The sequence below is a fragment of the Miniopterus schreibersii genome, assembly GCF_964146895.1.
Source record: "Miniopterus schreibersii genome assembly, chromosome: 13".
Classification (NCBI taxonomy): Eukaryota; Metazoa; Chordata; class Mammalia; order Chiroptera; family Miniopteridae; genus Miniopterus; species Miniopterus schreibersii.
This window is the reverse complement of record NC_138113.1, coordinates 25,136,934-25,425,291: the sequence shown is the minus strand read 5'-3', so window position 1 is coordinate 25,425,291 and position 288,358 is coordinate 25,136,934. Positions and strand designations below refer to the sequence as shown.

Sequence of the window (288,358 nt, the reverse complement as noted above, 5' to 3'; positions counted from 1 at the left end):
ATGCCACCCTCCCTCCCCTCAAGCTTTCCTAGTCTAAATTATTGAGAGCATTCCCTGAGGTGGCAAAATAAAAACTGGAGGAAATGATGCCATTTCACCGGCAGTTTGCAATCCACAACCGTAAAAGGCGAGTGGCTAGGTCATCTCTCCATAAATCCCCAATTCTGCTGGAAAAGCAGACTGAGTAGCTGGGGAGCCAGGCTGCTGCTTTGTTTTTGCAACTTTTTCCATCGCAGTGCCCTTTATATATACAGCCCGGGTGGAATGCATCATAAAATGTGACATTTTATCACAGCAGTTTGTAAATTTTACAGAAGCAGGCTCCCTGTAAATCACCCAGCTTATTCCCTCGCTGACTTTATTACAGCAAATCCAGTCATGGATAAACTGTATGCCAGTTTACTTGAAATTTATCTTTTTTATTCAAGCCGAACTGAGTCCTTTTAATATTCTTCTCTCTTCTAATGATAAGGCATAATGATAACCTTATTTTCTATTCAGACAGCTTTAAGGACTCCCCCTTCTCTGGAAATGAAATTCCTATTTAGGGCCTCTTTTCTCCCAGAGCCATTTAGAATGTGTTTGTTGTGTCAGAAAATGTGGGGACCTGCCTGTACCAAGTCTTGTAAGTCTCTGGAACTTGAACTTGGTTTTATTCCTCAGTTTCCTACAGCATGTCTGCTTCCTCGGGCCCAGGGTCGTTCCGAGACCTCCTTCTACCCACCTAGCCTGCTCCCCGGAGCCCCATCCTCTAGATCATACACACAGGGGTAACACAGTGTTAAAGTAATTCAACAAGGAGGCCATGAGACTGATGCGGCTCTAGTGCCAATGGTGGCCTAGTAAGCAAACCAAAATCTAAGTGCAGAACAACTGATCACAAATAGCCAACTAGACTTTAAACTATAGCAAACCAAATAATGTCCTTTCTTTGCTTCCGCACTTTCTCTGTATAAGTCTTTCCCCTGCCTCTGGTCAGCACAGCGCTCTTAATCACTTCCAATTTGGCTCTGCCCAATTCTAATTAAATTTTGCTCAAATAAACTCTTAAAATGTTTAATAGGGCTCAGTTGGTCTTTTAACAAAGGCTATGTGGAATCATTCATCCATCCACACCTTCTTTGTTTTTTTATTAATTTATTTTTATTTTTGAAAGTATTACAGATGCCCCCTTTTTCCCCACCATTGATCCCTTCCGCCCCACATCCACCCCACCCTCAGGCCTTCCCCGCACTATAGTCTGTGTCCATGGGTTATGCATTTATGCATGTAAGTTCTTTGGTTAATCTCTCCCCACTCACTCCCCCACCCCTCTTATGTTGTCCAATACAGGTGGCTACAGAGCACTTGAAACATGGTCCGTCCAAGAGGGGATGTGTAGGATGTATAACATATACCCTGAACCTCAAACATTAATATCAAAAAATATATATATATCACACTAATAATTTTATATTGACTACATGTTGAAATGACAATGCTTTGGGTGTATTGGGTTAAATAAGACATATTCACATTAATTTCACCTGTTTCTTTTTACTTTTTTTAATGTGGCTACTAGAAAACGTAAAACGACATTGATGTGGCTCGCATCAGATTACTACTGCCCTGTGGTGCTCTGGGCACATTCTAGCCCCTTGCTAGATGAGGTCTCCCCTGCTCCTGGCCTTTCTCGTCACAGTGTTCTCTTCCTGCTTTGGCTTCTGTTTCACTTAGAGATCTCATAATTTAACAGGTGATTATTAATTTTCTTATCCCAAGCCCATGGGTCTCTCCATATAGACTCTGAGGCTCGTGAGAGCAGGGAGAGTATTTTTTAGTGACGGAAGTTCCCCTCAGGACCTTAAATAGGTTTTGTGCACAGTAAGGGACTCAGAGAATAGATAAATGAATAGATTCAAAACAGACCGACAGTTCTTGAACCTGGCTGGCACAGAGCCAGGACCCAGCAGTCAGGAGCACAGCTCTTTACTAGATTACAATTTTCTTGAAATGAAGGTCCCTGTCCTGATTATTTTCATATCCTCTACAGAGCCTAATTGCAAACAATGAAGTGTTTAAGTAAATGTGTACTGAGTTGACTGAATTCATATTGCACCACTGGACCTAACCCAAGGTAAAGGATTTTCATCAGGCCAAAGAACCAAGGGCAGATCCAGAACTGGGCTCCCAGGATAGCGACCACAGCCACAGATTAAATCCTTGACTAATATTACAATTCCCTTCTCTCTTCTCTAGACCATTACATATACCTCTATCCAAAACCATCTTCCCAGAACAATGCTTTTATCACATCCCTGCCTCATTCAAGAATCTACCATGGCTTGCTGCAGCCACAAGACAGTGAACTCTTTAACGAGTCAATCTACCACCCCACCCTCATCTTACACTTCCTAGTACGCTCCTTCCAGTTAGTGTCTTGACTGTCCTACAAATAGTCCAGGATGTGTGTGCAGGGTGATCCCTCTGCCCATATCAGCCTCCCCTGAATGATCTCTGCCCATTTGGTGTCTACCTGTGCCTAGAAACTCAGTTAAAAGTGCACCAGCTTCTCCATGAAGTCTTCTCAACTCTTCCAGCCCATTCCCATCTTCCCATCCCCGAACACCTACAATCCTGTCCGGAATCCCTACTGAGCTCGGTGTGCTGACATTGTGCTTCCTCAGCCAGATGGAAAGCCACTCATCTGCGGGAATCATAGCTCATAAACTCTGTGCAGAGTGCTATACACATTGTAATGCTGAGTGAATTTAGGCCAAATTGAATTAAGCCAGTTAAAATATTACTACCCTGAAAATGGCACTATCTACTGTCTCCACAGGACTGGTAGGGAAGGAGGTAAGCCCTGAAAGTGCCACAAAGAGCAGCAGTGGCTGTCCTACAGTGCTCCCAAGGGGAAGGCCTTTGCCTGTGCCTGAAGAGGGTTGAAAAGCAAGGCTAAACCAGGAGCCACACCTCAGAGACCTCGGGGAAGGCGATTCTGAGACCATTGTGAGCCTTCTCTAGGGCCACAGAAACTCCAAACGAGTCCTAGACACTTAAAACTATAAGGAGCCAGATAAATGACCTGACTCAACCCCTCATTTTTATAGGTGTGAAAACAGAGGCCTAAGACAGAGAAATCCATCTGCCGAGGGCCCAGGAATTAGTGGTAACAGGGCTCAGCCTTGACTGCAAAAGTGCTACAAAGGTTTTTCCCTCCCACACACAAGGTTCCTGAAGGCTGGTCAAAGAACCAGCTGTGTCAGTAGCACCTAGAAAGCTTTTCCAAGACACAGTTTAGGGTCCCTACCTACAGAAATTCAGAAACACTAGATCTGGGTGAGACTGGGAATCAGTATTTTTCTAAAGTTCCCCAAGTGACTCTGACACATGGCTAGGTCCAAGGGTCACTGCGCTCACTTATCCTTGCTGGGCTGTCATGAGATTGATGGCCCAAGGAGTCCTACACTATAAGGAGCCCCTGCTATATGAGGGGTGTACCAGAAGATAAGTGTTGAAACAAACCCTGCCCATAACTCACTGGCTGAACTCTACGCCCAAGACCACACAGCAACCACAGATGTAGACAGGAGAAGGTAGAGTTGGGGGAGAGTGGGATGGGTTTGGAGGTTACAGGAGGTTCAGCACCTCTGCCCAGGCCCAGGCTATTTCCTGATATTCACCGCCCACCTATATATGCCATTTGGTTAAAAGCCAAACACTCCAATCAGGAGAGCAATGAATAAATATTGGGAAGAGGCTTTAGACACTATTAGGTTTGGGAAATTCCAAAGGCTTACATGGTCTGGATAATTCAGAGAAAACTGCAGAGCAAAGAACCCTGTGAGCTTTCCAACATGCCTCCATTTATGAGGAGTCTTGTCTTCCAAGGGGCTCTAATCAACTGGAGTCAAGCTGACCACATGCCTCCAACTGCCTGCTCCACAGTGAACCTCAGTTGGAAAACAGCGCATGGTTGCCTAAGGTAAACCTGAAATGCCTTGACGTCAGTGTGGTGGACAGAACCAGGACTTGTAATGAAGGAAAATGAGTGTGAACTCCAGCTCTTTTGCTTATTATAAGATTTATCCTGTCTAACCTCAGTTTTCTCAGCTATAAAATGGAAAAGAGAAAAATCCTGCCTCTAAAGTAATATGCTCAGAAAACATCAGTTCTTTTCTGGATTCTATTTCTAGGAAAACAGTGTTTGCAGAGATTCACATGTTTGCACACACAAAGCCTGATCACTAAAAATCATCTGGACCCATGCTACTTAAAGTGTGATCCACGGGCCAGCAGCATCAGTATGAGTTTGTTAGAAATACAGATTCTCAGGTTCTTCTCTAGAAGGCTGATCGGAGCTGGAAGCGGGAGATAGTTGAAGAGATTGAGAGCATGTTTTAATGCTGAATTTAGGGGATCAGAATAAAATGCACAACTTTGGCTTTCCCAGCAACCTTTTTTAGTCTATGGGGACTTTGAGGGACTAGGTTAAACAGACCACAGATCAGTGTGATCTACTCTATTCCCAACTGCAACCTGAACTTAAAATAAGTGAGCCTGGGCCTGGGGGTAGGGATTGGGGGGGGGGGGTAGTCCCCTTGCAAGGAAATCAGGTCACCCTCTTCCTTCTGCATAGAATGGATATTGGTTTTAGTATTAGCTCAGGTAGAAAGATGTACTTGTCCTACAACTGGAAAGAACTGGTGCCTGATTGATGATGTGCCCTTGATGAACTAGTTCTTGAAATAGGAGAAGGAATTCACAAAGATAGAAAGGAGATGAGGGAGGGCACTCCAAAAGCAGGGAAAGGCATGAACAATGGCCATAAAGAGAGACTATATAAAAAGGAAAAGCCAGCAATGAGAAGACCGGTTATATCCAAGCAGAGGATTAGAGATGAGAACTGTAGAAAGGGGACAGATAGAAAAGGGCCTTGAATGCTAGTTGAGGAGTTTAGACTTTATCCTATAGTTCATGGGAGTTCTCAAACGTTTATGTGCTTTTGAATTTTGATTTATTTGTTCATGGTAAAGATGTTGCCTACGTATATGTTGAAAGTTAAGTTTCCAGGAAGCTGGTGTTTATGCACATCTCAAACTAATTTTTTCAAGGATGTTTGAATCGTAAACAACCTTGAAAATCTCCAGATCAGAAGGAGGCACTGTTTCTTGACCAACAGAGTAAAGCTTAAAGATACCTCCCGAGACATTTCAGGGTAGTAAAGATGAAGACTTCTCCTTCCCAAACTGGAGAAGATTGGTTTACTTTCCAGAGAAAATTAAGGTATCTCTCTCAGAAGTGAGGGACGGGCAGAGCTTCCTTATTGTGGGGTTTCTCACTTACATGTGGAATCTAAATAACATCACAAACTGATGAACCAAATAGACTTAGTGACATAGGAGCCTGGAACAGACTGACGAATCTCAGAGGGGAGGTGGGGGTAAGATTAACCAAAGAACTTATATGCATATATGCATAACCCATGGACACAGACAATAGTCTCCCCCACTATTTCCTCTCCAGTCCCTGGACCACCATGCCCACACTGCAGAAGGCAGAGCCAATTCACACAGTGCTTTTCATCTTCTTCCCAAATTTTCATAATTCACCCAAGACGGCTTTGTCTTAGTGCACCCAGTGCAACGCTTGCCCCCTCCGGTCTTTCAGCAAAGAGAGCTGCTGAGAAGCACCAACATCCAGGTCTCCTCTAGGGAAAATGCCAGTGTGAGAAAGGGTCTGCCATCCTCCCAGAGACTTATCAACCAGGGAAGATGGTGTCCCGAACTCCATGCAGTCCTCAAGGTCAACGCTAGCGTGCCTGGAAAGGGCACTTCGTTGGAAGTCAAAAGAATTGCATTCTAAAGATAGCTCTGTTACTAGCTAACTTTGAAACTTAGGCGAACCACTTGACCTCTCTGGGCCTCAGTTCCATCTGCAAAATGAGGATGTCTTATCGAGGACCCCTGCCAGCTTTAAAAAGCTATACCTGTATGAGTAAGAGGAGTGAGGAGTGACCTAGATAAAGAAAATACAAACAAAAAGATCTCCCAAACCCCCAATCATAGAAAATAAAACCTAACACAAAGATCTGCTTTCTAATTTTCTTTGCCCTTTTCCATACCCTTTGTCCATTTGATCCCATACTAAATTAACTAAAAAGAACATTTTTAGGTACATATCCCAGATGAGGAATCAGAAAAATCACACTGCTGGCCAATGATAGGACTGGCACCAAAATTAAGTATGCTAACTCCCAGCCCAGGGCATTTTATCTACCCCTTAGGGGCGGCCCTCAAGTTCTAAAAAAGGGGAGCATTTGAAGCCATATAATTTGTTTTTATTATTTTTTAAAATTGAATTTATTGAGGTGACATTGGTTAATAAAATTAGATAAGTTTCAGATATACAAATTCTCTAATGCATCATCTGTATATTGTATTGTGTGTTCACACCCCCAAAAGTCATGTCATTTGGCTTCAGTGTGTCTCAAATGTGAGTCACTACTTAGGGGTTTCAATTCCACCAACCTGGCAGCTATACCCAGGTCTTAGCCCATTCACACAGCAACGAGACATGCTGCTCTTCAGAATGGAAAGGGAGACTTCCTTTGAACCTTTCCGGGTGTTCTCTGGAGAAGTATTCTTTCAAATCCATTTTTAAAAACTAAGAATCTCACAAATCTGAAACATTTTCATCATCTTGGGACTCCTAAAATGAATTTTCCAAAGGATACAAAGTTATTATTACTTAACAGGAAAAAAAAGTGTTGTTAATAATTTACAGGAATAAAAAACACCCATTCAATTGTGGAATAAAGTGAAAGTCTTAAATGACCTGTGTGTAGATTTTGGACAACATTTGGACAAAGTAAAATGAAGGCTCTAAAGTGGCACTGCATTTTCAAGTCTCATTATGAGATGTAGTTACTTAACTACATGTTGTTACTACCTGATTACACAGATCTGCACTAATTTTGTAATTGTGTTTAATTACACTAATTAAGCCAATAATCAACCCACAAAAAACCACAAAGAATTTTATATGAAGAAATCCTTAGTAACCTGGACTATACTTAGCAAAAAAATAACCTTTAAAAGCAAAGCTTGAGGTGGTGAGCACACAGTACAATAGACAGATGATATATTATCAAATTGTACACCTAGAACCTGTATAATTTTATTAACCAGTGTCACCCCAATAAATTTAGTAATTTTTTTAAATAACAGATAAATACATAATAAATAAATAAAAGCTGTGCCTCACACCTGTCCCAGCTACAACCTCCCAACCTGTAACTACTGTCCCAAAGTGTGACTACACAGATCCACTCCCAGTGTAGATTCAATCACGGAGTGAGAGGAACAGTGATTTAAAGCAATAGAGGGAAAGTTTGAGATCTACTCCAACTCTGTCTTCACAATAGGAGAAAAGTAGGCCCAGAGAGGCTATCCAACTTGTCCAGAACCACACAACTAGTGAATGGCAGAAATGGACTTGGAATCCAGTTTTCTAAATTCCCAGTTCAATGCCTTTTCCCTTCACCAGGTCTTCATGCTGGAAGCCAAGGATGCTTCAGGTCTTAGATTCTAGTGTCTCTGAAACCAGGGCATTTGAAGATATTCATCTGAACACATCAGGTTTAAGATCTTGCTTTCTCTGTTTAACTCAGTGTTCTCCATCTGGGACAGGGTTTGACAACCCAAATCCCAAGTAGCAGTGCCTTAACTAGATATTTTGATCTCCTTCACATGACACCAATCCAGAGGAGATAGATGAGAGCTCCACAAAGGTTATCTAGACCCAGGCACTTCTGGTTTCTGCTCTGCCAGTCTCAGGGTATGAACCTGGTCTCATCTCCCAGAATAGCTGCAAGGTTTCCATCCATGATGTCAGCACCCCAGGCAACAGGAGGGAGTAAAGGGGGGAGCGAGATGTGGCTGTGCTTATATTAAGGAAGCAGAGCTTTCCCAGAAATCTTCAGCTTTCTTATCATGGGCCAGAACATTGCTACGTGGATACCATGAGCTGCAAGCTAGGCCGGGAATGAGGTTCCTTAGCTGAGCACATGCCACGGAGCACAAACTGAGGTTCTATTAGTAAGAAATAAAGCGTGGCCCGGCCGGGCGTGGCTCAGCGGTTGAGCGTCGACCTAGGATCCAGGCGATCGGGGTTCGATTCCCGGTCAGGGCACATGCCCAGGTTGCGGGCTTGATCATTGACTCTCTCATCATTGATGTTTCTATCTCTCTCTCTCCCTCTTCTTCCCTCTCTCTGAAATCAATAAAGATATATTTTTAAAAAAAAGAAAGAAAGAAAGAAAGCGTGTATGACTATTGGTAGGAAGCCAGCAATGTCTGCTGCACTCAGTTTAGTGTTTCCGTAGGTATGTTAAACAAAGAGAGGAAACAAAGATAAAGAGAGGCCAGCCTGGTATAATAAAAAGGATGCTATGTTTGGGACCAGGGAAACTGGGCCTCAGTTTCCTTACCTGAAAAAGAAAAGGGCTGGATAAGAGCAGTGATGTCCAAACTTTTGTTAGTGATAGAACTCATCTTTCAAAGGGACTCCTGTATAGACTCCTAACTATGAAACAGATCAAAGAAGAGCTGTTTCTGTCTAGGGACAAAGAGAAACAGTATAGAAAATAATAAAGATGCTGACAGAGTTTCACAAAAAGGTAAGATTTGAGACCTACTTTGAAGACTGGATGAGACTTTACCAAGTAGGCTGATGCAGGCAGAGGGGTGACCCCATATAAAGAACAGATGTGGAGAGGGCATGACTGAAATGGCCACTGCCATGTGGGGAGAAGCAGGAAACAGGCTTGGAGAGGGGGGATATGTAGGTCACAGCAGACACTGAGATAACGGTGGAGGAGTGTGGACTTCATGGCACAGCCGTGGGTGGGCCAGGGTAGGTTCTGGAGCAAGGAGGGACAGGAGGACAGCAGGATCTTAGAAGCATTAATTAGATGACTCTGTGGAGTGGCCTGGGTGGGCCAACCATTCAACGCCTTCAGAAGCGATTATGAACAAATAATTACACGTGTTGGGCAACTGACCCAGTTATAAGATGCTGAATTCGGTCACCAAGACAGTGCAGCTGTTAGACAAAGGTGGTGTGGGCATGGAGGGTCTGTGAAAGAGGGAGCAACTGCTGCACAAAGCAAGAAAAGAGGGGGGAGGCAGACAAGACATTGGTACAGATTACCCAGAATTTTTTATTTTTTATTTTTAATTAAGGACTGTTGCTATTGTTTAGTGCAGTTCTCAGGTTGAAAGATTTCAGGTTCTCTTTGCCCAGTTTCCAATTTTTTCTCAGCCCACAGTTTAAAATCACAGGGCCTCCTCACTTAAGCCAGCCTCCTTGGCACATATTTAATGAAGTCTAAAAACCACCCTTGTGATTGCTAAGGAAAATGCATGCCAACTAGCCCATTCTTCTTTCCCCTTAGCTAAGGTCCAGCCAAAGAGCTAGCCTGAGAAAGGTCTCCCAGGGGCTTTCAGAGACAGACATAGGCATGGCCAGTGGCTCCGAAATGACAGACTGACTCTTGCCATCCACTTCCAGCTGCTTGAGGAGCTATCATTTCTCACGGTTGCCTAATTGCTTGTGAACAGCCGGCCTCACTGTGGACTTTTGACAGACAGACTCAGAGAAAGAACATTCATCTCTTGTAACCGCAGCACCCCCACGTGGCTTTATCTACTTAAAAGCACTTACATACACAGATAGTAAAATGCCTCTGGCAACAGGTAAAATGTTATTAACCACTTCTTTCATCTCTGTCTCCTCACATACTTGATGGTCCTGGAAAGACCCTTCCAGGGCTTTAGGCAATTGGAGGACTTCCTCCTGACACATGCCGCCAGGGGGACAGTCCTGCGATATCCAGGGCTGCTTCTAGCACGGACAGATTTGGAAACCAAGGTGTTAATCTGTATTCCTTCAGAGCAAGAAGGTGGTCAGGCTTAAGGGAAGCTGAGATAGAAGAGCAGGCCCTGAGCCCATGGCTGGAAATAAGAAGCTGGAGGGTTTGTCAGGGGCCACTGGGAATGTTCCCTGCAACACCCTGCCCCCCAAAGCTCCATAACAGGACAGGAGGGGCTCCATCTTCCTGACACAAAAATGGGATTTCAGGGACCAAAGGCTCACGGGGTACCTCTCTGCCTGAGGCTGAACAGTCAAGCTATCTCTCGCTCGCTACAGCCTCTAGTTAACTTCCTCTGGTTTTACGCATATTTGCAATGTCCAATCTGGATTACTCCCTTAGAAAAGTAACCAGGGAGCACCTCCCTCCATGTTAACTCTGAATTCTTCCAGGTATTCAGTTTCTTAGCACGATGCCGGGGGAAATACCCTCTCTGTAGCTTACCCTCTTCTCCTTTCCCCCCTGGGTACATCTCTAATACTGTACAACCTTTAATCCCACAAAGCATATAAAGACAATTAGCAGAAAATAACATTACATGTATTTCCAACACTGGGATTATGCTGCAAAGACATATGGGGATTCCTGGGATCCGTCAGCCTGGAAAAGCCATTCCCCTCACATCTGAGACAGGCAGAGCCTGCTGCCTGTGAGTCAGGGCTTTATTTTAAAAGCGACGTCTGCCAGGGCTAACTCATCTCTCACAAGATGGGCTTTTCTCGGCGGCAGCTAGCACCTTCTGGTAAACCTCTGAGCCATAGCCCCACACAGATCTGTTTAGCTGCTTATCTGATTCATAGCTTTCTTCATTGAACAGGTCCTACTTCTACTGAATGGGTGGGAGAAATGTATTCCCCTTCATGATAGTGTTCTGTTCTTCCCTACTGAGAGAGCCCCAGTACCCACTGGGACCACCAACCTACCCACTTCTCCAGTCTCCAGCTCACTAGATTAAAGGTGTCCAGTCCTAGGTGTTCCAGGCCAACTGCCCAACCCATAGTCTCTGCTCAAGGAAAGACACAGATGAGCACGTTTTGTCTCCCAAGTGCCTTCCCCACCTACTCCCTGGCCATGGTTAAGGTGAGCTCCTGAACCAAAGACAACCAGACAGCAGGCTGGCCAGCAGCCTGTACAACACATTTTCTGTCTCTGAAATTTGAAGGAAGGAACATGGAAATGACTGCTCCATCGTTAGGAGGAGCCCAAACCGAAAAGACGCCTTCATGTAGAGGGGGGCCAGGCAGCTGAAGCCCTGTGCAAGCCACATAGTTACGAGGGAGAAGAAACTGAGTCAAAAACGGAGGACCCGGTGACAAGAACAACAGAGAGCAGTGATACGGAGGGAGGCAGAGATGTCACGAGGAGGGAGAAGCCGCACATGACAGTGAGAAACCTGGTCCCCAGACCCTGGGGTCCTTTCCATCCTGGGTGAGGTCCAGGTATTTGTAACCATCTTCTTCTTCTCTGGGCCTGTGCTCCTGTAGCCAGAAGAGCCTTATTGCACACACACACGCACACGCACGCACACACACTCCTATGCAGGTCCTAGAGTTTTCACCTATGTAAATACACTGAAATCCGCACACACACTCCTGATTTGAGAGATGTGCGTGGAGCCGGGTCCTGTTCCAGGAATATAATTGCATCAGCCTTAGTGCCTGGATGAATCCAATCGTAATATATAACCCATTGCAACACCTTCTTGGTCAAGCACACAAAGCACAGAGACATTTTAAAGAATTTGAAATTTTAAGTAAAATTTTAAAAATTAATGAGCTCATGGGCAACTTAAGATGTGTGCTGTTTGTGGAATGCATGTTATGTCTCACTACACAATTTTTTAAAAAGAGATGCCTACAACTCTTAGAAATATCAAAATAATACCTTACATTTGCCTCACATTTTAAACTTTCCTAGGCAATTTCACATTCAGTATGCTAACAATTTTTTTTATCTTTTTTTTTTTTTTTTACTTTTTAACTGAATTTATTGGGGTGACATTGGATAATAAAACTATATAGGTTTCCGGTGTACAGTTCTAGAATATATCATCTGTATACTGTATTGCGTGTTCACCACCCAAGTCAAGTCTCCTTCCATCTCCATTTATCCCCCCTTCACCCTCTTCTCCCTCCCCCCACCCCCTGCCCCGCTGGTATGTCTGTGTGTTTCCTTAATCCCCTCACCTTTTCCACCAGCCCACAGCCCCCCTCCCCTCTGACAGCTGTCAGTCTGTTCTCCGTCTGTGAGTCTGTTTCTATTCTGGCTAACAATGCTTGACATTGGTTGAGTCACCAGTGTGAGTCTTGATTTCAGAACAGGAAAATGGCAACTTGCTTGGTATGTTGGTGGCAGACTCTGTGTTAGAACATTTGTCTCTACCAATTTCTAATCTGACAGTAGCATTATAATTATTCTACCCTGGATAATCCTAATATTAATGCAATTCAGCAATGCAGAGAGTAACAAATACATTAAACCATCCATTCTTGTGACAGACATTTCCTAGAAATGGGACAGATATCCTGACATCCAGCTCACTGGTTTATACTTAGTACATGCTGAACGGCAGACTTTTTTAAAAATCTCTCTAAGGGGGGTGTGCGGAACCACCTCTCACCTAGCCAATTCATGGCTTCATGGTTCCTGCTGTAAATATCCCTGGGTACTGGACACCTCAGATGACCACTGACAACTTTGGCAGCTCCACAGCAAGTTCCTACTTTCGCTGTCACCATTGGAACCACTGTTCTCACTTGAGCTATGGTTCTGCAGTGTGCTTTCAATATGACTGATGACCTGTGGTTCAGATAGATGGGGTCATGCGTCCATGGAGTTCCCCAGGGAGATTCCTGGTCATCACATAATTTTGAAAAATAAGAAACAAGTCATTGTCAAGAAAAACAGAAGCTATTCTAGATGCTGCTGGTTTTATTTTTAAAACTTTATTTAAAAAATAGTGTTGATTTTGAACTGGGTTTCTGAAAGTTGGGCATCAATATAAAGACCATGATGCATTTTCCACTGTGGCTTTGTATAAAAACAAGGCCTAAAATAACAGTACTGCTTGAATTTAGATCAGGTGTATGTTTCCCACAGAAGGCCCCCACCCAGTTTCATTTGACCCTTTTCAAAGACTTTGAGGGTAAGACAGGTACCATCCCAGTTCAGAGATGAGGAAACCAAGGACTAAGAGACTCAACGTGTTGTTCAGTCACTCAGCTGGCTAGTGACCAGTAGGAACAAGATCCTAGGCGTCAGGACTCCCAGTAAGAACGTGGTATTGGCCTTCTCCAACCACATAACAAATTACCTCCAAAACTGAGAGACAGAGACCTTAATAATAACAATAATGCAGGACTAAAGCCTGAGGATAACCTCTAGGATCAGCACCCTCAGCCAGCAGCAGCGACATACGCTTCCACCAGAAGAGCCCAGACCTTCGGGCACCATCCTCAGCAAGTGGATAGAAATCAGATCCTGCCTACCGTGTACTTGGAGAGTGTCAGCTGAGCCTCCTGAAACATTTCTTTTGCTCCACTCATGAGAGAAAAATGGTGAAGCTCTGAGGCCCTGTGGAGACATTAGCTCAGTATCTTGGAAACTTGCTATTCACAACCTCGTTAGATAAAAACATTGCAAAGGCTTATAGGGTTTGGGGGGAAAACATTGCAGCAATAACGACACAGAGGAACATTAGCATTTCCAGTTGTTCGTTCAACCCACAGTCAGGAACAGCAGAAGCCGGCATCAATTTACAGAAATGGGTTTTAATTCCTGAATGGCAATCCTGCTACTTAGAGTCAAGATAAATGAACTCTGTGAGCGCACAGATACGCATGGAGCTGTGAACTATATGCTTGTACATGCAAGCACCTGGCTAATGCTCATGATGTCGTCAGAAAGTCAACAAGTTGAAGTTTAGCTAACAGTTATCAATGGCACATGGACATTCTTCAGAACAAATTGTTCTAATACCACTTCAGATAAAAGTAAATAAAAAATCCAGTTATAGATTTTATTTAATGCTCAAGTGGGGTCCATAGACCTGTTTCAGAATCAACTGGTGTGGCTATTAAAATTTCAAGTTATTAAGCCCCAGCCCAGAAATACTGAATTAGAATCACTGGGGATGAGTCACAGGAAAGTGCAACTTTAACAGGCACCCAGGGGATTCTTATGCATGTAAGAGAGAGCTAGGAAAAGAAAGAGAAAGCAAGAGCCAGGGTGAGAGACAGGGAGATGCAGAGCTGGGGCAAGACCCAGAGAGAGGTCCCGTCGTTACCCCAGCACAGCTTCCCCAGCTGCCTCTAAGGACCTCTGCCCCTGCAGGTTTAAGGTCAGCACTGCAAGGTCTGTGCCTACAAGAGCCAGACTTGCTGATTCTATAGAAGCCCCTTTGTCACTATCAAGTGGGGCCCAGGCATGGTCTGGCTCCCTCCACACCTGGCCTCTAACTTGGGGATATTAATGTTTAGCCCCTGCACACCTACATGAGCATCAGGCTGCAAACAGCCCAACCTGTACTCCTGGGGGTGGCCTGGCTGTCTATCAAGCCAGCAGTCCAGGCTCCCCTTCAGCCTCAGCTTTGCCACAGGGAAGCTCTGACCATCTGCTCTGACCCCTAGCAGGCTCTCTTCTGCAGGACTCCACTTTTGGATTCCTTGTCATCGGCTTGAGAGGCCATGGAAGAGACATCAGTGGTTGTGTAGGGGTATTGTCATTAGATGGATGCTATGACCATTATCTGGTCAGATCCTACAAAGAAAGATCCCTCCCTGTGTGAAAGGAGTGGGAGCTCACCTCCAGGGTAAGTCCCTCTCGGCTTTAATTATTTGGGGATGTGATGGACTGGCTCTTAAACTAGAAGCCTGAGCCCTCAGGGGAATTGCATACAAAGTGTGAGGTGGTTGTGATGTATCTTGGAGAAAGGTATTAGTTGTCACCTCCAAGTGAAGAGAAACAGGGATCTGATAATGAGGAGCTCACCCTGTGAAGTTGTAAGAATCTACAAGTCACCTTTCTTTCTTTTAAACCTAGAGAGTGATTTCTTGCTTTGGCTAAAAAAGATGCGTTTGACTAAGCCACATTGCTGCACATTTGCAGGAACCTTCTAGATGCCCCGCTAATCCATAGGCTAAGCCATCAAAGCACTCACTGTGTGGGAGAAAAGAGATGCATTTCTACACTGAGGCCATAATGCAGACTCTCCCAGGCTGAGATCCTTTGCTTTCAGCAAATCACCAAGATGCTGTGGACTCCACGGTCACATGAGGCTGCATGACAACTGAGCCCCTCCATGTGCACTTTGCCATGATCTGCGCTGCTTACGATGTAGGGGAGAGTGCTTCACAGTGTAGTCTTGATAGTTAGGTCATCTTAGGTGTGGCATCTTTGGAAATGAATACAGAGGGAAGCAGAGGTATATGCATGGTGCTCGACAAGTGAACTGCCCTAGATACGTCCCTCATGAGGCCGCCTGCCTCCGCTCCCCTCCAGCCGAAGCTGCCTGACCCAGCCCGTTCCAGGGAAGTGGCGCCGAGGCTGACTTTGCACGCAGGCAGCCACCGATTACGTTAGAGAGCAAAGGATGGCACGCTCAGATTCTTTTTGGTGGCCTTGATGTATGACGACACAAGACTGCCCGACCAGGGACAGTAGTTATTAGCTGATTCAAATAGATAAACTTTTTCATGAATTGGAATTGGAAATAGAGTATTAATCATTATAGTAGCCCAGGAGTATACTCCAGCAAGTATGTGGGTCCTATTTCTGAGAAGACACCAGAGTCCATGAGCAGCTCGGAGCCTCACTGGAGCCTTCCAGTTCTTGAACCATCTCAGCCTCCATAAGGCCCTACAGTGTGACTGCCCTAAATTTTGGAGAGATCCATATTTTCCTTGTTCTCCCATGTATCCTTACATCAAACACTCCGTTTACTAGGCGTAAATCAAGGGACTTTGGAAAAAGCTGAACACTATACTATGTCTCCTTATTGGGAGATTCAAAAAATTCAGTAATATACTAAAGGCTCTGATAAGTCCTACAAAACACACACCTTTTTACCTTTCACTCAGCATTTCCCAAAGAAATTTATTCATAAACTGGTCCCCTTTCTTTCTCAGAATAACTATTAATATCTTGGAAAACCAATAAAAATCCCTCCTAAAACAACTGATACGTTCACAAATAACACCAGCCTGTCAGTTGAAAGTAGAGACACAAGCTCTAAAGAAAGCTTCCAGGAGAAGGTGGGAATGAAAAGGACTCTTGGGACTGGCGAGCTCTGGATGAGCCAAGCATGGCAGAAAAATGGAAGAGCGTGAATAGGGAGGGGCACAAATGCAGAAATGAGCACCACGAATGGGCAGGAGCGGTGGGAGAGCGAGGGTCAGCCCAGGCACAAGCCAGGTAAGAGAAGGCGTACCCAAGCCTTGCCATTAGTGCTACCATTATGTCCCCATTTCACCAAATAATAGTCTCTTAATACATCTATGACAGCCCTTGATATGTTTGAATCTATATTCACATCCTTGTTATTGTTTTAAATTCACTGGGGATAATTTTAAACTAATCTTCTAATCTTTTTCCAAGAGCCCTCATCAATAACAACTGAAAGAATGATTAAAATCACCCTCTGTGTAGAACAAGCTAAGTCAAAATTACTGTGGGGAGTAAATTACTCTAACCGAGATGTAATGTCAATGCCATCACTTATAAAAGAATTGTTGCCAAAAGCTATCTCAATTCAAAAGTAGGCTCGGGATGTAGCCCGGTCTTTGCCAAAGTACCTAGGGAGAAAAAAGATACATGAGGGCTGGATTTTGGTCTTGATTAGCCCACTGTGTTGTAGGAAAGATGAAGGAACTGAGGTCCCGGACAGGTGAGGGAAGCCCTAAGTCTCCGCCAAGCCCAGCTCCATTCTGTAAATCAGTCAGTCACTCTTCCAGGTCAGCCCAGCCCCTGTCCCTGAAATGCTCCCCCTTCAAGGGCATTTAGCCCGAGAAGAGGACTAATGCTGAGATGTGAGAATGGCACAGTGAATACAGGTATCCACAGCCTCCATCAGTGGACAAAGATCGTACCTAGGTTAGGAATGGCTTCCCACAGGGGTGCTGCGGGCATTTCCCTAGTTTCTGGGTCCCAGATAGAGCAGCTGGTAGTTAGCAGCCAGCAAGGCAACATCTGTTGGGGAAGGATAGCGGCAGAGCAGTGTAGAGAATAAATATCAGGAGAGACCTTAGAAAACATATATATTTCATTCCCCTAAATTTGAAGAATGAGAAACTGAGGCCCAGAGATGATCAGCATTTGCCCAAGGTCACACAAGCTTATGAAGGCCAGAGTCAGAGATTTGTTTAGAGCTGAGATCTCTCACCCACATGCTCAAAATCCCAGTTTGATTGCTAGGTTTTGTTACACTACCAATTTTGGTCCCAATCCTCTCCCCAGATCCCCATCATAGCCCCACCCCCCACCTCCAGAAAGGCCACATCATTTGCATAGCAATGGAAATTAAAGCTAGATTTTTTTCTTCAACTAGGGCCTGAGGCCTGAGGTCTCATCAGCAAACTATAAAAGGGCTTTTGAGATGTCAGAGTTGATGAATCCATTGTGCCTGAGCAGCCTTCCAATGTGCCTCAGAAATCATACCCAGCAAGTAACCACCTAGAATCCAACCCATTCTCCAGTTCTGGGAGTTTCTGCCCTGGCCAGAGAAGACAAGGGCTTTGAACTGCCAGTTTCGCTCTACACTTGGCATTTCCCAGGATGGGAGAGCCTGCAATGTTTTCAGCTTAGAGCAGAAAGTTAAGGCAGCTGAAACAAGGCTTGACCTTACAGACACTAATAACTGATGCTCAAAAACAACTCTGACCACCTTCACATACTCAGGTTAACACAGGCGTGAAAAGCGCTTTTCTGCATCTTGTTTCTCTCACCACAAGCTTATAGTAAGCACACATTACAGATGAAGAAGTGAGTACTCATAGAGGTTATTTAAATTACCCAAGTGCAAGGAAATCACAAGTACAAATGAAACTTGAACGCAGGTCAGAGTGATGGCAACACCTTTTAAGGCCCTAGCTATACACTTTCCTGACTTTAACTGAACCTGCCCCACGGTGCTCGCCACCGATGGCCCGCAGTCCCCGTCAGCTTTCATGCTCACTGATAGGAGCTGCAGGCCCTGATAGAATCTGAGTGGACAAAGTGACCAGATCACAATAACCATCCCCACTGCTGGGAAAACAACCCAAAGACTAATCTTGCTTATGTTATCTGTCAAGGTCCTAGCAGCAAACAATTCTTCTCAGATATTTCAAATGAAGAGAATTTAATGAAAGGACTGCCCTCAGAGAATGGGCAGGGAACCAACAAAGGCCACTGAATGCCCAGAAACCAACAACAGGGGGAAGCTATTCCCCCCCGGAGGCCTGAAGGGGCAAAGGGAGAAGTAGTGTGATTGTAGCCTGGTGAAGGGCGGGCCACCAGCAGGAGCTGTGGTCAGCCAGGGACGCAGCCTTATGCAGACCCTTGGTGCCTAGCAGGGAGGGAGCTGGTAAGAAAGCCCCAACTTCTCTCTCTCCCACACTCCCAGCTCCTGCTGGTGCTCCCCCTGGTCAGACCCAACAGGAAGCCAGCCAGCAAGAGAGCCTGAGTCAGGCAGCCCATAAAGGTCAGCGTCCTGGGGCTCAGAACAGAGCAGGGGAGGGAGTAAATCGGTCTGGACTGGGGGTAGAAGGAGTAGAGAATAATTCAGATGAAGAGAAAAATTTGGTTTTACTGGGTAGTGTGTATGCATCTCAGTTCAGACCAAAGGTACAAAAAATATTTCACCTTTTTATTTTCTATAAACTAATTTTTATTTTTATTTCTTATCCAACCAGGATGACAGAAAACCTCACCTCTGGCATCCTTCGGGCTTTGCCAACCCAAGAGGTCAATGTACTAGGTGCCAAGGTACTGGGCCCTCTGGCCTTGGTCCCCTGTGCACACAGGCTCCCTCGGAAACGTCACTGTCCCAGCTGGCAAGACCTTTCAGACGCAGTGGCTCACCCCATCTTGGGAGGCATACCAGATGGGGCCTGGACCCCTCTGCCAAGAAAGGGAACCCCAGCTAGAGCCTCACGCACCTACAGCCATATTCTCTGGGGTCATGCAAGGAAGCTGAACCTGGGTTCCTGCTGCCCAGGGACATGTAGGTCCTCTCAAGGAATCTGGGGAAACTCCTTTCAGTCTGAGGAAAGCCACCCTTCCTCTTGCTTTTTCTAACCACTTTGTTTCTTCCACAGTTCCTCTTCTCTCTTCTGCCTCCTCTGGATCCTCTGGATCCTCTGATAGGCTTCTGTTGGTAACAGCAAAAGCTGGAGAGTCTACAGGCTGCTGTGCCTTCCTTTGCCACCGCCTACATCTTCTTGGACATTGCTCTGCGCTCCAATGGGTGGGAGGCAAAAAAGACATAAACTAAAAGCTCAAAATATGATAAGCTGCACACATATTTCTTTAAACTCCAAGACAACATATGCTCCATTTTTACCAATGGGGTTCAGAGCAGTTCAATTAGCTGCCCAAGGCTACACAGCAGGCAAGGATGCTGCAAATCCTGACCCGTCTGCCTCCAAAGCCGACCCTCCCAACTGGTCCAGAGACGGCAAACGGTTTTACCTCATGGGCCCACTCTGACTGCCTGGCATGGCTCGGCTACCCACAAGCCTAGCGTTGAGAAGGATTCTGATGCCATGACTAGCTCATTGGGAAACGCTGCCATTATTGATTGCCAAGGACCTCTGCAAGTATAGCAGGCCTATGTATTTTGTATGCATTTACTAGGAATTAAGACATTTCTTATATGCAGTTCCGTGAAATGAAAAAAGTGGTTTAAATTTGTAAAAATTCACTTTACACAAAATTAAAGGAGCGTATCTATTCTTGTGCACTGTATCAACAGAGAATCCACCGGGAGGATCTCCCCCAAATGAAGATCAATACTCTTTTAATCTTTATTTTAATTTTATGCTTTTTTATTCCAAAGGTAGAAGAAGGCAGCCTTTGTGCCTGTCTGATGGACGTTCCACTAGGAGCAAGCCTAGCAATTGACTTGTACAACCCGCTGTCTTTCTTCCTCCCCACTAATCCTTCCCAACAGATCACTTACCCCCAGGAAAGCAAGTCAGCAAAGCATGGATTACTTTATTACATTTTTCCCCTTATATTCCTCTTTTAGCGACTCTTAATGTCCTCCGTTTGAACACTGTAGGCTTGTTATTTTTTGTTTATTTATGTGGACCTGGGGATCTCTGTCAGTTTAATTAAGGAAAAATTACACTGCTGTATATGCTAGTCAACTTAATTTTCAGGATTTGTCTTGTTTTACATTGGAAACTTTGGGGACAATTTGTTCTGTCTTTAATCCATGCTTGAAGGTTTTGTTGTGTTTTTTTTCTTTTTTTCTTTTTTTAAATTTGTTGCTTGTTTGCTTCCAAGTTGATGTGAACAAAAAATGCTTCACATGTTCCCTCATTTCACAACCTGCACCACCATGTTTATATTCCCTTTGCTTTGAAGAAAAAGACAAACAGCTTGTGTTTTTATTAGAGGAAGCAGATTGAGCGTGATATAGATGAGTTTGTAGAGTACTGAGCAAAGAGACAAATACTCTGGTTCAAGTGCTGGCTCCCCGATTTTACGGGTGGCCTTGGACAGCCACGTGTCTTCCCTTTTCTGTAGAGTGTGTGAAACTGAGCTTTACAGAACAGGTGCAACACTCATGCTCACTTTGTAATTCACGGACCCTGTGTGCCTTGCTTGTAAGCAACAGAAAATTACTCCGGCTAATGTACATTTAAAAACTGAAAGGAGCCTGAGATCATTTACGAAATTTCAGAAAGAGCTGAACTGTCAGGCGTAGGGAAGACACAAACCAAAGAAATGCTAGAAATCCCAACCACAAAACCAGCAGACCTTCGCTCAAGGGCATTACCCTGGGGTGACTCTGCCCTGACAGCCTTCCATCCTTTTGTACCTTGGCTCAAGTTTAGAAATTCCAGGAGAGAGGCTACAATTGGCCCAGCTTATTCCTGCAGCCCGGGCATACTTTGTGGAGGCCCAGCCTGGTACAGCAAGTGTTACCAGAAGGGATGGGAATTGGTCGGGGAGAATAAGGGGCAGGTAAAAATAAACTGCTACCTTGGTCCACTGCTTGGGAGCTGCCCAGGACACAAACACACACACGTACACACACACACTTCTCTAAGTCCTGAACTCCTGGAAAATTCCATGGTGACCATATCTTAACCTGAAAGGGAGGGAGAAAATAAACAAAAAACTTTTTTTGTATTACACAATAGCAAGACGATGCAAGTAGAAGCTCTAATTTCGTCTCCCCAGCTGCCCATAAAACTGCAGCTGGTGTCTATGGCTCACCACCGCCTCTAACATCCACTTCATGTTCCCCTGACCTTTGACCGGAACCTCTGACAGAACCAGCTGAGGTGCTGTCACAACAGGAGGGGTGATTCTTCTAAGGCATCGGAGCCCTGATGGTCTTTCCTATGGAAGGATACAGCAGTTACACATGAACCTTGACCGCTTGGCATGGCACAAGAAGGGCTTCCTGACATTTCACCCAGCTTCTCTAAGTAGTAGCTACCTGGCTTCTCCTTGATTATCAAGGTGAATCAGCCCAGTCCACTCCATCACCATCTTTTCTTATTTCCAAATGGTGTAAGGAGCCTAACATGGCCTGGCAGCAATCTCACCTTCAGTTCAATGGACACATCCCTGCCCCTGATGAAAAAAATATTGCATCTGCTTACCAAGACCTCTAAAGCAGCAGAAACTAGATCCCCAAGAACAAAGACCAAAACTCAGAAAGCAGGTTACTAGATAAAATCACTAGCTACTTTAACAAATTAATCCAAAACTCTCAATGGCTTAACCCAATAAAACTTATCATCGGGGGTAGAAGAGTAAGGTAAGAACATCAGCTCCATAAAGTCATTCCGGGTTCCAGGATGATGAATGGAGGCCCTGCCATCTTCGATACATTGCTTCCAAGGTAGCCCTGGGTACCCACATCTTAGCAAATGAGGGAAGCCGCTGAGGCTTGTGCAGGGAGGGTTTCATAGGCCAGGTTTAGAGGAAGCATTCCTACTTCCACCCATAATCCACCAGCCAGAACTGGGGCACATGGCCACACCTAACCACAAGAGAAACTGGGAAGTGTAGACTAGCTTGAGCAAAGGAAAAGAAGTTTGGGCTGCAGCTAGCCCTTCTCTGCCACAAGGCAGGAGAACACCTTGTCTTCTACCTGGAGCAGGGAATGGTGATTTAGGAAGTCCACTGGACTCAGAATCGGGACACCTGAGTTCAGCCCCCTCTCACTACCTGTCAAGTCTTAGGCAAGCCAGGTCACCTCTCTGAGCCCTGGTTTCCTCATCTGTGAAATGAAGGCCTGGACTAGAGGATCCCTAGGCCTCAGTTCTCTCATACCGTGGGTCTGTGACCCTAGGGGAACACAGCTACAAATAGGGCCGAGCCGTAGCTCCAAGGGCAGCCATGCCCTGGGTAAGGTGGGGGAAGCTATTCTGGTCACGCACAGAGAGAAACTGCCCGCAGTAGTATCTTTTTTTCAAATCTGAAAGCCAGGGATCTTCTGGGAAGGTGACACATCTAGAAGTTAGGATGAGACTGGAAAGCCTAAAAGACGTCTAGAATCCCACCCTTTCTCACCATCTTTATTTCTACCAACTTCATCTCAATCACCTTCCCTCTCACCTGGATTGTTGCGCTGGCTCCCTAACTCGTCTCCCTCTCTGCAGCCTCCTTAAAAGTTTCAAGCTGTCGGATTGCTATTGCATTACTCCAAATGATACTTATTTCAATTCAGTTCAAAAAGCAATTATAGAACACAGCATTCTTATTTCTCACGTCACTCGTGCTTGGCCTACTCGCTTACTCCCCCCACATCTTGATCTCTGCCTGCCCCGCTCCTTCAACTCGCCACCCAAACCATTCTCTCCGCTTCATGAAGTAATTCCTGGCAAAGCTTAACCTCCCTTGCTCTCAAATCCTACCCTTACAGTTGTCATGCATTTGTGTGCTCCTCTGTGTGAGCCAAGTTATTTGTGTACACCTCACCTTCTCTACTAAATGGTAAGTTCCCTGAAGGAAGCGATCGTAGATTATACTATTTGCATTTGCACCATGCTAGGTGCTTAATTAATTATTGAGTGAATGAATGGCTAATGACTGTGGAGAATTGTTAAAAAGCAGGAATGAGGCAGTCCTGTTGGAAACAGCAGTGAGCTGGGCTTCCACTTGGCAAGTGCGTTGTTTTCTGATTGTTTTTCTGAGAGTCTAATGTGGTTGCACTGAACAGTCTGTAGGAAGAGCTGTAGGTGTGAATCTTCAGCCAAGATAATGATTGCACTGGGGTCTGATTCAATTCAGCCCGGCCCAGGGGCAGTATTAGGAAGCGAGTTAAATGAGAGATCATATTCTGTCAAATCCTGAGAAAATGGCTGGGCGTCTGCCAAATGAGAAAGTACAGCTGGTCAGTAATTTTTCTCTCCTTCCCTCTTTTAAATGTGAAGCCCTGTGCTCTGGAACAAAGCAGAGCAGGGAGATGAGAAGTTATTTGAAGAATTCAATCAATGTGGGTAATTGTTCTGCTAAATTCAGACAAAATCAGCCATTTCCCCCTCATAAAATTATGAGCTAGTTATATGAATCCACGTCTCAGCTTCCGTCTCCCTTTAGCCTGAATCAGTGGTTGTAAGTCAGGCTGTAGCCAGTTGGTTTATACGGGCAGAGCCTAGAGGTTACATTGTATCAGCCACGAGCCAGGTGCTCCTGGGGCCCTTAGCTACACTTCCTTCACAGGTCCAGATGGAGCCTCCAACCACAGGTACACAGCATGGCACCGGGCGGCGCAAACGATCTAGGAAGGTGAAAGACCAGCACAAACCATCCTCAGTACGAGGGGAGCAGCTAAGGTCCAGATGCATATCCTGAAGCATCAGTAATGCTGTTTTAACAGCACCAGGCACAGTGACGGCCCACAGCAGGGCTGTCCTAAGTGTTCACCACAATTACTCTCAGGGAAATAGCAACTGTCAGTTACTGAGCTTCTCCGCTGGGCCATGCACAGGGCCACGCACAGGTATTTCATGCACATTGTTTCCTGTCTACACAGCAACCCTGGGGAGTAGAAATTAACCCATTTTCCTGATGGGGAAACAGAGGCTCCCAGTGGTCCAGCGCATGGTCCAAGGTCACTCGGCCAGTGTGGGGTGGAGCCAAGATTCCAACTGATGTCCAAGTCCAGAGCCACGGGTTTCCCACCGGAACAGGCCGCCCGCTCTGTGCCGACTCCACCCACGCTATTCCTGGGTCACAGGGATAAAGGGCGTGTTGCAGACTCTGCAATACTCTTCTGTATACTTTAGCTCATTTATTCCTTAGAGAAGCCTGGTGAGGCAGATAAAGCAGATAACCCCCCACTTTAGAGATCAGGTGAGTTAGGACTGTGTGAAGAGTGAGAACTCAGTTCTAGCTCTTTCTCTAGATTCTGAGCCTGCGCACTGTTAGGTGACATGGAAACTGAGGCATAAGAGTGAAAATTATTTTTATTTCAAGGGGAATATATCCCACTTCCCTTTCTGTGACTGTGGGGTTGCTCTAACCACATTACTGCGCGATGTAAGGCCCTCTGAACCGGACCCCTTGCCTCGCCGGTCTCGTCCGCTCCCTGCCTGCCTCGCCACTTTCTCGCTGCGATCTCAAGCCAAAGCAACTGTTCTTTCTCTGAAGACGTCACACAGCAGCCCTTACTCATGTCAGTCCCTCTGCTTGGAGAACTCACACTTCCAGACTCAGCTCCTCCCCAGCTTCCCCAGAGAGAGCCGGCCACTCCCGGTCAGCCCGGGCAAGGCACCAGTTTCATCGCCACCAAGGGAGATGGCCACAGGTCGTGCACCGAGTGGGTGTCCACCTTCACTCATGAGACTGCCCTTCTGGTCATGACTGTCTCATCGGCTCCCTGGCAGGGAAAGCTGAAGTCCTCATGAAGGACCACAAAGCCCTGCACACCCTGGCCACATGCTGCGTGGCTGAGCCTAAGGCCCCCCTCTCCTCCCTCATTACTCACACTGCCTTCCTGCTCTCGCCTCAGGGCCTTTGTGACTGCTCTTCCCTTTGTTTAGAGCATCTTCCTCCCAAGCAACCGCTGGTGGGTAAGGCCTTTTCTAAGCCCCCCATCAAATCGCTACTACTACTCCTACTTTAGTACCCCCAACATCTGAAAGTACATATTTTACATATTTTTCTGGTTTTTGAATGAATAAATCTTTCTAGCCCTAACTCTTCCCACCCACATCCCAGTCCCTAACACAACGCCTGGCTGTGGAGTTATCTGGTCTCCTCTGCTGCCTAGAAAACCCTAAAGGCTTAGCCAAGCCCATTTTGTTTCCACAGCCACAACAAAGCCAGAGAATCAAAGGCAAATCATAATCCTGGGAGAGCTGTGGGTTAGGGCAGGCCAGCTGTGTCTAAGCAGTCTCTCAAAGCAAGGGAGTCCTGGAACAGCCCCTATCAGGAGCAAGAGTGCAGGAGCAAGGGAGCAGGGAGCCAGGGAAGAGGGAGGAAAGCCAGGGCCAGGGCCAGCAGACCCAGACAAGCCAGGGAGAGGGCAGGGTGAGAAAATCACAGAAACGGTGGGCTTTGACGTGTGCCGGTGATGAATTCTGTGGGCAGCCCAGAGTTGAAAAGGCTAATAAATAAATGTTTGCTGAATAAATGTGTAATCAATGGGAACGGTCTCGAGCTTCAGGTGGCCGGTGCCTTTCTGGCCCCTCCATTGAACAGTCTTCCTGTGTGGGAGTGGGAGTCACACCCTGAGGTGCAGGTGCCCCGCCAGCACGAGCCTCTAATGAGCATGAGCCAGTGCGGGGCACTGCAAGCGCTCAAAGCAAACTCTTCCTCTTTCGTCCTGGGAACGGAGGCCCACATCCCCAACAGATTCCTTTGAGGGAACTGTTCTATTTGATAAGCCAAGTATAGCCTTTGAGTTCATGGTCTGCGGTGCTGGCTCCAGCGTGAGGCCAGGGATCCTTTGTGGTTCCACTGAGCAAGGACAAAGCAGAGCCTAAGACAAACTGCTGTTCCACCTGGAGAGAGCAAGCACGCACGCTGGGTGGCGCTGGGACGTCAGCCAAGCGCAGGGAGACATTTCCAACTGGCACCATCTGCTTTAGAGGGTTATACTCTCAGGTGTATTTTGACTCTGGAAGTCGGGAAGCACAAGCAGCCTGCTCTCTGCCTCTGGATGTGGCGTTGGGAAAACGGGGAGGAGGGGAGGAAGCAGGGCCGAGAAGTCGCCATTTGTTCCTCTCAAGCCTTTCCGTGCCGTCCCTTCCATTCCACCATGAATGACTATTTTCTTAGAGTGGAGCCAGAGCTGGACTAGAGTGCTAGGGCTTTAAAAATGCTGCCTTTTTTTTTTTTTAAGATAATTTGTATTTGATGAGCACTATTTGAACTCAAATATTGAAACAATACAGTTATAGACATTTATATCACATTGACATAGACATGGACAAGCATAGACATAGATACAGATAGTTATAAATGTAGATACATAGTATAAAATGGAGCAGTGTCCCTTACCCTCGCCCCCACCTCCAAACACATTCCTCTTTCCACAGATAGCCACTGGTGACGACTCAGGGTTGCCTTCAAGTTCTTTCTGCATGCAGTTACAATCATATACACATTTGTTTTCTGCTTTAATGGGATCATTATACATCTTTTGCCTCCCTGCACCCACCTTTCCCCCTGGTAAACACCATGTTATTGTCTGTGCCCATGAGCTGTTTTTTGGGTGTGATTTTTTTTTTTTTCTTAATCCCTTCACCTTTTTCACCCAGTCTCCCAACCTCCCCTTCCCTCTGACAGTTGTCAGTCTTTTCTCTGCATCTATGAGTCGGTTTCTATTTTGTTTGTTAGTTCATTCTGTTCATTAGATTCCACTTATAAGTGAAATCATATGGTCCTTGTCTTTCTCTGACTGGCTTATTCCACTTAGCATAATGCTCTCCGGGTCCATCCCTGCTGTCCCAAAAGGTAAGATTCCCGTGTGGGGGTTTTTCATGGCCAAGTAGTATTCCACTGTGTAAATGTGCCACAGCTTTTTTTATCTACTCATCTACTGATGGGCATGGGCTGCTTCCCAATCTTGGCTATTGTAAATATCACCTCAATGAACACAGGGATGCATATATTCTTTTGAAGTAAGTGTTTCAGGTTTCTTTGAATATATTCCCAGAAGTGGAATTGCTGGGTCATGAGGCAGCTCCATTTTTAATTTTTTGAGGAAACTCCATACTGCTTTCCACAGTGGCTGCACCAATCTGCATTCCCACCAGCACTCCCTTTAAAAAATCAATGGAGAAAATATCCTTGGGTGAAGATTAACAACAACAACAAAAAAACCATCTTTGACTGTTCAATTAAGTTTGCGAGTTCTGTATTATTGATTCTTTGGGGAGCGTTTTCTTGGGGGGGGTATTTTGTTTTGTTTTTTGTCTCACATGGAATCTGGTTAAGCTATTTTATTTTATTCTTTTATTTTTTTTAATATATCTTCATTGACTTCAGAGAGAGGAAAGGAGAGGGAGAGAGAGAGAGAAACATCAATGATGAGAGAGTCATTGATCGAGCCCACAACCCGGGCACGTGCCCTGATCGGGAATCGAACCCCGATCGCCTGGATCCTAGGTCAACACTCAGCCACTGAGCCACACCCGGCTGGTGCTAAGCTATTTTAAAAATTCAACTTCCTTGACTATGTCAGTAAGATTCTAAGATCACGCTTTTCGCACAGGTTTTAGCATAATGTGCTGCACATCACGTGCTGCTCTCTAAGTTTCACTTGGTCAGCCTGAACCTTTGTCCTGTCATTACATGATAGTGACCTGGCTTGTTAGCATTATTATAAAAGCTTATATTCCTAATTACTATATTATTATGATTAGCAAGGCCATCCAAGGGTTCTGTTTCCTAGGAGATGAGAGACTGAGTCTATGCAATTACCTCTCCTCCTGAAGACATCTGGACAATTGAAAACCTTGCCCGCACACTGTTAACCTTTTCCTCAACTTACTGTGGGTTATCATTGTGCCAATTAAATCTTGGACCCTCTTTCTATGTCATTTTTATGTGAGACAATGAATACTGATCAGTTATTCCTGGTCTTAGTAGTTTCTACTATTTCCCTCCAGACTGTTTGGGAATACATTTTTAATATCTCTAAGATGCTGCAACAACAGATACACACTTAATAGAAAAAACAAAATATCCATATATGTGAACATTCCCCTGATTTTTTTGATGCTCAAATTGTTACAACTTGATTCTTTAGCCTGATTCCTTCATCCTTTCAGCTCCACCTGACACCCTTGAAATTACATTCTTTCCAGCAACCACAGAATATTCTCAAATTTTCCTGTTCAAACACACGGAATCATTTTCCCTCCAGGAAGCTTTGGCTCCTACTGGGCCAATACGTGGGAAGCTAGGAGTGTGTCTGAGTGTCAGGAGTGGCCAGTCGAACTGTATCTATTGCTGGGCCACTTACAGAGTTGACAGAGCTAAAAAAGATATTCCTTTTTGAGGTCTTGAGTTCAAAACGATTTTTCTAACTTAGCACATTATACCAATATACCCTACTTTTCTTAGAGATGACTTTCTACCACTGGGACTATACATACCCGTCCAAGGAAAACCTAGTAAGGCATTTACTCCACAAATGCTTGTTGAGCCATATTAAATTGAAAGATATTCTGCATAGAGATATGGCGTTCCATTGTCCCATTATCTCTGATGTAAGGTTGATGACCAGTCTAATCTCCGTTCATCACATGCCTCCTTACCCCTAGCCTCACACCATCTATTCTTCACAGTTCACAAACAGAATGGAACCATTCCATCCAATAACCAACCTTCTGACATAGAAATATCATCAGAATCAGTTCTAATCTTTAGAAAATTTGTGGCACAACCCATGTTCATCATCACTGCCTGTAAGTAACCCTCCTTCTTTCTTTCTTTCTTTGCCCTCATATTAGGCAACCTCAATTCAGAGACATGATGGAGTTGCCAGAACCCCATGGTCAGAAATTTCCCTTCCCTTCCTCTTCTCTCATCCAAATGTATCTATTTTTTGTTCCACTCCTTTAGGCAAGTGCATAATTGATGTCATTGATTTACCTTACCGCAGAATATGAATCCTTCTGGCTAATGAAGGATTAAGCTATTATTCTTCCTGGGAACCTTAAGCATCCTGATAGAAAGTGGGGTGAGGGGACTCCTTGCCCTTCAACCTCATTGGAGTGAGCTACCAGCTTGGCTTTTATGTAAAGCTAGCACTGGGAAGTTGACCTTAAAAAGAAAGCCAAGGGAATGATCCAAAATAGTCAAACATTAAGATGGTCAGAGAAGAGTGGCAGGAAATGAGACTGGAGTGGCAGGCCACGCTTTTCCTCACAACCTATGGTGGCATTTTTGTGCACTATACCGAAGTTTTAACTTTATCCCCTCAGAATGGAGACTCTGTGGAAGGTTTTCTAGTGCCTACTATAATCAGATTTGTTCTTCAGAAATATTACTTTGGGAGCTGTGCGGAGTATGGGCTGGGGGTGGTGCTCTGCACGGCAATAGTCTAGCCTAGGAATAATGAGAACTAAACTAATGGTGAGGTGGGGGAGGTGCTGGAATTCACAGCATATCTAGGGGGGAGATCTGTCGGATTCAGGGATGAACTGGCTGTGGAGGAACAGAAAGGAGAGACGAGTCTAGGATGTTTCCCAGTTCTCCGATGAGGGTATCTTCAGGGATAGTGGCCCCATTCACCACGTCAGGGTTACATGAGGAGACACAGATTTGAAGCAAAAATGCAGATTCAGAATCGGGGCTCTTGAGTGATATAACCTACAGGTTTGCGGTACAGAATTGAAATTTAGAGACATGGACTTTGGGGTCACCCACAGGATTGGACACCATGAGACGGCCCAGGGAAGAGACTGGTGGTGGCCGAGGCTGGAGATGAGGTGACGTAAGGAGGAAAGTGAACCAAACAAGTACCAAAGCAGGCGAAGAACAGAGGCCTGAGAGCCACAGGCAGAAATGGACTCAAGAGAGCAAGGCAAGAAATTACTGTGTGGACAAATGATAAGAATGTTCTCTTCTGTGGAGGAAATGTAACTCCAAATTTACTGTTTTAATTAATTCACTGATACTGACTCATCGTTACTAAGGAGAGTTTGAAGTAGCTTATAAAATATAAGAAAATTTGGTGAAGAAAAAAGCAGATAAAGGGATCAGAGCAGAAAATAACACGAGTAGGATAATATTTGAAAGTATAAGCAAATTGAAGATACCCCCCAAAATGGATGTCAGAATGTCATATACGAAGGTTAAATGTCCCAATTTACTCCGAAATGTCATGGCAGCCAAAGCTAAAAAGGAAGCATTACTGACCACAAGAATCACAACCAACATAAAATTTTTCATATGCCATTTGTTTAAGAGAAAGGTAGATTTTTCTGAGTATTTAAGTCTGAAAAAAAAAAAAGTCTCCCATGGGCCCTCATAAAGGGTCTGCTGTTATATAGTTGGCAACACCCTCAAGAGGTACAACAAGCAGCTTTCACATGGCTTCTTTTTATGGCATCTTCATGGCTTCACCCCAAAGTCCAGCTCAGTAAAAACAGTTCATAAGACACCAAAAAAGTGTGGTCTAAGCACACAGTTCTTTGATGATCTGGCTTTACCGAGGAATAAATTTTGAGCTTCTGGAGGAATTGAGAGCCTTCTAACAGTCCTCCAATAGCTCTGTTCCTCACAACTGAGCTTCTGGTAAGCACTAAACAACAGAGTGAAGGTCACGGTCTCCGGCAGGAGCCTGGAGTAGAGATATCTTGGGGAAGCTCCGTATACTTTAACAGTCTACTGAGGGGGAACATTCTCTTCATATGCCTGTTTCATAAGAAACATTCTCTTATGCGAACGAAAGAGCCTGAGCAGGACTGCACCCCTCCCTCCCCCACCAAGGGAGCACCAGCTGGGCAGGACCAAGATCCTTCCTCAGCAAATAAATGGTTCTGCAGGTTGTCCTACTGCACAAAGTGAACGGCTAACACATTCAGGCTGCCCAGGTGCCGCTGAAGTCAGGGTTCTAGTAACATTACATTCAGGGTAGATGCTTGTTTTTGCGCACCTGGGACCCTAAATACAGGGGGCAGCAAGGAAGATGCAGCTAATAGAAGGAGGAAGAGACCATCTAGGAAGTAAATAGGTCAATTTAATGCCAAAAAATGATGGAAAGGGGGGAAAGAATGATTCCTTTTGTCGCTGAAAACTGTGGAATAGCAAACTATACCATAATTCAGCTCAGATTCACAATGACTGCATTCGCCCTAATCTTTACAGGCTACACACACATTCTGCTTCTCTCCAAGAAGAATCTTAGCACAGCAGGAATTGCCCCTGTTGACAGGGGCCTACAGCCAGCCTGGGACCAGAAGCGAAGCTCTGGAAAGCCGACTGGCCAGTGCTCTAAGCTGTATCCTTCCTTTGGTGCAGTTTTATCCATAAAGGAAGCATGTGCACTTTATCTTTCTGACTCAGAATGGGAAGAGGATAGAAGAGTGTTATTTACTGGCGCCTGAAAACCCCACTGTAGGATGGGGATAACAGAGGTGAAGAGTGAGCTGATGGAGTGCAAGTCTATTCCTGGTAGGCTCTGACAGACAACCTGAAATGGCTACAGCAGCAGAAGCCTTAGACCAAGAAGAGAGTGGCTTAAATTAGCTAATGAGCTGCTGACTGCTGTGGCATAAGTTAGAGGAAGGGACAGATGCATGTGCCATTTCCGATTTTTGTTACAATCTTGGTAATGAGGGCAAGGTGTCAGGTGTCTTCATTCTTCAAACTCTAATTCAAGGGATTGAACTGTGAGCTCTGTTACTGCTCAGTAAAGGTCTTACTCTTCAGAATCTTCTCTGCCTGCTTTTAGCTACTGTTCTCAATTTTGGACAGGAAATTCTAGAGCTCCCCAGAAAACTCCATGCCCTGATGGGTAGGGTCAAATGAAGCAAAGTGGAAATCCTTCCTGGCATTTCCAAGTATAAGTCTGGTCCAAGAAGCCTCATTGGGAGCCAGGTTACTTGCTGCTGAAGCACAGTCTCCAGTTGACTCTTGTAGAAAATAATCTGATCTCATTACTACAGTTATCAAGCTGCTAGAAAATAATCTAAATCCCTCATTAGCACCTATAATCTACAGCCAATTCCACGTCCAAAACTTCAAAGGAATTGACCTTCCTTAGAAAAAATATTCTGTGTCTTCTCTTTTTCTTATAGAAAACAGTGGTCAAACTCATTCACAAGCTGCTCAGGTCTTGAATCCTACAATGCTCTAGTCAGAAAGAGCTTAGAGAACTATGTTAGTCTCTGGGTACAAGCAACAGAAATGGACTTTGGGTAACTTAAGTAAAAAAGAATATTCTGGAAAACTATGGGCTGCTGACAATATTGAAGGGAAGACTAAAGAACTAAATATTGAAAAAGACAGATATGAGGAGGCTCCAGAGGTTTTGCTGTCAGTTGAGCCCTGGTCCCATAGCTGGAAGAATGAATTTCAATAGTTCCTCTAACCTAGGTTCACTCTACTCAAGAATGAATTTCAATAGTTCCTCTAACCTAGGTTCACTCTACTCAAGAATGAATTTCAATAGTTCCTCTAACCTAGGTTCACTCTACTCAAGAATGAATTTCAATAGTTCCTCTAACCTAGGTTCACTCTACTCAAGAATGAATTTCAATAGTTCCTCTAACCTAGGTTCACTCTACTCAAGAATGAATTTCAATAGTTCCTCTAACCTAGGTTCACTCTACTCAAGATCTGAAGTCCTACAAGAGAGAGGCACCAGTATGCCAAGTGCAGGTCCTATCCTGCCTCTTACTGAGCCAGGAGGGTCTCCATCAGCCCAGATGAACGAAAGAGACAACAATGTCAGTGGAGATCAGGTGAGAGAGGAAGGGGGGGGAGTTCTCATCATCAGCCACAGTGATTTAGGAAGGCTCTATGAAGGACTGGAAGTTTCAACTTGACCTTCAGCAATGATTCTTAATTTAAGTCAATGTTCTCTTAGGGCGCACATGAATGGAGCTGTAGGAGTCAATGCATTTTTCTGGGATGACGTTTCATGGCCTTCACCAGATTCTCAAAGGGGTGACTAAAAATGTTACAAGCCATTACCTTGCAAAAAATTGCATAAACAATGTGGAAGAAAAGCAGTACCCTAAAGAGGGGGACAAGTAAGCAAAGGAATGGTGAGGGAATGAACAAACCAGTTAAGAGGGAAATGAGCAATACCAGTCCAGCGGCAGTAGTGGTCTCATGCTCATCTAAGACAATGTCAAGAGATGGAGCTGGAAAAGCCGGTTGGAGCTGAGGAGTAAAGGTCCTCGACTGTCAGGATTATGCTGTGGGCAGTACTCAGGTGAATGGCACAGTGACATGGGCTTTAGGATGATTAATCTGACCAGTTGAGGCAGGCAACGGTGGAAAATGGCAAGCCTGAAGTGAGAGAGAGGTCTAGTCCAGTCATGAGGATCAAGAAAATGAGTTGAGCTGACTGCGGTAGCCATGGGATGAATGAGGGGGACTCTGGAGGCGTTGAGAAGAATTGATAAAATTTAGTAACTTTGAGATATGGAAGGAGAGAGAAAGGAACCAAGGATGACTCAAAGCCTCAACCCTGGATGCCTGAAAGAATGATGACTCATTCGCAGAAATAAGGAACAGTGGATAGAAAGCTGGTTTCCAAGAGAATGGTAAAGACTTTGCTTTCTAACATGTAGAGTTTGAGGTGCTGTCCCAGTTAACAGTTGACAACCTCTTTATCAAAGGCACCAAATTTTCACACTCCCAAATATAAGATGGGTGCTGTCTCCAATCATGATAATCTAGCCCAGGGCCCTCTATCCTAGATACCTGACTTAGTCGGACTACTTGAGAGACTGCACTGTTAACTCCAAGCTGTGTCGTTTTTGTTTTTTATTAGCAATCTTTCCTAAAGCATTTTCTCCCAATGACGTTATCACAGTGTGATTAGGAGACATGCAAGGACATAAACATTCCAATAAGATAAAAGCAGCCCTGCTTTCCCAGTGCTCTCAGAGCACTTCAACTTCATTAGGCTCCGTGTTGTTTCATTAGAGTCAATGCCATTTAAATTTTTATGTTCATTTCAAGGCTATTTGTTTTGACAAAGGACTTTAAGAAAACGCAGTATGAACTTTCTGGGTTTTATTTAACTTTATAACCCTCTCATTTACTCCTCAATAAAGGAATAACTAAGCATTCCTGTTATGTTGCTAAAAAACCTCTTTGCATAATTTTGAAATACCATGCAAGACTCTGCAATGAGGAAATTCATGCTAAGAAAATGCTGACACAAGCTATCCAGTGTTTGGTGCTGAGGTTTAAGGATGAGACACTTTCTCTCTACAATGGCACACACACACCCTATAGGACCGAAAGACACCTCCTCTATTTATATACTGTTATTTTTTAAACAAGTGTGTCTCTGCCCTATCTCATATAGGATACAGAGAGCTCAGCAGGGAGCACCCCACGGCCTAGGAATGTCAACAGAGGGAAGAAAACAATGAGTAACAAGGGATGGGGTGATGTAGCTGGAGGGAAGCAGGAATGCATGGGTTTTTCAGGACCATTCCTCATCTCTCTCCAAGATGACACTCTAATTGACTTAGACAGGCCTTCTCACTTACCCATTCACAAATCAAGCCACTGCTCAACTCTTCTTTTGTACGATGACCCCCCTGGTGGGCAGGATTTCTCTCTTATCTATCTAACTACAGTTGATCTTTCAATACCTACCTTAAACCCTGCCTCCTGTCTGAACCTCTTTCTGTTTATTCCAGACCCCTGGATCATTGTCTTCTCTCAACTACGCAACCAACAAATGCTTTTGAGCATCTGCTAACTGAAGGCATGAGGTCCCCTGTACGTAGTCCTTGTTTTCCCCCCACCCCCGACTGCGGGAGTATATTCATATTTTCACTCTAATACACATGATGGTTTCACTTCTTTTGTATTCCTCATAGTGCCAGACCAATTCCTGGACAGGGTATCAATTAATGCCTATGTGAAAAAATGTGCCTGGTGCATTCTAAAGAAAAACATAAGAAACAAAAACACTCAGGCAAATCCAGCACTAGCTGTCATTTCAGGACATTGAGAAAGAAAAGTTAGAGAATGGAAATATATCTGGGGTTTTTTTAAGCAGAAGAAACAAGAGAATGAGTCTGCTGAAAAGTGTTTCTAATACAATAAGCTGAGGAATGTGTTTGGGTGGCTTTGCAAAGTGTGAGAAGAGAGTAGAACAAATTTCCGCTTGCATCTCACAGAGTTACAAGTCGGGGTGCGGGGGGGGGCGGTGCGTGGCTCACGCTGTCCTTGGACGTGGGCAGCAACTTGTCCACCTCTTGTGTGGTAACAGCCAGCATGTGCTTCCAGAAGCGGGCCTGGAACTCACAGACTCTAAAACTCACGTCCAGTAAACTTCCCCGGAGGTCACCCTCTAAATACAAAGTTTGAACTCCCGGGGGGGGGGGGGGAGCATCATAAGCAAAAGAAAAAGATACTTGGAATAAGAAGATATTTTGAAACAGGGGAGCTGTGTCTTGGTATAGCCTCGTACATAGCTTTTTCCTAATTATAAAGTCAGTGCCACCACACTCTTTCCCCAGCACAGACAAGGGTCTCTTTCTTCTACCTCATGGCTCCCAAGCGGCTCATATTATCCTATAGGCAGCAATGAATACTTATCCAACTGAACTGCAATTTTTCACACAAACATCCGGAAAATTCTGGGGCCTCTTAACTATTACATTTCCATAGCAAGCACATTTTTTATTTAAATCTTTTATTTATAGTACTTTTGTGTACATCCAGACCAACAGGTATACTCTGAGGTAGAGATTTTAGCAGAAGAATAAAATTTTTAACATTTAAAACTTTCACAGCATGGCTTTTTATAACTCAGGGGAGAAAGGCAGGGCAATTAAAAATATTGTCTATGGACTCAGGAGAAAGAAAGAAAGGAAAGCCTTTATTAAAGTGGCCACTGAAGAAACATCTCCTCAAACACATTATTTATCATTCTCCCAAAACAGGGAGAAAAAGGCATGCGCGTGCTCTTTAAATTAGAGGAATCTCCGTGAAGTGGTTGCATTAAAGCATATCTTTGGTTTCAGCTCTAAGAAGCCACAGAAATTTCAATGATTAATCTTACACAATGAGGAAAAAATGAACAACACGTACTCCTGTGGGCTCTAAAATTATACAGCCCTGGGGTCAAATATCAACTTTGTCAGGTGTTAAATGAACCCCACTTAGTGATAGCCAGATGGTCTGTGCGACCATTGTAAAGTTTCAAAGCCTCTCTGAGCTTCATCTGCACAATGAAGATAAAAATACCAACCCCCCAGCACTGTTTTGAATATTAGACAAGATCATATGTGACCCCTTATACAGTCACTGGCTATCTGGCATACTCAATAAATGTGGATTTTTCCTCCCTATATCGTCACACCCCTCCTCCCACCCTATGTGCCCACACTGCTCAGAAATTGGGGTCTCCATTCATATCCATCATAAAGCAGCATTTATTAAAAACATTCTTGAACTTAACTCTTCGCATCAGTTTCTCCATGTGCAAAATGGAAACATTACCTATCCTACCTACCTGATAGGAGTGCTGTGACATCTTTGAAATCTACATAGTACTGAAAACAATGTCCGTGAGAAGGGGGGAAGCTCTGGGCTGACTTTCAGAAGACTGGGGCCTAGTTATGTGACCTTGGGCAAGCCTCTCAGCTTCATGGTCCTCGTTTCCCTTACATTAGAGAGATAGCGATGACTTGCATTACTTAAGGCTTAAGGTTGTAGTAAACCCTCCTTTTCCATTACATAGCTTGCTCCTTGGGCCTCTGAAACCAGAAAAGGTTTGGTTCTTGGTCACCCAGCTATTATTTAAACCTAGATTTTATACTATGCCTGAAGTTCCAAAGTCTTGCCTTCTCCTAAACCAGAATGTTGACATTGAGGGGTAGCGTTATTTCAGAGGGAAAGTTCTTTGAAGGCAGAGACTATGCCTTTCTTCTTCAGAGCTGCACTTCCACCTCAGTAAGGATCTAGATAGTACCTTACACAATCAAATGCCAACATGTGTTTATCAAATTTACTTTAATGTGTCTTTGTTGTATATGAAAATTTTCATGCAGAATTGTCAATGAATACTCATGCAATTAAATACACTGAGGCAGTGCAGTGTGTTAGTAAAAGCATGGACTTGAAAACCGGAGCAGCTAAGTTCAAATCATAGTTCTTCTCCTTGCTATCTGTGTGCCTCTGGGAAAGAGACATCTCTCCAAGCATTGGTTTCTTCACCTATCACATGGGAAAAACTAGAACTGCCTCATAAGGTAGTATAGAAATCAAATGAGATACCAAATTCACGTAAAGAAGACATTTTCTCTCTTTAGATTCTGTGCAACAAGGGAAAAGAAGCAGAGGGCACTACATGGAAGCTAAGAACAAAGTGGGACTTTTGGCAATCAGAGAGCAAGAGCTCTAAGTCCAAAATAACTGAGTGAAATAGTAGGAAAAACTAATAAGGTGTTAGGGAGGGAATAAAGTTAAACCCCACACTTTTACCTTTCTCATAGTTCTAGAGGCTGGAAAATCCAAAATCAAGTTTCCAGCATATTCAGTGTCTAGTGAGAGCTCATTTTCTGGTTTGCAGATGGCCATCTTTTGTTATGACCATACTTGGCCTTTCTTTGGTACGTGCCCATGGGGAAAGAGAGAGAGGCATCTCATGTCTCCTTCTCTTTTTATTAGGGCATTAATGCCATCATGTCAGCCCACTCTCTGACCTAATCTAACCCTAATTACCTCCCAAATACCTTACCTCCAAATGCCATCACATTGGGGGCTAGGATTTCAACATATCAATTTGGGAGATACACAAACATTCAGTTCTCAGTATATCTCACAAAAAGCAAATAAAAAAACATAAATCAGCCTGGCCAGTGTAGCTCAGTGGTCAAGCATTGACCCATGAACCTGGAGGTCATGGTTTAATTCCCAGTCAGGGCACATGCCTGGGTTGCAGACTCAATCCTCAGTGGGGGGCATGCAGGAGGCAGCTGATTGATGATTCACTCTCATCATTGATGCTTCTGTCTCTCTTTCCCTCTCCCTTCCTCTCTCTGAAATCAACAAAAACATATTTTAAAAAAACATAAATCAATGAAAACTAAGAAATCTGAGGTTCAACATCCCAAACTAGGAGTTCTAAATAGAGAAGAAAGAAAAAATACAGGGGAAGAAACTGTGAAAGGAAAAAATACAAGGATATAAAATATAAATTATAGAAGAAAATGACTTTCCAGGTTGAAAATACAAAGGCCTAATGTATTGAAGAAAAAGATTTACATCAAGGACATAACTGTGAAACTTCAGAATCCAAAGGATAAAGAAAAGATCCTAAGGAAAGAACAAATGGCATATGAAGAATTGAGAATAAGAATGGCATACGTCTTCTCAACAGCAACATTGTAAATTAGAGATAGTGAGTATATATTCAAAACAATCAGAGAAAATAATGCCCAACTTATAATTCTATACCTAGCGAGACTATGAAATAAGAGTAAAAATAGAGATATTTCCTTATATACAAGGTCTGGAAAAACATACCTCCTACGCACACTTTCTCAAGAAACTTCTAGAGGATAAGTTCCTGAAAAACAAAAAACTTACTGCAAAATTGGAAAGAGGAAAATGTGGTAGCCACATAACTAGGGACTCAGGGAAGGTAAATAGCATCTCCAGTATGATAGGAAAGTAAGTCCCATGACAACAGCTGAGAAGCCATTTTAGAGAGCAACCAGTCTGAATTAAAACAGAAGATAAAAGGCTCTGAGAGGGAGGTTTCCAGAAGAAAATAAAACTGGTAGATCTTATGACAGGTTTATGGTGTGGAAAACTGGATTGAGAGTCATTTTACAGAGATATTGGGGGATATAGGAAAAGATTAGCAAAAGATTTGAACAAAGCTAAGTAAAAATTTTTTTAAAGAGAAAAAGAACTTCAGCAAAACCAAAGTTTGAACAAGAAAGAAAAGGCATTCATAACATAGTTTTGGCTCAAAAACTGAACAATGTTAACACAGTAATTAATCATGAAATTGATGAATATGATGATACCAAGTTGTGATCAATTATATTGGAAAGATACAGGAGACAAAATATGTATGAGTGATGGATGATTATATCAGATATATATTTCTGTGTAGTAAACTGCCCCAAAACTTAGTGAGTTAAAACAACTGTAATTTCATTTGCTTATAAACCTGTAGATTAATGGTTTGAATTGGGCTCAACTGGGCAGTTCTTCACTCATCTGACTGCTGTCATCCGGAGATGACATCTCAATGAATACAAACTATCTAGAACGGCCTCACACTCATGTTTGGGGACTATCTGCCACTGGTAGATCTAGGGGCCTCAGCTAGGACATCTCGCTGTGTTTTTCATAAGGCCAACAGCCACCAGTAGATTAGATAGGGCTTGTTTACATTAGAGCCCCAGGGCAGTGTTCTGAAAGAGTGAGAGCAAAGTACAAGGCTTCTTGAAGCCTAGGTCTCTAAGTCTCCCAACGTCTTTGTCAGCAGGACTATTGGTCTAAGCAAGTCACATGGCCAGCCCAGATTCACAGGGCAGGGAAAGAGACCCTACCTCCTGACAGAAGCAGCTACAAAAGCACATTGCAAGGACTATGATACAGTGATGACAGAATTTGTTGTGGCCATGCTTTCTAACCATCTTCTATAACAGTATATAAGAATCAAGTCTTTATCTTCTATAGTGTGAACTCAGTATAATGTATAATGTGGAAAAATCAGCAAACCAGTATGTAATTCAGAATTATGGTAAATGAACAAAAGTTGAAGAGTTTAAATAGGCTGTCTTTGAAGAAGGGATCAGGGGTGGAGAGAAGTAGGAGAGGCAACTGCTAAAGAAGATATCAGAGCAGGCGATTGAAGCTTACCTATACCTGGGTGTGTTAAAGACAGTTTGTGTAAGTCCTTGTTAAGAGGCCACAGACTGGAATGGATGAGAACCTTACAAAATCCTACATGCCTCAAATATTCCAACTCAGTAAAATATGTCAGCTGACAGGATCATTCACCAGTCACTTACCATTTATGCATTTATCAATCAATCTGCCTAGTGAACAAGTTGGAGAAAAGAGTATTCTTTTTATTTTTTTTGCTTTTAATTGATTTTTAGAGAGAGAGAAAAAAAAACATAGATGTGAGAAACATCAATCAGTTGCCTCCTGAACGTACCCCGACAGGGGGTCGAACCCCGCAACCTGGGTATGTGCCTTGACTGGGAATCAAACTCACCACCTTTTGGTGTACGTGACAAAGCTCCAACCAACTGAGCCACACCAGCCAGGGCAGAAAAGAGTATTTTTATAAAGACTATAATGTCAAATATTGTTGATCTGTATTCATTGCAAACATGACTGCATTTTGTTGTTGTTTTTCTAAAAGGTGGAATATAAATGCTTGCCTCGTCTTCCAGGGTGATCTCAAGAGCAAACTCTCCTGTCATCACAGAAAAAGGAACAGTTTTGAAGGATTTGGACTCTGCATCTGGGATCCTTGGAGTCTCTTGTGAATGAACAGCAGGAGAATAGGTATGGGGTTGGGGAAGGGAAACAGGAAAAGGAGAGAGGAGCGACTCTGAGAATAATGAAAAAAGAGATGATTTCCCCCAAATCAAATAAAGGTCAAAAATTTAGTGACTTTTGCTCACTCCTCACCACTACCTGTGTCCCCAATCCAGGCTGGTACACTGTGACCTTCAATACTGTGTGAGCAACAGAGAAAAAGCCCCCATACCTGGGTTCAGATTCAGTAGAGGAAAACTGGGGGTTCTGGAAACCTGGATCTGCGATAGAGATGAGTCCCCCCTCATCTCTAACTGGTGACCTAATGGAAATACTGGGCCGAAATGATATAATCTCAGTAAAATTTGATGTGCTTTGTAAAATGTGATGCTATTGATTTGGGGAACCAAAGGTGATTCTGGTATCTATAAAACTGAACTTTTTTATTCTACTGAAATAGCAACAACTCTTTGCACCAGGTTTGATATGAAAGAGCTGGCAAAAGTTCCTTCAAATTGTGACCCCTTCCCCAGAGGTATGAACCATATCATTTTATAAATAAAGAATAGCAAGGAAACACCAGAAAAATACTGCAATTATTCTTATTTTTCAACCACTTAAACACAGCAAGTGTAATTATGGATAGTGTGAAACAGAAGAAATAACTATTTGGTTGCCGTTTTCCCAGCCTTTCTCTGTAGACACTGACCTGTACCTCAGGTGACCTTATATCTCCCGGTTGCCCTTATCCAGAAGTCCTAGGGACGGCCTTGCCCTGTGACCCAAGCAGGGTCTGATCCCAGGTCACTCTAGCAGGACTCAGGTTCCCAGAATCTGTGTGTTTCCATAACAACCAGTCACCATTCTAGATCTGCCTCTTGGGCAGGCATTTTACAGCTTCTTTCTGGGGGGAAAGGAAAGAGGGAAGGGAGAAGAAAGATGCAGGTGGGGGAGGTAAGGGGCAGAAGAAGTGAGAGAGGAGGGAGTGTGGCACTGGGAAGGAGCTGAAAACCCATTACACAGGGAACCAACACACCAAACAGCCTAAAACACACAAGCATTATTCACAATTAGAAAGACTTCCAGGAACCTTTCCATTATGATTATTTTTTTGCTTTCTCTATTTCTCTCCTTTTCACCCTGAATTTCCCAGCACCTTGGCTTTTCTCAATATGTTTTTTATCTACATGAAAGTTCCCCTTAGAATTTCAATCAGCCAACACTGGCAAATTTCCTCCCTTCCCTTTTTTGCATTTAATATATGAAAATGAGCCGGGGATCGCCTACAACCAGGTGAAATCACTAATCACTGCAGTACTAAATTGCCATATACACACCCCCACCGTGTATGGAAAATTGCTTCTTACTTCTGGCTGAGTGTGGGAAGGGTGCATCCAGAGCCTTACTCTGAAAGGGAGCACTGATATCCATCACACCACAATCTCACCAACAATTTTAGAAAACTCATGAGACGGCAGTGGATCTTCAAGACAAGGTAGAAACCACACACAACACACACACACACAGCTTGTTCTCTGAGCACTTTCCCCTCTGCCACTTAACAACACCCACTCTCCCTCCTTCTGACTTACTGAAAGCGACACAGCATTGCTCCAAAGTTCTTTAGCTCTTCTTTTCCATTTACAAGCAATTACTTCAAAAACTGTATAATAATTGCAATAAGATATTGTTCAGTTCTTAAGACTCTGTTACATCTCCTCTGAGGCAAGGTAGGAGAATAGGAGAATGGGGAGCCATACTGGCGTGCCCTTCAGAAAAATGTGCTAATCGGCCCGAGGTGAGAAATAGCCACCTCACTCTTCATAGCAGTTAATATTCAATTGTGCCCCTTTAATATCCAAAGATACAGTGAGATATTTTTCAGCCACGTATGTTTGGTTTTTATCTAGAAATCCAAGGACATCTGATTTAATGATAAAAGCAAACGATTTAGGACCAAATGAGCTGCTTATGTTCTGCTCTACCCCTCTGCTCCTCTCAGTCAGTTGCGGGAGCCCCCCACCCCCACCCCCCACCCCCGGCCTGCACGCAGCAGGCTGAACCCCACAGGGCAGCGGGAGCCCAGGAAGAGGGGGTGGAAGTCCTTGGAGAGCCTGAGGAGGGCGGGAAATAAAAGGTAAAGAGGGAAGGTGGGAGCCAGCTAGTAAAGGCAGAGATAGGTAGAGAAAGAAGGAAAAGAACAGGCAGTTTTTTAAAGGGAGGGAAGGGGGAAAGCAGAGAGGAGAAAGGGAAGGAACAAAGGGCAAAAGAGCAAGGAAGCAAATAACAATATAAAGAAACAGAACGAAATGATCCAGGGAGAAACGGTAGTGCGGGACAGATGACACTGAATCTCTGACACACCATGCATTTCAGGAGGACCCTGCTCTCATCTACAATGGCCTGCCTTTGGGTTCCTCTGAATACTTGGGCCAGCACCCTGAGCATGATCTGATTAATAAGCTGTGGCAGGACCTCATTGCATCTTAAGGATTTAGGATCTTCCTTTCACTTCCCACGTGTGGTTATGGGCCTTTTATCTGCTTTATCTGTGGAGCTTAATGAATTCCTGTTAAGTCTTTATAGCAGCTGTCCCTTCCACTTAAATCTTCCCCCGATCCTATTTAGCAGGGTTTACAGTTCAGAGTGTTGTGTGCTAAATTGTTTGTGTTTCCACAAACGTCACTAAATGCTGACTCTGGAAAGTGGTTGAGTTGCCAGAAGGATAACCCTCGGGTAAGGAGCCACAGGAGCCTGATGGATGGGTAATGCTTCCTTTCGTCTTCCACCTGCTCCGTCTGCTGTCCCGGGTGCAGAGACTCAGCACGCACGGAGGGGGCTTCCTAGGACCTCCACTTCCCTAAGTTTTAAAGGAAACAGACTGGCAGTCAGGAGGCCTAAATTTGTCCCAACCTTGCCTGACTAACCAGATGAGCTTGGGGTAAGTCATTCAAGCTTTCTGAGCTGCAGTTTTCCCGTCGGTAAATTGGGATCAGTACACCCCCTCCTCTACACCAAAGTCGGGAGAGGAACCTGGTGTAACTGGGGAATGATAAAAAGGGTGTGTGATTGCTGCAGAAGGTGAGACTAAGGCACTGAAGATACAGACAAACAGGTGAGCTGGAGCCAGAGATGCTTGCATCTCCCCATGCGTCTCAGCTCCTCACCTGTAAAGTGGGTAGAAATTAAGACAGCTCTCTTCATAGGTAGGTTGAGAAGCTGCTTGAGCTCTCTGGATTAAAAAGTGCTAAGAAATCTGGAAGGATTGTGTCCCTGCTCTAGTGATCCACACTCTTCCTGCAACCCCAGTCCTTCAATGTCCTGTGTCCTGAATTCCCCCAGCTCTGCATATGGTCCTATCTCTGTTATGGCTAAAGTAGCCTCAAGAAAATCTCAGGCTCCACACAGTGCCTCTCAATGCAGAATATTCCGAATCATTTTATCATGAGGTCCAGGGTCCTTAGAGAATGATGCCAAATGGACCTCTGTCAGATAGGTTTGCTCCAAAACAGGCCTGTTAAGACATAACAGAGGCACTGGGGAAGACTGTGGTGTTTGGCATGCTGCCTTTTCCAGGCCTCTTTCTTTCTGTCCTTGCCATCAAGATGACAGCGCTCTCCGTGCTGGTGAGCATTTTTCGGCATTCCAGTGATAGTGAAATTTTCAGACAAGAAAGATACCCTTATACTGTGGGCTGTAACACACTACTAAAATAATTCATCTTACCAGATCTGTGTGTTTAGGTTCAAACCCACAAGGTAAAATTTTAGGAATATAGGACCCCTTATATTTTGTTGCTTAAATTCTAATTATTAAAGTTAACAGTTTCTGGAATACATAGAGCACACAAAACATATCTGTTGATATGGAATAAAGGAATGAATGACTGAGCTAATTACCTAGGATAAAATTTTTAAAACCACAAAGAATGGTAACTCATTAAACATTTCTATTAGTATTTAATGCCTTGTTATAAAAAGAAGTTTTTAAAGGGGGAAAAAATTGGAAGGAAATAAACAATTGCTGTGTATACTACATGGTTAGTGCTGTGCTGACATGTTATACATATATTTATGTAAGATTAATATGTTTAATCCTCACAATTGCCCCAGAGATCATTAACATAATGCCTCTTTTACTTTTGAGGTGAGGCTGAGAGAGTTTATGTGACTTGCCTAGGGTCACAAAGTTGGTAGAAATGGGAAAGTAAGAGGGCACTAGAGTAGCAAGGAAACAGTGAAACAGGAAATGGGCTGCCCCATCTTACCCCACTCAAAAAAAAGTAACTCCAAATAAATTAAAGACTTAAATGTAAGACCTGAAACCATTAAACTCCTACAAGAAAGCATAGGGGAAATCTCCTTCATATTGAACTTGGCAATGTTTTTTTTTTAATATGATACCAAAAGCACAAGCAACAAAAGAAAAATCGAATAGGTGGGGCTACATCACACTAAAAAGGTTCTGCACAGCAAAAGAAACAAAATGAAAAGGCAACCTACTGAATGGGAGAAGGTGTTTGCAAATCATATATCTGATAAGGGACAAATATCCAAAACATATAAGAAACTCATAGCAAAAAATATATAATAATCCAATTAAAAAATGGGCACAGGAACTGAATAGACATTTTTCCAAAGAAGATATACAAACGACCAATAGCTACATGAAAAGGTCTCAGCATCAATAATTATCAGGGAAATGCCAATCAAAACCACAAGGAGATGTAATCTCACACCTATTAGGCTGGCTATTAAGAAAAAGATAAGAGATAAGTGCTAACCAGGGTGTAAAGAAAAAAGGGAACCCTTTGCACTGTAGGTAGGAATGTAAATTAGTACAGCTATTATAGAAAAACAGCATGGAGTTTCCTCAAAAATTAAAAAAAGAACTACCATATGATCCAGAAATCCCACTTCTGGATACATGTCCAAAGGAAACCAAATCACTCTCTCGAAGCGATATCTACATCCCTATGTTCACTGCAGCATTTTGTATAACATCCAGGACATGGAAACAACCTAAATGTCTGTTGACAAATGGAACAGGTAAAGAAAATTTATACACACAGAATATTACTCAGCCATTAAAAAAAAAAAAAAGGAAATCCTGCCATTGCGATGTGGATGGACCTTGAGGGCTTTATGCTAAGTGAAGTAAGCCAGGCAGTCAACGACAAATACTGTACGATCTCACTCATATGTGGAACCTAAGAAAAACCGAACTCATGAAAACAGGAAGCTGAGCTGTGGCTGCCAAGGGCTGAAGAGGGGGATTTTAGGGTACTGGAGTCACCTGAACTCCTTCACAGGCAGAAGAGGAGGCAGGAGGAAGGGAAACGAAGGCCTAAGAAATAGATCCACCAGATACATTGAAGGGGAGAGCTACCTTTCAACACTTAAAATAGAATTTAATTTGCAAACATTTCATTTTCTTAAAGCAAGGTATGCCAGCACTAAAAGATCTGACGTCTTAGCAGATGACTGAAGGGCAGCATGGACAAAAACTGGGCAATACTCTTCTGTCAAGCGTCCTAGTGTCCTAGTGCCCAGGACCCGCTATCTAATGTGCAAGTTGGTGCTGAGTGTTTAATCTCATGTAAAAGCGCAAGCCGGTAAATAATGACTGGTGGTGAGCTGACTCAAAGGAGCTTCACTGAGGCATTTCTATCACGTCCTGTCAGAATTCATGAAGTTCCACGTGCCTGTCCGAGGACTACTAATATCTGAGTGAGAAAAATGTGAATTTTTTATGGAAGCATAAGACATGGAAATCTCCACTCCCTGTTCTTAATGAGAGAGGCAAAGACAAAATACACCCATGTTCCTAGTCGAATATCACCAATAACTTAATTGCTTTAATCTTATTGTGGTACCACAGATTACCATCTTAAATATTTGGGGCTCTGACTTTCATTAATTGAAACTCAGTGTTTTCATTTCGACATTTATTTTTAATCAGTCTCAACAAATGAGCCTGATTACCCTGAATATTAATAATAATAATAAACTTGCTGGTGACTTACTTTCCCTCAAGTGGTGGGATTAAGCACAGCCGTTTAATCATACTCATCAGCACTTTTTCCACTGGAGAAACTAAATTATCAGCAAATGTAAGAGCTCATTTTTCCATGCACATCCACACAAACTTGTCAATAAATTTTCTATTCTTTTCTTGTGTTTTTTTTCCCTACTTTATCTCCAGGCTGGAGTACTTGCTGTACTCTCCAAAATGCACCAGATCCTGTCAGATAATCATCAGAGGAGAATGAAGAGCCAGAGAATTTATACCATTATAACCATTATTAATTATAGCAACTGCTGCTGTTGAACACTCAGGGGCCAGATGCTGTTTATAAACTCCCTACGCATTATAGATAAAACTTAAGAGGTAGGTACTTGTAGTATTTCTATTTGGCAGATAAGGAAACTGAGACTTAGAGAGGTTAAATAAGAAGCAAATGGCAGAGCTCTTGTCTCTCTGACTCTAAAGTGGGGGCTCTTAATCTCTGGCCTGCCCCACTCACTCATAGGGCCCTCACATTAGGTCACATGGTCCCTGGCTATAAGCCCTTTAGAAAGGAATTGTCCTAAGCAAAGAGGCACATTGGGCTAAATTAAGTCAAAAATGTGGAGGCTGTTCTAAATCCATTCACAGTCATGTTGGGTGCCAGGTGGAAGGACCAACTCCTGGAATCCGAGAGCTCTATCACTAACCTGAGGCCTTGGAAGAAATCACCTTCACCTATCCAGTCCTTGACTGAACCACAAACCAGCGCAGCTCCTGGAAGACAGCAGCAGGGAGTATACAAGGGTTGGGAAAGCCCCAGTGACTGGGAGGTTATTGAGAGAAGCCCACTATCACTCTACCTGAGTGATTGGGGCCACATATGTGGAAAGCCTAGCAGGGGTGATCAGTCCCATGTGAGTGGTGTGGGAGCCCTAAAACAACATTGCCTCAGGGCCTGCCTTCTCTGACCTCATCATGTATCCTCCACTCCAGCCTGCTTATAATCCTTCCATTCTGGTCCTTGCCCAAGAGACAGCTACGTGCACCTGCCTATGAGTCCTACACAAGTCTAGCCAACACCTTCGACCATGTACCATATCTAGCCCTGCTAACTCTACTCCTGTTCCTTTGGACAGATAATATTCCATCTCATTGGCCCCTGTCTTAGTCCCATCAGGCTTCTATAATAAAAATGCCACAGATTGCATGGCTTAAAAAACATCTATTTCTCACAGTTCTGGAGGCTGGAACATTCAAGTTCAAGGTGATACAGACTCAGTATTTGATGAGGGCCTGCTTCCCGGTTCACAGACAGCCATCTTCTTGTGTCCTCACATGAATGAAAAGAGGTAAGAGAGCTCTCTGCATCTCTTTTATAAAGGCACTAATTCCATCTGTAAGGGATCCACGTTCATGACCTAGTCACCTCCCAAAGGCCCAGTCTCCTAACACCATCACACTCGGTTAGAATTTCAACATACGAATTGTGGGGGGGAACAAACACCCAGTCCATAATGACCCAAAGGATATATAGCTGTCAGACCCCAGTTTCTCTTGCGAATAAATAAATTCTCAGATTAGGCTTAACAAGGTATTTATACACAGTCACAATTAAGCTGAACCTAATTCAGAAGGAAAAACCCCCAAAGCAACACAAGACAGTAGCCAGGTTTTCTTACTTTTTCATGGTCTTAGTTAAAAGTAAAAGGGACTTGCAGAGTTAGCTTAACATTAAAAAAATCAAGCATTGTGATATATCATATTAATAAAATAAAATATAAAAGCCACATGATTATCTCAATAGACAGAAAAGGTATGACAAAAATCCAAGACCTTTTCGTGATAAAATAATCTCAAAACTTATTGCAAAGTAATCAAGACAGTGTGGGACTGGCATAGGATAAATATATAGATCAATGGAATAGAGCCTAGAGTCCAGAAATAAACTGTCCTATTTATGGTCAAATGATTTGAGATAAGCATGCCAAGACAATTCAATGAAGAAAGAATAGCCTTTCAAGAAATAGTGCTGGGACAACTGAATATCCAAGGTGGAACTCCACTTCACACCATCCACAAAAAACATTTCAAAATTGATCATAAACCTAAATGTAGGATCTAAAATTGTAAACTTCCAGAATAGAATGTAGGAGTAAATCTTCATGACCTTGGGTTATGCAGTGGTTTCTTAGCTATGACACCAAAATCAAAAGCAACAAAAGAAAACAGAGATAAACTGAACTGCATCAAATGATACCATCACAAAAGTAAAAAGACAATCTATTCCAGAAGTTAGGAGAAAATATTTGCAAATGACATAGCTAACAACGTATTTGTATCTAGAACACTTACAACTCACCAATAAATAGACAAATAACCCAATTTTTAAATGGGAAAAGTTTTGAATAGACATTTCTCCAAAGGAAATATACAAATGGTCAATGAGCACATAAAAGATGCTCACCATCATCAGTCATCGGTGAAATGCAAATCAAAATCACAGTGAGATGCCGCCTCACATGCCCTAGGATGAGTACCATCAAAAACAGAGACAATAATAAGGGTTTGGTGAGGAGGTGAAGAAATTGGAAACCTCAGTCACTACTGGTGGCGTGTAAAATGGTGCAAACATGATGGAAAACAGTCGGTAATTCCTCCAAAGATTAAGTATAGCATTACCATATAATCGAGAAATTCTACTCCTGAACATATACCCAAGAGAAATAAAAACATGTACACAAATGTTCATAGCATCATTATTCATAATAGTCAACAAATGGGCAACCCAAATGTCCACTGACTGATAAATGGGTAAATAAGATGTGATATACCCATACAACATAATGTAATTTGGCAATAAAAAAGAATAAAGTGCTGAGACATGCTATGACGCGGAGGAAAGAAGCCAGGTGCAATAAAACCATATATTATACAATTTCATTTATATGCAAGGTCCAAAATAAGCAAATCCACAGAAACAGAAGTAGATCAGTGTCTGGGAATGATTCAGGACAGTGGAGGGCGGGAATGAGAATAAGGAGTGACTATTACTGGGTATGGCATTTCTTTGGGAGGGGAGGGGTGAAAAGGTTCTAAAATTAGAAAAATGCAAAAGTGAGGATGGAAACCCAAGAAAAGTGATTGATGGTATGGTCAAGTTTAAAATTCTTCACCAGGTTGAAGCCTAGAAACCAGACAGCATACGCAAAAAAAAAAAAGTCCACTGTTTTACATTTAAGCCCCACATAATTTATATGGATCTACCCTACACGTAGTCATATGCTTTCCAAAATTGGCAGGATAGCAAACAAACTTGAATCCATCAGAAATCTAATCCCTTTCTCCATCAGTAGTTTAGTGTGGGATTTGTTCACATCAAACCTATATATCATTTCCTCATTAATAACTCATCCCTGTCCTCTGTGCCTGCACAAATGTCAGATAAGTTGATATGGGGGAAAAATGAAAACCTTTCATGTTTTCTAAATACTCTAGGAAATGCCCATCTGAATGTGCCTGAAGAGCTGGTAAAAGAGCCACCAGAGTCTACTCACCCTGAGAGCGCTGATCAATGAGCCACATGGAGCAACAGACCAGGACAGCCCTGGGGTTCCTTCACTGGCTTGCAGCTAGCAGGAACTGAGGGAACTTGTGCAACATTCTGTAGAATCAAGTGGACCCCACCCAAGGTGCATTTGTACCAGCCCACATTTGAAATAAATAGAAATAAAAAAAAGATAGCCATTTGCCTATTTGTGAATTGGTTTGCACATGCATGTTATTTATTAGCATGAACAACCTGATTCAAGGGCCTACTGACTCATTTTTATTCTCTGGAACCCACGCAGCCTCTCCTCCAAGGCCCAGGAGACTCTTAAACCATTAGGTTGGGTAATTAATTCTTTTATTTTTTTTAATAATTATGTTTATTGAGACACAGTTCACATGCCATATGATTTGTCCTTTTAAAGTGTATAACTTGATGGGTTTTAGTACATTTACAGAATTATACAACCATCATCACTATTTAATTTTAGAACATTTTCATCACCCCAGAAAGAAACCCTGTACACATTGGGCAATTCCTCCCCATTCCTCCCCCTCTCAAACCCTGGCTACTGCTAATCTACTTCCTGTCTCTACAGATTTGCCTATTTTGAACATTTCATATAAATAGAATAATTCAACATATGACCTTTTGTAGCTTGCTTCTCTCACTTAGCACAATGTTTTCAAGGTCCATCCATGCGGTAGCTTGTTTCATTTTTATTGCCAAATGACATTCCATTGTATCAATGATTTTTGACCGGTGTGCCGCAAGAATTTTTAAAACATGCAATACCTGACCATGTAGTCAGGGGCACGGACCTCTTTCCTCTTAGATTGTCAAATTAAAACAAAACAAAACAAAAAACAGCCAACACAACAATACCCATCTGGTGTAAATGAATCAACATTATACCTTTCTCTTTGCCAGATCAGCAAAAAATCTATTTTTCAGTCTGCCACAGAACTTTAGTAATTAACTTATGTGTGCCATGATGTGGTATATCACTGCATTATATAGATATGCCACATTCTGTTTATCCATTCATTAGATGATGGAGATCTGGGTTGTTACAGTTTAGCTGTTATGAACAATGCTGCTGTGAACATTCATGTTCAAGTTGGTGCCCAACTCTTTAGGCATCTGTCTCTCTCTTGGCAGTGCTCCTGGCCAGATGAACAGACCTGCAGTAACAGGTCTCTTTTAGGCACCCCTAGCACTGCTTACTCCACTCTGTACTTTTACAAGGAGACAGGTTCACATTCTTTGCTGGTCTCCCTGCCTCCAAGCTCTTTCCAACTCTAATTCTCCAAACATTTGGACACCAGCTTTACTTTTCTTGGCACTGACCTTCATGGTATCAATTTCATGCTCAGGAGCCTTGGCAAAGGCCTTGCCACTCAAGGAGTCACATCTTCATTCAAGCTCCATGCAGCAGGAGTCGCCTTGCACATCTCTGTTCACCTCTTCATTCACCCAGCAGACATTGCTGAATTCTCATTAAGTGCCTGGACGCAGGGATAGGCATTGGAAACATCAAGAACTGAATCAAAAACTATCCCTGGCCTTGAGGACTTCATATTCCAGATCTGAGTGGGCAGGGGGAGGTAGGATTGGAGAGGGAAATAGCCATGTTAACAGACAATAAAGAAGCAATGCAGTTATGCAGAAATGGCCCATTTGTCTAGTCCTACCAGTGATTCAATCAGCCTTTGCAGAACCTTTTTCTCACGCCATATGAAGTTTTTGTTAAAATATTTTTGACCCAGGGTTTTCATGACTGAAATTATGAGGACTCTTTTTGCACATAGATTACTAAAAAAGGGTAAGCAAGCCCCATGTGCCCCCAAGAGGTGACAGAGGCTGGAGAGTGGGAGGCACTCAGATTTCCCTGGACAGCCACATCTGCACTCTGTCAGGATTATCAAAATTGCCATGACAATGACCCAAGGGCTCTTCCTTGGATAAACCCTGTAAACACTCAGTTGATTTCAGCCAGACCCAACTGCATGCCCTTGAGGTTTGCATGTTGTTAAAAAAGAAGAAAAAAAAGGTTGGGGGTGGGTAGGAAGTGGGTAAAGGAAGGACAGAGAGCCCGAAAAGCAAGAGAGAAGAGGTAATGAGGCTGCTCAACCTTGGAATAACACTCACCTGAAGTATGAAAAGAGCTCACTTGACATCCTGACTTCACCTTCCTTTAAAAATGTAGAGGTAGAGCTGCTCGCAGTTCCAGGTCAAATTGCAAGTATCCCAAGGTCTCAGAATTTTTCCTCACTGCTGACCACAGGAGGGTGGCCCTGTGAAGAGGGAAGGAATGCATAGAGTTTAATTCCCCACGGGTTCTTATTTAGACCCTATAGCTAGAGCTTAGCCTCTGCCACACTGTGATGTTGCTACATTTAGACTTCAGAGACCTGGCTTCCTCAACGCTCCCACTCCCACCCTGGGCCCCTGATACAAATTGAGGATCAGTTCCCCTCATCATACAGATGGACATGCTGAGGCCTAGAAAATGTATCAGTCAGGGATACTGAAATACCTCTGTCAAAAGAAGGTTGGATTAGATGACCCCTAGTTCTGTTCCAACACAAAGGCTCTATAATTCTAAGACTTGTCCAAAGGAACCCAGCTAACCAGAGGTTGGACCAGAACAAAGATCTGTCCACTACCAGTCCAGTGGCCACTGGAGGATGAGCCCTAGTTCGTCTTTGCTGAGGAGTCCACCACCAATTTTTCAGCTCATATCTTAAACATCTGATAAGCACCATTATCTTGGGTGGAGGGGTAAAAAAGGAATAGAGCAGGAAGACATGCAGAACTCCCTTTATGCAACTGATATTTTCCTTAAAAGCTGAAAATACTATCATGTTCTGCAAACCAAATTCCACTTTTAAATCAAAGGCAACTGCCCTGTAAATGGATTTTACTATGAATTTTTATAAAGAGGGCAATCCTTTTTGTAAAGTGAGAGACCACTCCTTAATGTGTCAGTGTAGGATATTTAGATGTTTGGGCTTGGTTCTCCTTTTACAGACAGTAAAACCAAGCTCCAAAAGGGAGTTATGTGTCATCCAAGGACATCGTAGGACAAACTCAGCACTACCATGACTCTCAAATCTCTTCCCTAGCCACCCAGTCTCACAGCCTGAGTCTCTCAGGAACTCCATCTGGTGTCTTCACCTTCCCTACATCAGAGCCCAGAGCTCCAAGTTGGCCATAACTTGAGATTTTTAAGCAAGGCTCTCAAACAGCCTTGTGCTGGATACTGGGATACTGGCATGGAAGAAGTGGACCATGCCCCTGCCACACAGAGCCACTCAGCTCTCCTAATCCCAAAGCAATCCCCTGCCTGCTGGGTCTTATTGCTGAAAGGGAACATGAGCTCCTCTGACACTGACCTGGACAAGTGCTGTGCATTTGGGAAGACAGAGAAAAAAGACAAGCAGAAAACATCTTTAAGTGCATTATCAACTTGCTTGATTTCTGCAGGCTGCTCCAGTAGGCCTGACCCCCCTCTCTGGAGGAGGGACCCTTGAGACTGGAGGCTGGCAAAGCACAGACTCCCTAGGACGTGAGTGAGCTGAAGGAACAAGCTGTTCCTTTTCTCAGAACACGCAACCCTGCAAACTCACCCTTACTGGAACAAAAAGCATTAAATTATTTTTCTTCTTCCCATTTTTCTTTAAGGTTACAGTCACTGAACTCATACTGCTTATTGACTAGGCCACTCATTTGCCAATTAAGCACAACTGCAGCTCTTAAATTGTTGTCAGATGCTGATGATCAGCTCTCGTAAGGGTACATAACTTCCTCCTAGCTCTTTGAGTCCTCTCTCTCCAACTAGGCTGTATGCTCTTAGGAGACAGGAAGAACACTATATATCTCTGCTTTACCCACAGAGTCTTGCTAATGTTTGGGGTAAAATTGACATTCAGTGCACTCATTAAGCTATGGATGAGAATTTTTTAAGGGCTTATAACCATTATGAATCTAAATCAACAAACTGAGACATGCAAATATATATATTTCTTTATTTTCATTAAATCAAATTAATTTCTGTTTTGAGTTCTCATCTTCCTAGACTTGCAAGAATTTCAATCTTTGGCATTACTGAGGTATCCTTCCTCCTCAGGGTCTCCCCAGAATTCAGTTGGCTTCCACAGTGCTCAGAAAATCAGAGTAATGCTCGCTGCTGACACCTTCATTGTCCCAGCCAATGGTGAACCCTTAAAGTCTGGTATCTCTGCTTCCATGACCAGCCTAAGAAAAGGAATTTTTGCCTTGAGAGCAAAGGGGCCTAATGTCAGGCTCTATAGGTTCATTACTCACCCTCCCCTGATATCTTGCCACCTCCGCTTTGCGTATGGGGCTCTCATGTTGCCGAGCCCAGTCCTTGCCAGCCTTTCTCCCTGCCTCCTCCCCAGCACTGGTGTCTTGTTAAGAGTCTGAGGGAAATCGCTCTCCCACTCCTTGCTGCTGTCCATGGCAATCACCCAGCTCTTAAATGACGCCACCAAGACAAGTCAGGGCAGCCTCTTACTCAGAACACAATTAGGAAGTCAATCTGCTTGCTACGAGAAGTAGGAAGCAGTTCTTTCCACTTTTGGCCAATAGAGAAAAGAACAGAAAAGACCACATGTGGAGCCCTAGCCAGTGTGGCTCGGTTGGTTGGAGCGTCAGCCATACACCAAGGGGTAGCAGGTTCAGTTCCCAGTCAGGGCACATCCCTGGGTTGCAGGTTCAATGCCCAGTTGGGGCACGTAGGGGGGGCAGCCAATCGATATTTCTCTCACACATTGACAAGACCCCATGTGGAAAGAAAAGTACAGAGGCTTTGTATATGATTGAGTCCTTTGGCTGTAAGCAACTGAAACTGACTCTGAAAAATATAGACAAAATAATAATAATAATTCATTTGGACAACAGACATTGGGTAATGTCCTAGAACTGAAGGAAGATATAAACAAGTAGTCCTGAAGACAGACAGGAAAAAAGCAGTTCCGAGAATTTCAGTCCGAATCTCGGAGGTGAAAGAAGAGTGACTCAGCTCTGGCCGCCTCTGCTGACAAGTCGTCCACTAAAGACCGAACTCCCGAGAGAGTCTGAAGGCCTAACCCAGGCCGTGTGCTCGCCACCTCTCAGGTAAGAGAGTCGAAGACCAGGGAGCACTTAGGTCAATAGGTTCACAAAACACCTTGAAGAGGGGACAGAGGGCCCCTGAAAGCAAAGCAGGGCGCTGCTACCAAGGGAGAGAGAGGAGGGAGGCAAGGTGCCTACTGCCATCGCTCCTCCAGGCAACGAGCTGCCGGGGCAGAGCCCTGCGCGGGAGGGAAGCAAAACACCCTCACCGATGGCAATGACAGCTGATCCTTAAAATGAACCTGCAACGCTGGAAGATGCAAAAACCAAGAGCTGGTGAAAGAAGAAGAATACAGCATTAATGTAAGAAAATGATCGCCCCAGAGCAGATTGTGTAGGACCAGGAAAGCGTCCCGTAGGATCAGGATATGGAAACACTCAGAGAAGAAAACTAAGTAACAGACCCAAAAAAAGGCTGCTTTCTTAGGGGTAAAGATTTTGTCAGTTTTCCTGGAAAGATCAACTTGAGATTTACTCAAGAACCTCACTCCAAAAAACATATCTCATTGCTGTATAAAGGTATATCTAGGCTAGCTATATATTAAGATACATATAATTCTCATAATTATATGTGAGTTCATTTGTTGTCAACTAATTATTTTATGGTTTTTCAAGAAGTCCCTAGCTAAAGAATCCATCCTGTTGTTAAATATTGATACCTTAACTGGATATTATTCTGGGGAAGACTCGCAGACCTGTGCAGAAGCTGATACCACGTGGTGCACCCCTCCCCCAGCCCAAAGAAACCTGAGTTAGTCTTCATCGCACGCAGGCTGACATCACAGGCAGATTCACAGGGACTTCAGTGACGCCAACGTCCCAATTGGAACCTCGCTAGTATCAGAATGTGATGAAAGTCTATACACCGAGATTAGCCGCCAGATCTTCTCCCAACCCTGCCCACCCTCCATCAGCTAAGCCGTGCCCCAAATCCTGACCCACAAGAACTGTGTGATAACAAATACGTGTTGTTTTAGGCTGCCTAATGTGTGGTAATTTGTTACACAGCAATAGGTAATTAAAGCAGGTAGCAATAAAAGTATATTATTTAGAAATAAAGCAAATGCCATGGCTGTGAATGGGGGGGGAGGGATATGAGAAAGTATATTTTTCAATATTCTGTGTTTAAAATCATTTGGACAATTTTAGCAGGAACACTTTGATGCAAAGAAAAATTTAAGTAAAAACTTAGACATATTATTGTACTCTTGAGGTGGGTGTTATTACTTGAGATTGTCTGAAACTGGGACAGCCAGTCACAGCAGAGTCTGAAGGGAAGGTGAGAGTCAGGACTGAGAAAGACCAGATGCTGATATAAAGTGCAGAGTCAGAGGTGGTATCCTAAGCTCAAGAAAAAGCGGGGCAGAGTTGAAAACCAAACCCCTGATGAAACTGGTGAGAAGGGGGTTATAATGTTTACATCTGAGAACCACATAACTGCTCAGGAAACCAGCTGGGCTCTGTGCTGGCTTCAGGGGCTACCAGGAGCATGGTACATGACGTGTTGAGCTGACCTGGAGGTGCAGGATTGGGGCAGAAAATGAAGTTTGGTTTTCTTCTCAAAGGAACATGTTTATATTATTGGACTTACAATGTAAATATTACTTTGGACTCTAACTTTTTTATTTAACATATTCAACTCTTCTATGTCTCTTAATTCATCCGATTGTTTTAAATTACTGCAGTATTTCATTAAGTGAACCAATTTCTTTAAATCACTGTAATATTGCTGGATATTCAGGTTATTTCAAATCTGTCATAAACACACTACTATAACAAACATCTTCATCCTCATGGCATTTTTACTCTGTTCGCTTATTTTCTTTGGAAAATTCTCAGTTCTAGAATCACTGAATTGAAGGTTTATACACATATGCCTGGATCTCAGTAGGCATTAGCATATCACTTTCCAAAAGGCTTCAATCACTTTAAACATGTGGATGTGTTTGTTTTACAATTATTTCTCTACCATGTGGTGTTTGCTTTAAACGACTTTTCTTTTGGCTAATGTAGTAGAAGTGAAGTCATACATCAGGTTTTCTTTAATTTCCATATCCTACTTTCAAGGTAGAATAAAGTTTCCTCTGTGCCTGCCTATCAGGGGTCTTGTTTCTTGGATGGACAGTCCATTCCCTTGGTATCACCGCATTCCCGGCTTCTCCGACGGCTCCTCCCGCCCCTCCACATCCCTAACGCAGGGAGCCCACCCACCACGCTGTCCTGAGCCCAGCTTCATCTATTACCTGGAGCAGTGTTTCTCAGAGGGTAGACTGGGCTCCTTTTCCAAAAAATTCACCTGGGACACTTCTAAAATGCACTGTCCTGAGCCCAATGTGCAGAAGCAGATTCCCCCAGTGAGCCCCTAAACCTACCTCTTAAGTAACTTCCCAAAACTGATTCTAAGAGATGACCGCCATTCGGGTAGGATGCCTGATTCATCTCTCCCGTGTCAGTGTCTCCCTGGCTCTGCACCCGTGTAGTTCAGCTGCCTCCTGGGTCTCTCCAGCCAGCTGTCACTTCAAACTCCACACAGCCACGACACTCCTCGTCTTCCAGGCGCCCCGTCTCTCACAGGCCCTCAGCACTACTGCAGGTCGGCTTCCACTGCCTCCCCTTCTGCTGGAAACAGAAGCACCATTTTCTGTCTGTGGCCCTACACTGCACAGTTCAGTGCCGACCTGCTATTCCTCTATTGTCTTGCAGGCCTTAGGGTGATGACTGGCCTTTCTGTTTGTCCACATATGACATGATGTCCAGAGAGCATAATTCAATGTGACAGGCATTATCAGCACCATCTGGCAGACATGTGGCTCTCTGTGCATCTCTAATGGAGCCACATGCGAGCAAGAGGGTCTCTCAGTGGGAATGGGAGCCGGACATCAAGCCTGACCTCAGGGGCAGGAGGGTGAAAGGAGAGGCCACCCCAGCACACAGGGCAGCCAGGAGGAACAGAGGTTTTCTTCACGCTCCAGACCCTAATCTCTGTGTTCTGAATGCATCTGGGGCAAGTCACATGGTTTGCTCCTGGAACAGTTCTGAGGGAGGAAGCTTCCTGCAGACTCCTCCCTCCCCTCTATCAAGGTGCATCCACCTCCTATGGGTGCTGGGTCTTCACACCACCCCAGGGCCCTCAAAACTTATTCTGAAAAAAATAATTCAGATGAAGATATAATCAAACCAGTTGCCCCTACCCTGTGCTGTATTTTCATTTTTAAAAAGAAGACTAGCAAGGGCAATGCTCGCCCTAAAAGGATATATTGATAACATTGGGATTTCTAGACCTTACTGTCCAATCAAAGGCTGGAGGGAGAAAAGGGATCCAGACAATCTTCCGGATCGCTACCAAGTCCACATATTAATAGGCTATATCCAAGGTCAGCTCTGGTTTCCAGTTCAGTGAATGGGTTCTTTGCTATAAAAGTCACTTTTCTCAACCTGTATTCCCCAATCAAGATTCCCAAAGTATGTCCCAAAGAAACACCAGTCCCCTGCACATACTATGGCCCTCTTGGCGCTTCAGAATGCATGTTAAAAGTTCTGAGAAACTGTCTAGTAAAGAACTTTAACCCAGTTTTCCCAAAATTTCTTGAGCTTTGACACCTTTTTCCTAAATACTGCCAATGATCATGACATGCAACCAGTATCCTGTGGTACACACTTTCATTAATTCTACATTCGTTTTTTAAAAATCAAATCCTGTTTCCTTTTTTCTTTATTTCATCATATCCGAAAGTTTTCTCTTTCCTTGCGTTGGCTCCACCTAATATTTTAGTTTGAAATTAGCTTTCTAAACCAAGGTTGCAGTTTACTAGGAGTCCTTTCCTAAAATAGAAATGCTTGGAGAATTATTTAGCAAAATGCAGCTTTTCTACAAAGAAGAATACTGTATTTCTACGACACTGCCTCTTTTTTCACTCATTCACATTCATTCATTTGTTCATTCACTCACCGGGCCAGTTTATCCCCAGAAACACAGTGATAAATGCTACCAATCAGAGGGGAAAGGTGAGTCCCATGACAGAGAGAAGGACAGAAAAGCCCTATTTCTTTGCTAGCTGAGAAGGAAAGGGCTAAGTAGGCAAGTCAAATACAAGTCCCAGCAAGGCTGATAGGAGAGATTCGGTAGCTTGGTTGCAAGTGAGAGAGTCTTAAGGGAAAGAGAGGCTGTGTTGGCTCATTACTTGGCAAGTCCAAGGAAGGTGCCGGCCTCTAACTCTGTTTGCCCACGTCATCTCTCATCATGGGGACAGCAGCCCCCAACTCACTCATATCCTTCCAACAGCAGGACCAAATGGCAGGCCCCTTCCCGAGCTCTCTCCAGCTGTCCTGGAGGATTTTCATGGCCCAGGCTGTCCTTCAGCCTCCATTCCCAGGCCCATCCCTAGGGCTAGGTGCCCATCAGCCTGCAGGTTCGAGTTAGTCCCTCCTCAGGCCCGCAGGAACCCCAGGGCCGAGCTGGAGGTGGCACAGCTGACCACATCCGTGATTTCACACCAAGCGGACAAACGGAGATGAAATTTCCAAGCAAGCCACAGGGAGGTTGCATGACATTTCATAGTGTAACTTGCGGCGGTCAACTTTTTTGTTTTGTTTTTGTGGTTGTTGTTCCAGGTAGCAGAGTGGACAGCTCACAGCCTAACTGTACTTTTCTTTCCTTACACATTTTTTTCTTCCTCCGCCCTCCTTTCCTTCTGAGGGAAAGGTAAAACCACTGCTTTTAAGAGGGAAGAAATATCAGTTATGGTACTAAGGGTATGTGTTCAAGAATCAGAAAATCTTACCAACCTGCTTGAGGTCTTTTCATTACTTTGCCAACTTCCCCCAGTTCCTGTGTCTTACTTAGTGTGATGTCAAGTGCCCCTGAATTCCGACCCAGGGAGGCATAAGGAAAATAAGAGCTATGATCTTGTGAAACTGCTCATTCTCCCCTCGTCCAAAAGTATTAAAATAAGTAAACTGATTGCTATTTAAAAGTAAAAAACCTCAGTAACACATACTAAATTTCTTTGACAATAGGTGAAATTCTTATACTTTATTCAGAGTCCATAGGAAGGCTTTTTGAGCTTTGTCTTCTCCTGGCAAATTTAACCCTAGAATTTCCATTTTAATGTTTCACAAATTGTGCTCTGGGAACCCCATGTGTCAAAATTGCATGGGTGCTTGTGAAAAAAGACTCCGGGGCCCCATTCCATATCAACTGAATTAGAATCTCCTTGGGGAAAGAGTCCCGGGAATCTTCATTTTTAAAGCTTCCCAAATGATACTTCTGCACCTTAAAATATGAGAAGCCCTGTTCTAGAATTTTGAAGAATTTTATTAGGATTTCTGAGTTGTAGTGTCAGATATTTTTGTATCTCTAAGGTAGAATAAATGTCTTGTGAGTTCCATGAACTTTAGTTCGTCGGTAAAATATAATTAGTAATCCTTGTGGGTCATGCTCTTTTGAAGTTGTGTGACAAAAGTAACTATAAGTACATGACACAGAAGTTCTTCAGATTTAAAAATATTCACTCTAAATAGGTCACCTATTAATGAGCAGGATAGGTAAATTCCATTGTAACAATCTTTTGTGATTATAACAAACAGTCCATGTGATTTTGTTATAATAGGTACATTGCAAGAATCAATGTGATAATTAAGATACAACAGAAATTAATCAGAGATATAAAAATTATATGAAAACTCATTTCAGTTATGAGTTTTATTTCCAACCCAACATAAGCAATAAGAAGTCAGTATACACAATCTAACTCCTTCCACCAGCAATACAATAGGAGCTGCCCACAAAAGCCTTGCATTATAGAGCTAGAAGAGCCTTGATCTAGCTGGTTTGGCTCAGTGGTTAGAGCATCTGCCAGTGAATTGAAGGGTCCTGGGTTTGAGTCTTGCCAAGGGCATGTACTTGGTTGCAGGCTTGGTCCCTGGCCTCAGTGGTGGCATGTGAGGGAGGCAACCAGTGGATGTGCCTCTTTCACATCGATGTTTCTCTCCCCCCCTCTTCTTCCTTCTCCCTCCCTCCCTCTCTCTTTCTCTCCCTTCCACTCTTTCTGAAAAGCAACGGAAAAAATATCCTCAGATGAGGATTTTAAAAAGTAATACAATAAAATAACTATATAGAAGAGCCTGAAGGATGTGAACTCCAACACCCCCTCGTACAGATGAGGAAATTAAAGACCAAGTCACATGGTTGACAAGAGAATAGAAAGGAAAATCCAGGTATCCTGACTGCCCTGTTCTCTTATGGGAGTTTAAGTAGCCCCCAAGGATACCCAAGCACAGAATCAAATGCTTCTTCAGGGGTGGGTGGGAGCAACCATTCTTTTTATATAACAGATAAGCTATGGAGTAAAAAGAAAAGGCACATAAAACATAAGACTTGAATAAATGCCACTTGGCCACCTTAAAGTATTCATTCTTTTTCTCCTGCAATTCAGGATACGTGGTGGAAATGTTTGAAAAGCCCAGAGTTCTACCGGAGATCCAAGATGGCAGTGGACTGAGTAGAAGCTACAGACACTCTCCTGGGACAATCTGGATTTACAACTAAAACATAGAGAAACCAGCCTGAAAACCAACTGAAGACGAGCCAGAGAGCACCCTCATAATCAAGGAGGAAAAGTGGAGGCCACACAGAGACTGGTAGGAAGTGTGGAGGCATGGAGGGCTGGCTAGGCTCCCACAGGCAGCCGCTGAAGGTCTGCAGGGAGATCTCAGCTGTGGGGGTTCCCACTGAGGACTCTGGGGCCTGAACCCCAGGCTGAGAAAGGTGCCCACATAACAACTGGCTGTGAAAAGCAGGAGGGTTTCTGTCTGCCAGGGAGAGGTGGCTGGAACTGCAGGCCCCTCTTACAGAACCAACGCACAACATTTCATGTGTATCCACTCACCTTGGGCTCTGGCGGAGGGGGAGTGGACTGGAGCTATGAGGGGAGAGTCTGGGGTTGTGGGCTCTGGAGAGTGAGATCAGGGGACGCCCGTCTGGATTCCTGTGCTGGGTCATTCCTCCAGACTGTGGAGGTCATCTTTCTCAGGCCCCAAATTTTTGGCTTTTGCCTGAGGGGGGAAGCAATTGCCCCACCCGCTGGAAAGCCCCTCGACCTGTCCAGAGGAGTTTCTACAGCCTGAGGCTCATTAAGAGAATCAAATTAATCAGCCTGCAGGCAGAGGCAGACCTCAGGGTGCTTTGAGTCTTTGCCTGATCTGCTTCGGGACGCAGGCCTTAGAAAAGCAGACTTTGGTGTGCATCTTGGTCCTGGCCAAACACACCCAGCCCCAGCAGTGGAGACCTCAAGCCTAGGATTGTTGATAGCTCCAAACAGGGTACTCAGGGCCAGTCACAAACTGCGTCTGACATTGGCCTGTACCAAAGACCCTCCAAGACTGAGAGTCCTCGCAGATCTACCTAACACTTAAAAAAACAAAAAAAGTAGCCAAAATAGGGAGACCAAAAAACAAGCCCCAAATGAAAGAACAAGAGAAGTCTCCAGAAAAAGAGCTAAATGAAATGGAGATAAGCAATCTCTCAGATACAGAGTTCAGAATACTGATTGTAAGGATGCTCAACAGCATGAAAAAATATATGAAAACTATGATAAATGACCAGTCAGAAATGAAGAATGACATTGCAGAAATAAAGAGTACATTGGAAGGAATAAACAGCAGATTAGAGGAAGCTGATGATCAGTTCAGTGAATTAGAAGCCAGGGTAGAAAAAAATCACTCAATCAGACACCCAAAAACAAAAAACAATTAAAAACAGGAGGACAGTCTAAGGGAGCTGTGGGACAGCATGAAACATAACAATATTTGTATTATAGGAGTGTCAGAGGAGGCCGAAAGTAAGCAGGGGTTAGAGAACCTGTTTGATGGAATAATGGCAGAAAACTTCCCTAACCTGGTCAAGGAAAAAGTCACACAAGTTCAGGAGGCACAGAGAGTCCCAAGCAAGAAGAATCCAAAGAGACCCATGCCCAGACACATCATAATTAAAATGCCAAGAATTCAAGACAAAGAGAGAATCTTAAAGGAAGCTAGAGAAAAGCAATCTGTTACCTACAAAGGAGCCCCCATAAGGCTGTCAGTTGACTTCTCATCAGAAATTCTACAGGCCAGAAGGGAATGGCATGAAGTATTCAAGGTAATGCAAAACAAGGATCTGAAACCAAGACTACTCTATTCAACAAGATTATCAATCAAGATAGATAGTGAAATAAAGAGCTTCCCAGACAAAAAAAAAAAAGCTAAAAGACTCAGTGGACTTTAACACCCCACTGACTTCACTGGATAGGTCTTCCAGACAAAAAATCAACAAGGAAACAGTGACCCTAAATGACACACTAGATCAGATGGATTCAATTGACATTTACAAAACATTCTACCCCAAAGCTGCAGAATATACATTCTTCTCAAGTGCACACGGGACATTCTCAAAGACAGACCACATGTTAGGACACAAAACAAGTCTCTACAAGTTCAAGAAGATTGAAATCATATTAAGCATCTTCTCGGACCACAGTGGCATGAAATTAGAAATCAACCACAATAAAAACACTAAAAAACATTTAAACACATGGAGGTTGAAAAGCATGTTTTTAAACAATAATAGGTTACCAAAGAGATCAAGAAAGAAATAAAAAACTTCCTGGAAACAAATGAAAATGAACACACAACAACTCCAAATCTATGGGACACAAGAAAGCAGTCCTGAGAGAGAAGTTCATAGCACTGCAAGCCTACCTCAGAAAACAAGAAAAACTTCTAATAGACTCTCTAACCCTACAACTTAAACACTTAGAAAGAGAACAACAAGAAAAGCCTAGAGTAAGTAGAAGGAAAGAAATAATAAAGATCAGAGCAGAAATAAATTACATGGAGACAGAAAAAACAATACAAAAGATCAATGAAACCAAGAGCTGGTTCTTTGAAAAGATAAACAAGATTGATAAACCTTTAGCCAGACTCATCAAGAAACAAAGAGAGAGGATCCAAATAAACAAAATCAGAAATGAAAGAGGTGAAATAACAACTAACCCAACAGAAATACAAAGGATTGTAAGAAAATACTATGAACAACTACATGCCACCAAGCTGGACAACCTGGATGAAATGGATAAATTCCTAAAAAAATACAACCTTCCAAAACTCAATCAGGAAGAGTCAGAAAGCCTAAATAGGCGGATAACTGCTGATGAAGTTGAAGCAGTAATCAAAGGGCTCCCAGCATACAAAGCACTGGCCCAGATGGCTTCACAGGGGAGTTTTACCAAACATTCAAAGAAGAATTACCACTTATCCTCCTCAAACTATTTCAAGAAATCCAAGAGGCAAAAACACTTCCAAACTCTTTTTACGAGGCCAGCATTAGCCTAATTCCAAAACCAGATAAAGACACTACAAAGAAAGAGAATTATAGGCCAGTATCCATGATGAACATAGATGCTAAAATCCTCAACAAAATATTAGCAAATCAGATCCAGCAATATATTAAAAAGATCATACACCATGACCAAGTGTGATTTATTCCAGGGATGCAAGGCTGGTACAATATTCACAAATCAATAAATGTGATACATCATATAAACAAATTGAAAGACAAAAATCACATGATCATATCAATAGATGCAGAAAAAGCATTCAATAAAATCCAACACCCATTTTTTATAAAAACTCTCAGCAAAGTGGGAATAGAGGGATAATACCTCAACATAATAAAGGCCACATATGGCAAACCTACAGCCAATATCATACTCAATGGGCAAAAACTAAAACCATTTCCCCTAAGAACAGAACCATTCCCACTTTCACCACTCTTATTCAACATAGTACTGGATGTCCTAGCCACAGTGATCAGACAAGAAGAAAACATAAAAGACATCCAAATTAGAAAGGAGGAAAGAAAACTGTCATTATTTGCAGATGAAATGATATTGTAATAGAGAATCCTAAAGACTCCACCAAAAAATGACTGGATTTAATAAATGAATTCATCAAGGTAGCAGAATACAAAATTAACACCCAAAAATCGATGGCATTTTTTATACACTAATAATGAACTCTCAGAAAGAGAAACTGAAAAAAAAACAGTCCCATTTACCACTGCAACTAAAACAATAAGGTAATTAGGAATAAACTTAACCAAAGATGTAAAAGACCTTTACTCGGAAAACTACAGGACACTGAAAAAAGAAATAGAGGAAGATATAAACAAATGGGAAAATATACCATGTTCATGGATTGGAAGAATTAACATCATTAAAATGTCCATACTACCCAAAGCAATCTATAAATTCAATGCAATGTCTATTTAAAATGCCAATAGCATATTTCACAGATCTAGAACAAACACTTCAAAAATTTATATGGAACCAAAAAACACCCAGCATAGCTACAGCAATCTTGAGAAAGAAGAACAAAGTTGGAGGGATCACAATACTAGATATCAAGTTATACTACAAAGCCACTGTAATCAAAACAGCCTGGTACTGACACAAGAACAGACATAGATCAGTGGAACAGAACAGAAAACCCAGAAATTGACCCATGCCATTATGGTCAATTAATATTTGACAAAGGAGGCAAGAACATACAATGGAGTAAAGACAATCTTTTCAATAAATGGTGTTGGGAAAATTGGACAGGTACATGCAAAAAAAAAAAAATGAAACTAGACCACCAACTTACACCATACACAAAAGTAAATTCAAGATGGATAAAAGGCTTAAATGTAAGACATGAAACCATAAAAATCCTAGAGGAAAACATAGGCAGCAAAATCTCAGACACCTCTCGTAGCAATATGTTTGCTGATGCACCTCCTAGGGCAAGAGAAACTAAGGAGAAAATAAACAAATGGGAGCATCAAAATAAAAAGCTTCTGTATAGCAAAAGAAACCATCAACAAAGCGAAAAGGGAGCCCGCTGTATAGGAGAACATATTTGCCAACAACACATCTGATAAAGGATTAATATCCAAAATATATAAGGAATTCATACAACTTAACAAATGGAAGACAAACAATCCAATTAAAAAATGGGCAAGGGACCTGAATAGACATTTCTCCAAAGAGGACATACAGATGGCCACGAGGCATATGAGAAAATGCTCAGCGTCGCTAATCATCAGAGAGATGCAAATTAAAACCACAATGAGGTGTCACTTCACACATGTGCTGGCCAGGGTGTGGAGAAAGGGGAACCTGGTGCACTGCTGGTGGGAACGCAGACTGGGGCAGCCACTGTGGAAAACAGTATGGAGGTTCCTCAAAAAATTAAAAATGGAGCTGCCTTTTGACCCAGTGATCCCACTTCTAGGAATATATCCTAAGGAACCTGAAACACCCATCACAAAGAACTTATGCACCCCTATGTTCATAGCAGCACAGTTTACAATAGCTAAGATCTGGAAACAGCCCAAGTGCCCATGAGGAGATGAGTGGATAAAAAAGCTGTGGGATATTTACACCATGGAGTACTATGCAGCTGTAAAAAAGAAGGATCTCCTACCCTTTGGGACAGTATGGAGGGACCTGGAGAATATTATGCTAAGTGAAATAAGCCAGGCAGAGAAAGACAAACATCACATGATCTCACTTATATGTAGAATATAATAAACAAAATAAACTGATGAACAAAATAGATCCAGAGACATAGAAGCATGGAACAGACTGAGGGATCTCAGAGGGAAGGTGGGGAGGGGGGAGGGGGTGGGAAGAGATTAATCAAAGAACTTATATGTTTATAAGCATAACCCATGGACACAGACATTGGTGTGGGGAAAGCCTGGGGGTGGGATGGCTGCAGGGTGGAGGGATCAATGGGGATAAAAAGGGGGCATCTGTAATATTTTCAACAATAAAGATAAACTTAAAAAAAAGAAAAGAAAAAGCCCAGAGTTACTCCAACTTCCCTACCAAAATCTGACAAAGCTAAAAGAGAAGAAACATGACCCAGATAGATCCAGTGTGGTTGAAAATAAATCAAGCAAGGTAGTTAAGCCCACCTCAGATGATTTATTGAGCACCTGCTATAGGTCTGTGCGTGGGTTTCATTTATTCATTCTGTTATTCAACAATATATACTGAGCACCCACTAGAAGCCAGAAGCAATGACATGCCCTAGCAATACTAAGATGAATGGACAGGAGGAAGCAAAATTAAAGCCATAATTACAGTGTGTTATATTACCAGCTACAGAAGGAGCTGCTATGGCCACGAGTACCCAGGTAAGTTGAATCAGAGAAGCTTCACAGTGGAGCCGACACGGGGCTGAGTTGTGAAGGACAGCTAGGACTTTACCTAGTGAAATGTGGTAAAGGAAGAGAAAATTATTCCAGGTCAGGGGAACAGCAAATGCAGAGGTGTGAGAGGGTGAGGGGTAGTCAGGTAAGCCGCTGGAGACAGGGATCCAGAACATGAAGACAGTCAAGTAGACTAAGCTTTGTTTTTCATGCCGTCTAGCACAATGCTGTCCACTAGCAAAACGAAACGATTTTTTAACTTTTTAAAAAATCTACCTTCCTTGGGCAAGAGACTCCAAGAGACTAGAGACTGGTGGCTGAGACAGCCTGTCCATGAGAGGCGGCTTCGAAACAGAAGAACAGGAACCTGTTTTTACTTCCTGGCTGTACAGCCTTAGACACCCGCCCAGCTCTCAGCGTCTGCCTCTTCCAGAAAGACTTCTAGGATTCCCAGAGTCCAAACAGAGTCCTCGGAAGGAAGGTAGGAAAAGCGTTTTAATGATGAAATTAAATCGGGGAAATTATGGATCCCCAGTCTACCATAAAATTTGTCTCCTTTCCAAGTCCTTGGAGTGCGGGTCGCACGTAGTTTTTTGCATGGGTGACAGATAGGAGTTCAAACAAGTTTCTGCTGGTGGTGAGCTGTGTGACTTGGAGGAAGTCGTGCAGCCTCTCAGGACATCATGTTTCTGGTCGCAGCACCTGCTGGGCTCCTAGGGCGCTTGGAGGAGACCCAGGGAAAGCACCCGCCGCAGATCCAGCCCGCCCTGGGCCTCCCGCGAAGTCACCGCCGTGTATCATCAGAGCCGCTGCGCTTACTCGACAGTCCTCACCTCGGAGCAGCCAGGGGGGACTCGGAAGGGCCCTGCGCGGGGTTTGCGCTCCAGGACCGCCCCGCCTGACGCAGACCCTGTAATGCCCCGAGAGGGCCCGGGAGGGGGCAGAGGGTACGGGGAGCCTGGAGGGAGGTGCTGGGGGCAGAGACGGGGATCGGCCGAGAACGAAGGAGGGAGAAGCTCCTCGGCTGGAGGGGGTGTGGCCAGGACCCGAGCCTGCGGGTGCGAGGGGGGAAGCCGGGGAGCGCCGCCTGGACGGCCGGGACTGCCCCCCACGGCTCGGCGCCCCCCCGCCCAGGACGGGCTCCCTGCAGGAGGGGGCGGCCAGGGGACGCGGCGGCAGGAAGGGGGCGCCGACCGCGTCCCACGTCGAGGCCAAGCAGAAGCTCGGCGGCGGGGCGCCCCGGGGGTGCGGGACGGGGGGCGGGCCGAGGGGCGGGGAGAGGGGCGCGGGCCGCGCTCCCGGCCGGCAGGGCGCCCGCGCCCGAGCCCGCCCTCAGGCTGGCCGGCCATGGGGCAGCCGTGCCAGGCGCCCTGGCCGCTGCTGCTGCTGCTGCTGCTGCCGCCGCGGGCGCTGCCCCGGGCGCTGCGCCGGGCGCCCTGCCCCGAGCCCTGCAGCTGCCCCCCCGACGGCGCCCTGCGCTGCCCCGGCCCGCGGGCCGGCCTCGCCCGACTGTGAGTACGCGGCGCCCGCCCCCTGCCCCGCTCTCCGCCGCCCCCTGGCACCTGGGGAACGCCGCCCCCCCCCCGCCCTCGCGGGGCGCCCAGGGCCAGGGCCGGCGCTCCTCACCTCGGCGGCGCCGGGGGGAGCCCCACTCGCTGGCGGCACGGGCCCCTTCCCCAGGGCTGGCCGGGCTGGGGGCGGGAACCCCCGGGCCACAGGGGCGCCTCGCTCCCTGACTGCCTGCAGCCACTGGAAGGGGACAGGGTGCGACGCTCCCGGCAGCCCTGTCTCTGCCCCGGGAAACCTTGCGTGGTCCCGAACCTTGGGCCTGCCGGGTTGGGAAACTGCGGTGGCTCTGGCGTCCTGGGTCCCCCAGGAAGGAGGCGCTCAGGCCCTGTGGCCGGGCGGCCTGGCCGCCCAACCTGACTGCGGGGAGCCGCCCCTCCCCGGCGCACCTGCCTCTCGGCGCGCCCGCCGGCCCTGCTCCACCCAGGCCAGGGCACGGGCGTTTCCGTCCAGGCCTAGGCAGGCAAGGCCCTGAGGCCTCCCTGGGCACAGCGCCGCCGCCTCCACACTCAGGGTGGCCAGGGGAATCCTGTGCATCAGCGCGCAGGTGAGGAAGCTGTTTGCTAAGATAATGGGGTGGAGAGGAGAAGGGGCCTTTCGTGCTAGTGTACCGGTGTCACCAGGTCTCCTTTCTTCAATTTAGAAAAAGATACCACACATGGTTATGATTCTATTTCTATGAAATGCCCAGATACACAGAAAGTAGATTAGAAGCGCCCAGGTTGTAGTAAAGGCCAGGTGATAGTTAATGGGTGCAGCTTTTGGGGATGACAAAAATTATCTAAAATTAGACTATGGTGATGCTTGCATAATTCCATGAATATACTAAAAACAATTGCTTTGTACACTCTAAATGGAATTTTATGGTATATGAATTACATTTCAATAAAGTTGTTACAAGAGAAGAGGGAACAGAAGTAGTGCTATAAAAGTATCCAAAAGGCACCAGACTGGTGGGGGTCTTGGCTATGTTCTAACAACTAGAGGTGATGGAATTCCATGCTGGGGGAGGAAAGAGACAAAGCCCCCTCCCCAATTCCTTGGGCCCCAGCAGTCGGTCAGAGGCCCACCTCACTGAGGGTCATCCCCTCCCTCCTGAGGGGCTGGGCTTCTCTCCTGGAAGAGTGAGTGGCCTTCAGGGAATATTTGTGGTTGACAGATTCGGTTTAAAGTTGAGGGGTTTATAGTAATTAGTTTCCATTCATTATCTTGTCAGTTCAATTCCCTAAAGGTGAGTACCATGCTGGTAGAATCCGTTTCAATCAATCAACAAATCTATGGGACCTGCCTTTAAGGCCCTAGCCCTTGTCCTTCTCTGACAAGCCCCTGGTCCTGTCTTATGAATGTGCCACCAACAGCCGTTTTCACTCACCTGGTCCTCATCAGACTGATTACAAGGCTCTGAGATCCAAAGAGATGGAATAATCTACCCAAGGCCCTAGAGCTATTGGGTAGCAAAGACACTTAACCTATTAATTACCTTTTTATATTTGCTTTCTTAGAAAGAAAATTACCCCTTCAGAGATATATATAATTTTTTCCCAGCTTCTCCAAAGTTGGCACTGAGTGGAGAACCCCTGGTGGGAGGCAGGAGTGGGTGAACCAAGTCCCAGCTCCTTTCAGATTCAGCTTTTCACTGAGATCTCTCAACAGTTCCTGCGGCCACATCCCTGGTGGCCTCAGGAGTGTACCCCTTCCCTGGAGAAGACTGAAGTGAAAAGAACAATACAAAATAAAAATCCTCTTGTTGCCCCACAGCACCGTTTAGAGGAGCCGAGAACCCCTCGGAAAGATTGTAAGGGCTGACTGGGTTGGGGGTGCAGTGGGAGACAAGATCAGGACTGCTAGCATGCTAAAACTGGCTGCTCTCGCTCCCGGCGAGGAGCTAGCTGTCGGTGCCCAGGCCCTGAAGCCCTTCGCCGTCCCTGAGGGATTCTGGAGAACCTTTGACGTCCTCCCTTCACATGCACTATCATGGCATCCACACCAGGAGCATCTTCTCCTAGACGTTCAGACCCTTTAGGTCAACAAGCATCTTCCCCTCACAGGGTCGGACTTCCTGAGGGTCAGACAGTTGAGAGATGACCTCAGCCTTCAGGCCAGGACCCCATGGAGGCAGAGCCAATAAAGGCCCAAACAAGGTCACTTTTTCATCAGGATATGGGGACGTCAGCATCACTATGACAAAAGACATGCATAGGAAGGAACAGGAGGGTAGATGCTTTAAGGCAATGTTCTTCAAACTGTGGTCCCCAGCCAGCAGCATGAGCATCGCCTGGGAAATGTTAGAAACACACCCTCTCGGGCCCCAGCCCCCATCTACTGAGCGAGAAACTGAGGGTGTGGTCCAGCAAACTGCGTTCAACCGGGGCCCCAGGTGATTCTGATGCTCGCTGAAGTTTGAGGCCCCAGGTGTTGCTCTCCACAGAGGATATAATCTTCTGGAAGGCAAAAAGTACGTTTTAAACTTCGTCGTGCCATTTACTTCCTTTCCCCACCCCCACCCCCCCCACACACACATCCACAATACCTACGTATTGCAAAAGGCAGCTGTGATCACATTAAAACCCCAAGTTCTGAGACATATGGAAAATAGGATTGAGAAAAGTTTTTCTTTAAAGAAGACTAGGGAAAGGAATCCATTGAGAAGGACAGACACTGACCACACAAGGGAAGGGGAGGAATAATACTTGGCGGAGTGGGGTCTCGGTGCAGGTGGGAGGAGAGCATTAGTCGTAGGTCACAGGGGAAGGGCCAGTCTTACGAAAGAATAGAGAGACTTCCGAGTTGTGGGCAAGAAGGCGGTCGGGTACAGGTGTAATTCCACATCGAGGCAAAGGGCAGGGAAAGCGCATGGGTTATGCTGAAATCCGCCTTCCTTCATGACGAAGGAACGAAATGGTAGGTGGTAACTACAAGATAGACAAATGTTATGAATCACAAGTTGCCAGGAGTTTGTAGAAAGAAGAGAGCTGAAACTGTAAGATCAGGCTCCCAGAAGAAGAGGGATGTGGCCTTGCACTGAGTTATCCGCATGACCTGACTCAGCGGGAGAAGGGGAGCACTCGGTGCTGGGGTTGGAGAAGGGGGGCACCACAGAGCACCTCAGGATTCAGAGGAGCCCCTCTGCAGGTGCTAGTTCATGTTTCAATCATTTCAGGCCTTGGTAGTCCCGTCTTTTAAGACCTCCAGCTAAAGTTCACTATTTGGTTTAAAGGTGGGGGAAAACCTGTGGATTGTAATTGCTTATCATCGACAAGACCACTCACTGCCTGCGAATTTTGAAAATGGCATTGTTCAATTGTTTATATCTCCCCATCCGTTCCATATTTTTTTTTAAACTTAGGTATTTAAAATCTAAAATATGATACAAAAAAAATAGCTTCCCACGTTTTCACTTGTTTTAATGGGGAATTTAAAAAATAATAGAAAAAAATGATTTAAAAAATTTTTTTTTCCTTTCCTTATTAGTTCCAGACAACTGGAAGGGAGAGAGAAAAATCTCACCTTGCCTATGGTTATATAAAAATCTTTGTCTCTATGACAACAGAAAGGTTGATCTGCTTGATATAGAAACAGCTTCTGAAAAATCTGTTTGTAAGAAAATGCTAATAATAATTATGGGAATTTATTTTTTGCATGTTGTTCCTACTAAACAGAGATTAAACTTTTAGACTTTATTATAAGACTCAATCCAGAGACTTGGAAATAAAATGTGCTGTATCCATGAGCCCAGTGTCCCAGGAGGATGTTAGCACCCCGACATTTTTCCTGAATGTCCATCTCCTTCCTCCTGCAGTGAAATTAGGGTCCAAAACAGTATTCAGTGTTGTAGAGGGATATACAGGAGGAGGGTGTGGTCCCTGTCCTTGAGGAGCCCACAGTCTATGTGGAAACACACCCAAGAGACTGATGTACATGGGGAAAGAGGCAACAAGGCCCTAAGGAAATCAGAGAATAGACCAATCACTGTGGACTGAAATCCCCAAGGGCTTCATGAGCCAAGGGTCATAGGCTGACCTTGAAGGGGGAAAGGAAAGGAAAGTCCAGGTGTAAGAACCACAGGTTTTAGTAGACTAGAGAAGCACAGATAAGGTTGAATGGATTTTTCTCTTATTATGCTTCTCCCAGGCTCTTTGGGGGAATTTTTTTTTAAGAGAAGATATGAAGTCACCAAAAACATTTGATTAAATTACCCAGAGAGTTGTGCATAAAGAAAAAATTCCAGTATGTAGTTCTTGACTAATAACTTTCAAAGTCATTCTTGGACAGTTAATTAAAAGACATTTAAGTAAACATCATGATTTGGAGTCATTTCCCCATGAAGCATTCCCCCAATGTCACCTCCCATCCCACCCCACCCCCCACGCACACGTACTTGCTTCAAAACCTTGTACTCACATATGTTTTTGCACATATCCCACCACAATGTAGCCATTCATTTAATGTGTGCCTCTTCCGCTAGAGCAGGGTTCTCAGCCTCAGCGCAATTGACACTTGGAGTCAGGTAATCATTTGTTGTGGGGGCTGTTTCGTGCACTGTGGGACGCTTAGCATCATCACTGCCTCTACCCACTAGGTGCCCTCCCAAATGGTGACAACCGAAAATGTCCCTAGACATTTGCCACATGGCCCCTGGGGGTAAAATCGGCCCCCCTTGGTTTTGAATCATTGTGCTAAAGTCAGAACCAACTGAAGAGGTCTCATTCAACTCAAGATTCCCAGAATTTTGCAGGTAGTGTGATTAAACTGTTCACTGAGCTACGTACATGATCAAGCTGCGCAGACAGCTGAATGAGAACAGTGAACCAGCGGCAAAAGGAAGCCCACATGTTAGTTAGCATGTACCATATCTAAATTTAGCATGTTAATTAGCATGTACCGTATCTAAACGTCATTTTAAAAGTCTGCATCCTAGAAAACAGGCAGGCAGGGGGTGCTATGGGTACTGGAGGGAGTTCTGTGTTATATCAACATCTAGGGCCCAGATTTTGCAGACCCCCAGGTCTGTCCTCTGAATGGGCCATAGTAGACATATCAGCTTCAGAGAAACAAGACTGGAAGCCTACCTATATTACTATAGCCCATCCAGATTGTTTTAATTTTTATTGTCTACTTGTTTTAACTCACTCATTAGGAAAAAAATCAATACCCAGCCCAGGATCCATTAAAGCAAAACAAAAACACCAGCAAGGCAGCCTGAATGGAGACCAATGGGTTTCTAGTCCGGAACACCAGGTAGGAGCCCACAGAGCAGAGGGGAAGGCTACTAAACTCTTACAAGTAGGACAGTTTGGCCTGTCCTCAGCTTCCCTAAAGCTGATCAGACCAAAAACAAATCTCAGAATTCAGAAAGCTCATGTCCCACCTCCCTACCCCATAAAAGCAAAGGCCCCAGGTAGCAGTTGATCTTTAACTTTAGTTCTGACTCAGCTCCCCCGGCTCTACCTCCAAGGCAGTTCTTAAACATGGCTGTGCCCATAAACAAGCTCCTTGGGGGAAGCTTTGCAAGAACCAGATTTTATTACTTTAAAAATCATCCTTTGGGGAAAAGTGAATGATGGCCCCTAGTGAGACACTAAAAAGCAAGCGATAGAGTTCCCAAACTCTCAGTGGAAGTGTAGAGCCAAAAGGTTCACATACGGACGTTTCTGGCATTGGACCCGGCTCCCCCCTTGGAGAGCAATCATTCCTCGGGGTTTTTCTTGCCATATTCTTCTTTTTTATTTCAAAAGCAGAGTTACATTCAAGGCTCAAGTTCTGCTTCTTTACCCACCTCTATCTTCTTTCTAAACCCCTCAATTTGGCTTCTTTTCATCTCTTAAAGTGAGGCTTGAAGGCTTTCTTTCCAAAATATAACCTCCCAGAGTAGCTGCACCAGACAGCCATGTGAAACTCTGACCTTACACAAGGAACACTAAGGCCAGCTGGGCCACAGTGGTGGGAGAGGCCCTGCTGCTCACGCCCAGACCCCAGAGGGCTGGCTCCACGGGAGCATGTGTTCTGTTCTGGCAGCTCCCCTTGGCGTGCGAAGAATCACATTCAATGCAGATTTTAGCAAGTCTCCCACTAGCTATGTTTTTTTAAAGAAGGGAATTAAAATAATCCCTCCTACCAGGCAGGTGGGCTCTCTGACTTGGTGGGCAGCTTCTAGCAGCTTCTCTACATGGTCCTCAGTTACTCCAGCTTCTGCCCCACTGGGAGATGAAACCCTCTCCCGGCCAGCAAACCATTCACAGCTGCTCTGTGTGGCCCTGAGCCACAGCTCTGCAATGCCACCAGAGCCAAATTCAGATTCATCCTTGACTCTGCATGAGCAAGAGCAGACAGCATTTCTCAGCCCACAGGGATGGGGATACTCTGGTATGACAGGGTAGGAGGGTTCAACACAGCCCCCAAATGACTGAATTGATCGACAGGGCAAAGACCAGGCAGACCTGAGTTCTAGCACCAGGTCTCTTTTCCCTAATTTGCACTGTGGGTTCAGGCTACTGATAAAACCTCTGAGCTCTCTGTAAAAGGGGTGTGATGATTCCTGCCCCTGAGTGGGTGTGACTGTGTAAAGATAAAGGAGACAGCAGAGCCAAAAGTACTGGGAAGTAAAGGTCTCACATAACTACAAAGTATTATTGTTACAATCTGGTGATGCAGAGAAGACTGCATTTACTGCTCAACCTCATAACCCACATATGAGGTTGAACAGTAAATATCAGTATTCCAAGGGGCAGGCCTGATGGGCCAGTTTTGTTCTTGGTAGCTGTTAATTAGAGAAAACGACCCACTAGGTCTTCTCAACCTTGAAGGTAAATAAGTTAGAATCCCCAAGAGCAGAGCTCTTTATTGCCTGGAGTCGGATATGCTGGTCTTTTCAGCCCAGGCTGAGCTCTCTCTCAAACATGCCACCTAACACCTGATTATAGGCTGTTTTCTGTGTTCAATCGGGTCACTCCTGTCTGCCCAGCGAGAGCGTCTGAGCCCATTCAGCCTCCTTCTTTTCCCCATTCCCCATCCCTAAGCCTCAGGCTGGACACATAGAAACCCTTCAGGTCAGACTTGTTGACCACTCAGGAACTAAACACTGAATTGGACAGGTCAACGCGCAGGACCCAGTGAGTCTTCAGGCTGTAGGAGAGAGAGGACTACAGTCTTCAGATGATGACAGGGAATGATAGAAGGTGATAAAAGCCAAATAAAGCTTATGAACAAAGTCCAATAGGAGTTCAGAGAAGGGAACCTTCCCTTCTAGCCAAAGTAACAAAAAAGGTTTGGTGGAGGTATTATTTGAGCTGCAGTTTTTTAAGCCTCACCCTCCATAGGGGCAGCTGGGTTAATGTCGTTATCCCATAAGGTCAGTCCTAGCCTTTGACACCAGCTGGAAAGGCCACTGGGAAACCACTCTACAAAGTTTTCTGCTCCCTCAGTGACCACCAGCACATGTCCTGCCTGTGTGAGGGAGCGTCAGTGGGACAGTGGGCCACTTCCATTGGAAACCTTGGGTAGGGCTCTGAGAAGGCTTTTCTCATTTGCAAGCACCAGAAATCATCTCTGACGAACTTAATCATAAGAGATGAAATCACAAGAATAAGGGGGGAGAAGGATGTGGGCAAGATCCAGAGAGAATCTGGCACGTTAGCAGGAAGAGGGGAGGGAACTTCTTTCTAGATTCCACCATCACAATGAATCAGCTCCAAAGACTCCTTCTGTCTGTTACGGGTTTAATTTCCCAGGAGAGAGAATCTGGCTGCCTCCCCCCTGCCCCACCCCAAGGCAGAAGCACATGAGCCCGGTCAGTGAGGTGCTTCTGCCCTGATGCAATCAGCAGTGACATGCTCCCAGAGAAGGGGCATTTCTGAGCCAGGCAACCACACAAGTTATCACCGGAGAGCACACATGCCGGTCATTTCGGGCACTTCAAACCCATCCTCAGGTTAATTAAAATATGTGGTATATTGGCCACAACCATGTTTTACAGGATCACTAAAAAGTAAAACATAAAATAGTTTTTAGGTGCCTGGACACAGAAGCTTGTAATGAAAGAGCTTCCTGAAGCATGTCTGCAATGTCCCTGCCCTGACGGCATAATATTCTCTGCTTCTAAAAAATATTTTTGAGAAATCATTACAGATGATGCAGACATTCCCCCCGGAAGAATTCAACATGCAATTTTATTTGCCAGAGTTATTCTTGTCATGTTATATTATTGCTAGGAGAATTCTAGTTTAGGGGATAAAGATTGGATCATTTTGCTTTGTGTCTTTAGAAAACTTGAAATGGGTTTTGAGTGAGGGCTCAGATGTATTTACCATTTTCCTCTGAGGCTTTATATTTTTAATTTAGTTGTAGCACAAATGACTTGGAAAATCCATTATCCAGGAATCTTCTTGAGCATCTTGGTTCACACTATAACTCATGAGAACTAGCAGCTCCCCGGGTGCTCTGGAATGCTGGCTGAGAGGACGGTCCCTCCGTTGGCCTTTCCAGTGGTAGACTTCCAACTCACTGCACCTTTCAAATCAGCGAGCACATGCGAACTCTGCAGAGTGGCTCCCGAGAGTTGAAATATTTAAAGGGAAGTTATTCATTACCATTTCTTTAAAAGCTATCAGGTGAGGCCTAGAAGAGATACCTGGACCTAAAAGAAAGGTGCCACTTGGGTGTGTTCACCCTTCCTCTCAGTTGTCCTATGTATGATCAGCAGATAGTCAAGTGTCAGGGACAAGTCTCAGTTTTCTAAGCTTAAGGATGACCCGAGACAAATAGAAGAGTATATTCCAAAGTCCTGAAGCCACCCTACCCCACCCCGGACAAGGAAGTAGAGTTACCATAAGCATAAGTGGGGTAGCTTGAGTTTTTTAGTCAGCAGCTATGAATTAAAAGGACTCACTGTGCCCTTATCTTGTGCTTGATGCAGTAGCAGTATTATATAAACATTTTCTTATTTAATCTCAAAAGTCTCTGGGTTAATTAGCATCATCATCATTTATAGATATGGACTGAAGCAATGATTTGAACCCAGACAGCCTGGCTGCAGAGGATACACTCTTCATTACCCCACTGCATTGCTTCCAGAGAGAAAGCACATGCGATTGGTGGTGAAAACAACACTCCTTAAAGTATGTAGCACCTGAGATTAACCAAGGGTAGGACTTGACCAGCAGAGAAGTGCAGATGTGCCAGATGGTGGAGACAGTGTGAGTGAAGGCAGGGAAGTGAGGCAAGTTCAGGAAACACGATAGTCTGGTTTCTCTAAGGAGGCTGTCCAGAAGAACTGTCATGTGAGTCACACGTGTAATTTTTATTTTCTTATAGCCACATTTAAAAAGCTTTTAAAAGGTGAAATTAGTTTTAATAAAATATTTTATTTAATCCATTATGTACAAAATACTATCATTTCAACATGTAATCACTATAAAATTATTAATGAGGTACATTACATTCTTTTTCTTGCCAAGTCTTCAACAGCTGGTGTGTATTTGACACTTACAGTGCATTCAGTTTGGACTGGCCATATTTCAAGTGTTCAGTGGCTATGTGGCTAGTGGCTGTGGTGCTGGACAGCACAAGTTTAGTGTACTAGTTATATGAGGGGAATGGTGGGTGACAGGGCTGACAAATGAAGTTTAAGCCTTTATTTGGAGGGCCTTGAATGCAAGACTGAGACACCTGTAGATGCCTGAGTATAAGAGTGATACAGTAGGAGTTGTGAGGAAGATTAAGCTCGACTGGGCAGGGGAAACCCAGGACAGGGTGAGAGGAAACCAATTGGGGGAGTATAGAATGGTCAAGGTGGAGAAAATAAAGGCCAAGAAGAGTGGCAGTGGGAGAGGAATAAAGGGGCTAGAAACAAGAGATGTGTGACGGCAGAAGCCAGCAGAGACTGGGTGTCCAATGGTGGAACAGAAGAAATGTTCACATAAGGCACCTGGCAAATTTCAAATCACAGTGTAGTAAAAAACAAAGAAATAAACAAACAAACAAAAAACTATGTAGTTATTAAGTGCTGAGGAGAACAGAGGAGAGAAAGGAATAACATCTGGTAGGCTCTGAAGCTTCATGGAGGAAGAGGAATTTGAGCTGCATCTTTGGTGTTGAAGACTGTGAGCACATGCCCTCAAGAAGCTGGTGGCTTTGTCAGAAAGCTAGGTTTTCACAGGAGAAGCAGACGATTGTGTAGCAGGGTGTATGAACAACCCCCCAAAGGAAGAGCACTGATGTGATTTGATTAGGGAAGGACACAGCACTGGACCAGGAATGAAGTGACCTGTTCTAGTCCAGACCTGCCACTGAATTGCCACGTGGTTTCAGGGAAGTCTTTTCACTTTTCCTAACTTAAGGTTTTTTATCTGCAAAGTGAGGGGTTGGATCAAACCACCTGCAAGTGGCCCTTTCACTCTGATTCCTTGAGCCTAATACAATGCGTGCTTAAAGAAGTGGTCAAACAATAGTCAAAACTACCTGGATGTATTTTTAACGCATGTCCCAAAATGTTTTGATGTAAAACTTAACATATTGGATGTCCAGCTATGCTGACTTCATATTTCAGTTAACATGGAAGTCTTAGCTCCCTCAAGGTAAATGCTAAAGACAAGAGGCCAACAAATGAAGACATACCCAGCAATGAAGTTACCAAATAGATTGATGCATTTTAAATAGCAGAGATTTAAAAAACATTTGGAAAGAGAAAATCCATTTTATTTCATTCCAAGATGAAAGCAAGTTTATTGTAATTACTGAGCAGCTTTGAAAAGAATACAGGAATTCTTAAGGCTCTGTTAAATATAGAACAAGGTCTTACATAATAAATACAAAAACATTAACATTCTTTTGAATTTAAATAAAGTACTGCTTCTCCCTCCCATTTCAATGAGTTCATTAGGCAAAAAAAGCTTTGACCAGTTCTGATTTCTCTCTTTTTCTCTCCCTTTGATTTTGTAGCGTTTTAAAATTCAAGATGTGTAGCTCCAGCAATAAACTAATCATCTGTAAAAGATGGATGGATGTTTGTAGCTTTCCTAAATCGATCATATAGATGGCTTTTCTAAACAATTAGAGGGAAGTGAATAAAAATATTTCACTTCTGTCATGCTGGGCAGAAGTGAGGCAGGAGAGTAGGAAGCTAGAAAAATTCCTTGACAAGTAGGATGGGGAAACTGAGACAGATAGCTGGTTCAGACTGGCCTCCTCCAGCACCCTGACTCACCCGCCTCCTCCCATGAATGACACTCCCTTAAGCATTAAGCCCTCGAGACGATTAGGTTATGATCAGCTTCACCGGCATCATAACTAATTACAAGATCCCAGAACTAGGGTGAGCGCTTTATTTCAGTCCTAAGGAACAGAGGCTGCTTCTACTTCAACTTTAACTACACCTGGAAGCGTTGGGAACTTGCAGGCAGGATTCTTGAGTAGATGGAGGTTCCAGAAATGATGAAACTAAGGCAGCCTTTGTCATCCAATCTAAGTATTTATTTCAACATCTGTGCCAAAGGCTCTTGGTCAAGGTGGGTTTTGGCCATAATCCAGGTGTCACCTATGTTACATCATTCATTCATTTAGAAATTAAAGTTTAAAACTGTAAAAAGGACTGTGAAGGTGTAGTGAATGTAAGCAGCTGCATGGTTTCACGGCCACATTCTTCTATAGCCATCTCACTTTTCAGGAGGCAGAGAGAACTCCCCACGCCGCAAGTTCAAACTCGCATTTGCCCACGAACCCTGGCTCTTCACCACCCGTCTGAGATGCAGAGTTTGGAAGCGTCACTCTCTTTGTCTGAGACAGAAAAGACTCTGTCCCTCCTATATTTTTCTTTGCTTTATGCATAGCTTTCATGCCTTTTTGGCCCTTGACAGCAGAGTCACTGAACTGCCCTTGCCTTTGGCTGTTTTTTCCAGTTTTCCTTGGCCTCTGCGCCGTATCTAATGATAGCGACTAGACCTTTCCACAGGAGTTCCTTAAGTTCGCAAAATTATTGGAATAGATGCAGGCCTAACTTAAAAAAGGAAGGAAGGAGGGAAGGGAACGATGAAAGAACTCAACGCATCAAAATAAAACTTCTCTTTTCTATTTGTCTCTAGCACGGAGTGAAGGTGATCGTATCTCTTCATTCACGTAACATTATCATTGGTCCACCCCAAGCCCCTCTCTGTTACTAGTTGTTTATTTTATCCCCTCTCCTACTGCCCTTTGATTCACCGTGGGCAACCATCCTAATGTGTGTTTACATGTTTTCTTCTTAAATGTCTATGTTTGCTGTGCCAGTGTTTTGATTCTACAAGTGGTATTCCATATATACCTCTCTGTCTCCCGAATCTCCTTTCCTCTCAGCACCGTGACTCCAAGGCGCCGGGCTCCGCTCCGCGTGCTCTCAGCCTCTTGCCTCCGGCCGCGGCCAGTTGCCGGGCGGGCGCCCCCCGGCCTCCCCTTCCCCGCACTGGGCAGCGGGCACCCAGGCTGCCCCCAGGAAGCCCGTCCCCACGGTCACGGGGCGGGAGCCAACCAGGTTAAATACAGGAGACTGACGCTTGAATGCTTGGGAACTGCTGACAGTTGAAGATGCTTCAGAAATAAAGACGTGACATCTCAAAATACAAACACAAGTCAGCGAAAAAAACAGCTTCGGATTTACAAAAGCACCCCCCACCTGGCTTCCCGAGAACACGGCCTGACCGGCTGGGCGCTCCTGCCTCACCGGCCCTCTCCCCGCCTCTGGCCCCCGGGCCCCTGCCTCGCCCCAGCCGCACCCGCAAGGCGACCTGCTGTCGGCTGGGGGTTCCTTCTATGGCGGGAACTCAGTCCCTCTGCCTTCCTGCTCTGTGGCATCCGCGTCAACTTCAAAATTTCATCTTGCACCGGGGCCTTTCCAGCCCGGGGGCGGCCAGCGCACGACCCAGCGCTTCTCCCTTCCTCTGACCGGTGCCCCTCGTGTCTCACCCCGCATCAATCAACAGCTCAGACCTCCCGGGTCAGCCTGCGCCACACTGTCCCCGAGGGCCACGCGGTGCCCTGCGGAGAGGAGCCTGCGGAGAGGCTCGCCCCGGCCATTTGCATATAAATGGCTCTGAAGGGCTCGTGGAAGCTTTTATGGAAACACTTTCCCAAATATGTTCTGCGCTGCATTATCCCCGCAGTAAAGATTCTGGAATCAGAATTTGGCTGTCAGTTTTATTGATGTTGCATGGGGTACAGCAGAATACAGCTTTCTCTTCTGGAAATTTATTGACTTGGCAGTGCAGAGAGCAATAAAACTGTGTTTTTAATCAGTAAGCCAAGCGGACATGATTCCAGAAGAAATATAGGAAGCAAACATGCCATCGTAAGAAGATTTGTCCCCCACTGTCCCTGTTCTTCTTGGATGCCCTGTTAAATAAGTTTGGGTGTTGAGCGATGCGCTTGGGGGACTGTCTTCAGGAGCAGAGTCAGAGGACCAAGTTTGGATCTTCCTCAAGGTTGTACCACCTCCGAGAGGCTGCTGAGTGAAAGTGCTTTTCTGAAATGAAATGTCTTCGCGTCAGCCCCTAGAGAGGAACTGCTGGTAAGGTGCTTTGCAGAAGGAATATCGAGAGTGTGGCATGCCTCCCCTCAAGAGAAGCAAGGTTACAGGGCCTGCCCCTGCGCCATGCTCACCGAGAGAGGGTTACCTGGGTGTACATCCGAAGGAGATGAAATCACCACCTCCAAGTGGTGTCCGCACTCCCGCGTTCACTGCAGCGTTATTCATAACGGCCAAGATAAGGACACACCCTAAGTGTCCTTTGACAAATGAATAGGTAGAAAATGTGTGGTGTGTGTATATATATATATATGCAATGGAATAATTTCAGCCATAAAAAAAGAAGGAACTCCGCCGTTTCTGACAGTATGAAATGACCCCGGGGGGCATCATGCTAAGTGAAATAAGCCGGACAGAGAAAAACAAATATTGTATGTTATCACCTATATGTGGACTCTTAAAAATATATATTTAAAGCTGATTTCATAGAAACAGAGAACAGAATGGTTGCCAGGGCCTGGGAAGAAAGAAAATGGAGAGATAGGTCAAAGGGTACAAACTATCAGTTATAAGAGGAATAAGTCCTGAGGATCTAATGTGCAGCATGGTGACTATAGTTAATACACAGGACTGTACACTAGAAAGTTGCTGTGAGTGCACCTTAAGTGTTCTCACCACACACAAAAAGAGTTAACTATGGGAGGCTATGTACATGTTAATGATCTTTATCTTGGTAATCACTCCACACTGTATATCAAATCATCATCTCGTACACCTTAAATACATACGAATATGTTTGTCAATGATCCCTTGATAAAGTTGGGGAGGAAAGGAACAAAGAGAAAGTGAATTAGGAGTCATGTGCTTTGGCCCGGTATTGCCAGTGGGAAGAACATTTGGACTCAGTCTATTTGGTCATGTCACCGTGTTCAAATTACTTAATCTCTTTGAGATCCAGTTTCTTCTGCTCTCCAAGGGGAATACTCACCTCGCTCCACTACTGAGTGGATTTAACAAGGTTATGGGTGGGTGGGTGTCACTCCCACAGCACCTTGCACTGGCAGCAAGTCCCTGGAACGCTGAGCCATCTCACGGGTTCAGTCTGCTCGTCATGGAGGTGTTCTTTCCTGCCAGCTAAGGCAGCCTCTGCTGCAGAGAGGCATGAAAAGCAGCGTCTCCCTCCTCTGTTCTCATATTCATGATATCCGTGTCCCACCTGAAATGTGCTGCTCCTCTCCCCTTCTCTCCGCCAGTCCTCGGGCTAAACCCTTGAATCATCGTAGATGCTTGATACATGTTGGTTGAAAATTCATCTCTGCCCGCAGATGCTTTCTTCTGAGTTATCTTAACTCCAGTTTCCTTTATCACTTGTATATCATCCTGTTCCAGTTTTTGCTGTTGCTGAGTAATCGCTCTATTCTCTACTCTTATGTAATGCATAATTTTTATCTCAATTCAAGAACACTCAGATTGTTCCTCTGCTTGTGAGTGCCTGAAGGAAATGCTCCATAGATGTTCCGCCGAAATAGCATGAGATGTCCGTGTGATTTAACCATATTAGCAAGTGCTCTTGGGATAATATTGAAATAGGCTGCCTGGAGAAGATGGAGCATGTTCTTAATGAACCTTCCCTTCTCCTGTCTGCCTGATTTTCAATTGCATTTTCCCCATTCATTTCTCTGTTCTACTCAAAAAAGCTTGTTTTCCTCTCAACCAAGCCTATAGGGCCACTCTAGAACTATGTATTAACTATTTACTTGGTGCCAAGCCCTATCCTTTACATGGGTTACCTTGATTAATCATCACAACATCGCTGTGAATTTGGAATTATTATTTCAGTTTTATATATGAAGACACTAAGAGAGGGGGCTTAAATAACATGCTCAGGGTCACATAGCAAGGTAGCGAGAGAGTGGGGATTTGCACTTGGGTGTGTCTGATCCCAAAGTTCAGGATCTAAACCAAAAAATTACACACTGTTTGATATAGACCAAGAATAAGTCATAACACATCTCTTTATGGATATAAGTTAAAATTCTCAACCTAGATTCAGTTGTTGAGAACTCTGTAGTCACACACACACACACACACACACACACACACACACACACACATTTTATTGATGAACTTAAAAAGGCACCCAATCTTAAATCTTAAACTCTTGGCCTTCCTTTTTTTCTTTTCTAGATCACTCACCTATCTCCCTATCAAAGTAATTCCATCTCAAGCTTTCAGAGGACTTAATGAAGTCGTAAAAATGTAAGTAAGATACTGCATATCAAAAGACATTCATAATTGGAATAATACATTTTTTCTAAGAGAAAGCATAGTTGAAAGGGTAATGTTTCTAGAAGAGAAACTGTATTTGGGAAACCCTAGTACTTTTATCTTTTTAATACAAATAATATCTAGGGACCTTTGAAGAAGGGTATGATTTTCAAGAGTCATTAAAATCTAGATAATTAACTTTGCTTTAATGAAGTGAATGTATTTTGATAAGTGATGATAAACTTCTCAAGTAGAAATGATAGATTCCGAGCATAAAAATTCTCCTGCTATACCAGTTATTCCCTCTATCACATTTTTTTTTAAATATATATTTTATTGATTTCAGAGAGAGGAAGGGAGAGGGAGAGAGAGAGAGAAACATCAATGATGAGAGAGTCATTGATCGGCTGCCTCCTGCACGCAACCTGGGCATGTGCCCTGACCAGGAATCAAACCGCAATCTCTTAGATCCTAGGTTGATGCTCAACTGCTGAGCCACACCCGGCTGGGCCCCCTGTCACATTTTAAGGTAACACCCATATGGAAGAAAACGTATTGGAAGTTTATTGTGCATGAGAATATAATGTTTGTATCTAAAACACAATAAGCAATGACAAAAACACAATATTTATAGCCTTATTGATAAAAGGTACTTATCAAAGTGTAGAGCAGCCTTATAAGGCAGTGTCATCTCACATTCATGTCAGATGTAACTTCAGTCCTTTGCCCTGGGTCTCAGCTTCTATGGTCCAGGACCGCATCCATGGAGAGAGACCTTTCTCAGTACTCCAGGATTCCAGCATCCTCCTTAATGTTAGCCTGAACCAAAGGATCGAATGGGCCTTTAGCTCCAGAGGACATCTCTGATCTTAACAATCCATTGGGCTTTCAAAGCTATTCCAGCTCCTTGAGGAACCTCTGACTGCTCTTTGGGATATTAGCAAGCAATGACCATAGTAAAAGTAACTACTGAAGAATTAGTGCATATTATGAGAAATTCACTGCAGGTTGCAGAAATGTCAGTTTGCTTGAACCTAACTCTTACTCTTCTGCTCTCAAGTTATAAACGTTGAGTTTTGAGAACTTTTAATGCATTGAGACATCCTGGTGAGAAAATCAGCCACAGTTAACTAAATAAACTATTAAGTAGGAATAAGATGAATCAGCCCAGGAATGATCCATTATTGTATTGTTCATAAAATACATTAACTGCCTTAGGCTCAGCCTTTCTGTGGCCTAAAGCTCTCATGAAGTTTGAAGTCTTCAGTGAATGTTAACCTTAAAAAACACACAAATGTACAATTTGTGAATTTGAGACTTTTTTCTTAGCTGGCAGCAAATAGTAACTTAGGTTGAGATTTTAGAATAACAGTGACAGTACCTATATGTTTGGGGGTGGTATATGGCAAAACTGTTTACTTTTGTGTCTTTTTTAAACAAAAATCATTTCATTCATTAATCCATCCATTCATTCATTCCCAATGTGCCAGGCATTATGAGTCACCAGGGTTCACAAAGTGAGAAAAAGAGTCAAAGAAATAGACAGTCACAACCCAAGAAAGACACTATGTGCAGGAGTTGACTGCCTTGCATTTGCCTCAGCACGGGATTTGGGGAAAAGGGAAAGAGTTATGAAAAAATGAATCCAACCCTATTAAAACCTCACTAGAATGATGGAGTTGGGAACCCAGATAGCTTGGTCCTGGTCCTGAAACCTTCCTATTATCACTAGGTACCTCTGGTGTAGCCACTATGGAAAACAATAAAGAGGGTCCTCAAAAAATTTAAAATGGGACTGCCATATGACCCAGTGATTCCACTTTTGGGTATATATCCAAAGAAACCCAAAACACCAATTAGGAAGAATATATGCACCCCTATGTTCATTGCAGCATTATCTACAATGGCCAAGATATGGAAGCAATCCAAGTGCCCACCAATAGATAAGTGGATAAAAAAAAAAAAAGCTGTGGTACATTTACATGATGGAATATTACTCAGCCATGAAAAAGAACAAAATCTTACCATTTGCAACAGCATGGATGGACCTGGGCGGTATTATGCTAAGTAAAATGAGCCAGTCAGAGAAAGATAAATACCACATGATTTTACTTAAATGTGGAATTTAAAGAACAAAATAAATGAACAAACAACGCTGAAACAGACTCATAGATACAGAAAACACACTGATAGTTGCCAGAGAAGAGGGAGTTGGGGGACTGGGTGGAAAAAGTGAAGGGATTAAGAAACTCAAATTGGTAGTTACGAAATAGTCATGGGAATATAAAGTACAGCATAGGGAATATAATCGATAATATTGTAATAACTGTATGGTGCCAGGTCAGGGTGAACACTTCGTAAAGTGTATGATTGCCTAACCATTATGCCGTACGCCTGAAACTAATACAAAATAATATCGAATGTAAACTAATTGAAAAAAATTTTTAAAGAAATGATATGGACATAAATAAAAGGTAGATGGGGGAAAAAACACTAGGTGCCTCTCCTCTTAGAAACTCAGTTTTCGGAACTGTAAAACAGGGAATCTGACTAGATTTTCTCAAAGGGCCCGTCCAGTTCTAATAATCTATGAAACCATCTCATAATAAATAAGAAGGAAAAAAAACAACCCTGTTGTAATAAACAGGGGTTACCGAAAGTTGCATTGCAACAGCTCCTGGGTTGTAGGTGTCCGTCGGTGCTCCTTAAGGGAGATGCTAGCACTTCATGATGTGAGGACAGCTTAATGCGTCCCTGTTCTTTCTTGAAGGGACATCCTACTTGTTAGGCCACATGCACAGCTACTTACGATGCAAACATAGTCATTTATTTCATGTTTCTTCTTTGTTTTCCTCTCTCCTCTAGTGAAATTTCTCAGAGCGATTCCCTGGAAAAGATAGAAGCTAATGCCTTTGACAGCCTCCTCAATTTGTCTGAAATGTAAGCATCAGCTAACAGACCGTTTACGGCTGTACACTATGACTCTCACTGGCTGGAGCCCACTCAGTTTTTGCATCAAGCATTCACTGCTAGAAAGCCAAGAGGAAAAGCCTACGGCAATTACTAGGTCTGGGCAGTCACTAATTTCTCTCCCCGCAGAGGCCTGAAGGTTGCCATGGTGACAACTGCATCTCCCTGAGAGCTGTGTAAACTCTGAAACATCACAACACAAAGTCAGGAATTTAAATTGGCATTGTGGAGTCCTGCCAAGTAGCTCTTACCTTGTGGAAGGAAAGGTGTGGAGTACTTGGGGTGGTAGGAAAATTTGGAAAGGAGCTTAGAGATCATGAATTAGCTCATTGGGAACTGCGAGAGCACATTCATTCATTCAGTAAATGGCTCTTGAGTACCCGCCTGGTAAAAGCCCTGTGTTGCGCATGTGTATGTTGGGTTTGTTGTTATTGTGATGTCTTAAAATTGGTTTTTAAAAATTACCCTTTCCAAATTATCATTTTCCTCCAGTTTACAAAAAGGATGGGAGAAGGCTGGCTAATTTCAGTTTTCAGGTGATGAACTTGCATCCTAAAGAGATTAACTGACTTGCTTGATGTCACACAGCAAGTTAGCTGGGACCATAAATCAGGTCGCGTGACTCTGGGTCACGTGACTCTTACTGCTGCCTTATTTGGGCCAAACCTGAGCTACTACAAACTTCACCTGCATAGGAGTTTCAAAGGTTAAGGGAAGGGGAAAGGTGTTAGCAACAGTTTTTAAGCACTTGTGCTTGGCATTTATATCCTCTAGGTCGTGTCATCTAATCCTCACAGCCACCCCGTAAGGTGGAGTAATTATCCCTTTTGTTCAAGGGGAGAACAGAGGCCCAGAGAGGTCAGTCACTTGACCAACGCAGCGCCTCAGACAATGGCGGGGATGGGATTCAACCCCAGCCTGTCTTTCTTCAAGGCGTGTGCACTTTCCACTGTACCAGAAGGCCTCCCCATGAATGGTCCAACTAGCAATTATCTAAAGAGAATAATTTATTGGTAAGTGTGAGAGTACCTGCCACATGTGCAACCAAGGGCCAAATGCTGCTGGAGTACAGAGGAGGAAAAAATACGAATCTCCCCCAGGAGATGACCGTGTGGCCAGGCGAGGGAGAATATCTCACCAAACAATTATGGGAAATCCGAAACAGTGGGTGTTAAGCACTGAAGGTATAGTCTGGAATTGTCTGCGAGAGAATTTCCTGGGGGAGGGAGGAGCTAATTACAATTATAGATGACAGTTCTTCCTAGAAATCTGCAGTTTTAACAGACTTCCCGAGTGATGCTGAGTCAGCACAGCTTCCATTGAGAACCACAAGAGCAGCTTCCAATAAAGTTTCTCATGATGCAAAGCAACGTTTATCAACAGAAAGAAAAATGAAGTGCTCTAGGGAAAGTTTATGGACCTTTCCCAAGGAAGGTCCTGAGGTTAGGATGTCAGCTCTGCACAGGTTCTGTTTGCTTTGTTCACAGCTGTATCCCCAGCACCTAAAGAGAGCCTGGCACATGTAGGAGCTCAATCAATGTCTGCTGAATGAACGAATGAATGAATGGTCTAAGGTCAAAGCCCAAAAGAGATAAGAGTCCCTTAAAGAAATAAAAGTCCCTTACGTCTCATCCACATAATGCCTTATATGGCACAATTGATTCAGTTGTAAAAATAATTACAACAAAGTGTCACTCACCTTTAAATAATCAAAAGGACTTAAAAGATGGAGCTAGGCACCCAGAGGTGGGTAAATATGGTAAGGTGGAATGAGCACTAGACCTGGAGTCAGAAAAAACTGACTCAGAAAAATCATTCAATTTCCTGATTTCATCAACTATGACAATAATTGTTAACATTGGTTGAAGCCTTACTGTGAACCAAACATACACATTTATTCCTTTAAAACTGCCCTATGAGGAAACTGAGTTGTAAGTGGTATATCCAAGACCTACAATTAGTAAAACCAGGATGTAAAACCAAGCTGACCCCAGAGTCCGTCCACCTAACCAATACACTATATTTTCTCTATACAAGAGTAATTATTGTTTCCTCAGGTGGTTGTTGAATGGGTTAAGAAAGCCAAAGGCATTTACTGGCCTTCTATTAAATCCAAAGTAGACAGGACCCAGCAACTGAGGCCTCTTCTCAAATGGTCAAAATCACTGGTGGAACTAGGGACAAGAGCAATAACACCACTGTGATGTTATGGCTGTACTTTTTACACTCTGCAAAGCCTGCCTTGTACATTGTCCCTACATATTCTATTACTACCCCTCAACCTGTGAAGTAGGACAATTGCATATTTTTATGTCAATATTACAGAAGGGAACACCAGCTCAGGGAAGTTAGGAGACTTGGCATCATCACACAACAAATTATCTACAGAATAAGCATAAATCCCCCAAATCCAAGCCTCTGGACTCTGTGCTGCTGTTCCATAGACTGAGTGACCATCTGGATAATTGGTCAGTGTGGCCGGCAGCCCAGTATGAAGAGAACCAGTTTACCTCAAGGGAGAGCAGCTAATTTGCTCGTCTCTCCTGGGAGCAGAATCTCCCATCTCCCCCAGCGTTTAGGCTCCAGGGTGGGCAGGACCTGCTTGGCCAGGAGTCCTGGCCGTTGATGCTGCCTGGGGGAAAGAGGGTGGAGGGAGGTGGAACAGCCTCCCGGCTAGGAGGCACCTGCTTGGCAGGAGGCTGAGAGCAGAGCTCCCTGGAAGTAGCCACTGGCTCACCATGCTGTTTCCATCCCCAGAGTCTCAGGAGCTCCTCTCAAGCACTTGATTTTGTCGATGCTGTTTTCAGCCAGCATCCTCTGATGATCACGGTCTCCAGCATTCCAAACACATCTAGTAAACTGCTGACTGTTTTCCTGCCTCTCTTTACAGACTGATCCAGAACACCAAAAACCTGGTACATATCGAGCCTGCAGCATTTACGAATCTTCCCCGGTTAAAATACCTGTGAGGAATTTTCCTTTTTAAGCAACTGGGGAGGGGAAGATGGGCATCTGATAAAAAGCAAAACAATTCCAAGGTTGGGAAGAATTTTTTTAACCATATACTTAAAATGATTTGCATGTCTGCCTTCAGCCTTCTGATTTAATCAGCATTTCTTGTCAGCCACTGTGCTGGGCACTTTCAAATACCTATAAGTGCTTCTCAACATTGTCTTCTGTCCCAAACACCAGAGAAGACCATCACCTCTTTGCAGTGATTTTCAAAACTGGTGGTAGGAATGGGAGGGCTCATGATGCTTTAAAAAGGGTAAATCAGAATCTCTAAGGTGAGGTGGTGGTGTGGACAGAGCAACTTCTCCCATCGTGTTAGTGGCTTTTAAATTCTCACAGTCAACAGCTGAAAGAGTGACTAGTAAAGCCAAACTCAATATTTTTAAATTTAATGTGAAAATAGTATTTGCAAAATGCCTTTCTACTGTTTTTATCTTTATGCCTTAATAACAATTCCTTTCACTCACTCCCTGCCCACATCCCCACTTTGCCCCAAATCACAGGAGCATCTGCAACACTGGCATTCAAAAGCTTCCAGATGTTACAAAGATCTTCTCCTCTGAATTTAATTTCATTCTGTAAGTACCAGGCTGATTGCTATGCATAACAGTTTCCTATTTGCAGCTAAAATTTGGAAAGTAAATATTTCTCATTTCACTCCTCAAGGGAAATTTGTGATAACTTACACATAACCACCATACCGGGGAACGCTTTCCAAGGGATGAGTAACGAGTCCGTAACGCTGTGAGTAACTGCCAGGTTCACGTTCTGCCCTACAGCCTCCTGCTCTTCACAGTCTAGCTTTAGGCGACCTCCTCTCGTCTTTTACCACATCCCTCACTCACTGGTGACATTCTTTTTGACCTAAAATGCCAAAGGTGAGAGGAGTTGTGTGGGATCAAAGCTGGGTCATATGTTCGTTCACATGACAACCAACCAAGCTACTCAGTTTAAAATTAATCAGATGGGTCCTGAGGATTTACAGTGACCAAATTTCCAGCTGATAAAATTGCTCACTGCATCAGTGGAACGCTTTGCAGCTGCAAAGAGACAGCCTGGAGTGGAGTGGCTGCCCTGGTTAAAAGAGAGCACAGAAATTTCAAGTTTCATCTGAGAAGAGCTTGGAAGGATATTCTCCAAGTAGGAAGAGTAGTTGATCAATAGACCCTGAACGCTCTCTGTCTCTCTCTCCCTCTCTCTCTGATTTTTCACTCTCCCCTGGGGTAACTTTGTTTCTGAAGCAACGACATCTATGCCCATTCCCTAAATCCCTTAACACTAAATTTGAAAATAATGTCCTCTTATTTGATCATCATGAATAGCCAAGACTCCCTTTGATTTTGACCTAAATCTAAAAATAATCAGGAACCAGTAGGGACTCCTCTCAGGTAAATGTACAGTGATGGGAGTGGAGTGGAATGGGAATGAAAGGGCAGGAGACCTGGAGGCAGATCAGCAGGAGAGTAGCAATCCATGGGGTTCCCCAAGCTCAGAAGGCTGGGCCCCCCCACCAAAGTCACAGAACAGCCAGAGATTCCTTTACACATCATATTTCAGCATGTGTACACAGAGCTACGTGGTATTTTATCTGGGGACTGTTAATTTACATTAGTATTAATATACATTAGCCTGCCAGCAGGGCGAAATCGCCCCACCTCTGAAGTTGATGAGGGTTGTGGGCCCACCGCTCCCAGAGGGCCGCAGGGCGCTGTGCTCCACCCTCACTCTCAACCCGCGTCTACACCGGGAGAGATCAGTCATTTGCTTGGTACCCGTTCTCAGTTCAATGGGCCCTTCCAGAAGCGGGGGATCATGTGGAGCACCCCCCAGGGAAAGGGGTACTACACTTAAAGAGGAAAGCCCAATTTTCTCAGCTACGGGGTTCAGCTCCCTAATTAGAAAATACCGAAAGCCAGCCTTCTCTCCTCGTGAGTAGTAGTTTTTGAGCTTCTGCTTTTCGTGGAACCTTTCTTGCCCTCCCCCACACCCACCCAAATCTGTACCAACTGGGAGTTCATTTAATGAAAACAAAACACTTGATGCTGGAGAAGCTCAGTGGGGCTAAAGCTAAAGCTATGCATTATACTCATGTCCCTTTATAGCCATTTGGCATTTCATTAAATCTCTTCAAAAGAGCACCTTGAAATGTCCCCCCTAGGTAATCAGGATTTGGCTCTACCACTTTTAAAATAGTCTAGATCACTGGTCATACCAGTCTCAAAAGGTGACAACCTTGATTCACGTCTGAACTCCACAAAAAGAAGGAAACTAATTCTCTAAGACCCTTCAGAGAAGAGATGCCTGGCAAAGAATGACAAGACTTCAGGTTGCACCTGTGGCAAGCCTCAGTCGGGAGAGTGCTTGGCATTGAAATAGGAAGCTTGGGTTCTAGTGCTGCTTCTGCACGTAACCAGCCTTAGTCAAGTCACACCACCTCCGCATACCTCGCTCTGTCTCTGTCTTTCCAATGGGATTTTTAAAAATATGTTCTTATTAATTTCAGAGAGGAAGGGAGAGGGAGGGAGAGAGAGAAACATCAATGATGAAAGTCATTGATCAGCTGCCTCCTGCACGCCCCCTACTGGGGATCGAGACCAAAACCCAGGCATGTGCCCTGACCAGGAATTGAACCTGACCTCCTGGTTCATAGGTCGATGCTCAACCCCTGAGCCACGCCAGCTGGGCTCCAGTGGGACTATACATACCTCCTTCTATAAAGTCAGTCACATTGTATCATCTACACTGCACCCTCACAATTAAAAGCTAACATTCAGCAAACCAGTTCTTTTAGACCACCCTAAAAACACTGTCCCATCATCTCATTTTAAATATTTTTACTTTGAAAAATTTAACTGATAATTGGAGTCACTCTCCATGTCTCCCCACTGACAACCGGAAAGGACAGTACTATGAACTCCTTATATATCTTACCTAGATGCACCTACGGAGTTCAGCTCCCTAATTAGAAAATAAGCTTAAGCTTAAGCTTCCTTCTTTGAAATCGTCTGAAACTAGGTGAGTACATGATCCGAAAGGGAACTGTGGCAGAACATTAATGTAACCCCAGAAATGCTTTTAGAGCCCCGGGAATATTTGGAGTTTGTTATAAGACAGCATTCAGAATTGAAGTGTCATCTGTGGTTACGTTTTAAAGTCTGAATCTTATTTTGAATAAAAAGGTAGCATTCTCTCTGTTTGAATCACAATTACTGACATTTGAATAGAGAAGCTAGACAATGCTTTAAAGTAAGGTGCAACTATTATAATAGAGGACAGGAGGAGGAGAATTCATTCCGGAGCCTGGGACAGCATCCGCAAGGCAAAGGAAGCCCTTCTCATTTAATTCGGACACCAGGATGTTTTGGGAAAAAGTTATCTGAAGTGACTCTCCAGATGTTTTAAAGGGCACAGAGCATTGTGCAGGCCTGACTACATGAGGTCTCCCACTCGCATCTGTGATTTCTCCAGAGTAAGAAAGCCAGCCCTTTCATCAAAACAATGCAGTGCACGCTACTGTGTGAGTCTGGCAAGAACAGAAACGGAGGGCAGCAGCTCAAGAGGAAACAATGAGCCGTGTTCTTTGCAAAATTGGCACAAGCAGGACCCAGACTCTAAAAAAAAAAAGACATGAAAAATGTCCAAACGCAAAAATGTCAGTGATGCCCACACAGACCAAAGGTGGTTGAGGGCTTTCAGAGGGCGAGCACATCAGGGGCAGCCCAGGCCACTGAACGGACCTGCTCCGCTCAGGAACAGAAAGGCCCCCACCCCAGTGGGGTTCACTTAAGCAGGTGGCTGCATTTCATGAACATGCTGGCCGGAGCACGAAAGGAACACCATTTCCCTCGGTCTGGTCAGAGAGCTGGAGGCCACTGCCAAATATATGAATGACAGAGGCAACACATTAAATGTTTACTGTGTTCCAGAACCTGTTTTTAAGTGTTTGACATGTTACCGTTTTAATCCTCACAATAACCTTTGCGATCAATACTATTATTATCGCCCCTATTTTCAGATTAGGAAATTGAGACACAGAGAGGTTAAGTAACTTGACCAAAGTAACTCAGCTCATAGTAGCAGACTGGGATTCAAGCCCAGGCAGCTGGGCCCAGGGCTTGCAGACTTAACTTTGAGGTGGCACTTAGAACATTCATTGTAAGCTCCACACACACACAAAAAAATACAAAACCCTAAAATGTATCAAAACGAGGATCGTAAGGGCAGCCTCTAGCAGCGATGGGGAATGGCATCCAGACAGCCTCTGGTAGCTTTGCTTTGCTAAAATCAAAGTAGGGGCTAGTTCTTGGCCCTCTACACATGCAGCGTCATCACTTCCAAGGCAGAGAAAGCAGTAAGGGGCTAGACTCTGGACTCAGCTCTGACGCACAGACCATCTGGTGTGCACTGTGGAAGTGATGAGACTGCTTCGTCCTAAGTGGCGGGCCTGAGGCTGGCTGGGAGGGCTTGCTATGAAAGTGCGTGCTCCCAGATCCGCTACCAGAGTCTGATTCCGCAGGTGATTCTGATTCAGGGGGTGGAGGAGACCATTTGACAAACACTGGCCTAGACTCTAAGAAATCCAATTTCAAAGAGGTTCAGAGAAAAGGCAGGTATGAGTCTTTCATCTAATAGAGATGCTGTAAATGACAAGATACTACCAAAAAATAATATTCTAAGTGTAAACTGAAGAAAAAAAAATTAGTGGGACTGAGTGCTAAGGAGGAGAGAAGGTTATTTGTAATTATACAAGACAACAGGTAGAAACCAGATTGAAAAAATGGCATCCAATAATTGATTACAGAATATGGTTAAGAGCTAGCACGGGAAGCTTTAAACTCAGGAGACTCCGAAAAGGAAGCACAGGAGAGCAGGGGAAGCCGGGGACCGCGCTGCCTCCCACGGCCGCTCGCTCAGGGCTCCTGCTCTGCCCGGCCCGATGCTGAGCCCCCGCTGGGTAACAGGCATTGTGAGAGGCCTGCGGGTCTTACGGAGTGAAGTCGACATGCTCTCTTTGAATTCAATCCAATAAGAAGACTTTACAAATTATTTCACAACCCTGTATTTTCTGAATTTCAGGATTCAAATATCTTGTTTCAACGTGAGTCCCACTTCCATTTGTTTATATGCTGGTTTGTCCCAGGTGTGCTGTGGACTGATGGAAAGAAACCACACACACAGAAAATATTCATACATATTACACACATACGCACTACACCTACACACATGTACCAAGATAAAAATGCTTGTTTTATTTAACAAAGGCTAGGGAAAACTTTCAGGTAGCAGCCGTGCGCAGTGAGAGCAGGCAGAGCCTGTGTCTGAGCCGTTTCTCACCTCGCACCCGCAGCCTGTTCCTGCCAGGGCCATGCGCCCACCGCAGCCCTGCAGAGGGAAGCTAGGACCCTGCCACACACAGGACTTAAATTTTATATTTTACCACAGCCCTTTCTCACTTGAGTCTTAGATCATTATTCATGAACTTACACAAATATTTCTACTTAGACTGTGGCTTTCACACTTGTTTGACTATAATTTGTAGTAAGATATTCCTCTTCCATAGACCCACTTGTTCATCCAATTCACTTAACACTTATTGTAATCATCCCAGGTGCCAGCCACTGTCGCAGATGCAGAAGATTCTGCAATGAACGAACAGTTTACATTCTGCTGGGGGAGGTAGACAATGAACAACTATAATATATTCGTGGTCCAGACCGTGATGAAGCAACAGAGGAAAAACAAAGCAGAGAAGGGGGATGGAACGCTGAGGTGCTGGGGGAGGGGAGGATGGTAGTTTAAATTGGGCAGCCCGGAAAGGTGACACTGCGACTCAAACACAGCCCTGCAGGAAGAGGGATGGGGGTCACCTCAGGGAAGAAAAGGAAAAACCACCTGTAAAACCGATGTGCTAGAAGTAGCCACAGGCAAAGTGTGTGCTGGTCCCATTTTTGCCTCCTGTAGGCTTTAGACAAATCACTTTCCTCTCTGATCCTATTTCCTTCTTTGCAAAATTAAGGGGTGACACTTGATTCTCTCCAAGTTCCTTTCTGGCTCCAGCATTTCCAAACATCTGTGTTTTAAAAAGCCTCTGATGCCCTGGCCAGTGTGGCTCCATGGTTAGAGCGTGAGCCCACGCATTGAAGGGCCGTGGGCTCAATTCCCAGTCCTGGTCGAGGTGCGTGCAGGAGGCAAATAATTGATGTGTCTCTCTCTCTCAATGTTTTGCCCTCTCTCTTTCTCTCTACCCCTCCCTCCCTTCCACTCTCTCTAAAAATTCAATGGAAAAAATATCCTCAGGTGACTATTAAATCTGACGTTTTATTCTGGGCAGACGTGTGTGTGTGTGTGTACACTTATATGTATATAACATACAAAAATTATATAACAAAATTTCATAAACAGTACTACCCTAATTGCATGCAATACACTGATATTTTCCATTCTGTTCTAATTACTTCTATTTTATTTTTTTAAATACTGATTGCACCCAACTAAACTGATTTCATTATCCACTAATGGGTCTTAAAGAGCTGTTTATAGACACTGAAATCTTCTTGGAGCCAGGTACGGCATCACCAACACCACAGACTCATCCAAGAAAAAAGGTAGCGCACTCAGCACGGAGCCTTCTCCTGCCCTCAGCTTTTAGCAGCCCGGGAAGCCCCTGTGCCCACACGGGCCTGCACAACCCGAGGCAAGACCCGAGTGTCAGTCAGACAGCTCGGCCTCCAATCCCAGTTCCATCACTGCTTTCTTTGGCCTCAAGCAAGCATCACGACAACACTGAGTCTTCGGTTACTTATCAGGATCCTGGAAATGACAAAGATTAAATCATAAAATATATGTAGAATGGCTGGTTAAGTACCTGATACTTAATAAACACTTAGAATCGGTGGTGGTGGAGGTAGGAGTGGTGGAGGTGGAGGCAAACTGGAGCAAAAAGAACAGCCTCATTTTACCAGGACCTTAGAACCTAAGATGTTAGCGAAACACAGCTAGCCATCATGAATGCCGGTGATTATCTTAGTGATAAATGCCACAGAAGGAGGAGTGTGTGATTCCAAACCATTTCTTTAGAACCTAAACCCTCTCTCTTCCCTCTTCAGCAAACTGTACGGAAATGGATTTGAAGAAATACAAAGTCATGCGTTCAACGGGACAACGCTGATTTCCCTGTGAGTACGCTTATTTCCCCAGCTCATGAATAAAAATGAAATATTACTCTGGCTACCAGATCACATTCAATTTTCAGCAACTATCTCAGGACAAAAATAAACTTTCAAGTGGCTAGTCCTCAGTGTTTCATGCATGTTACTAGGCAACTGGCTGGCTGGAAACCCCAGAGCACCCTGATTTCAAAGATAGATGCAGCCAGGATACATTGAAGTTGACAGTTTGCTGAAATATTCAACAGCCTACTTTAGGCGCCTCGTCTCACAGCCTCCCTCTCTAGCCCGTGCTCGGGTGGAGGGTGTGTTAGAGGCACCATGATTTCAGCATAGAAATTCTTCCCACTGGCCCTGCTGCAGAGAAATTGAGTAACACCATTTACCAGCTAATCAGCCACAACAGACCCACTCAGCATCCCATCTCCCCGCTGCTGGGGAGAGGGGAGGCAGGGACAGGTTCTCATTCTCCAAGGGGTGAGGGGGCCTTGAATGTTCACCACACCCTACTTGAATCCCCAGCGTTAACAGCTTTTAAATCCAGGGGAGCGTCCCAACCAACTGGTTCCTTCGTTGTTCTCAACCCCTTTCTTTGTGTGGCCAAAGCAAAAGCAAACAGGTGGAAGGAAAACCAGCAGAGTACGCCCTTGGGAGGTCATGGAAAATGGGACTTCAGGAAGGGGCCTTTGGTCGGCAGTGTCTCCGATGCTTCAGAGATGCCAAAATGGGTGGACTTCGAAAAGTTCAGCTAGTCAAGATTCTGTGTCCCTCACACCTCATTGTTGGGAGAAAGAGGAAACCAAGCACACAAATTTCATTTATTTATTCGCTCAGTAAACATTTATTAAGTATCACCAATATATTAGGCACCATGTAAGTGCTGAATCACAATGGTACAGTAACAGTCCCTGCCCTGAAGTTTCTGTTCTAGCATAAGGGACAAACAAACAGGAAATAAATTTCTTGCAGGCAGTGATATATACTATGAAGAAAATAACCTGTTGCTGAGATCTGCGAGAGTACAGAGGGACAACCTACATTAGGCTAGGTGATAGCCTCACTGAGAATATATTTAGGTTGAGCCTAAAAGATGACAAGGAGTCCACCATGGCAATAACAAGAGAAAGTGTGTTACAGAAAGAAGCAGCACGTGCAAAGGTCCTGAGTTAGGAAAGAAAAGTTTATAAGCTTCAGGAATTGCGAGGAGGCTAGTATGGCTGGAGGGTCATTGTCAAGGGGAAGACGGGTGGGAGATAAACCTGGAGGTGGAGCAGGAGTGGCTCATGCAGAACTGAGGGGCCATGGAAAGGAGTCTGAATTCTCTTCTGAAAACAGGAAGACCCACTGAAGGATTTAAGCTCAGAAAGAGAAGTTTTCAAAACTGTCAAGCAAAACTTACAAACTCTACATTCAGCCCAGTGCCTGACACCTTCCTCATTCATAGGCCTGTCCAAAGTTGTGCAGAACAATGACACCAAAGCTCTGCAAAGTCCTCAGACACACTACTCGCTAAGGCAGGACAGGGTGGAGAGGAGCAGCACCGAAGGAGTCCGAGAGTCAGTGCCCATCGTTTCCAGAGCACCCTGGTTAGGAAAGCTTTGGGTGGAGCTTGGGGGTTCCCCACTTTCCTGTGCTTCTCACACCCGGAGAACCAGGTCACCTGGGAGAGCTCCCAAAAGTGTCCCCCAGAAAAATGAGGTAGATGAATTTATTTTTGACCCAGTTACATAATGCAGTTATCAGTATACAGAAAGATCTGACTTTTAATAGAACATGCAAAAAACTGTCATGAAATTTGAAGAATTAATTGGACCTGGCTGACATGAGGGTTATCTGCTCACAGAGCCCAGTTTCAATGCTTTGTGACCATAACTGAACGTAATTAAAACGAACCAAATCAGGAAGAAGAGCCATGGAGGCCTGAGAAGGAAAATTTCTTTTGATTTAGATTTTACACAGCAATTGACTCTGACAACCTCATCTTTTGAAAGTGGAAATACACCCAGGGGATGGGACAATGTGAGACTGACAGGTGCACTGTGATGAAAGGGCTGAGGGGTGCCAAGGAGAATGCTTAGAAGCAGCGTGTGGAAAACAGCTACCCAGGGAGGGAGGTGCAGGGGCTCCTGCAATATGTCAGTGGCAGGCATGATCTGGAGACATGCAGAAAGACGCTGGAGAAGGTGGCACGCTGTGAGGCGCGCCAGGCAATTACGCAGGCACCTGAGTGAGGGCCGTGGGTGTTGGTCCCGCCGGAACACTGTAACAGGAGGCAGAAGAATCCCGTGCCCATGCTCGGACTCATCACACCAACAGTGGAGATCTGCTGCGCCCGCTGCCCAGGGATTCCACAGTGCTCTCGGAGCCACCACCCTTCTCTTATAGAAAGAAAAGTGCTGAAAAGAAGGCTGGCAAGTGTGAGCCCGGGGACTCCTCTCCCAGCCCCCTTGTCCACCCAGAGAAAGGCCTTGCTGGGAGCATCAGGGCGCAGACAGGAGGCTGCTCTGCAGGGCCAGCCCGGCTGTCCCTGAGCAGCTCACTCGGAGCTGCCTGAGTCAGGGAACAGGCCTCGGGCAGCCACTGCCTTAGCAGCTCTGGGCTTCTGCCACCGGCTTAGGGGCAGTGGCCCTGAACCCTTCTGTTTCCGTAACGAGCACACCTGGTGATGGTCACAACACAGCATAGACCAGTGGGGCGCACGGGTAATGGGACAGTTTTCTACACAGCCTGCGCTTCCTCTTCTTTCTCAGCCACTTAGAAATGCATATTGGGGGGGAGTGCAATTAACATGATGAAAGGGGTAACACTGAACAAACCCTACTTTTTCTTTTTAAGTAATGTATTTGCAGACCTGGGCAGATCACCAGTAAATTCTGAGACCTCCAAGGTCAGGACAGCTGAGGGCCTTGGTACAGGACAGGCTGCACTTGCACCCCTCAACCTTGAACACTGGAGCAGCGTTTTCATGCTCACCCAGCTGCCTGACATAATCTCCCACAACCCAGGGCAGGAGGGCGAGGACCTCAAGTTGTAGGACAAAGGGTTCCGTCAAGAAGGGGTATCGCAGAGGAAAGGCGGGGCCAAACACACAGCTGCACAATTTCGCCAGGCACTAGCATGTCCTCTTCCCACTCTACCCCCTTGCACCCTCAAACCCTGAGCATATACACAGGCTGCTCCCGACATGAGTGCTCACAGCTATGGCTGGTCACACGGGAGGTGCGGACTCCACTAAGGACACTGTCCTTCCCCACAGGGAGCTAAAGGAGAACGAACACCTGAAGAAGATGCACCAGGGAGCCTTCCAGGGGGCCACGGGGCCCAGCATCTTGTGAGTACAGTGGTGCTGCCTCCCCTCCCCGCCCAGTGCACCCCAACAGGCCTGCTTAGGGTGTCCAGCCTGGTTTGTGGGGCATCAGCCTCTATGTGAAAGGGCTGCCCTAAACAACATGCATGGCTTAAACAAGAGAAATGTAATGTCTCTCAGTTCTGGAGGCTGGAAATCCGAAATCAAGGCGTCAGCAGGCTGGTTCCTTCCGAGGGCCCGGAGGGAAGGACTTGTTCCAGGCCTGTCTTCTCACTGCTGACACTTCCTTCTTGCCGTGGCAATATAGCCTCAATTTCTACACAGCGCTCCGTGTGTCTGTCTCCAATTTCCCCTCTTTGTATAAGGATACCAGTCATATCGGATTAGGGCCCATCCTAATGAGCTCGTTTTAACTTACCTCTGTAAAGCCCCTATTTCCAAATAAGGTCACATTCTGAGGAACTGGGGGTTAGGACTTCAATGTATGAATCTGGGGAGACACAGTTCAAGCCATAACACTAAATATGGAGGGCGGCCCCCTGTGCCAGTAGAGGGGTGGCTGCCTACCTGGCATCCACTCATGGCGACCCCAGGCCAGAGGTCTGACTTGCCCTGTCACCTGGCTGAACACGGCTCACTTTCTGTGCATCAGGCTCTGTGAGGGTGCAAGGAGCGGAGCCAAGTTCCCTAAGTTACTGGAGTTTAGTGTGAGGACACGTGGGAACAGTAAGCGGAACGGGAAATTGAATCAGTCATCTCCTGACAAAGCCTTGGGAAGCCTGAAACACACTGCGGGGAACAACTGCAGCTGCGGTCAGCCTTCAGGGAGAAATGCAGCAGGGTCCAGACACTGCAGCTCTACCGCAGGGTGACCTCATCACCCCTCCAAAGAGGGCCAGTCCGTTGCTCCCCGCTGCAGCACACTGTCACTCATGCATCTAACAAGCATGGGCTGAACATGCCCTGTGTGCCTGGCACCATGCTGGAGAGACTGGTGAGCAAAACAGCTCTGGCCCTTGCCCTTAAAGAGATTACAGTCACATAGGGCAAATAACAATTAACAGGCAAAGCAATAAACAGAAATGAGGAAAGCGTAGAAAGATAGTGAGCTGAAGCATGGGGGGGGGGGCAGACAGAATCAAATAAGTAAATAAAATACATCGTGTGCCAGATGCTGTTGGATGTGGAGATGATTCAGTTGGGGGCGGGGGCGGGGGTTAGTTCTAAGGAAGGGGAGCTGCCGTTTTAAAGAGGATGGTCAGGAAAAAATATCCTTAAATTTTGTCATTTAAGCAAACACCTGAAAGAAGTAAGAGAGCAAGTTATGTGGATTTCAGCAGGAAGAGCATTCCAGGCAGAGGGAACAGCAAAAGCAAAGGCCCTGAGGCAGGAACTTGCCTTGTGTATTTAAAGAACAGAAAGGAGGCTGGTGTGACAGAGTGAGCAAAGAGGACGGTCCTCAAACATAGGGACAAGAGAGGTGGCAGGGAGCCAGGTCACGGAGGGCCCAGTGAACGTTAGAGGGATTTGCCTGTTCTCTGAGTGAGATGAAGAGGCTTTAGGGTTTTAAGCAGGGGAAGGGGTGAACTTACCCAGCTACTCTTTATGCCCTTGCTCCTGCCAGTATCATGATTCCACTTTCTACGCCCCTCCATTATAAACTCCAAACCCTACTGACTTAGCTCGGCCACTATCAACTCCTGACCATCTGCTCCCAGCTCCTCCTCACTGCCCGCTCTTGCCTCTGTCTACTTCCTCCCCCTGCCACCACCAACCCGACTGAACTAGCACCCACCGCCCACCACCGTCAACTCCGACTTCATTTACATTCCAGCTCCTATCACCATCCATTCTGATTATTTTCTTCCTAACTTTGCCACTGTCAGTCTCTCTCTACTCTCCACTCGACCTCATGACTTCTTCTTCCTTAGCTTCCACCATCTCGTGGCCCCTACTTTTTTCTCAGCTGCCTCTGAGCTTCTGCCATCCTGCCCCAGGGGTCTCTTTCTCTCTGTCTTGTATTTAAAGTACACCAGGCTCAGAATTGTATAGGTTGGTTGAATGCTGCCTAGTCTAGCACACCCCGTAGGCACAGCTCTTACAGCAAGCTAGCCACCTACCTGGCCACTGGACAGCTAACGGGGTCAGTCAGGCACAGGGGGTGCTCTGGTCACAAGGCACCCTTGCATGACAGTCTGCTTGAAGAGCTGCTTGGTTGGCCTGCTTAGAAAGAACTGTGAGTACCGCAGGCATCTGGTCCCCTCCGGAAAAGTGGGACCAGGCCTACATCTCTTACTTCCCAAGCAGCTATCCTCATTACACCCTGTGGATTTAAGTGGTGTCTGTAAGAATTCCTTCCACCAACACCCCCAAAATACATCCCACACCCGTCTGTCACTGAGACTGAAAATCTATTATCAGAGATTCACTCCTTTGTTCTGAGATCTTGCCATTTCTAGAATCCTGATTTTAAATATGTCCCCCCAACACACACACCACCGCCGCCACCAGGCCTGCAGAGAGTCATGTGCTCAACCCCTAGCACATCTGAGGTAGCAACTCTATAAAACAGAATGAGAACACTAGTCACCTAAACCAGCAAGGACACAAAAGCAGCAAAAGCCTGCAGCCCCTGAGCCAGGTTTCCTGCCTCGATTGTTCCACAAAGGTCCTACACTAGTCATCATTCCCTGTGTCAAGTTCACCTGTCTATCCATCACCTATTAATCCCTTCCCATGTACTAGGCACAAGGTGTTGGGGCAGGCTGCTGGGTGGGCTGGCGGGGGTGGGGTGGGGCAGTGCTGCTGGAAGAGTTTCATGGAGAATCAGCAGCAGTGACTTAGAAGGTGGGCAGAATTTTTAAATTTCCACTGACTGCTCTCCCTCCTCACATTTAACCTGTTTCGAGTTTTCTTGGACATTGCCTCAAGCCTAGAAAAACCAAGGCATTCAGGACCTTGTTTACAAACCTAAGCTTTCCGCAGTTTTGCACGTGTGGCCGAGTTTGCTCGCTGGGGACCGATGGATGCAGTTTGCCTTTAGAACATGCATTCTGCTTCCCAGGTAGATGGTGCCTAACGCCACACAGCAGCTCTCAAGAGCGTAACCAGCCTGTGCTTCATGAAAACCTACCCTGCGGGGCTTGGTCAATCAGAGACCAGGGCACCTGAAGCCCTGAATATTTCCTCTGGGGTAGAACACAAAAGCTGATGTCACTGCATGTGCCTGCTGTCCCTTAAAGCGGGCAGTTACTTCACTTCTCCTAAGTGGAGAGAGGGGGAGGGAGAGGGAGGGAGAGGGGGAAATGCTAACGCATGTATGGCGGGTGCACGGAGTTATACTCAGCCTTGGAAGAATACTGGGATGCATACAGGGAAAACACAGTATAGCTTTTTTGGATTTAGATCTTAATGAGAGTAACTGAAATGGAACGTTAGGGGAAAGGTAAAATGGAGAAAAGATTCCCCAGAGCCTAGAATGATGCTTATTGTTCAGAGGAGGTTTCAGTCTAAGAATCAAATGTATAAAGTAAATAAATAAAAAGCCTTTCTCCCTTTTCTTTTTCAGGGATATTTCTTCCACCAAACTGCAGGCCCTGCCTGGCTATGGGCTGGAGTCCGTTCAGACGCTAATTGCCACCTCATCCTACTCCCTGAAAAAGTTGCCAGCAAGAGAAAAATTTACCAATCTCCTGGATGCCGTATGGACTTACCCCAGCCACTGCTGTGCTTTTAGAAACTTGCCAACAAGAGAGTAAGTAAAAAACAATAGGTAAAGCCTGCCCAGCTGTGGCAGCAACTCAGACATGGAAACAGTCAGCTGGTGGCAGCCCCCTGCCCTTTCACTCCCTGCCTTCTGGACCATTTTCCGACAGACAAGAAAATGAACCATCCTGGTTCCTCCTGAACACTGTCTGAATAGTCCGTTCACCCTGCAGCTAGAAGCCCTCTGCCCCTATTCTGAGCTAACTGAATGATAGCCTTAAGTTATTAGGCTCTAATAGCAGCTGCAAAATGGATACAAAACTGGCCTTTGGAAGATCAATTAGCTCTAATCCTTATCAGAGAGAGTGATTCCTAAAGAGGCGAGGGACGCGGCCTCAGGAGGGTACATTTTACCTAATATCTTCATCTTTAATAAAATATGGACAGAATCCCGACAGAAGGTGTTTTTTAAGCTATTTCTCTCACAGAGGAAGACCATCTTCTGCTTCAGAACAGAATCCTAGCTCCCTAAGGATCAGCCTGGGGACAAAGAGGGCACAGGCTCCTGGCCGGTGTGTGTCCAGCGAGCAGCATCCTGTGGATTCAACTGGCTCACTTCAGTCCAGGACGGAGTGGCAGGGTGTGCAGGATTTCACTCTTTCCTTAAAGCATTGTTTTCCAGACTTTTTTTTTTTTACTGAGATACATAGTAAGAAATACCTTTTCTACATTGCAACCCAGTGCACGTCACATATGTAACTGAAATAAAACAAAGCAATACTTAATTTTTTACATGATACATGCTCTGATGTTTTCTTGTGTATTTTAGTCTGTTTTGTTTCGTGGTTGGTTGTGTGTTTGGAGTGCTCTGGGAGCACAGAGGAAGAGTGTCTGACTGACAGCAGGGCTCTTGCTTGGCTTCTTGAGGAAGGACTTCCACTGAGTCTTGAAGAACAGATAGGCGCTGGCCAGACAGGTGTGGGGGAAAGCATGCCCAAAGGACTAAATAGTTCCTGTGAAGGCACAAAGGCAAGAGACAGTGGGATGGAAGTCATCCAGAAAAACTGGACAGGAAGCCTCTGGGTACATGGAGGAAGGTGTGTGAGGAGAGGGATTGCGACAGAGGTGGGCCACAACGGGCTCTGAGTGCCAGGCCAAGATGTTTAGAGGCTGGGGAACCACTGAAGAATTTAAAGCAAAATTACTCAGATTTCCTTTTGTAAAATATCACTCTGGCAGCAGGATGGAGGATGGGTTGGAAGTGAGCAAAGCTGGTGAAAGACCAGAAGAATAGAAGAGATAGTGGTTGATGCTAAGGCTGATCCTGGACACCACTTTTGTGGCAAAGAGGGTTGCATCCCTCCCTTCTGAAATTACTGACATGCAAAATCTTTAGTTCAGAGCCTTTTGATTCCGGTAGATGAAAGAGACTACCTCTAGGTATAAAGAACAGGCGTGGATTATACACTTGTGGGCCAGTATCAAAGTGTAATGGGAGTGTGGTCACACAGGGGTTGTCCTGATTGGGATTAACTGACTCCTTCTATGTCCCTAAAGCTGGAAACCTTGGATGCTAGTGAGGGTGCAGAGCCTGAGGCAGGGCCAGTGGGTGTTTGTGCAATCTCTGAGTCACCCTCTGCCCTGCAGCTGCTAAGTCTGGATAATGCTCACAGCTGCCTGGGCAGAGGGTCCCAAAGACTTCCTTGGTATCTATGATTAAAATTTCAAAAAAGATAGAGTAGACAGAACACAGTGCTATTATCTGAAGGACAAGAACAGCCACATTTCATGTTAACTGTAGATTGGTTCACACAGAATCTCTTAGTGTCAGATTAGAGCCAGCGTGCATGTGTGTGTGTGTGTGTGTGTGTGTGTGCCTCCCTCTCCCTCTCCCTCTCCCTCTCCCTCTCCCTCTCCCTCTCCCTCTCCCTCTCCCTCTCCCTCTCCCTCTCCCTCTCCCTCTCACACAACACACACACATGCAATTTGATACAATTTTCAGGATGTACAATCCTTACCCCAAATAACAAGCTGATTAATTTTTTAAAGTGAGTCCAGTGGGTCAAATAGTTCTGATATATTCTCCACTTTTCTGCTTTTATAGAAAGTCATTCCTAAAGGAATTGTCTTCTTAATATTGGAGATAATAGTGCATAGAAACGGCCAGTTCAATCGCCTCATTTCTCCCTCCTTAGGAAAGGCTGAGGTTCTCCCAGCCTGCTCCCCTTTCTTCTATTTCTTCACCAACTTTCTCTTTGTTTCTTCCTTCGGTTTCATTTTAGGGAGATAAGTACAGGCCTTCTTTTCATTCTCTGCCATCCCCCTCCCCTTTCCATGGGCTAAACTGCTTAAAGGGAAAGATGAAGGAAAAAGGAGCACCCACATCTACTCCTACACATAACTGGGGGGAAAAACAGAAAACTCACATAACGATGTCAGAACCGGTATCTTCGAATCCTTACAAAAGAGATTCCCAGTTACCATTCAGAGCCGTGAACTCTGAAGGATTGTGTGTTCAAGGCCAATGCAGTGAGGAGAGTGGTGAGGAGCCATCCTTAATATACCATAAAGATAGCCTTTAATGAGCATTGAAAGATCCGAGATCCAATATGATGAATTTAAGTTTTTTCCTCTCTAGAGCCCACACAAAGCACTTAGCATTCAGAAGCATTTTATCAAAGCTGGAGGCACTCTAATGACCATTCAGAAGCCTTTACTCTGTCCCCAGGAAGCGTTTCAGTTAGGACAATGGTACAGACCATGAAGTCGGTGTAATCGGTAAAGAATTTGGATGAACAAAGCATAAATAGACATGATCAGATTTAGTTTAAAGATCAAAAGCTCAACTGTTGGTTTTTTCCCCTCACCTCTTCTCTTTCAGGCAGAGTTTTTCATTTTCCATTTTTGAAAACTTTTCCAAACAATGTGAAAGCACAGCAAGGAAACCAAATAATGAAACACTGTAAGTATTTGCATGCAAAGGAACTCGGGAAGCCCTGTCTCACTCTGTGTGCCCCTTATTATTATTATCATTGCCAGCAATTTTCTTTTGATAAAAGTCCTGGTTGGGGGGATGTTTGCAAAGCATTTTTAATAGCTTAAAAATGAGAACTTTTCTTTGCAAGTGGAATCCAGTTGATCAGATATCTCATTCAACTGGTTAAAAAAACAACAACTAAATAAGTATCTACATGTTCATTCTACAATTATATTAAATTCTCCTCAGAAATTCAAATTTTATTTGCAAGTATTTTAATGTCATTAAGGGCTTGTTTAAATGATAGCTTCATTTGTAGGAATTTTCACTAGTCATACGGTCAGCATCCCACAAAGATTAACTGATGGTGGATGCGGCTTCTAGAAGTAGCCACTTCCTTCCAAGAGACTTAGGCCACCTGACCACTCTGCTCTGGAGCTTAAAATTATAATGCTATCACTAACATTCACTGGGCGGGAGCTATGTTTTCATCGTACTGACTTATTTTTTTAACATTTTCCTGGCTGCCCTGCATTTCGCATACCTTCAAATGTAAGAAAGCATGCCTCCGAAGATAACCCCAGTGTCCCCATGCCACATTCATGCGAGTGAGAAGTTTTATCATTGCCCCCAAGTGTCTTCAGGCTACAAAGCCAGATCCCTTCCAAGACCTTGCCAGTTCCCCTTCCCTCATCTGCATCTTTCCTCTTTTCTCTTCTCCCCCCATCAATCTACACGTGGCCCGAGGCAGTGGGTGGTACGAAGGAAGGACCTGGGGCTCCGCGGCTCCTCAGAGTTGGACGTGGCCCCTTGGCAGTGACGTTCCTGTAACGCTGGCTATTCCTGGACAAGGCTTACGTTTTGGGAGCCTTTTTCCCTCATCTGTAGGGACAGCAAAAATACCGTTTGCCTTTCAGAACTATGAGTGTGAAGGGAGTTGAAGACTGTGACAGCACCGGGGGCACATTGTCAATATTATGCTCTGCATCCTTCTCTTCTGTTTCTTTTCATGGGTTCTGTCACCACCTGGCCTCCAGTGTTTCTTTCCCTCACCCTTCCCACTCTTCCCCCTGGTGTTCTCCCCATCAGTCACCTTCCACATTGCCCTTCTGCAACTGTATGGCTTTTCTCTCACCAACAGGAAGCCACTTCTGGGTGCAGCCAATGGCCGCGCCTGGGGTGCGTGGGGAGGGGAGGCTGTAGCTCCCTCTCAGTAATCCTCACCGGCCCCACCGCGAGCCTTCCCAAAGGAGCACACACTCTCGCGTCTGCTAACACTGCTTTAAAACAAGTCCCCTAATCTCCAACGTCCCCAAACTACCTGAAATTAATATATCATTTAAGTTTAAAATGCATGCTTCCTGCAAAACATTTTTATGATAAATCTTTCTCCCTTCCCATCAGATTGCTATTCCTGAGTCCCTAGAGTTTAGAAATTCTAGAGGCAGCCACTAAGGCCTACCTGCTCTCCCCAAGACATCACGGTGCCCTTAGTGCTGTGGGGGCCCCGCCGCTCTGCAACTCCCGCCCTTCCTCCTCTCTTCATGCACTGCGACTGCAGCAGTGGTTCTGCCTCTCCCTCCTGGCTCAACACTGCTAAGCCTCTGCGAGTCCATTCCCATCCCCTGCACAAGCCTTCAGTACTGAACACGGCTCCGTGCTGGGTTTTGTCAATAAGCACGCTGCTGCCCTCAGGAGCCATCACAGGACACAAATGTAAGTAGCAGCAGATGGGTATTTGGTCTGGAGACAAATTACCAAAGAGAAAATTGCTAGACACATGCCCAGGAGCATGCAAGAAAAGATAAGGCAAAGGACCAGGGGAGTGGGTGGGAGAGGGAATATGCTTGACCTCTTATTGATACTACATTTATTCAGAAATCTTGGCAGAATTTTTAGAAGCTTGAATTAGTGCTTCTAGAAGCTGAACTAGTTTTGCTAAGGGGAAAGGAGTAAGGGAAATTAAGGCTGAAGAGTTGGAAAATTTTCACTAGATTTAACAAAGGCTATTATTTTGCAGGACTCATCCAGGGAACTTGCTTGAAACGCAGATTCCTGGGCTCTGTTCCTAGGAGGTTTGATTCAGGATTTGAAGTAAAGCCAGGAATCTGTATTTCACAAACACCCTGGTGATTCTGACGGAAGTGGTTCAAGGACCACACTTTGAAAAATGCTGAATGGGAGGTGGTGAAGTAGAGGAAAGGCCCCCGGACTGTGGGTGTGAAGACCTAGCGCTGCCACCAGTGCCTAGGGCTGAGGGATCTTAGGCGAGCCACCCACCCGCTTTAATCGTGGCTACCTCATCAATAAAATGAGGGTTCAATGAGATGGCCTTAAGGACCTTTCTAATGCTAAGAAATAACCTATAACCTATTTTCTTTCATTATTCTTTATAACCACCCTCTTTAAAGATTAAAAAATGGGTAATTAAATTGATGTGCATGAAAGGGAACAAAAAAATGTGCTTATATTTAATAATAAAACAGGTGAGGTTCCTTTGCAGCCTTCTGTGCATGGCAGCAGTCCTTCGCCAGTTCCAAATTGGTTTCTATGAATTCTAGCACCTTTTTAAAGTCCCACGTCACAGATTTATTTTTCTTCTTTTTTTAATCTGTGTTCTTTCCCTTCGGTAATTGTACTGTTCAAATATATCATTTCATCCACTCACTGAATTAGGTACACACTTCCTTATATAAAACATGAGAAGCTAAGTTTTGAAAGCAGGAAAAAAATACTCTTTTAAGATGTGTGAGGAACCTTCAGGTGAAATACATAATGGTAATGGCCCTGACAGAAAAAAATTTGGCCAAATTCTCTAGCTCCCAAGATTATACAGCAGACTGTGGGCAAAGAGAAAATCTGTTGAGCCTACATGCATCACACTGTATACAGTGATTGTCCTTGCATCCTCTCCATCCCTCTCAGAGCCAGGATCACTCTGGTTTATTCATTGCACACACATTTATTGAATGGATACTCTGAGCCAAAACTGTGTGAGGCACTGAGATTTCAGAAATAAATAAAACCTAGTCCCCTGCCATCAATCAGCTAATAAACTGTTAAAGACATGCCTCATCACATAATGACAATATGGTTTGATAATTACAGTAGTACCTAAGCACAGCCATGGCAGGCAGAAGGGGTAATAAACTCCTTGGGGGTGTAGAATCAAGACACAGAATCATAGAGGAGCTCATCTCCGAGGAGGAGGAGGAATTCAGCAGAGGGGTGAGAGGAAGGGAAGCAGAAGAAACATCACACACGTACAAAGACAGGAGATGAAACAGAACTTATTCTGAGAGCCACAAGTCACTTCACGTGACCAAAAGGATGACTGCACAGGGGATTTGCAAGATAATTATAAGAATCCCTAACATTCACTGTGTGTCAATATTCTAAATATTCTATATGTGTTGATGCACTTAATCCTTACCGTGACCCTACCAAGGAAGATACGATTATTATCCCTATCTGGCAAATGAAGAATTTGAGGCACAGAGGTGTTAAATAACTCTCCTGGTTTACACAGCTTGCAAAGACTGAAACCCAGGCAGTCTTGCTTCAGAGAAGCCCATGTTCTGAATTGTGCAGCACTGCTGCTTCTTAGAGAAGGCAGAACCCAGATCAAAGAGGGACCTGGAGGTCTCACGAGGAGTCTGGGTTTTATCCCATAGCCAATGGGAACCTAGGGAAACTGAAATAACAGATTTGTGCTTAAGAAAGGCCATTCCAAGAGGAATGTACAGGTGGACTGGGTGATGGCTAAAATTGGAGGAAGGATGCCTGAAAGAAAACAAATGTAATTTCCCTTAAAAGAAGACGAAAACCTAAACTAAAACAGTAGCAATGGTGCTGGGAGGGAGTGGCAGAGGTGGGACTGTTTCTTCACTAGGGACAGAGTTCCTCTTCAATCCACTTTCTGAATTTAATGTATACCCCTAAGGAGTACCTATTTTCACAGTTTCTTCCTATTGTCCATGACTATATTCTTCCTCTGCTTCTAGGGTTCTAACAACCCATCCTTGGTTTCTATTTCTCTCTGGGCTATTTGGTTAGCAGGGACTAGCATGCAAGCAAGTCCACCACTAGCTGACTATGTTCAACAACGTGAGCCTTCCAATTCCATTTGTGTTCTACCACAAACAGCTTCAGAGCAGTTTGGGTGGCAGCTAAATGAGATAAATAGCTAAGGAAATGCCAAGAAAGAGTTCTTTTCAATTTAGCAAGCATAGATTGTATCTCTAAATTTGTTTTCCAAAGAAAATCTTCCTCTGTAAACAGCTTCATTAAGTCTTTGCATCAATGTATAAAATCTATATATAAAAGAAGCCTAAATTTTTTTATTCCCTTAAGGAACTCCTACATCAATTCAGAAGTCTCAGATAATTTAACAAATAAATGTAAGACTGAGACTGTTGTGGCTTTGTTTCCCTTTCTTAGTCTTTAAAAAAACCACTAAGGATGATTGTTGAATTTTTTAAAATAATCAGAATCATAGAAAATCCCTTAAGTTTATATTGAGCTTAAATATTCTTCTTACAGTTATTCTGCCATCTTTGCTGAGAGTGAACTGAGTGGCTGGGATTATGACTATGGTTTCTGCTCACCCAAGACAGTCCGATGTGCTCCTGAACCAGATGCTTTTAATCCCTGTGAAGATATCATGGGCTATGACTTCCTTAGGGTCCTGATTTGGCTGATCAATATCCTAGCCATCGTGGGAAACATGACTGTCCTCTTTGTTCTCCTGACCAGTCGTTATAAACTGACAGTGCCCCGTTTTCTCATGTGCAATCTCTCCTTTGCAGACTTTTGCATGGGGCTCTATCTGCTGCTCATTGCCTCCGTCGATTTCCAAACCAAAGGCCAGTATTATAACCATGCCATAGACTGGCAGACGGGAAGTGGGTGTAGCGCTGCCGGCTTTTTCACTGTATTTGCAAGTGAACTTTCTGTCTACACCCTCACAGTCATCACACTAGAAAGATGGCACACCATCACCTATGCTGTTCAGCTGGACCAAAAGCTACGATTAAGGCACGCCATTCCGATTATGCTTGGAGGATGGCTCTTTTCTACGCTGATTGCCATGTTGCCCCTTGTGGGTGTCAGCAGTTACATGAAGGTCAGCATTTGCCTCCCCATGGATGTGGAAACCACTGTCTCACAAGTCTACATATTAACCATTCTGATACTCAATGTGGTGGCCTTCATCATCATTTGTGCTTGCTACATTAAAATTTATTTTGCAGTTCAAAATCCAGAGCTGAAGGCTACCAACAAAGACACAAGGATTGCTAAGAAAATGGCAGTCCTCATCTTCACCGACTTCACCTGCATGGCACCTATCTCTTTTTTTGCCATCTCAGCTGCCTTCAAAGTGCCCCTTATCACAGTAACCAACTCAAAAGTTTTACTGGTGTTTTTTTATCCGGTCAATTCTTGTGCCAATCCATTTCTGTACGCGATTTTCACAAAGGCATTCCAAAGGGATTTCTTTCTGTTGCTGAGCAAATTTGGCTGCTGTAAACGTCGGGCTGAACTTTTTAGAAGGAAAGATTTTTCAGCTTATACATCCAACTGCAAAAATGGCTTCACTGGCCCAAATAAGCCTTCCCAGGCCACTCTGAAGCTGACCACGTTGCACTGTCAATATACAGTTGACAAAACTTGCTGTAAAGAGTGAACTGTTCCATCAGTAACCACATTACTGAACTATACTTAAATATGTAAAAAATTATCTGTACCGGTAATTTTAAGAATTGCTTTTAGGAAGTTATTTATCCTGAGGCACATTAAGCAAAGGGAGAGCTATACCTAGCTCAAAGGATGGTCCACAGCCATCGCCAGTCTAAAAACTATCTGTCATTGGTACATGATGACATACAACACAGAAGTTGAGAGTACTTAGAAACTTTTCAGCAATTTTGACAGTAATTTTATGTCTGTTGAATGTACTACTTAAAAAATGAGGTGGCATTTTACGTCTGATTTTCTTCTCATTTCATCTTTGTGGTAATTTTCATTGCATTTTACAAAAATAGTCCAAAACAGATTTGAAATTTAAAATAACTCACCCTTTTCCTCAGATAGTTTGAGAAACACTCTAGAGATGCACTGTCCAATCCAGCAGCCACTAGCCACATGGAGCTAAATTCAAATTAGATGAAAACTGCAGTTCCTCAGTTGCATTGGCCACATTTCAAATGCTCAGCAGCCACAGGTGCCCAGTGGTTACCATACTGGACAACACAGACACAGAATACTTTCATCACCACAGAAAGTTCTTTTCAATGGTGCTTTATAGAGGCTTTTATTCATCCCCTGTCTAGGTTCTGTTATTTAAATTTTAAGGTAAACACCTAAAGGCACTTTTCAGCCTATTTTCTTGGTTCACTGCTTAGTCTCTGAAGACCAATGAAACATTAAATAGTAGAATGTCAATTCCTTATGGGTAGGACCCCGATCTCAGTGTTGCTGTCCTGTCTCTTAGCTCAGGATCTTGGCAATAGTATGCAATAAATATGCTAAATTACACTGAAGTTATGAAATCTATAAGGAAAAAAAAATTGTTTTCTTTCAAGGGCCCTTTTTATTTAAATATTTAAAAATATTTAACTTTATGCCTTGCCCATGTGGCTCAGTTGGTTGGAACATCATCCCGTACACCAAAAGGCTGCAGGTTTGATTCTCAGTCGGGGCACATACCTGGGTTGCAGGTTCCATTCCTGACTGGGACACGTATGGAAGGCACCCAATCAATGTTCTCTCTTGCATCGATGTTTTCCTCTCTCTCCTTCCTTTTCCCTCGCTCTAAAAATCAGTAAGTATATCTTTGGATGAGGATTAAAAATAAAATTATAAAATAAAATATTTTAAAAAATAATAAAATAATAAAATAAAAAGTTAACTTTCATCCTTTCTATCCTTTGAAGGGTGGTATAGAAATATATCTCCAATATTTGCTAGAAAACATTTTAATTAATCAGAATTGATTCTTATAGGACAATGAAATTATGGTTTTAATTGCAGTGTTCTATGTATGCTTCTTCGATTTCTAAAATAAATGTTACTGAAAGCTTATTATATGTCAAACATAGGTATTTTATATATGTTAACGCACTTAATCTTCATAAGCTATGATGAAGATACTATTATTCACATCTTACAGTAGAGGAAACCCTATTACAATTTCCCCAAGTTCTCAAAACTAATAAAAGATTTAATAAGATTCAAACTCAAAGTTCTGATTCAGGGCACCAGCTTCTTAACCACTATTTTACTGCCTTCCATATGAGCAAATAGTCATCCAAAGGCTTCATGTGTTCCAAGTTCCTTAAATTTTCCCCAAGCTTTACTGTGAACATTTTCAAACATACAGAAAAGTTGAAAGAATTGTATAGTGCACACCCATATATGAGAGTCAGCATTTTAGTATATTGGTTTCATTACAAACTATATAATTACCTATCCAGTATTTATCCACCCATCACTTCTGATGCATTTTAAAGCAAGCTGCAGATACTGGTGCTTGTTATCCCTAAACACTTCAGCATGCTTATCATTAACTAACATTCAATATTTGTTTACATTTTTAAGTAAAATTTACATATGGTCAAACGGACAAATCCTAACCATGCCACTTAATGAGTTTTGAGAAATGCACCCACCCATGTGACCCAACACCTCTATAAAGATATAGAACACTATCACCCTCAGAAAGTTCCCTCATGACCCTTCCTAGTTATTCCCTCACTCGCAGCCCCCCGAGGTAACAATAATTCTGATTTCCCCATAGATTCTTGTTGCCTGCTGTAGAACTCCACATAAATGGGCTCATGCAGCACATACTGCTTTGTGTAAGGCTTCCTTGACTCAACAATGCTTTTTCTATTCATCCACGCTGCTGCTTGAATCAGTAGTAGTTCATTCCTTTTCATTGCTGAGTAGAATTCCATTATATGAATATAACCCTGCTTTCCATTCTCCTATTACTGGATATCTGGGTATTTCTAGTTTTTACCTGTTCTTTGATATTTTATTAAATAAATGTATAGTCATAACTAGACCTTCTTCCTTCCCTGTCCTCCTTCTGCACCCTTTAGACACCCCACTACAAGTTTATCTTCTTTATAGAGCTCTCCTTAATGCCTCCCCCCAATCTAGTACAGTCAAGACACCGCCTTCACCTAAAATAAAGTAGGGCATAAATAGTATGTAACCCACAATGGTTTTTCTCTTTAGACTTCTTTACCATCCATTTGTCTTTATCCTATATTGCTGGGTGTTACCATCTTTACATATACTGTGTATCTTATTTCACCTGTTAAGAGATTTCTTTAATGATACACTAATCTATTTCTTTGTTTCTCCTACCATATATACCCTAGAGCCTTACACATGGTAGATGGTTATTTTTTTTTATATGATTCACTTTTATAACTGAAATATAAAACAATCATAATGGAAGCCTTTCCCTTATTAGATGGTCTCATAGAAAGTGTGTGTATTCTTAAGCTGTATAAGCTCTCATACATAAATCATAAAAACATCAAATGCTCAAAAAATACACATTTCTATCTTGTGTTGTTTTTTAGGGTTTTTTTTTGTTTAAAGTATTACAGATGTCCCTTTTTCTCCCCAATGACCCGTTCCCCCCCCCCCCGTTCCTTCCCTCTCCCCAGTCACTCTCCCCACCATTGTCCGTGACCTTGGGTTGTGCATATATGCATATTCTATCTTGAATTTTTTTCCACAATGTTTGATACTATCACTGGTTGGCTACAAAATGACTAAAAATGATTAATCAACCTGGAATAACTCATCTTAACTTACTATTTTCAAAAGCTATTTTGGCCTCCATTCATAACATTTGGTTTTAGTTTCCTCAAAAATGTATTGAGTCCATGTGTAAATTAAGAATCTTTATGTCACAAAGATTTCAATAAATGTGTTCATAATTGGAAATAATATTTTTTGAAATGTGCAATATTTTTATTAATATTGAATTTCTTCCTCAGAGTTATTGCCATGGGCTTACTATTTGTAATTTAGGTTTCTAGTTATAAATCACTAAGTTCCCACCTGGCTTAGAATGTACTTACATGAAAAACAGCATAATATTAACCTACTAATGTGAGTCAAAAAAAAAATCCCCCACTAAATTCCTCTGCTCACCACTCCAATTAGCTGTTGCTATTCACTCTAAGGTTATTAGTTTTCCTACACAACTTAACTAACTGAAACTGAGGGCCTCAACCAGAACTGGAGTCTCATTGACCTATGAAGTCTGAGCTATACCTATGATTATTTATACATATTATAGCACACTGAATAAAATAGGTAAAGAAGGTATTCCAGGCAAGGCCAGTTGGTCAGTCCCTAAGACACTAACTATGCAAACTCAGCATGATCCTCTAAACCAACAGGGAGAGGTGGAAAGTATGTAAGAAAACACTGTAGGATGTGAGCATGAGAAAAAGTTTGAATTGGGAATTATGATACATGATACTTTCACAAATTTCATTTAACACAGTAAACTGTACCCTCTATAATTATAACCTCTGCCTATAAAAAGGTATAGGATGATATTTGCCAAGGTATTATATTTATAAGAACTTAGAACCTACTTTTGACATTTTATTATAACATGCAACAAGAAATCTTTAGCTTGGACATGTTGAAGAGGTTCCTAAAAGTAAAAGTAGTATCATAGCAAAGCCAAGTCTTAGATAAACTCCACCAGCTCACAGGGGCTAAAAAATAATTTTCTCTTTTGTAGTAAGATTTGTCTCACTCTATCTTTAGCACATGCATTAAAAGTACTTTTTAACTATGAATAATGACCCATCACTAGGTAGTGAAATCAATGTACTGGGTCAATACCATCATTTTTAAGTGCAATAGAACAATATCAAGTAGAAAAAATATATGAGGTTATTATGTGCTAAAGACAAGCATGATTTTCTAAAATTTGTTTCATTTGCTATGTGTATCTATGTACATGCAAACATATACTTATTAGAGTATATAAAAATTGTGAAAATTCACTCATTTAGACAGTTTCTCAAGAACCAGAATTTTTTCTAGCATCATTTGAAACTAATAAAAGGGCATGAGGTCCAAAATAATTGAGCAATCTCTTAACTCCCTCTGCAATCATCACCAAAATTATCATTTATATTAGCATGCAAGGATAATTACTGAACTTTATTTTGTTGTAAGCTGACTTTTAAATTGATTTTTTTGTTTTGTAAAAGATCAGTGGCATGAAGGCATGCAGAAACTCAAATGAGACAACTGTGACTTTTTTCTGATGATTAAACATACCACATAAATAAAGATGGCCTATGTAATAGTATTTGTAATGTGCCACCTAAAAAAATCACTGAATCAAAGTAGTTTTAAAATTCACAGTGGAAAAAGGGAATGATAGAAACAACTATTATTGCCTCTCCCAAACACTTAAACACATTAAACCCAATTCCCAAGTGAATTCACCCTGTCAATAAATTTAGCCCTTATAATTTGCAATGTTTGCCTACAGCACGTACAGAATGACTGGATCAGTCTGGGAGGAAGAAAGCAGGAAGAAGACTAGAAAGTGTACTCCTCAGCCCTGGAGGGGGTACATTTCAAGGATAGACACAAAGAACAAGTGCCCTCATTCTGCGTTCCATGTAGAAAAGATGGCCATTTCGTGGCAGGCAACATCCATGATGAGAACCCACAGCACCTGGAAATTCTCAATAGGCAGAGGAAAACCTGGAACAGCAGTGGTGGTAGGGAAATAGACAGTCACACTGAGGATGAAGAGGCCACAGCTGGAGAATCTGGTTAGGACACCAGCCCACTTACTAATACAAACTGAATCCTTGTGCAGCTGCCAACCTTAGACCAAAGACAGTACCCAAAGTATGTTGTGAGAGGCCCAGAAGAGACTTATCCAGATTTTGAAATGATCTACCAGTAGTGGCTGAGTCCCTTGGGAAAAACAAGACAAGTGTTGGAATAAATTAAACTCTCTAATTGGGGTTGCCTCCGAGAAAGAAATGGGGAATTCGCCCTGTGACCTGTATCCAAACCTTAGGGACCTTTCACAGATTGTAACACACTCATCCCAGCACTGCTTTCTGTGTGAGTACTGTCCTGGAGAACACCGTTCAGAGCTCAAACTAGGGATCCTAAATTTAGAGAACATGTATACTACCCCTTAAGAGAAGCAGAATGAGGAGGAAAACGTTCTTTGATGGATTTGAATCTACTAAGGAAGAGAGTATGACAGAATAATTTTGGGGATAATTTACCTTGTTTTTATTGGTGCAGGAAAATGAGAGCTATTTGTGTTTTACATTTTGTTTTCTCTCCCTGATTTTAAGGCAGTTATCCAGGTCTTCTTGTCACAAATAAGATTAGGCAACCTCATCTGGCCAAAGCAAAGGTTCCTGAAGACAGTATCTCTTCCTGACTTATTTTAGAAAGCCTAAACTCAATGAGGGGATTCCTGTTAGGGAAAAGGAAGACAGGTGGTATCTTGGAGAGAGAACGAGTTTGGAAAGGGGTCTTCCACTGTAAGAAAAACAATAAAAAATTAAGGAGAAAGGGAAAATCCCCTATGACTAGGAAGAGGACAGAAGTCTGAAGTTTCAACAAGTAGAATGGGAACCTAAACCACTCCTCCCTCACAAGTCCCCAGAGAGATAGGAGGATACAAGAATGACCTGGCCAAAGGATAAGCCCAGAGAGGCTGGTTCTTAGCTCAGGAACCCTGGCCTCGGCAGAGTTCCACGTTCATGTACATTATGGGTTTAGCAGAGGCATCTACCTCCAAGGGACCATCCGGGCTTGCACAATCAGCTGATCACTAGTAAGGAGTGTAGACTAAAAGACCCAGAGAGGCCTTCTTGAATATCCTACTACTTACTTGGTGAGAGGTAGGAGGAACACTGGCTCCAATCCAATAATTGATACTGACTTCACTATGAAGGGGAATTGGTTTCTGATTTAAATTTTACTTCAAGATGAAATAAATATGACATTTCTTCATGCTCCATCACACCTGATGCATCTTTGCTTTGTTATGATATAGATAATGAGGGTTTTTTAAAAAAAAAACTTTTAGTAAATGAAAAATATAGAACTGTATATTTTTATCTGCATCTGAATTATAATTTTATTAAATTCCATGCAGTAAAACAAAAATTTGAGCAGCTCTGTGGACTATATTTAAATAAAAATAAGTTTCACAATACATGATATAGTCCCCCTGATGTTTATGATGTCCTGAGTTCATAAGTTTTACCACTCTGCATCACCAATGGCTTTTGCAAATACATAGTCTCTCCCTCCAAAACACATGACACCATCTTTCAAATAGAATTTCCATTTGTTCTTGCTTCGATGAATCTGGAGGGAGAAAAAGTCTAAATTAATTAATTTTAAAGTCAAAGGATTATTTACATTTCTTTGCATATAATGTGATTATTCTGACCCTAAATGTGAGTTCATCAAAAATAAAACCTCCCCAAGATAGTTCATTCATTCATTTAGCAAATACCTGAGGTTCCTGTGTCAGATATTGTAGGCACTAGAAATACCAGTTTTTAAAAAGAAATATATATATAAATTTTAATAAACAGAAAAAATCCTATCTTTGAAGAGTTTACATTTTACTAAGGATGGGGGAAACAGAAACCTAATAAATACATAAATGATAAAGACTATTAAGGGTGATAACTGCTATGAAAAAATAGAGCAAGAAACAGAAGATCACAAATATAGAGGTGAGATTACAATTTTAAATAGGAGAGTCAGGGTAGGCCTGACTTTTGAGGTAACACTTGAGCAAAGACTTTGGAAGAAGGTGAAGGATAAAGCCAGGAAGATACTGACTGGAGAGCATTCCAGGAAAAGGAAACAAAACTGCAAAAGTCCTGAGGAGGGGCATGCCTGGATTGTTCAAGGACACAAAGAGTTCAGGATGTCTATTAAGGAATAAACAAAGAGGATGTAGTTAATATAATCAGAAATTTTTTAAAGTGGTGTTTCATTTTGAAGAAAGAAGTCACAATAAAGCACTGAGCAAGGTCAGAAAATAGTTTATAATCTTTTAGATTTTATCAACTGTTCTTTGAATTCACTAAGTCAGCCTAGATACCAACAAAATAAAAACTAGGAAATACCACCTCAAGAGGTAAGAAATTATAAAATCACTGTTACCGCTGGGTAAGCCACAAATGACTACATATTTTTAAAACCTTAGCAATGTATGATCTAAAATCAAGGGTAAAAATTAAACCTAGTTGTTGACTACAAAAAGTCAAATCAAGAAAGGTCTGTGGCTACTATTTGGATGCATTTCGTGGAAGCATAAGAAAATACAAAGAAGAAACCCCCTATTTGTGTCCTAATAATGGAAAATTTCTTCTCCAATATTAGGAATTAGGAATATTAGGTTCAATATTAGGAATTTATTAATATAAAAACTACAGTGCTAGACCTAAGGGGACAAGTCATATAATCATCTCCAATGATACTGAAAAAGCACTTGATAAAACTCATGCTTTTTATTTTTTAACTCAAAAGAAGAATCAAAGACTATGTCCTACACACACACTCCTACTTCAGCCTATAAGGTATTGACTTAATGCTTAGAGGGGGAAAACCTAAAAGTATTCCCACTAAAGTCAGGACATAAGAAGGATACCTACTATTATCCAACTTTTCACTCTAGAGATACTAGTCAATACAATTAGACAAAAGGAAAGTATAACTCGTACTAGCCAACACAATTTGACCACATGTATGAATCAAATTTTCAAATGACTAAATAGGATTCAGTATTGATAGCCTTTATGTATACATGTAGCAAAAGATATAAAGAAGGAGCCCATTTACCAAAGCAACAAATGAGATAAGACAGCTAAGAATAAAATTTTAAAATACTTGATCTACTGGCACCATTCAACACTCTCCTCTTTGAAATATTTTCCTCACTTTGCTTCTAGAACACTCCTGGTTTTCCACCTAACTCCAGGCACTTCTTAGTTTTCTTTACTGATTCTTCTTCAATTTTACCTCTCAATTTTACAGTATACTAGGACTCTCTTGGTGATCATAACTAACCTCATGGCTTGAAACACCATCTATGCTGATGACTCCCAAAATTTGTATCTCCAGTTCATACCTCTCCCCTAAACTCCAGATTCTCATTCAACTGCTTCAGCATCTCTTCCTGAATCTCCAACAGACATCTCAAACGAGTTTAAACTAGGACACCGATAACCTTGCTCCCAAATCTCACAGTTTTCCCCATCTCAGTGGGGAATGGCCATGCATTCTTCTAACTGCTCTTAGAGACATTCTTTATGCCTCCTACTCATATCCCACATCTAGATCCAACAGTAAATGTTAGTTCTACCTACAAGGCATATTTATATTCCAACCATGTCTAGCTCCACTACTACTGCTATCACTCGTGTCTAAACCACCATCCTCCCATCTGGATTAATGTGTGCCATAACTAGTTTTCCTGTTTTCACCTTGTTCCCCTTTAGTCTACTATAAACATGGATGACAGGGGTAGCCCTGTTAAAGATATAAACCAGATGTCATTTCTCTGTTCAAAATTCTCTAATGACTTTCCACCTAAAAACTAATGTCCTAAAAATGGACTACTAGATCCTGCTCTTCACCTCACTTACTGCTCTGACCTCATCACTGTTCCCTGAACACACAGGTATTTGTCTACCTCAGGACTTACAGATTTACTGTTTCCTCTGCCTGAAATGCTTACATCCAAATATCCTCACGGTTCATTCTCTCACCACCTTTTGATCTTTACCCTATCACATTCTTCTGGACATCCATCTAAAACTGCAACCTACTCCTCCTTAACATCATTCAAATACCAAATTCTATTAATTTAACATTATCTCAATGAAAATACAAACAGGGTTCGTTTTGAATCAGACAAGCTGATTATGAAGTCAGTATAAAGAAATAAACAATAACATCCAGGAAAATTCTGGAAAACTACGTTACAAAAAAGTACCAGCCCTACTAGATATCAAAAACCTCAATAATTAAATCAAAAGTAGATCCAAATCCATATAAAAATTTGGCAGATGATAAATCATTTTCTTATCAATGCAGATGACATATACTTCTCAATAAATAATGTTAGGAAAACTGGTAGCTACCTAGAAAAAAAAAAGTTGGAACCGTATGTCACATTATACACCAAATCAATCATTTTAAAACAGAAACAAAGAAATATTAGAAGAAAACATGGTGAATTCCTTTAAAGTCTTGAGTCAAGAAAGAACTTTCTATTCATGAATCAAAATTTAGAAGCCATAAAAATAAAGGTTGACAAATTCATCATCTTCATGAAAGAGAAAGCACTGAAAGCAAACTGAGGAAAAAGTATTTCTGCATGTAACAAGGCTAATGTCCCCCAAATAACAGAGCTCTTAGAAATCAATAGACAAAGATTAAGAACAAGCAAATCACATAAAAGTACATACAAATGGCCCTTAAACAAAAAGTTTAAAATTTCATCAAAATATCATCTTCTACCTTTCATAATAACGAAGATCCAAATGTCTTATTATACTCTATTGGCAAGGCTGTAGGAAAAGAAAAGCACTTTCAACTACTGTAATGAGAGTATATACTGGAATATCATCCAGGAGAGCATTTTGGCAGTATCTAACCATAAACATTTGTCCTTTGGCCCAGTAATCTCACTTCTTGGATTTATTTAGTAGCTATAACTGCACATATAAAATGTCTTACATACATGGTCATCAATACCAAACGACTGAAAAATAACTCAAATATTCATCAGTAGGGGAGCAGTTAAATAAATCTTAATAATTCTACAATGGAATATTATACAGCTATACAATACTAGCAACAAAGATCTGCAACATATACTGTTGGAAAGATCTCCAACATATACTTTCTTTAAAAAACAAAGTACAGAATACAGTGTTGTTGGTGCTACCTTTCAGGCCTGTAGTGTCATATTTATAGCATAGAACACTCCCATCTATAGTAAAAGGTTTCATTTTACCATTAATCTTCCCTATATTTTTATTACTTTACCCTTTATATTAATCTTAGACATTCCCTAGGCTTCTGAAATAGCATGTCCATACACTTTAAGTAATTCTCCCTCAGCATCTTGACCAGTAACCTTCATTTAACCTTTTCTCATTGTACATCTTAATATTTGCAAAGTATTTCCCCAATTGTTAACTTATAAATTTTAAAGGTAAATTCCAATTCCACATGCTAATCAAAGCCAAAAATATACTTTTTCAAAAAGTGCTTCTCAAAGTTTAACAAGCATGCAAATCACCTGGGGAGTCTTGTTTAAATGCACATTCTGATCTAATAGTCTGAGGTAAGACTCAAAATTCCACATCTGTAACCCTCCCAGGGGAAACCAATGCTACTGGCCTTCAAGATACACTGAAAAGTCAATTCACTTGAGTCTTTTGATACTACTTGAAACAAGCCAACCAATGACCAGAACTGGGAAATTACTCTTTTATATAAATTCATTGCCACAGTGGTCTTTCCCACTCCGTTCTGACCTTAGAGATACATTCTCTTTGTAAGTTATCTTTTGACTTCATCACTCCCTTTAAAAAAACTTTTCAATGGTTCCCAATGCCTTGGTTCCCACTAAAAATTTTAGAACTTAAAATATTAATTAAAGAGTACCCTCAGACAACTAGATTTGTTAACACTATACATCTAATATCACTCCTATCTACCCCACAATGTTATTGTAAAAAAAGCGGAAATGTATGAGAAAATACTTTGAAAAATACAAAGTACTATGTAATTAATTACAAGCTATTTCCCACAATGAAGTACAACAAAGGATACTCTATCCATCATGGTCTAGAAAATTCTTTGTGCCTCTATGGAATGCACATATAATTTAGTGCCTTATAATGTTTCCTTCATAGAAGGCAATATACTGTTTATAAAGAAGTAAACTAAGTTTGGTCCCTTTTCTGTTGCCTATTCCTTCTTATGCTTATGTTTACCAGCATCTAAATTGCCATTTTCTATGTGTATAAAATGTTACATAGAAAAAATGATTTATTTTTACAACAATTCTAAACACCATCCTGTTTCATGCAAGTATATTGAAATTGTTAATGAAAAAAGTCAAAGATGCAAACATGCATTAGTTATCAGGGAAATGCAAATCAAAACCTCAATGAGGTATCACTCCACACCCACTAGGATGGATAGAATCAAAAAGTCAGATAACAAGTGTTAGAATATGGAACAATCTAAACCCTCAAACACTGTGATGGAAACAAAAACTGGTACAGCCACTTTGGAAGACAGTCTGGTAGTTCCTCAAACTATTATCACATGACCCAGGAGTTCCACTCCTAGAGAGAAATGGAAATATATACTCACACAAAAACTTGTACACAAATGTTTATAGCAGCATTCTTCTTAATAGCCAAAAGGTGGAAACCACCCAAATGTCCTCAACAGAAGAATGGATAAACAAAATGTGGTATATCCATTCAATAGACTAGTATTTAGCAATAAAAAGGAATGAAGAACTGTTACATGTTACAACATGGATGAAACCTTAAACATTATATGAAGTAAAGAAGGCAGTCATAACAGATCACATATTACATGATTCCTTTCGCATGAAACTCCAGAATAGGGAGATCTAAAGAGACAGAAAGTAGATTAGTGGTTCCTCAGGCCTGGTAGTGGGGATGGGAGGAAATGAGGAGATATAGTAGTGAGAACTAATGGGTATGGGATTTCTTTCCAAGACAATGAAAATGTTCTAAAATTGACTGTGTTAACAGTTGCACATATCCATGAATGTACTAAAAACCATTGAGTTGTACACTTTAATTAAGTAAATTGTGTAGGATGTGAATTATATCTCAAAGTTCCTAAAAAAGAAACAAGATGGCAGCATAGGTAACCACAGTACCCGCCGCCTCCCACAACCACATCAAAATTACTACTAAAATACAGAATAACCATCACTCAGAACCTCCTGAAATCTAGCTGAACAGAAGCCCTACAATGAGGGAACTGAAGAAGCAATGAGACCGGTAGGAGGGGCAGAGATGCAGGTGGATCAGGGCTGAATTGCGAAGACGCGGCCGCAGTCCCACACCCAGGTGTCGTGGTTTAAAACCCGAGGGATATCTCGGTGGTGGAGGTTTCCCGGAGGAGCAAGGGGTCCCAGCCCCAAAACAGGCCCCCAGGCCAGGGTTCCAGTGCCAGGAAGAGACATCCCCACATCTTCAGGCTGTAAAAACCGGTGGGGATTGTGGCTAAGTGACTCAGAGCTGCGGGAGTGCCAGGCAGCTCCTCTTAAAGGGCCCGCGCACAGACTCACTCAGACATGCTCCCTCTGAGCTCCAGCGCTGGGCAGCGGCTTGAAAGGAACCTGGACATTTGGGGAGGAACTAACTTGCCTGAAATCAGGATGAGAGGTAGAGCGGCAGCTTCCTCCCAGGCAGAAGAGCTGGCAGAGGCCATTGCTCCTTTGGCGAGTCCTCCCCCCACACAGCTGGCAGGCAGGAGCCATATTTGAATCGCCAGCACCTGACTCACACCTTTGGCCCTGAGACCCCACCCCTCCCTATTTGCAAGCTCATCTAAGCCATTTCCAGTGGCTTTTCTATGCAAATGGCCTCTCTAGCCTCATGCAAGCAGCAGCTGGCCTCAGCATGCCCCACACGTCTTAATAAGTGGCCCCAGGTCTGGCACTAGTGGCAGCCTGCATTGGCTCATAGCTTGGCCTCTCCTGGACACCTCCAAGCCCAGCACAAGTAGCAGCCAACTACGGTTTGCTGTGTAGCTCATGCTGGGTGGCCCTGGGAAAGGCACTGGCAGAGGCAGAAATTGCACCTCCCGGGAGGCCCCAGAGACAGTGGACCCGGTGGTCAGACTCGACCATGCTGGATTGCAACCCTACCACATCCATGAATGGCACACTCAAGGGGCATACTCAATGAACACCAAAGTTCTACTGAAATAAATCCTGCTCCACAGGGGTATCTCCAGCACAGCAGCTCTTTGTCTGTAGTTGCAGCTGGTCCTCACAGCTGATTGGCCAGGGGGTCAATTCCTCCCAGTGACACCAACAACAACCAAGGCTCAACTACAACAGGACAGTGCACACAGCACATACAGGGGAGCATCTAAAAGGCCCAGGTCAGGTGACTGGGGAGGCTGAGCCACTGGACCCTACAGGATACTTACTACACAAAGCCACTCTACAAATTCCAGGAGACATAGCAGCTCTACCTAATACATAGAAACAAACACCTAGCAGCAGCCCAAATGTGGAGGCAAAGAAACATGTCACAAAGGAAAGAACAGAAGAAATCTCCAGAAAAGAAACTAAATGAAATAGAGCCAAGCAAGCTACTAGATACAGATTTCAGAATAACGATTAGAAGGATGCTCAAGGATCTTAGTATGACTATTAAGGAAACTAGGGAGATCATCAATGACATAATAAAGTACCAATCAGAAATGAAGGCTACAAGAACTAAAAAGAAGAAAAATTTATAGGGAATCAATAGTAGACGAGAGGACACTGAGAATCAAATCATCAATTTGAAATATGAGGAAACAAAAAACACCCAAATGGAGGAGCAAAAAGGAAAAAGAATCCAGGAATGTGAAGATAGTGTAAGGAGCCCCTAGGACACCTTCAAGAGGCCCAACATTCTTATTATTGGGGTGCCAGAAGGAGAAGAAAGAGACCAAGAAATCAAAAACATTTTTGAAAAAATAATGACAGAAAACTTCCCCTACCTGGTGAAAGAAACAGACTTACAAGTCCAGGAAGCACAGAGAGTCCCAAACAAGAGGAACCCAAAGAGGCCCATACCAAGACACATCATAATTAAAATGCCAAAGGTTAAAGACAAAGAGAGAATCTTAAAAGCAGCAAGAGAAAACCAGTTCATTACCTACAAGGGAGCACCCATACAACTGTCAGGTGATTTCTCAACAGAAACTTTGCAGGCCAGAAGGGAGTGGCAAGAAATATTCAAAGTGACGAAAAGCAAGAACCTACAACCAAGATTGCTCTACCCAGCAAAGCTATCATTTAGAATTGAAGGTCAGATAAAGAGCTTCTCAGATACAAAAAAGCTAAAGGAGTTCATCACCACCAGACCAGTACTACATGAAATGTTGAAGGGTCTTCTTTAAGAATAAACTAGTGAACAAAAGAATCTGACAAACTGAATAGATCCAGAGACATTGAAGCATGCCACAGACGGTCATATATCAGAGGAAAGAGGGAAGGAGGGTGGAGGGCGGGAAGAGATTAACCAAAGAAGTTATATGCATAACCCATGAACACAGACAATAATAGGGTGAAGGCCTGGGGAGGGAGTGGGAGCAAGGTGGAGGAGGTCAATGGAGGGAAAAAATGGGATACCTGTAATACTTTCAACAATAAATACTTCCATCATATTCTCTGACTCTTCCATGTTCTACTGCCATCCTTAGTCTGGGCTCTAGTTATTTCATGTCTGTACTATCCCTGTTCTTACTATTTTCCTCTTTGAAATCAGCAAACATTGCCAGTTTTTAAACCCAATTACAATTTTTTCAATAATGTTCTCATAAGACTAATGTCCATCAAATCAAGTCTGGATTTCTCCCACCAGAATTTTGGATTTTCCAATCTGCTCCCAACTCTGTTCCCCACCCAGCCTCATTTCCTAACACATCCAAAAGGAGAATACTTTAGCCAAGGCAGAGCGATCTCTTCACCATCCCTTGTACATTCTACATGCATTCATTTCTCTGCCTTTTATCAGGCTATTCTACTCTAAATGCCTACTCTCCACACTTACCTATACCCTACAAATCATTCAGGATCTATTTCAATGCCCCACATCACTCATAAAGGATTTGTGGAGAACTCCAACTACAAATGATTTCTGGTATCTCCTAGCCACTTTTAGGGATTACTGTATGTGCCATATATCTTAGCATTTGATTTGCATGCCACTCAGCATTTGATTCACCTGTCACATATTTTAGGTTTTGATTTACTTACCATCTTATTGTATGCCATTCTGTTATTACATACAGAAACATCTTGTTTCAATATGATTCTCACCTTTTTGAGACAAGACCTATCATTTTTTTGTATCACTGAGAACCAGCACAGTATTACACCCAAAATATAACCCCCAAATTTATACAATTAATTAGCTATTTCAAGATTAATTTAACTGTGAACTATAACTCGCCATATTTCTCATCATTTTACACACCTTCCTACTATTAACACAATTAATAAACCCGAAGCCTAAAAAATGAATACAGTACCTTGTCATACTGACAGACAATTACATTATCCGTGTCAAACAGGTCTGGTACATCCTGCTCACTAACATCATCTCCAGAATTTAAAGGGTCCTAAAGATGAAAGATGGTCACATTAAGGAATTTAATGATGCTTTGAATTTTTTAAAGATAGATATATGTAAATATGTCTTGGAGAGTCAGAATAGTAGTGTACTTAAACATCAAATAGCCTGAACTTATCTGACTACTGATCTTTAGAAAGTTTTTACAACTCCTCATATCTGTTTTCTCATCTGAAAAAATGAGGATAGTAATTAATACCCAAAAGGCAATGGAAATTTCAAATATCATGAGGCAGGTAAGACTTAATATGGTACCTGAAACATATGTAAGGACACCATAAATGACAGTTAATAGTACTTACATACTTCTTAATTACCACATTCCACAAAGATTTTAGTATATTTATTAGGATTAGAGTACATACTATATGCCTCTACCCTGGCTGCCTTCTTTACCTCCACTCCCATCCCCTAAAATTTCTACAATCTCTAGTTAAGACCAAGAAATATAATAGCTGACTCCTAAATACTTAATACTGGTTTAAATTACAGTTTAAGATTAAAAGTTTAAATACTAGTGCACAAATAAGTCTCGTTTTAATACTAAAGACAGAGTTCGTCGTAATTGTTATTCCCCTTGGTTCCAAAGTATATTAAAGTACAAATGCTATAAATTTAATAAAGAAAGTTTCAGCTCAAAAGTAATCCTTACCTCTTCCACAATGTCTATTTGAGGGTCTTCATTGTCACTACTGTTAGCAGTTGAATCTCCATTTGATATATTATCAGCTTCTCCTTCAAGTACCTTCAGGTCCCCTGCATCAATAATCTCTAGAACTTCATTCTCATCTACATCTCTTGTACTTCCCATTTCATCATTGGAAGATGTATCACCAGTTCCATCTATTTGAATTATTTCATAAATATCATCATCAGTTACCTGAATATTTAAACCCATCTGAGAATTAAAATCCTAGAAAGAGAAAGAAATGCAGTAAAATTTTCAAGTCAAGCAATATGTATAAAACATGAATCATACAAAATATAAATTACTTAAACATCTCACAAGTGGTCACTTAAAATGTTTCTTTCCTATAACATGATGTTCCCTAATTTTGAATTTCAGAACATCCCTAGCATTTCTATGAAACATAGATATAATTTTAAAATTATAAAGTAAACCCACTTAGTCATATGTAGACAGCAAATGAGTTCACTGCTTTAAGATAGTATTTACCAGTGTTTATATACCTTACTTAAATTTATATAGTACCTGTTATGTTTTAACTATTGCATCTTATTTTAAACAATAACTCAATGAAGTGGAAAGGACAAGTGACATAATGCTCAACAGACAAAAAAATATATAAAGGATTGTTCTAACCAAAATAAGCCAAATGCAAAAGGAAAAATATAAATCAAAACTGATATAACTCAAAAAAGAAACCGACACATCCAAAATTATAGTTGGAAAATTCAACATTCCTTTCTCAATAATCCACAGAAAAAGTAGGCTAAAATTCAGTAAGGATGTAGAAAGCCTGAACAATACAATTTAACCAACTTAACCTAATTGACATTTATAGAATACTGTACCCCAAAATAGCAAAATCATATTCTTTTTAAGAGCACACAGGCTGTTCACCAAGATGGACCATATTCTGGGCCATAGATCAAACCTTAACAAATTTAACACTCACAAAATATGTTGTCTGAGCACAAAGGGATTAAACTAGAAATCAGTAACAAAAAATCTCCAAGTATTTAAAAATTAAAGAACACATTTTTTAATACCCATGAGTCAAAGAGCAAGTCACAAGAGAAATTAGAACTTTAATTGAATGCAAATAAAACATAACATTTCAAAACTAGTGGGAAGTAGCTAAAGCAGTACCTACAGGGAAATTTATAGCATGATATTACTATATTAGAAAAGAAGCAAGTTTCAAATCAATGGCCTAAAGCCCACTTTAAGAAACTAGAAAGAGAAGACCAAATTAAGCTCATCGCAAACAAGGAACTAATAAAAAGAGAAATATATGAAATTGAGAAAAAAAATTAAATCCATTAGACTAAGAGTTCATTCTTTGAAAAGAGCAGTAAAATAGGTATCTAGCCAGACTAACAAAGAAAGAAAGAGAAAAACCCAACAGATAAATAATACTAGGAATTAAGAAGGGGGTATTACCATAGATCCTGAAGACATTAAAAGGATAAGGAAATTGTTATTTGGGCTGCTATAGCAAAATACCATATACTAGGTAGCTTACAAACAATAGAAATTTACTTCTCGTGGAGGCTAGGAAGTCTAAGATCAAGGTACCAGATTTGGTATCTGATGACAGTCCACTTTCTGATTCATAGAGAGTGCCCTCTCACTGTGTCCTCACATGGTAGAAGGGCTAGGGTGCCCTGTGGGGTCTCTTTTATAAAGCAACTAATCCCATTCATAAGGACTCCACGCTCATGACCTAATCACTTCCCAAAGACCTTACCTCCTAATTACCATCACCTTTGGGGGTTAGGATTTCAACATATAAATGGGGGAGGAGGGAGACATAAACATTCAGACTGATATAAATCAATTTACAAAAATTAATTTTATGTCTGTATAGTATCAATAAAAAATTTTACAACAGAGCCCAGCCAGGTGTGGCTTAGTGGTTGAGCGTCGACCTAGGATCCAGGCAACAGGGGTTCAATTTCCAGTCAGGGCACATGCTTGGGTTGTGGGCTCGACCCCCAGTCGGGGGCGTGCAGGAGGCAGCCGATCAATGATTCTCATCACTGATGTTTCTATCTCTCCCTCTCCCTCTCCTTTCCTCTCTCTGAAATCAATAAAGATATATTTTTTTTAATTTACAACAGAAAAAATAGAATAGGCAAAAATCAATAGTAATAATAAACTGTCAAATATATAATAAAACTGACACAGAGTGCTAGTAGCAGGAAAAATTCCACACCCAATGACCTAGCAAGCCTACTCCTAGGTACTTACTCAAAAAAAAAAAAAAAAAGCTAAGTCTACCCAAAAAACAAAACAAAAACCTGCCCATGAATGTTTTTGTTTTGGGGAACTTAATTCACAAATGCCAAAAACTGGAAACAACCCAAATATCCAAGTGGTAAATTGATGAACAAACGTGGTACAATGGAATATACCTGACATATGCAACTAAATGGATGAATCTCAAATGTATTATGCTAAAGTTACATATTGTATGATTCCATTTGTTAAGACATTCTGGAAAAGCCAAGCCTACACTAAAAGAAAACAGATCAGTAAATGACTGCTAGGGACCAGAGGTGGAGGGAAGGTATCGACTACAAAAGGGCATGAGGGACTTCTTTGGAAAGTTCATATGATTGTCTGACTCCAATATCCTCTTTCCAAGCTGGTAATTTAACTGAAATAGATAGCAGTTTTGTAGCAACATTCATAACTGACACTGAAGGACTATGAATAGGAAGATTTAAATCTTTTATATGGCCAAACATCCACTACATAGATCATCAATGAACTCCTCCAAGTCAAATTGTAATGAGGGGATTTTCAGGCTCTCTCAAAAAAAATTAATGTCTACCCAAGGATCAATCAAGGTTTCAAGCACTGTCCTTTGAAAAGCCAGAAAAATTCTGCATGAAAAATTTAACATTTTAGCAACATTTTTGGACAAATGTCTTGGAAAAGACAATAATTCAGTACCTTTGCTCTAATGTATTTGCGTTTCATTGCAGCTGACAAGACTTCTTTTAGAATTACTGCCTGTGTCTTACCATTGATGCACGCCATGTGCTCAAATAGGTACCATTGCTCTCTTTACTGAAGCAGCAAAACCATATGTTACCAAGAATCTCAGGAGCACCATCAGCAGTGTAGAGTACCAAATTTTGCTAAGCAAAAAAACTTTTCATTATTACCAAGATGTCAATTTCCAGTTTCCAAAAGAAGGCTGCACAACATAGGAATTTTATGATGATGCTAATGTGCAAGTAATGATTAAAATCAGATGCTGGCTGCCCTGAGAAGCAATAGTATTTTTGTTGAATGTTAAAGGAAAGTCAATCACTGCTAATTCTTCTATGTATTCTGGCTGAATATGAAGAAATGTCAGCAATTCTAATGCAGATAATCATCTGACAGAGGAACTGCTTCCATTTTCTTTCTCTGCTCTAAAACAAACCAGCTTAGTGATTTCCAAGATTCCCAGTTTCACAAGTCTCTTCAATTGTATATGGCTTCTGTAGCTGGGTAGTACAATAAGCAAATGCATAGAATGCTTCAAGATAAAACTCTGTCAAATACAGCTTCCAACCTTTTCAATTTAAGCTATATTCTTAATGGAAAAAACCCTACTTTTCCAATGGCTGGTAAGGCCTGATGGAACTTCAACCCATATGTGGGGATAAATATAAAACACAAGAAACCTAAGCTATAACAGACTTTCTTTTCATATTTTCAAACTAAACTATGTAAAATTCAGTTGCCTATAATTGTAATGGCAAGACATCTTTAATTTTTAATAGAAATTTAATTCAGATATCTACTTAACTAGCAGCAATAATGATTATATATTACCTGACCATGTACTATAGCATCCCATGCCACACTCTACTTTTACTTGGCATGAAAGATACTTTAACTTATTTTGACAAATACAAAAATTATTTTGTTAAATTGGCTTTTTCCAATAAAGAAAAATATCAAATATCTGGTTTAAAAATCTCTAATTTAGATATATTAATTCAGGAACACCTGAAGACTAGCTGAACAGAAGTCCTATAACTAAGGGTATACAGAAGAGGTCACGCAGAGAAAAACATGAAGAGAAATGAGCTGAGGATAGACCCTTAGGAAACAGGAGGGCAGATAAAGAGGAGGAGCTCATGAAGGAGCTATAAGGATACAGTCAGAAAGGCAAATAATTAAAAGATAAGGCAGCAGAAATGACCATATTTGGACTTGGGGCAATGAGAATGGTTCAGGAGGGCAGACAAGAGATAAAAAGGAGTTAAAGAAGATACACTAACATACCCATTTCTCTCCTAATCCTACTTTTTGGGGTCCTAATAAGGACCCGAATTTCCATGGCATTATAGTTCCATAGTTCTCCATGGTATTATAAGATTAGAAAACAAAAATCCTACACTGAGGAAAAACTTAACATAGCAGCACTATGTTAAAAAACATAGACTTTAAAATAGGGGCTCGCCCAGCCGGGCGTGGCTCAGCGGTTGAGCATCGACCTAGGATCCAGGCGATCAGGGTTCGATTCCTGGTCAGGGCACATGCCCGGGTTTCGGGCTGCAGCCGATCAATGACTCTCTCATCATTGATGTTTCTATCTCTCTCCCTCTCCTTTCCTCTCTCTGAAATCAATAAAGATATATTTTAAATAAATAAATAAAATAAATAAAATTAAATAAAATAAAAAAAATAGGGGCTAATCAAAAATTGTCAGGAATATATGTTATAAAATAGTATGAATGTTAAATTTACATAGAAACTTAAGACCTCTGGTAGTCTATACAGGAAAAGTAGACAATTAAAGCTAATTGTATCTTGCTTTAAGCAATAAGAATTTCTGAAAAGCTACTTATATAAAGAAAAGTTATTTATAAATTTTTTGAAAATTATATCAGCATAAACCTTACCAAATTAAGAACTACTTTAAAGGTATCCTAAGGTAAATTTAAAAATTTGACAAAGTAAATTTTAAATGTTTGGACTGTGTTTTAAATATAGATCTACTTTAATACTTACTGACAAGTTATATGAAAAGTTACCCAATGTATCACATGGCCATAAAGCACAATAGCACTACTATAAAGCTTATTATAGCACCAGAAGCTATTAAAAACTATATACATCATCTCTGATAATTCTAAAATTATGAGGTTGATTTTATGCCTAGTTCAAAAAGAAAATTTCAGAATTCATAGAGTAACATTATATAGCTTGCCTGTTAAGTGATGAATCTGGAATTTGAAACTACTGTGGCTCCAAAGCTTAAACTCTCAACCACTATTCCCTAAACAATCCTTGATTAATCTTCCTTAACTAATCTGTTTCCCCATATCAGAACAAAGTACAAGGTGGCATCTAATAAATATCCTTGAATCACCACAATGAAAATCTGCAAAGTTCATACAGAGTCCAAGAGAAAAATAACTCCAAAAACTGTCAGTGATGAAAACAAACACTGCTTCATAATTATGAGCTTAGCATACATTTCTTAAATTTTGTATATTATTTGGGAAATATGAAAAATACTCAAAAAACACTTTAATCTTAATACTTTATACTGAAACTAAACTAGAAACAGACTTGCTAAAAGATTTTGAACAGGCTTCATCAAACATCTGAAACATTCTAAAACAGGTCAAATAGTTTCTTATAGTCTTTTTCTTTGTTGGTTATCCTTCACTGTACCCTACAGCCTTCCCCTTCTCTGAAAATGTTAAGGTGGCACTTAACTATCCATTGCTACAGATTTGTACAGCAGTTCTAGAGGACCACTAAACCATTAGCTATAGACACAAACCTTTAATTATGTACTGTATGTCACTAAAAATTGGATAAATGGATTTCACATTTGTAAAAAGATAATGAGATTTTTAATTTTACCATTGAAAATTCCCCATGAATCTCTCTGCCATCACTATGAATTCCTTGGAAATTAATAATTAAAACCTATTTTCAATATGGAAAGCTAATTAGAAACTATTTAGTGGTTTGAATTCCAAAAGAAATTATGTTAACTAGTATTTTAGCAAGCAGGGAGGAACCAAGTATCTACTAGAAGATAATGCCTCATGTAGAGAAAATTTTCATACAGGAGTTTAGGAAAATCAGGTAGAGCAAGAAAAAAATACTTTGGACTTCTTTTGTATATTAACTATGACAATAAATTTACCCCAAAATATTCATTTAATTACTAGGATGGGTTTCCCATTCTTTTAAATTTTATCTGCAGACAAAAACAATTCTCACAATGTTAAGGGAGAGGTAAAATGGATTACCTTAAAACAGTTTAGAAATGCTGAGCAAGAATACTTTAAAAACTAAAGGTTATAGTAAAAACAATTAAAAAAACAATTTTCTAAAGAAAAACAAAACAAAACATACATACTTCTAAGTAACCTTATTGCTTAAAAAACTCAGAATGTCTAATTACTGGCCATTGTTTATCCCCTAATACCTTCTCTGAGACAGGTAGGCTGCTGGACTCCTCTATGGTTCTTGGCTGCTTTACAGAATCACATCCAAACATCCTATTTTTAAGAAAATGAAGCTGAACATCAGGCACATGCTGCTGCTGAGCCCCCTGAGGGGCCGTGGAGATGGGCCCACCATGCAGATTTTGAGTCATGCTAGCTGAAACACTGAGCAAAGGCTCCATGTTAGCACCTCTTTGAGAGACCTGAGGAGGAACTACAACACCTGGAAGGCTGACATACTGAGAGCTCTCTGGCTGACTCAACAAAGCTTCAGACATGATTTTATGCTCATTCCCAGGAGGAAGTACAAGTGTATCACTGGTAACATTTTCTAAATGCTTTCTATCCACTGTCCCAGAATGAAGAATTGTGGGTTGTTGGAGCAAAGTTTCCATTCTCTGTGATTTTTCAATAGATGCTTGAAGGGAACATGGGTTCAATCGTGGAACACTGGTTTGTATTATTGAAGGCTGCCCAAGCTGCTGAAATACTTGCTGAATTGGATGCTGGAGAAGACTTGCTCTTCCAGAAGTCTGTGTCACCATAATTGGTACATTGACTTTATAAAGGTGACCTTAAAAAGGAGAAATCAAAACTGTAGGAACAACAGGATTCTAATTTCCTTTAAAATAAAATCTCATGTACAACAGGCTAGGGAGAAATATATCAATAGTGGTTATCTGTATGAGTTTTTCTTTTATTCTTCAGATATTTTTTATTTTCTAGAATAAATATGCATTACTCATTTTCAAACATTATGTTTTGCTGCCCGGCTGGGCGTGGCTCAGCGGTTGAGCATCGACCTAGGATCCAGGTGATCGGGGTTCGATTCCCGGTCAGGGCACATGCCTGGGTTGCGGGTTAGCCGATCAATGACTCTCTCATCATTGATGATTCTATCTCTCTCTCTCCCTCTCCTTTCCTCTCTCTGAAATCAATAAAGATATATTAAAAAAAAGTTCAAAATTTAAATAAATAAATAAATAAATGTTTTGCTTTAACTCTAGCCTTTTCCCACTATTGCTTATATGGCACATTTTGAGATACATATAGGCCACCAATATTTGCTCGATAAACCTCTCCCATTGTTTGATAAATTACAGTGTTACCAAACCAAATTTGGGGTTTCAACAAACATAATCATGGAGCATATATTTCATCTATTTAAGATGTAAGATACCATATAACAACTGTATGACAAGACTATCCAAAAAGTTTAATAATTTCAAAAGTTATCAAATTTTCCCCCTTTCCTTTAAAATAAAACTAAAACAATGAAATTTCTTTTTTGAGCATTGTGTTAGGTACTTTGCTTAAACCTTGCAACAACCCAAATAGATATAATTCTTTTTCAAATTAAGAAAAAGTACTCTAAAAAGCAAAGGTTGGTTGGTTGACTGATCTCTAAACATTTTGAATATTCTTTCTGTTATGCCATGCGATCTCCAATAAGAAAGGAGACGAAGGCTCATCAAACTAATCTTTAGTTTTTCTTGATTAGAGCTAGCAGAGACACAGATATGTTTTTCGGTTTTTTTAATCCTCACCTGAGGATATGCTTACTGATTTGAGAGGTGGGGAGAGATAGAGAGAGAGCTAGAAATCAACCAGTTGCCTTCCAGTCAGACCTGGGATCAAACCCACAACCTATGTGTGTGCCCTGACCAGGAATTGAACCCACAACCTGTTTGGTGTACAGGATGATGCTCCAACCAATTGAGCCATCCAGCTGGGGCCAGATATGTTATTTTGTATTTATCAAAATTTAGATAACTGATCTGAATTAGAGAAAACATATATAAAGTATCTTATACAATGTTGGGAAAGAGAATTGAGAATGAAATACAGGACAGGCCTAGTACAGTGTATTTCATAGAATTGTCTCCGTAACAATAATAACCACCATTTATCATTACATTTAAAGTAAGGTTTATTAAAAGTTCTTATAACTTCTGGTATGAAGTTTTTTATCATCAATATTAACATCCAGAAGTCAATACCAACGCTAAAAACCAAACCTTTTTAGACTATCCTCTTACCAGATGCAGTCTGTAGCGTCACACCTGCTGGTACATGAATAGGATAACCAGGAAAAGTAAAGTTTGCACTGGAGTTGGAGGTGCTCTAGATATGAGAAATTTATATTAGAAAGTTAGAAAAAGGCTTTACTTGTATCTACTACACAAAAGCAAAAAATGACCAAAATACTCCACTTAAATAAAAAGGAATAACTATGCCGTGGCACAATTCTGGGGAGGAAAAAAAATCAGAAAAAGTACCATAATAAAATTATCTATTTAGAATTCACCAAGTATAAAACATTATACAGTGTATTAAAACTCCATACAATGTAACTTGAGAAATTTTATAATGCTGTATGTACAGCCTTGGCAGATGCTAACAAATGCTTTGGAAGATCGAAAAAGTTGGTAAGAAAATGTTAATTCTGGAACTCCTGAGTTTTTGCAACATCTATATTATAGATATATTCTTGTCTCCCCATCCTTTACCACATCCTTTCTTATTCACCTGGAGAATTAGGAATTACATACATGCCCAGCCTTCTGCTACCATTCACTAAAAGTGAGTATCTTTTAAAATATATCTTAAATAAGCTACATACCAGTTCTGCTGTGGTAAAACTGGGAAGAGTTCTACCAGCAGGAATAACTAACGATGCTGCATAGAAAACAAAATAATTATACAATTCATTAGAATTTACCAAATGAATAAAATTCCTACATATAGCTTATTTTTAAAAACTGGTTTGCATCACTAACATGTTTGACCATGGTAAATTCTAAACCTCCTGATCCCAAGAGAGGAAAAGTATTTAACTATAGTTTTTCCAACAACTTTAAAGACTTTACAACTAACCTACTTTAAATACCAAGAGAAATTTTTCATTGTAATAAAGTATACTGTATTATAGAAATCCGTAACAAATACCTAGACTGTCTTTAGTAAGTTAGTGTAGCACTAAATCTCCATTACAACATTTCACAGGGGAGAAAAGATAATATTTGTTAAAGTGCATATTTCCAAAAGACTATATACTGTTGAACAAAAATACATAACCCAACATAAATCATACTAAATTCTATAGGTTCAAATGAATGAATTTCAATTCACTCATTTTATAAAAAATTATTTACAGTACTTCAACCAAGTAAGGCAACCACAGCTACACAGTTGTAGAAATAAGTGAATAAGAACATGTCTACTGAAGTCTTTGCATAAAACAGGTATGACTGCTTAGAAAAACGTAAGAGCAAATTTTTGGGAGAACAACAACTCAGCCTATATTAAAGTTGCAATCTCATATCTTTCCTTTATTATCTACCAATTTTCTATGCTAACTATCCCTTCATTTATAGTATATCTACAAGGTTGGCCAAATGATTGTAAATGGAATCATTTTAAAAATCAGTCTAAAAAACAAACAGTAACTCAGTTGATCAATGTAACCTTAAACTTTACCTCAAAGTTCATTTTACCTAGCTGAACATGACTGTTAGACTATCATTTTGCCTTTTCTTTAATAAAACAAGAATGTTTGGCATGTTCATGCGGCAACATAGGTATTAAATGTAATGTTTATAATGGCCTTTTTCACATACTACATTAAGGAAAATTGTCCCAAAGATCTGTTTCTGACACTAGAATGGCTCCATCATATACAACAAACAGCTCAGAAGAGCAAATATTTTTTAAACCATTCTTCCCACATTAAGACAACAGAAGTGAGGCTACACAGATTGATGGTTAATGAAGCACAAAATTATTTTTATCCTCTGTTCATCTATGGTTTCGCTTATTAACAGGCATTCTTTTAGAAAGGCTAAATTAGGAAGAATTGCAGTGGCAGGAACACAATGGTATTAGTCTTAATTAGCTGAAGTGAGCAAAGCTTAAGCTGGTACAGTTTAAGCCATAGCCTGAGAGGAAACAAAAATCTGTTAACACACTGTCTGAGGCAATTAAATGAATTTCTTGAGGAAAAATAGCAACAATGCTCCTCTTTCAAAGACCTTGCAATAAATCTTAAAGGGTAATTCTCTATACTTACATAAATCAAACAGAGCTGTAAGAGTTTTAAGAGTTTCTTTACAGCCATCAGAATAAAAGCATAAACAGAATTTTATAGAAAACTTTCATGCAGCTTCTACTTAAGTCTGACACTAAATTTACAAGTTACATGCATCATTTATATACATTCACAAATTTATATATATATTTATGCTCCTGAAACACACTTTAAAATATTCAAGATGGTTTCAATAACCAATTAACAGAAGCTGATATAAACTGCCCTACAAATACACTAGCTGACTACATGTCCCAATTTACCCACGACAGTCCTACTTTACTCCTGTTATTCTGAGGTTATGACCAGGTTTTTGCGTGGACTTAAGTTTTCAACTCCTTGGGGTAAATACCCAAGGAACGTGAGTGCTGAAATTTATATAACAGTATGTTTACTTCCTAAAAAAAAATGCCACCAAACTCTCTTCAAAAGTGGCTGTGTCACTTTGCAGCCCCCTCAGCAATGAATGCACGTTCCTGTTGCTCCACATCTTCATCAGCATTTGGTGGTGTTAGTGTTATGGATTTTGACCATTCTAATAGGTATGTAGAAGTATCCTATTGCTTTAATTTCTATTTCCCTGATGATGTATGATGTGGAACATCTTTTTATATGCTTATTTTCTGTCTATATATCTTCTTTGGTGAATTGTCTGTTAAGGCTTGTGGCTCATTTTTTAAATTGGGTGTTTTCCTATTGCTGAATTTTAAGAGTTCTTTGGGTATTTTGGATAACAGTTCCCTATCAGACATGTCTTTTGCAAACATTTTCTCCCAATCTGTGGCATGTTTTTTCATTCTCTTGATACTGTTTTTTGCAAAGCTGGTTTTAATTTTAATGACGTTCAGCTTATGAATTATTTCTTTCATGGATTATGCCTTCGATGTTGTATCTAAAAAGTCATTGCCTCCTCAAGGTCATCTATGTTTTCTCCTACGTTATGTTCTAGGATTTTTATAGTTTTCAGTTTACATTTAGGTCCATGATCTACAGCTTCGAGGAAAGCAAATTGATAATATTTGTTTGGCAATGATAAAATTCAAGTTTTCAAGAAAAAAATCAGAAATTTGGAAACTTTATTTCCACCACAGTGGGCTTGATAGCTTTCTAACACTTTTCTGATAAGATATGTGGTCATACTAATGAACATGACTTTTTATCTTATTTAACAAACAATGTGTCAACTGCATAACTCAGTGACCCAATATTTTCAGAATAACCTACATATGTTACAAAATTACACATGGGTTAAAGATTCATTCAAAGTGCAAGATACACCAGTGAACTTTAACATCACAAAAAGTCCACTGATATGGTTTCAGACTCCACCTTGCACTACCTCTCAGAAACTACCACTTGTTGAGTTTTAGTGTAATATTAAATTATCTGAAAGTGCTATTAAAATACTCCTTTTCCAATTATCTATCTGTGGGAGGCTAGATTTTCTTCATATACTTTAGCCAAAACCACATAGCACAACAGATTGAGTCTAAAAATAGATGTGAGAATCCAGCTGTCTTTTATTGAGCCAGACATTAACAAAATTTGCAGAAAAGTAATACAATGCCACTCTTCTCACTAAATATTTTTGGTTCTGGAAAACAGTTTAATAAATATATTTCAACTCCTTTTAACAAATATATGTTAGTATATAGTCATTTTTTAAATTAATAAACCAACAATTTTAAAATTTCTCAGCTATTATTTCTAATATGGTAAGTAGATACATAAAACCCACATAAAAGAATACTCTTTGAGCCCTGGCCAGGTGGCTCAGTTGGTTGGAGCGGCAACCCATACACCAAAAAGGATGCAGGTTTGAACCCTGGTCAGATTGATGTTTCTCATATCAATGTCTCTCTCTCTCTCTCTCCCCCCCTCCCTTTCTCTCTAGAATCAATAAACATATCCTAGGGTAAGGATTAAAAAAAAAAAAAGCTCTTGAAGTCCTCAATTTTTAAGAGTGTAAAGGAGTCCTAAGACCCTCCTCAAAAAAGTTGGCAAGCGAAGATACAAGAAATTATTAAATAAATGGATAATACAGTCAAAAACTGTAATAGGCCAAACAAGTTTTAAGAGTGGAACAGACAAAAGCAAAGACTTATTCTATTGTAGATTTAAACTGAACTTGTTATCAAGAGATATAAAGGTTGTAGAAGTTAGTTTATTTTAATCAAGCTTTTAAAGGAGACAATGGAAAGATATAATTAAGAAGTACATCAATTTTATGAGGCAATTTGCTTTTAAAATCTTATTTTCGGGTGCCTAAAAATGAAGAGGAATAGGAATATGGCCCCAAAATGCATTTTTAAAGGATATATATACTTCCTCTTAAACTACTTCATTATAAATGATGTAGAAGAGAGTGAGAAAAACTGCCTTGTTTAAATGTAATTGTTTCTATTATTCTGACTTCTAAGATAGAAAAATAAAAGTGCTGAGTGAAAGCCAACTAGATATATGTTACAAGACTACTTTGTGGTTTAAATCACTGGAAATATTACCATCTTGTGGCAAAGTCAAGTATTGCAATATTGAATGACAACCTGAGAAGTGTTGACTATGTTTTTGATAAAAGACAAAGTATTTTACTCCTCTCACACTTGCCATCCTCCAAACCACTCCTAAGTAAACATCTCTAAAGTTCTTTAATAAAGAAAAAATTCAAAAGAATGTTACTTAAATAGAGAAATAAAGGGATGTCCTAATAAAATAGGAAAGTTAAAAACAAAAACAGAGCCAAAAATCCAACACTGATGGAAAATGTTTCAATGTGTCAACTGAGTAATTAAAAATGCCAGGACTAATTCTTATAGAGCAGAGTTATACTTTATAAGCATAACATTAGATAAAAGCTGTGTTTGGAAATTCAATATTCATTGTTAACTTATTTCATTTTTATAAGTTATAATTGCTGTCACACTTAAGTTCTCTCATTTTGTAATAAATGAGATACTAGCCTCCTTACTATTTTTCTCTTCACCTTGGCCCATGTGATTTTCATGTGAATGTTTCTAAGCATGCAATGAACAATCTAGTTATTTCTGAAAATCTAGTCCAAAATCTACCCTCACCTCTTACAAACATTCATCTACTGAATTTCAGCTAAACTCTATAAAAAATACAGAGTTAACAAGAATATGGAGATTATCCAGGCTACCTTACTGTTCTGGACATATACAATGATGGCTGGAAACACACACACATATATTAGGGAATCAGAGGAGAAAAGAAGGAATAAAGGCTGAAAAGATGTAACAGTATAGTTTTATCTCTAATTAGCTAGTCTTTTCCAGTTTAAATTGATAGACATAACATAGACAAATATTTCTCTTAAAAGCAGAGGTCTAGATTCACTAAGTCCAAGAATAAAGATTAAATACATATGGTCAATTTCCAGCCATCACTGTATGTATCCAAAAGAGTGAGGTAGCCTGAATAATCTCCATTTTCTTGTTAATGCTCCATTTTGCTTCCAATACAATAATAGATGTATAATGTATACAGAAACCAAGACACGAAGAGAAAGAATGCACAAGTATGCAAGCACTCATCTTTCCCTCTGCTTCTCTGGCAAAGGTGGCTAGATCACTCCTTCACTAGACCTAACCAAATTCTCTGAAATAACTGCTTACTCCCTACAGCCGCAAACTATATAACTTGTACCTCTGAAGTAAGGCTTCATCACCTTTGCAGACTTTAATATTTTAAAAAACTAGTTGAATAACCTATTTGTCGATAGTTATATGGGGTATCTGTGTTCACTTAACAGTAATGATTTTGAGGTCTGAGCCCTCTCACCTTAAGAATATTACCCTAATTCAAAACCACCACCAAATGAGAACCTGTTCTGAAGATCCAAATGGTACTAATTTACTAACTCTATCCAACCTGTTGATGATTGCAACGTTTGGTGCAAGCTGTGTGGCAACTGAAGGGTGAACAGAGGTGAGCGGACACTATTTCTGAAGAAGTCTTCAGTTGCTTTAGACTGCAAAATCTTTGTTTCCCAGAGCTGCAGATTAAAAAAAAATGCTTGTTTTTAAAAAAATAAAATATTATTTTTTACTTTTTAAAAATTAAACTGTCAGCTGATGGCACAATAAATGGATAAGTATTAAACTAAAATTAAGGGGTTAGAACTATGATTTATCAGTTTTATAAACTGAAACACAACACAGAGAAACTTGTATTGACAAACCTGCTTTAAGTCTTTTAAGACTTGTTCCTCTATACCTTCTTCAGCAAATAGATCCCGCACTCCTTCAATCACATCTTCAATTACAGATCTGTAGAGTTTAGGCTACACAAAAGCAATTGTTAGTCTTAAATTCTCAAGTTTGAATGTATTCAGCCTTAAAAGACATGCAGTGTACACTCTCTAATCTTATAGTTTAAAGAAAAAACACCATGTGAATTTTAACTAAATGCATCCTACTTCCAGTATGTATAGTCTTAGTTTTCCATAAATTACGTTACCTTCAGACCTATAGCCTCAGCCTATCTGTAAAGCTGAATTACAAGACTACAATAAAATATGAGATGATAATCTCATCAAGATATATGGTTACTATTATGTAACTTGGCTTTTGTTTCAGTACTTAATCTCCCCACTCCTTTTAAAAAGGGAAATTAATATAAGGCAGATGGAAATGAACCTGCTTTTAATTTACCTTTTTCTCAAAGAGTCCAAAGGAGCTTTTTTAAAATTCACTATATTATTTCCACAAATGTAAATAAATTCCAAGCCATAAGATTGGGACAAGCTCTTACAGTAGAGTAACCAAAGCTTGTCCCACTTCCAATATACACATAGTCCCCAAAAATATTTTGAACCAGTGTCAAGCAAAAATACAACTGCACTTAAATGGACTGCCTAACAGAAACCAAGAAATGAAAGAAACTTACCCTTCCGCAATCTGCGTATTGCAGAGACAAAGCAACATCCTAAAATCCTTCCTAATAAAAACATGCCATGACAGTAATATTAAGATTTCCACCCAGATTAAACACTGATCATTATCAATAAAAAAACAGCCCTGTGAAACAAACTTGGCCCTACAGTCTGTGTAAACTGCGCTCCACTCTCACCCCCATGCAAAATGCCAACGCTAACTGTAGTAACAACACTGACCTAGTGAAAGCTCCTCCAACAAGGAATGGCAGAACAGGAATTTCGCTGAGTTGCTCTCATTTCAAGTTGCTTAATCAAGCGAAAATGAAAACTGTGGCATTCCGGGACTGCTTTTTCATACTGCCCAGCAAACACTCCGGCTCATGCCAACAGGAGCCAGGTTTCAAACTAATCCTTCTAAAGGCCCAGGGTAAGCCTATGAATAGGCCAATCAGTTGTATTTAAATAATGTTATTCACAAGCATATCCATTAAGATTAAGTGCCCTGGATTAGATGCTTCTTCTAAAAGAGTTTACCCTGATAAACTGATGCCTCGGTGTTGGTCCCGGCGAGTGTGTCGGCATTTAAAGGTGAAGGGAAAACTCCTCGGGCTAAAAACATCTTTAAAACCGGCCCTCAGAAGGTGACAGCAGCCATCAAAAATAACCCATTAGAACACCATTTTTCAAAAGCAAAGTAGGCATTAAACATACTTTCTCGTCTAGGACTACAGTTAGACCTTGTCTTCTTTCCCCATCTGTTATCTTTAAAACTCTGTACAGCCCAGGAAGGCTACCCCAGCCTCTTCTCTGTGTAAGACACACGCACCCTCTCTCCTTGGCTTCACCGTCAGATAAACGGCGCACACGGGAAGCTTATACGAAGGCGTATTTTACATATCTTAAAACACATTCACATCAGAAAATGGATACACACTAAAATATTTCTCTACAAATGGATGCCTTCGTGCTGCCTGTGTGTACATGGAACCCACAAAATAACGGATCTGGACAAGCACCTCGCCTTTCACCCAATGTGAAGTCCGCTGAGATACAATGAATATGCAAGTGAGTCCATGATTCTTTTCTCATTTTTTTCTCTTTAATTCAGGTTTTCCAGATTGACAGAGGGTCTCACAAGTACCACTTCACCTGTCAGTTCTCCGCGCGAGGCTTAGGAACCCCTGAAGGGGAGCAATGTTTGTGTTATTTTAATTCCAATTGTACTGTTAAGCATTGAGACGCTAACGCTTGGGGAAATGTGTGGGGGGGGGACTTTAAAAATATGTGGTGGGTAACATGAAACAGATCAGCTGTGATTTTGTGTAAATAATATCGCTTAGAATCAACTGTGGCCGTACTTAAGAATTACAACTAGAGGGCAACTGAACTCGGGAATTCTCTACACGCAGGAACCCGGGAGGGTTAAGGGGAGTTCCCCACCTCACCACCTCTGAACGTCTCACTCTACAGCCTCGGTCAGGTCGAGGAGAGAGGACAGAGGAGAGCGGAGAGAGGAGGAGGAGGGAGGAGGGAGGGAGGAGGGAGGGAGGAGGGAGGGAGGAGGGAGGGGGGAGGGAGGGAGGAGGGAGGGAGGGAGGAGGAGAGAGGACAGAGGAGGAGAGAGGACAGAGGAGGAGAGACGGAGGGACGCTCGCTCTTCCGGCGGGAGCCAGGCCCAACTTCCGGCTGGGCCACGGGCCCTCAGCAGCGCCCTCCCGCACGGAGAACAGCTGGCGCCCCTAAGGGTGAGGGTTTCTGAAAGTCTGAACCCCTGAAGGGAAGAGGGTGTGCGGCGCCCGGCGCCACGAACCCGGGACCCCGGCCCCCTCTGCACAGAGCCAGGCCCAGAGGCCAGGCTGGGTCTCCTTACCACGGAGCTGACAGAGGCCATGATGGTGGCTGCAACGCCTCGCTCCTCGCGCCTGCGCAGCACGCGCTATGCCGCTGTGGACGCTCCCGCGCGCTTTGAGCGTCGGGGCACGTGGCCTGCGCAGCCGCGTGCGCGTCAGGAGCCGCCGGGGGCGAGGCGGCGCCGGGAGGACGGTTAGTGCGCTGAGCGGGTTTCCGGAGGCGAGGCGCCGAGGCTGGAGAGGGCGGCCTGCGTGCGCAACGAGCCCGCCGACGCGGGGCGGTTAAAGGTGCCCTGCGCAGCCCTGGGCTGTTCACGTGGCCTCTGCAGAAGCTTTATTTCCTCAGTCTGTGAGACAAACACTAAAATCCAGCGGAGGGGCGGTGCGGCGGGAGGTCCCAGTTCCCCTCCGGCCGAGGGGGTCGGCCCGGAAAGGGGAGGCTGGCGGTGCCTGTGCTCTCCCGCCAGTTCTCAGCCCTCCGCTCCGCCCCATTCGCGGCTGCCCTCCGGTGCAAGCATAACCAAGCCCGCTCTTCAAGGTTCTCGGAGTAGGGGCGGCAGCAGCAGCGCCTGGGGACCTGTTAGGACGCGAGTCAATGGGTTCCACTCAGGAGGGGGCCCAGCCCCGGTAGCTCTAACCTGCTCTCCAGGTGGCCCTGCTGGGCGCTTAAGTGAGACTCGCTGTCCCAAGACGAAGATGCTCAGCTTTGGCTGCACATTGAAATCACCTGGGAGACTTATAGAGGTTTGAGACCGAGGTCGCATCCCAGAGAACCCGACCTGTCCCGCAGCCAAGGGGAGGCCCCCTGCTGAGGCACAGCCCGCGCCAGCCCCGCCCGCCGCTCGTGGAGGCCCGGCGGGGCGCGGGACCTGCACCGACGGCTCCCTGCGGGGCGTCGGGGCGGCGCCCTGCGGGGCGGGGCGGGGCGGGGCGGCGGGGGGCAGCGCCCTGCGAGGGGCGGGGCGTCGGGGCGGCTCCCTGCGGGGCGGGGCGGGGCGGGGCGGGGCCCTGCGAGGGGCGGGGCGTCGGGGCGGCGCCCTGCGGGGCGGGCAGGTGTGAACGCCTGTGACCTGCGGGGTTGGAAAGGGGAAGACGGCGCCTGCTGCCAGGCTCTGCCTGTTACGCGGCCTTTCTCGCCGGCCCAGACCGACCCGAGCCTAACCGGATGGCTTATTTAATGATTAAAAATCCTATTAGGTTTAAAATTGGCTGTTTATTTATTTATCTGTTTGTGCACCTAAGTTCCGCAGAGCTATTTATGCCCTACCGCTCTTTGTTTGTTTTGCCCGGGTCGGGTACCTTATGGTTTGTTTCAAGCAGCTGATTTATATGAAGCCTTTTAGAAGACTTACCTAAATTGAAAACTATCTGAAATTTTCTTTTACAAAAAGCCAAGAATTATATATAGTAATTTTTAATGATTGTATCTCTACCTGGCAATTTACTACCAGAAGTATTCAGAGCGACTTATCTTTTACCCAAAATAGAAAAGCTAAAAGCAGTCGTTGATTCCTACTGATATCATAAAATCCAATTAAATTATTCAAGCTGGGAAATAAGAACACTGAAGAGTCTCTTGTTTTCCATCTTTTCATACCCAGGTTTTAAAACTTTATTCCCACATGCATAGGATTGGTAATCACCTAACTTTTTGTGAGAGCACACTATTTTGTATTACTTCATTATATATTTTTACCCTTCTAAGGTTATACTATAAACCATACGTACTTTTGAAATTAAATTTGGACCTTGGTACTGGTAAAAAGTGTGACTGAGAGTTGAATGGTTACTGCTGAGTATACTTACTAGACTCTGGTTCCATAGAGGTTATATAACTGGCAGAACAGTGTCAGCAACTTTCCGTTTGTCCTTTGGGGTCTGTCTGTATCGTCACTAGTAGCCCCACATGTAATTTCTTCCCAAGAATAGACAATGGCTCTTAGAAGATGTATACTTTAACCCATATTCTAGGTGAATCCCAGTTGTAAATCTGCTCTGGACCTGTGGTAGCCAGTTTCTAGGATGCCCCCCAACTCACCAGGTGTCTACAACCTCGTGTTGTACCCTCCCACCCTCTACCATGGTTTTGCTGGGTGACCAGTAGAATAAAGCAGAAGTTATGGTGTATCACTTCCAAGATTAGATTATAAATGACTGTGGCTTTCTTCCTTGGGATTCCTTCAGATCACACACTTTGGGAAAAGACAGCTGTCATGTTATGAGGACACTCAGGTAGCCTATGGAGAGGCCACATGGCAAGGAACTGAGATTCCAGACCATGACCAGCAAAGATCAGAAGCCTGTACACAGTCACTTGAATAACTGGAAACTGATCCTTCCCCAGTTGGGCTCTCAGACTGTCTGCCTCCCTTTGAGAGATCTTGAACTAGAACCACCTTCTGGGGCTCTCCCAGATTCTCAGCTCTCAGAAACTGTGTGAGATAATATCATTTAAAGCAGTTAAATTTGGGGGTAATTTGTTACATAACATCAGATAAACAACACAGAGCCCATTCTCTAAATGGACTGTGGCTAGTGAAAGCTTGGTTTTCCCTCATTGTAATCTCAGCATTTAGTTTCTTGAATACCTTCATCAATCACAAGAGTATTTGAAAAGTATGTAAAGGATTCTTTATAGACTACTATTTGATAGCACTGACCCCAGGTTATCATCAAACAAGTAGACTGTTATAGTCACATAATGGTCACATTCCTTTTGTCAATAATTCACTCAGAGAGAAAGTATGTTCATACACAAAACACTTTTGATGCTACAATTGAAATTTCAAGATTCCCAAAGCCTCAGTAAGGCAATTTTACAGTGACTGTTTTTTTATGTTAGTAAATAAAGAATAAAAAAGGAATGCTGAGCTTTGGTCCTTCTTTGCGTACTCAGTTCTTGGAAATCACACCTGTGGCAAAGCATAAAGCTCTTCCCCAACTGCCCATCACAGTTCAAAGCATCAGATTTTCATTTTCTCCTGCTATATTTTGAGACTAAAATATATATTTAATATATAATTTATAAGCAATACCAGTTTTGTAACACTTAAGCAAATCTTAATAATCAGATTAATTTCTTTGCATTCTGTAATGAGAAGTAATGTTCTCATTACTTTTGCCTGGAGGTTTCACTGATACTATTACAAAGCAAAGAAACAATTTCACTTTGCTTATTGTGAGAAAATGTCACATATATGAAGTCCTTTCTCTGAATAAGAATGGTTTTTTTAAATGTATTTTAGAGGCAGCCCATTATCTTTAACATATTAAATTTTACAATCAAATACAGGGCATTTCAGTAACTGTATAGACTCTAAATAGCATATTTATCAGTAATGAAAAATACAAGTTAGCCTATGAGCATATGGCTTAAGGCAGTAAATATTCATAATTAGTTTCTGAGCACTTTGCAACCAATGCACTAAACCCAGCAGTATTGTGTTTCTCTGCCTGTTTCATTCTTCACATCTTCCAGGAAATGGAAATGCAGATAATCTCTGCCTCACCATGTAACTTTGAAATAGTTACAATGTTGGTAGTTCTGATTTATTTATACTCTGCACTTTTGTAACATTTTCCATTTTCTAATACAACTCCAAAATCAACTTACATTATTTGAACATCAGATACTATTCCACCATGATGAATCCCTCCCGCCTCCAACCCCAATAGGGTTTCAGTTAAAATGACCGTGTGTGACACAATGCTGTGGCCAACTGGTGACCCTATCACACAGTGGAATACTGTTAATGATCACATTACTGCCTATTTTAAATCTTTAATATTAAAGAGATGTATACATTGTGTACATATGAAAATTAGTGATTATATTTAACTCATGGAAAGTACGAAGGGTGACTTCAAACACAATTTTCCCCATGACTACTTTTTCAATATTCTCATCAGGGTCTTGATAAGGATTCGGTAATTTCCTAGCTAACAAATTATTCCATTTTCATTTCTTTAATCACAATGTGTATAATCATACGTGAGCATGAAATATTATCAAGGATAATGTCCATTGTCTCCAGTTAATTTTGCAATCTAAATTTCTACTTAGAGAAGATGGAGGTAAAGACCAATAAACTGAACTTGAGGCTATGACCTCGAGAGAACCAACCAGCTTTGTTCTCACAATAATTTTTCTTGACTTTTTTCCTAATTTGTCTCATAAGAGGTAAATGGAAGCATCTTGCCTGTTCTGTATCTTAGGTTATCTTAGGTGCTTCAGATATCAGGAGAGGCAGGGACAACATGGAATAGACACTTCATCCTATTTCTTCCACTAAGTACAGCTAAAAACTCTAGATATTACATATAAAACAATCATAAAGAGGCTGAAAGGTGGAGAGAAGAGCATAGAACAGTTCTCACAACCGAAAGAATGGTGCAGCAGTTACTCCCCTGGTTTTCTTCTTGCCTCATGTATACTGAACTGGGTGCTGGTGAAGCTGGCAACCCAGAAGCATCAATGATCACAGACGAAAAAGAACAAAAGCCTTTTTCTCTAGCCAAAGGACCAGGAAAGGGGCATCAAGACAGAAAAGTTTTATTTTATTTATGTTTTTATTGATTTCAGAGAGAGAAAGAGCGAGGGAGAGAGAGAAACATCAATGATGAGTCATTGATCGGCTGCCTCCTACATGCCCCCTACTGGGGATCGAGCCCAAAACTTGGCCATGTGCCCTGACCAGGAATCAAACCATGACCTCCTGGTTCATAGGTCGATGTTCAACCACTGAGCCACATCAGCAGGGCCACAAAACTTTTAGACAATAACTGCTCTACTCCATTCAAGCACCACAGAAAGAAAGAACTGGCCAGCCCCAGCCCCGTGAGCAAAGGCTGGGTAGGGAGTTTAGGTTTCCCCTCCTGCCCGACTGCAATGAGGTGCAGCCATCCCCACAATGTCCCTGGAGATTCGATGCCTGGACTTGCACTCCTGCTGTACTGAGGCGTCCACACCGCCTGCTGGGTGGTGGTAGAGAAGGCCAAGACTTTCACTCCTGCCCACTGACGGTGAGCCCTGCCCTGCGGTGTCAGTGGAGGCCATGTGAGGAGTAACAAGGTACCCCCAGGGCGATGTCAGTGGAAGCCTGATGGGGCATCTGAACCTCCACCCTGCCCAACAGTAAAGAGCTCCTCCCTCCCCTGGGGTGTCAACACCTTGAGTCAGAAACCTGGCCCTGCACCTCCCCCTGGCCATAGCGAAGTGGCATTCTCACCGGCCCCCACCGCCTGGTGTCACAGAAGTCCTGCTAAAACAGAAGATTTAAGTAAGATACAGGGTATCATAATAGCCAACATGTCCAGGATGCAATGGAAAATCATTTGTCACACCTAGAACCAGGAAAATCTCTATTGAATAAGAAAAAAAAATCAACAGATACCACCAAAAAGATGACTAAGATGTTGAGAGTATCTGACAAGGATTTTCAAGCAGCCTCATAAAACTGCTTTGATGAGTAATTAAGCAAACAATGTAGCAGGCATTTTAAACAAATGAAATAATAGAAAGTCTCAGCGAAGAAATAGATACAGAGAAGAGCCAATGGAAATTATACACTGAAAAAATACAGTAACCAAAGTTAAAAATTTAACGAATGGGCTTGTTATGGATTAAATTACGTCTCTCCCGCAAAAAGGTATGTTAAAGTCCCAATTCCCAGTACCTCCAAAATGTGACCTCATTCGGAAATAGGGTCTTGCAGGTGTAATTAGTTAAAGTCACACTAGAACAGGGAGGGGCCCTTATGCAATATAACTGATGTCTCTATAAGAAAAAGACAAAGACACACGGAAACACAGCCATGTGACAAGAGGCAGTGACTGGAGCGGCGCCTCTGTAAACCGAGGAAGGCCAAAGGTTGCCAGCACACACCAGAAGCCAGAAGAGGCGAGGAAGAAATTCTCCCCTGCAGGTTTCAGAGGGACTATGGTTCTGTCAGCACCTTGATTTCTAACTTCTAGCCAAACTTCAAACTCAAGGCAATAAATGTCTATTATTTTAAGGCACCCAGTTTATGTTAGTTTGATATGGTAGCCCTAGGGATTATGCAGGGCTCAACAGCAAAATGGGAGGTGACAAAGGAAAGAAGCAATGAACTTGAAGATCGACCAATAGAAGTAACCCAGTTTGAACAGCGGAGAGGGAAACAGACAATTCAACTATAACTGTGCAGGCCAGAAGGAAGCGGCCTGAAAGAAAAGAGCTGTCAACTCAGAATCTCATACTCAGTAAAAATATCCTTCAGGGGGAAAAAAGGGGGGGATCAAAACACTCTCAGATGAAACCAAACTAAGATTATCATCACTAGCAAAACCACTCTAAAAGAGTGGCTAAGGAAGTTTTCAAAATAGAAAACAAAATGATAAAAGAAGGAATCTGGAAGAGATAAAGAAGAACAAAAAGTAAAATTATGGGCAAGTATAATAGACTTTCCTTCTCTTGAGTTTTCTAGTGTGTTGAAGCAAAACTTGTAACATTGCTTCATGTGGTTCTCAAGTTCTATTGTCAGTGGGGGAGGATAATGTAAGGTAAGGTCTCTTCAATTCACTGGAACTGGTAAAAATGTTGACTGTGGTTAGTTATATATGTATAATGTAATACCTAGAGCAACCACGAAAAAAAGCTACACAAGGAAATACACTCAAAAATACCATCGATAAATCAAAATGGAACTCTAAAATAATCTACAAGAAACCAACAGGAAGGCAGGAAAAAAAGAGATACAGAACACAGGGAGCAAACAGAAAACCAAAAGGTGCAAACCAGCACTGGCAAGGATGCAAAGAAATTGTAAAATGGTGCAGCTCCTTTGGGAAACAGTTTGGCAGTTTCTTGAAAATGTGACCATATGACCCAGCAATCCAAGAGACAGGGAAACACATGTCCACGCAAATACTCGTACGTGGATGTTCATCGCAGCGCTGTTGGTGACAGTGAAAAAGTACGGAAGACCCAAATGTCCTTCAACTAATGGAATGGGCAAATAAAATGGGGCACAGCTGTACAATGGAGTGGAATATGATTTGACAATAACAAGGAATAAAGCTCTGAGATATGCATGAACCTGGATAAACATGGATGAACAATGTTATGAACCACACAAACATTACGCTAAGTGAAAGAAGCCAGAGACAAAGGGCCTACACTGTGTGCTGCTGTTTATATGAAATGTCTAGAAAAGGTAAATATATAGGAACACAAATTAGATTAGTGGTTGCCTGGGGCTGGGATGGGAACAAGGAATGACTGAAAATGGGCTTGAGGAATCTTTTGGGGGAGATGGAAATGTTCTAGAATTGATTTTGGTGATGGTTGTACAATTGTGTGACTATAATAAAAGCCATTGAGTTGTACACTTAAAGCAGGTGAATTTTATGATATATAAATTAGTCCTCAACAAAGCTCTTAAAAGGTGTCAGGAGAGGCTCTCTTCTTTAGGGTACACCTAATTTTTTTTAACTGTGGTAAAATACACACATGAAATTTGCCATCTTAACCATTTTTAAGTATAGTTTAGTGGCATTAAGTACCTTCGCACTGATCTGCAGCCAGCACCACCATCCATTTCCATACCTCCTTCATCTTGCAAAACTGAAACTCTATAGCTATTAAATAATAATTCCCCATTTCAATTTGGGGTTGCATTTACCCTTATGTGGAAAGGTCAAGGAAATGAAGCACCTTCTGCAGCTACAGAATGGGTCCAGAACACTTTTAACAAAAGACAGGTAGCCTCATTTCACAACTAGAAATAACACTGACTTTATCGGATGTTAGATATGAAATGGAAAAACATGGTCCTTGGCACATAGTAGGTGTTAAAAGGCTAACTGTGCGTTCTCTTCACTTTAGCAGCTTTTACAAACAAGAATAAATCAAATTTAAAACAAACATTTTAATCTTTTCAACCCCTTGAAGATATATGTGTGTGTTTATTAAGGAAAAGTCTATTTGTAATTGTGTGATAGATTTTAAATTTCTTGAGGACTGAGGCTGTGTATTACTCATCCTTATATGCCCCGAGTTTCTAGCACAGTATGTCCAACATAGAAAACATTCATTAGATCTTATTGATTAGAATTTATTGTTAAATGCTATTAAAATTGAATTTCTGGCCCGTTTGTGGGGGGAAAATTAGGGACCAAGATGCAACTATCCTTAGGAGAAGTAGTACATTGATCTAAATTCATCCTGTCATTTATTCATTCATTCAATATTTTTTATTCAACATATAGGTCACAAGCTCTGGCTTAGGTGCCAGCGCCATAGCATCGGCATGGATACTACTACGATCACTTGCCACCACCTCTGGATTTGGGCTTCTTCCCAGAAAATGGGAGATCACTGTGGGCAGAGCCACCCCAATCAAAATTCCAGGAAAGATAAATACACAAGCAATTACAATAGAATGGGATTAGTACTAAAAATCTCTTAGGAGGAACACCTAGCAGGAATGGGGAGAGTCTGGGAAGGCTCTCTGTAGCGGGATCCCGAAACTTAGACCTGCGGGTGAGTGAGGGACAGAGAGAGGAAGGGGCCAGGAGGAGTGTTCCAGAGAGAGGGCACTGACAAGCCTGAGCTCTGAGCGCGTGGCGGGTTCGAGGAAATGAGAGCGGCTTGGTTCGGCCTAAAGACAGAGAAGCAGGCCAGCGTGGCAAAGCTGCGGCCGGCTGGCAATCCGTGCCAGGTCACCGCCTGCAGTAGGGGCTGGGCTGGAGGCCGGCCACCTGGACGCAGAGGAGCAGATGGCAGCCGGCGGGGTCAGGAGGGATGAGCAGCCCTGTTCCAAACGCCTGCAGCAGCAGCAGTGTCCACAGGACCTATGTCACCCATGTATGTCGTTTCCTGGCACTCGGTCAAACAGGGCAACGGGAAGAGGGGGAGAAGGCCCCATGGCATTTGAAGAGGCTTTGGGGGAGGGGAAGGGGTATCCACAGACATAGGAAAAGGCAATAAGAGGGCGCAAACATCATCCTGTTCCCTGTTTTACCCAAGGCCACTTCAGGTCCCCGGGTGAATTTAATACAGAGCCTCTCCTTTTCCACGAGTGCTTCGCAAAGCCCTTGAAAAGGGTTTCCGAACACCTGAAAGTGACCCGCTGGGGACGCAGGCTCTTGGCATTCAGCGACGCCTGTGTCCACAGCCGCTCTCCCCTTGTCCTTCTCATGGCACTTGACCTTTCGGAGAGCTGAGCCGTGTGAAAGCATCGACATCAAACCCTACAGAAAAGAACAAGCGCTGCGACTGGGGGCCGCCTCCCGCCCCAGGCAGCCGCTCACCCAGCCGCAGTGTCTCTCGCAGAAAAGGAGACTAAATTCTACAGTGTTTGCAAGTGGGTTTCCCAAACCGGAACATTTATTCTGTTACAGGGAATTAATAACCTCAGCCCCCAAATCGTAAGAGTGTCTTTGTTCGGGTCTGCATAGTTGATATTCAGTCAAGCATTAGTACTGGTAACACATAAATTGAAAGACGCAACCAAAGTATTCAAGACAATAAAATTAGGGCTGGCAGTGTGGCTCAGTTGGTGAGAGCGTCATCCTGTGCACCAAAAGGTGGCAGATGCCGTTCCTAGTCAGGGCACATACCCAGGTTGCATGTTCAATCCCTGGTTGGGTTGTGTACAGGAGTCAGATGATCTATGTTTCTCTCTCTCTCCGCTCTCTCTTTTTCTCTTTCCTCTCTCTAAAAAAAATCAATAAAAAGAAAATTAAAGTCAGTTACAAAAGGTCCTTAAAGGGAGTCCACGGACACCCACCCACTGTGAGAGGGTGAAAAATCTCTGAATCCAATTCCATTCCCGGAAAAGAAACTAGGAATGAACACCTTGGATATATAGGCCTGCCTGCATCTGTACCCATAAACTCTGCCTTCCCACCTATTACAGCGAGTGAACTTCCCATGCCCTTATCTAAATCAGCCCCTCTGCTAGCACCTCCAATCCCATCCCCTCATCCACTCGGAGAAATAGCCCTAGTATTTTCTCTCTGTGTATCTTGCGCATCATCAGTTTTCCTTTCACTGCTGGATTGGTGCCAGCATACAGAGGCAGCCACCACCCAGTGGTACACAGGGTGGGGAGGGAGTCAGCCTCGGGTGCATGTAATAACGGCATGCATTGTCTGTACAGAATTTAAATACAATAATGAAACTGACTAAAAGTCAGTCTTTCTATAATCACCATGTGCTGGCAGTTCTAAGCAATGTGCGAAATAAAATGCCACCCCCCAAACTTTTTTATTAGCATAGTGTTCTAAATAATTGCTGAATTACTGTTGAGATTTAATAATGCCCATGTAAGCTTCAAACCAGCACATTTTAATTTCTCAGCATTTAATAAACATTGTCTATGGAGAGGTTGATTTGGATAACTCCCAGTTATACAGCTGAACCAGGACACATGTGGATTCAGATACACGTGTTCATTCGGGGAAGACCTAATGGTCCAGAATCGTTCCAACTTGCTTCGGGTGCAGTTCTTGTCCCCATCTCCTTTGCTACTACACATTCCTGGGTTTAAACCATGGATTCAAAATCATGATTGTAAAGATATAGAAATAGAACCTGAGTTACTTCAACTCTGTCATTCTGTGTGACCATTTGTAGTTGCTATTTGTGTCTTTAAATTTTAAAAAAAGCGAAATAGAATGTGAAGGGCAAGATGTAATTTCTTGCTTGGTAAGTCTGGTTACTTTATACATGAAATATTTATTGTATTTGAGTAATAATATCTTTAAAATTGATCTTTAGTCTTCTATTTTAATCATTGTTTTAAAACTAAAGAAAGAATAAAAAATAAAACATTACATTAGCAGTTGCTTAAATTGTACCTTTTGCATATATTTTTATTTTATTAAAATTCACTTGTTAGTTACCGGACAGCTATTTAAATACATGTTACTACACCAAACTGTAACAAAGAACCAAAGTGCTGTTAGGTAAATATAAAGTGTTAGGTAAATATAAAAACTATTGAATAAATATTTGTGGTTTTCTTTTTATTCTGCAGCAACTTGGAGGAATTGGCAGGTGTTTGCAAGACTGTGGAACCAGCAACTAATTCATAATTATTCTAAATGCCATAACAAAATCTAAAGTGAGATCTCCCTACCAACATGAAATGACGTTGACCGGTCAACCAAGAAAAATTTAAAAGCAAAACAAGAGGTGGTTGAAGCAAAGACTGAATTTACAGTTAATGAAAACGCTGAAGAGCTACAAGCTGGCACATCCAAAAGACCTATGATAGAAACACCACAATATTCAGGTGACGGGGGACTGAAGAGTGACAAGGTCCCGATTTCTATAAGCACTGACCATGAGGAAGGGAAGGAAATGTTCAGCAGGAGTGGACATCAATATTTATTTTTAGAAATGAAGGACAGACACTAGTAATGAGCAAGACGGAGACTTTGATCTTAAGCAGGGGAGGGGGGTTTAAAAAGATCTCCTCCTCACCAGCTACTGTCCCAATGCTCGTTTTCACAATAAAGCTCCTCAAAACGCCACCTGCTCACAGCCTCCACACCCACTTGAGTGGTCTGTCAGGGTCAGGGACGATGCCCACGTGGCCGAGTAAGTCGCCTCTCAGTGCTCCCTTTGTCCTACCAGCGACACCTGAGGCAGCTGACTGCGCTCCTCCGGCCCCGGCACCTTCAGTCCCCTCCGCGGACCCCTCCTCCTCCTCCTCCGGCCTCTAACCTTTGGGTGCAAAGGCTTCGTTCCCGGAGCACTGCTACTCCTCACATTAACTCCGGTGAGCTCGTCCAGCCTCACCACCTCCAGTGCTTAGATCCCCAAACGCTTCCCCGCCGGCCCAGCCCTTTCCCGTTACGCCTGCTGCCTCCACTTGGACGTCTAACAGATGCCTTCAAGTTAGCACATCCCAACCTGAACTTCGGATCCCCCCCACCCTGCTCCTGCAACAGTCTTCCTTTTCCCTACGAAAGGCGGCTCCGTTTTCCGGCTGTTCAGGACAGACACCTCGGAGTCAGTTCTGGTCCCCTTCTTTGCCTCACGCCGGAATCCCACCCAGTCCGCCAGCACACCTACTAGCTCTGTGTGGCCAGTGGGTCTGAGTCCAACCCCCTTTCGTCTCCCATCACTGCCCTCCCCAGGGACCCTCACCTCTGCCCTGGGTGATCGCAGCGGCCTGCCGTCTGCTCCCTCGGCTGCCGGCCTGCCACCCTTCCACGGCCACAGGGTCACCTTAACATGTAATTCAGTCCGTATCACTCCTTCACTCCGCACGGCCCAGGGCCTCCTGTCTCGCTCGGAATAAGACCTAAAGTCCTTACCAGCCTACAGAAACCGCGTGACCTGCTCCCCTCACCTACCCACCACCTCTCCGTCCCCCAGCCATCCTCCTTGTTCAGGGCCGCCCAGTAGCCACCCGCCTGCCTTGCTGTTCCTCCAGCAGGCCAAGCACACTCCGACTTCAGCGCCTTTGCAACAGCAGTTCCCTTTGTGTGTCCTTGGTGGCTTATTTCCTCACTTCTTTCAGGTCTCTGCTAAATGCCATCTCCTCAGAGGACTTCCCTAACCAGCCTCTCTAAAACAGCCCTCTCTTGCCACCGATGCTTTTTGCCCCCTGCATTACAATGACTGCAACTTGCTGTCTACTGTCTGACTTCCTCCGCTAGCGCATATCCTCTACAAGCACAGGAATTGACTGTTTTGTGATTGCTCATCCTTAGTGCCTAGAAAAATGCAGGCACATAGTAGGCACTAAATAAACATTAGAACCAGCAAGATAATCCTTTGGAACAGTGGTTACATAGCATTTTGAGGTGCTTCGAGTTGACCACTTAAGGCAGCCAATGTCTTAAGCAAGCTCTGTTCCTCAGAGTGTGGAACACACCCTCGGGAGTGCCTCACGTGGTTAGCCACATGCATAGACGCGCCCATGCGGTAAGATTTTGGGAAGCATATTGTTCTAACAGGCTTTACAAGAGAGGACCACACCCACCTGGGAAGATTTCTGAGAGGAAGATAGCGCCCATCTTGAAAAGACAATGCCCATTACTGATTTCTGAGGACTAACCAGGGTGAGAAGGCTCGTTCCTGAGTCAAGGTGGCGTGGAATATTCTCCTGAAAGCGTACATTTGTTTGTCCTTACCTAAGAATCTGAAAGTACAAGCCTAAAAGGCTGAAGCTTTTTAGAGACCACATTGACCTTGACACATGCAACTGAAGTTCAGAAGTCAAACGGGATGGATTCATTATAATACTTTAGGAATCTCTTACAGTGAACAGATTTAAAGTTGATTAACTCTCATTAGAAAAAGTGTGAAATCCGTTGAGAAGAAAGGCACTATTTTTCTGTTCCTAGCTAGGACTTAGAAATGTTTAGAGATAAGCATGGTATTTAAATCTTTGGGATGTGTAAAATTGTATTCAACAGCATTTTTAGACAAAGCATTAAGAATACTTTTAAATGTTTGTCTAGTGTATTAATTTTAATTATACTCCACTAGGCTCACAGTGCTTTGAAATGCTTTACAAAATGCCCCCAAGATCTTGTATTAATCATAATACAAACACCACCAAATTCAAATTGTTTCTAACGCCGAGCAGCAGCAGCTTGCCTGCGAGCGCCCTCTTCTGCTCCCGGGGTCTGCCGCACAGCGCCTGCCGCAACTCACAGCAATTCTGGGACGTACAACAGGGTTTGCAGGAAAATGCCCACAACACAATCGTGTTCTTTAAGTAAGCCATCCTCCCACCCGGGGTTTGGAAGGCTGTTCCGGAGCAGTTCCAGGAGGGGAATGAGGGGAAAGTTTCAATCCTGGAAGTCCAACGGTGATCTGCATTTTTTCACCAGGAAAGCTCCTAGAAATGAACTTCATTCAACCTTTTAAAACAGACTTTGGGTGGTGAGCACGCAATACAGTAGACAGATGTTGTATTATAAAGTCGTACCCCTGAAATTTATATAATGTTACTAACCAACATTATCACAATAATTTTTTTTAATGGGGCAACTAGTCTAATCTGTTTTCCTTTCCCTTACAGATGAAACATGACTTTAAAGGCATAATGTTACCTGCAACTTTTATCTGTTATTTTCTGTAACTCAACTATTTGCTTTCCGACCTGCGGCAATTCTGCCTTGCTTTAAAAATTAATTTACAGTCGCCCAGCCAGCGTGGTTCAGTGGTTGAGCATCGACCTATGATCCAGGAGATCTCAGTTTGATTCCTGGTCAGGGCACATGCCCAGGTTGCAGGCTCGATCCCCAGTAGGGGGCCTGCAGGAGGCAGCCGATCAATGACTCTCTCATCATTGATGTCTCTCTCTCTCGCCCCCCTCCCTTCCTCTCTCTAAAATCAATAAAGATATATTTAAAATAATAATAATTTACAGTCAAATTCATATTTAGATGCCAGTTCCAAGTAGGAACTTTAAAATGCAATTGTAACAAGAAAATTCTTTTGTTTCATATACACTGGGAAAATATGCAGGTAACTAGATTGCGCCCCATGAAATTGCCATCAAGGCCCTAGCAGGTTTGGCTCAGTGGTTAGAGCATCGGCCTGTGGACTGAAGGGTTGCAGGTTTGATTCCGGGCCCTGGTTGGGACTCGTGCAGGAGGCAACCGATCAATGTGTCTCTCTCACATCGCTGTTTCTCTCTCCCCCTTCCACTCTCTCTAAAAAACCAATGGAAAAAAATATTCTCTGGTGAGGATTAACAAAAACAAAACACTAAATTGTTATCAAGAACGGTTAAATACTGGCTATTTCATAAGGTTCAAGCCAATACACCAGCCCTGTACTTTAAGACCCTGGGTAAGGGCATAAAACATCCTTGACATTGAGTAGCTCCGGAGAGCGGGGAGAGGCTGGGAGAGACAGCAAAATCCAGTGCAATCATTGTGTGTACACAAAGGGGATGAAGCTGAGACAAAACAGGAATTGATGAATGAGAACCTGAGGAAATTTGTTACAAATATGATCAGTTTTAGGGCACTTAATCCTTTGTTGTTTTTTAGGAATTAGAGCCAAGCTCTGTTAATTCCAGTAGTAGCTAAACAGTGCTTAAGGATCTGGCCTCTATGAAGTTTTATTTCCTGATGCAGTTTTGTAATTTAACTTTAATATGTAGATAAAAGGTAAATTTCAACACATGGCAGTGAGGGGAGCAGAGTTTGCCAACCCCAAACATGCCTTTTTGGGGGGATATTGATTCTTTTAAGATGATCATTTTTAAGAAACAAAAGACTCAGGAATAACCTTTCACCTTCCCCTTGCCTAAAATAATTTAAATAGAGGACCTGCTCCAAGAAGGGCGCTATCATCACAGATAACTAGGTTTGATACGACCGAAGTGGGGTGGACAGGGAGGAACCCAGCAAGGCCCATGTGATCCATTTGGCCCCTTGTTAAAGATGCCTCAGCAAACACTTGCTTTCATCTCCCCGTGAACTGCTTTCACCCCCTTTGCAGTCCAAACCAGGACCTCCCTGTTCTTTACGCCAACTGCCCAAATAGTCCTTGGGTCCCATAGTCTTTCGGAACCCCGTATGTACATATGCAATAAACTTGGTTGTTTTCTCCTGTTAATCTGTCTCACATCAATCTGATTAGAACTCAGAAGGGTAGGAAAAAAATTATTCACCCTCTCCCCTGACAGCAGCTTTCTCCTAAAAAGGGTTGGGTGGAGAGGTTGTTAGGTTGGTTTACATGAAGCTGATTTCTCTTCATCTTTTATGGCCTCTTCCCTCAACATACACCTTATATGAAATATATTCTGTACAATTATATAAAAATAGTTTTCTAAACTTTAAAAAATTGTTTTCAATGCACATAATATCTATAATACTAGTTGCCAAAGTTTGAAAATTCTTTAGAATTATCCTGTGGACAAAGTTTGTCCTGTTGTCAGGAAAAACTGTGAAACACTTTGAATAGTAGGTGTCCCATCTGGCTCATTTGTCCAGGTTATCAACACCTTTCATTGCCTTTGCATTATTATACAACTCTGTTAAGTTTTAGAAAACTGACAATACCCATAATGTGAGTCCATACAAATGCAAATTGATTGTGGGGCAGGAGGGAAAATTGATTATTAATTACTCCCTGTGGATAGACTCATTTTTACATCTATTTGTAAATTCATTTCAGAATTCCTTATTTCCTACATATCTGTCTGCTCTTTGAATTCTCCCTGGAACCAGTTGCAACATCTTAACAGTTCTCCCGTTAGTTAATGGGTTAAGTAAAGCCTTAGGCATATACTCACATTATTTCTTTAGGAAAGTAATGATTTCTTTAGGAAAGTATCCTCTTTTAAAAGTCACCACAAATTATAGATGGTGCTGTTATTTTTCCAGGATGTGCCAAGATGCCGTGTTCACTGGCTCCTTGATAGTAAAGCAGTATACATTCGCCTGACAGAGAGTCAATTGTTTAAGGTTATTGAAATTGATTTCACACCTTTAAAAAAAAATAGCCCCAGACCTTGCAAAAGAAGATATAAGTCCATCGCACAGCAAGAATCATTTGAAATACATCTTTAATTTTGAAAAACCAATATGCAATCTACCAAATACTTTGTTACAGGATTATTAAGTCTCAACCTGCTTTACACTTGTGTTGCTATGACATAAAGTAATATTTTAAGTAAGACATAATACTTAATCATTACTAAGGAAGGCTTTCTAACTGAATTTATAAGAAAAGGGCTGTATCCTAAGCACAGCTTCAGAATGAAGGAAACTAAACCCTAAAACTGTCTAATATATAAATCAGGTAAAAAAACAAATCCAACCTTTATCTATATGCTGAAAAGTATATTTTTTCCTACCTTCTTAAATGAATAAACTATTTGTCTTCCCATAGAAAGAGAAAATGTCCTTAGATTCCGATCTGTACAATTGATCAAGCCATGAATTCATTTACACAGTTAATAGTGATCCTTTGACTGGGAAGGCAACCAGACCTGAACAATCAGAGCAGGACAGCTAGTCCGAAACGGGTCAAGTCCTTGGAAGCCTGATGTATGTCCATCAAACGACTGACCCCTAAACAGTCAAACTGAGAAAGGGTTGATCTAAATTACCTAAGTTAAAATGCTAGAAAGGAGTAGTTCCTCCTTTACGCTCTTCCATCCTTCCCAACCTTAGAAGTAGGGGCTTTGTTATCGTAGTTGTTGTCTTTAAGATCCTCATTTACTTCCCGGCAAAGGAGATTCTACTTTTTAATTTGTAAGTCTAAATGGACCCTACCTGATTTTTCACTTACAGCACAGTGGTCACATCCGACCTTCTGCCATTTCTGAGGTCAGAAGAATTGTATGAAAAAGCCTCTCCTCCCTCCACAGAATGTTAATTTAACGCTAAGTAATGAATATTTAAGGATCCTAATAGATGTGCAAATTAACAATTACGCCACAGCACCCCGCCGTTAATGCTATCAACCTCCGCTCCGCAGCAGAAACTCAGCTGGGCGTTGGTCAGCGGTTTGCTGCTGGGTTTCCAACACGGAGCCGGGACGCTCCCGAAGGCGGGTGGCCGGGGAATAAGTGACCCGGCGGGGAGGCAGTCACAGACGCCGGGCAGCCTGTGCAGCAAGAGCGGCCACTCGCGGGACCCTTGGCTGCCATTACTCGGAGGTGTGAACATCCACGAAGTCCAGCTGAACCAGGCTCTGAGTCGCTCACGGGCAGGATGCCAGCAATGGGGTTGGGGAGGAACGGCAGGAATTAAGCCAGCCGACCCGGTCCGGCCCGGAGCGGCATCCCCGCCAGCCGCCTCGGGGCTGAAGCCGCCAGGCCTGGGGAAAGACGCCGGGTTTAATGGCACACACAGATTTGCCCTTCTGCAGATCAACAGCGAGTCTCGAGCATAGATATTCTGAGCAATGCACCACGTGGAGCTAAAAAGAGCAGTAACACTTCATTTCAGCAGTCAACTCCTGCACTCCTCGCTGTGTCAGCAAAGTAAGGAAAAGCAATAAAATCTGCTGATTGATACAAACCAGGACACGTGTTCGTTTTAATCTGGCTCTGGAGCAGATTACAATGAATGTAACACGATATTAAATAAAACATAAGATGTAAACTCTGGGCCGACAAATACATGTTGTTTGGAAGGGCATCATTATATCAGTTTTGACTTAAAACAAATCTAGTAGATAAAGAAAAATACTTCCTAATCATATTGTAGATTCAACATAAATTGAAGGTATGTTAATACCAAATGGGGGATTTTTGTTTTTCAGACTAAAAAATACCTAGAATATAGGTTTCATGAATTTTTAAATTTGACCTTTTGTGGTAAATATTGAAGGGAAATTATAAACAGAATTATACTGCTAATGCTATTGGCTTTTCATTAGAAACCAAACATTTAGCTTACTGAAGAACAGAAATGCCAAAAATCTAGGGAAAATAATCCACTCTTTCAATTCACTCACCTTTCAAAGAAAAATATTCTGAATCCAGTAGAACTAGCATAAAATTATCTTGAATTAGACTTCTACTCAAGAGAGACTTCTGTTAATCACAAATAATACTTTATCGAAGTACATTCTTAGAGTCTATACTTTTGGGAAAGAATATTCATGAAGTTTAAAAATTCATCTTTAATGTACATAAATATTTTAACTAGTGTCAAATACTGGGATTCCATTTTAAAAGAAATTTCTCCAAGCAAAAGGCAATAGGTCTTAGTGACTTGTACTAAAATATGTATATCAACAGAAACAGCTTCTCTGCAACACACGCCAGAATACAGATACATTTTGAAAACAATAATACTGTGGGGGAAAGACAGGGACCAAATACAGCCGATGATGACTTGCAGTGTGGTAAGAGGCCAGGAAGGTAAACGAGTGAAAAGCACAGATACGTCCACCTCTCCAATGTAGCCTGCGCTCTCAGCATCGCTCCGCACCCGCCACGTCTCAGGGGTGGGCAAGCGGGAAGATGAAGTGACGTGGTTTCTGTTCCCGTTGATCATTTCACCCTCCAGGACCGGTGCTAACACAGCAAGAAGAAACGGGGACTGGAGGATAATAAATATGGCACCTGGGCAATCCACAGCAAAAAACAATCAGCCACCGAGTCATCAAAAATCAAAAACCCTTTGGCCAAACGGGCTGTTGGGTCACACACTGAATAACAGCGCCTTTGAGTTTCAGTAGGAGGCAGAAACATCCCGCAAATTACAGACACACTTTAGATCAAACCCCTGCGGCACAAACATATCAAAAGCAGAAAACACAGATTGTTCGGTTTCAGGTCTACACTTCTCTAAACACGGCCCCTGGACCTGTCCTAAGCCCTCTACTCAGGAGTCATTTCCACTCTACAGTAGCACAACTGTGTGTGGTTTCTATAAATTGCATATTTGGAAAGGAGGTCGTCATCATTAACTCTTGCTACTCCTACTGAGTTACGCAGTCACCAGCTTTATCTGGGTCTTCTCCATCGATTTTAATCCACTTCTTTTCTATTTCAACCTGTTATGCAAAAGCAAAACACGGGCACCATTAACAAATGCGACACAGCACTAGCACCCACTAAGTCCCATTTCACACGAGGCCACAGCACCCCCGGACACAGACGCAGCCCTTCCACCCTCTCATGCTAGTTCCACAGGGAAGCGCTCGCCTCTCCCCTCCCCCAGTCCTTCCCTCTGGGGTCAAATCTTAAAAAGAAATAAAACTCTTGCTCTCTTCTAAGTGAAACATAGTTTTTATAAAATGTATACAGAATACATATATTGATAAGACAGACATCTGGCTAGGCATGCGATCAACTATACCCCCATGTCACAGATCCAGGCTTTGGCCCACCTGAGATTTACAGCACACCCCAAATCTTCTCTCTAATGAACTAATAAAACGAGTCTACACTAGTAAACCAGCTGGGCCAAACCGACTGCCAGCCCTGCATCTTTTTCATCTCACCTCAGGTGTTACCTCCCCATGGAGGCCCCCCGGGGCCACTCTTGATAAGGAAGCCCCCCCATCACTCTCAATCCTATTACCCCATTTTTTCTCTTCTTAGAATCTGTCACTGTTTGAAAATATATTATTTGTTTACTAATTATTTTTTGTTCCCCCAGTAAAAGGTAAGCTGCCTGAGGACAGGGACGTCTCTCATTCACTCTTCTGTCCCCAGCACCTAAAGCAGCACCTGGCACTTTGAAATTGCTCGATAAATATTTATTAAATGCAAGATAATATTTTGAAACCGACTGCCACCAAGTGCAGATCAACTGGTAAATGCTATTAAACTACAGACTTTGTTACATAATTTTGATCTGTCCTCTAAAACTATGTGAAACTGGCACATCCTGTGAATAGGAAACTAGGTACAGATGAAGTCTCTGTGTGCACCTGACCCACATTTCAGTCACATATAATACTTATCTACCCAGTGTTACAGGTGAGGTTCCCCAGGATGCAAACTCTGAGATGGAGAGTGATGTGCAAAAAGTCTACTGGGGAGTGCTACTGGGGTCAACACCTGTTGGGGAGGGGAGGGGAGGGGAGGGGAGGGGAGGGGAGGGGAGGGGAGGGGAGGGGAGGGGAGGGGAGGGGAGGGGAGGGGAGGGGAGGGGAGGGGAGGGGAGGGGAGGGGAGGGGAGGGGAGGGGAGGGGAGGGGAGGGGAGGGGAGGGGAGGAAGCAGAACAAGAAGAGGGAGAAGCTGGGCTGCAACGAGGTCACAATAAAGGTTTCAGCTGATGCCCAGGGAGATCTGAGGCTAGGATGGCCCCAAGCTGAGGCAAAGGGGCCACAAGTCACTGGATGAAAGCTGCCCCAGGAAGAGGGTGGGACCTGGAGCCTTCTTCAGCCAAGGCAATTCCCAGCTGCTGAGGGGAAAAGTGCTCAGGTTCCCAAGGGGTTGCACAGGACAACAGCCCCCATCATCAATTTAATCAACAGGGAGGGAAAAAAATGACTGGATCCAAACATGTGCACTTCTAAACAGATGGTCCAAAATAAAGAAAAATACTGACATATTACTGTATTATCAAACCACCAGTTGGTGTTTATGAGTAGAAATTCAGAATGGTATTAATCATAGCTGAGATTCCAGCAACAAAGATTTCAAAATTATATTAAAAAGTATAAAATGCTACTCATGTGCAAAACAAAACGAAAAATACATAAATTCTAAACGGAACCACCTGCTTGTTATTTGCTGTTTACATTTTTTTACTTTGGAAGTATTTTCCAATCAAATAATACATTTGTAAACAGAGTCAGTAACACGGCACCATTTCAAGATACTATGGGAAATATAGGGCAGAGGTTATCTCTGTACCTGCTAACTTTGAAGATGGGAAGCATAGCCAGTTTAGAAGCAAATGCATGTCACTCTAATTCATCTGGCCGAAGGATGCAGAAGCACTGATGGTGAACATTCAAAATTGTTGTACTAGAGTAACTCAGCATTTCCCAAGGGGTGCTTCACAGAATACTCTTCCAGAAGATACTGATAAACGGTTTACATGCACATGCACATGCCCATACAGGCCAGATTCCATAATCAATAAGTTGGGGAAAACTGGGTTATAGCTAACAAGTTTCTTTATTGCAGGACTTCTCAGAGCCTTCGTTTTTCACTAATTTAGTGTACAGCATTCCCAAACTTATTTTTTTCTTGGACCCATGTTCCACAGAACACATATTGTGAAATGCTATTCTAACATAATTTTTATTATAAATATGCTTCTGGAATGTGAATTCACTTTTAATGCCCTATTTTCCATTGAAAGCTGATTAAGTATGTGGCACTGTGTGCTCAGGCTCCTAACATTTTCTAGAGCTGCGGGGGACAAACTAGGCTCACTGGTAACCATCAAGTTTCTATGGTTGAGCTCTTTTCTAGGTCAAACACACACACACACACTCCCTCTTTCTCATATACATAAATGGTCACGTAAGAGGGCAAAGCAAATATTTAAAACTAATCTGACCACAGCTCTAGAAGCCCTGATGTGAGCCAAAGGGGGTTTGGGACACACCTGGATGTTGTAGCAAGCTCGCTGATGAATGTGCTTCTGTGGCTGGACGTCACTCTCCACCCCCAGAGACCTGACCTCTGTCCTTGAGGCACAGGTGTCGAGCACTCCAAACTGAACAGTAGCAAATGGATACCAATCAGAGGGAATTTCTTGGTCTGATCCAAGTTCTAGTTTGTATGACAAACAATGGGGATGATCAGGACCTTGAAGAAAAAATCAAACTGTCAAAGCATTTCAGTGGCCATTGAACATTTCTCTTGAATGTAAGAGGCACTCATTCCTCTCTTTAATAAGCAATCCCATTAGCACTCTGGCAGTGAGTTCCATTTGAGCAAAATACCATCAGAATTCACAATTCTGCACTAACTAGGGGGAAATCTGTGATTTTTAAGTTCTAACTTTAAAATAAATATAACTTCGTTACTATATACATGCATATATTAGCTCCTAAAAATGTTTTCAGTTAGAAGTATGCTAAGTTTCTTTAATTAAAAGATTGGTAATAGTTTATTAAGTATCATTATTTGGCTACAAAGCATAGGATCTGTTAAAAAACAACAACTTTCAAGTAGACTGAATAAGCTTTTACAATAATTCTTAATTTATTCACTTTTTACTACTCTTTAATTGATAGTTAATGCAAAGGTAAACTTCAGCCTCAATTAGGCCACATTACAAACAAAATCTTAATTTTTAAAGTTAAACTTACTGAAATTTTATTACATTTCAGAAAATATCCCAGGCCAAGAATTCCTCTTTTGATAGAACAGATTATATTTTAGTACATTAATTTCCATTCACCTTTCTTAAAGCTCTGATGAAAACAGATGTACAAATGTAGAGATGGGCATGTTGGCTTTCAATGTTTCAATCTACTATTTGTTTTAACTTAGTTCAATGTGTCATTTATTGAGCATTTACTCTGTGCCAGGCCAGGCTCTGGGCCAGACTTAGGGATATCAGATAAATGCAGAAACCTTAAGTGTGGTCATGTAACGTACGTGTGCACGTGTGTGTGTTCTAATGGACTAAAAAATATTTTCATTGTAATCACTGTAGTAACTCCTCACATGTTCCCTGATTCTATTGCACTGTCCACAGCACCTACACACCCGGTGCAGCCACCTTTACTTAAATAAATGTATGAGGTGACAGTAATTTCAAAGCCACATTAAACTGTAGCGCTGATATTGCTTCAGAAAGAACGTTTCCATCGGAACATAGCTTTAGGCACAAAAATAAGAGTTTAAAGGATCTCACTTAATTCTTAAAAGATAAATTACCTTTCATTCCTTACAATCTGTTTCTTGTAGAGAGACTAATAGAATTCTAAGGCTGTAAAAGGCCTCGAGAAGTCATCGATCAATTAACCAACAGAGGCTCATTAGCCATCTCCACCGCTTACACCAGGGTAGGACCACAGTGGCCTCTGAGGTGCTCTAAGCTACCCAGATCCCTGCAGGCAGGCGATAACTTTATTCACACACACCCAGGGGACAGTCCACAGTCCATTACCGTTTCTAGTCTTTTGCCTGCAGTGAGGATACAGGAAGTTCATTTAAACTTCATTTGGGAACTCTCATGTCCTTTATGACACACAGCGGTTAAGAACACAAACACTGGACCCAGACTGCCCAGGGCCCAGTCCCAGCTCTGCTACTTAATAGCTGTGTAATCCTAGGCAAGTTACTTGCTCTCTCTGAGCCTCAGTGTCCCCATCTGAAAATGGGGGTGATGATGATGATGATGATAACAACATAAACCCGACAGGACTGCTGTGAGGGTTCAACAAAGCAGTGGGCAGACCTAGAGCCCTAGGGCCGCGGTCTGCCACAGTGGTGAAGATAGAAGTGGGGGATATATGATTACTCTACAAAGTGCTATTCGATTATAAATCCAATGTTATTATTTAATTACTATAATTTTGCTAATGAAGTGATGTGAATTCTACATTTTTAGAGCTGAAAATTATATTGGAGATTATCTAACTTGACACAGCGGTGCCTCGGTTTGCGAATGTGCTCTGTTCCGGAGGCCATCCGAGCTCTGAAACGCTGGCGAACCGAGGGGGCGCAGCCCGCAGCTCGGCCTCCGGGTCCACTTCTGAGGCCTGTTCGAACCGAAGCCTTACGTCCGGGTCTACGGCGTTCGCAAACCGAGACATTCGAAAACCGAGGTACCACCACATTCACATTTTAAAGGAAAATATAATTCTTTGGGAATCTTCTACAACCAAAATTATGCAAGTTGTAGACCTAGAACTACAAAAAATGTTAGAAACAAAACCTTTCTACTTGCTTTTCTAAAAAACTGGTAGAGGGTAAAGGAGAGTCCTGTTCCTTTAAGCTTTCTGGCATATTTTCCTTGGCTCTTAAAAACTCTAAATACTCTACAATGTTTAATAACATAATTCCCCTTTGATCTCCACGAGGAGAGGTATCATGTCGCTTCGTAGGACAATGTCTGGCACGTGTGGGGCTCATTGGATATTTGACGAATTTACAAATAAATGAATAAAAGGGGGAAACCGTGTTATTTAATCTCAGTACTGACCAGCAGGGGGCAATCTTGAGCTTTGCTAATTGTTATTCTCTCACCATAACTTTCTCAGGACAGAGAATGCAAATCACATCTACTTAGGTCATCTGGTCCCCCTTGAACAAAAATATTTCACATCTGAAACAGAACTGAAGGGTATGAATGGAAGGAGAATGACATAAGCAGGGGAGAAAGCAACGATGTGCTGGTGACAGAGCCAAGAGAAAAAGTAACGGCAAATTGTCTTAAAAAGTGGTAAAACTGGGAAGGCAGAGAGAGATATATCTGTTAATTGACACTCCACCACTCCCATTTCCCCTTCTAATTCTATGCCACCATCTGTCCCTCCTTTGGCTCCCCAATGTCCTTATTCATTAGCTCTCTTATTTTCCTCTTCTTCCTTTCTCTTCCCCCTTCTCCTTCCCACCCCCCACCGAAGCCTGTCCTCAGGAAAGACTCCTCTGTTCCTTTGCTGTCATTCACACCTTAGTCTGAATGAACTATCTGAGCTACCTGCCCATGACCAACTTCTGTTGTAAAATGAAAAGCCTGCCCACTGTTTAACGAATAGGAGGCACTGACATGCTAGTAGAAGAGACATTTAAGGACCCAGCAGCCCACCCTACCTCCCCTGAAATCCCATGTCAGTGAAAAAGAAGTCAATCCTGGTCTCGAAATTCCACAGGAGGAAAGGCATAAATTCTTTTCTAATTAGCACCTATTAGACTAGTTCTTATATTCTCTTTCATTTTCTATTTTTAAATATTTTTTCTAACAGTGGTTTTTCAGAAATTAGCTTGGAATGGGTAATGTTTCAAAGACTTTTAAAAAAATCTGCTGTTGCCCGGACGGGCGTGGCTCAGCGGTTGAGCATCAACCTAGGATCCAGGTGATTGGGTTTGATTCCCGGTCAGGGCACATGCCCGGGTTGCAGGCTCGATCCCCAGTCGGGGGCTGCAGGAGGCAGCCGATCAGTGACTCTCTCATCATTGATGTTTCTCTCTCTCTCACTCTCCTTTCCTCTCTCTGAAATCAATAAAGATATATTTTAAAAATAAATAAAAATTAAAAAATCTGCTGTTCTCTAAACACCCAACCGATTTAAAAATCATATAGAAAAATAGAGATGCATTCTAAGGCCCTGTTATTCTACATGTGGTCTGTGGGCCAGTAGCACTGGTATCACCTGAGAACATGCGGGAAACGCAGTTATTGGGCCCTACATGTTGAATCACAATCTACATTTTAACAAGGTGATTCATGCCCACACAAAAGTTTGGGAGGCACAGCCTAAAACAAAGATGTCCTCTCCACCCAGCCTCACTGCTTCTATGCTTCTCTCCAGAGGCAAGTTGCCAGGCACCCTCTCACTCTTTCCATTCCCTCCCCCACAACGGAGAAGCCACAAGACAGGACCACAGGATCCCACCTGCCTCAGAGCCACGCCCTGCCCCCCCAGACTCTACCTGACACAGTTCACTTGCCTTTTCCCTGGGCCTCCTCCTGGTACAAAGACCTGGTCTGAACAAAGCATCTTTGGTCCTAAAGGATTTGTTCAGTAAATTATCACTGGAATGCTCGTAAAATGATGTTCTGTGTGGGCCTGGTGCTATGAAAGTCTGCAAAAAGAATTCCCGAAGGCCAAGATCAAGTCAGCCACCTTTCTGGGAACACCCACTCTTGCAGTTGTTCTTAGTGAGCTCAACTGCTAGTAAATACAGGTATGAGGGTAATAACAGAGCTCTAGGGACACAGGAATACGCAGCGCAGGGCGGGAAGATCTCTGCCTACAGGACCATAATGGGTTCCCCAAAAGAGGTCCTAGCTTAGTGGTTCCCAACCTTGGTCGCCTGGGAGAGCCTTTATCAGCACCCTTACCTGGGCCTCCACCTGCCAGAGAGTCATGGTTGGGATGGGGCCTAAAGACGAGTATGATGCTTTCAAAGTTCTAATAAGGCAGCCAGGACTGGGAAACAGACAGATTTTAAAAGGAAGAGTGACGACAGGATCCCAGGCTATCTCAGCTAATGGCACCACTGCCCACCTAGCCCCAAAGCCAGAGGCCCCGACCTCCTCCCATCCACTCCCTTTCCCCCAGGCCCACGGGCAATCTGTCATTGTCTTGGGAGCACCTCTTCTGAATTTCCTCACCCATCCCTCGCCTTCCCAGTGAAAGGGACGGAGCAAAACCTAAGGAAGGAGAGGTACTGGCTAAGAAAATGAAAATGTTCAGGTAACTCATGGATGACAGATCTTTAAAGGTTAATTTGTGAATCTAATGTCAAGAAGTCAACTACAAATTTTCCCTCAGTGCCACCATCTACAATTAAATCCTAGCCTAGGATGATATTTGTTTTAAAAAAAAAAAAAAAATTTAAGTTAAACTTATCTGGTAGATAAGAGGCACAAAGGGATGGAGTAAGCCAGCTGTTTAACTAAATGTTCCATCTCCCCCCCAGCAATGTATAAGCATGTCCTCAGCTGACTGAAGCTACCAGCTGTCTCCGCCTGCTTTCAGTCCAAGGAGGGTGAACACATCGAAGCTATTTCACATGAAAATCAACTTGGGGTGTCGAATATTTACTTGAATGTTTATCGGGAAGCCGGTCTATCTTCCACACCACGGCCCGGTAGGCACTCTCGTATTTTGCTGACCCCACAGTGACCTGTATGACAGGTTCAGATTCAGGTTCATGCAAACTCCCCAGACATGCCGGACGGTTCATTTTGGCTTTCAGGGACTTCTGCCTCTGGAGGTTCATGGTCCAGAGAGCCTTGATCCACTGCGATGGAACGGGAAAGTGTATCATTATGTTATCACAGGACCTCAGGGAACTGGCATGGGATGATCTCTGAAGCAACGGGGCCATGTTGACAAAGGCCTGAAGCTCCACATACGCCCCCTGGACAACCACTACAGACTTCAGGGAAAAGGGAAGATCTTCCCCATTATATAAAGTCTTGAAACGCATCAGCTCAAACCGGCAGGCATCCAGAGGTACAAACTTAATGATTCTTGATCGCTCAAATTCTTGTGCTTTCACACACTTGTGAAAATGATATTCGAGAATATCAATCCCCTTCTTTTCTGGGTCTGTTTCAAAATAGTGTTCATTTCGCTTCTGCAGCTCAAGATCATTCAATGTTAAGAAGCATTCCGAGTTCCCATTCACAAAACAGAGGCAACAGATTTGAGTTATCACGGCACTTTCAACCAATTTTCCTTCTTCTTTAGTGATTTTGCCCCAAAAGTTGTCCACAATTTCAAGGGAAATTTCTTGTTCCTCATAATTCTTTTTTGGTTTTGAAACAGCCGGCAGCTTCATCAGCTCCTCCTCCACGGTAGTCAGAAAGTCGAGGAAATCATGGTACTCTGTGGACCCCAACTTTAGCATCTGTTCTATGTCTGGCTCATGAACCACTTCTGTCTTAGAATGGTATTTTCTTTTTTCAGTGTAAGACACGTGTTCAATCTTCACAGTATGGATTTTTCCTGCCACACTGAAGTTCTCAAGTTTGGGTTCAGAAAGCCTGCATTGTGGATCAAGCTGTAACTCTTTAAATGGTTTTTCTAACCCCTTCTCATAATACATTTGCAAAATTCCTCCAGGTAAGACTTTTAAAAAAATTGGTCCCCACTGACGAGAAGACATCATGTTCTTCTTCTCAGGGATTCTCAGCATGAAAGACCATCCAGATTTGGGCTGACTCCTGAAGAGCGTGTGGGGGACAAAGGAAGAGGCTGTGTCTTCAGCATACAGACACTGCATAGACAGACTTCCAAATGAGTCTTGGTTCTCAGCTGATTGGAGGTGTTCAAGCTTCTTACAGATGTAGTTGAGTGAACACTGATTTAAGCTTTTTTGATCAATTGGCATTTCTTTGTCTCTTGATGGGAACCCCTTTCTGCTTCCCAGGGGATCGAAGGTGAACTGGGAAGCACTACCTTCTTCTTTCCAAAATGGACTTGAAAAGGCACAGTCCTCCCGAAAATACTGAAACTGGAGAGCATCACTTTGGAACCCCAGGCTTTCAGCCTGTGGAGGACTACCTTCATCTGGAAGACCCACTTTGGGAGCTGGAGGTGTACATGGGTGGTCACTGGGTAAGGAAGCATGGGATAGGCAGGTTGGCTTAGGAGGCAATAAGGAAGAATCTGCTTCAGGTGCTGCGAGTGGACTGTTTGAAGATAATTCTGGAATAGGATAAAGCACATGAGTCCCTGATTTGGGGATGCCAGGAATTCCTGGGAAGTCTTTGGTAGGTGTAGAAAGAGGAGAGTTACTTGGAGGTCCTGGACTGAAGTAAAAGTCTATGATGGGAGAGGGGAGAGGGGTACTACTGGTGGAGGAAGACCCACTGGGAAATTCCTTAGGACCAGAAAGGTTCAGCGTAAGTCCGTTTGGCCTACAGATGCCTTGATTCTCCAGAGGGAAATTCTTTGACTTTGGAGAAGATTGAAATGCAGGGTCGTCGTCAAATGTGACCCAGTTGCCTGGGTTCGTAGAGCACATCTTTGAAATCAGATTTGATCTTGTCAATGAGTCAGATGTGTTGTCTCTGTTAAAGGAGAAAAAGGAAATAAGAATATAAAAAGAGGGGAAAAATTCAAGTTACTAGAGGTCTTCAGTTCTGAGAAATACTTGGATTTAAAAGCACCCAGATTTACAGATTAACTGAGTTCAAGAAATGCTTAAAAACTGTAACACTTTTAGATGGCTGAATGGATTTAAAAATATAAGATCTAACCATATGCTGTGACAAGAGACTCGTTTTAGATTTAAGGACATGCATAGGCTGAAAGTGAAAGGATGAAAAAAGGTATTCTATGCAAAAGGAAATCAAAAGAGAGCAGGGGTAGCCATACTAATATCAGACAAAATAACTTTAAGTCAAAAGCTGTCACAAGAGACAAAGAAGGACATTATGTAATGATAAAAGAGTCAACTTACCAGAAGGATATAATGATTACAAGTAATACATAAACTCAACACCAGTGCACCCAAATGTATAAAGCAAACATAAAAAAACTAAATGGAGAAATAGACAGGAACACAGTAATAGCAGATTTCAATACCCCACTTTCAATAATGGATAGTACATGCAGACAGAAGATCAATAAGGAAACAGAGGACTAGAACAGCACTATAGATCAAGTGGACCTACCCGACATACACAGAACAGTCCACGTAAAACACACATTCTTCTCATGCACACACAGAACATTCTCTAGGATAGATCACAGGTTAGGCCACAAAACAAGTCTGAACAAATTTAAGATTGAAATCATACCAGGTATCTTTTCTATCACAATAGAAAAAAAGGAAGGTCAATAGCAGAAGGAAAACTGGAAAATTCACAAATATGTAGAAATTAAACAATACAAAATGAGTCAGAGGAGAAATAAAAAACAAAATTAGAAAATATCTTGAGACAAACAAAAATTAAAACACAACATACCAAAACTTATGGGATGCAGCAAAAGTGGTACTAAGAGGGGAGTTTATGGTGGTAAATACCTACATTAAAAAAATCAAAAATAAACAACCTAGCTTTACAGCTCAGAGCGCTAATAATAATAGTAATAAACAATAAATAAACAAAACTAAGCCCTAAGTTAGCAGGAAGAATAAAGATTAGAGAAGAAATAAATGATATAGGCCATAGAAAATAGAAAAAAAAATCAATAAAACTAAGAGTTGAATTTTTGCAAAAAATTGACAAACTTTTAGCTGGACTGAGGGAAAATACTTAAATAAAATCATAAAGAAAAGAAAAGACATTACAACTGATATTACAGAAATTTTTTAAAAAATCATTATAAGAGACTACATGAACAATTATATGCCAACAAATTGATTAACCCAGCATAAATGGATACATTCCTAGAAACATAACATCTACCAAGACCCTATCATAAACAAATAGAAAATCTGAAAGGACCTATACCATAATTAGTAAGGAGACTGAACTGATAGTCAAAACCTTTAGAAACATTTTCAAACTCACAGTCTCACTTATCAGAATGGCCCTGAGGGGTGTACATCATTCAATGCAGAGGTTACTTGGGTTTAGAGTCATTGCCTAACGTCACCCAACTGGTTAAAAGGCAGAACTAAGATTTTTTTTAAAATAACAGCTTTATTGACATACAATTCACATACATAAAATTCACCCTTTTTTTAAAAAAAAAAAATTCAGTGGTATTTAGTACATTCACAGAGTCATGCAACTATCACAACTATCTAATTCCAGAACATCTTTATCACCTCCCAAATAAACCCTATACCAATAAGCAGTCATTCCCCGTTTTCTCCCTCTCCCAAGCCCTGGAAATCACTAATCTACTTTATTTTTCTGAATTTGCCTAGTCTGGACATTTCATATAAACAGAATCTCCAAAACATACGGCTTTTTGTGTCTGGCTTCTTGCAATTAGTATAATGTTTTCAAAGCTCAACTGTGTTGTATCACGTATCAATCAGTACTTCATTCCTTCTTGTGGGTGACTAATATTTCATCGTGAGGATATCCCATATTTTGTTCATTGGTTGATGGACATTTGATTTGTTTCTATTTTTTGGCTATTATAATACTGCCATGAACAAGCTTTTTGTGTAATCCTTTCTCTCGGGTGTATACCTAGGCTTGGAAAGAACCCAAATTTGAACACAGGTCACTTCATTCAAATCTAATACAACATAAATTATTGAAATTACCCTAATGACATCAGAGGCGATCAGCTGCATGGAACACAGCACTGACCTGGGGACTGGGTATAACCTGAACGCTGGACATTGCTCTGCCACTCACTCCAACATTCAGTGACTCGACTAGAATCATCTCTGAGTTTCTTTCCAATTCTAAAACTCTAAGGTAGCTGATGTCAGCTGAATTTATTTTTCAAAAGAGAAACTGTATTACCACTGGGATTTTTGAACAAAGTTCAAAACTGACAAAAAAGTAAAATTCCGTAAGATCTACTGGTGTAAAAGCTCAAACCTGCTGGAGTCGAGGCCATGAGAAAGGCCTATTTTTCTCCCTCCAGCCGCCTGCTTGCCTCCCCCTGTGGATAATGAAGGTTCAACCAATGCAATCATTCAAGCTTGGGAAAGAGCCAGCACCGAGGGGAGAGGGGGCCTGGTGCTCCGCTGGGGACAGGCCCCGCTCGGTGTTGTCACTTGCTAAATCCGCACATTCCTGAAGGCACAAAAACACACAGTGGAGCAGCGGCCCAGGCCAGCTGGCTCTCTGGCGGGCATTTCACTGTCACTGCCCTTGGGCTGGAGTTGCCAGAAAGCAAGTTCCCTTCTGGGCAGGAAAAGCAGTGTTTCAAGGGACTCTGCCAGGAGCCTCAGAGGCAGGAAATCAGCAGCAATATTTATCAATCCATCCCATTTCACCCTCTTCAGAAGGAATCCAGCCAAGATCATTCTTCATATAGGGTGGAAGATCATGTAAATATTTACTTTAGTTGGGTTTATTAAAAAGAAAGAAAATTTTAAAACCAAGACAAGAAATAATTCAGCTTTAAACTGACTCCAAGTCTGATCTATACCGAGTGATTTGCCTCATCCGTTTTTCATGAGTAGCTTCAAAATTTGGAATAGTAGTATTGGTTTCTTCAGGTTTTTGCTTATTATGAAAAAAATGGATTTCTATAAACCAGATAAAGAAATCAATCCCGTTACTTTCTAAGTGACCCCTGAACTTTGGAAAGCACACCCTGCAAAAAATCTCCTACTTTGAATGCAAAACTCTATGCAAAGCACACTCTTCCCCTATGCAAGACTCAGGAGGCACTCAGCAAATGTAATGTGAGTTAAATGCAACCGAACAGAATTCTCTATTGTGCCCAACAGAGCCCAAAACTTTGACCCTATGTAAAAGGCAGGGCGCAGACGCTGCTCTGCAGTGAGTGGCTAAGACTCCAGCTCCAAGGTCAAGAGCAGGTTTGTTCCCTGCCGTGCTCCCCTCTCTTCTCTACCCCTCCTGCTGCTCTCCCTTATCAATCCTTTCCACACTCACTTCCATTTCTCTCACACCTCTTTTGCCCCTTGCCTCTCTGTGACCTTATCTTCCTATTCTAGTCTCAAAGCGGCAACCAGTCAGTTTTCCCAAAGTCAACAACTAGAATCAATTTTATCCAGCACTTTCCTTCTCTTTCCTTCCCTCCTAACCCATCCCCAACCCAGCAGGGACAGGAGGCCGCATCCTGGTCTAGAACTTGTCTTCTTTTAGTCATCTGCAAACTCACTCCATCTACTTCAAGACATGGGCATCTAAAAGTATTCAAGCCCAGCTGGGCGTGGCTCAGCGGTTGAGCATCGACCTGGGATCCAGGAGATCGGGGTTCGATTCCCGGTCAGGGCACATGCCCCGGTTGTGGGCTCCATCCCCAGTTGGGGGCATGCAGGAGGCAGCCAATCAATGACTCTCTCATCATTGATGTTTCTATCTCTCTCTCTCCCTCTCCCTTCCTCTCTCTGAAATCAATAAAGATATATTAAAAAAAAAAAAAAAGGTCAAATTGAAAGTAAAAGCACAGGCCTACTTACACTGGGACTAACAAGGGTATAGGTCAACCACGGTTTTCAGCCTCTTCAACACATGTGACCAATGGCACACTCTCTTGGGTGTACCCAGAGTTTAACAACCCCCTCAAAATATTTAGGGAAGCCTTAAAATAATTAATTATCCCCCATGCTAACTGCTGAATCGGCAAAGGAGGGGCCCAGGCCACAGCCAACATGAGAAAGGCCACACTCACATACAATTCCTGCATTCCACCCCTTTCTGCCCTTCAGAAATCATACTGGAATTCTTTAGAAGTATTATGGAGATTACAACAAATTTATTCTGAATTGTTTTAAAAAAGAAATCTTTCACAAATAGCAACAGTTTAAATATTGATAATACTGCAAATTACTTGAAATAAGCCTTATGAGTAAGATGCCCTGATATGGAAAAATGGCCTCACAGAAAGAATTTGGGGATAAAAATGTTCAAATCATGGTAGAAAAAAAAAAACCTCATATATTCCGTGAGAGTAAGCTTGGCGCTGTTTCAGGGAGGGACCCTGTCTCATCCGTTAGGGCATTTTCCACATTGCCTACATATGTCTAACACAAGTGTGCAGCTCAAAACATTTTTGATTCAATGATTTTAAATGGTTATTCAGTTTTCCACAAAGTAAATCTCTACACTGCCCTCCCCAGTTCAAAGAATCATTGGATTTTAGAGTTAGGCAGAAATTGGAGGTATTCTGTTTAATTAACCACAGCAACAAACATTTATCAAGACTAAATGCTCATGGTACGCTAAGAGCTATATGTGCAAGATCTCATTTAATCGTCACAATCCCATCAGGCAGTAAAGCCATCCTGTTGTAGAAGAGGAAAGGAAAGCTCAGAGAGGTTAAGCTACTTGCCTGAAGTCACCCGTCCAGTTAGGCTGACCTGGACTGTGACTGGGTCTGTCTGATCCCAAAGCCCATGTTCAATACCATCCATCACCCCAGAGGTCCCAAGAGATCTGATGATTGTGTCGGTGTCCTAATTGCCTCTTCCAAGTACTTCCCACCACCCCACCCTTCCCTAAGGAGAAAGCTCCAGGGCAGAAGCCACCATTTCCTGGAGCCGGGAACTCTCTAAACTGGAAGGATTCTGTTCTCACCTGAGAAGAACTTATTTCTCCACAAAGCCCACCACATATATCTGTGGCTTGGACACCCAGGCTGTGGGAAAGACAGACTCTGAGAGTTTCTCCATGACTGCTCAAGAACAACAGCAGCTCATTATCAATTTGGGTCAATTCGGAGACTGGTTTTTGTCACTCAGCCTGTCCTATTCCCTTCTTGTCTGTATCAACTGGCCAGCCCACCCTTAATGATGAACAATTTTTCATTCTTGCTGCCCAACAAATGCACTTATGTGCCACCTGCTCTTCGAGTGGCAATCTTGGTAGACTAATCCCCCAAACTTTGTGTAACTCCCTGCATTGTCCTTCCTCCCATGCCAACCCCCAACCCCCTCTATTCTCAGTTGTCTACTTCTGCTGTTCTTTGCAGTTTTCCTTTGCTTTTCTCCAGAAACCACTCAAATAAAGTATAAACAGGAAGTTCTACCTTATCCCGCAGATTGTCAAAATCGAATTGGAGGCACTTGGGCGTTGAATCAGTATCCCAGATTATCTGCAACTGAAGACTGTGTCCCCACTTCAGCGCGTTACCTGTGGAGAACACCACCCTCTAGGATCACCCCAGGGCCCAGCTTCTCTGTACCTGCCAGATGCCGGGGGAGGACTGATGCTAAAGGGATACTCAGCAGAGAGAGCTCAGGGAAGTGTCACCACACTCAGCAGTAGCCTCCTGACATCAGCCCCACCAGAGCTGTCCTTGTCGAGCTGACTCCTACGCAAGCCTCATGCACACATCTGGACCCTCAGCAACGCCCTCGCCTTTGCAGAGGGCTGAATTTAGTCCTTTATGCCTGTGACTTCGCTGCTCTGTTAACAATGCTGCATAATCTAGAGAAAGAATGTCTTCACGTCAGTATCTGTATGGTTTCCTCGGCTATCCCCCAACTAAGGAATTCTCCAACCCTCCCCAGTGCTGGACTCCTCAGCTGCCACAAGCCTCCTGGTTGTTTTGCAGGGTCAGAGGTCCGCGAAAGTTACTCTCCTTGTTATTCTGGAATGTACACCCCCGAAACAAAGCCAAAGTCAGGGACAGCCCAGTGTGCACAACGCATCCATGAATTTTCTTAAAGGTTTGCTACGAAAGTATTTAAAATATCATTCCTATACGATGTTTCCCTTTAAAGGGGAAACTAAAGTTTGAAACAGAAAGGAATCATAAGACAACACAAAACCCTAAGTAAAATGAAAGCATTTGCAGAGTTCTTACCTTAGCTCATAGGAGGAAGTGCCCACTACATGCACTGGATGTATTATTAACACATATGTTCTGCAGTCCATAATATTTAATCACAAACATGTGTAGTATTTAGTTCAGCTCTGTGACAGGAAATACCATGTGTAAAATATTAAACCACAGCAAAACCTATCCATGCCTTCAAACATCATCTGTGCAGCTTCTAGCTGAGCTCCCCAACCCCTCTTCCCCTCTTAACCTCCACTTTTCCAAGACGAATTTGGTTCCCAGCTATTATTTTAACCTTGTTTTAATAATCTGTTCATTTCCTAAATTTAGAGGGTAGTGTGAACAGATACCAACTCAAACAGGCTAGTCCCAGGAGACGGTCTTTACATGAACAAAGAAAAGATTTAAGGCTAGACAGGGATTCTGACTTCAGAATCTTACTCTTCTCACCATGACAGTTTTTATTTTATTTTTTCAGCAAAGCAAGCAAGAACTTACTGGCCGCAGCAAAAGCCCACTTAGGTGGGGCATTTATTAGCGCTGGGGACAGTGAAACAAGGAAGGGTTTAGCACAGAAGCAGCAACAGGAGAGCCTGGGCTGGGCTGCTCTGGCTTATTGGGAAGTCAGGAAAAGGGGGCCTTAGACACAGGTTCAGGAGGTTAGCCCAGGACCAGCTGCCGCTGCCCACTTCTCCCCTGGCTGCAAGTCTTATGGGGTCCCTTGGAGCTTAGGGGATGTGTGCCTGCTGGGGAAGGAGAGGCGGAAGGGACTGGCATGGCCAAGCTCCCCAGGGGGAGAGCATGCCAACATGACAGTTTAATGGAGTATCCATACCAGGTTCATGTCACTGTCACAGATGCTACGGAAATTTGTTAAATAGAGGACACTAGACCTCAGTTTCTTCCTCTGTAAAATGGTGACAATATTTGCCTCAGATGTAAATTGCCTCATGATAGGTACTCAATAGATAGTTCTCCTTCCTCTTTCTCTCCCTTCTGTTTCCCCTCTCCCACTCTAGCCTTCCTTTCTCTTGCCAGCAAGAAAGTAAATAGCTCAGATTCTGGAGTCTGCTTTGGCATCAGGTCAACTTGTTACAAATCCTTTTCTAGAACTGTCTCCATACCGCCTGGCATGTGACCACGACTCTGCCCTGCCCTCCAGATGTGATCTGTGCCTGGGTCCCTGCTCAGGGCTTCTTGAAGACGGCATCTCCCAAAGGGGAGAGAATAGTGTGGGAAAAAGACCCAGGGTCAAAGGCATTTGAGAAATTCTGGTTAAACAAGTGTTTATGGGTCTCTTCATGGCAATCCTTCCCAAAGCCTGCAGGATGCTAATGTCTTCATGGGCCCCAGGAGGGAGAACAGGCAGCTTTCCTTACGGAAAAGACCCAGATGGCGTGTGCCTCGGAACATTCCGGAACATGCTAGTCTAAGCTAACGTACCTGGGGCTAGAGAACACACAGCTCACCTTTAACTCTGGTCTCTGGGCCTTCTCATTCTGCCGCTGGCTGCCCTGCCCTGACCATGAGGACTGGCTCCCTTGGTTTAGCAGAGTCTCAGCTTCGCTCTCAAGACAAGCAGCAGCCAGAGGTCTTCTCCCCCGGACACCAGCAGTCCTCAAGGGGGACATGCCCCCTTTGGTTTCCCACACAGGGGACCAAAGGGCTTTCAGATAGGCCATGGCTGGAATGAACTCTTGCCTTTGACCTCCAAACACATGAGGGCTTCGCTGCCCAGGGCATCCTCCAGGCACTGAGGGCATCTGGAAGCTCCCTTCCCGTTCACCAGACTGTCAGCACCCCTTCCCATTTCCTCATCTATAAAGCAAAGACAAATAACACCCACTTCTGCCCGGCCAGCGTGGCTCAGCGGCTGAGCACTGACCTATGATCGGGGAGATCATGGTTTGATTCCAGGTCAGGGCACACGCCCGGTTGCGGGCTCAATCCCCAGCAGGGGGTGTGCAGGAGGCAGCCGATCAATGACTCTCTCATCATTGATGTTTCTATCTCCCTCTCCCTTCCTCTCTCTGAAATTAATAAAAATAATAATAATACCTACTTCCTAAGGGTCAAATACATTAATGCAAATTAATAGTAAAATGCTATATGGTAGGCACTCAAAAAAAAATGGTAGCACAGTGCTCACAAGCAAGGGGTTCTTGCAAGGGGTTCTTGAATCTGCATTGATAATATTTAATCATTGCTACAAGCCTGGGGGGAGGGGGGAGAACAGGCTGGGCTACACCTGCAGGGCACGGTGGTGAGTCCTGGGGTGTCTGTCCAACCCTGATTGTTCTCTCATTCTCCAGCAAGAGAAAATCAAGGTGCAAGCCCTGTGTGTGCTGAATTGAGTGTGAAATGAAAGGCATTACTCAATCAAGCAAGTCAGCACAGCACCTGGAGATGTCAAAATAACCAGAAAAGCAGCCAGATCAGAAGTAATGTAATCCCTTTCTACATGTGGCTGAAAGGTGAAAGCCTGAAAAGCTGCGACCGTGCTTGTCACCCACAACCCTGACTCAGCATCACTCTATACCACTGGTTCTCAACTGGAGTGATTTCACTCCCAGGAGACATTTGGCAGTGTCCGAAGACAGTTTTAGTTGTCACAACTGGGGGTAGGGAGTGCTACTGGCATCTAGTGGGTAGAGGCCAGGGATGCCACTGAACATCCTACAATGCACAAGACAGTCCCCATAACAAAGAATTATTCAGCCCAAAATATCTCTAGCACTGAGGAGAGAAATCCTGCTCTCTGGTGAGGTCAGTGAGCTGAGTGTGCCAAGCAGGGTGTCTACCCATCTGCATGTGCCTACTTTGTAGACCGTGAATCGGAGACACAAGTTTGCCTGAGGTGGCACACCCAGAAAAAGGTGCTGTCAGAATTGAACCTGTCTCAGCCCAAATCTCATGTTCTTCCTGCTAAACCACAATGACTGCCAGGGTGAGAATTAGAGAACAGGAGAGAGCACAGATAAAGGGATATTTTAAAAGATGATTTGACAGGGTGTGGAAACCAAAAGTGATCTAGAAAACATGGGGAAAAGGGAGTCTGGCACTTAGAAAAGTGGAGACTCATAGGAGAGGCAGGAAGAGGGGCAGGTGAGTCACAGGTGGTCAGGTCTGAGGTCCATCCCAGTGAAAATACCTAGCAAGGAGCTAAACCACGAGACTGTACCTGGAGAGAAAACCAGGGGCTACACATGTAGAGCTGGGAGTCTTTCTCAGCTAGGGGAGAGCTGAATACAAGGAGAGAATGACAGGCCACAGGGCACCCAAAGCTAGGACCCTGTCATTTTACAGGAGGGGGAAAAGAAAGAAGGTAATTCATACGGAAAGGCCAAGGGGAAACCAGGAAGCACAGGGAGCCCCAAGGCAGGAAGGAGTGTTTTTATGGGTCCTTGAAGAGCTGGAAAGGGTGGAGACAATACAGTTCATCTCTGGGTTGAGTGATTAGGTGAACAGTGACAGGGTTGGGGGCAACTTCAGCAGAGGGTGGGGATGAGGCATGGCTGCCAGTCTGGAAGCAGAGGAAGCAGGGATGCTGGGGCCCACAGAGAGACGTGGGGCTCAGCTGTCCACATCTTGGCAACTCCATCCCTACCCCCCAGTTCCTGGGTTTCTGCTGCTCTGGGGCTGTGTCGTTTCCCGGTGGACTGGTTTCTGGCAGCCCTAGGAACAGCCTGCCTCTTTGTACCCTACCTACCTTCTGGTCCTAGGAGCACAAAAGGGCCCCAGGGCTTCCCACTCTCCGAAAAATCCAGCCCACCCCCCACGGAGGGGTGGGGGAAGGGGGCAGACAAGTGAGCCTTCTGCAGGCTGAGGGCCTACAAACAAGGCCTGCTTTCAGGGCTGCCTTCTGGTATTTGTATTCCCGTGGGTTCTCCAGTGGGAAGGGCAAGACGCTCGAGACAGAAATGAGAAAGGGCATTATCTCCTTAGGGGCCCCCAGGGCTGGGCTGGGGTGTGGGGCCCTGTGGTTATTAGATGGCAGCTCCTGGATTTTGGTTCTGAATTCTCAGAGGAAACTATGAGAAAGATGTGGGACAGTTAGCTGAAGGGGTTTGGCTCAAATCACACATTTTAAATATGCAAATCTCCTCCTTCCCTCTTCCCCCAGGTCTAGGGTCCTCCTGAAGATAAGTAGAAAGTCTTAGAAGGCTAAAGAACTAGAAAGAGGATCTCTCTCTGGATTTAAATGTTTAGTGAGGGGAAACCAAAATTGGCCACTTTACTATGAAAATTGGTCAAGTAATTTATCTTAATTACCGTGTAATTACTTTTAGTGTTTTGAGAGGAGGCAGAAGCTAAATGGCCCAGAAAGAATATTTAACACTTTAAAATGTGATTCCTGCCCGGCCGGGAGTGGCTCAGCAGTTGAGCACTGACCTAGGATCCAGGCGATCCGGGTTCGATTCCCGGTCAGGGCACATGCCTGGGTTTCGGGCTTGATCCCCAGGAGGCAGCCAATCAATGACTCTCTCATCATTGATGTTTCTCTCTCTCTCTCCCTCTCCTTTCCTCTCTCTGAAATCAATAAAGATATATTAAAAAAAAAAAAAAAGACTGTAAAATGTGATTCCCACCCACACGCTAATGGTGCTGCTTCAGAATGGAATGGTCTGCATGAGAAGTTAAGGACCAACATCTGCCAGGAAGTACCCCAGGATCTACCTTCACCTTATATGTTGGGCTTTGGGGAATGTCTTCCAAATGTTCTGGTACAAACTCTTGTATTACACACCTGCTGCTCATTCGTTCAGCAAATAGTTGCATTGTCTCCTATGTGCTGGGTCCTGAGTGGAGCACCATTCAGACCACAGAAACAAGATCTGATCCACTGGCCATGTGGTGGGGGAAGAAGGGTTGAGAAGTTAGACTATGTGTAAATCCCAGCCCTGCCACCAACTAACTGAGCAACATGGGCAAGTTACTTTTAATCCCACAAGCCTCAGTTTCCTCATGTGTGAAACAAGGACAATAGTTAACTTTTAGGGTTTGCTACGGGCTGGATTGTGTACTCCCAAAATTCAGCCCTAACGCGCAGTGTCTCAGCAAGTGACTGTATTTAGAGGTAGGGCCTCTAAAGAGCTATTTAAGTTAAAATGAGGCGATTAGCCCTGGCCAGTGGCTCAGTTGGCTCAGCACTGTCCCATGCACCAAAAGGTTACTGGTTTGATACCCGGTCAAGGCACATGCCCAGGTTGTGGGCCCAACCCCCAGTCGGAGTGCATGTGGGAAGCAGCCAATCGATGTTTTGCTCACACATTGATGTTTCTCACTCTCTTCCTCTCCCTTCCTCTCTCTCTAAAATCAATAAAAACATATTTAAAATAAAATAAGACCATTAGTCTAGGCCCTGAGCCAGTCTGACTCACGGTGTCATTATAAGAAGAGGCTGAGACACACAGAAAGACACCAGGTAGGCGAACACACAGAGAAAAGGCCATGTAAGGACACAGAGAGAAGGCGACCACCTGCAAGCCCAGGAAAGAGGCCTCAGAAGAAACCAGACCTGCCAACACCTTGATCTTGGACCTCTAGCCTCCAGGACTGTGAGAAACACATTTCTGTTGTGTGAGTCACCCAGTCTGGTATTCTGTTAGGGCAGCCCAAGCAAAGTGAGACGGGGTTTTTGCACATACTAAAGCAACATCTATAAAATGGCAAACTTGGAGGGAGATCATAAATAGAGACTGTTGTTACTATAGAGTCCTGCTCCTAAGGTGTTTAAAACCTGGTAGAAAAGACCACAGAAATCAATAAATGACAGACAAATGTGCACTGGGAGGTTCAGAGAGGACAGCCCTGGCACAGGGGCAGGGAGGCTACATGGGAAGGGGGCATCTGCTTGAGGAGAGACTTAGGGCAGCAGATGAGGCATCAGTGATCACACCCTCTGCTCATGTTTCTGTGCATTTGGGTCACATGCCAGTTAACACCTGGCTTCATTCCCTCACTAAGAGAACACAAAATCCAGTTATGCACGCATTGATCATTGCTAAACAGTTCTCTCTGGCTGCCCAAACTGGGCCACACATCACAGAGACAACCTTAGATAAGAGCTGTGTGCAGACCCCAAATCAAATGCATTTTGGTTTATCCATGGCCAGCTCAAGGCTGCTGCTGACCACCAAGCTCACCTGGAAATGTCTACATCACTGTGAATACAGAGGCAGGAACGACTATCTTACAGGGAACAAAAATGTTTTGGCTTTGATCCTAGCCATTTCTGGAAATTCCACAAATGTACATGTGTAGAAATACGTAACAACCTGAGCGATTCCAAACATACGAAAAATTTTTTTTAAATCACCACACCCATCTCTCCACCAGATCTTCGAACTACTGGCCACAGCACACAGAGGTCCCTCTGGGGGAGGTCCCACAGCTGTTTGTCTGGCCCGGGAGCCAGGAGACCAGTGTTCAGGAGGTTTTGTTCCAGCTCTCCTGGCTCTGTATATTAAAAAACAAGGGCCCTTTAAACTCTAGCAACGTGGGATGAATTCTCCTGAAAGGGGTCTATGGAGAAGTAAAAGTGTCTCCCTGAAGACTTTCCTACTTAAGCTCCCTAGGACTCCTGCAACCATGCTGCAGGCTGGAAGTTTTCTGAAATGTCACCTTGTCCCTTCTTCCTTGAGAGAGAGGCTCCATGTCCCTCCCTTTGAATCGGGGTGGCCCTGTCACTGCTCTGATGATATGGCAGAAGTGACACTGTGACAATTCTGGGCATAGGTCTGAAGTGACCTAGAAGCAGCCATTTCCTGCTTGTCAGAGCCCTGAGCCACCACAGAAGAAACCCAGGCTGGACAAAGAAGCCACATGGGGGACCCACACTGGGGCACCTCGTGGACATCAGCCAATTGAGCTTTCAGTGATTCCGACCCCAGTTGCCATCTGATGACAACTACATGAGAGACCCTAAGCAAGAACCACCCACTGAGGCCAGTCAACCCACAGAACCAGCAAAGATAACATCAAATTGTGGTTTTAAGCCTCTACACTTTTTTTGGTATGTGGTAAAACATACTTAAAAGATAAAATTTACCCTTCTAACCATTTTTTTTTTAAATCCTCACCCGAGGATATTTTTTCCATTGCTTTTCAGAGAGAGTGGAAGAGGGGAGGGAGAGAGAGAAAGAGAAAAACATCAGTGTGAGGAGACAGATCCGACTGGTTGCCTCCTGCACAGGGGATCGAGCCTGTAACCAAGGTACATGCCCTTGGCTAGGATAGAACCCGAGACCTTCAGTCTTTGGGCCAACACTCTAACCAATGAGCAAAATGGGCTCGGGCCCCTTTTAACCATTTTTAAGTATACAGATCTGTGACATTAAGTACATTCACACTGCTGTGCAACCATCCCCACCCTCCATCTCTAGAACTTTCATCTTCCAAACTGAAACCCTGTACCCATTAAACACTAACTCTCCATTCCCCCTTCCCTCAGACCCTGGCAGCCACCATTCTACTTTGTGTTTCTATGAATCTGATTAACTATCTCCTAAAAATGGAATCATTCGACATTTGAACTTCTGTGATTGGCTTATTTCCCTTAGCATGTCACCAAGGTTCATCCATGCTGAAGCATGTGCCAGCATTCCCTTCCTTTTTAAAGCTGAAAGATATTCTACTGTAAGTGCACATCACATTGTTTACTCACTCACCCACCGACGAAACCTCCACACTGGAGGGGTTGTTCTAGAGCAACAGATACCTGGAGCCATGGGCAGTGTGGCCCTGGGACAGCAGAGCAAGGCTCCGAAGGCAGATATCAGGACCTGGTGAGTCTGGCAGAAACACAGAGTGCCAGGGCATGAAACCCCAGAGTAGGTGACGGGCCAGTGACCCAGGTCGAAGTTCGAACAGCACTTGACACAGCAGGCTGGGTGTCTCTAGGCTGGGAGCAGCCCCAGGACAGGGACTGTCAGGACCTTATTCACGCCTGGGTGCCCTGCCCTGCCCTGGCACAACTCACAGGCCCCAAAACTGTTTGGTGAATAAGTGAAAAATGCACCTGACACTGACACCAGGTTCTGATTCATCCCAGGGTTTCTTACAGGCTCCCTGTAGAACAAAAACTGTGCCAAGGGAAGCACAGAAGCGCAGCTGCTTCTGGCCGGAAAGGGGGGGGCGGCAGCAGGATATTCTGACGGAAAAGTTCATGGCCAGGCCTCGGCTTCCCAAGGAGCTCAGGCTCTCCACTGAAGGACCCCCCCATAGAGGCAGCCCCGCACGGGGCTCGTCTGGCGGTGAGACGGTCCCGTCAGGAAGGGTGTGCCAGGCATCGGGCTGAGCCGCCAGGGTAAGGCACCTCTGGGATCAGTCTTGCTCAGTTTGCTGGGCCCGATTCCCAGAGCCCAGGGTCACTGAGCCTCATGTACCCATTAGAGGGGCACGGGCAGGGCTCAGAGGGACTCGACTTTGGTCGCAGTACAGGCTGTGGGACATAAGAAAGGGAACTTAAGCTGGGAGCTGGATCACGTATTTGAGCCCTGGGAGCTTTGGGACAGCGACCTTCTTCCGTCACTACAGGAGGACCCAGGCTGGTTGCCCAGGACCCCAGCCCTCGTACCCATAACCACTCTACCAAGGAAGCCCAACCCATTCTTCCCGCCGCTCCACTCCACCTGGCCACAAAACGAAGGTGCCCAGCACAGGGCAGGGTGCACTAGGCACATTCATTCACTCCAGACCCAAGAAGAGGATCCGCTCCTGGTTGACTTGAAGAGTGAATGCCGACCATACGAATGCCCGCTTGCGGGTTTAACAAAAAGGGCTTGAGCTGTGTTTCAACTCTGCATTTAGGTTTTCCAGCCTCTAAAGATAAAGTGAAACCTTAAGTAATAACTCCAAAGGAGTGTTCCCGTTTCTCTTCAAAGCCTGCACCTTGACATCAGGAACCGCTTCCGTAGGGGCAGAAGGTAGGAGCACCAGGAGAAGCACTCAGAAAACACGACGCTGGGGCTTGGCTCGGCGTCGAGCAAACCAATTACCCACTTTGGGACTCAGTTTCCTAATCCATAAACAGAGGAAAATACTTTGCATTACCGCTGGCTATGTACATGAGTAAGAATAAATCCATGTGAGATGGTACAGAGAGAGAGATCTATAGATACACATTCACACATATAAGGTCTTCATAAGAGAAACTACAAATATGACAGAGATTCACTTAGGTGCTTGCTGATATTTGCTGAACAGATGGATGAATAACCCAAGGTTAGAACAAGGCTCACGTTATAACAAGTGTCCCTCTCCATACTTCAGAATCTCCAGCTACTGTATCTACTAGATCTCAGAAGGCCACCTCTCCCCTCAGGAGGCTGAAACCAGCTCGCCCATGTCTTAACAACCAACTCACCAAGCCTGCACACTTCCCTCCCAGCTGGCCTGACTTCTAGGGTCAGAACCTGTCCCACTGTCCCACCTACAAACATGGCATGAAACTGCTTCTTGGGCCAATTGCCAAGCCCAGAACCCTAGGTCTCCATTTCCTTTGACACCGGACAGAAACAATTCATTCCCTTTTCCTGATTTTCCTGAAGCTTGGGCCAAATGGCAGATTTATGAACCAGAAGCTAGCATGTCTACTCAGGGCCTCCTCTACCCATGACCTTCACCTGCAAAATGAGGCTCACATGGGCTCCTCCACCTCAAAGGGCTCTGGGGAACATCAAATAAAGTGATGGACTCAAAAGTTTCTTTGAAAAACAGGGAGCACTCCATAAACTCCTTTGCTCTCATCACTCCTGTTAGTTTACTTCAGTGGGATCTGAGAATATCATCTCTAGAGGCCTGGGACTGGCCCCTGGGTAAATTCTTTCGGTACAATGACCACACACAGAGAAAAGCCTGAAGATCTTTGTGGCTCCAGTGTTATGAGCAAATGCATGTGATTTCCAGGACAGGGGCTGGGAGGGAAGAAAGGAAACCTGGGCTCTGCCAGTAAATTAAACGCATCACTTAACCTCTGGGCATTTTTCTTCATCCAAACAATGGTGCTGACAAGCCACCCGCATCCCTATTCACCAGGACGCCAGTAAGGCAAAGAATCTGGAAAGGAAAAACAAGTAAAAATGTAGTCTTCAGTGAGCCTGAGGAGTTGAAAAAGAAGAGGTGAAAAGAAAAATGAAAAGGGAAAGCAAATAAAAGAGAGGGAGAGCATTTGGGGTGAAATGTGAGGTTCTGGAGAAGGCAAGGATGGATGCCATGGAAGGTCCGAGTATAGAAAATGTCCCTAAGCCTGAGATGTCCCTAAATCTAGATTAGAAGATTTACCACTAAGGCATCAGAAGTTCAACTCCAGTGGAGAAAAGTGGAGAAAAAGAAATAAAGTCGGTCCGCCACATGAGGTGGCATGAGCACATGCCAGAGGAACCAAGACTCACTGCTGTTTGCTTGTACAGCTCAGCTCAGAGCAAGGCAGATGAGCAACTGACAGGTCCACTATGTGTAAAACTTGTGTAATGTCCCTAGAGAGGCCCTGGCCAGGCCACATCCTGGCCCATGAGGTTCAGTTCTGGGTGCTACACTCTAAGGGAAACATTCAAAGACTAAAGAGCTCCCAAAGGGTAACCATGCAGAAATTCCATTTCTTTAACATGACCCTGTCTCCTTTCTGTCTGTCCACTCCCTTCCTTAATCATTAAGCCATTAGGATATCAGATTCTGGTCTGCATCAAACTGTCTTAAGAACAATCTGTTGACCACAGAAACAGAGTTTGGTCAAGCGAAAGATAACATCTTGATTTCAGTTGTGCTTCAGCCCCTGGCCCATGAAAGAGGAAGGTCCCTACAGACCACACCCTCATGAAAGAGGACAGGGCCATGGCTGACGTCAGGACCTGACGCAACGATCAACTCTCCATACCCCGGCCCCAGCCAATCAATAGAGCCCAGGACCCCAACTCTTTAACCACCATGATTAATGATTTCCCCCCTGTATAACCCATCTCCTAGAAGCCATAGGGAGTCAGATCTTTTAGCATTAGTTTAACTGAGACTCCGGGATTGGCGCCATTTCCTCAATTAATAAATCTCTACTTTCTTTGCTACAAACTCCTATTTGCATTTGATTGGACTTTGATGCGTGCAGATGAACGGACCCCTTTAGCCCAGTAACAAAAGGCTGGTCATCAGGACGGCAGGGTGTGCAGAAGAAGGGATCTGAAATCTGAAAGCATTTCTCTAAATAAGATTTGGGAAGGAGAGGCTCTTCTGAAATCAGAAGAAAACTTTAAACATCACCTAGTCCAACCTTCCGAAATGAGGAATCCTGCTACATCTCTGCTAAGGAATTATCCAGCTGCTGCATAAACACTTCCAGTAGTGGAGACCTCATTACTTTATAAGCAAGCTCATCTCATTATCTTTTGGATGGGATTAAACTCTTCTCCCTCCAATTAACCCCAAATTAACTTCCTCCTGGCTTCCATCTATGCTCTGGGGAGACTAGGACTAAGTCTAAACACCTTTTCACCTACTTGTCCTTCAGACAACTGAAGCTGGTCTTGATAATTTGCACTGGGTCTTCCCACAGGCTCTCCTGGAAGGGGAAGCATTTTCAATTTAACCCCGAAAGCTCACTGTTCAGCTCCTTCCCATGCTCCTTTCCTGGGTACATGGCCAACTCTGACCTCAGACTGCCATGGGTCACTGACTGCTGCTCCCGCCTGGCTCAGGGCATCTCACCCTGTGTTTGCTTTCCAACTAGGCCTTGGCGTCCTGCCACAGTTTGGGAAAACTCTGGTCCATCTGTTGCTCTCAGCTTTGCTGCTCTGCCCAGTGCTGGAGGGCTTGTCATGAACATGCTCCATGATGAGGCTGAAAAATGAATCCCACATTCATGCCACTTAATGGAAAACAGCTGTTCCTTTGACTTTAGGCCTTCTAATAAAAATGGAATCTAGAATATTCAATAGGCATTAAATACCTTTTCTAACACCTCATATGACAGATGAGGAAATAGAGGTCCAAAGAGGTAAGATGATCCACTCAGGGAAACATAGCCAAGAAGATGAACATGAACTCTAAGCTTTAATTTTCCAGTCCACATTTTTCTACAGTAGTTAAGAGAAAGCGAGGTTATATGGTAGCTCTCTTCTTAAGACATCCTGGAGTAAATTTTCCATAGTCTGTATGTACGTGCACTTATTCTTTCTTTGACTCAACAGACATTCACTAAGCACTAACTATGTGCTTTGTGAAGACTCTGTAAGATTTAACATAAGCTTTCCATAGAGATCTACACCTTGGTGTGTGTGAGCACTCAGTGTGTGTATGTATGTGAGTTAGTTCTTTCATGCATGCAAACATTCACCCAACAATAACTGAACACCCTTAACACGGTGCTACACACTGGTGCAAGTGAAAAAGAGGCACAGTCCATTACCCAGGCATTCTCTGTCTAGCAGGAACAATTCCCAAATGTTATGTTAATGTGATAAAGCACTTCACTGAGCCAGATACTTAATTAAGATGGGTGACAGTGATGGTGGCAGTGTTCACAATCATGGTAGAGGAAATAAAGCTGCTGGCCCTGGTGGTTTGAAAACAACTCAGGAAGAATGGCCTTCCAAGCTGAATCTTGGAGGCTGATATCAATTGATCAGGCAGAACAGAGTGGAGAGAGGTGTGTGTGCAAAGACAAGAAGGCAGGAGAGAGTCTGATCTTGCAGGTAGAGGGGCGAGGCTGGAGCGAGGAGTTAATAAGGGTAATACAGTGAAAGGCAGACGGGTGAGTGAGGTGCAGAAGCCTTACTGTATCATGCTAAGGAGTTTGATTTTATCCTAAAGGCAACAGGATTCAGTGAAAGAATGTACAGAGAGAGTCAACAGGATCAGATAAAAATTTTAAAAGGAAAGCTCTGACAGTGGAGGGTGAGCTGGAGGGTGGGGAGGCCAAAGGCAGGGAAGAAACCAGGGTTGAACCTGATGCTTCCCGCCCATACACTCGAAGTCTGAAATGCAAGGGGAGGAGAGACTGTCTGTCATGAACATCTCTAATAGCATGGGACAACTCCTCCAGAGCTCTGCAGAACATTACCTTCCTCCTTCTCCACACTGCCTTGATGGCACAAGTGATGTCAGCCGTGGCATCTCGCCCAGTGGTGAGTGTAGGCACCTCAGACAGAGCAGCTGCTCAGTAAGCGGTGGCTGAGTGCACGAGCCACATGTACCAAAGGGGCTGGGGGTGGACAAGCCTTAAACAAAGTAGGGTCACGGGACCAGAAGCACGGGTAAGTCCAAGCAAGGCAACAAGTCAGAAACAAGGCAAACCAACGTCTCAGGACAGCAGGGGTTAAAGACACCAGTTCTCCAAAGAAACGCAGGGTTAAAAGCACAGACTAGGCAACCGGTAAAGGAGCCAGCCCCGTCTCCCTGGGGGAGTCCACACAGGGCCCTCGTGAGAAGCCAGGGAAGACGCTCCCTCTGGCCAGGCGGACAAGCAGGCCACAGCCACGGAGCTGGCAGCAGGTTCCGCCCAGGGAGGCCGAGGCCTGGCACGCGTGGAAGGGCACGTGCGAGCAGTTCCCGAGGAACAGCCGCGGGAGAGGGGAATGTGTGGGCGAGGAGGAGGCAGATCCTGACAAGCAAGGGCTATTTAAAGCTGGGTGAATCCCACCCCGGGTGGTACAGAGCCATTCCCGCCGGGAGTGTACAGTCAAAAGATGAATGATAAAGATGAGGTCGGAAGCCTAAAATAACAATTCCCTTAAGGGGGAAATATTATCTAGGCAAGTCCAAGCCTTCTTAGAACCGAAGGAGTCTGACATTACCACCCAGTTCCCAGGGAAGTCTGATATTTGTTCCCCCAAGATAACTTTGCTGAAACTCAAGAGCACCTGACTGCTGGCATGCTAGTTAGAGTGATCCCACTGAATCCACCACTAGTCAGAGTGATCCCACTGAATCCACCACTAGTTAGAGCGATCCCACTGAATCCACCACTAGTTAGAGTGATCCCAACGAGGCGCCTTCCACTGAATCCGCCACCAGCAGAGGCACCGGCAATTTTCGCAAAATTTATGAGGTTCTGCTTCAAGCCACAAACGAGCAACAGGCCCGCAGCTGCATTAGAGGAGGCTCTCAGTTGTAAAGACATGAGATTAAAGCATTTCTCTATGTTTGTATTAACACTAAACTGAGGCCAACAAAAGCAAGGTTTGTAGCATCAATTACCATCTCCTAGGCCCTTCAAATTGGCCTGGAATATGAGTTACCATGAGCTATGGGGGGAAAAAAACGTTCAAAAGGATGAACAGAGGCCAATGTGTCAGCCCATCTCCGAATTTCTGGGCCACGGCTGTTTTAAATTAGATTCTCAGTGCTGATTCCATGAAACTCTTGGCTTAGCTCTCCGATGGAAAAGTTATTTTTGTGCTCTGAGCCACAGATATTTATATGGAGGCACATCCATAATTCCAATTATGTTTTGTTTTCATGATGCTCTTTTCCTCTACTTAAGAACAATGATAGCTATCATTATCATTTTCTGATAAGACATTTGCAAAAAGCTCTGGGCAAATCCAGATTCCACAGGGCCCAGATAAATGATTACAAAATAGGCAGAGTTTAGGTCTTGGGAAATCCTCAAGGAATACCTTCAGTTCTACCCACTAACACTGCCTCTTCTTTGTCAATTCCCTACCCCCACCTACCCTTCATAATCCCTCCTCGGAAAACCTAGTCCCAGAAGTAGTTGTTGTTTACTCCTTATATTCCTTCTTCTTTACATTTAAAATGTTATCTTCAATAATAAAAAGTTTTTATTTTCTTTAAGGAAGGAGTACCAACAAATAAAGCAAAGAGATATTTCTGGTTAAGAGCAGCATGGTTCTTAAGTAACAACATAGTTATTCTATAGAACGGTTTGATCAACAGTCTAGGAGGTCTACTAACAGGTGGTATATATACAAAACAAAAATAGAGGTCCAAAAGCTTTCAGGAAGCTCATCCAAGAGAAATCTAGATTGATTTTCAAGAAGACATAAGATATCAGGAGGTGCATCCATGGCCTCTTTCTAGAAGTCTCTCTGATTAGACCTTCTGAAGCACAATCCTGGTTTGAAAGAGCAGGGGAGGGGAGATGATGGGAGGAAACCAATGTTTGAGCATTAACATATGCCAAGCATTTGGTCCATATTATTTCCTGTTATCGCACTCAATCTTCAAAACAATTTTTGGGTGTAGGTTTCATTATTACTGTTTTATAGAGAAGGAAACTTAGCCTCAAAGATGTGAAGTAATTTGCCCAAGGCCACTGCTAAAGTCTGAATGTTTGTGCCCCCCACCCCCAAAAATTCATGTTGAAATCCTAACCCCCAGGTGAGGTTATTAGGAGGTGGGGCCTTAGGGAAGTGATTAGGTCATGAGAGCAGAGCCCTCATGAATGAGATTAGTGTCCTTATAACAGAAGGCCACAGAGTGCTAGCTCACTCCTTCCACCATGTGAGCACACAGAGAAACACAACTCTGCAACCAAGAGGGTCCTCACCAGAACCGTGCCAGTATCCTCATCTTGGACTTCCAGTCTCCAGAACGGTGAAAAATCAATTTTTGTTGTTTATAAGCTACCCAGTCTATGGTACTTTCTTATAGCGGTCCGAACATCCTAAGATAGCCACACATCTTGTTAGTGGCAAAGCTTGGATTCAAACCCAGATCTGCCGGACTCCAGTCCATTTCCTTTCCATTACCACATAGGGCTGTTGTGAGGGCCAGAGAAGGCCAAAGACGACTGCTGGTTTGGTTTCCTTAAAAGAATAGGGCTGGTTTGGAGGGTATGGGAAAGATATATGTTTGTGTAGATTTCTTTATATATTATAAACAGGTTTTGCTAATATCAATCAACATTCCCAGAGATGCTGTCAGCCAGTAGTAGAGAATTAATTGTTGAAATGTAAACCTCTCTGCACTGTTAGAGATACATGTAAACACACATGCAAGCAGAGAGAGAACATCGTCTCCATGACCAAAGGGAACAGGAACCTCTCTACAGAGGCTTTTCTTTTCAACATGAATATGACTTAGGATTCTGGTTGGTCATGAGAAGGTTTTAACCTACCACAGAGAATCTAAAGGACAGCATTTGGGGATTGGACCAGTGTGTTCGGGAAATTTAGAACTCTTCTGGACTGAGAACAGAAACTCAAATTTATCAATAATCATTAATCAAAGGAAATTGTCAAAAGCCTGACACACATACTCTTTATATGCAGTTCAGATGATTTTATAATAAACTGTACCAAACTTTTAAGGAACAGATAGTCTCTATCTCTTACAAACTACTCAAGAAAAATATACATGAAAGTTACCCAACTTCTTAAATGAGGCTAATATAAACTTGATATAAAATAAGTAATATTTTTTTAAAAATTATAGAACAATTGTTTCACTTATGAACATTTGCAAAACTCCTAAAATAAAAAAACATATCTGTATATGTATATATATGTAAGAATGTCTCAACATAATTAAATATACTCATTATTTATTATATTTTAATATTAAGAAAGAAAACTATATGATCATCTCATATAATTCACATAAAACATTAAAGCATTACATAGAATCAACACTTGGTCATGATAAAATTTTTAACTTGTTAAACAGTATTAATACAGGAAAAGTCCTTCATTTTATAGAGAATATATACCAAAACCTTAAGCAAACTTCATGCTTAATGAAGAAACTTTAAGAGCACTCATTAAAGACAGTAAGAAGATAAGGATGTCTACTGTTATTATAGAACACTGTACCAGAGGATCTATCCAATGCAATAATACAAGAAAGAGATATGAGTCAGAAGGAATAGAAAAAGAAGACAAATTATTGTTTTGTGATTGTCCACCTAGAAAATTCAAGAATATCTGCATATAGCCTGGCCAGGTGTGGCTCAGTAATTGAGCGTCGACCTAGAATCCAGGCGATCAGGTTCGATTCCCGGTCAGGGCACATGCCCAGGTTGTGGGCTCGATCAATGACTCTCTCATCATTGATGTTTCTATCTCTCTCTCTCCCTCTCCTTTCCTCTCTCTGAAATCAGTAAAAATATACTTAAAAAAAAAAAGAATATCTGCATATAGATTCTTAGACCTAATAAGAAAAGTGAGCTGGATACAAGATCAAAATTCAAAAAGCAGGATGTCTCTATGAGCCAGTAAATAACCAATCTGAAAATGTAATAAGAAAAAAGGATATCATGAAAAATATCAACAAAACCTACTGGAAATAAATACAGCGAAAGTTGTGTGAAGACATTTATAGGGGAAGTCACCAGTCGTTCACATGACTAAAAGGAGAAGACCTTTTATTGTGAAGATGTCAGTTCTCCTGGAATATAAATTGAATGCAATTTTAATAAAATTCCCTACAGGATTTTGTTGTGTGTGCACAGGCAGGCAACTAGACAAACTAACATTTAAATGAACTAGTAAAACCCAAGAAAGCCAAGAAATTCTTTAAAAAAATATAAAAGTACTCATAATAAACAATTCTTGTGTGCTTCCTTAAACAGTAGGCACTATTCTAACATTCTGTAGACATTATCTCCTCACAATTATCCTTAAAGTAGTACTATGATCTATTTTAGAGACCAGGAGATTGAGAGAAATTAGGTAGCTTGCCCAAAGGTACCTGATATTCAGGAGCAGCAATAGATGCAGTGTGATAAGAGTGTAATATCTTCCAAGTACTGAGGAGAAAATAATTGTGAGTCCAGAATTCTACACTCAGTCAAACTCTCATTTGTAAGAGCAAAATAGAGACGTTTTCAGGAATACAAATACCTTAAAGTTTGCCAAAAGACCTTTTATGAAAGAACTAAATTTATGTTGACATGAAGAAAAACGAACTCAGAAGGAAGGAGTGGGGTATCAGAAGTAGCAGCCTCCAAAATGCATTGAATAAAACAATGTAAAGTAGGTGAGAAAACTGGGACCCAAGGAAAAGTATAGGTAGGAAATAAAAAGTGTATAACAATGTTATTAGTTATCAAAAAATAGAGGCCATAAAGTCCTGTGCCTATGCTAGAAGTAAGCCACTGAGTTGGCTCTGTGCTTCCTTTTGGCCGAATAAAAAATGCGAACCGTCAACTAAAGGATTCACAGCACCCACAAGAAAAAACAAACAAGTTGCTCACAGAACTTTTCTTGGCACCATGACCAGAAGGACTTTTCTCATACGGTTAAATGTCTACAAGATCTGGGACACCGGTCCAAGTATGATAATTTGGGAAAGGCGTCTTGACTTCTTACCATTGACTCTTACAATTTTTTTTCAACAAGGAGATGATTTAGATGCAGCAGCCTTCCAGAAATCTCTTCTTTGTAGAATAGTAAAGATGAAGCCTCCTTCTAAAGGAGTATTATTTGAACGACCAGGTGTTTTAGAAAAGCCCATCCTCCTGGGATATCGAGGTGTGTTTCTGGAAGAGGGTGTGACCTCTGAGGCCTGGCTGCCTTTGAGGGTGCAAGGTGCTGCATGTGTGTGGGCATTTTTCCCAGAGCTACCCCCAGAACCACTCACACTGAATATTTCCACATCTACTAAACCAGCATGGGCTCACCCACACAGCCAGTCTTCTAAAACTTAGTTTATTGTTGCATTTTCACAGTAATAAGCACCAAGAAGCAATCAGCTTTCCTTCTTCTCCTTCCCGTTCCATGAGTCCTCGGCCTTCCTACCGACATCCCGCGTACCTCGTAGGTAACAGCAGCCCGGGAGCTCTCCCTGGGTCTTCCTATCCATCACACTCCCCCGGCAACGCCAGGAACAGCGTCAGCCCACATTGGCAGAGCTCTGAAGAATAATTTGCCTGATCTACTTAAACATTGTGCCTTGTACCGGGACTGCTCCAGAATCCCACGGGGTTCCTGGAACTCCAGCTCCCTGGGAAGCCTCCAAGGAATGCGGATCCTTATTGGTACAGCTGGCTCCCAAAGGAAGGAGAGCTACCTCTGGCTAAGTCTGGAGCAATTCCCAAGGATTTCCAAAGGTGACGGTGGATGAAAAAAGAAAAGAAAAAGACAGGTGACAGTGGGAGACAGGAGAGATGGGAGACAGAGGCATTTTACAATTAATCAAAATACAGTTATTAAAGCACAAAATACTCTCACCCTTCCTTTCTCTATTTTTTCTTATAATTAAAATAATAATAACACACGTGCAGCGATATTGTAGGCATTAGGATTGAGATGCATAGACTTTGGCCACTGACCTGAATTCAACTGGCACATAGTAGCTACGCGACCTTGGGAAGTTACCCCTCTGATTCTAGTTTCTAAATCTTATACAAGGAGAACAATAATAATGGTACATACCTCAGAGAGTTTTTAAATGAAATGCTGTTTGTATGTGCTTTATACTCAATAGATCTTAGCTATTACTACTGTAAAAATTTGAGGAATGCCGGCAAGCACAAAGAAAATCGAAAGCACCTATAATCCCGCCATCCATGTTGATGCATATAATTCCAATGTTTTTGGATGTATCTTTAAAGAGTGAGTTTACATTGCTTTCTATTTCATAACCTGCCTTTACCATTTAACACCATACCCTAAGCATGTCCTATGTAATTCGGTATTCTTGTACAATATGATTTTAAAAGGCCACATCCTTTCCTTCGGGTTATTTTACCTCTTTATGACCCTTGCCCCCCTTCCTCCCTGCAGGCTCCACGCTTCTTGTATTTACATCTCATCTGACCCATCCGGATAATCACTGGCTGCTTTCCCTCTATCTCCCCATCCAGAACACCTGCTCCTTAGTAAGGGCCACACCGCTAGCACTCCTCTCCCCAGCGTCCAGAGTAGAGTATCCGGGGCTGCACAGCAAACCCCTGTGACTGATGGCAAACCACCCAGTTTAACAAGATTCCATGAAATGTTGGTGCAAAAGCTCTTAAAGAAGGCAGAAGGCGAGTCCTCTCCAAAAACCGTAAGGTTGATTTCTGGGGCATTAAATACACTATTAAAAATTCTCAGGTAGGGGAAGAGACTGAAGACTTTTATCTGAGCGCATTGTTTTTCTAAGCAACAGGGTCAAACAAGTTCAAAACTTTCTTTTTTAATGGAAGTCACAACACTTCCTTATCAATGACACGTTAAGACTACAGTAAAACTTCACTAATTCATAAAATGGGGAATAGTCAAACTCAATCAGCAGAGGAAAAGGAATTACATCCTTTTTAAAGTACAGGAGTTTATTTCCAACGAAATTCTTTTTTTTTTTTAATCTCTATTTCCAAATAGCTCAACACCTTGACCTGTTCTGACAGACTGCTCAGGACCTGATCTAGTACAACCGCACCTACTGTTGGTATAGAAACGGGAATGGCTGAAGTTCTTCAAAAGTGCTTCTCCCTAAAAACAGTAAAAAGATCAGCACCTGGGGCTAGGCCCGCTGGCTGCCCGGGAAGGCTCTCCCTTCCCGGGTCGGGCGGCAGGGACCCCAGCGGCGGCGGCCCCCTGCTGCCCCGGCCCAGCTCGAGGGCAGAGGCTGGTCCGCGTCTCCACCCGGGTCAACCCCCTCCCCCCGCCAAACACAATCCAGATTCCAGACTCGATCTGTCCAGACCCATCCGAGAATTAACAAGCTCCTTCTAAGCACCCAGAGAGCCGGGCCTGTCATGGAAACACTGATTCAGCCGTAATGAGAACCGACATAAAACCGCACAAATGAACTACACATTCTTCCACCCAGCCGGAGTCAAGTCGAAACAACGGCCTCGGGAGCAGAAGGGAGGCTGCTTTTCTTTGTGGTCCTGCTCATGTCAGCCCGTCCACCGCCCCGTCCTCACAACTCCCGTTTGTGAGCCGGGGGGGGGGGGCGAGGGAGCAGGACGGGAGGGGGCGGCGGGCATGTGCCAGGGTGAGGAACGCCGGCGGGCACCGCGGCCGGCGTCGGGCAGATTAACCCTCCAGCCGGGGGCCGGAACGGTCGGTTGGGGTAGCCCGCGACCACGCGGCAGGGAACTCCCATCGCCCACGAAACGGTGACGTGTGGAATGAAGGCTTCACTTTCCAAAGAACGCCTCTGCGCAGCAAGCATTCTTTTCATCTTTCTTCTTTTTCTTTATTTTTTTTCGGAATCAGAAAGGCTAGTTACATGAGCTATCGTTATTGAAAACAGGAAGAGTTGGAGAGGCTTTTAAAAAGATGCCAACCCATAGAAAGAGCGAAACCCAAGAAGGAATACACAGTATTTAACTTCCCCTCGGCCGCGCCAGGTAAGGTCTGTGGGCGCCGGGAGCCGGCCCCAACCCCAGCGCCGTCGTTCCCGCGGGAAGGTCCGCGCAGGCGGGGGCGCCGCGGTCACCGCCTCCCGGGGCTGCAGAGGAACCGGCGGCAGACCCGGGGACAGCAGCCGCCGCGGAAGGAGAGTGCGGGAGCGGCGGAGCGGACGCGCCCGAGCCCCGCGGGCGGAGGAAGGGCCGAGGCGGGCGCGTCGGGACCTGGGGGCTGGCGGGCCCGCCCCGCCCTCGGCCGAGTCTGGAGTCTGGTCTTCGCTCACCGAGCTTTCTTTCCCGTTGGGGCCGGCCCCAGGTCCCAGCAGCCGGAGCTGGGGTGCGGAGGGAAGCCCCGTCGGGGCCACGGCGGCCCGGGCAGCTCGGGGGGCGAGCGCGGAGGCGCAGACGGAGCGCAGCGCGCCCGCGGGCCGGGGATGCCCGCGTCCCGGCGCCCGCGCTCCCGCCCAACTTCCCCACCCCAGGCGGGGGCCCCCCGCGCCTCCCCGTCGGGCGTCTGTCCCGTCCCCTGGGGCTGGTCACTCACGGGCAGCGCGCTGGGGCTCCGACTCGGGCCGCCGCCATCCACACCGGGAGGAGGAGTGGGAGGAAGAGGGAGGGAGGCGGGGAAGGGGGCGGAGGGGAGGAGGCGAGGGGGAGGGGAGGCGAGGGACGGGGGGGGGGAGGGGAGGGGGAGAGGAGGGGAGAGGAGGGGAGGAGGCGAGGGACAGGGGGGAGAGGGGAGGGGGAGAGGAGGGGAGAGGGAGGGGAGGCGAGGGACAGGGGGGAGAGGGGAGGGGGAGAGGAGGGGAGAGGGAGGGGAGGCGAGGGACAGGGGGGAGAGGGGAGGGGGAGAGGAGGGGAGAGGGAGGGGAGGCGAGGAACAGGGGGGAGAGGGGAGGGGGAGAGGAGGGGAGAGGGAGGGGAAGCGAGGGGGAGGGGAGGCGAGGGACGGGGGGAGGGGAGGGGAGAAGAGGGGAGAGGGAGGGGGAGGGGAGGCGAGGGGGGAGGGGGGCCGTGGCCAACCCGAGGGGAGAGGAGGGGTGGGGCAACCACTCCTCAAAAACACTCCAGTCCCTCCCCACTCCCCATCCTGGTCTGTCCCCTGCCGGATTACCCCCTTCCCTCTGTACTGCCTTCCTGCCCCCGAAGTTTACCGATGTCTGCTTCTCCCTTTTCCATCCCACGCGTCTCCAGTCCCCAGTGGGGAGAGAGTGCTCCCTCCAGCAGGAGGGAGGGGAGGGGAGAACTGTAAGTTCCCTTCAGCAGCCCCTTTGAAGCGGGCGGCTGGGACCCTTGGGGCCTGAAGCCAACCTGCACTCCCGTGAAGGGCCCTTAGGGTCATCTGAGAGTGAGATCATGGGGCGAGGGTGGGGGCTTTGTGGTTGTGCTTTCCACTTTGCTTCATTGAGATTTTTTTGTCTGGTTGGGTGTCGTTTTTTTCTTGTTTGTTTGTTGTTTTCTTGTGATTAGAACTAAGGAATTGTTTTTGAAGCTTCTGAGTGCTTCTTTTTCCTTCAGAAGTAGGACCAGCCCTGGTCTAGAGTAAGATGAACCACAAAGATGAAACCTCACCTTCTGGGGTGAGTCAGTCCTCTGCAGGACATGGGACGTCCTGGTGAAGAACCCCGCCGTGTGGACAGGGCAGGAGGTGAATGTTCGCAGATGCCTCCTGTGTGCTCCCTGCAGAGTGCGGAAGAGGAAAAGGGGAGCTGCCCTCGGAGGAGAGGGGAGAGGGTGGCTTTTGGTCCTTACTCCATCACCTGCTAGCAGGTGATTCTGGGCAGGTCACTTGGCATCTCGGCCTCTTTTAAAAGTGGGGCTGCCTCACTGGTAGCAAATCAGAATGAAGAGATCTGCCTGTGCCTTTTACCCTGTGCCCAACCTCAGGATGGGAAGCTTGAATTGGGTTTAAACAGACTTGGGGGAGAAGGGAGGGTTAGGGTTAGGGGCCATGGGGTGCTTTGGAGGCTGGCAAGACTGGAAGCCTTAGGGGGAGGTGGGAAGTGTTTGGATGGGAATGTGTAACTGGACAGGAAGCAGAAAAAAAAGAAATCCATGAAAGTTTTTAAGCAAAGGGATATTTTGACCCAAGTGGTGTGTTCTTCACTTTGTATTCCCAGAGCTTGGCATACGGTAGGCACCAAGATCCTTGTGGCCTCAAAATGGTGATGGAGGAGTGTTGGTGTAACATCTGAAGATGGACTATCTGGGAAGAGAGGGCTTAGGCCCAAGAAGGGGTTAGGAGGCCCTAGAAAACATCTCAAGTTGTGCTCTGCCTGGACGGTAGAAATGAAATGAGGGAATTCTGAATGACAGTATGGTTCTTTTAAATGCTCTTTCAGGTCTAGTCTCGTATTTCACTTTGGAGTTCTGTGGTGAAATGAAGATATTCAACCTCCAGCCAGAGTGAAGAACCTGCACAGAAGGCTATGAGGAAAGCAGCATTCTGAGAAGGCACGGAAGTGCCTGAAGTCACACAGCCAGGATCTACTTAGGATACTTTTAGTTTCAGATAAAATTTCTAATTGTGTTTATCCTTAAGACACCCTAAACAAAGAGTAGAAGGCACCGGACCGCCTCCCTTCCTCATTTCCTCCAGCTACCTTCCTGGTGATGGTCATGGAGACTAGAGAACGGAAAGTCAACTGGCAGATGACTTTTCAGAGACTTCTATGGAAAAAAACAGGTACTGGGCCGAGTCAGGCTTCCTGTGAGGAGCTGAGAGAGGTGCAGGGCAAGAAGGACAAAGGAAGAGGAGGGTAGAAGAAAGGGGAAAAAACAGGTGCCTTGAGCCCACACTGTCCGGCTAAAGCTCCAAATTGAACCTCCTATGTCCTCTGTCCAGCCAGTGGGCCTCCTAGGGAGGCCAGCCCATCTCAGGAAATGCCACAGGTAACTGGAGAAAGGACTGACTCATGGGAAACAATACACTTGACAGATAGCAATCATCATTGTATTTAAATAGAGTTCTGAGTGTACCTTTTTAAATCTATTATCTTTGAAAAAGCAGTATGGCCTTGATTAGTAGGTAGCCCACCTAATGAATGAAATCTCTTTTGGAAACTTCGACACTTCTGCAAAACAAATAGGCCCATAATTTCCTAAAGACCAAATAATTGGTTGAAAACCATTTATCTTTTGCAAGGGGCAGCACCCCACCACCACCCCCTTCTGTGTGACGCAGCATTACCCCCAAGGTTGCCACTTTCATGAATGCGATTTATTTCTTGTAACTCCATCACATATTTCCAAAGGACCCTTTCTTGGCAGTCTCTTTGTGTCCAAATCTGCTGGTAAACAGCTCAGCCTGGCATCAATTAGCTAAGCCACCGAAGCCGGTCATCCCCAGCTGTGACCTCATTTCACCCATTCCTGCTCTTTTCCTTGCTCACACTATGCAGACCTTCAGGTGATATCACTCTCCTTTTTCTTAACAGGTCCCTTTCCTGGCAGCCTTTTCATGGAAACCATTTAGGACTTCCACAGTTTAACAAGGGGTTCCCAAAGTCTCTGCTGATACACTCCAGTAGATTAACATGAAACGCCTCAAAACGCGCACCAGCTGAAGCTGTTGGGATCGATTATTATAACTTCAAACCAATTTGCAGAAATGCCTGATGTGAAAGGGGGATGTGGTTGGGACAAGTGAGGATTTCAGAGTTAGGACAAGCTTAGCCCTAAAAGCTTAAGAACATTCCTCTCTAAAAACTTTACATCAATTAAGTCTCTATTTATGTTGCAACATTAAGTCAAGATGGAGTGAAGGCTTTCGAAGAGCCATATTCAAAAAAAGATTACAGGGTACGTACAGATGGGTTTCAACAAAAGTGAAAATTAAACAGGAAACAAAATCACCATTTTAGGTGCATGATACGCTCCGGCCTGATGTCTGAAGGCCAGAACGTATCATGTTTGCAAACCACCTTTTCCATGAGGAAACCTGAATACGCTTTGGGTGGAAATTTCCAGATGTAAATAGAAGGCCTGCATCGTCACTGAGAATGCCAGCTGAAACCAATGATATTTAGGGGGATGATCACTTAATTCTGAATGGCCCACGATTGGCTATCCTTTGTCCTGGAAATGGGACACTCAGGTGTGGCTTGAGCTACACTGACCATTGCTATTGGCCAGTCCCTTGGCCTGCCCCCTAACATGTACCCAATTACTATTCAGCGAACACCTCCTATGTACAAGGCATTCTGCGCGACTGGGGGGGGTAAGTATACGGCATGGTTCCTGCCTCGCACATCTGTGGTTGCTTAAGGAGATGGCATACCTGAAAAGGACTACACGAGATATGTTGACAGTTTAACACAACAGAAGTGTCCTGAAGATATACAGGAAAGCTTAAGAGAGGGAGAATATTCTTTAGCATCTGAGCAAGATGTGACTGGCATTTTGTTCTTTGCTAGTTAACTGAACTGTGTTGATTCTATTCTTGGACCTACGTGGTGTCACCACTTGGCTATTCCACTGGTTTTTAAGGAGCAGTGGGGTTGAGTTCAGAGATCATTAAAGCTCCTGGAAAAACAAAGGTTCTAAGTGGGGGAGGTGCCTTTGACGGCCCTATACCTGCAAAGCGGACAATAGCCTCCATCGTGTTTTCACCTAGAAGTCAATTCTTCTAATCCTCTCCTTATGAAAACAGTTATTTGAATGCTCTATAACCTTTCCTTTCTAAGATTTCGAAGAGCTATAATGGGTTTTCCTGCTCTAATGCTTTGACTGCCAGTTAATTTCCTAATTTGGAGCTAATTACTAAACTGCTTAAAAATTTAAAGCATGGGCAACCACTTACTGACAAGCTTTCCATTTATCACCATGGCGTCTGAGGACATGGCCCTTAGCCAAGTACAGAAGCTTCCTCTTCTATCACAGAACAAACTAGCCTTTGTCAGTGCGGCTCTGCCAGATGTTTTCTCAGCCATCATCTTCATATGTTAAAGTTACAGAGTCCGAAGCCTTTCAAGAGCTGGGAGCAACTTCCAGGGTTAATGCTTCAAAAAACAAAACTATAAACTGCACATTTTTCTCTCTGGGGGTTTTTGCTCTAAAGAAGGCTTTAATTCATCATCATTTGGAAAGAGCCTTTTGTTTCAACTTTTTTTGGTCACTGTCTTAGCTAATTGGTTCCTCGTTTTACTTTTCTCTCACATTTTTGTTTGGAAATAGTGAAGCTGAGTTTTTGTTTTATTTTCATGGATAATGAACTGGAAAAGTGGTCATGTTGTTTAAAAGTATGTTAGCTCAACTGATAGAGTTTCTTACCAAAAGCAATGGAAAATCCAATTTTATCAGCTTTGAAAAGTGAGCAGTATTGCTTGTAACAACGTAATGTCGGGGGTAGGGGGTGTTTAAAATGCTATCACAAGACACATGCTGTTAATCAGAGCGGTTCAAGCTGTGCCTGCAGGGTCTTTTCCCTTCACCCGGTCCTGCTATATAACAATGTAAACAGTGCCCCCTGGAGCTGTGCAGCCAGCTAACCTATACCCCTGCCTTATTACAGAACCTTTTTTCCCCCCCTCATCTGGAATTTTTTATAATCCCAATTTTGATTAAAAACAAATATTGTATATATGCATGAAAAAAAAAAGGACTAAATTACAAGGTTAATAATTGAATCGCTACAAAGAGAGGTGTGTGCTCGTGAAACTTTTCCTATTTTCCAGTCAACGAAGAACCTGTAGTATATAAAAAAGAAAAAGTAGGAAATGTCATTTCCATGAGTTCCAAAAATTCCATCTTTTCCAGGAAGCAGTGCATGTTACTTAGAAGTCTTTTTTTTTTGCTTTCACATCTATGTGGTCTTCAGCCAACTGAGTCCCTACTCTGAGAATGACTGAGAATGACTTGATTTCCTTTCCATGCTGCAGAGGACTTGACAAAAATAGATACGTCTTTGAGAGACAGGCTGCAGTGGCACGCAGAGGGAAGGGCAGTCACAGAAAGGGCTCGTGGAGTGCAAGAGGGTCATGCTAAGAGTGGGAAGGCCCGGCTGGGCGTGGCTCAGCGGTTGAGCGTTGACCTGGGATCCAGGCGATCGGGGCTCGATTCCCGGTCAGGGCACAGGCCCGGGTTGCGGCCTCCATCCCCAGTGGGGGGCATGCAGGAGGCAGCTGATCAATGACTCTCTCATCATTGATGTTTCTATCTCTCTCTCTCCCTCTCCTTTCCTCTCTGAAATCAATAAAGATATATTGAAAAAAAAAAAAAAAAGAGTGGGAAGCATTGATGCCCAGGGTGATGAGGAAAGGCGACCCCAGGACAGCAGCAGGACTGATGGCCGAGAGAACAACAGGCCCAGCCTGGAGAAGGTCAAAGGGCTCAAGGAGAGACTTCTTGAAGATGGGGTTGGCTGAAAACCCAATTGAATCTGACCACACTGAGAGGAGAGTTATACACCTGGGAGAGATTTAGGAATAAAGTAACATAGAAAACAAAGTAAGTAAATTTTTTTTAAAAGACAATGATTAACTCCAGGGAAAACAAAGAGTTGTAAAGGAAAAGTCATCATAATACATTATATGACTCAGCTACGAACAGCACTTGAATAAAGTATATACTGAATACTGACCTAATCAAAAGTTGATGTAACTAGTTTGAAGATAGGGAAAGAGAAAGCATGTATGTGTATATGAGTGGTGGGGAGGGGGAGGCAGTTGAAACACAGGCAAATCCTCATCTTCCAAGTGTGAAGTCAATTAATTGATAATGCCCAACAGGAAAACACAAGTAACATGCTATTTGGAACTAGGGAATCAGACACCAAAACAGTGAGTGAAGTGGTTTTCTCTGGCGAGCATGAAATGGGGGGGGGGGGGGGGGGCGGCTGTTATTATTCCTTTGTTTTGCCTTTTTTCTTTGTAATAAGTACTTTAGAACAGCTTGACTAAAACTAAGTTTATAACTTTGGTGAAAATACAGAAATTTAATTTTAAGAAATTATAGCCCTATGTGTTATCTCTCACTTGCTGGTCTGAGACAGTCCCAGGGCAGGATAGACAACATATGACTGTTTGTAATTATGCATTTACACGATCACTTCGCCGTCTCACTAGCAGGCTGTAAGCTCTCAAAGGCAGCCAGCATGTCTGTTTTGCTTATCACAGTCTCCTTAAGACTGAGCACATAGCAGGCACTCAACACATACTTGTTGAATGCATGATGAAATGGATAAGGCAGGTTTAGAAGTCACCACTCACCATTTTTATAAAGATATGCATAACTGTAGTATTTACAGGCAAAATGGGCTAATATCTGGGCACTGCCTTAAGATACTCCAGGAAAAAGGAAGTGTGTAAACAAGATAAAAAAAAAGATTGACGAATGTTCTTAACAAGTGATGGGGAGATAAGGGCTTGCATTCATTTCTCTACTTTTGTGTATGGTAGAAAATTCCTTTTTTTTTTTTTTTAATTTATTTTTGTTTAAAATATTACAGATGTCCTTTTTTAGAAAATTCCTTTTAAAAAAGAGAAATAATAAAATTTGTACAGAAGGAAGGCTAGAAGGAAGGGGCAGCATTGTCGCATAAATATATTAAATTCAGAGTTCAGTAGTTAGGAATGTTTGTATAACAAGGAATATGTAAATAATGAAGCATCAAGGAAGGAAAAAAAAGCATGTCAAAGGCAAACACTGTGCCAGGCGATTAGTCCAAGAAGCTAACTAAAAGTTGACTGAAAGAAGGGGTGAAGGGTACTTACTGAAGACATGGAAAGGGACAGTTGAGTGAAGTACTAGAGTTACTGAGAAATTACATATTTTATCCTACAAAAATATAGCACCTGAGGAACCGAAGTGAATGCCCCAACCGAAAGGCTCATAGTACAGTATAAATAATCCAGGCTCTGGAATCAGACTAGCCTGGTTGAATCCTGGCTCAACATTTACTAGCTGTGTGACCGTGGACAAGTTGCTTAGCCTCTCTAAGCCTTAGTTTTCTGTCTGTAAAATGGGGACAGTAACAGCACGAGTGAGAAACAGTTATTGGAAGTTTAAATGAAATAATACATGTCAAGTCTTACCCATGCCTGACTTACGGTAAATGGCTAATAAATGGTGGTGGTTGTATGCCTTGGGAAGGGATTCTGCCAAGAGAGCAAAGTTAAGTTAAAAGGGGACAATTTTGCCAGGAAACCAAATGCACTCTTTACAGTTCCGCCCTCTCAGCCCGAGGAAACCCTAGGATGCACCGACCCTCATATAATGGACAACCAGTCCACAAGTCCTGCCTGCAGGTCTATGGGACCAGACACATGGGGATAATAGCGTGGCTGGTCTGGGAGCTCCGGCAGCTCACAGCTGGCAGGAGACACAAACCTCAGTCACCAAAGCAAAGAGGGAAACAATCCCAAGATTCATTGTCTCTGACAGAAAAACAGGCTTTTCCTGACCTAGAGGTCTAAGGGTTTTCATAAAGGCAGAGGGAAAGTACAGTGGATGCAGGGAAAGAATGAAAAGAAAGGGAGAGAGCCTGACCAGAGCAGCTTGGTCGGTGGAGTGTCCTCCTGGGCGCCTAAAGGTTGCCAGTTCGATTCCATCAGGGCACATGCCAGGGTTACGGGCTCAATACCCAGGCCGGGACTGTATGGAAGGCCATCGATCAATGTTTCTTTCTCACATCGATGTTTCTCTCTCTGCCCCCCTCTCTCTAAGCATGTCCTAGGGTGAGCATTCAAACAAACAAAATAGTGAGAGACGGCTGGCTGCACATGTCTCACACGCACACGCCCCTGCTAGCTAGACGGTGCCCAGCAGGCAGTGAGGAGCCATGTGAAGGCTTTTCATCAGGTTCTGCAGAGATTATGCTTTAGAAAGATGCTCTGATAAAAGGGTCTGGAGTACAAGAAAGAGTAGTCCAGATATTAGGTAGCCAGGGCTCGAGTTAAGGTATCAAGGGAGGAGCAGTTAGAGTTAAGAGATACTGCAAAGGCAGGAAGACTCAATGTGATAACCAGTAAGATGTGTGGAGGAATCAAAGGTGGTTCCCAGGTATTTGGCTTAAGTTACAACTAGATAGCTAGTTGCTTCTCCCTCAGTCTTCTCTCTCAGGCAAGTTTGTTCAGGCCAAAATCCTTGGCTTCATGTCTGACTCCTCTCTCTCGCACACACTCCACATCCCGCCCAATCAACACTCATTCAACAAATATTCACTGAATGCCAGGCAATGTTCTAGGTACAGGGAATACAGCAGTGAAAAACCCAACCAGAACTTCTGCCTTCACAGAGCTCTATCTTCTAGAGGTGGAAACAGGCAATAAAGATAAGCAGGCAAAACATACTGTCTGCTAGATTACGATAAGCATTGAGAAGTAAAATATAGCAGAGGAGAATAGAAATACAGAGGGGAGAAGTTGCAATTATAGATAAACCTGTCAGCAAATCCTATCAACCCTTTCTTCAAATAAATCCAGAAACAGACTTCACACAACTTCCACTGCCACCAGCATGGTCTAGTCTACCATCCTCTCTCAAGAGCCTCCTATTCTTGTGACAGCCTCCAACTGGACCCTGCTTCCACCATTGCTCCCCTATAATCTGTCATAGGAGCTAACAATTCCATTAAAATGTAAGTGAGATGACATCCCTCCTTTGTCCCAAACCCTCCAAAGAAGGAACAGGAATAGACTAAAAAAATGCCAAGAAGATTATCAGGAAACACTGAAGGCCTGGCAGGGGCTGAAACCCTAAGTTATGATGGAGCTAATCAGCGAGGTGACTTGATGTTTCCCTCACAGTGTTTTGAAAGCCTAGGCACAGCTAAGGAGAAAACAGCTGTTCCAGTTGATAGAGAACTGGAAATGGGCAGGTCACAGAACACAAAAAGGGCAAAGGGGCTATGAACTCGAAAGGTGAGAACGAATGGGACTGAGCTGACTCATCAAAGATCCCAAGGCAGGATCCAAACACTTCATTACTGTGAAGACTGGGCACAACAACTTGCCTCTCTATGACAGGCAGCGAGGATTTGGGGCAGAGCCCAAGGGGCTGGCTTACCTGCTGCACACAGAGATAAGCTGGTGGTGAGCTCTCAGGTGAACCATAATAAAGCATTTTGGAGGGTGATTAGCAACAGCCTACAGAAGAGGCTCAAGGGAGATGGAGCTGCAGACAGGGAGGTGTGAGGCAGAGAGGAAGGGATTTCCAGAATATCTCAGCTAATCTGGGGACTTGGACATGGGGTAAAAAGGGCCTGTGCAAGCAACTCAGAAGAAAGGAGCAATCCATATATTTAGGGCAGGGGAATGGATGTAGAAGAGAGACACCCTGAGGTGTACACTGAAATGATACAATGCTTATAACATAAACCAAGTGGAGCCTGAAAGGGCTCAGGGGTCCTAGCTTGAAGCATAGTCACAAGTACCTCTCACGGCAAAACTCAAAGCCTTAATAAAAGGATTAACCGTACAATTATTCCAATTTATGGGATTGGAAAGATTATATCTAAGTCAATTGGGATTTGGTAAATTTTATAAAGCCTACTCTACTAGGTTTTAATTTCCTTTATCAAATTTTCATAGAGAGACTGAAGGTTTGATATAAGTACGAATTTATTGACATCAATTTCCTTAGGATATTATTCCAACACAGAGAGGGTACTGAAGAGCTGAAGACAGTGATAATAAACCCACAAGATCTGAAGTCTGCAAGGCCCACTCCCTCCAAGAGAGAGACAGAGAGAGACAGAGAATGAAAAAGTCTTCAAAAAGGATCTGGAAACTGCTTTTAGTTATAGCGAGAAGTAATGGGTTTGACAATGTAAGCATTTTATCCAGAAACATGTATCTATTCCATAGAAACCAAATCGATTACCATATAATTGAGTTTGAAAATATACAAAATATTTGTTGTTCTTACATACTGAAATTAAAACCTAATTTTAAAAAGTGCACAGTAAAAACAGCATAAGGAAACCTACAATATCCATGGTATGTGTATAGTTTTCCATTTTACTGTCAACATCAAATCCTGTATTTGCCTTACTGGTTACAAATATATTTTAAATGTTTCAAGGCCATTTACAACACTGACTAGTTTACTAGGTCCAACAACACTCCAGCTTCCTGAAGGCGGCCAGCACTGGACGTGGAGTCTCGGCCCTGCAGCTTTCTGCAGCAGTAGCAGCTCTGGAAAGAAGTCACCAACCAGCTATGTGTAAACTATCGACTCTTGTTCTTTTTAGAATTTCCCTGTGCAAAGAAAAATATCAACAATAAGAACACAAACTTCAAGAAAAATATTTCACATAGTTTATCAACCAAGCTGTCTGGAAGCCATATTTCATTTTGGACTTTACTTTCCAAGAGGAGAAAAACTGATAACCTTGCACTGGTAAGTTTTATTTAGTAATCATAAAGCAGTCTGTTACTTTTAACTCTCCCCACTCTAAGTTCATGGGCCATTATCTCCCTGGGGGCTGAGGACAGACAATAAAGAAAGAAAATACAACCCGGCCAGGCGTGGCTCAGGGTTGAGCATCGACCTGGGATCCAGGCGGTCGGGGTTCGATTCCTGGTCAGGGCACATGCCAGGGTTGCAGGTTCGATTCCCAGTCGGCGGCATACAGGAGGCAGCCGATCAATGACTCTCTCATCATTGATGTTTCTATCTCTCTCTCCCCCTCTCCTTTCCTCTCTCTGAAATCAATAAAGATATATTAAAAAACAAAAAGAAAGAAAATACAGCTATCTTGGATTTATCAAACCTCAAATATTCCTTTTGTTCCAAAGACAAGGGAGTTTAGGATTTCATTAAACTGGATAAAAATTTTAGCCTAAACATGTTTCTTTATTGTTAAAATAAATACCTTTTAAAGGTCTAATAGATCAAATGGGAATGATTATCTGTCAAAAGGAATCTGGATACTGGCTGAAAATAAGCTAGAGGGGAAGATAACTTATTCCCAATTCCCTTACATATGGACATTGGGATTTCCCAGTTTTGCATAACTTTTCTTCTTTCTGGAGTTCACTTTTTAGAAAAACATTCTCATTAAATTCCTATACTTAACTATTAGATCCAAATACATTCTTTTCATGTAAGTAGGAAATGCTTGCAGAATACAAACATTGTAAGAGCAAGATAATAGCAAGAAAATGGTTTCAGGATGTTTATTTGGTATCCAGTCGAGACAAGGTCAACTCTGCCATAAGATAATGCCTTGGCAATCTGAATTACCAACGGACTGGGAGAAAGAGAAAGCAACAGGGATCACAGAACAGTCAAAGGAAGGTTAACAATATGCACTACAAAGTGAAGGAGGACCTCTAACTCACTGCTTTGTTTTGTTTTTGTTTGTTTTTAAATATATCTTTATAGATTTCAGAGAGAGGAAGGGAGAGGGAGAGAGAAAGGTAGAAACATCAATGTTGAGAGAGTCACTGATCAGCTGCCTCCTACATGCCTTCCCCTCTAGGGATCAAGCCCGTAACCCAGGCATGTGCCCTGATCAGGAATTGATCTTCTGGATCCTTGGTTGATGCTCAATCTCTGAGCTGCGCTGGCCGGGCTCTAACTCAGTGTTTTATTAATGAAAGGTATTTTAAAGACTAGGTTAAAAAGTTCTGAGAGGGCTTGAAAATTCCCTAACTTCTAAGGTAGCTGCAATGAGCTCTGCTGTACTCAACATAAACTCTTCTCCATTCAGAACCAAATGCCTTCTGCAGCTCTGGAGTCTGAAGTTTCCCTGCTACTTTCTTTCGTATGTTAGGTGCTAAAACAGGCTTTCTCATACTGCTCATACAAATGTATGTACTTTCTACATGAGCTAGCTATTGCCCTGCTGCAATATCAAGAAACCAAAGGGGTTAAAGGAAGCATTCTTCAAGAGACCAATCCCCACCCCCTACCTCCAAGCTCAAGTTTCCTGAAGCACAAGTAACTGGAGAACCATAATCAAAGCCACATTGGCTGGTTACGATCATCACAAGAGGTCCCAGAAAAACATCACAGACACTCTCCGAAGTAGCCAGAGACCAATCAATATCATGAAACTACCCTGAGAAACATAACTATGTAACATTAAGATTCCAATACATTAACATGATATATTTTCCAAAGAGACGCTAACTAAGCGGAATGCTGCTCTGCACCACCACCAGCAGATGCTAAAATAAAGCTGTGGTTTGTGCATCTCTATTTCCTTCCCAGTGCCGGCACATAGCAGGAACTCAGTAAATGCCTGCTAAATCAACAAGGGGCAGCTGTGGATTTCAAAGAGCACAGGTTGGAGACCGTAAATCCAAGCTGGTGGTGGTACAGTATCGTCTGAGTTACCAAAAATGTGCTAAGCATCTTCCTAGATGATGCATGGAGCCAAGTCCTAGGCCTCCTAAATCCTACTTTTCATGATATGTGGATATGCATTTCAACATAAAAATAATGCCAATATCCACTGACCCCAGCCTGGAGGCTTTATGTGAAATGAAATCAAAAGAACATTTTGGCATTAAAAGGACAAGACATTCTTAGATTATAATGGATATATATGAGAATAAATTTGCTAAAGAGGGTTACTCTTCAATAGCACCATTTTAGGTTCATATAAAAAAGAGCAAGCCCCATCATAAACCTAAAAGTCCCCTGAACTTGTACAACAGCGGCAGAAACACCAAAAAGCAAAGGACACAGTATTAGGGCCTTAGAGGTCAGACCTTCTCTCAACTTACAACTTAGCCAAAAGAAACTTACTTTTACTTTTGGATAAGAGGACAAATGATATATAGATATAGATATATATTTTAAATGACTTATAAACACTTCAATGGAATACCTTATATTAAATAGGTTAAATATTATATTGTAGAGAGACTCCCCTCCTCCCCTCCCTTACCTTACTGGACATCTTTAGTGTGTCAATCTCTTCTCTCTGTTTGGACAGTGTCTCATTCATGCTGCACAGGTGGTCACTCATCATACTTAACTGATCCTCATAACTCCTCTTAGTAGTTGTCAGTTCATCCTAAATGGCAAAGGAAAAGAGGGGGAAAAGAAAGTCAAAACCGCACTAGTCATACCACTCTGAAGCTTTTATAATTTATTTAAAATTTTTTTGAAAAGCAACTTATTTAAATGACCTATACAATCAATTAACATGAAGGTTAAGCCAAAGGCCTAAAAAGAGAACAAAGTTTAAAGAAATGGGGGAAAAGGTTTTTCTCAGCCTTCAAAATGTTCTGAATGTCTTTGCAAAAAATGAAAGCATTTCCTCCCATGCCAGGTATAAAATTGTCACAAAAAAGAGAGCTACTTGATCTTTTCAAGTCCCCTCAGGTTTTCCGAGCCTTTGGTGAGGTGCAGAAGTCCACACCTGATGGCCCACAGCCCTCCAGGCAGGACCCTCCTAGAAAGAAGCAACTTCCTCTCTCTTCCCATCTCTTGGGCTCTCTTCAGCCCCTTAAACTCTAATTCTGTGCTGCCAGCTAATCTAATAAACTAATCTGAAACTGGGAGGAAGTGGGTGTTGCTTTGCTAATGTGTTTTTTCTTTGCCTTATCATGTTTATAATTAATGGAAGCTTTCTGGAAACAGGCTTTAAAACAAAGCAGTTAAGTAAGGAGAAATATTTTGCAGCCCCACCTTTCAGTTTAGGTCAGTTTTATGAAAAGTAAAGAGAAGGAACAGAGTAAAAGTAATAGGACAGGATTAGCAGGGAGGAGGAGAGAAAGGGAAATGTGTAGGTAAGTAGTATTTAAAGAAATGCCTTCACACTGACATGTTGTGGATCACACTACCATACCATATATGTGGAATGAAAACATGTAATATGCTCAATACTTCTGTAAAATGCAGTAAATACAGGTATTTTAATCCATAACTGGCAACTCTGACATAAGCAGATACTCTGTTGACTCAGCAAAGGTGACACTTCGTACCTAAAATATCCCATTATTTATCACATTCTTTGAAATAGTGTTGGAAATTTGGGGAAGTTGAGAAATGTAAAGAAGCTGCATGAAGGGTACAGAGATGTAACTATGTGCTTTAACTGCTGCATGCATTTCATACTTCACTTGGATAATGACAGCTAACATTCGGCTAACAGTGCTATTGGTATAATGAATTCTCTTCTTATTTATGAAAATAAAAGTAATTTTACTTACCAAAAAAAGAAATGTTGACTATAAAACTATTTAAAATTAAAATCAAGTCAGAGGAACCAACAACACAACCACTTTTTGCCTTGCCTAAGTAAGATGTTACTTTAAAACGAGTTAGAAATAAAGTGGTTAGAAAAATGTGTGTCTAGAGGTCAAATGTCACTACTTTAGAAAGAAAATGCTGACTCTGCTGCCCAAGAACTTAGAATGAAAAAAAACATATAAAAACTGCTTAGGTAACACTTTGAACTCACCTGAAGTCTGCTGATGTTCTGACTGGCTACTTTCATCTCCTCTGCCAGGGTTTCTTTGGACTTTTCAGCCAAGGCCAGTCTTTTAGAGAGTGCTCGGCACTGTTAAATTAGAAAGCATTCCATTATCACAGGGAGCATTTCCCAAAAGCAAATTTACTTCAGAGAAGATTATTAGAAAACAATCCCCCAAACCAAAGCCCTTCCCCCTTCCATCCCTCTTTCCTTCAAGCCCTCCCTCCATTCCACAAATACCTGCAGGATACCTACAGGCTTTGTACCAGACACTAGAGTAACATTGGAAGATGTGGTCCTCTCTCATTTTTTTAATAAAACCAAAAGTATTTATTATTGAACATTCTTAAAATGTATAAAACCCAGCAGCACTGAACAAGAAATAGAGATACAGCACCAGAACCTGTATCAGTAATGAAATAAGACATCACTACAGATCCCCACAGATTTTTCTAGTGTCCTCTTAAATACAAGAGGTAAACTGAGGCAAGCCCCAATGACCAAAAATTGAGTTTATTTGTGAACAGCAGAGGAATTGCAATTCAGGACATGCAAATGTAGCAAGCTACAAGTGAGTTCACTGAGGATTTGGGCAGGCTTTATTTATGGGTAAGAAATGCAAGGAGGGGGTGGGAAGCCAGAGTCCAAGCAGAAAACCTCATTGTCTTAAGGATGGGAGAAGCTTTTGGTGGAGGTCATTGATCGAGAGTTGTTTCAGTTTTCTGTAAATCAGGCATTTTATGGGAAATCACTCTTTTAGTCTTTCAATTTAGTTTACCTGAGAACCCATATGTAAGACTCCCCATTTCATATCCTCCAGTTATATTTTAAAATGAAACCTTTTCACAATAAATATAAGCACACCTAATGAAGAAAGAATATAATCCAATTTAGATAAAGTGGACTAATATCCAAAATTTATTTTCCAAGACAGCCTCAGGAATAGATTGATGTAGTCCCACTTGTTTATTTTTTCTTTTGTTTCCTTTGCCCAAGAAGATATATCAGAAAAAATATTGCTAAGGCCACTCTCATTATTTTAATAAGGAAACAGAATGTCTACTAACCCAAGCTCATCAACATTTTTCTCCTAGCTCTAATCCAATGACCAGTGGTTACAAAAAACATTAGAACTTTTTACATTTACCCACGATTCATTTACACTCACACTAGACAAAAAGGGAAGTGGTTATTTCAAACATTATCAGTGGTGTCTCTGACCGTGCAATATGGGTCCCAAGATACTTTTGTTGTGTTTTAAGTCCTTTATTAAAGACCACTACAGAAACAGTAAAAGCTTTACACTCCTACTCTACAGATTTAGCTACATGAAAAAAAAAGTGAGGGCAGGACTGGAAAGATCCCAGCTGCTGTCTTTGGGGGTTTTACCAAACCTAGGCTATCCAGAGACCGAAGAAAAAAGAAAAAGTCTATTTCACACTCTTGGATCACTAAAATTTCTGACAAGGCCAAGAAACTGTCAAGGAGGATCTATTGAGACACATTTGAATGCTGTGTCAACATCAGATGCTCAGACAAATCATTCCAGTAAAGTCATAGGGGGTCACCACTTCCTGTTTACAGATGAGGAGAAACTAGGACAATTTAAAAATTCCTGTATCACAATTGTGCTGAAGGCATTTACTAAGACAAGCAAGTCTCTTGGAAATAAAACAGCCTCATATATCCCCACTCATTTCAGGAAAGCTCAGCCAACCAAATCAACGGCCCTCTGTTAACCAAACATCTATGTGCTCAGCACTAAACCTGAAAAAGGAGAGAATTTTACAAGGCAGGGGGCCTCGTGAAGATAACAATCACGTCTGGGCCACTAGCTCAGAAGGCAGTCAGGGATCCAAATAAGGACATGATTTTGTGCTGTACCGCGCGGCTCAGATGATAAACTCCAGCGGTTCTATTGTAAGTCACTCAGCCTGCTGTCCTCCCCATTTTCTAGAGCCCTGCAAGCTGTCACTAGTGATCCACTCACCAAACAGATATGTAATGGTTGTTTGTAAACAATACTGAGAGAGGCACATCATTTATTTTTAGCAGGAAACAAAGAAGCAAAGCCTCTCTCCACTTCTAGCAACTGGCCGCCCATCAGCTTTTCCATCTCCGTAATTAATGGAGAAAAATCATAAAGTTGGTTCCCAATAAAGGGTGTTGTCTTTTTTTTTTTTTTTTAATTTCTTTAACAACTACAGCATTATAATTCTCTGACATCTACAGCTGACCTTTTAATATCAAGTTTCAAATCAGAGACCTTACAAGTATTCTTATATACTGAGCAATATCAAGTCTATCTTATCATTTGTTTCTTACTCTTTGATAGCTGTACTTTCTTCCTTCATTTTCTCCCCTTCTAATCAATGAATTGTGTATAATTTCATTGATTCTCTTACACAGTGTTCTTCCAGTTCTCTTAAGAAAATGAATTATTTAGTGAGGAAAGAAGAAACTATGACAAAAAGTAAGATTTTATATCTTTTAAATGTTGAAAAGGGTTTTATTTTTATCACTTACATAAACTCATTTCAACAAATTGTCATTTAGAAACTGGAAAGTATTTTTTTTTAAAAAGGACTTTTTAAAAATTTTCCTATATGAAAATTCTTTGGCCTATGAATGTTACCTGACTATAACTCTCTAAAGCAAGTAATCTATCATAATAATATTCCAAAGCATGCATGACCATCAGAAAAGCTACCTAAAAGACTCAACTATGTTTTAGTAACTTGGAAACGACAAATCAGTCCTGTATTTACTGAAATGAAAATTTTTGGTGGGTATATTGACCAATCAATACGAATTCCAACCAAATTCATATATATGAATAGACACTGATTTCTCTCTTCTAGTGAACAGCAGGAGACCAGGACAGTGACCTAATTCCCAAAGGGGTTAGGAACAAAGCACCAAATCTAATTAACTCTCCACTCACCTCAGCATAAAAGTGCACTGACTTACTGTCAGCCAGCTGCAGCTGAGACGTCAGTTCCACTATCCTTGCCATGTAGTGATTTTTAATTAGGTCTTCACGAGATTCCACATCTGGAACCTAAAGAGAGCACACATCATTAAATAAATGAATGCCAGTGAGATGAAGCAGTTCTAGAAAAAAATTAGCATCACTTTAGGATACAAAAGAGACAATATTTTATACATTTTCATTTGAAATCTGATGGGGGAATCATAGTTTTCCTATCCCTCAAAGAAACGTCAGATAGGGCAGGTAAATGAATACTCCGAGTTTCTTTTTTCAACATCCTGCCTATCTCAAAATGAAGCTGTGGCTTCAAGAGAACAGAGCAGAAGCGAGGTGTTGGGGCGCCCTGGGCCATGTCCCACCACTGGCTTTCATAAGGCACAAACCTTTCAAATTGTCCACCTGTCTGACTCCTATGTCCTTCTCTAACTGGAAGAACCAAGGAAAAGGCAACATGTATTGAAACCCCTAAAATCTGAACACTCTTTTTCCCCCAACATTATCTTAAGACAGCTCTAATGCTCTTAAAGATACTAACCAGTTAAACTACTTCTATAATGAACAGTTATGAGCCTTGTCCAAAACCAGTATTTCTTCTAGTTACTCTCAATGACACACTATTGAATTCAGTTAAAAAAAATATGCAGAAGTTTAAGATTACCTAAAGTATAAGGGCAATAAGGAAATCAAAGAATTTATCAAAAGACTTGAATTATATTTACCAGCTCACCATACTGAGTGGTAAGCTGAATGACTTCAGTGTTCTCTTAATGGTTATTTATAAAGTTACATCTTATAGTATTTCAAAATTCAAATGTGCAAACCGATGTGACAAGCCAAGTCTGACCTGGGTTCACTCGCTCAAGGGCTGGAAACAACTAGCAAGCACACTGTTCAGCGAGGCCCTGAAAAGCCCAGCTTTCCCAGCCTGCCCACTGGGAGGGCTAAAGGCTCTCAGCCTCACCCAGCATGCCAGCGAGCTGACTGCCACGTTCAAGCCACACCTTGTCAAACTGCCAAGTCAAGTCATTCAACTAGGCATTTACAAAACAGGCTATAATTTGCTGGTGACAGTTAAAATAGAACCAGAGAGAAAAGTGACATGGATCTACTGATGGAGGGGAAAACACTGGTTCCACATTTGCTACAATGGTCAGAAAACACAATTAGACAAAGCTGACTCTTGTAAGACTTTGTCAACAAACAAGCAGCCAGATATTTACTAACAAACAACATGATGCCAAGCACACATTACCTCACTGTCAGATGTCCTGGTTAAAATCCCAATCTAGAACATAAGAAAAAAATTCTTTAGAATAGACTGTTTATATTTCAAACACAGTAGTTTAAACATGTAATATTTTCTCTTCTTGGATCATACTTTTTTTTACTTTTTTAAAATATATCTTTATTGATTTCAGAGAGAGAGAGAGAGAGAGAGAGAGAAAGAAACATCAACGATGAGAGAGTTGTCACTGATCGGCTGTCTCCTGCATGACCCCGACTGGGGATCGAGCCCACAACCTGGGCATGTGCCCCAACCAGGAATCAAATGGCGATCTCCTGGATCCTACTAGGTCGATGCTCAACCACTGAGCCACGCCCAGCCGGGCAGAAATACATTTTTGATACAATGTTATTATGACATCAATAAGTATTCCTTTCAGATTTAAATAAATGAAAATATAATTTTAGACACATTAAAGTGCTGCCAGGCTTTTAAAGCTCGGTTTTGTGGATAAGACTTCAAAAATAGTCAGGATTACCAGATTCTGGTTATTGTTCATGCACTTGGGCACAATAACTTAAAAAAGCTACTGGAAACTCAGTTTCAATGGATTCTGTTCATCAGAGATGACACCCAATAAACAGTTTTCACAGATTCTAAATAATGTCCTCAAGAGTATTACTCTGAATAGTGAGCAGTATATCAACAGAATGTGTGCTAATAAATGTTATGCCCACCTAGCTGTAAAGAGTCTTTTATAAGACTTTTTTAAAAAGAAGAGCCATAATTTTCTACTCACTGAAGCAGGAGTAGCAATTAGTCTTTCCCTTTGTTAAAAACTGTTTATAGCAACATGCCAATCATTTAATTTTACGTATTCAAATATGACTACATTTGGCATCCATTCTGCCTCTCCGCCCTCACCCCCTCACTCCTGAATTATGGTTTGAGAATGTGGGATATCACGCAGCTCCTCTGTACGGATGTCTAGCCAAGCTCTTATTCCATTAGACTGAGAGCAACTAAGGGAAAGGAATAGATTCAATCATATGAAAAATTAAAGAAAGCCAACCATGTCTTGGGTCTTTAATCCTGACCATCAAAGACCATGTCCCAAACCATGGAAAATGTGGTAAATGTGGCAATCTCAACTGTTCCTAAAATGAGGGAATAAGAAAGGCTGAAAAGCAGAAACATCAAGGAACACAGAAAAATTCCATCTCTCTTTGTAAATTTTTTTTTTTTTAATATATCTTTATTGATTTCAGAGAGAGGAAGGGAGAGGGAGAGAGAAAGACAGAAACATCAATGACTAGAGAGTCATTGATCGGCTGCCTCCTGCACGCCCCCACTGGGGATCGAGCCCGCAACCCGGGCATGTGCCCTGACCGGGAATCGAACCCTGATCACCTGGATCCTAGGTTGACGCTCAACCGCTGAGCCATGCCCAGCCGGGCTGTAAATTTTTATTTATTAATTTGAGAGAGCTAGAGAGGCGGGGGAGGGGGGAAAGAAAGAAATATCAATTTGTTGTTCCACTTATTCATGCATTCATTGGTTGATTCTTATATGTGCCCTGACCAGGGACAGAATTTACAACCTTGGCATATCAGGACAACGCTCTAACCAACTTAGCTACCCTGCCTAGGCAAAAATGCTATCTTTTTTAATCTCTACTGTCTCCAGATCATTTCTGGCAGGAATCTGCTATGTGCAGAGGGAAAGATAGTTCTGTGGTGAGCCCCTTCTCCTGCCTTGGCCTCTGGCTCACTTTTGAAACATACTCATGTTACCTCTTCTGTAACGTCCTCCCTGGGCCCTCCAGAGACCTTCTCTGTGATCCCACAGTACGCTGCACAGGCCTCACTATTGGATTATCCTTTGAGCCTGGTGTCCATTCAAGTCCAAACTGTGAGAAGTCTGCTTTGTTTTTTTGCTTTTCTAAAACTTTTCATTCTTTTTCTCTCCCTTTTTATATATTATAAAAATTTTCAAATATACAGAAAGTTGTGGGGTAAAGTATAAAAAAAATCTGTATAGCCACCATCTATACTCAATAATTAACATTTGGCTACATTTGCTTTATCTGTGTGAACATAATACATAATACATAATACATAGTGTCTGAAAGTAAACTGTAGATATTATGATACCTTATCCTAAGTACTCTGGCATTTATCTCCCAAAATTAAGATATTCTCCTAAATCATCATACCATTATCACACCTAGGAAAATTAACAATAATCTGAGTTTCTGACACTCAGACTATTAAAGTGCAATGAGGTCAAGTAGGTTTTCATATTTTGCTATCAGGTATACTCTGGATCTGACGCAAGGTAAATGTGAGGATCATGACTTGCTCTTCAACAGCATTAGTGAGCTATGGGATAAAGTCGCACACCATAGGACGAGGCTCTCGAGAACTATGGCTCTCCTCAAGTTCCTTGAGAAATGCTTGTAAAAATATACCTAATGAGACCGTTCTGATTATGAGTGGGGGTTTTTCCTTCCTGATTTCTCTTTTCCTAGGTTTTCTGGGGTTTTTTTACAGTTGATATAATACTATAATCAGAAAACTTCTCTCAAAGTAACACTGAATGCTGTAACTCCAAAAGAGATGTTTCTTCACTTTCTAAATCACTACAATTAAGTATAAGGCAAGAAATATAAAGTTGCAAGATAACCTGCCAGGGTACTGACTTATGAAGTATAATGAACCCAATGGGTGTCTGTATTAATTGTATGTCATAAAGCTTTATAGTGTCTAGAAATATGCCATATAATTGGTTAAAAATGTTATTTGTGGTCATTTCTATAAAGAGCTAGGCATTTTGTCCTTGATCAGAAACATAATTCCATTTTATAAATGTTTCTATGGAAAAACAGAATCATCTTAAATTTGACTTGCTCTAGCTTTTTGAGGAACACAGACCTCACTGTGGAAAAGTCTCATGTAAAAATCAAAGGGAATTTAATGGAGATGCTTTTTGAAGGAGGCATCTGCTTATCAACCTGCTTTTTCTAAAGCATATGGGTTATTCCTATTATAAAGTGACACGTAATTTAGGTGGTTAACATTGAACACTAGGTTAGATCCTTACCAATTAACATTTCTTAAAAAGACAGCACTTACCAGACCGGTGCTGTGAGCTGGCTCTGGCACGGCTCTAGCTGTTCCTTCTGGGCCCGAAGCATTCACCGCGGAGGCCTTTTCCTGGGCCGGCCCAGCCACCTGCCCGCTACTCGTACTCTTCAGCTGATCTGCAACTCGCTGGTTTTCCTTCTCCAGCTTGATTTTGGCTAATTGTGCTTCCAACATCCAATGTTCTTTTTCCTGCTCCAGTTTAGAAATCTTCTCCAAACTCTGCTGAACCTTGAAAGCAACAGAGAGTTCTGCACCTTAGAGGATGATGAAGATAAAACTTAGTGGCCAAAAACATACTTGACAGAATGTAAATCAAGACTACCTAACAGAGGTAAAAACAAAAAACCCTGGCCCTGGAATAGGGAGAGATGTATTCAACAGGATGTAAAAAGTACACCCATAAATTAAAAAACTGAACTACAGTAAAATCAAAAATCTCTATTCATCGAAAGGTATCATTGAGAGAGTAAAAAGAGCTTGGCTGGTGTGGCTCAGTGGTTGAGCACTGACCCATGAACCAAGAAGTCATTGGTTTGATTACTGGTCAGGGCACATGCCCAGGTTGCCGGCTCGATCTCCAGTAGGAGGTGTGCAGGAGGCAGCCGGTCCATGATGATTTTCTCTCTTTGATGTTTCTGTCTCTCTATCCCTCTCCCTTCCTCTCTCGCTAAAAATCAATAAAAACATATTGTTCTTTAAAAAGAGAGAGTAAAAAGGAAAGCCAAAAAGTGGAAAAAGCATGTATCCAATACAAGACTAATATCCAAAACATATTAAAGCACTTCTACAAATCAGTAAGAAAAAGACAGACAACCCAACAGAGAAATAGAAAAGGAAAAAAAAGACATGAATAGACATTTGAACAAGACTCTAAATATAAAAAGAAGGTACTTAATGTCATGATCAAGGAAAAGCAATTTAAAACTATCCAAATTACTAAAGTTAAAAAAAAAAAAAAAGGGTGAAGGGATTAAATAGTACAAATGGCAGTTACAGAACAGTCAGAGAGATGTGGACGACAGCATTGGGCATATGGTCAATACTGTAATATATGGGTGGGGCCAGGTGGGTACTTGAGATATCAGGGACCACTTTATAAAGTATATGATTATCTAATCACTATGCTGTACGCTCGAAACTCATACAGAATAATACTGAATGTAAACTGTAATTGAAAAAAAGAAAATACAAAGGCAGGCATGTTTGTGGAGTAGCTGTAATAATCATATATATAGTGATAAGAGGAGTGGAATTTGGGACAAACACTGAAAAACTGTTTGGCAGGACCTTTTAAAACTGAGCATATCATATCCTATGGCCCAGTAATTCCCCTTCTAGGTACATACCCAATAGAAATGCATGCACATTTACCAAAAGACATGTATAAGAATGTTCACAGCAGCACTATGACAGCCAAACACTTAAAACTACCCAAATACTCATAAGCAGTAAGAATAAATAACATATATTCACACAATAAAATACTCAACAGTGATGAAAATGGACAGATTACAACTACATACAACAGATGAATACTACAAATATGTTAAATGAAAGAAGTCAGACCTGAAAGAATATATATTGCATAATCGTATTTAATAAAAAGTTCAGTATCAGGCAACAAACCTAATCTATGATTTTAGAATGCAGAATAATGGTTGTCTTTGGGGCAGAGGAGAATAGCAACCGGAAAGGGCATGAGGAAGGCTTCTGGGGTCCTAGTAATTTTTCTTAAGGTATACCTTACATAAATAAAGGTTCTTTTTAAAAATTTTTATCTAGGTGCTGGTTACATTAATTCATTGGGTATATATTAATGATTTGTATTTTCTTCTTTAAGTATATTATACCTCAATAAGAAGTTTTAAAAGAATTCTCAGAGCAAATAAAAGATTAAGAATTACATAAAATAAAATCTTACAGTGAATTCCAAATGCTTTACCAACTATCATGGTTGAACAATCACCAAATACCAGGCACTATTCCTGGTACTTTCCTCCTGTTATCCAACTGAGGCCTCCTAACAGTCCTACAGTTCTCATTTCTCAAAGAGAACTAAAGCTCTCAGCAGCTAAACCACCTGCTAAGCTAGCAAATGGCAAAGCCAGGATTTGGGGACCCCATCTGTCTTGCTCACAATATCACACTGCCTCCCATTGGCTCAATTAATCCTTCCTTACAAGACCCTGAAAGGTAGATATTATCCTCATTTCAGAGAGGCAAGAAGTGAGACCCAGAGTGTTAATCAGACTAGCCTACAGCTGGTCAATGGCAGAGTGGGAAAAGCAACAGCTTTGAAGTCAGACAATTCTGCCACTTTCTAGCTACTTTGGGTAAAAGCTGCTTCATTTCTTTGAGCCTTACTTTCATATAAAATAAAAAGAAAATCCAAAATCAATTCTTTAGGTATTCCATATTTTATTGTTTGTCTCAGGAATTCTGTTTTTCAGGAATTATTCTGTGTATGAAATTTTTAGTTCCAACATCACAATGTATAAATATCGAAAAGATAAGTAATAAGTGTCCAATGAAAATAAGGTGAACATAGACAAGCTATTGTCTGAGATGAATTTATTTGTGTTATCTTTAAAATAAACATTTCCAAAGCTAAAAGCAAGCCAGTGTTAAAGTGAATAAATCTCTGACAAAAGTTAAACTGGTATCAGTTTGCACCAACTTGTACAAAGATAGTACCTCCTACCTTCGTCTGACCCCAGAGTCGATCAACCACCTAAATACTAAATTTTTTTCATTCCTGCTCATTTAAAAAATAAACTAACTCACTCAGTCTCTGGCCCCTCCCCCCTTTGCTTTGTTATTTCAGACATTTAATTAAATCTAGTGCCTAAAGAAAGAATCATCATGGCCAAAGTGTGCTGGTATTATTTTACTGGCAATTATAACACAGATTGAGTCAAGATGACTTTAAAGTACAAAGAAATGTTTTTCAGTGCATTATGCTTATGGTGCTTTTTAGCATGTGTTAAATAATTAATTTTACATGTTTACTTACATAGCCTTTCAAATCACCCTATATATGTCAAAAACCTTTTCCAAGGGGTTTAACATTTACACTCTTTAACAAGTACCATGGTTTTCCAGGTGCCATACCTGTTGTGCAAGGCCTTCTCGACTTTCAGTAGAGCTGAGAAGGACCCGGCGGTTCGCCAGTGCTTCTTCATAAGGTACAGACTCCGAGAGGGGCTATGGGAAAAGCATCATAAAAGTTAAAGAAAAGGTCATATCAGCTTCCTGATCCTACATATACAAATTAAAATGCTAAATGGGGTTTGATGATAAATTCAGATATATGCCATGATAGACTATTTCCTTTAATACACGTGAAGAGAAACTTCTTGAAAAAGAAAAAAAGAAAAAGAATGAAGGTGAACTTGTCATACCAGTTACAAGTTACACTAATTAAAACCATACTGACTTGCACCAAAATAGAAAGATAAAGGAGCAGGATAGAAAATCTAGAAACAGACAAAAGCACATACAAAACTATATTCGACAAATGTTGCATTTTTAAGCCTGGATAAATAAATGGTACAAGAATAACCAGCTAATAATTTAGAAAAATAAGTATTTAGATCCCTATTTCTGCACCTCATATCAGAATAAATAAATTCAAGATGGATTGAAAATCTCAAGCTAAAAATTTAGACCACAAAATACTGGGGGAAAAATACAGGTGTCCATCTGTATAATTTTAGGAAGTGCCCTGAGTTTCCAAGATTCTCCTAACTAAGAATCACTACCATTAAGAAAAAGACTGGTTTGATGACATAAAAATTAAAACTTCTATTTTTAAAAATTAGTACACAAACTGAAGGGGAAATATTTACAATATAGAGATTAAAATCCTTACTATAGAGAGAGCTTTCAACCCTAATTAGGAACATTTATTTAAAAACAGATGAATAACTTGAACAAGGAATTGATAGAATAAATATTCACAATAACTTTATGAAAGAATGTCCCACTTCAATAATAAGCAAAGAAATGCAAATTAAAATAAGCAGCTTCTTGTCTGAGGTTGACAGATATTAAATTTGTGGGTTAAATTTATACTTCTATTAATGGTAAACTATAAATAAGTACCCTTCCTGAAGTGTCAAGATATGAAATGTGTCAAAACATGAAATATTCATAGACTTTGAACCAGCAATTCCTTTTTTAGGAATTAATCTTAAAGATATAATTAAGAAAATAAGACAAATAGGGCATGGGTAGCCCTATACACTGTTAGAAGTGTAAAGCTGTATAGCCACTTGTAAGGGCAATTTGGCAGTAAATATTAAAACTTAAAATGTGCAAACCACATGATCCAGAACATTCGACTTCTCAGTATTCCATATACGTGCCCTAGGAGGCATTTGTAAAACTATCCATTGCAGTATTATCACAACAGTAAAAAACTGGAATCAACCTAATGATCACCAATAAGGAACTACTTCAGTGAACCACGGAACACCCATACTATAGAATTCTAGGCCGTATTCAAAAGGAATATAGTAGCCACCATGTGTAATGATATTGATAGATCTCTAAAACATATTTTAAATTAAAAAAGCAAGCTGCAGAATGAACCATGTATTTAGGTTTTAAAAAAAAGAAAGTTCTATATATTGTATACTGTCTATAGGTTTATATAGATGTATATAAATCCTCTAAAAGAGTCTGGAAGGTTATACACCAAATTGATAACTATATATTTACCTCTGGAGAGGAACTAGAACTAGAGATTGTAATTTACCTGTAATGTTCTAATGTAGTATAAGAATGTACTTATACATTATGTATAACTATAAGTTAAAAAGAAATAAAAGTAAAAACAAGTGCACAAAGTTGCATGTGCACACAACAGTGACAAATAAGAAACAACCTAAAAATCCACTAGAAATGGATTAAATTATTACACATTTACAGAATGAAATACTATAGATGAAATACTATAAAGGCATTAAAGGAGAACAATTTATATTTATAGACATACTTTTTTTATATATAAACATATCTACACTGTATTATGAGGAAAAAACAGATTCTAAAACAGTGTATCTATCCAGATACACTGCTTTTTATAGCATGTGTATCTGTCTGTATGTGTGCGCTTGCACATAACACACATTAAAATGTTTTTGGATATAGATATACTCTAAAAAAGTTAAAAGTGGCTAGCTTCGAGTGGTAGGATTTGGGGTGATCATAATTGTCTTCTTCATGTACTGCTCTATCTTCTGATTTCTTTTTGCAATGATTGTGTATTCCTACTATATTCAGATAAAAATTATACATATATTCCAATTATTTTTCTGTTTCTACAAATTGAAGATTTTCTGAAGTTCTGAAGTTAAGATTTTCCGCCTGGCTGCCTCACCCCAAACAGTCTACCAGGCACTGGGGACATGAGTTCAGCATAGCCTATGCATATACCATGTAGTAGGTAAGATCTGGGTCTCTGTTACCTCCTCCCCACAAAGACCCCCAACACCTGCCAACCATCTGTGCCTCAAAATTGTGTAAAACCTAAATACTATCATATGACTGCGGAAAAACTCTCGCCCTGCTCTGGAATTACTCCCGACTCTCCCTGATTTAACTGAACAGCAGCACACACCTTCCTCAAGGCCCTCATATAGGCAGCGGCCTTTTTCTTGTACTGCAGCATGCACCCGGCTGAACGAGGGCTGATGAATCCACTCGCTGCCTTCGGCCCGTAGCTCAGGGAAGCAGTGAAGTAGTCCACATTGTTGCTGAAGAAAGATGCAATCTAAATGAAGTGTGACAAGAAGACAGATTTTGTTTTCCAATAATATATCTAAAATATATATCTAATAGCTTTCGGAGCAAAGTTAAAGATACTGAGAATGGAAATGAAATTTCAGCACCTGCCCAAAAGCCCACATTTAGTTACTTGAGAACGCCTAGACAATGATTTATAATAAAATGACAATATCAGTATAAATATTAAGGCTATACTTCTGACAGGTCTTAATCTAGACAATTTCTATTCTTCGTGTAAACAACAACTGATTCTGATTTATTCAGAGTATTCCTAGATGACGTTCATGAGCTCTTGACCTCATTAATTCGGCCACTGTTCTCAAAAATATACTTATTTGGCCCTGGCTGGTGTGGCTCAGTTGTTAGCCCACATACCAAAGGGTTACAGGTTCAGTTCCCAGTCAAAGACACGTACCTGGGTTGTGGGTTCGCTCCCTGCCCCCATCAGGGGTTGTCTCTCTCACATCGATGTTTCTGTTTCTCCCTCTCCCTCCCTCCCTCCTTCCCTCCCTCTCTCTCTCCATGAAAAAAATATCCTCAGGTGAGGATTAACAACAACAAAAAAATACATATTTGGGTTTATGCATTCCATTTGAACTTGAAATGTTTCATATTCCAACATAAGACACGACACAGGCATCTTGAACATGCAATCTCTACTTAAATTTAATTCTGTAAATCTCAATCTGTACATCACCAATATAATAGAAAAGACTGAAAATTAAGTAGACCCTTGTCATTTACTGATTTAACCTTTATTAAATCTACATAAGGAGCCACAAAGATCCATAACTGTAACTTTGCTGGCCATGAGTTTGAATCTATAGTGCTGTATGAAATGGTGGTATAAAAAAAAAAATGTCTAAGGGCACTCATAGCCAGAAAAAGTAAAGTCTTGGGTACCTTATTTTGATAAATAAGAAAAAGTGAGTTATGAAACAGAGTATTCTACATTGGCAAAAAGTGCTCAAAAGGTAGGCAATTAATTACTAATGGCCTGAAAGGTTATATTTTTCATTAATAACTTACTTCATCAAATGAAATTTTATGTTAGATAGTATTCACGAAAATGGGGATCTAAAACTCTTGAGCTATATAGTCCTTATGAATGACATGGACAGTCATATACCCAGTGTTTGCATTTAGATCATGGTAGTATATAGTGAGGTTTATTCTCTTTCCTCTGCCAAATGTGTCTACATTTCCCAAAAGTTCTTTCAGCAGCATTTTACACTTTCCTATTTGGTTTTTCAATTACAAACAATAAAATTTATTTTAATCAAATCATATTAGGTAAGTATTAAGCTACCACAGACTAACATTAGTTGAGATACTTATTTTAGTTAAAAACCATTTATAAAAAAATTCAGACTGAAGATCAAATACCTTTCCTTGAGACAACATTTTAAAGTTTCAGGCAAAGCAAATCTAAAATAAGGTATGAGTTTACAGGTATTTAATATTCCAAAATTCTCATAAAAAGTGGCAAATGCAGAGACTCCTGTAAAATGCCAACATTCTCTTTTTCTGGAATTTGCCTTAATTGAATCAAAGTAGAATTATCCTCAGAAAGCTTCCGATGTGCCTACAGATAAAAGCATTCAAGCGGAGGAATGGATATGGTCTTCTGTCTAAGGAATCCTGTAGGTACAGATCTGTGAAACGAGAGAACCTAAAGAAAACACCTTTTAATTATGGCCCCAAACTATGGCAAACTGTCACAAAGACCAATCTGAATTTGGGAAAGATAACACTGAGTATCCAACCTAATTTATGATCATTTCTGATTAACTTAAACCACTGGGGGGGAAAAGTCTGTTTCTATTATGGTCAACCTGTCAAAAAAAATGGTATATAAACATGGATAGAGATGAGCATTTGCTTGAGAAATTATGTTGAGTCTGTTGAAATAAATGGGCTAAGATAGTACTGAATACAGTCCTTTCAGCTTTATACATATGGGTAATTCTCATAGAAATCATAATCTCTAAAGGTGTTGATAGTCATATTCACGCATTCTTAGAACGTAACTTCTGCTGAAACTAGATATCCAAGATAGAGTGAATTTTAAAGAAACTGTACTTTGGCCATTTTATAACAACAATTAAGTACTTAATGATCCAAAATGATCACTATCCAATATTACGAGTTCAATGAAAAGGCATATGTTGAAGGCACTTTAAAAGTACTTTGTTGTTAAGGTACAAAACTAGAGGTAGCATTACCACAAGTATTACAAAAACAAAAAACTTAGAGGGGAAAAAAAACATTTTTTTTTTTCTTTTTATGTATCCCAATTTCTAAATAGCAAAGCTTTGATATACACAAGGGTGTATACTGAGACCATCCAGAATCTTCAAATCATCAAATAACATAAAGAGTTAAAACATAAAGAGTTAAAAAAAAAACATAAAAAGTGAGTGATCCCCTTACTCATCACAAATGCTTAAGAGTAACTACCATGCTGTTTTAAATATTGGGTAGGGAGGAGGAAAAGGGAGACAAAAAGCCTGATAATCCAAAATCCTTTCACAGGTCAAGTTTCCTACGTCATTCAAGGAAGAAGAAAAAAAGGAGCATATTTAAGAATTAAATTTAATGCCAATATAAACCAGAGAAAATTACCTTTCCTGCTCCATTAGTTAACGCCACTACTGATGACAGGATACAGTCATTCGTTGTTATGAGCTTCTGTGTTGCTGTTGGAAGTTCATGCTCTATTGTAGCTTTTTGACTATAATGTTTGGAAATATCTGTAAAAGCAATTGAATGAAAACTCATTACCAGCTCGCTACATACAAGTGGCATATAGATAACTACCCTGTCACCTTCTCATATCTATTATTACAAATTTACTCAAAAAACGGTCCTAAATATAAGGATTGTGCTGAATATCAATTAGGTCACAAATCCATGTAGAAAGAAGAGAGAAGGGAGGGTCTGTTAATACCATCCTGGCATCTCTATTACAGCCACTAGCTTGTATGTCTACATCCCTCATTTGAATGTTAGCCCTTATTCTAGTATTGGGTAAATGACACTGACCAGTATTTACCAGTTAAAAACCCTGATTGGATAGTCCAGTAGGCACAAATGAGAATTTATCTTGTATTTATATAAGCAAACCATGAGGTTGGAACAGAACAGCCAACAGAAGCACAATGTCCCACAATCCTTACTGGACCTTAGCTAGTTTGCTAGTACACACCCTTAGCAATGAGAAATGTCTGCACAGCCAAATAAGGGTTGGATATGCCAGTGTCTGGCTTCACATGCTACAGCCTCCAGTCCAAGAATATTAAAGCAAGGTCTGTTGTTAGAAAAGCATAGAAGAGAGGCTTAGATATAAACATGTTAAAACAAACTACAGTAGGTGAAACTGGCCAAACCGCTAAGCTTGGAGTTTTCCGGGTCTCTGAGGAATAGAATAATTTTGTCTTGGAAGTAAGGGAAAACAGGAAAATTATTAAGATAACACTGGTTTACAAGGAAGGGTAATTATATTTTTAAATAATAAAGTGTTTACCATACAGCTTCCTTTGAATTTTTTTTAGAATACTTTCATTATTTAGCATTATCATTACCAACAAAGCTAAACATAAAAAACACAATATAAAAATTAACTTTTATATCATGTGTGTATACAGAGACTTTCATTTATTGAGAATCAAGAAATTTAGTTGATTTTAGACAGTAGATAATTAATAGGAAACAAGACTACTTAGAAAGAAATGGTATTTTAACTTGATATGATCATAATTTAATACAAAATTACTGAAAATTTTATAAAATTATTTTTACTAAAATTTTAAAACTAGGGTATTATTTATTTATGTATTTTATATACACCCATACATATACAAACTTTTTTTTTGGTAAATATATCTTTATTGATCTCAGAGAGAGGAAAGGAGAGGGAGAGAGAGAGAGACAGAAACATCAATGATGAGAGATTCACTGATCGGATGCCTCCTGCACACCCCCAACTGGGGATCGAAACCGCAACCCCAGCATGTGCCAACCGGGAATCGAACCCCGATCGCCTAGATCCTAGGTCAACACTCAACCACTGAGCTACGCCCAGCTGGGCTATATATAAACTTTTAAATGCTTATTCTCTATATATTCATAAGACATACAAATGAATAAAAATTCTACTGGAATGCTGAACATTTTTTGTATACTTAACTAGCTAATCCATAACACAGACATTTTCTTTCTATACACCACAGAAAGTTCTATATAATATTTTACAGGACATGTACAATGCTATCAATACAACTTGGTTGGTAGACAATCTTTTGTTGACTGGTAGGTGATTGAGATACCTATGAAAGACATAGAATGCTAAGAACGCTTATGTAACTTCTATTTGGATCAGTGCTGCTATAGTTTGACAATAATTCTCCCAATCCAATTGTTTACTCTTTATTCAGTCCAAATATTTTAAATATTTAGGGTATTCCTTGACATTAAATTTTAACTCCAAAAAGAACAAAGAAATCAGAGATTTACTTTTCTTTTATGTTTCCCATGAGTCTACCTGCTTTAGACCTGAGACTAAACATCAACAATTCTCACTTAGAATGCCCCTTGTTAAAAGACTAACTCACTCCTATTTTAAATCCACATAGGATACACATTTTTTATAAATCTCTCTCTCTTTTTACACTGAGATCAGCCTGCCTGCCTGCCTTCTTTCCTTGCAACTTAGATCAAGCAATTACTCAGGGAAAGCAGGAAGGGAAGAGGCTTGGAACAAGAGTTCTCTTAAACATAAAGCTGCTTCTGTTAATGCCAGTTGTGCTCATTCTGAGTTTTCATGGGGGATACACTATAGTCTTCCCAGCGAGGTAAAGAGATGTGAACTGTAAACCTAGCAACAGGACCCTGTAATCTTGCCAACGATCCTTCATGTTTCCTAATATTCTCTCTTTATATTAAGTTCATTTTCAAGGACAGAAATAAGTGGAGGCATAAAGAGGGCTTAGGGAGCCTCTGATCTTCCCATAATCTCAATCAGCTCTTGCCAAATAATAACAGTAACATTCTTGGATTTGGATCACTTGGCATCTTCTCACTTTTATGTAATGTCTGAACAAAAGCATCCTTAGAAAACTGTATATTTTGGATTAATTTAAATAGAAGTGCAAATAACGCTTTAAGACCCCTCTCATTGGAGAGCTACCCTCCACTATACCAGCCCCGCCTTCACAGAGCTGCTGGAGGAAACCACTAGCAGCAGCAAATCACAGTATCAGCACAGGAAAATTTAGAAAACAAAACCAAAAAAACCTCTAGCCACAGGGCCACTTGTGGTTTGAGGCCTAATTCTAGGTTAAGTAAAATTCTAGAATACAAGACTACAGCTAAATCTGAGCTCCCAAACCAATGCCGCACAGGAAAAAGGGACCAGTCCCCTAGGTTTTCTATAAGCTAGGCTAGGTTCTCCAGGGTTGGGTTGACTGTTGTCACCTGCCACCAAGACTGTCTATTCAAGATGTGACTCCTGCAATCCAGGCTAGCTCCAGAAGTAGGGTGAAACCCAGCCAGACGTAGCTCAACAGTTGAGCATCAACCTAGGACCCAGAAGATCACGGTTCGATTCCCAGTCAGGGCACATGCCCGGGCTGCGGGCTCAATCAATGACTCTCTCATCACTGATGTTTCTATCTCTCTCTCTCCCTCTCCCTTCCTCTCTCTGAAATCAATAAAGATATATTTTTTTTAAAAAAATCAAAGCAGAAGTATGGTGACTTTAAAAGTTCCTTATAATTGAAGACAAGTCAAAGGAAGGACCACTCTCCAGACTGAATGGTAAGGTGGTGCTGGAGAATATGGCTGAGACTACAAATGATTTCTAGTGCCACAGGTTACATGTCAATCTACAGAAGGTGCCAAAAATACCCATCTTATCCACACAACTGAACACAATTTTAAGTTTTTAAAAATTATTTTCTGTGAAACTAGTAATTGGTCACCAATTGTTAACTAAACACCTCAAAGAACAATCTAGAATCTAGGCACCTGGGCCATTTCCAATAGTCCTTAATAACTGCTCCCGCCCTCCCCCCTTCATTCCCTACCCTAACAGTCTTCAAAATGAACAGAAAGTAGAAAACCTAGAAGCCACGCAGAGCTATAGATTAAAAATTTTCAGGACTTGGAACCACATGCTAAGAAATGCTTCTCAGCACACTATAGTCTTAGAAACACACAAGCAACTGAAAACCAACTAAAGCTTAAAAACAGACCTTCATTTCCGCTGAACAAAATAGGACTTAAAATGGGCATTGTACACATAAAAATGCACAGGATGATGGAAAGTTAGTGCATTCTTTCTGGGACCTTCAAACCTTGGTTTCCTCAATTCCTTTCATGCTTGAGCTCTAACAAGTGCAATGTATTTTGCTAAATGCTTCTGAACAGCATGTCTGGTTTGATAAAATTCACACACCTGCCTTAAGTCAGTGTAATATATTTTTGGCTAAAGTACTGTGCACAAGGTTTTCTCTTCAGCACTTTGTTTACCTTCAGAAATGAAGCAGATGGGAAAAGCAGAAGGCAGTGAGCTATGCACTTCAACGTAAGCCAAATGCTACTAAGCCTCTATCTGGGGTCTATTAGCCTTAGCAGTATTTGTTTAAATCTCATTCAGGCAGATCTGAGAAAGTGGGATGAAGGTTTTAAGCTTATTTATGTTCTTTTTCAAGCCTCACCTTTCATGACATCATGAAATCCATGCAGAGCAGCACCAACATTTGTTAAGACGGAACTGTAGTTTGTCCGGAGTAGTCCATCTGGTTCAGTACCTAGGAAACCAACATCACAAACCTAAGCATTTTCCCAGAATATTCTGCCTGAAAAATTGACAGCCCACCATCTCCCTCTACTTTTGGGAAAAGAAACAACGAAGACTGCTTGTAATATGTTGAAAATAATGGCTCTTAAAATCACTGCAGACACATTCAGCTATAATAGTGATAAATACAAACGCATCTAACTGATCTGCATCCCCCATGTCCACAAACATTTTTAATGGTTAAGAATCAAAATTAAATTGCAAAGCAGGATCATATATTTCATGATTTGTTTGGAAATGAAGGTCTTTGTGAATTTTCACCATGTTACTATGTAACACATTTCTCATTTTTTTCTTTCTCTAGGCATTATTTTTTGATACGCATCACTAAAAACACTATTATTCAAACATCACAAAGTTCCATTTCTGGCATGACAGCATTAGAGGCTGTACAGATCTGCTCTCCAGCACAACGGGTGAAAATTATTAAAAAGCAACCATTTAAAACTCTGGAAATGATCCTAAAAACATACAGCAAATGATGAAACATTTTCTCAAGAAAATCTATAATAATTTGGTAAGAACAGTGAGAGTCTGTGGTATGTGAACCAAGACCTGCTCCCTTCCTCCCACTACCAGCTCATAAACTAGAAATCCCACTCTAGATTGCCACATCCAAAGAATACAGGACTCCCACTCTCCCCCTAACTCCCAGATGGAGGACTGCAGCTCTCATCTTGCCCCCAGGTACCTGTTACTGAGTATGACTGAGAGATGGGGGTTTCCTTCTTTCACCCAGCCCCAAATCATGGGATGGAGACTGGCAGGGCTCTCCCTAAAACCAGTAGGACTTCGTCTTAACTTGATTACATCTGCAGAGATCCTAATTCCAACTAGGGTCACACAAATAGGTACTGCGGGTTAGAACTGCAGATATCTATTTGAGACACACCCTTGAAACTCCCCAAAGTGATCTACAGATGCAATGCAATCCCCATCAGAAGCCCATCTGACTTCTTCATAGAAACTGACAAGATGATTATAAAATTCAGATGAAATTGCAAGGGACTCACAACAGCCAAGATAATCTTGAAAAAGAAGAACAAAATAGGATTCCTTTCAGTTCCTGATCTCAAAACTTATTACAAAGCAACAGTTATCAAGGCAGTGTGGTACTGGCATAGGATAGACACAGAGATCAACGGAGTAGACCAGAAATAAATCCATACACCTATGGTCACCTGAGTCTTAACAAGAGTGCCAAGACCATTCAAAAGGAAAAGAACAGTCTTTTTAATGAATGGTGCTGAGACTTCGCAGAGCCACATGCAGAAGACAAGCTATACCTTTACCTCTCACCATATATAAAAATTAACTCTAAATGGATCAAAGACCTAGTAAGGGCTAAACTATAAAACTCTGAAGAAAACAAAGGTTAAGTCTTCATGACTTCAGATTTGGCAATGGATTCTTAGATATGACACCAAAAGTGCAAGCAACAAAAGGTAAATAAACTGGACTTCACCAAAATTAAAAATGTTTGTGCTTCCAAGGACAACACAAAGAAAATGAAAAAATAACCCACAAAATGGAACAAAATATTGTAAATCAAATATCCAATAAGGGATTTGTACTAGAATGTATAAAGAATGCTTACAACTTGATAATAAAAAGACAACCCAATTGAAAAATGGAGAAAAGATCTGAATAGACATGTCTCCAAATGGTCAATAAGGACATGAAAAGATGCTTGACATCATTAGAAATCACAGAAATGCAAATCAAAACTGCAATAAGACACCACTTCAAAAAGTCAGATTACACTAGATGGCCAAAATAAAAAAGTAAAATAGTGACAAGAATTGGTAAGGATGTGGGGAAATCAGAGGATGTGGAGAAATCATACATTGCTGGTGGAATGTAAATGGTGCAGCCACCTTGGAAAAGTCTGGCAGTTCCTCCAACAGTTAAACACAGAGTTACCATATGACCCAGCAATTCCACTCCCAGGTGAAGTGAAAAGATATGTCCACTCAAAAACATGTTCAGAAATGTCTACAGCATCATTATCAATAAGAGCCAAAATGGTGAAAACACTGCAAATATCCACTGACTGATGGGTAAATAAATAAAATGTGGTATAGCCATATAATAAAATGTTATTCTGCAATAAAAAGAAATGAAATATGAATACACGCTACAACTTGGATGAATCTTAAAGACATTACGCTACATGAAAGAAAGTATCACAGACGACCACACTACAAAATGTCTGGAATAGGCAAGTCTAAAGACAGAAGGTAGATTCGTTGTTGCTTAGTGCTGAGGAAGGGCAGAAGGGGAAATAATGGTGACAGCTAAAGTGTACAGGCTTTCCTCTTGAGACAATGAAAATATTGATTGCAGTGATGGCATGCACGTCTGTGAATACACTATAAACCAATGAACCGTACGCTATAAAGGGATAAGTTGTATGATACGTTAATTATATCACACTAAAGCTATTACAAAAAAACAAATCACAGTACCAGGAAAATCAGTTTAAAAAATATAATTTAAACGGAGAACCATTTAATTACCTAAAAATACTTTTTTGAAATTACACCAAAGGGAAACGAAAGGCATTTTTACTACTAAACCTCCCCTATGCTACTTGTTGGAAAGGTACTAAAAATTATTTTGATTTGTCTGACTCCATTTAAAAAAGAGGAAGGAAAGAAAGGGAATTAATATTTAATGCATGTCTTCAATGCCTGATAGTGTACATCCTTAATTTAACTTAATCACATTTACCTGCATTTTATAAACAGGAAAACGGGTAGAGGAAAGCGAGGTGATTCTCCCAAGTTCATAAGTGTGTAAGGGCCGGAGCACTGACTTTTCAGTTTTCAGATTCCAGACCCTATGCTCGTCTCCCTCACCCAAGCCACACCACCTCCCTTCCCCGGCTTCTTGCTCTCTAAGTGCAGGTTGAACCATGGGCGGCAGACGTACTCACTTGGCAAGGCGAGAAGGCTGACGTAAGTCTGCAGCTTCTCAAACGCAGCTGTCATCTTTTTCATGTCCTGAGACAGCTCTAGATTCCTGGCTCTTAACGCAGATGTACAAAGAGAAGATTCACATTCTTCTTCTAAACTAGGAATGGGCAGATATTTTTAAAGTGAGCATCCTGAAATTTTCAATTAAGCTATAAGAAACCACCTAAAAATTCTCAAACAACTCAATCCAAAGAAAGATTTTACCCAAAAAAACACCTGATTTCATTGATAAGGCTTCTTTTTTTTTTTTTTTAACCCTCATCCTAGGATATGTTTTTATTGATTTTTAGAGAGAGGGACAAAGGGAGGGGGAAAGAGAGAAAGAAACATCGGTGTTGAGAGAGAAACATTGGTCGGTTGCTTCCCCTATGCACCCCAACCAGGAATTGAACCCGCAACCTAGGTATGTGCCCTGACTGGGAAGTGAAACCACAATTTTTTGGCGTATGGGATATGACTCTCCAAGAAACTAAGCCACCAGGCGAGGGCTAAGGTTTCATTTTTTATACCATGATATATACACCTGCTTGCTGCAAATGTCAGAGTAACAGAGAACTAAACGGGAAAAATCTAAAGGCATGTGACCATTATCCTTTCATCCTGAGGGCAGCACAAAAACGCTTTCCTTAAAAATATTTTCAGGAGAAAAATATTTCATGGGCGGAGTTCCAAGGAGAATTAATTCAATGGGAACTAGCAGAGAGAATCATTAAGAACTTTTTTTAGTACAGTAAGTGGCAAAAGCCATACAAATTAGAGAAAACAATCTATAGGCTAAAATCTAAAAGTAAATCATTAACATTCATAAAATACATTGTATCATTTTCAATTTTATGTGGTTACTGTGGAAAACTAAATTATAAGTTTTTAAAAATCCATGTGAATTCAATACTTTATAAAAAATATTTCAGGTGATCAAGTAAAATGCTTTTTACACACAACTAGAGAAGTTACTGGCACAGGAATGATAATCACATCCACTTCCTTGACCTTGCCGCTGCTCTTCTACTCTACTTACGGCACAGCTTCACTGAGTGCTACGTCCACTTACTACTAAAGAACATGTCACCTTGTAAATTAAAGTGGTATTTAAACCAGTGACCAAAAACTTGCCAAAAAACACTAATACCTGATGAGGTAGGGCTGAGAACATACGAGACAGAACATTCCAAGAACAGAAATCTTAGATCAAGAAAGGACTTACCCAGTCTTTCTAAAAATGTAATAGTGAAAAAAATAAGAGAAAATAAAAATGCATAACTGTTTCAAGTAGTAAATACCACTTTGCAATGGTTCTAACACAGATTCTTCTTAGAAATAAGCCAAATCAATAAGGTATATTCAATTTAATGTTATTTAAATTCCTGGAGTCAATTTTCAAAAAAACTTTAATTACACAGTACCATAACATGTAAGGATATGAAAGAAACTATAATTCATAATTATTAGTTTAAGTCATAATTCCCTGATTCCTAAAATTCTGCCATATGCATAAATCATAGAATTTAGTTACTGAAATATCTTGATAGGTTAGAATTAGGAAATAAGATGGCTCTTAACCCATATTAACTTTTTTTTAATAATGAAATTTTATATTTTTGAAAAGCTAAAACCTACTACCTTAGTTTTATAAGAAATTACAAACTATAATTACTTGTCTACTTTCAAAATCTGTAAGTAACTCATTTACATATTTTCTAAACCTTAGTTGGCAATATACTATAATACATGTATATTCTTATTTCTCTTACCATTATTCTTTGATTTTTTTTTTTAAAGTTTAAATGTTAGGATGAAAAGATTTAGAAGAATTAGAAGTTTTGGTAGTTTTAGATCATAAGTATCAAAACTTTCAAGCAGTATTACCAACTTTCCAGTTACGTAAATTATTTTCTCTTGGTTTTCCAGAAATATTTAATATCAAATATTTAAGGTTACTAAATGACATAACCTATAAGGGCTAGAGTAAAGTTTTTAGTTAATGACTTAAATAAATTACTAATAACAAAAACAAAAACATACCATTTCAAAGAAACCTAAGGATTATAGATCCAAATGTAGAATTAACTACTGTAACCCCCACCTAGATATATACTACAAAAAAAATAGATTCCTGAAACTGAAATATTTCAGTCACTGAAAAGAATGACTTATATAGCATTATGTGGTTACAGTAGTATCCACAGTACAGGTATACTAAAAATATTCCTAGCTGACGGACTGCAATTTGATCTTCTTAAATACAAGTTTATGCTGCTCAAGCCATGGTTTTCCTTTTTCACAGAAGTCCAAATTGGTCGTGGTGCAGAAAGGTCAGGCAGATCACAAGAGGCACATGTCACTATTTTATTAACTCCAGTGCAGGTCAGGTGACACCCCACAATTCCCCAAGCTCCCTGGCCTTGAGGGATAAGTACCTTTTTAACTGGTAAGGAAGAATCTTCCTAAGAAAACATATGTAAGAGGTTAAATGCTCTGAAAAAGTTTTCAATTTCACAGTTGTCTCCTAAAAAAGAAAAATAATTTCAAGGTTAATAGTGTTATTTGACAAAGAGGAGCTCCCACTTCCAGAAATAAAACAGAAGAAAATTACCAGGACGGTCACAGTATCTTCAGTAATACTTTCAAATAAATGAAGCATTCCTTCCTCAAGAGGGCGGACGTAGGACGCATTTTCATGAAGGTACTGCGAGAACTAAATAGAAAGGGAGGGACCTGAGTTACATCACTGAGAAATAACACATACGAACATATTTGTAAATGGACTCACTGAGCTATAAACCTAAACCCTTTTAGAAACTTTCTTGAGGGAAATTTGGCTTTTATGCAGAGATGCTCCCCTCTTACAGTCCCAGGTACTATCCCCAAGTCCCAGCCCAATACAAACCAAGGAAGAAGAGGGGTGATGATAGTTAACAGCAGGCGGGAGGAAATGGGGAGGAGACATTCATTGCATTACAACCCAGCCGCAGCAGACCTTCCTCCCAAAGCACCTGCTTCCCCCCACACGGGCCCCGCTTAAAAACAAGACCAAAAAAGATTTGAAAATCCAAACTGTGTGGGAAAACAACTGTGTGACAGATTTCTGTATTATGTACTTCATTTTTTAACAAGTCCATTGAGGACAGACTCTGATTTTTACTGTATACAATATTCAGGATTATACATTACAAGAATGTTATTATCATCAAAAAGAGGACATAAAACTTTTATAACTGTCACCAACACTATAACATTTACAAAGGATTAATTCAGTAGGAAGAAAAGATTCAGAGAAGATCCTACAGCCATTTAAATAATTTAGAAGCAAAAAGTTAATTTTCCCTTACGAAGTACTTCAATTATCCAAGTATTATATAATGGCTCAAATTTTGACTTCTCAGTATAGAAATATAAGGTCTCATTCTGCAGAAATGTGATTCAATTGGCCCTACCACAAACTACTCAAACATATGGCCCTGGGCAATTCACTCAAATCTCTTTGGGCTTTGATCTTTAAAGCTGTAAAATAAGATGAACTCTAAGCTTACAGGTGTAAACATCTACTCTAAGATTCTATGAACAAGCTAAACATTCTGGTCATCTTTTAACAAATGGGTTCCGAATCTCCTTCAATATTACAGACTTATTAGAAAATCGTATAGGACCTTTCATAGGCCAAATCTCCAAAGGAAAAAATATTGAGAAATATATCAATTTTTCAAAGTAATGAAGTGTTTCACACAAGTTAAGATAAAATTTCAATAATGGACAAAGAACCAGTACTGTGTACAAAGTATTTTTTGATGTTACAGGAACTATAAAAAAATACATAATTACATTAAAATGTTGCCGTACTGTTTTTCAGGTCTTCTGATAGTTTTTTCCCATAGTGATATTAAAGAGCATTTCAAAGACCCAAAATTTAATTTTTATGAACTTTAATAGATTTGTGGAGTCACACCAAAATTGATGAAAGCCAAGCACCTACTAAAGCTTCTTATATGTAAGACATAACAATAATGATGAGAGCTAACCTTTACTAAATGCTGTTCTTGCCCTGGCTTGTGTGCTCAGTGGTTAAAGCATCAGCCCACGGATCAAAGGGTGACAGGTTTGATTCCTGGTCAAGGGCATGTACCTGGGCTGCAGGCTCGATTCCCGGCCCCAGTTGGGGGCATGTGCAGGAGGGCAACCAACACATGTGTCTCTCTCACATCGATGTTTCTCTCTCCGCCCCCTCCCCCCCTTTCCACTCTTTCTGGAAATCAGTGGAAAAAATATCCTTGGGTAAGGATTTTTTAAAATTTAAACAAATAAACAATAAAAAAATAAATGCTGTTCTTAATGCTTTACATGTATTATCTCCTTTAACCTTCATATATACATACCTACCTGTAAGGTAGGTACTCTTATTCCCCATTTTAAAGATGAGGAAAATGAAGCACAGAAAGGTTAAATAAATTGCCCAAGGGGACAGACCTGGACTAGAACCCCAAAAGTCTTGACTGCAGAGGTCAAGCCTTTGCTATACTAATATAAATGGCACTTAGGGAATCTGTGGACATAAACACAATTCAACCCTGGGAATACTGAGTGATGCACAAAAATAAGCTGGGATGAAAAATCAGGTAAGTAAGAAACATGGCATGACTCATTTCAGGCTGGCACCTAGCACACAGTTATAGCAAGATCCCTCAACTTCTTCCCTGTGGGGACCACCCCCAAGATGGCCCTGAGGGTCTCTGCCTCCTGCTGTTCATGGCTCTGTCTAGCACCTCAAACACTGGCCCAGGGTTGGTGTCTTAGTGACTAATACAATATGGCAGAGCCCGGCCGGGCGTGGCTCAGCAGTTGAGCATCGACCTAGGGTCCAGGCAATGGGGGTTCGATTCCCGGTCAGGGCACATGCCCGGGTTGCGGGCTCGATCAATGACTCTCTCATCATTGATGTTTCTATCGCTCCCTCTCCTTTCCTCTCTCTGAAATCAATAAAGATATATTTTAAAAAACAATATGGCAGAAGTGACAGTATGTGCAGATGTGCACACTCCCTATGCTTTCTTTCCTACTCCATGATTTTGCTCACATCTTTCCCTCTTCTAGAGGCAAAAATACCTACCCCACTTATCTCCTCCTTTCAAATCATGCTCATTTTTCAAAGCACATTCAAATCGCCAAAGACTCCTTCCCAGATACTACCACTGACAGCAATCTCCCCTCCTCAATGACCTCATACCACTTACTGACTATAACCACTCATTCACACACTAAGGTCTTTTAATAACTCTTAAGAATCTCCATGTTTGCCATACTTTATCTTGAGGGTAAAAGACTATGACTTACAGTTTTTTCCCATGCCTTCCACAGTACTTGGCTGATGCACAGAAGTGGTTTAAAAATAAATAATATGTTTCCACATTTGTTCAGGGCACACAAAAGGTATCTTGAGTCAAGTTTACCTTCTGATTCAACGGAGATATAGTGTCGATGGCAGAATCCACAGGAAAAATCTGAATCCTCTGTTCTGTGTAGGTGTGAAAGTTCAGAAGAGCCGTCACAAGATCTTGAACAAAAGCCAGGGCCTGCCCAGCAATGTCTCGCATCTTCAGCTTCAAAATGAAAAATATATAGTTAAAGTCAACTATCAATTTATCATTCTCAAACTACTTTATTAAGCCTGCATTTGGAGAAAGCATTTGAATTCTAGTATAATTACTCCGTAATTTAAATTTATTTGCTCCTACTTGAATTTTAAATATTCCCATCTAAGTAAATGAGAAAGCAACCAGTTTTGGCAAGCACACCTCCTCCACTTTATCTAGACCATTTAATTGCAGAGCCCTCCAACCTAAAAGAAAGGTATGGCGCATGAAATTAGTGCATCTCATAATTCAGTTCTAATGTTATCAGTTAAGAGAGATAGCAAAAAAATCTATATGTTATAAATTCAATAAACAGCAAGTTACACAATTTTTTAAAAAATGTATGAGAAAGTAAGGCAAAGTTAAACGCAATAATTTAGTACACTAAACAGAGGCCCAAACAACTAATTCTTATTTCTGAAAAGTTTGACATGCACACACATCGCTGAAAAGAAAAACATGTACTTCATCTTTACCTGATGTCTCCTATTGTGCAGTGGGACATTCAGAGCGTTATACTGACTATATTCTACAAAACAAAAATAAATGTACATTAAATCTCTCATTTTACATTTACAGAAAAATAGTTTAACTGCAAAATAATGAATGACCTGCAGCAAAATCAGCTTTACATAAGAATTTAGAATGATCAAAGCCACAATCATAGTATAGAACAATGAAACTGACACACAATCAGCTGTTTCTCAGATAAAGTAATATCTCTCATTTTTTTACCTTTAGGATAAAAAATATTTTAAAAATCCTGTTTTTCTGTTTCTAAGAAATCCTTTCAAAAACTTCTTTGGAGCATATCAAGATTGCCTATGGCCCTGGCCAGGTAACTCGGTTGGAGAGCTGTCTCATATACCAGGAGGCTGCAGGTTCGATTCCTGGTTAGGGCACATATGGAAGGCAACCGGTATTTCTCTCTCTCTCCCTCTCTCTCTCTCTCTCCCTCCCTCCCAGACTCTCTCTTCTCCTTCTCTCTCTAAAATCAATAAAAACATAAAGATTACTTAGAAAGGCTCATGACAGTCATGTTAAAATACCTTGCACAGTCCTAGCCAATGTGGCTCAGTTGGTTACGCTCCCCACCCGCCAACTCACGGTCTATGGCTTTACCTATCCTTTCCTCAGCTAACCTTCCTCCTGGCCCTTAGAACAGCTCCTTCTCACCCCCTCGGGTATAGTCCATCAATCACCTCCTCCTCCTTACATCTTCGAAATTACCTTGTTATAAAAAAAGCATCTGCTGCAGCTTGTTTACTCTACCTCCACTGTGACTTCTTCCCCTTTACTCATATCATTCTTAATTCTCTGCCCTTGCCCGTCCCCTGCACACACAACCTTTTCTTTTACTCTCTAGAGTGATGAACTCTCATCCTTCCCCGTCTCCTCCATTCCCACTGCTCAAAACACAGCATGCCTCTGCCGGTTTTCTCAGCATCACTCCCAACTAACCTGCGTGGTAGCAATTCTGTGTCTACCCTGCAATGCAAGCACTTCTCTCAAAGGCAACACTAGTCCTCTCAAAAATCACCAAACCCGGTTGCCTTTAGTGTCACTACCCCCCTCCCTGACCTGTCCACAGTAATGTGCAGAACTGACCAGCACTACCAGGTGGAACACTCGCTTCTCTGCTTCTACGTCACCCGGTTTCCCCAGCTCCTCTCCACCTTAGCCCCTCCCCTTCCTGATCACTGTGATGAACTCTCCAAGGACCCTGCACAGGTCTCTGCACTTTGGACCCCTCATTCCCACCACTCCCAATACGGGGGCTCATCCATCCCAAGAGGGTCAACATCATTTGCTCTCTGGAGGTCTAGGCTTTTATTTATAATTACACCAGTAGGTACATAGATACACACGAATCTATCTGCCAGAATATTGAAAGTTAACCATATCATCTTTCCCATAAACACACTCGTCTGCTTTTTGATTTCTATCAACCGCACCACACTGCCTCCTCCTTCTCCCTAGCCCCCGTTGCACTGCCTCCTTGCTCCTCCTTGACAACTCAGGCTCAAGCCTCCCTAACAGCACACCAGGACTATCATCACAAGAGCCTGGGCCCCCTTTCCTCACTCCACAGTGGTCTACATTCATGATATCCCCTGGATCAAAAGCTTCTCCAACAATCCCACTGCCTTGTGAATTAAGTCCCAAGTCCTTTGCCCAGAACTCTAGGTCGGATCCCCCCACCCTTTCAGAGCTTACCTGTCATTGCCCTCTTTACTTTACTAATTACTGTTCAACAGGACATGACAGCACCTTTTGTCCTACGCACCACACTCCACACACTTCCCTGGATCATTCTCCCTCGTCTCCGCACAACAAAACCTACTCACATATCCAGGCCCAGCTCAAAGCACACTTCTTCCTAAAGTCTTCCCCAAACAACCCCACCAGCAGTCATCTGTCCTTCCTCTGAAACCCCAAGAGGTTTTCTATGCAATAGTTTAGCTTGTATTTTGGACATTTCTAAATATATTATCTCTCCCCCACTGAACTAGAAATTCTTTGATGGTAGAGATTTTTATAAGTTTTTCATCCCCTATGCTCCCTTCCTTTCTGAGCACTCAGCAAATGATCTCTAAATATTTCAGAACTAAAAGAAATAACCAGCAATGACATAAGGATCTAAAGCACAGTGACAACTAGTATTGGAAAAGGAAGGATAAACCCAACAGAGATTCAGAAGGAGATTATTAAAACCTGATGACTAATTGATACAAAAATTAAAGGAAAATGAAATGCCAAGGTTTCAAGTCTTGTGGATCAAAGTATGCTTGTGCTATTTACTGCAATGAAGAAACTGGAAACAGGTGTGGTTGTCAGAAGAATTCCGGTTTTTGATGTAATAATGACATTTGCTGATTTTAGTGTTAGATCAAACTGCTGTTTTTCTTTGGTGTTTTTTCTTTCCTCTTTTTTTAGGTCTTCCCTAAGTAATATTTAGAGGAAGTAATAATGTGATGGTGAAAAAGGGAATGTGTAATTCTGAGTAAATTTCAAAATCCAAACACGCATTTTCTGTTTTCAAGGCTCTGATTTAATTCTTGCCTAAAAGTTACAAAATCAGCACCTATTATACATGTAAGTTGAATTTTTTTAAAAGTCCTTTTTGTTGCTCTTGGCTGTGTAAATTACCAGACCAGTCCCAGAAGGAAGAGGAAGCAGGACTTACCCAAATCAGCTCCCTAACTATCACTGGGGACTGTCCAAGGGGTAGGAGACACTAGGCTGAGAAGATCCACCTCCCACCCTCACCCCTCTCCAACATGAACAACTTTTCTTACACAAACTTTTGAGTATTTTATGTATAGGTTGGTTTTTACCTTGGGATATGCTAAATACACACAATAAAAAATTTAAAAAGTGAATTTAGGCTTTTTCCGAAACAGGGCTGACTTTGGAGGAGTTATATGACAATTTAAAATCTCCCTATGAAAAAGAAAAATGAGAGAGAAAAAAAGAATAGAAAAAAAAATAAGCAAAATATTTTAAAATAAAATAAATCTCCCTATGAAATATTAGGGCCAAAGCTGATCAAAGAACAAAAAGCAAGCAACTCTCTGTCAGACCAATGAACTTTTTTGCCAAAAGATTAGAAATTATTTTAATTAGCTGGCTACAAGAGAGAGGTTCAAAGTTGCAAATAATGAAAAAGCTGTACATAATACCTACTTGTATCATTAAAAGGTACTTTTTCATTGATGATTGATAAGGATTCCTCTAATCTACTTGACAAATCTTCATGAAGATTCTTTAACTGTAATTGACTGAAAGAAAAAAATACAAAACCACATTATCATCAATCAGACAGTAGATCCTCATTTGCTTGTTACCTTAACAGCTGGTATCAGGCTTTCAGAGAATTGTGCCTGACATCTGGGATACTCTTGGTGGTAGAGAATTATTAAAAGATGAAGATAAGAAAAATACGAAGCCTTAATTCTAAAGCCCCTGGGACTTCTGTTCAATGATGCTGAAGTTTGGAAGAATGTATCATAGTCTCTGTATTTTACACAATTTTAAGTTTATTTCCCCAAGCTCAAAGCAATCTTAGAGTCATTTCAACATCATAAATTTTCTCTTTATAGCATATAAATGTTTGTTCACATATTACAATAAAGTTCTTTCTTAGGTATCATATCTTTTTTTTTCCTTTGGCTCAAAATTGGATAACTTTTCTGATTTTAATTCAATTATGAGGTATGCATCTAAACCAAGCATGCAATGCTATTAAAGCAACTAAATTGAAGAAACTCACTTGACTGATTCTATTAAAACCTAAAATAATGTCATTTATCAAATAAATGTTAGCACATACTTTTATCACCCATTGATATGTAATATTTTAAGGTTTAAAGATCTCCAACTTAGATCATACAACCTCCACTTTATTCAAAATGGGCCATTAAAAGGTTGGCACAGTGATTATTGGCCAGTTTTCCTGCCTAGGACTGCCTTTAGTGTAGTCTAAAACAGAAAGTATCAAGTCGTCCGCACAGGGCCCCAGAGCACTCGCTATCTGCCACGGCCCAGAACATCTGCAGGCTGAGGAGTCATGCACAAGCCGCTCCACCAAGAACGCACAGGGCCCCAGAGATAACAGCTGAAAAGGACCCTGCAGATTACCCACTCCCGTCTCATTTCAAATGGGAGAAAAGGAACACCCAGGAGCTGCTAAACCAAAACTCAGGTCTTCTGATTATTACTTCAGGGCCCTTTGGAATTCACGTTTCCACATACCAATCTTCTGTTCGAAGCCGACATTCCTTGGCCTCCTTTTCTAGAGCCTGAGATTTTACCTGAATTTTAGAAAAAGAAAAGCAGATGGGTCAGACTGCACATGAGAGCACACTTAGGAGACACTACAGGCAACAGCCTCACCTTGCATGACTAACTTTATGTTCTATAAAGTACACAATTTACAAAAGCTCTGACTATTCTGAAAGTGCTCTCGCTTTAAGTTTGGGCTTACTTCTAGTTTGGCCTTGTCGTTCTGCAGTTTCTCAATGGTCTCCATGTACTTCCGCGTCAGGCCATCGACCACGGCTTGGTGCTGAGCCGCCTCCGTCTCCAGAGTGGCCAGCCGACTCCTCAGCTCTGCTTCCACATGCTTGTGCTGCTCATCAGCTTCAAAAAACTGCAAAGAAAAGATCATTTTCTCATCTCACGATATCCTGGTATGCACAAATGAAGAGAAAAACAACGGCAGCAACTATTCAGTGAGCAACTTCCATATGGTCCATACGCTCACTATGCAAAACCCACAGACATGACCTCACTGAACTCTCGCAGTACGTCAGAGGTAGTGTTACTGTTAGCCCTCTTTTACAAACGGAAACTGGAGCTTAAAGGGGCTCTATAACTTGTCAAACATCTCAGCCAAAATGTGGTAGAAATGAGATAGGAACATAGGAGACCTACTCCAAAGGCTACGCCTCCTTCCTCTCAGTCTCATGAATTTCTATTTCAATTTCTGGCATACAGATAATTCAACCGCCCAGGGTATAACTTTTCTACTGGGCTAACTTCCATAATTAAATAATCGAAATTCAAATAGATGTTACTCCTAAAACAGGTACAGCTCTTTTCCTTAATTAAAATCCAATACTAACTAGGAATTAGGAATACTTAACACAAAATGTACAAAAGTCAAAAGTTCATTTTTTTAACATCGTCAAAGACTGAGAATTAATGCGTATTTATTTTCCACTGTTTGACTATGTTCACCATTTCTCACAAAAAAATCAGAAAGCATAGTTGGATACACTACACTATGACTCTTACAATATGCTGAATGTATGGAGGCAAACACTGATTATTCAAAATTCCATAAAGATTTGAGGGCCTGCCATGAGTGTGACCTGGTTCTGGGGCTGGGCATACAAAACTGCCATGGTCTGTACCCTAACAGTCATTACAGACTAACAGGTGAACAGTAATAAATTAAAAGGCAAGCACTACTTACTCATAAGCTCCCATCTAAATGATCATCCAATCATTTCCCATATAAAATAAATAGTGCTCAGTATATTTCTATATTGTTAAGTTATAAAGTTATTCTGCTGTCCTCTAAACAAATGTATGCTTTGAAACACTCATCCATATTAAGATAGGAATGAGATTTAAGAAATGAACGACAGTCATAAATTACCTAGCAACCACAGGAAACGTTAATACACCCATGTATACACAAAACACTTTATCTTGCACTGGTTTTTTCCACATTCCAGATCATATGACCATTTTTAAATTCATATGGAAAAACAGAAAGGTCTTCTCACTTGTATGTGCAACCGCTCATTCTCTTCTATCTTCTTTTGCAGATCTTCATCAAAGACACTCTTCTGCTCTTGACTCAACTGAGAGGAAGAGTCTCCACTTTTCTGATGGAAAGAATAAGTTATGTCCACATAACTTTCATCCTTTAGAGAAACATCCTAAGGTACAGAGATTCTCTATCACCTTAGTAGCTTGTCTCTTCTACGTGTTCACCATTCTCAACAATCCTGCAAAAGGTATACAGTCCATCACTTAACTTTTCCTATGTGACACAAGTTGGGACTGCAAATATAGCAATGGGCAGGAAAGCTTTAAAAAGAGAGAGAGAAAAAAACAGATAAAGCTAGCTATTCTTTGGAGATCAATTCAGGGGTAGTTCTGCTGGAAGATAGAGAAGACCCAAAAAGCTAGTGATATAAATATGCTAACAAATATCATTTCAATTCAATTTTTTGGTCTGGAAGATTGTCATTGTTTTAGCAATTCCATGAGTCTGAGTTGTTAAATTCCTCTAAGATACTGTAATAAATTACTTAGCATTCACAAAGATAAGTTTATACAAAAGTTCACATAAATTTCTAATTTAAAAAAAACACATAAAGCTGATATAAACAGAAGAAAAAAGGTCAAAAATAATTTAAAATTCCTTTGCTTTTTTTTTTTTAAACCAATATTAAGTTTTCCACGTAGAAGAACAGTACTATTTAAGAGAGCCAATAATGAACATTTGTTTTCATGGAATACAAAAACTGAGGCTGTTCAAGGGACAGCCTAACAATGAGACTGTCCAGACGCCAGGCCCCGCTCTTCTCTGCCTTCCCAGCGCCCTCACTCCTCACTTCAGATGAAGTCACTTATCAATGCAGTGCGCACCAGTGACTCGAAAACACTTTGAAAATAGAGTAGCTGTATTAAAAATATATTACACATCCACCATGTTTGGGACATAAGAGGTGCACAAGCAACTGCTGAATTACATACTGTGTCCTTAGTGCTTCCAAATTTGGGTGGCTTTAACTAACATGATTTCAGAAGTGTTACCCCCGAACCTCTGCTACATAGCCTTGGGGGAACCTCACTAACCTGTGAAGTACATTTCAAGTACAGATGGCTATTCCTTCCCCAATGGTCTTTCAGAATTTCCAAAGCACTTGTATTTTGACATAGTTTCCCAAGTGATTCTAATACATACCTGTTTTGCCTGCTCTGTTCCCATCTGAAAATTACCTCTCTAGAGAATTCTTCCATGTAGGGGAAATGCATATGGAAAGGTACTAACATATAATTATGTGGATTGCCCATCATAAGGCAAATATAGTCCTTGGCACTTTTACATGATCCCATGATCACAAGAGTATCCTCCCCCTTTGGCTGACGGAGAAACTGAGGTTGCAAGGCTTTAAAATCTGCCTAAAATCATAGAACTATAAATGGCAAAAAAAACACCAAGCCTGGGCTTTACCCAAAGCCTGCGCTCTTCCCGCCACACTGTGCTGCTACAGAAATACCATGGGTCTTCCTCTTCCCTCCTACAACTCTGTTATTACTGTCTCACATCTACACATTCAGGAGTGCTGTTCTATATACACACACACAACTTAAAGATTCAATCACTAGACCTTACCCTTAAAAAAATGCAACATTTTCAAGTACCAGATCATCCATCTTAGAGCAATAAGAATCTTGCCTCACTACATAAACCATAAGGGGAAAAGTTATTTTTTAGATCTTTGGACAAGAATACCAAATTGGCCTCACAGGAATAAATAGTAAGAAAAAATTGCTCCAGCAAAATTACAAGCCTAAGGTATGTAACTGCTACTTTCACATGAGTAGTTACACTTTGACAATGTTCCTCATTTTATCTGCCCTACTTTGAGTTAATGGCAACTTGGTACAACTGAAAGATATCAATAATTTGGACCAATATGAGCTACTTCTTTCACTTTTCTCAGCCACTAAATCAAGTATGTGGGTGTTTGCTCTTAATAAGTTCTTTTAAACTCACATTCATATGAAAATGCCTCTAACACTTAGTATATATTAATAGCAAATATCTGCTTTCTTGACCTGATATCCAGGTATAATAATGAAATATTAGAGAATTTGGAGTGAGGTCTTCTATCTAGAGATGTCTGTACCTAATGACACGGTTACACTACCTTACTTTTATTTGACTTACCTTGTTTTTCTTGCCTCGGGGTTCACTTACAGCCAGTTCATCTTGAAGCAGTTCTACCCTCTTGGCAAGCTGCAGATTTCGAAATGTCAAACTGTCCATTTCCTGTTGTAGTTTTCTCAATGACTGATCCTTCATTTTCAGTTGCTCCTACATCAAAGTGAAAACAAACCATTCTTTATAATTTAGCCTGAAGGTTTAAAAATAATGAAAAAAAAAAGTATTCTTGTTTCACCAAAATATAATCAAAACCTCTTGCTTTAGGGAATTCAAGTTGTATGTTCATCATTCCAGTTTCTATGTTTTTAGCTGTTTTGTGGCAAAATCATTTTTTGACCAAACCAAGTAAATTTAAAAATAACAAGTATATATACTAAAGTAACAAGATAGTCATCAACTTAAAGTAAAATATCCACAACTGTTTATTATATAACGTTGCTATGTATGTATCTGGCAGTGAGGAGACGCAAAGCCTGAGGCTACAATTTTATAAAGTTGAATTTTTAAAGAGAACCTCAGACTCAATTGATGATGTCCTTCAGGAAGCAAAAACAGCCAGAAATATATCTGTATTCATTTTTTCTAAAATCCCCCCTGAACTTAAGTCAGTCAAAATGAAGTCTTTTCAATACACTTAATTTTACTTTAAACTATTCTGATTTGTCAGAGATAAAAATCATTGTTACCCTAACACAAGAATATTTCTAGCTGCTGTTCTACATCAATTCCCTTTAAACTTAAAATAGAAACAAAATCTAAAATCTAAACAATAAATCTTCTGTTGACCATTCCATATTGTTTATATCATAATGGGGTAAGAAAATGGGAAACTAGAGAAATATTTAGTTTCACTCTATTTTTTAAAAATATTATTCTAACTACATTTTACTTATGATGTTCTGACAACTCTGTATTCACTGGTAATCAAACACAGATGGCCATATGCTACTGTATATTTAAAGAACTGTACTTTTATTATTTTCACTTTAAAACCACTGTAAAGCTAAGAAAAGGTCAAGTTTTAATGAATAGGTGATTTAAGTATATTGAAGTAGCAAACTAAAAACCATAGGCTGGTGTCTGCAACCTACTCACATTATTTATATGTTGAGGGCAGGGCTAGGGTAATAGAATAATATGTTTCCAATAAGTAGAAAAATAAACATTGTTCTTTCCTATTATTTGTTTACTAGCCTTTTTTTTAACTTGAAGATCAATGGTAAACTTAGTTCTACCCCATGTCCAAATTACCATATATTTCAAATTAAAGAAATTCAAATCAATGAAAGTATACTATATCCATAACTCACTGAAGAGGCAAACCCAATATAATCAAAAGTCCACTGTAACAAAAGACACCCTAACATTCCTACTGTGTGAACCAGCAAACTGTCAAACTTACTATAATTATAATTACTGCAAAGGATAGTAAAACAAAAGTAATTTCTTTACATCCTTACAATTAGTTAATCACTACCTGACTGATGCTCCAACTCCATTAACCAGTCATTAATTTCAGAAGACATCTATCCCAACCTCTCTGTAAACCCTTGTTTGTGCAGTGGGGATGGTAACAATGTTATCTGCCCTCATAGAGTTATTGTGAAGACTGAGCTCATGGATATAATAGTATTTAGCAAAATGCCTGATACGCACCGAGTGCTCAATAAACAGAACCTGCAGTCAACATCACCACTGTCACCACCATCACCACGACCACAGAGTTACTCAAACAGGACCAGCAACAGGAGGGTGTCAAGCCAAGAGTGGGCTACAAAGACCAGCTAGGAAATACTTCCACCAGTAACAGGTTTTTAAACATCACTAGGATACTGATCATTTCTTCAAAAATTTAGGCAAAATAACTTAACGAACAAATCCTGAGTATAAAGCTTATTTTTAATCATCTTGGCTTGGGAACAGAGAGCTTTGGAAGTATGGGCAAGGGATCCTGAACCATTCCCAGCCCTGAGTCCGTGGAGTGGCACCTTTCCAGAGGACAGTCTGGAAAGACAGATTTCTGCAGGGTAGGGTCCAACGCTGGCTACATAAAAGGACATGCTTCTGGGTGCTACCTGAGTGGAAACATGTAGGATACGTCACTGGTTGAGGGGTTACTCCAGAAAGGTCAGGATAAAGGGAATCCGAATCCCTCTGGGCCACAGGACGAAGGAGAGAGCAAAAGAACGAGGCAGGAAGCCCGCGGCGGCGAGCAAAAGTGGGACGGTTGTAACACAAAAATTATACAAAAGCTAATAAATAATAATGCAAGAATAAACTGTTTCCCATACAACTGTAAACCCCTGTGTTTCACTGAAACTTGGCCAAGAAAGAATCCATATCCTAGAATAACTTATCCAATTAAAAAATCACTAAGCAGTATTTATTATGTGCCCACTAGACGAGGTAGGAACAAATTCCTTCGTCTACGGCATATTTCTCCCTCAGTTAACCAAGGTGCTGATGGTAAAATGTATCACTTAAATAGAGTGTCCTAACACAGGTTATTACTATTAAAAAGTTCAACCCAAAAGCAAGATTAATGGACTAAATGAATGACACTTTCAAATCCATTTATTAGGGGACAACCATGTGCTGAATGCTGGGGACAGAAATATGAGTATGACATGGCCCTCCTCAGAGTTCAGTCAGTGATCAAGACAGATAGGAAGCCCTATTAATCCAGATGAATTTAGCCAAATAAAGGCCTGGAGGTATAAGAGAAATGCATTAAAGTCAAATAATACATTTTTTAAGTTTTTAGCTAAGGAAATCAAAGCACATAACTTTCATACTGAAGGAAGTAAGAAAGTTAAACACAGAAAGACTGTATTCCTCACCACTATTCCTAGTGAATGCATGAGTGTGAGAGTTGGGGCTTTAACCCAGAAAACCGGCTCAGTTCCTGCTTTAACCTCACAACATCACAACACGAGTATCCTGTTGCATACCTTTAAAGCAGCAGAATTTGCTTGTTCATCCACAACACCTTTTTTCAGGACCTGATTCTGAGCCCGAAGCTGAAAACAGAACAAGCGATAATTAAGTTTTAATTTAAAGCAATCACTTATAGCATTATTACTTTACGGGAATCATAACACTGAGTAACTATCTTCTCACATATATATGAGAACAAAAATATTAGCCTGGAGGAGGACCGTAGGTATGATCATTCTGCCACTTTACAGATAGATACACAGAGGCTGAGCTGCCCAATGACATAAAACACATAATATGTGGCAAAACTGAGACTAAAACCCAGGTCTCTCAACTTCCAGGACACAGTTCTAAGAAACCAAATCACCTCCCTAAATTAAAACTATTTTCCTTGAAATTCTGGCACACCATTCATCTGTAAAATATATACAATTGGACCAATTACGGAATAATAATTCTATAGAAAATCAAAGTGTGGGGCATCAACATACCCAGCAGGATACTGTGCCTAATATTAGTCGTGTAAATGTCATTAGGAATGGCATACCTGTTATGAGGCATCAGCTGAGGCACTGTGCCAAAAGCAACTAAGCAGCTAGCTCAATTTAGAAATTAATAATAGCAGCTAACATCTGAATGCTGATTACATACCAGCACTGTCCTAAGTGTTTTACATGTATTACTTCATTAAACCTCACAACCCTATAGTACGTACCTAAGTAGGTACTATATTATCTCCATTTCACAGATGAGCAAACTCAGGTACAGAGAAGTTAAGTAGCAATGCTGAGATTCAATCCCCAGCAGTTTTGATTCCAGAGTCATAATGCCATTAGCCAGCATTGGCTACTGTTTTATAAAGCTACATATAAATGAGAAAAGCAGTGGGCTGAAGTGGTGGAGAAAGCTTTTGAAGAGGTAGGGTTTGGGCTATATTTTTTAAATTTTTATTTATTGATTGATTGTAGTGGGAGAAGGAAGTGGGGGGGGGGAGGGAGAGAGACATCAATTTGTTATTCCACTTATTTACGCCTTCATTGGTTGATTCTTGTAGGTGCCCTGACCAGGGATCGAACCAGCAACCCTAGTGTATCGGGACGATGCGCCAACCAACTGAGCTACCTGGCCAAGGCTGGGCTGTTATTTTACATTGTTAATTTTTTTAATTGAGTATACTTCTACATAAAATGTACAAATAAAAAATTATACAGCCTGATAAATTTCTATGTGTGTATACATCTATACATTTACATAACCATCACTGGCAGGGTTTTGAAAGATAAAACTTCAGTAGTAATCCCCTTCTGTAGAAAGGGGAAAGTTCTCAGCCAGGATAACACAGAGCACAGAAGTACAAAGATAGCAGTGCAGTGTAGCCGAAGCAAGAGGTCTACAGACTAATAATCTGGGGATTTCGTACAGACAGCATGAAAGACCAGGTTCTTCTCTGAGAAACTAAACAAATGGGACAATTTTATGGATTTTTTTTTAAATCTATTTCTAATTCTGCATAGCTCAGATCTGACTCCTGAGAAAAGAACTGGCCCTTTTCTGTGCCAAAAGAATAGGAGTATTTTAATACTAAACCTTAAACCGAGTATTTGAAATTCAAGAGAAAATTTAGCTAAGATTTTAAGAAAAAAAGCAAGAATACTGCAGGATATTCAGTTTGAGCAAAAGACAGACTCAAAGATGAGCTTCTTCTATTTTTAAGTTAAAGATCACAGTTCATTACCACAACAGAAAAAAGGCTCAAATCTTGCTCTGCCATTTTACTAGACAATATAAACTTGAGAAATTTACTTAACCTTTCTGAGCCTCGGTTATACGGTCTATAAAACCGGTAAACATATCTACCCTACCTTCCTTCTTCTGAGGTTGTTGTGAGAACGAGATTAAAAAAAATGTAAAAACTCTTCCTAAACCATAAAGTATGCCACAAATGGAAACAGAGCTCTTATTCACTAGAATAGAAGGGAGAATAAATATATTTATTATAGTTCGCCTCATGCAAGGCATTGCACTAAACGATATGGGGGAGAGAAAGAAGTAAAAGAAGTGGTCACTGGCCCTGGCTGGGTAGCTCAGTTGGTTAGAGCATAGTTCAGATGCATGAATGGGTTTGATCTCTGGTCGGGGCACATATAAGAATCAACCAATGAATGCAAAAATAAGTGGAACTAATGGATCTCTCTCTCTTTTCTAAAAACAAATAAATAAAATTTTTAAAAGAAAGTGGTGGCCAGTATGGCTCAGTTGGCTGAGCATCATCCCATCACCTAGAGGTCCCAAGTTCGATTTCCAGTCAAGGCACATGCCAGGGTTGTGGGTTCAATTCCCAGTAGGGGGCATGAGGGAGGCAGCCAATTGACGTTTCTCATAGATGTTTCTCTCTCTCCCTTCCTCTCTCTCTAAAAAAAACCAAAAAAACATTTATTTTTTAAAAGTGGTCCCTGTTTTCAAAGAGCTTACAATTTAAAAGGGAAGATGAAAGATAGCTAGCAATCCTAGTTATCTTTCTGCTTAAAAAAAAAAAAAGGCAGTACAGACAGGCAAACTAAAGCCCATGGACCAAACTGGCCTGCAACCAAGCTATTTTAAAGTTTTACTGGAACACAACCACACTCATTATTTACATATTGTCAATGGTTGCTTTTGAGCTGCAATGACAGACATGAATATTTAAAAACTGTATGGCCCCAAGCCTAAAATATTTTCTATTAGGCTCTTTACAAAAAAAGTTTGCACACCTCTGCTATAGAAGTTCAAAAGAAAGAAACACCACTTTAATGTTGATTTCCATCAGGTAATGTTTTACTTTTTAAGTAATATCAACATACTCTTGGATAATGTTGTTACCTAGGTAACAAAGTTCAATAAATATCTGCAATCCCAGTTAGCCAAAAGGCAGCTACACTACTTGGGTATATCTAGGTTTCGTTTCATACCCCTGTCCTAACTTTGATCTGTGATGCCTTCTTGGTGTGGTATTTAGAAGCTCCTAGTGACTGCTTCAAAGATTAGAGATGAAGCTTGAAATCTGCTGAATTGTAAATTTTCTGTAGGACCAGAACTACAGCAATAAAATAAAGAATGAACTTACTGATTATAATGAAAAACAATTTGAATTTTCCTAGAAAATATTGTTTGTTAAATTAGTAACAATTCAAACATGGTTTCAATGAAACTGCCTAATAGAAAATGCAGCTTTTAGGAATATTTATCTAAAATAATATTTATTATTTAGTAGGTAGAGAAGGATGGCAATGATAAACGGCATGCTCCATTGCCATGTTAATTACACTTTGTGGCACATGGCATCTTCCTGCATTTCAGCATCACTCCTGCCACACTTCTGCATTACAACAGCCTGTCAAATGCTGAAACTGCTATGATCAGTCTGATCCGTTAGAATCTATTTCTCCTCACCAGCATTTTGTACAGTAGGGAGGCAAATGCACATTGTTTGTTTTAGAAATAGATATAAGATCACCAAATAGTCCCTACGGCCTCTAGGAGATAAGTGTTGAGACTCCAGGGCACGTGGACGTAACTGAAGTTTCCATTAGGACAGGAAAGGTCTCCAGAAGACGATATTGCCTGTTTCCAGCAGCTGTGCACCAAGCTCTTCCATTCCATTCAGTAGAGCAACCTCTGAATCCCACCTCTGGGGCCCTCTTAGTCCTTTCACACCTCATTTTTCACTGTCTTGTAATCTTCTGATTAGCTTTACCTTTACTCTGAAAGCACAGCCCTTCCTCATTTTGCCTAACCAAATCCCAGGTGTTCTTCTAGAAACTTACTTCCTACCTCTGGTCCTGCTTGCTCTGTAAATTTTTCCTAACCACTCCCTGTGCTCCCACTACAGTCCACAGGGAACTTACCCCTCAGTTCCCTTGGCACTTGCTATTATAGTGAAAAGACACCCCGTATTAAACTGTTCAGTTTTATTTTTAGTTTTAAAGTAGTAAATTTTACGTTTAGTAATTCATATATGATTTATGATTAATTTATGATTTCTCTGCTCTTCTCCCCTCTGCCAACTAAACTGTCCTTCATGGTAGAGACTACAGTGTAATTCCTTATATCTCCTGCCTACAATGAAAGATCAATGCTATGGATAAGGAAGGAACTCAATAAATCTTTAGACAACCAAATTAAATGCTATATGCAAAAGGTGTTTAAATGTAATGCATTATACCATTCTAAGAGACTGTCACTGCTTTAACAGATCCTAAGGCCCCTCTCCAAATGATCTGCCCTCATGGTCCTATTGGGTCACCAAGCACCCTCAAAAGCCCTGAGCCTCCTGAACAGTGTTCGGACCTGTTCTATGTAGCTTTGGTTCTGGAACAGCCCAGCCTCAGTTAGGGTTATCACAAAGCTGTTTCTCCAAGGACAGAGTGCAGTGATGAGCCAACTGAGATGTCTCTCATGCCACTTTGACAATCTGCAGTGAGATAACTGGCCCGAGATTAGGGAATTACTACCTATTATCACAAACTGCTGAAGGAGTTTGTGGGGAAAGAGAGACGAATCATCTATGTGCATTTTCTCATCTAATGTTCAACAATCTTCTGTGTTAGAACCACTCTCACACAGCTATTTTCATACAATGAACAATTTAGGATTTATACGTTTTACAACCCTGTAAAACCAACCTTTAAACATATAGCTTTTTTTCCATTACAAATCAATGGGTGCAACAGACAACCCAGAGCCCATTCCTAAGCTTTACCAAAACTCCAATTTGCAGCTTCAGAATACTGAAGTCATTTGCAGACCCCAGCTACAGTATCTCTGGCCTTTATGACCCCTAAAATTCCTTCCAGATCTAACATTTTAAGGATTCCAAAGTGCTGGGAATACCACTTAGTCTTCCTACGTCCTTACTTGTTCCTCCCCCAGAGGGGATCAAGTGTCTGTGGCTGTGTAGTCCATGGACTAGTAGCTGAGGTTATCTGGTCACAGAGGCAGGAAAAAACCTCTCCCCTCAGACCTGCCCTCAAGTAGAACCCCTTCTCCTGCTCCTGCTACCATGCAGGGAGACTCATTACAAAACCCCTAACCCCAACCAGTGCAGTCTAGCTGCCCCTTTAGTAACTGGATAGGTAAGTCAAGTGAATTAAAGAGGAAGACAACCCTTGTCTTTCGAAGGCCTTGCTATTCAAATTGTGGGCTGTGGACTACTGCAACAGCATCACCTGGGAGCAGAATGTGAGGCCCCACCCCAGACCTACCAAACCAGAACCTGCAGTTTAACAAGGTCTTCAGTTAAGTCACATAGACCTAGGGGCTAAGCTATCACCATCCAACATGTGCCTACTTAAATTATTTAAAAGTAAATAAAATCCAGAATTAAGTTCCTCAGTGGCACTAGACACATTTCAAGTGCTCAACAGTCCCACATGGCTAGTGGTTACCCTGCTGGATAGCACAGATACAGAACATTTTGATTCTGTGGAAAGTTCCACTGGATAGCACTGAACACAAAGCTGTTTTCCAATCCAACTTTAGTAGTCAACCCTCCACATAAGGGGGGGGGGGGGTAAAAGCAGGCTGATATTCTATTTTAATCCAATCCAGCTCCTGAGTCTGTTTCTCTTACAGGAAGGGGCGATTAAACAGGTTTCCAGGTCCCACTATCTGGAAAGCAAACACAGAGAATCACAACTGACCTTTTTCCCCCCAATATGAGTAGCTCTACACTAAGAGCGTAAGTCTAAAAAGTTCCCAAAGGCAATATCCTTCGTAACTAAAAGCAGCATCAACTGCGAAATAAACTGTTAGAGAAATAATGGATGTTTGGTTTTCCTGTTGGTTGCTATTACCCTGAAAAGTTTTAAAAGCTCCTACAGTGGTATCACTCCTTGAGCAACAGTTCTCAAGCTCTGGTGTGCATCCAAATCACTGGAGAGATTTGTTACAACACAGACGTCTGGGTCTGACCACCAGTTTCAACTCAGTGAATCTGGGGTGGACCCAAGAATTTGTATTTCTAACCCATTCCCAGATCTAATGATGCAGATCCAGGGGCTGCACTTTGAGAACCACTGACACAGTAACACAAACCTTAGAAAGACAGAACCTGCAACTTGTTTACACACATAATATGATGCCAGGCAAGGAGACCCTGCAGAGAAAGCAGACTGAAATCCAATGAGCCAGGACTGCGTGCACTTAGCCTCTCTTCTCCACATGAGATATACCAGAGCCTCAGAAGCAAAGCAGGCCATGGAAGAAACACCAAGGAAGAAATGGTCTTTGATTCCTCATCAACAGTGTGGTACCTGAGGCCTTGATTAGCTTTCCCTCACATCTCAAAGAGGTAGCCTCCATCTATTACCTATTAACTTCATCAACCTCTGAAAATCAGCTTCTACACACCTTTCTCCTCCCCCAAACTCTATTAATCCTGGAATTTTAAAAGCCTGCAGTGATGCTCTCTTAATTGCCCAAACCACTAGGATCTTAACGTCTACTTTTACGTTATGTTTTAGCAACCTGTCTGCCTCAGCCATTCTCATCTGCTTTGGCCTCCATGGTGCATCTTTTATCTAACTAAACTCTCAGTCTCTTTCATAGGAGCTCCTCAGACTGTTTTTTTTTTTTTTCCTTCCCAAGCGGAAAGACAATTATGACCATGGTTCTTAAGTAAGCAATGGGCTCCTTCCTGAACACAGGCTGAGATCTAATTTACATAAGAATAACATTCTGTAAATGTCCTTGATTTAGGAATTGTGTCCCTCTCTTGATATACAGGCCTCCTTCTATAGATTAAAAGGAAATCTTTTTTTTTTCTTTGTATCCTAACTGGATTTCAACATCAGCCCACAATTTCTCCACCAGGGAAGGTAATAAAAAGGTAGAATACCTCTTCCACAGGAAGAGGAATGAAGGTAGCATAGATCTTATCTAGAAATTGCTTGGCACTAGAATTGACAGGAAATAAAAAGCACATTAAATCTTTTGACCAATCTCTGTTCTCTTATGTTCTGAAATTTCCATAAAAAAATTAAAAGGATGAAAAATGATCTGGCCCAATAGGAGAGAATAACCTCAAGTCTGGCAGCCCTGCTACAGTCTCCTTACCATTTCCTCCTCCAGTCACATCCTTCCCACAGATGTTCCCCAAAGAGTCTACCTAAAGTATTCTACCCTGATTCACTCTTAAAGTTCAACTATCATTTTTATGAGGATTATTATAAAAGTTCTGGCCCTCGTCCTGACTTTTAGCCAGCCCATCTCCACTAGAAATTTTCAGCAATTACCCCAACATCAACCACCGCAAGCTACTATGTGAATAACTTTAACGTGCCTTCCAAGCCAAAAATTCCATGATTGCATCTAAACTTTAATCCACTCCTTCACTTCAAATTGGCTCGCCTTTCTGCCCACCCTCCGCTGTCAGTGGCAGTCATGCTCCCTCATCTCAGGGTCAACTCTCAGTCTTCTTCCCTCACTCGCCACGTCCCATAGATTGAGATGCAGGGATGGGAACCTCCTACATTCCTTATAGCCATCATGAGTTTAGTGCTATGTGAAAAGCAGGCATTTGGCAAAGCAGCAAGCTAAAAAGTATTTTTTAACCACAATTACTAAATCTAGGTCCCCTCTCCATCTCAACTGTCACTAACTTTATTTAACCCCACATTACTCTCCCCCAAACTATTCCAACAACCTACAATCTGGTCTTTTCACCAATCTTTCCCTACTGAAATCCATCCTCCAAATAGTTACCAGTTTCCTCCCTAAAAATAATGTTATGCCCTTTGATGTTTCTCCATTACTCAAAAACTAAAGTTAAAACTTATTTGACATCCAAGACCCTTCATGACTGGGTCCAAGTTGCTTCTCCAACAATATTCCACCACTCTCTGCCATGCATCTTAATGTGCTTCCGTGTCAGCAAACGTAGCCTCTTGCCTTTGCCTGGAACGCTAACCTTCCCTCCCTCTTCCCTACTCCCCAGTCTGCGTAACTTCTACCCTCACCCTCCATCTCTTCTGTGCTCCCACTGAACTAACACTTGTCATAGTGCATTATAACTACGTACAATGTTTGAACGTTTTATTAAAGGGATCTCCTTAAGCTGGAACTCTGCCTCACTCAACCGACTATGGCGGACTGTTTACAGGGGGCACACAGTAAGGGTCTGTTGAATGAAACAGCTTAAATATCCAAAAGAACAAACCATTGCAAAGTTTTTATTACTTTCTTTGGGAGGTTATACAATTTTTCAGCAATGCGGTCATTGCTAGAAACATTTTTGGAACTCCCTTTTGCCATTTGGAATTGCCTCCTGAGCTTGTTTACTCTCTGGAAAACAAAATCAGTCCCCTCACTTTATACTCACGAAACATTTTCACCCCAAAATAGTAGAAGCAAGTTTGTGTACTACTTCCATTCTCCACCCGTCCAACTTCATCATATGGATTTGTCTGAAACAACTTCTGGCCCTTTCAAACAAGAAAATACTCTTTCAAAGGATGAAAGCTGTCATCACTGACATTGTGCCACAGGCTCTTAGGACAATGTCAAACGGAAATGCGAGAAGTTGTGCCAATGGCAGCACTGTTGTAATAAGTGTAGTATCTCAAAAGGCTCCCCCCATTCAATGGGCGGAAAGACTAGTGTGTATGTTTAGGATGGGTTTTGTTATTTTCATTTCGCCTTGCTGAATATTTGTTAAATGGAATCATAAAAAAAAAAAAATTTTTAAATGTGTCTCCGTTTCTCCAAATTGTAAAAAGGGGGCTAAGTCTTTCCATTGCCACCACGAATGCCATGATCACTGAAAACTAAGCTTAATTAAGGACTGCTAAATCGACATCCACTGATGTAAGATTCCGCTTTTATAACTTCGTTGCAGTATTCTTAAGGCAGAAACACCCTCCCCAGAAGCAGCCCTTTCCCGAGCAAAGGCTTACACCGCAAACACGACAGAGGGGCGTCATCCACCAGGTACCGCACACCTGCTGGGTGCCCTGCCCACTCCAGGCGCCCGAGGGAGAGAGGGGCAGCCCTGGGGCTCGAGCTTTCAAAATCACATCACACATCTTGCTAAATCACGGAACACGTCGTAACCGCCATGCCCGGTGGCAGTGTACACGCGTGACTCTATTTACCCTCCCGACAGGAATGGGGGCAGATACATCTCTTCACCCTCCTGTTATCCCTGCGGAAGGGGAGAGCTTGACCTTCCCATCACTGGACTGGGAAAACCGAGCAGCACCTCCGGCCAGCGCCGGGCGGCAGCCGGCTTCCTGACATCGGTCCCACGCCCGCCAGCTCGGCGACGGGCACGAGCCACACTCCGCTCCTTCCCGCAGCACGCACTCGAACCCAGACACCGCCCGGCTCCATCTCCCGGAGCTGCAGGTGGAGGCTCGGTCATCGGAGGCAGGCGGGGCGAAGGGGCACGGGGGGTGCGCCCGCGTGACCTCTCCGCGGTACCCCCAGTCCCCACAAGTCGAGGCAGCGGGAGGCCGCAGGGCCAGGGACCCCCTAATCCCCGCCCACGATGGGTACCTTCGAGTACTCCTGAGCCAGCTTCTGGTACTTCCCCTGCAACTCTGCCGAGGCCATGGCCTCCCCCGCCCCGTCCGGGCCCGGCTGCCCAGGCCGCTCAGCCCCGCCCCCCGCCCCCCACCCCAGACACGCTCCCGAGTGGGGCTCCGCCAGCGCCTGCCCGCGTCGCCACCGCCGCCAAGCCTCCGCCTCCTCCACTTCCGGGTTCGCCCCGGGGCGGAGCGACTGCCGGGGGCGGGGCGGCGTCTTAACGTCATCGCCCCACCCTCCCGCTCCCGAGCACGTGCGCGCGCAGCCTCGCTGGCTCGCCTGGGTTCGGCCGCTACGACCAGGTGGCGCCATCTTGACGCATGGTCCAAGATGGCGGCATAGAACGGAGAAAGATTGTCATGAGGGGAAGAGAACGCTGAGAGTACGCGGAATGGGCGGGGGACGCAGCAGAGGGGCGGTGGTGGCGAAGAGCAGGGACCGGAAGAAGAAACATTCTAAGCGCATCCAGAATTCTGGCCGACTCCCTGGCCCCTCCCCCGCCGCTTCCCATGGCAACCGTCTGGCATCTGACGGTTACTCAGACCGTGCGCGGGGAGAAAGGCCTCCGTATCCCGCTCCCTTTAGCCGGATACGGCCGCGCCGGACATGCCCTGCGTTGTAAGCTCTCAGGCCTCCCCCAGATTTATGACACTTGGCTGCTGCCCCCTCCCCTGCTCCACACCAGACAAACCTTTATTGTCTTATATTTTGACACTGAGATTCTTTGTGTTGTTTCTCTACGCGGTCCGCCCGCTGCCCGCAGACGCGCGGCGTGAGAGCCTTTTTCAGAGGATTGGGTAAAAACGCCGTTAGAAATGTTCAGGAGTGACTCCCGCCTCGCGTGCCCGGAGGGCGGGCATTAACGACACACAGCGGGAGAACTGACTCCAAAAGCGTCCTGCCTGAGCCAGTTTACACCAATTTTGCTTGCATTAAAGGCCTGCGTCTGCTCGTGCCTTACGTAATTGGGGGGCCTATTACACGCTAGACGTTGTTCCAGGCACTGCGTTTACTGCTAACAAGCACGTTCCTCGGCAGAGGAACGGAACGGAGTCGGCGTCGCGTCTGCCGTTGTTACGCGGCGGCGGGTAGGACTCGTGACCTGGGCCGCGCAGGTCAACGTGGCAGCGCGCTGTGCGTGAAGGCGAAGCGCCGTCCGCCGTCGCGTGGGAAGGTGCGACTGAGCGCACGAAGCGCTGTGCGTGCGGCGCGTGAACACGTGCTAACTAGAGAGCAGGAGCCGGAAGGGAGGACGTCGCGGCCGCACAGGGTGTTAGGACTCACCGACTAGGCGGTAGGCCCGGGAGGTAGTTGTGTCCGCAGTTGAGGGTGCTTGACCTTTTCCGGGGCTTGAGAATCCTGTTTGCGCTTTCCCGGGTTCTCGCTGGCCTCGAGCATGCCCGGGGTTTTATAACCACAGGCTGGCCTGCGTGCATTTTTTAGCCGCCGTAATGTGTAGGCGGATTAAGAACTTCTAAACATGTTGTTTATATTTTTCAATTTGCTAATTAACAGCCTCGTCCTATTGTTCAGCAAACTTTAAGAACAACAGTTTCTATTACTATTAATATTACTAGTTTCCACGGCACCAGCAAGCAGCAAAATTAAATATTGTACGCATATTTCTGTGGTTTGCAATGTAATGGGCTTTCCAATCATTTAAAAGTAAAATGCCGTCTCAGAAATAACACTCCAAAGAAAGAATGTGCAGCTTTGGCTATTGAGCCTGCGTAAGCTCCCTGTACCGAGTTGAGAATTTTATTTTCTATTGCTTATTCCAGTTACTCTGTCAGATGCATTGTTTTCAAATCCCATTTGATAAGTCTGAACACATGAAAGTCAAGACTCGGTTCCTCAAACCGAGTGAGGAACCAGTCACACCGCTGAGTGAGTGGAAAGGCAAGCCACAGAGTGGAAGAGGTTTGCAACATTCATATCCCAACAGAGGTCTCTTCTAAGTATATAAAGAGCTCTTACAAATCTGTAAGGAGAAAGACAGGCAACCATATAGAAAAATGGGCAAGAAACTTCAACAGGAATTTCACAAAAGTAGATAAACAAACGGCCTTAAGAGTACAACAGCATGCTCAGTTTCATTAGTAATCAGGAGGAAGTGAAATTAAAACCACGATAAGATACCATGCACACCCACATACTTGGCTAAAATTAAAAAGACTAACAAGTGTTAGTGAGGATGTGGAACAAGAGAAACTCTCCTAAAATGTTGGTAGGATTGTAAACTGGAACAATCATTTAGGAAAAGTATTTGGTATTTTGACTTACCTGAAAAGACACATATTCATGATTTAGCTAGTCTACTCGTACACATACACTAAAAAAAATTGTGTGCATATATTCACCAAGAATATTCATATAAGTATTATTCATAAAGGCCAAAAAAACGTCTATCAACAGAATAAAGATTGTACATTCATATTATGGAATTAAATTCCTATTATGGCAATTAAAACACACACACACAACTACAGCTACAGTTTGCTAGATAAATCTGAAAAAATAATTCAGAACAAAAGAAGCCAGATCCAAAAACAATTATATTGTATGACTTTATATAACAATAAAAGAAAAAGGCAGGATTCAACTATAGGGTTCAGGGATGCATGCTTGGGCAATAAAACAGGAAAGAAAATAAGGAAATGATAACTGTGAAAGTCAGGAGCTTGATTACTTTTTGGAGGGAAGAGGGGGGTAACTATTGGGCTTCAGGGGTGTCGGCAATGTTCTAATTCTACGTGATAGTTACTCAGGTCTTAACTTTGTGATAATTCCTCATGAGATACATTTTTGTTTCCTGCGCTTCTTTGTATGGGTGTTACATTTCACAGTAACAAATGTGTTTTTTTTTAATCTTGCTTGTCTCATATGCTTTCCAGCTATAGTTCCCAACCTATAAACATAGTATACTTGTAGGGAGTGGTGTAAATTAAGGTGGCTTGGAATTATTGTAAATATGCAAGCTCTGTGATGATCATTAAAACATTTAAAAACCCTGTTTTAGGATTTTTTTTTTTTTCTTTTTCAGTTGCAGGTGTCAGAACCTGACACTAGGTTGCACGCAAAGGGGGAAATTTACCAGTCGGATGTATAGATAGATCACAGAATAGGAAGAAAAGAGGAGCTGCAGGACCTCAGGTACAACTTAAACCAGGGATGGTAATGTTTCTGCAGCTTTCATACTCACTCTACTTTTTCCTGCCAGGCTACCTCTGCTTCTGCTGGGAAGCAAGCATGCAGCCCCCAGGTCCTGAGCCTCTCATCTCACAATTTTTCCTCCAGAGAGGAACTAGGTTGCTTAGTTCCAGTTTGGAAAAACCCAAGGAAGGTCTCTGCTGGCCCACACTGGGTGAGGTACATCCCTGAGTCAGTCACCTCTGGCATGAAGCCTCAGTCACATAGGACAGGCAGGTCCACTGGGAAAACCCCTAGGTGATGGCCAAACCAAGAAAGACTAGATCACATTTCCCTCAAATGAAGGCTTCCGTGGGAGGTTAAGCAAGGGACCATCACGAAACAGGCCGCAAGGGCCAGAAAGCGGCAGTTAAACAGCAATTAAAACCAGAACCTGCTTGATGAAGATCTAAGTTCCCCTGTCCTGACCTCAAAGGCGCAGTGGCCTCTCCACACTCTCAGAAGTCATCTTGGGAGGTAAGGTGGAGAGGACAACACTCAGAACACATGAGCATTTTCTAAAAGGAGGGACTGTTGTAAACTAAAAGAAAACTGTTTTGACCGAAAAGACTGGGGAATTATTAACTGATGAATTAGGCTTTCCCCTTCCAAAGGAGAGGAGACTGAGGAAGACCAGATCTGTCATAGAAAAAGGAAAGGCCCCATTTTCTCTACACATCTAAGCATAGTGTGAGTCAATTACGGTCACACAGCGTGAGCAAGAAAAGGGTTTGGTTTGTATTATTTATCCTCCATCCTGAACAATAAAAGATCTGGCATAAGACAAGACTTGAGGACTTCCTTATGCATGGTGAGGGAGCAATGATGGGAGAGCAAAACCGTTGACCGTTAGTTCAATGATGATGAATCAACAATGTATATTAAATAAAGTGTCTTTAAACAGAAGTACACCAAAAATAAGGTATCGATCAGTTGAGAGAGGCTCGCAGGAACCTTTATTTTCCCTAGGAGCAATGTTATTCTTTAATTCAGTGTTTGTGGTGATTTTGTAGAACTACTGCAAATAATGGGAATCAAGTATATATAGGTAGAGAGCAGTGTGGAACCTCCCTTGGTCATACAGACAGACATCGACTGTGCCATTGGGTTACTTAGACGATACTGTCAGTCTCTGAGTGAGCATTATTTCACGGTACAATAGGGTTATGTGTTTTCCACCTTTGCATACATCTGAAAATCAAGACTTCTTTCAAGCTTCAAAGCTCTACTGAAATCGTACATTCTGCTTTATAATAACCTGTGGGTATATAGCAGCTGCCACAGTGATGTCAGGAAACCAGCAGCCCCACCAGCATCTCCCCACACGGCCATTAAGATAACTAAGTAAAGATTTCTCAGGCCTGGTTTCACAATCCCCAAGGCTGGTCACCACTCCTGATTCCTGAGACAATGGACAACAAATAATGTTTATATAAGAGGAGGAGTAGAGAAGGCAACTTGTGGGCCTTCGATTATGGCCCACGGTCCTTGTTGTTATTTACATTTCTAATCCAGTGGGAAATGCGTATCCCTCTAGCAGGAAATTAAAAGAAGGGGGGCGCTTTCCTCCACATGATTTTCTCTTGAGCAGCTGGCTCCAAAGTTCAGGGTTTGTAATGAGTACTCGGTGAGGCAAAATCTGTCGATTTGCAATTTTGAGGAACTCTACTAAAATAGAAATTCTGGACTTTGAGAGGTTTTGCAACTCCTTCCTTTGGCCCTGTCCTCATGCTTTTCCTGTCTCAGTCGCAGCAGGACAGAAGGACAACGGATTAGGCACAGAGCCCTGACACACCTTGTCCAAAGCCACGCAGCAGGCAATGGCAGAAGCAAAACTAGAAGCCAGGTCCTTTGCCTCTACTGCAAATTGTATTTTCTCTGTTAAGTGCCACGTGTGGGAAACCCTTTACCGCTCAGCTTAGGTGATCAGAAGGTGAACGAGGCCTGGATCAGTGGGGAGGATGCCAAGGGTGCCCTGTCCTCCTTGATGTTTGCTTGGACTTGTCCCTTCGTGAAATAGATGCCATTAGAGCTGTTTAAAGGGAAAGGGGCCGAAGCAACCTGTTAATATTGATCATCCTGATAACCTATTAGATGTTAACCTTGATCACCTATTGCACATTGATATGAAAGAGTTGCATTTTCTTAAGCAAGAGGCCTTCTCTTTCTCCATTCTTCTGTCTGTAAATCCTGATTTTGCCCTTTCTTTGGAGCTTGGCCTGTAAACTGGCTGTAAAACAAAGGATGTGTATTGAGGAACAATGAGTGATAAAACTAGATATGAGAGGACAGGATGTACTGGCTTTTAAGTGGGTCTTTAGGCAGGGGGTGGGGGAGAGGCAGAAGAGGTGGAAAGTAGAGATTTGGCTTTCACATTTCTGGAAGTCCACTGCCGAATTCTACAGTAGGGGCATCCTCGGGGCGTGTGCGTGTGCGTGTGTGTGTGTGTGTGTGTGTGTGTAGTAAAACATACCTAACATGAATTTTTAGGTACACAGTTCAGTAGCCCTAAGTAGATTCACATCATCACCACCATCCATCTACAGAACTTTAACATCGTTTCCAACTGAAACTGTCATTAAACATGTTAGTCCTTAACCCCCCCTCTCTGCCCAGCCCCTGGCAACCTTCATTCGGTTTTCTGATTCTGTAACCTTGACTACGGTAGTACCTCGCATAAGTAGACTCATCCAATCTTTGACCTTTTGTGCCTGGCTTAGTTCATTTAGTGGAACTTCTTCGAGCTTCCTCCATGTCATAGCATGTGTCAGAATTTCATCTCATTTTGAGGCTGAATAATACACCACGTTTTATTTATTCATGCATGCATAAATGAACATTTAAAAAAATAACAGTAGTCCTAATAACAGGGTACAAAGTGGTGTCTCACTGTGGTTGGGCTCGGCGTTTCCCTAACGATTAGCGATGTTGGACATCCTTTCGTGTGCTTAGTGGTGTCCTTAATTTTTAAAGATGCTTTCCCATTACCCATCGTCCATTTGCTTACTCTATTGCAATTAAATGACGTTATTTCACCTGTTACTCCCTGGCGGTATCACACAGAGGGGCAGGTAAGGGCCCAGGCTCTCTGACTGTCAGAGGACAGGCCATGTTGCTTTTCTCCACAGCTCTGCAAACAGTGCCCATCAGCAGGCCCCGCCTGAGGCAACTGGCCTACCTAACAACGCCTCCTAACTGTCCTCCCTGACTCTGGGCAACTCGCCTTCTTGCCACAGGCTGCGAGCTTCACAGATCAAAACCAGCTTCTTAGTTCCATAGGAAAGCATGGGCCCCGCTTACCGTTCCCACACACTGCTCCACTGGGGTGATTTTCAGTCAGCTTCCCCAGCACCCCTCTGTCTCTGTGCACACCCCTCTCTTGCTCTAAATGGCTTCCCTGCTCCCCACCACCGGGACAGATGCTTCTCTGACTCCTTCTCCCTGTTAGCCTGTCTCTGATGCCCTTTAGCATTTCAAAAATCTGAACCACAGTTGGCACTTATTTTCTCGAAAATTTGAATTGCCTGTTGCATCATATTTAGACATGTGCCCTCAACTAAACTCTAAGATCTTTAGGGTAAGAACTGTGTCTCATTCCGCCCTTCAAGGCACAGGTCATTTGAAACCATGGAAGGTTGTAGGGGAGTTTACCTGGGGGGGTGGTGAGGCTGCCACCCCCGGATCTACTGATCAGTCTTAGCATCTTCTGAGAGTGGGGCAGCCATGCCACATGCGCTTTCCGGCACAGCATCACGTCTGAAGCATTCTTGCCGAAGTATCTAAACAATCTCATCCAGGATTTAGAGCAAACTAGTTTATAGGAAACCCAGGGTCAAAGGGACAAGTTAAGAGACACCCCAAGGAAGTGAGGGACGTATGCAGAATGTAGGACTATTGGACAACAGGAAAAGCAGAAGAGCAGGGAGCGCTTATGGGAAGAGACTTGGGGTTTCCTTACAAAGTTAAACATACCCATTCATTGTGAGCAGTTATTCTACTGGGGGGTATTTACCCAAGGGAAATGAAAACACATGTCCATGTAAAAATTTATACAAAAATATTAATAACAGCTTTTTTCATAATATCCCAAATTGGAAATAATTCAAATGTCCAGCAACAGGACTGTACACATATGATAAACGCATACAATGGGGTACAACTCAATGAAAGGAAAGTGCGGCAACGTGGGTGAGCCTCAGAAACACTGTGCTGAGCGCCAGAAGCTAATCACAAAAAAGGTATGTACATTTGTTTCCATTTTACATAAAATTCTAGAACAGGCAAAACTTATCCATGGTGACAAATCAGAGCAGTGGTTGGGGGCGAAGGCGCAGGAGGAAGGTTTCTGATGTGATAGAAACTCTATCTCAATAGGGATGTGGGCTACCTAATACAGTCATTTATTAAAACTCACCAAGCTCTATGCTTAATTCCTGTGCATTTCATTACACAGGGTGGGGAAAGTAGGTTTACAGTTTTCCATATGAAATATAATAATAATAATGCAATAATAAACTTTTGCATATTCACAAGTGTAAACCTACATATAAGGATAAGTTAAGAGGGAGGAGGAGAGGGGGAGAGATGGAGATAGATGCCTCCAAGGGATTATAAATTTTTAGATGTGATAATGGTATGTGGTTATTAAAAAAAAAAAAAAAGCCCAGTTTTTAGAAATGCATTCTGAAGTACAGTACAGTATTTAGGGCAAAGTGACATAATATCTGGGTTGTAAAATTTAAGGGAAAAAGGCCACTAAAAAATTAATAGTATACCTAAAGCGAGAGTGACAAAGTCTTGGTAACTCCAGAACCTGGGTGGTGAGTATATGGGGGTTGGTTGGTTTCGCCTCTGTTTTTGTGTATATTTGGAAACTTTTGTAATAAAAAGTATTGAACTGCCCTGTGTAAGCAAAGAGAGAACGTAATACCCAGAACGTGTGAGCGGCGAGCACGGAAGCGCTCTCCTCGGCAGGCCCCAGATCAGCTCCGCCGGCTCCCTGTCCGCAGCGGCAGGTTTGTCACTGTCGATGACATTCACACGTCCCAAGACCATGATTATGAGTGGGTTACACTAACTTCATATTGTAACCAGCAAATGTTTATGGAGAAATAGCCATTAATATGTCCCGCGGAGAACTTTCCAAAACGCCTTCCCTGGTCTCCATTCCCCTGCCCCGGGCATCGCTCTCCCGGCGAGCGGCTCCGTCCCCGCGCGGCCGCCTGTGCCCAGCAGGGGGCGCGCCCTCCCCGCGGCTGCGGGAGCCGCCCGCCCGCCGCCCGCCGCCCGCCCGCCCGCCCGCAGGTGCTCGGCCCGGCTGCGGCGACCTCCCGCCGCACCGGAGTCTCTGCGGGAACCGTCGGCCCGTTTGGACGGAGGCGGCCGACAGTTGGTAACTGGAAACCGCGCAGCGCCCCGCAGGGCCTGCTGGGACGTCCCGGGCGTCCTCGGGCGCGGGCGCGGCGGCCCCTGGCGGCCGGGAAAGGGGCGAGTCGCCCGGCCCGCGGGGCGCGGCCCTTTGTCCCGGGGGCGGGCAGGTGGCGCCCCTCTCCCGGGACCGGCTCCCCAGCACCGGCGCCGGGCCACGGGGCGTTCAGAGGCCTCCGCGGGAGAGCACCCCAGAGCTGGGGGCGCCGCTCAGCGAACCCCGAACCCCGGAGCTGCTTGGCCCTGCGCCCCCCGCCCCGGGCTCAGGTGCCGAGGGCCCCGCGCGGTCGGGGCCGCGTCCCAGCGCCGTGGGAGGAGCTCGGCGACGCGGCTCGAGAGGAAGGGGGGCGGGGGGCTCCCCTGACCTCTCGGATCCCGCTACTCGCCGCCTAAGCGAACCTTCCGCGAGCGCGGGGAGCTCGGGGCCCCTGTGATTTCGCGGGAGGAACGGCCTCGTCACGCCCGGAGGCCTGCAGTGCGGCCCCTCTGCCCGGGCCTGCTGACCACAGGCCCGAGGTCCCTGCGCCCCCCCCTGCGCCCCCCCAGCCCGGGCCCGCCCGCCCGCCGCCTCCGCCGCAGCTGCGCGTCCCGCCTCCACCCCCGGCCCAGGTTTCCCCGTAAAGCTTTGCCGCAAACCGCGATCCCGTGCTTCTGACTCCCCCTGGGCTCCAGGCGACATACAAAGTTTTTCCATAATACTTTTTGAAAATTTTAAAATATTTCACGCACCCGAACCAGTAAGTGAAGATGCGGAAGGTTCTGGCCAACGCCCCCCCCCACACACACACACACAAAGACCCCAAGGAGACACAAAAACATTCTAAGTGTCCATCATCAGGTCAATGAAAAAAGATGTGAAACACACACACACACACACACACACACACACACACACACACACACACACACAGAAATACTATTCAGCCACAAAAGGAAATCCTGCCATTTGTGACAACATGGACGGATCTTGAGGGCCTTATGCTAAATGAAATAAGTCAGAGAAAGACAAATACTTTAAGATCTCACTTATACGTAGAATATATATATATATATATATATATATATATATAAAACATAGAAAAAGAGATTAAATTTGTGGTTACCAGAGGAAAGGGGTAGGGGTAGAGGAACTGGATAAAGGTAATCAAAAGATACAAACTTCCAGTTGTAAAATAAATAAGTACTAGGTTGTAACATACAACAGGATGACTATAGTTAACAATGTCATGTAGTAAATTTGAAAGTTGTTAAGATAGTAAATCCTAAGAGTTTTTATCACAAAGAAAAAACTTTTTTTTGTATCTCTATGACATGATAGATGCTAACTAAACTTATTGTGGTAACAATTTTATATTGTATGTAAGTCAAGTCATTATGCTGTACACCCTCCAAGGTCATGGTATTCTGGTAAATTAGGTCTCAAAAAAGAAGACTTGGTTTTTTATCATTTGCCAATTTCTGTGGTGTAAATACTCCCACCATGGCCTATTCCAAGCTCTCCATGTAGTTGAGGTTATCTGTAACATCCACATCTTTCAACTTAAGTAACACTTCAGTTAAGGTGTGTGTGCTATGAGGAGAAAGGACTAGGTCAGTACTTGGTTACTGGCACAACACAAGCCACGTGAAGCCCAAATTTGTCTCTTCCCAAAACTGTGCAGGACCTTCCCATGAAGTCCAAACCCCACCTATACCACAGAATCCAGTTATTACTTAACTCAAGTGCAGTCTTGGGTTGTTTTTCATACTTACGAGATTTGTTTCCCCAGTTAGCCCGAAGTGTGAGTTCAGGGCCTGACCTCGCCAGGGCTGGACTCTGAGAGGCTCGAAGGGACACTTACTGTTCTCAGATAATCATCCAAACCCCTAGTGCAAAAAAGAGATGCCCACCTTTCACGCTAAGACTCTGAAGAGAGTATTTATACACTGCCACTAGAATTAGGCTCTGTTAGAGAGTTGACCAGAAGCGTGCGTGTGCGTGTGCACACGCCTGTTTGTAGGTGGGTGTCTATTTTTGAGGATATAGACATATATAACCATCATTTACTAGATGCCTACCGGGCACCAAGAATTTGATATTCTCATTGAATCCTCACAACCACGCAGTGAGGAAACTGTTGCAATGGAATCTGATAAATCTGCTACAAGCCAGTTGTGGGGATGGCGTGACTTTTTGATTCATTTGCTCTTTGGAGATGTTCAATGATTTTTACAGCTAGGCCAAATTTTTTTCTACTTTACTATTTTTATGAGATTACACTATAATTCAGACTAAGTTATGCATGATAATCAAGCTTAATAAGAAAAATACACACACACATTGCAACACTGAAACATTTTTCATGAATGAGTTTACTAAAAGAAAATGTTCACTTGAGTAACTGTAGATCACAAAAAGGAAATCTTGAGCAAACAACAACAATAATAATACTGTCTGTTTCAAATGGGTATGGGTGTGCTTTTGCAACTTATACTAAAATTTCCCTTAACACATTACTAAATGCCTCAGTTGCTACACTGACACTCAGAAAAGCAAACAGACTTGCCAGGGTCACACAAGCTCAGTCTCTTGACTCCCTTTGTCTACCTCTTGCAGGAGAGAAAAAGTCATGCAAGGAATATAGCCATCTCTGCCCCCACGTGGGCACCACCTGAGGCCTGGGCTGCTTGTAGTTCAGGTTGGAAATCCCCAGGAAACAGCCATCATAAACCAACCCTAAGCCAGGAGCAAATGAGGACGAATCTTTCAAAAGGAGCCACTATTCCAGAGCTCACGTGGGGGTGGGGTGGGCGCTGCTCACTGACCCTCACTTCCTTTCTGAACCTGAGCACATTTCACAACAAAGGGTTTTGTAAGAATCAAAATTCCCAAAAGTAGCTGGAAAAGAGCCCCAGCCAGTCACAGGGTGGTCATCAGGCACACTTCACTAACCACATCCTCAGAAATAATGACACCTTCACTGGGGTTTGGTTTCTGTTGTCCTGGCAACGGCCATCTCTGAGCAGTCCCTCTCCCCAGCATCTCTTAAAGAAGATGGGCAAAGGGCTGGGGCAGGAGGGTTGACCAAAATATTTCCCAACCTGAAGTAAAAGTTGCTTGAGATTTATCTGGGGAGAAGGCAAAGATTTAAAACACCCTGCAAGGATTGTTTATATTTGCTTGTTTTACACCCCTCTTACCCCCACAGGGATTCAAGGCAGCAGGCACGGCGCCTGGCAGAGTTCTACCCACAGCGCAGGCATTCAAGCGACGTCTCTGCATTGGGTGGGATGGAGTGACTTGATTTTAACAAGGTTGTAACATTCCCCCCTCAGTTGTTTTACAGATGAGGAAACACGCAGAGAGGTTCAATTCCCAGCCCAAAGGCACAAAGCCCAGGCCCAGCGCTTCTCCTGCCGTCTTCCCCAGCAGTCTTCCCCGGAGGCTCCCACTGGCCTCCGGGTTGGCACAGGGTCCCCCCGCCCCCAGCTTTGCTGGGCCAAGCTTCATAAGGGACACTGCTGCTTTGTGTCGCCCTCCTTGGCACAAAATGAAATCAGGTGGTCCCCATTCTTCCTGCTCCGCTCTGCCAAATCTATCCGAACACATTTCCTGTGCACAAAGCCAGCTCGCCAATTATCTGCTCCAATTAAAGAGTGTGAGCTGTGGTTAATTCAGTCACTCCAGCGGGGTGACCGGGGCGAACGGGGGACTGGCCGCGCTGCTGCAGGTCCCCGTGGTGGCACAGGCGGTGCTGTTTTCTCTGGCACTCTTCCCCTACCTAACCCCAGATGGCCACTGGGGCTTCCTCACCTCCCTCCTTCCTTTCTGGGTCCCTGGAGTCCGAGAGCTGTGCCTCGCTTTGCCTCCCCTTCTAGCAACAGACTATTCTGTCCTAATTCTGTGTCCTTTGATAAACCAATGTGTACGGAGTTGTCGGTGGTAGACCACGGACTAAGACTCAAATCCCTCAGAGATAATTAGCTCTCAAATGACACTGCACATGAGGCATCTTCTGCATTGATGCCCAGAGCCAGGCCCGCCACAAATGAATGTAAAAATCATGCCTGTTTTGCTTTGATGTACAGACCCCCAAACACTCAGCTCTCCATCGCCAGTCCTTTCTACCTCTTAGCACCAAAGCAAAGAGGCAGACAAAGGCTGAGTGTAAGTCTAATCAGCTAGGACAACGGGCACTGTCAAGGCCAATGCCAGCCCTCCTCCCCTCTTTGTAAGGCAAATATTATGATCCTATGATTAAATATATAGATAATAAACCTACTCATACATATCTTCTCAAAAACGAAATCAGCATAATACCTTGACTGGAAAGAATCAAAGGAAGAATAAAAGGAAGGCAATTTATAATAAAGTCATATGTATTTCAATGTGGAAATGCATGGGTCTAACTACCTAGAAGATGAAAGGAAGAAATCGAATGCTGTGATTGTTCACCACGAATGGGACAACTGTAAACACAGGCCAGTACAGGTGTGCTGTATTTCGGACAATTAGTGTTACCGTTGGTGGTGTCATTTTGTGAATGGTGAACAAATCTTGGTAAGTTCCAAAAAGCAAAGTACAAGATTTCTTGGTTTTACATGGCAATTGTATTCCTGGAAAATTAGGGGAGTCTGAGACCGTGCAAAAAATACATTTTGTTTATCTGTTAGGTTCAAGACACAGGTAATCATAAATATTTTATTGTTGTTGTTTTAAATCTACATAAACATCTGGAACAGGGCATCTTAGGCTCTTGTTTACTAAATACAAGTAGTGCTCCCATTTATCGTGACAACAAAAAATACAGCTACCTTCCCCCAAAAAGAGTTTCCAAAGTGCTCCCGGAGGGTGGTACCGGGCCCTTAACCCTATGGGAAGTCATTCCATTAGCAAGTACCTTCAGCCTCTGCTAAAAGAGTCCCCCAGTTACAGTAGCTTAAACAAGATAGGGGTTTGTTTTCTCTCAGGTAAAATAAACCTGGAAGCAGGCAGTCCTGGGCTGGTTTGGCCAAGGCTCCTATCTTTTCTGCTGTAACATCCCTACTATTGATTTCCAGCCTCAAGTTCATGGTCACAAAACGGCTGCTGGAACTCCAGCTCTTGTGTCTGTGATCTGGGTAAGAAGAAAGAACGGAGGAAGCCAGGAAGAGTCAGGCCACCCAGTGGAGGAATAAGGCTCCTTTAAGAGTGATCCTGGAAGTTTTATTTAACAACTCCCTTTACATCTCATTGGCTACCCCGTCCTCAAAGCAGGCCTGGAAATGTAATTTTTAAGTTAGGTGCTTTGCTGTCTCTAATAACATTGGGGTCTCTAGTGAAGAAGCCGAGTGAATGGACATTGGATGGGCAGCCAGGCATCTCGACCATATTGTTTCACTTACTGACAATGTCCAGCGAACCTGCTGAAGCCCAAATGCAGATTCAACACACAGGCCCTAAGAGCAGTATGCAGCCTTTGGGGTTGTTTGGCTCAGGACCTCAAGTTTATATGGGCTTCAGTTTTGTGTCTGCTACCCCATGCAAGGGAGCGGGGTGAAGGCTCATCACAGTGATCTGTTCTGACTAGATCCTGGTGCTGAACAAATCCAGGGACAGCAGACAGATCTGAGAAGGGGCTCAAAGCCCCAAATCTAGCTGAGCTCCTAGTGTGAGAGATCAAGGCTACAGTGGTTTAGCTTCTCACTTTTTTTTTAACCTTCCCCCAAGGATATTTTTTCCATTGCTTTTTGGAGGGAGTAGAAGGGGAAGAGAAGGGGAGAGAGAGGAACATTGATGTGAGAGAGACACAGTGATTGGTTGCCCAGACAGGGGCCTGGGATCGAGCCTGCACCCGAGGTACCCGCCCTTGGCTGGAATCGAACCCAGACCCCTCAGTCCATGGGCAGGCACTCTAACCATTCTAGCCACCAAACCGGCCAGGGCTGGCTTCTCATGTTTGATGTTAGTCATTCAAATGCATGCATGTGGGTCTGATTTCCAGAGCTGGTGCCAGACCCTGTAGTATTTCCCCAGGGGAGTGCTGTTCAGCCTCACAAACATGGATTGCATCTACTGCGTTTCCCCTGCTGTGCGCCAGGGAAGCAAGAAGCCGCCAACAAAGGCCTTCCCTGGAGAGTCTGGGCACGGGGGGGGGGGCAGCCGGGCCCGGCCAGTGCCCTCGCAGTGGTCAGTGCCCAGTGCCCTGGAAAGGGAAGTGCAGCATATCTGTCCACGGCAGCCAACACACTGCCATTCTTCGTAGGTGCTCGATAAACAGTTGTATTTTGACTCGTAATTCTCCTCGGTGATGCTCGTTGAGGAATCTGTTCTATTCCAAGCAGGGGCTTCCTGGGGCGAGGAGTTACCGCTGCTTCTGCTGCTGAATGCTCTGTTTTCCCTTCTATTTCAGTCCACTGTGCCCTAGAAAAAGTTTCTGAAATATGTTTTTATTTTCAACCTTGTAGAAATCCTTCTTGGGTTGAAGCTGTGCCAAAACTCTTGTAACTGGGAAATATCTAGAGATATGCAAAGAAAAAAATGTCTGTACTTGGAAACTCCTAATCCTTCCTTGGCCTCGAAACCCCTCCAGAAGGCAATGTGACAGCAGTTTTCAAAGTTTTAAGGAAATGTTCCCACCCAGTAGTTCCTCTTCCGAGAACTATACCAAGAAAATAATTAAGGACAGACACAAAGGTGAGGAAATCAAGACGTATGCTGGGGCCTGGTTTATAATCATGAAAGATTGGAAAGCACCCAGATGTGCTTGTTTTCAGTGTATTCTAACCAGCAGTAAGAGATCGATGAATATATATAGTACATTCCATACAACAGCGCATTGCATCCACTTGAAAATGACTCATATAACAACTGAGTATTGATTACCTGCTATGTACCAGGCACTGCTGTAAATAGACGGGTACATTAGTGAATAAACCAGGCAGCGTGGATCTCATAACTGGTTATATGCCATAATTATATTTATTGACATGAAAATATGTTTAGGATATATTGTCAAATAAAAAAGTCAGGTTATAAAATTAATAATAATAGTACTACTAATGATGATGATACTAACAATTTATATATAGCATTTATTACATGCCAAACACCATGCTAAAAGCTTTACATATATTAAGTCATTTTATTTATATAAGAACCTGGGTATGATCCTATATTTGTTTAAAAATACTTTTGTATTTGTTACTATTTTGTTGAACAAGACAGGGCACAAATGCAGTAATAAAGCAAGTGTTTCCTTTCTCCCACATTTGCCTTAAACGGGCCTCTGGATCTGCCCTTCTCCTGTCCCTGGACGAAACCTCAGGCAGGTCTCCAAGCTCTCCCGGTCCCTTCCAGTCGGCCGGGCAGTCTCACTTCGAACATTAGAGTGGCCAGTCCGTCCTGAGCTGCTTTCCACTCTCAGGGAATCTCCTCTCCAGGTCGGCCTGCTTGGAGCCTGGGCCCTGGGAAGGCCAGCGGCTGCCGTCTGCCTCCCTAGGTCCTCTTCCCTTGGCCTCCGACTCCTCCACGGCCGGGCCCGGGAGTGGGACCAGGGAAGCACTCTCCCGTGTGTGGCGGATGCATCGTTGCAGCCTCTGTGCCGGCAGCTGTCTTTGCAGGTTGCTCCCAAGATTCTTGGTTGAGGATGCCGGCTCTCCTCTGGCTGGAAGCTTCCAGTTCTGCCCCAGCCCGTGGCGTTTCCAGCGGCCTCCCTCGCACGCACCCTCTCCTTGGCCCTTGGCCCTCCCACTCAGGAGTCCTCCTGTGTGTTTCTTTTTTCAAACGACCCAGATCCACTCCCGCCTCAGGTCCACATGAGCCCTGGTGAAGCTCACGTACCTTTGCCTGCCGCCGTGGAAGTGCAGCCCCTCTTTCTTCTTGCTGAGGTCCAGCAACAGTCTCTCACCTGTAGGTGTCTCTTGGCCAAAGGATACCAGTCCCCAAACTCCAGGAGGCACATGCCAGGCTTTCTGAGTGGGTCTCTCGAAGGCCCTCTCACCCGGCTGGGGATGAAGAGATGTATCCCGCCTCTCCCCGGGAGCTGGGACAGGACCCAGCCCACCATGAAATTTTCTCAGTACTCTTCAATTTCTCGTTTTCATAGGCTAGAGGTGATTGCTTAAAGCTGCCAGAACCTGTTTCCTAATCTCTCAGTCTACCCTGCAGAGGGTGCACAGGAGACACAGCGCCTCAGTTTGTTAAGATGTAGGGTCCTTGGTCACCTATCATATTGTTAGCCTTTAGGCCATCAACCAAAAATAATCAGAAAGACTCCCACGTTAACATCCTGTTACACATATACATGCACAGCTGAAAGTTTCACTTCAAAATGTTAGTGGGTATCTTCAGGTCATGGAATTCGTTTCCTCTTTTTTGTTTTTTGCTTTATTTCTACCTGCATTGCACATATATTAAAAGAAAAATAGCTCTTAACAGGAAAATATTTTTCAACATGCCAAAAAAACAAAACAAAAACCTAAACCCAGACCTTACACCCTTCACAAAATTTAACACAAAATGGTTTGCAGACCTAAGTGTAAAATGGAAAACTGTAAAACTCCTAGACAATAACACAGGAGGAAATCTAGATGGCCCTGGGTATGGCGATGACTTTTTAGATACAACACCAAAGTCACGATCCATGAAAGAAATAATTGATAAGCTGGGCTTCATTAAAATTAAAACCTTCTGCTCTGCGAGAGACAATGTCAAGAGAATGAGAAGATAAGCCACAGTCTGGGAGAAAATATTTGCCAAAGACAATCTGATAAGGGACTGTAATCCAAACTACACAAAGAACTCTTAACACTCAACATTAAGAATAAAAGCAGCCCAGCTGGCGTGCCTCAGTGGCTGAGCATCAGCCTAGGATCCAGGAGATCGAGGTTTGATTCCAGGTAGGGCACATGCCCGGGTTTCGGGCTCATCCCCAGTAGGGGGTGTGCAGGAGGCAGCCGATCAGTGACGACTCTCTCATCATTGATGTTTCTCTCTCTCTCTCCCTCTCCCCTCCTCTCTCTGAAATCAATAAAGACATATTTTTTAAAAAGAATAAAAACAACCCAATTAAAAAATAGGCCAAAGACCTTAACAGACACTCCACCAAAGAAGATATACAAACAGCAAATAAGCATATGAAAAGATGCTCCACATCATATGCTACAAATTAAAACAACAAGCTACCACTACGCACCTATTAATATGGCCAAAATCTGAAACACTGACAACGTCAAATGCTAGTGAGGATGTGGAGCAACAGGCAGTCTCATTCGTTGTACATGGGAATGCAAAATGGTGCAGCCACTCGCAGGACAGTTTGGTGGTTTCCTACAAAACGAAACACACTCTTACCATATGTTCCAGCCGTTGAGCTCCTTGGTATTTACCCAAATAAGTTGAAAACTTATGTCCATACAAAAACCTGCCTATGGATGTTTATAGCAGCTTTATTCATAATTTCCAAAATTTGGAAGCAACTAAGATGTAGGTGAATGAATAAGTAAACTGTAGTACATCCAGACAATGGGATGTTGTTCAGCACTAAAGAGAAATGAGCTATCAAGCTATGAAAAAGACATGGAGGAACCTTAACTGTATATACTAAGAGAATGAAGCCAATCTGAAAAAGCTACATACCTTATGATTCCATCCATAATACATTCTGGAAAAGGCCAAGCTATGGAGCCAGTAAAAAGATCAGTGGTTGCCAGGAATTTGTGTGTGTGTGGGGAATGGATTAATAGGTGAAGCACATAGAATTTGGAGGGCAAAAAAAATATTCTGTATGATGTTATAGTGATGGATATATATGTCATTATTAATTTGTCCAAAACCAAAAAATTTACACCACCAAGAGTGAACCCTAAGGTCAACTATGGACTTTGGGTGATTATGATGTATCAGTGTAGGTTCATCAGTTTGTAACAAATGTACCACTATAGTGAGGGATGTTGATAATAGGGCAGGCTATGCATGTATGAGGACAGAGGATATATAAGAAATCTCTATCCCTTACTCTCAATCATCTGTGAACCTAAAACTACTTTAAAAAATAAAGTCTTTTTAAAAAAGGAAAATATTCTTCAAGAAAAAATGTTTATGTACATACATTTTCTATTCCTTCTTGAATCAGTTTCAGTAGTTTGTGTCTTTCTAGAAATATGTCCTTTTCATCTAAGTTATCTAATTTATTGCCATACTGTTGTTCAAGTATTTCTTTATAATTTTTGTAAGGTTTGTAGCAATGTCCCTATTTCATTCCTGATTTCAGTAATTTGTATCTTCTCTTTTTTTTTCTTGGTCAGCTAAAAGTTTGTCTGTTTTCTTCGTCTTTTCAAAGAACCCACTCTTGGTGTCATTACTTTTCTCTTGATACTCGGTTTATTTATTTCCACCCTTACCTCTGGGTTTAATTTGCTCTTCCTTTTCTAGTTTTTTAAGGTGAAAATTTAGGTTATTGATTTGAGACCTTTCTGCTTTTCTAATATAGGCATTTAGCTATAAACTTCCCTCTTAGTGCTGCTTTAGCCACATCCCATAAGTTTTGGTACATTGAGTTT

General features: G+C 42.5%; 3 protein-coding genes across 8 annotated transcripts; 1 reads left to right on the top strand and 2 right to left on the bottom strand.

Annotated features, from left to right (window-relative positions):
• The first annotated feature begins 69,017 nt into the window (after positions 1-69,017).
• LHCGR (luteinizing hormone/choriogonadotropin receptor) lies at positions 69,018-114,978 on the top strand. 2 transcript variants are annotated; one of them, XM_081156482.1, is made up of 11 exons: positions 69,018-69,191; positions 84,923-84,994; positions 87,869-87,943; positions 90,864-90,938; positions 91,489-91,563; positions 91,652-91,729; positions 98,092-98,160; positions 101,408-101,482; positions 105,027-105,212; positions 108,045-108,125; positions 112,683-114,978. In XM_081156482.1, the coding sequence occupies exons 1-11, from the start codon at positions 69,028-69,030 to the stop codon at positions 113,824-113,826; spliced, it is 2,094 nt and encodes a 697-aa protein (XP_081012608.1). In that variant the 5' UTR covers positions 69,018-69,027; the 3' UTR covers positions 113,827-114,978. The 2 variants fall into 2 exon arrangements, with proteins under 2 accessions (XP_081012608.1, XP_081012609.1); XM_081156483.1 differs by having other exon boundaries at positions 113,111-113,471.
• Positions 114,979-120,437: 5,459 nt separating this feature from the next.
• On the bottom strand, positions 120,438-204,878 carry LOC308566027 (stonin-1; the record flags this gene model as incomplete). Of its 5 annotated transcripts, XM_081155903.1 has the most annotated exons (11): positions 183,050-183,121; positions 174,728-176,703; positions 169,606-169,808; positions 145,066-145,167; positions 144,756-144,879; positions 139,401-139,456; positions 138,817-138,901; positions 136,759-137,351; positions 130,269-130,529; positions 129,516-129,605; positions 120,438-120,545 (listed from the first exon to the last, which is right to left on the bottom strand). In XM_081155903.1, the coding sequence occupies exons 1-11, from the start codon at positions 183,118-183,120 to the stop codon at positions 120,438-120,440; spliced, it is 3,669 nt and encodes a 1,222-aa protein (XP_081012029.1). In that variant the 5' UTR covers position 183,121. The 5 variants fall into 5 exon arrangements, with proteins under 5 accessions (XP_081012029.1, XP_081012026.1, XP_081012028.1 ...); XM_081155900.1 differs by lacking the exons at positions 120,438-120,545; positions 129,516-129,605; positions 130,269-130,529; ... (4 more) ...; positions 145,066-145,167; positions 183,050-183,121 and adding exons at positions 164,124-167,088; positions 204,805-204,878; XM_081155902.1 differs by lacking the exons at positions 120,438-120,545; positions 129,516-129,605; positions 130,269-130,529; ... (4 more) ...; positions 145,066-145,167; positions 183,050-183,121 and adding exons at positions 164,124-167,088; positions 203,298-203,316.
• A 9,925-nt stretch (positions 204,879-214,803) lies between these two features.
• Positions 214,804-269,402, bottom strand: PPP1R21 (protein phosphatase 1 regulatory subunit 21). Its single transcript, XM_081155898.1, has 22 exons — positions 269,192-269,402; positions 259,675-259,743; positions 256,727-256,873; positions 254,547-254,648; positions 253,238-253,402; positions 253,006-253,064; positions 251,938-252,032; positions 248,727-248,779; positions 248,068-248,217; positions 245,220-245,321; positions 245,044-245,132; positions 242,587-242,723; positions 239,506-239,598; positions 235,412-235,539; positions 232,620-232,772; positions 230,108-230,200; positions 226,985-227,224; positions 223,878-223,910; positions 222,578-222,694; positions 219,622-219,720; positions 218,101-218,229; positions 214,804-215,458 (listed from the first exon to the last, which is right to left on the bottom strand). Exons 1-22 carry the CDS (start codon positions 269,246-269,248, stop codon positions 215,429-215,431), a joined length of 2,340 nt encoding a protein of 779 aa, XP_081012024.1. The 5' UTR covers positions 269,249-269,402; the 3' UTR covers positions 214,804-215,428.
• Positions 269,403-288,358: the final 18,956 nt, after the last annotated feature.

Bases quoted from the DNA above. Each gene is read 5' to 3' on its own strand.
- PPP1R21 (XM_081155898.1), bottom strand. From the start codon at position 269,248: ATGGCCTCGGCAGAGTTGCAGGGGAAGTACCAGAAGCTGGCTCAGGAG. The intron at 256,874-259,674 runs GTATGCAACAGG...ACTTTGATGTAG, and splicing joins CAAATTCTGCTGCTTTAAAG to GAGCAACTGAAAATGAAGGA. The intron at 245,133-245,219 runs GTAATTTTCTTC...TTTCTTTTTTAG, and splicing joins AAGATACTGTGACCGTCCTG to GAGACAACTGTGAAATTGAA.
- LHCGR (XM_081156482.1), top strand. From the start codon at position 69,028: ATGGGGCAGCCGTGCCAGGCGCCCTGGCCGCTGCTGCTGCTGCTGCTG. The intron at 87,944-90,863 runs GTAAGCATCAGC...CTCTCTTTACAG, and splicing joins CTCCTCAATTTGTCTGAAAT to ACTGATCCAGAACACCAAAA. The intron at 90,939-91,488 runs GTGAGGAATTTT...CCCAAATCACAG, and splicing joins CTTCCCCGGTTAAAATACCT to GAGCATCTGCAACACTGGCA.